Raw genomic sequence first — 266,962 nt, forward strand, 5'->3', positions numbered from 1 at the left:
TAAAATGTGTTGCTTAAAACATTTCCTAGGCAATTGTGACAACTGCAGTGACGATATGTATTTTTGAAACCGCTTTCATCTGAAAAAGAGACATGTATAATTATTTTTATCATAAATTTCTTTACTTAAATCTGACATTCCATTGTACACAACAACTGAGGATCTGTGATATTCATAGAAATGTTATCATCGAAACAACTTACAAGAAATATAGAAGGAAAAGTTGTGGTGTGCAAATGTAATGTTGAAGTACCATAAACTACAAAAGCAGGGGGTCAATATGTTGCTCCCAAGATGTTTCAAAGAATTGTTACAAAGACAGAATTTTTCATTTCTATTGGAACAAGTAGGTAGATAATGTTTACCTAATAAAAAAAATTCTGTAAAAAAGATGCAGTGATTATAAAATGCACGTATAACATGTATAAGACCAAAAAGTAAACAAATGCAGCTGTCAGGTACACCCTGCCAAAAGAAAAAAACCAATACAACCCAAAATAAAACACACAAACGCAAAACAACAACAAATCTTAGGGTTTATCTACCATTTGGCTATAATATCATAAATATGAATTTCTTTAATACCCCTTTTTTAAACTATTGATTGGTTTTTCAATCTTGTTTTTGAGAGAAAAAAAATATAACATAAATGCTGTTTTATGTCTCCTTTCCTTAACCAGATTTGTAAAGTTCACGGTATATGATAATCACATCATTTCATGCAAGTCCTTATGAAATAAAAAAAAATTGCGTCAAGAATGCTGCAATGTTGTAACTTTAAAGCCGCAACCTGATGAGGCTATCAGAACATTGATGCCGTTGTAGTGCTGAATGATGCTGCTACTGGCATCAATCTTGCTTCATTGCAGCGCTATTACTATCCATGACAAAAAGCGCCGCAATGTTGCCATAAAGCAAATTAAACATAGGATTTTCTCATTTTTCATTTCAAATATACTTGAATGATGCCAGAATAAATATAAGCCCATTGATGATGTCACCATATGTTGCCGCTGTGTTGAACTTATGATTTCAGTGAAGAATTGGTTGTTCAATTATTGTGAAGACTTGTATGTGAATGTAGATTAATATGATTAAGTAAATGAATCATATTAAAGTTCAATTTCTCATGTAATTAAATCAAGGAAATTGTCTTATCCTGATAGACCTGGAGAGCATTTTCAAAAAGTTATAACTTAATCCAGGGCCGAACTATCATATAATGGGGCGAGTTGGTACCTTCTGAAACTTTAGTCGTCATTTCCCTTCCCTCTCTCAATTTAACCCTCACTTAATTTAGAAAAGCATGCAGAAAGAAGTTTGGTCAAATGTGTGTTTGTTACCCTCTAAAGTCAGTTTGTAAGTGTTATTTGTTTTTAAAAAATTGAAGTATTATCACGAATTTAGATTGCTAATTAGATAAAACACAACACCTTTGACTGAAGGGATCCTGTTGGGATCATAGCATTTTGTTGGTGTTAATGTTATGGTATGGATGTTGCATATTGACAGTTCATGAGTTACAAATTTTAACTTCACTTTTTTTAGCTCACCTGGCCTAAAAGGCCAAGTGAGCTTTTCTCATCACTTGGCGTCCGTCGTCGTTAACTTTTACAAAAATCTTCTCCTCTGAAACTACTGGGCCAAATTGAAACAAACTTTGCCACGATCATCATTGATGTATCTAGTTTAAAAAATGTGTCCAGTGACCTGGTCAACCAACCAAGATGGCCGCCATTGCTAAAAATAGAACATAGGGGTAAAATGCAGTTTTTGGCTTATAACTCAAAAACCAAAGCATTTAGAGCAAATCTGAAAAGTGTTTATTTGTTTATCAGGTCAAGATCAATCTGCCCAAAAATTTTCAGATGAATCGGACAACCCGTTGTTGGGTTGCTGCCCCTGAATTGGTAATTTTAAGGACATTTAGCTGCTTTTGGTTATCTAGAATATTATTATAGATAGAGATAAACTGTAAACAGCAATATAATGTTCAGCAAAGAAAGATTTACAAATAAGTCAACATGTCCAAAATGGTCAGTTGACCCCTTTAGGAGTTATTGCCCTTTATAGTCAATTTTTAACCATTTTTCGTAAATCTCCATGATCTTTTACAAAAATCTTCTGTAAAACTACCGGGCCAAATTAATCCAAACTTGGCCACAAACATCTTCGGGGTATTTAGTTTAAAAAATGTGTCCGGTGACCTGGCATCAAACCAAGATGGCCTCCATGGCTAAAAATAGAACATAGGGGTAAAATGCAGTTTTTGGCTTATAACTCAAAAACCAAAGCGTTTAAAGCAAATCTGACACATTTAAAATTGTTCACCAGGTCAAGATCTATCTGCCCTGAAATTTTCAGCCGAATTGGGTCACTGTTTTTTCAGGTATAATGCCCCTTAATTGGTAATTTTAAGGAAATTTTACTGTTTTTGGTTATTATCTTGAATATTATTATAGATGGAGATAAACTGTAATCAGCAATAATAATCAGCTAAGTAAGATTTACAAATAAGTCAACATGACCAAAATGGTCAGTTGACCCCTTTAGGAGTTATTGCCCTTTATAGTCATTTTTTACCAATTTTTCGTAAATCTCTGTGATCTTTTACAAAAATCTTCTCCTCTGAAACTACCGGGCCAAATTAATCCAAACTTGGCCACAAACATCTTTGGGGTATAAAAAATGTGTCCGGTGACCCGGCCATCCAAACAAGATGGCTGCCACGGCTAAAATCATAACATAGGGGTAAAATGCAGTTTTTGGCTTATAACTCAAAAACCAAAGCATTTAGAGCAAATCTGACATGAGGTGAATTTGTTTCTCAGGTTAAGATCTATCAGCCCTGAAATTTTCAGATCAATCAGTCAACCCTTTGTTGGGTTGCTGCCCCTGTGTTATTAATTTTGAAGAAATTTTGCCGTTTTTGGTTATTATCTTGAATTATATATTGTTATAGATTAAGATAAACTATAAACACCAATAATGTACAGCAAAGTCAATTAAGTCAACCTGACCGAAATGGTGAATTGACCCCCCTAAGGAGTTATTGCCCCTTATAGTCAATTTTTAACAATTTTTATAAAATTTGTAAATTTTTACTAACATTTTCCACTGAAACTACTGGGCCAAAAAAGAGATAATTGTAAGCAGCAAGAATGTTCAGTAAAGTAAGATGTACAAACACATTACCATCACCAAAACACAATTTTGTCATGAATCCATCTGCTTCCTCTGTTTAATATTCACATAAACCAAGGTGAGCGACACAGGCTCTTTAGAGCCTCTAGTTATATCTAATATCATGCTTATGGTACATGTAATATAACTCATTAACAATATAGAGCGGAGGACTAGAGTCTTTTGATTTGAGGTCCTTTGTTTATGACCTTGAAATTGACCTCAAGGTCATATGCTAATTTAACGTTCTAGATTTTGACCTTTTAACTCATATGTACACATGATAAAGCCATGGGACTTTTTGCATTAAGTTGTAAGCCATGTGACCTTAAAAAAGACAACCATAAGTGACCTTTTGTAAACCGGCAGTAGCTATTTTTGTACTAAATCAATGTAAAAGTATTTAGAAAAATATATTTTTGAAATCAGTGTCAGGTAAACTATCAAACAATACTGTAAATAATTTTTTTTTTAATTGAATTCTTTATTTATTTAAAGAGGATTGCCAACAGCCAGAGGCTACGCGTGGATCTCCTCAAAAATTTTTGAAACCGGAAGTAAAAGATTATCTCCCTTTTTAGCTCCCATGGCCCAAATTAAACCAAACTTGGCCACAATCATCATTGGGGTATCTATAGTCCAATCAATCTAGCATAAATTTGACCCTAACCCAAAGTAATTGTAACAGAAGATTTTTAAGTTGTAATCTTTAGCATTTTACCCCAAATATACACAGAAAAAAGTCCCATAAAATCAAACTTGAGGAAGACTAAACAAATCACAATTTAAAATTCCTATGGAGATTTGCATTGAAAAGGGAGATAACTTTTGCAAAAAAGGCAGAAATATCAATTAAAATTGATTCAAAATTATATTTTTACCGCTTCTGTTCATCAGAATGTATTTATTCTTGATTTTTTAGCGGTCTTTAGAGTATAACAAACACCTCTGAAGGTGTTTTCATATCTTTAACAAGCTATAATCTCGATTTGGTACTGCATTAGTTCACCATTTATTGAATTTTTCAACATGTCAAGGTAAAAAATCGCAAATTTAAACAAAATTATTAAGCATGTAGTCTTCTTTTTGTGGTTTAAAGTTTCTTAAGATAGGTAAGTTGCTGGAAAAATATAATATGCAGGTATAAACAATACCAAAATTTCACATTATTTTTTCAAAATGGTCTCAAAGCTTCAAATTTGCAATTTCTTAATGAAAAATGCACAAAAAAAATAAAACTACCCATAACATTTCTGTTTTGTACATTTCATGAGTAGAAGATTATATAATTTAGTCAAATACAAACTTACAATCCCATCAAAGTATCATACTATACCTAAATTTTAAGAAAAACAACAAAAAACTTACCAAAAAAGACTCATTTTTGTAAGAGTTATCTCCCCTTCCAATGTTAATTTCCATAGGAAATCAAAAATGTTGATTTTGAGTTTTCCTCAAGTTAGATTTTATGGGACTTTTTTCTGTGTACATAAAGGGCATAATGCTATAGATTAGAACAAAAAAAAATTCTGTTGCAATAAGTTTGAGGTTAAATCTTAGTTTGACTGGACTACTAGTTTAAAAAATGTGTGGCGTGACCCGCCAAACCAACCAAGATGGCCGCCATGGCTAAAAATAGAACATAGGGATAAAATGCAGTTTTTGGCTTATAACTCAAAAACCAAAGCATTTAGAGCAAATCCGACATGGGGTAAAATTGTTTATCAGGTCTGTCAAGATCTAGATGCCCTGAAATTTTCAGATGAATCGGACAACCCATTGTTGGGTTGCTGCCCTGAATTGGTAATTTTAGGCAAATTTTGCTGTTTTTGGTTATTTTCTTGAATTTTATTATAGATAGAGATAAACTGTAAACAGCAAAAATGTTCCGCAAAGTAAGATCTACAAATAAGTCAACATGACCAAATTGGTCAATTGACCCCCTAAGGAGTTAAAGCCCTTTTTAGTCAATTTTTTACAATTTTGTAAAATTTGTAAATTTTCACTTACATTTCCACTGAAGCTATTGGACCAAGTTCATTATAGATAGAGATAATTGTAAGCAGCAAGAATGTTTAGAAAAGTAAGATCTACAAACACATCCTCATCACCAAAACACAATTTTGTCATAAATCCACCAGTCTCCTCTGTTTAATATTCACATAGACCAAGGTGAGCGACACAGGCTCTTTGGAGCCTCTAGTTTTTTAATATGTACGATTTTATTTCTTGTGCTTTGTTTTTCCCGATTTTTATTTTTCGTGCTACGTTTTTGAGATTTTTATTTCACGTGTTTCTGTGTTCACTGTACCCCCCTTTACCACCCTCTTATAATAACCCTGAGCGCACAAAAAAATGCATGATGTAATTAAAGGAGTTGAAAACCTTTTCTCTGGTATACTTAGCACTATACGTATGTACCTGATTAGACATTACTTGCTCTTAGTCACTAAGTATCGTTTCAGCAACAAAACTGGCTTTAGCACATTTTATTTGCATTTTGAATTGGTAATCTGGTTTCATCATTAAGCATGTTAAGCAATTAGTTAAAATCTATTAAAATAAAAAACAAGGTTTTAATTTATCTAATTTCCCACTTAGGGCCAATAGTGGGTAAATCATGCATTCATTCATGCATGATTGAGGGGAAGGGTAAATTTCTAAATCATTTGTGTATAAAACATATTACCTCAACTGAACTCTAAACCATTCATGTATTACTAACTCATCTAAGATAGGTTATTTTTTCTTTCAATATTATCATGATTCCAGAATTTGTTATTGTTTCACTTTCAATTAGTAAGATTGTTTGAAATATTCTTAAAAAGTTTTTCTTTTCTTTAAATTCAGAAGAACACTATTGACAATGATTGAAGACAAATACAAAGATTGCAGAAGCTGAAATACTACCACCTAAAAGAAAAAGGGTAGGTATATAAAATAGTGTCATACAATTTATAAAATGTCTCATAAACTTAACTTTTTAGCTCACCCAGCCCAAAGTGCCTAGTGAGGTATTCTCATTACTTGGCATCCGGTGTTTGTCGTCTTTAATTTTTTCAAAAATCTTGTTTTCTGAAACTACTAGACAAAATGTAACCTAACTTGACTACAATCATCATTGGAGTATCTAGTTTTAAAAAATGGGTCCAGTGACCTGGCCAACCAACCAAAATGGCAACCATGGCTAAAAAATAGAACAAAAAGGTAAATTGTAAATTTTGGCTTGTATCTCTGAAACCAAAGAGCAAAATCTGACATGGAGGTAAAATTAATTGTCAGGTCAAGATCTATCTGCCCTGAAATTTTCAAATGAATCAGACAACCTGTTGTTGGGTTGCTGCCCCTGATTTGAATAAGGAATTTTTGCTGTTTTTATTATTATAGATAAAGATAAACTGTATGCAGCAATAATGATCAGAAAAGTTAGATCTACAATCTGGCAACATGACTAAAATGATCAGCTGACCCCTTAATATTCAATTTTTGGTAAATTTTTATAATCTTTTAGAAAAAATCTTTTTCCTACAAAACTAATGAGGCAAATTTAACCAAACTTGTTACAAACATCATTAGGGTATGTTGTTTTAAAAATGTGTCCGTTGACCATTCACACAAACGAAGATGGCCGACATGGCTAAAAATTGCAAATAGGGTAAAATGTAGTTTTGGGTTCATTTCTCTGAAACAAAACCATTTAGCATGTTTAGAGCTAATCTGACGAGGTTAAATCTGTCTATTTGAGCAAGTATTATCTGTCCTGAAATTTTTAGACCAAACAGATTACTCCTTTTTGGGGTTGCTGCCCCTGAATTGGTAATTTTAAGAAAATTTTGCCGCTTTGGTTATTAGCTTGAATATTATTATAGATAGAGATTATCTGTTAACAGCAATAATGTAGAGCAAAGTAAGTCTTACAAATTAGTCAACATGATGAGATTGGTCAATTGACCCATTAAGGAGTTATTGCCCTTTACAGTCAATTTTTAACAATTTTCATAAATTTTGTAAAATTTTACAAAATATTTTCCACTGTAACTACTGGGCCAAGTTCATTATAGATAGAGATAATTATTAGCAGAAAGAATGTTTAGTAAAGTAAGATCTACAAACACACATCACAATCACTAAAGCACAATTTGTCAGCATGAATCCATCTGTGTCCTTTGTCTAATATGCATTTAGACCAATATGAGTGACACAGGTCCTTTCGAGCCTCTAGTTAAGATATCTTATTTTTTATATTGTTTATAAACTTTATAAAATATCTCTTTAACTTCAGAAGATAAACAATTTTCAAGATATCCAATTAGGAGATAACTGTATTGAATTTTATAGATTTGGAGCCATCAATTATGTATTTGATGGTTACAAATTGAGTTTACTGGCAACACATTACCAGAGCCAGTAAACAGATATTTGCAACTACCAAATCAAAAAGAAGGAAACCACTAGCTCACACCACATCTTGTTTTAAATTGTTCAATCAGAATTCATTAAGTATCCAATCTTTTGTAGGCACTTGTTTAAGTACCAGAGAAACCTTACAGGGGGAAGGTTGTTGACACAATCCTTGATTTAGATGTAATCAATAATAAATTTACACTCACCAATATTACAACTTTAGATTTGAGAGTAGTCATTTGAGGATGTGGCAGGCATACAATATTGGTAAAAGTATTACATGTATATTCAACATAAAGAAAAAAACCAAGTCAGATTACAAATAACATATAGTTTTATACATAACACAACCACTGAAAATGGACCATCATCCAAGCATCCATAGGATGTGATGGATGATGGACATTCTGTAAGGAAGCCGAAGGCTTCGCGGGTTAAAGATGAATATCTTATTCTACAGGCTAGTAACGGCCTTGTTTTACAGTTGAGTGATTTTAAATCATAATCACCTGTACAAATCCACTCATGCGTGCATATATAAACCCGTGCACACCTGTATTTTGTCTCATTTTAAAGTATCCCGAAAAAGGATGTGAGCGAAAAAGCTCATTTAATCATGTTAATTGTATCTAAAATGGGTGGGCCATAAATCAAGGGCGGGTCTTTAACCGGCAAAGCCTTCGGCTTCCTTACAGAATGTCCATCATCCATCACATCCTATGGATGCTTGGATGATGGTCCATTCTATTACAGAAGTCTACAGCTTCTTGGTTAAAGATGAATCTTTAAAGCAAAGAGAATCAATTAAATGAGATAAAAATGGCCACAAATATAAGATTTGAAACATCCACATTTAATGCTGTCATAAAATATTTCAATAATACAAAACTTTCTATAATCGTCTTTATCATAATCACGAAAATGAAAGTTCTTCTTTCCATCAACATTATCAAATTATTCACATTTCCATCATGACACAAAGTCCATAAAGTTCATTCATATATCCAACACAACACAATCCTGGAAAAATCGACAGCTCTGGTCAATCCACAATGTAACCGGTTTCTGTAAAGAATGGAACTCCTGTAAAATATTATTTAGGTTGTCATTAAACAGACAAAACAGCTCCTTTAGCTTCACCCTCTCTTAGATAAAATTTCTTAAATGTTTTTGCAGATTTCCAATATGCTGTTTTCATAATTGTATCTAGAGTGATACCAGCACTTAAAGCTGCAGATGTATAGGCGCCTCTGAAAGAATGCGCCTGAAATTTTGTAACATCAAAACCAGATGAAGTCAAGACAATTTTTAACCATCGAGCTAAAGTTGAGGTTGATATTTTACGCTATCTAAAAGACACCAGGAGATTATCATCCTTGCGCAATTTTTTGCTAGCCTTCAAATAATATTTTAATGTGTATACTGGGCAAAGTTCTTTTTTCTTGTATGCATCCAGAGTTATGTTCTGGTTAATCCTACCAATTCTGTCTGTTTTTTGTAAACAGTTCATAGTAAAAACGAGAGTTTTACTAGATGTTTCCATGTAATTCAAATTCAAATTTGTCAATGTTTGAGCTCTTTGAGCAGTAGTTAAAGCTAATAAGGTTGCAAATTTTAAAGTTAACATCTTGAGACTTAAACTTTCTAGTGGAATTAAAGTTTCTAAATAAAGAACAACTTTACCAACATCCCATGTGATGGAATATTTAGGCAAAGGTGGTCTTGCATTAAAAATTCCTTTCATAAATCTGGAAATGAGATTACTATTGATTACTGTATTACAGCCAATTGATGCCAGAGTCTGGCCTATAGAACATTTATTCATATTAATGCAACTATAAGATTTGCCATCATCATAGAGTCTAGCGAGAAAATTTAATACTTGTACTTCATTTGGTGAAGTGGTATTGATTTTTTGTGTATTACACCAAAGATACCATTTCCGCCAACTATATTCATATTGTCGCGAGGTAGAGACTCTCCATGACTGAGTGATGATGTTTCTAGCTGATTTTGAAATTCCCTTCCATGCGCGTAGCTACGTTTACGTCAAAACGCCCGGGCGTACACTTGAATTTTGAAAATAAAACAAATAATCGACATAGAACAAGAAAAACTAGTCAAAAGCACATCAGCCTTGTACTTCTTTTTTCAATGGATTGTAATTTTAAATAAAAAGGGACTAAATTTACTCAAATAGATATTTAATATATTTATTCGAATCTTTTGTAAAAGTCTGAATCTACTATGAATTCTACGTACTTTTCTTATATTTTAAGCAATTCACTATCTGCTCAGATTCGATATGCTGTTTGTATTTTGGTCAAGCCTGTGATTTGTGTCCCAAAAGCGAGACAAAGCGGCGTCAATATTTAGGTTCCAAATGAGGATAAAGTCTTTTGAATGACTCCGTGAAATTTTAACGAAAGTTTGAACAGAAACTGTTTATGACCAAAAGAGTATTCAGAGCAATATAATAATGCAATTATATCTTTAATTTTCCGGCATTTAAGGACAAAATGTATTTCTTTCTGCAATTAATAAGTGGCCGCAGTTTGGGCTTACATTATGTTATTTCTCAATTACATTAACTACTTGTCGAACATTCATCGAATTTTATGAAAATGCCAAAGAAGCTTTTTCTATGACTATTGTCTAAAGCTAAAATTTGTTTTCGTTCATTTTTCTGTTCTTTTCTGACAGCCGGGCTTCTTTACGCAATTAATTGTTTTACATGCTCAATTTATAAAACCTTCATAGATTGTCGTGAAATATTCCAGATCAAGAAAAAAATATCAAAAGAAAATTTTGGATTTTTTTTAAATCCCTTTAAAGGAATATTGATAAATTGATTCACTTTTTGTGGGAAGAAATCCTAGGTGTTCCATATTTTTTTTATATTGCTCCTCTTAGAAATATTTTTTTTGTGTTCATTAAAAGGTGCTTTTGTCGATTGTATGCTCACTCACGACACCCTTTAAACTTGTTTAAAAGTAATATTTGTTTGGACATTTTCTCTAAAACCAATGACCATTAGGCTAGCTTCCAGTTTAACATGATAAATAAGTTAACATATTACAAAATTTAACCATAAAAAATAACCCATTTAGATTCAAAAGTATGTTGCTATCAATGATCTTTTTACTGACAGGAATCATTATGGTACATTCTCGATAGCTTTCCCTTTCGAACAGACTACTAGCAGGTGCTTTAACATTGAGCAGTTGGAACCCCTCATATCCCTCGCCAAGGTTTGGGCGTACACGTAAAAATGACCCAGCTACGCCACTGCCTTCTTTTGGAGGGAATGCCTGATACTACACAAGCAACTAGGAATAACTTTCTCATATTTAGCGGGTGCTTTTGATTATTGTGTACAAGTCTTAAAAGATCTTGACAAAAAGGGAGAATAACAGGATAATCGACCAAACAATTCAATAACCTTGGAAACCAAGGTTGGGATGGCCATGTTGGAACTATCATTAAAACCATTCTCACCTGTTCCTCTTCTACCTTGTTCAAAATTCTTGCTATGATACTGAAAGGAGGAAAAACATATGGTAAATTCATCTTTATCATGGTTTGTCCTTGATAGCTTGCAGGTTGGTGTAAGCCAAAGCTCTGTGTTAAAGGTCGTACTTTGACCTATAATTGTTTACTTTTTACATGTTGTGTCCTGAAAAGAGAGTAGTATCATTGCATGGCACTCATATCACATCTTCTCATTTCTATAAATGTTGCAAAAGTTATTACTTTGGGTGGATGTGTATGTTTAAGCGCGGATTCATATAAGATGAATTCTTACAGTATGCACCCTTTGAATCATTCATTGTACAATTTTATAAATATAATAAATGAATTAAAACGCCTGATATCGTGGGTTCTGACACCGGCCTGGTCAAACTTAAGACTTAAAAATTGGTATTTGCTGATTTCCGTCAATCAATTGGCATTAAGGGGTAAGAACAAAAACTAGTTGGATCGGAGTGTCAAGTTAGGGTAATATGTCTTCCAACGGACTGTAACCTTTTAAGCTATAGCACACTAAAAATTAATGAAACAAACAACCCATTTAGCAACATCATGTCCAAAAGTGAACACTTTGTGAATTATTATTGAAATAGTAACTTTTATGAATTAACTGTTAACAAAACTTTATATTGTTTGCAAAAACTACGGATAATATATTCAGGAACAAATAACCTTTATCCACAAAAAAAAATCGGAATTTTGAGTCTTTAATGGCCCTTTGACATTCTGTTATTCGACCGTCACTGATGAGTCTTTTGTACGCGAAACACACGTCTTACAAGCAAGATATCTTTAATTATGATGCATTTTTCTTACTTTCATATTCAATACTTGTTTTATTTTCTTCGACGTGTAAATATCTGATTAAAAAATAAAAGAAGCTTTTATTCTTTTGAATATGTTTAAATTCATAATACATGAAGTGCTGTTATTTTAGAAGATATATGATTGATTAAATGTTATTTTCTGACCGTCCAGTGACAAATACTTTATGCATGCAAATTTTAACGGAAAGATATGAAGAGAATGATTTGCAAACAAGAAATACGAAGTAGCACCAAGTTGTCGTCAAGACAGAACAACGGGAAGGCGGGTGACAATTACAAATAATAAGTCCAATAAATTCAACGCCATGACCAAAAAAAATAACTCAAGATACATAATTTAGATTATAAAAGTGTTGGATAGTTTTGTTTAATTTTGATTATTGTTACACTTACACAAATAACTAATTAAAATGGTCACATGGTGTCTTCTTATGTGAGGGGAGGAAAGGGGGTACCCTTCTCCCTTCTCCCACCCCTCATCTCCTTTCTCCTACCAGGCCTCTTCTCCTTTCTCCTATCCCTCTTCTCCTTATTTGATTTTTTTTTAATTTACCGGAAAAAAGAGAGATATTTTATTTTTTTCATATTTTATTTTTTTTCTCCAACTTTTCTCCTTTCTCCCAGCCTTCCTCTCCTTTCTCGTACCCCCTTTTCATTTCACCTACCCCTTTCTCCCTGTCTCCCTTACCCCTGTCCTTCCCCTCTTATGTGATATGAATTACAGTGTATATTATTATTCACAGTTCTGTAGTTTATTTTCGCCATCTGTATTTTTATTAAATGATTGTCTAAAATGTTAACTTGGCATGCCATACTTGGTAGAAATGCGGACGTGAAAGAAAGCACTTTTCACAAAAGTGTCAACGGAGATTAAAACATTCCAGGGCGACGATTTCGTCAATTATGAAACAAAATACGTATATATGCACTTTTTGAGTATGAACCAGTTATTATATTCATTCACAATACTTGTATCAACACAAGGAACGTAAGCGGCCCGGTCAAAGGTGAAAGGGGAAAAACCGCTTACATCATTGAGAACGTAATAATAAACAATGGTCGTCGAAATTGTTACTTGAGTTGCAAATCCGCCAAATGTCTTAAATCTAGCAAATTATACCCTTTTAATTAGTTATATATTCCATTAGGTTAGTAAAAATACAAAACCTTAGTCAGTGTATATCTTTTCTGAGGTGCAAAACCATATTCTTGTCCTACACAAGCCGTCACAAGGTACTTGTAGGTCACGGTCTCAATTACCAGCTGATTTCTTTGTTTACCGAAAATATTTTAACTTTTGTGGCTTATTTCCGTGTTTATGACCCTAGTACTACTCCATTTTATCGCAAACAAATATATAGAGATCGCTATAATTGTTTACAGGGTCCACCAGAAGGATAATTTCTTGTAAAATTTACTGTTAGGAAGTGTTCCAAATGGTCCAGATCAGCATGATTAATCAGTCAAAATTAAACTTTCAAAAAATATTTTTAAGAACAGTTTGATTATTATAACTTACCAATATATATGATATTTCTTTTTTTTCTATAAAGAAAAACTTTCTGCTGTAACTGCATCAGACACAAGTGAGGTAGATCCCCTTTTATTAATTTTCTTTTTTTTTTAAGAAATATTATTGCTTAAATAAAATGTTTACTTTTCCACCTTTAAACTGTGCTTATTTTAGGCTAATGTGCATGTCTCATCTTGTTTCAAGTCCATATACTAACTCTGATACATGTACAACCCCTTATTTTAGCATGTATCCTTGACAATATTATTGTCAGTAATAATAAAATATCAAGAAGGGTCTACATCTCAACCACTGGACCTGTGAATACTACAAAAGACTGTACCCAAGCATTTAAAACCTTGATCATGTGAACCTGATATTTTTGCATGGTTATTGGTTGTTAATTGCCAAGTTTTAAAGTTTATATGATCAAAGTTTTTATTGTAACAATCTAAATGTACTTGTGGGTTAACAACAAGCCTGTTTTTTTTTCTATCGTCGGGTTGTTGTCTCTGATATATTCCCCATTTCCATTCTCAATTTTATTGGTACATTTTTTTTGTAAGGGAGCTACCATTTGATTTTTATGGGGGGGCTAGGATGAAATTTGAAAAAAATAGGCAGGACAGGAGTTTCGAGTAAAAAAAAAAGGCAGGATGAGACACTTGCAAAAAAAAAAAAGTCAGGACAACAATTTAGGTAAAAAAAGTCAGGATAAACTAAAAAAAAAAAAAGGCAGGACCGAACTAAGTGAAAAATAAAAAGGCAGGACAGAGATAACAGCTAAAAAAAAAGGCAGGACAAAATTTTTCATCCTAGCCCCCCCCCCCCCCCCATAAAAATCAAATGGTAGCTCCCTAATGAGATCAGATATCATATTCCAATAAAATGTCCATGAACATGATTAATTGCAACAAAAAAAAATATAACAAAGCTTTTGATAATTTACACAATTATTTTAATAATCATACATGTATAACATTTATGAATATGAACAATGATGAACAATATTAAATCAACTAAATTTTAAGATAAATCCACACTCAAGCCATGGTCAACGCCCAAGCATTTAATTTAAACAGTGTAATCCAACAACATGCAGAGTTGCATTATTTCATCTTATTCTTTATTTTGATTCATATTCTGGTATTTCAATTGCAGATTTCTAGTGAAATAATGGGTATAGTAATTTGTTTTGGTTATCTGTTTACAATGTTTGGTTAAATTGTTGAAAATGTTTAAAGTTTCAAGGAGGAGTTGTTCTGTTATATCCTGCTCTAACAGTTGGTACAAAATAGAAAAATGGATGCAAGAACAATGTGAAATACATAACTGTAACAAGGGAACTAGATCATGTGACTGTTCGCCTCCATTTCAACTCATACCTTTTCCTACTGAGAGAAAAGATCCTGCTGGTCGAAAAAAATGGACAGCAATTGTAAATCGGAAACAGGGAAACAATAATTGGCAACCTAATTCTGAATCTAGAATTTGCTCCAAACACTTTGTAGATGGTGAACCTACTCCAAGTAACCCATTTCCAACAATTGACTTGGGTTACACACCTATACAAGTATCAAAATTTCGGCCCCCTCCACGTGAAAGACATGACAGTCCTCCTCCAAAAAAAACTAAACGAAAACTTGAAAATGACCTTTCAGTTCAGGATATGAACAAACATATAACTTCTGATCATGATTACATGTTCATACAAGACACAGACTGTAATAACAACCGTGAAGTAACTTTATTGAGAGAACAAGTACAGAAACTGCAAAAAGAAGTCAACATGTATAAATCTGCTTATATAAGATCTCTCAATTCTAAACGCAAAACAACATTTGATATAAATATTATATTACAAAGCGACAAAAAATGCAAATTTTATACAGGCATCCCAAAGGTTGATACATTCAATGATCTTTTTGCTGAATTGGAACAAAAAGTGAGGCAAATTAGACATTGGAAAGGTCCAAAAAGGACATGCAACCCACTTAAAAACAGGAAATATACACAATCAAAAAAAAAAAAAAAATCACAGTTCCGTTTATTTTTGGGTCAGATTTCGACGGTCTGCTAAAATGTCACTTTAAATTCAAGAATAATGAGTAAATGAATATCCTGTTTTCCTGTCTCAAATATATGTTTATTTTTCGTCCTAAAGAAAGTAGCTATCATTATAGCGTAGCAGGAATACTTTTCCGTCGTCAGATCTATAGTAAATACCGGAAATCATCTCCGGTCCGCAGTTCGGTTAAAAATTTCGATGATTCAATGAAAACAACGACGATTTTTTGTCATTTTTTTTTTTATTTTTAACTATGAGCGTACTTACGACCCACTAAAATATTTGAACTACATCAACATTAATGTTCAAGGAATGTCTGGTATAAATATGATCGTGGGTCGTAGGTACGCTCATAGTTTAAAATGCAGAAAAAGGTTTGGAAACTGCCATTTTTCTGCCCTTTTCGCGAATCTTGAGGTCTTTGCAGCAACAGAGCATGAATACTATCAACGGAAGTTGAAAAATCTATTGATGTTAACAAAAATATAGGTTTTAAACTTTAAGAATAATGTATTATAAGTAATGGCAAGTCACTTTTAATTTGAACGAAATTAGGGGGCCGTTCTCTAATGCTTATCGTACCTTGTCCTTTGTATTGCACTTTTTGACAATAAAATTTGAATTTCATTATCAATTAGTTCTATTTCAGTTTTGTCAAAATTCATAAATTTTGGCATAAAAAATGGAACCGGTTATTCTCAAATTCAATTTCATAACCGTTTTGAACTAGACTAAGAATCCAAGGATCGTATGATATTTTTTCCCAATTATGTAAACCAAAACGAATAGACCCAGCTATAAAAGTGGGAGATAGATTATTTACCTCTTATATCTCCTGCCTCTTTGGTTTCTGTAACCAGCTCTCCCTCTGTAGCGGGAGTTTCTCGTGCCTCTTTGGCCATAATTGTTGTTTTGGTATCTTCCTCGGCCCCTGTTTATACCTGGGGGCAACCATAGCTGCAACCCCCTTGTCTCCAGTTTTTTGAAGTAGCTGTATTTTCAACTCCTTTCATCTTCTGGGCATCATTAATATCTTTAACTTTCTTGAACACATCATCTCCGAACAAATATTCGGTAACGTCTAAATGTCTTGTACACAGTTGATGGTACTTCTGATCCATATTGGTTTTCAGTGTCATGCGTCTAACATATGATACTTCAAAAAATGCTGCACAAACATTGACAGGGCATTAATAATGTTGACCCTCATTTAAGCCACCGTTTTTACTGCATCTGGTTTCGTCAGTGCTTCTGCAGTACGTATTACTGGTACAATGCCAAAACCCAGAATCCTTTGTATGGTCTGAAAGGACAGATCATCACTTCTGGCTTGGCGATTCAATAGATGCCAAATCTCATGATTAACTTTAGAAGGTGCCAAAGACTTGCTATTTGAAGTTACTTTATAATCCTTAGCTATTTATATAATAACAGACTTACGATTTGTCACAGCGTTTACAAGAGCAGCGATACTCTTATGTGTTTCATCACCAAACTTGTCATCATCTTCAAAAAATTTTGGTATAGCATAAGCGAACTCTTCCTCGCTGTTTTCCTCTGACTCAACCTCATCATCTGCATTATTTCCTAAAATGTCATTGACTAAAATCAACTTCACCTTCACCTTCTTCTTCCTCCGGTGCAGCCGGGTGTTCCGGTGCACTCGCTTAATATCTGTCTGCATTACTATTTTGCCTGTCTAACAAAAGTTCTAGTTTAGAATAAATTCTTCTGAATTCATCTTCTCGTTCTTTATCTTTATCTGAAGGTGTTGCATTGTTTCCCCGTTTTGCGGGAGCTTTGGTAGCAATACACAGTTAGGAGTTTAGTTTCGCATTTTGGCCCCTGTGGATTTTTCAAATAGGAAAGTTAGTGTGTAATAAAATTCATTTTTAGACAGCTGACTACTAATTTAGCCTTCAAAGATGGTTTATAAGAGCATCAAGATTGTTTTTAACATGTTTTATGGGCTATTTTCTGTTTGACAATCCGTATTTTCATAGCTTGACCGGACATCGGTCCAGAAATTAATGTAATGTTTACAAACACTTTTTTTCTACACGAAGTTTTGACGCAATTTTACAAAAAAATGAGACGAAAGACATATGATTTTCATTGGATCTACTGAATGATATATGTACACAGTTTCAGAAAAGGTATTACTTCAAGCGATTGAAATTCTACTTTTAGCCAAATTTTGGGGAAATATGTGACATCTTTTCCCCCCTTTTTGCAATATTTTATAGCAAATAAGTGCAGATTGTTGCCATGGATACACCCAAAAGAAATTATATTTTACCATTTTATATACTGGATATAAAATCTATGGAAGATTCTGATTACATACATAATATGCACATATATGACACAAACAGTAAGCTTAGTATTGCAAGAAAGCAATGAAAAGGGGATGGTAAAATTTATGAGGGCGAATTTTAATATTTTTTCCTAACTGTTTATTGCTACCTTTACCCTCATGTTCTTGCCAGGTCCCTTACCCGGGCCTCTTTCATCGTTTTGTTTACTTGCGCTAGTTTTCTTTAATTTCTTAACAGTTTCTGGGGGAACTATGACCGACTTTAATTGTCTCTTTTTGGGTGGTGAAAAGTGTACTGACTCATCACCCACTGCAGAGAACCCAGAAAAACTAGCTTCGTCACCCGACGCTAGAATGGACATAATGTCCGCCGCCACTTGGCTGGATTGGGAAAGACCCGAGTCGGAGTCTTCAGTACTAGACATTATAAAGTATATATAGACACGAGTCGTGTCTGCTGATTCAGCAATTTTATTTTTACTTTACTTCACTCGTTCTAGCCTTAGAATAAAATGAGACAGAATCAAATGGAAGTTTTTAACGACCTTGACTGGCTATACAGCCCTTGCACGGTCGGAATGAAACAGAATACAGGTGTGCACGGGTTTATATATGCACGCATGAGTGGATTTGTACAGGTGATTATAATTTAAAGTCACTCAACTGTAAAACAAGGTCGTTACAAGCCTGTAGAATAAGATATTCATCTTTAACCAAGAAGCTGTAGGCTTCTGTAATAGAATACAGGGTATGTGTCATAGGTGTTCTTTTATGTTAAAGTTTCTAAAGGGAATTTTATTGAGAAAATATATTATTTTAGAAAATATGAAATTTTAATATGAAATATATGAATTTTAATTTAATTGTGTCAGGTAAATTTTGTTCTGTCAGCATGTCCTTAATTACTAATGGCAAAAGTATTTAACAAAAATTGAATTCTTGGGGTTCTTTGATATGCTTAATCCAAACATGTACTTAGATTTTTGATTATGGGCCCAGTTTTCAAGTTGGTCCAAATCAGGATCTAAAATTATTATATTAAGTACTGTGCAATAGCAAGAAATTGTCAATTGCACAGTACTCAGCAATAACAAGAAATCTTCAATTGCACAGTATTGTGCAATAGCAAGTATTTTCAATTGCACTGTATTGCGCAATAGCAAGAAATATCTGCAATAGCAAGAAATTTCAATTGGAGTTATCTTTCTTTGTCCAGAATAGGTAGTCGAATCAACTTAAATCATTGCTTTATACAATATACAATGTATATTCACTTTTACTACCAACTGATAAATTAAAAAAAATCTTTACCATTCAGTGATAACAAGTACTTTTTTTACATTTTTATATATTATGATGTATTTAAATGAGTAATTATTGTTGCAAACTCTATTAGAAATTTGAATTGAGATCAGTTTTGGAATAAAGGATAGGGGGATGTGAAAGAAAAAAAATAGGGGGGGGGGTCAATTTTTCTAATATGAAATTTCATAAATAAAAAGACGATTTCTTCAAACATTTTTTTGAGAGGATTAATATTCAACAGCATAGTGAATTGCTCAAAGGCAAAACCAAAATGTTCATTAGACCACATTCATTCTGTGTCAGAAACCTTTGCTGTGTCAACTATTTAATCACAATCCAAATTTAGAGCTGAATCCAGCTTGAATGGTGTGTCCATACTTGCCCCAACCGTTCAGGGTTCAACCTCTGCGGTCGTATAAAGCTGCGCCCTGCGGAGCATCTGGTTCATGGTTTTCATGAATTCCATGGCATCCAAAAAAAGAGTGACAGGGATTGTATACTCAGTATTTCCAACGTTGCCATGATTTGAATTGCCATGATTTCCATGGAAAGTATGTATCAATGGCAGGTTGACATGGCCTCTATGAAAAGTATGGCAACAATTACAGATTGTCATGGAAAGTATGGCATCCATGGCATTTCCCTGGTATTCACTAACAAATGGACATGCAGACCTGTAATATTACCTTGTATAGTTTAATAACATATTCTTTTCAAAATAGGACACAGGGAAAGTAAATATCTGCAGGAGTTCTCCTCAGATTGAATTAACCTGATAACTTTCAAAATAAAGCTACACCTTTTTAAATTCTATTGCCATATATTGCTAGCAAAAGAGATTAAAATAATAAAACCTATTAAAAATAAAATTAACAATGTTTTGATGAAAAGTAAAACATTTCGAAATGTTGAAAGTTCATCTTTGCTATCGGTCTATTTTTGCTTGTGTTGTCTGCTTGTCAATTTTCCACTTCTTTTGTATGATGCCTAAAAAATATAGTTACCCTCTAAATTTTTATTTTGAAAAATATCATATATATTATATATATATATACTAGTGTATTAGAATTAACAAAAAAAGTGTTTGATATGAATTATACCGCTAGTCTTGGGTACCCTAATATCAAGAGATAATGTGTGATAATTAATTAAATAGGGATTTCTACGTATATACACACATGTACATGCTCTGTAGAGCACATAGTGACCTTCCAACAGCTATCATGTGGCAATATAATATTGTGTATACCAAAGAGTATCAATGTCATCAACTGTCATGAACACTTAGTTACCAAGTCAGGAATATGACAGTTCTTGTCTATTCGTTTTTGATACGTTTTAGAATTTGATTTTGCCATGTGATAATGGACTTTCCGTATTGATTTTCCTCTGAGTTCAGTATTTTTGTGATTTTACTTTTTAAATAGATTTAATTTTTTATACTAAAATTTTGTCAAAAGTGCATATTTTTTTCTGTTACTTGCCTTCTTTTAGTCAACAGTTGACTGGAACATTGTTTACTTATAATAATAAAACATTAAAATATATGGAAAGAAGAGCACATAGTTTTTCTGGTCCTGAAGACCAGGCCTTGAAAGCCCTTTGTTGGAAGGCTGCCCTTTCAAAGACCTTCCAACACACTCTCCTTCGTAAACATTGCCCTGAATAGGACTGTTGTTCCCTTTCTGAAGCACGTCTCTCTATTAATTTTCAACAACAGCTGTTCCTAAAAAGAAATAAAATGGTCAGTTGTAACAGTGGCAAGACAACAGAGCAGATTTAGTTTAAGCTCTAAAAACATATTTATTTGACAGATTGCTAATTACATGTAGAAATGAGATGGGGTAGGAGGGGTCCTGATTCAAAATCCCGAAATCCCAGACTTAAAAACATGAAATGCTGAAGTCCTGAAAGGATCAATTCTGAAATCCCGAGCTTAAAAACACCCGATCCTGGAGTCCCGATAAAGGTCCTATCCCCCCTCAGAAATACATGAAAAAATAGAACTTGGGCACATGTGATAATTTTATTGTTTATCTGTGAATGTACAAAATTAAATTGTGAAACCATATAAACAAGTGATATCTGCTACCACAAGATAATTTGTTTGTGCAAGATACAAATTAAATATCACCAAAAACAATTAAAAGCTATAGATGATTCAACAACAGCACATAAGGAATGTGGAAGCCAAATTAAAATGAGGGTGTTATCCCAAACTTTTGAGAAATAATATGGATAATCCTGCATTTATTTGATTTCTGAATCCTGAACAAAAGAAAAAATTGATTCTGAATTCTGATAAGGGTTTTACCAAATTCTTAAGACATTAAAACCCTCAATCCCAGACACCCAGAAAAGATTCTTGCATTCCCTTGTTCAGTAACTTATACAGAAATCCAATGGCCTTAGTCACACGAGATAATGGTCGACTGCAAAAATCACAAATCTAAAAAGGCTGAATATTGAACCTATAATTCCTTAATGACTTAGTGTCAGTGATCAAAACACAAAAGACTAGAGAGTGTGTATATGAAACACGGTTTGCCAAGATCGTTCATCATATTGATTTAAAAGCAAAATCTGACAACAGTCATTAAAGTATAAAATATAATATTCATTACTTCCCAAGACTAACCAAGTATCGATGCTAAACCATTATCTGGTTTTTGATAAATGGATGTAAACACAAAATTTAACCAGAATCATTCATGCGTAAAATGTCGGTCAAAGTGACAAAATGATAAGTGAACCCTGCAGTACTTCCCAAGACCCATCCACTGACCTAGTATCAATGCTACACCCTATCTCTTATCTGAGAAATAGACATAAACACAGAACTAAATCAAGAACAGGATGTATGGAAAATGTGCGGATTGATTGATGGACAAGGCTAAAACTTCCACAAACATGATCAGGGCATAAAAAAATGCTGCCTTTTTTTTTTTATGTTAAAACCCTTTATTTATCTGATTATTCTTGTTTTACAGAATCAGATGGTTTTTTTATATGATAAAAAGAAATGCCCTACATACCAACTTATTCCAGAGGTATGGTTGTATAAAAGGGAGACATACATAATTTTGAATGTGGTCTTAATAAACTTTTATGTGTACCTTAGTAAATCCATAGTACAGTTCTTCTTTTGTGTCAAATATTTCCTGTGGTGATGTCGTCTCTCCCAGCTGCACAGGAGTGTCCTAGAAAGCAATAAATACAAGAATAAGTATATGAGGTGTAAATCCAAATCATAATTAAAAGTGTATATAGCTTTCTATACCCATATCTCTGGCTGCATTGATAACATTTCCTGATGTCCCTCTTGTTTTATTATTACATTGTATTAAGATTATGTATATATTGAGTGTTTATTATTGATCACAAAAGAAACAGTTTATTATAGATATCTTGTAGTTTTTATTGTTGGTATTTTCCCCCAATTAAGTTCATGTCTCTCAACTTTGATTTTGTCCAACATAATAAAACTTCAGTCACCTGTTTCTACTAACAGTAGATATGAACACATATTACCCCTAATTGAAAAGCAAGTGACATTGACCTATAATAATTTGTCATTGTGACGATACTTACTTCGCTGTGATTTTCTTTTTTGAAACTTGTTTCTGTGCAGTTTTCTTTCTTTGGTGTTACTGTATCCCTATTACTAATGGGAATGGCACATTTGCTATCTTTTGAACTTGAAGGTTCGGTTCTACTACAGGCCTGTAAAATTCATTGAAAATTATATGTAAATTCTGAGATACTTTCTTATCATGATACCTTCAAAAACAAATTCTTAAATAAGCACCTGATTCTTCACTTAAAAATCTACTAAAAGGTTATAATTTTGCTCCCATTTATGAACATGTGTTGAGTACCAAAAGACTACATTATGTCAACAATACGTAGCAATTTTTAAGCTTTTATTAGTTTTTATTCTAACTAAATTCAAATGCTGTATTTTGTTTTACCTATTACATACAATTCATATAAAAAAATAAGGTCTACTTATATTAGGGAGAATTCATTTTCTGCCCCAGAATAAAAATTGTTAAATTTGTTAGTGAATACTTTTAATAGTTAAAGACTTTTATCATGCTATATTCACCTACAGCAAAACACCAGGATAGCTACCTTCACTATATAGAAAGAAATACACAAAAGAAACTCTTTGCCTAAGATGAGGAACAATACTCACTAAGAGACGTAGAATAAATATATCAATATCTTTAAATTTTCAACTCGACCTCAATTAAGAATTCACTACTTACTTAGCACTACAGAATTAATTTTCATTACATTCATTTTCAAATGTAGCACTACAGAATTAATTTTCATTACATTCATTTTCAAATGTAGCACTACAGAATTAATTTTCATTACATTCATTTTCAAACGTAGCACTACAGAATTAATTTTCATTACATTCATTTTCAAACGTAGCACTACAGAATTAATTTTCATTACATTCATTTTCAAATGTAGCACTACAGAATTAATTTTCATTACATTCATTTTCAAACGTAGCACTACAGAATTAATTTTCATTACATACATTTTCATATTAAAGCTGCTAAATTTAGTACAGCTTTTTTATTATATTCAATTATTAATTCATGCTTAGTCATCGACACAACAAATAGACAAGAAGATTAGTGGTGCCAACCAGTGGTCACCCCCTGACATGGTAGTCGTGATATACAGGGTATGAAATTATGTTGAATATTTAACCAGATTGTCGTGTATGTAGCTTGTTTAACAATGGCGTCAGCACAAGTACATCGCATGTACAATTCAAACTGGAATCCTTGAGCATCCTAGTAAATTAATATAGAAGTATAAAGTCCCGTATTTTATTAAAGAAATAAGTTAATATATTTTTCTTTATATACTATATACAATTTGGCTTTTTTGGGGGGGTATATCATGAAACAGTTTTTTGCATTTGGGGATCAAGACAGTGGCATGTCTTCTGTCTGACTGATCATGAGACAGAGAACAGGTCAATGTCTGGTTCCAGTTTGCAAATAACCTACACTACCATGGCTAGTTCCTCCGTGGGATAGTGCGTATACACGATTCTCACGGGACCACTGGCTGGGGCAACTGATCAAGACTTAAGTTGTATATTTCAAAAGCAAATAAGTAACATCTGATAAAAAACAGCAAATGAGCGACACACTAGGTTCTTGTAAAACTCACAACAAAAGTAAAATAAACCACAAACATTAAGTAGATTCTTTTTTTTTATTAAAAAAAACAACATTAGGAAAATATAGGGCGCAATTTCTGGTAGGAAAGCCGTTTTTAAAAAAAACATAGAAGTAAGTTGAAATCATTGAAGTCACAATGTAGTCATCATGTAGTCACCAGTGTAGTCTCGTTGGTGTGATCCAGAAAATAGTGCTCCCAAAGCCAACCAGGCTCAGCTAACTCGGAAGAAACCGTACTAAAAAATCTCCTGGGCCAATTGGAACTTAACTTGGTTACTTGTATTTCACTGAAATTTTATTTCACTATTTATTTTAAGGAACAGAACAGGCTCCAAAACAATAGAAGCAGACACTCATTTTTTCTAAAGATGGCTGCATTTGAGAGTTCAAGAACCAGCTCAGTCTTGATCAACATCTCCTTCAAGGCAGCTGTGAATATAAGCTAGAGAGGGGAATATTTAAAGATCAGACATAAGTTCTATATGCCCAAAAGTTGTCAAATAATGTACATCATTGTCCTGATATGCAAGCAGTCTTAGTAGAAAATGCATGTACTACAGACTTCAGTGCCAAAGAAATGGGATGAGCATTGAAAGTGAAAAAAAGCATCAAACAGAAAGAATTGTTGACAGATTTATTTAATCAAGAGGGAAATCTAGCTCTAAATTGACCTAGAGAAAGTATCAGATCAGGTGTATTTAGGAAAGATGAATTCTTAACTGCCCAGCAAATAAATGGTTTCTTTTCTCGATTGACAAAACAACAGAGAATACAGATAAGCATGACTGTAAAGTCTAAAATTCTTAGGTCACAATTGAAAACACAGATTTTTGAGACATTGAATTGAAGATTAAATTTGAACACCAGTAAAATGAATATTGAATGTTAAATTAAAGTTTAATATTATAACATTTGTCATAGGTCTGAAATCTCTAAACCTATGATCCTAACAAGATATGGCCATACAATAGGTTTTCTGAAACACAATGCTTCAAGTTTTTATGAAATTTGTGAAATGTTATCATGTAGATATTTATTTTGATATTTTATTTGTTACACATTTGAACATGTTGAATGTATGAACTTTTCATTTGAATTTTATTTGGGTCAATATGTTCAAACTTGATAAGTTGATATTTCTGTAACCATAGCAGTTTAAACTCTTTTTTGAGAATTGCTAAGTCTCTTGAAAGTTTTGTAATACCTGTACAATTTCTTTGGTATACTTGTTGATTTTATGTTATTTTGTAAAATGCAGACATGTTGCCTTTGGCATAGTTAGTGGATTAGTTTTAAGTGAACCGATTTTAATAGCATTTTTAAAAAGCTATGTATTTTCAAGGATATTTTCCTACTTTTTCCATTGATAATTCTTCAAACTTGGAAAAGGAATATTCTTTAAATACAATTTGTTTGTATCATTGAATTTTATTGGCTACGACTCTGTGTAAATTCCACAATCTACCTACATGTACCATAACTAAGGCTCTTCTTGAAATGATGCAAGAAGCAGTCATATCGGATTTAACCACATCATATTTACTCCAAAAATAAGCAAAATAAAAAAAGCTGCCTACCTCAAACTCCTTTTTATCAGCTTATATTCAAATTTGAAGTGTAAACGAAGCCTCAAAACATAAGATGTTAACCTTTTGCACTCAAATTATTCATATGACGTCATGATGTTGTTAAAGAAGCCAGCAACATGTGGTGGAATTTTCAGTTTAAGCAACTTTATGTCAAAATAAAAAACAGCAAAAATATTTTTCAGGACTAAAATTTTTTACTAATTTAGTATATTGTAAGGAATTTAATGCCATGTTTGTATTGTGTAAATATGTAAATTACTTGGATCTTTATTGACTTGTAGAAAAATACAATTTACGAAATTTGAAAACCTTGTGTTTTTCATTCATTCATTATATTTTCTGAAATTTTTTGCCCATTGATTTTATTTTTTAATTTGAAAGCCCTTTTTATAATCTTTCTAAATATACCTCACATTTAACTAGGAGACGCTGCATTTAAGAAAAAAAATCACTTGAATATCCTGCATTTACGCATTTTTCACTGAAATTTGCCATTTGCCATTTGACCATATCTTAACTAGCTGGTAGCAGAATAATTGATAATGGTAAATGTAAATTTTATGTGAATTTTAAACAGCTTAAAGGTCAATTATATTATGTTTTAATGAAAAAAAGGTTATGTTATACATGAAAAATTCTAAACAGTGCAAAATATCGTTTTTTCACTTTTTTAAGAGTTAAAATATGACCTTTTTTTTGATAAAATCAACCTATGTGATTTGCATTGCAACCGGAATATTTCAGAAGAATTTATTGCCTGTTATTGCCTTTAGGTAAGGTACTCAGGCTATTATATAAAAGTTTCATCAAAATCTGAGACCATGTGTGCCAGACCCTATTAGAATTTCTTTGGTGGTTACAGAGAAAAGTACGTCTCAAGATATAAGAGCCTGGAATATATTGAATACAGTTATAATTCAGGGTTAGATTAGTTGTGCCTGTAAAAATATTTTTTTAATGCTTTGTTCTGCTTTATTGCTCTTCACAAGCTTTGTTACTAAGTTTTGGATAAACAATTTGTGAACTTAAAATGAAAGGCCTCCCTAAAGTTGAGCATTTTTTGTGGTTTATACTGTCTTTTGCTGTCCCAATCGAGCTATTTTAACTTCGTTTCACAGACACAATTTTCAAACCTTGATCTAAAAATGCTAACGTAATAACTCATAATGTTATTGATCAAATTCAAATTATTATAATGTAGCACTGTTTGTTTATATTGAAAGTTTTAGTTTGAAAAACTTTGTCAAATACTTATGCAATTTTTCCGTGATCGGACGAATCCCATCTCTTTAGCTCTTCTCAGTATAGAGCTAAAAGTACATTCAATACTGCTAACATTGTCACTTCTTTGTATATAAAGCCAGACCACACAATCTGCTTTATGACATTGTTGACCTGTTCCATGTTTAAAGGTGATGTAGCACAGAAAACGATCGTACACAACAGCAAGACCCAACTGGCAAGGCTAACAGAATCAATAGTATTTGTTTTATATTTCGGAAGAACTTTGTGTGTTTGATTGCTTGCTCTATTGTACATTTTGACCCAATCTTCTAAATAGACGTACAAATTTTCCCATCTGTGACCTATTGTGGTATGTCATCTGGGTATGGGATATCATTTATACTCATTAGAAATAGAGACTATAATGTCTTTCGAATTGGGACCAGTTTCAACGTCCGGCTCATATGGTGAGACAGCAGAATTTTAATATGCCCGAGAATGAGCCACAGGGAAATACCGTGCTTAGCATATTGATGGGAAAATTTTATGTGTTCAAAGGAATTGGGTACCGTTCAGCGATATTTACAAGATCTAAATATCGAACACACCCTGCTATTATGATATACAACTTGTAGGCCAAGGTTAAATTAACAACCAGTGCTTTTAAAATAATGCATGATCGACTTAACCATATTTTTTTTTAATTTTCTGGTGTTATTTTTTCCTTTATTTAATTTTTTTTGCCAACCCGCAATAGGAAGCAACTGCCTAGCTACATGTCTGCATATGTAATTTACGGCCGTGGTATGGCAAACATATTTTCTGGTAGTGTTCGTCGGACTGTGATTTCATTTTCATTGTTAGGCTTCCTGGTCTAGTCTATTTATCAGATACTATAAGCAATAGGCCACCTATATTTGATGTATGTTATGATTGTAAGTTGAACATGTCTGTCTACAGTCTAGTATGTATCCTATAACTGACCTCATTTTCATGGTTCATTGGTCAATGTAAATTTTTAGTGGTTATGTTTGTTTTGTGTCTCTCGAATAAACCCTATCATTAAAGACTGCCGATTGTTCTCTGCTTAATATCTCTTTTGATAATATTTGTATTATGGTGTCTGTCTCATTAACATTTATTCCTGTTATACATATCTGTTGGATTAAATTGATCCCTAATATATATATTTTGGATAAAAACAGACTATATTTCTTTGCATAATTTTATTCAACAATATTATTGCGCTTTGGCACAGTATTCAGCAAATGAGGTATAAAAAATCCATAAAAAGTACATAAAAAAATGGGTAAGCTGCCAATAATTTGTTTATTGATTTGATGTTATCAAATATAAAAAAAAATCCTGAAGTTTAAGATTAGAAAAAAAATAACAAGAGAATCCATTTCAGATTATTATTTGCATAATAAAATGCAGCTTATTCCATAGCAATGTCACCTTTATAATAAACAATTAGTTTATTCCCTTGAAACAAAATAAGAAAAAAATAACATGGAATGAAAGTTAAATTGAAATTTTGAGTAATTTTTTAAACAGTTTTAATAAATGGAAAAATATTCAATTAAATATGAAAAAAATATAAATAAAATAGTGTAAATTTGCAAAATTTCGATCAAAACAAAATACAGAATGTAATTTATTTAAAAGTCCAATTTAAAAAAAAAGAAGTTTGAAAACTTTTGAATCTGAAATTACAAATACAAAATGATGCATAAACTGCATTACTCTATCTAAAAGGATCTCAAATAGACAATTTTTGAATCCTAGACCAAAATACCAGATCACACCCTCACTCTAAAAAAAAGAAAATATAAAATCCCAGACCAAAATACCTAACCCCTACCCTTTAAAAAGAAAACTTGGAAGCCCAGACCAAATGGTAACTATCCGATTTGTAGCAGGTCAAGTTTACGGTCATATTCCATACACGCTAGTGACTTACGATCTCATCTGATCATGCAATCAAGAGGTCGCACCCTGTCTTCAAATCATGTAGTACTGATGCACAATTTAAATTCTGTACTGTTTTAGTCAAAATCAATTTTAGTTTAACAAGTTTTAGAGTAATACAGTTTTTCACCAGTAGATTGCAAACAAAATGAGAAAAAATATGAAAGCCCTTTTACTCCCCCACTAAAATAAATATGAAGGATATAAACTGATTTTTAGATTTAAATTGAATCGAATCAGATTTAAAAATGAATAAAGTGAGATCCCAGTGACCTACTTTTGCCAGAAGGGCAGCCCCTACATATCAGACTCAATGAACTGATACAATACAGTTCGTTTTCAACTTAACCAAATTCAAATATAATTAAAACACAGTGTCAGATCTACTTCTACTATAAACTCATCTATAGTGGGATTTTATCATTTCAAACTATACTAGTAATATGCAAAAAATGCAAAAATTAAATTTAACTTAACAAAATGTAGACAAGAAAAAATAAATGAACATACTTTGCTATAAACAATGATCTGAAAATGCTCAACTCTACTTTCTGTTGTAAAGACCTTTGTGTGATCCTTTGGTTAATCCTAATGATGATGCACACTTTCAAAAATTGGGAGGCAGAACTCATTGGCTAATGATTTAATTACCAAAACATAGAAAAGAATCAATTATTGTCATATCCTTGTAAGCAAGGCATTGACACTTGATCTGTAAACTAAACAGATTGATCAATTCTGAAATTAACAAAAATATTTTATATCAGATTCATGTATAGATCCTGTAAGACATATGCACTTGATTTATGGTGGTAAAGGAAGTCCTAATTTGAGCAAAGAAACTAATTTTGATAGGAAAATAAAAATCAATGAGATTTTGAAATGAGAAATTTGATAAAAAAAAAAAGGTTGAATGAATGGTTTGGCATAAAGTTAAAGATCAACCGATCTGACTTATAGTAATAATGTTTAGGATATTATATTTTATAAAATATTTTAATTTAAAGAAAAAATCAAAAGCTAAGATAATACAACATAGCATAAATATACTGCTATGTATAAAAGGGCAGGATATAAAAGCAGATTTAAATACTGTAAATTTGATTCCCTGAGATATAAATATATACTGAGAATATCAAAACATAAACTTCACTAAAACATAGATCACCAACTTGAAATGATTGAACATTTTGTCAGTATAAATGCTGAAAATAGTTTGACCTATATAGAATGATGTATGTATAAGTGTGAGAAATATGGAGTAGACTTGATCTAAAAACAAAATGGTGGTCTCTCCTGGTTAGCAGATTTCCTAGCTGCACGCCTTGGTGCAGTTCTTCTGGATTCACAGGATTGCTTTGGTACAATCTTGGATTTATCCATCATTTGAGAACCTTTAACAATATCAGGGAGCTTGAGAATATCTGCTTGTGTGCCCTCGAATCATCTTTCCTTGTAATAACTGGCTTATTCTGGTTTATAACCTAGAAAAAAACGATAAATAGATTGATGTGATTATAATAAGAAGTTTGCTGACATATCACCTTCTTCAATTGGTATTTTTTCAGGAGACTAATTTACATATGACATTCCAAAGGGGAACATGCAGATTTGTTCAATGACACATGGGAAAGTCTCAACCAATCAAATTATAATATATACCAGATTATAAACCATCAACATGATCAATATGTATAAACAGTGGAATAATACATTTTATTTTATTTGCCTTACTGTCCTCTAATCTGGTGATATTACCTTATTGTAACTTTTTTTTAATGGCATTCAGTCATAATCATATTTTATCTTACCTGTCTGACAGTCCTCTAATCTGGTGATATTACCTTATTGTCCTTTTTATTAATGGCATCAGTCAACATTATATTTTATCTTACCTGTCTGACAGTCCTCTAATCTGGTGATATTACCTTATTGTCCCTTTTATTAATGGCATCAGTCAACATTATATTTTATCTTACCTGTCTGACAGTCCTATTATCAGGTGATATTGTAAACATTATTGTCCCTTTTATTAATGGCACCAGTCAACATTATATTTTATCTTACCTGTCTGACAGTCCTATTATCAGGTGATATTGTAAACATTATTGTCCCTTTTATAAATGGCACCAGTCAACATTACTTTTTATCTCACCTGTCTGACAGTCTTCTTATCATGCTGGTTCCTTGGACCATTTAGTGTACCAGTTTTATTTGGATATGTCTTTCTGTTATCTCTTACAGAAGGAGCTGGTCTCACAAACTCATGATTCTGCAGGATAGGTGTACTGTTGGACAGCCTCAGTTCCTGAGACTTCATTCTCCTCTTGTTACCAGTGTTGATATCAGTAAAGTTTTCCTTGGCTAAAGAATTCATGTTTACAGCCTCTTGGTGTTTTTGGTGCATTCTTCAATGGTGGCAAAACTTTGCGCTCACCAAGTTTTGACAGATCAAGAGGGGGAACAATAGGCTTTTCCTTCTTAGATTTTGGAATTTCCAGCCTTGAGATAATAAGACTGAGCTCCGCTTTCAAAATAGAAATGCGCCTTCTTGTGCTTCTCTCCTTCTGGTCCAATTTATTATATGCGATGTTGAGTAGGTAAGCCTCTTTGCTCTTGTGTTTGTTCTGCCTTCTACAACTTCTACTAGCCAATTCCAGCTGTTTCTGGATGCAGTGCTTCTCATCTCTGATTGCTGTGTGCTCATTCATGATTTTATTAATCAGATATTGGTTCATTTCCTTATGTGCTTTCAAGCTATCAATATCATTCTCAATGTTATACAGGAGGCAGTTTACGGCATTATCCATTTCCCTATCGAGTTTATCAATATCAGTATCTTCATGGTTATATTTCTTCAAAATATTCAGTAATCTATAAAATACAAGAAGTTATAATCAGTAATAAAATGGAGATAATTAAGAAAAATAAAACAGTATTTCTAATAAACAACGTCATAATGTTGCGTAGGTAATTTCCTCAATTTTCCTGTTTGTACATGTAAACAAGCTATTATTTTCAAATTCTGAGATATCCTTAATAAAAAAACAAAATCATTTCATATCTCACCCGAAAATCATGTGTTTGTGAGATTTTATTTTATTCTGAGGTGCAAGCACGTGCATGCTCAAAATTCTAAAGCTTCCAGTGACTAATATAAGTTTGATACTGGGAAAGTAGTTAATGTCAATATATACAAATACATTTACTGTCAGAATGTTACATAGCCAAAATCTTAGTAACATCTAACTGATGTCAATTGGTAAATTAAGTTCCATAGCTTTTAATATAAAAATTATACTATTACACAAGAAATATTTATGAGTTTTTTTAAATTATCACTTACACTTTTTCCTTCTTCTTGAGTTGATCATGGCCATCAATGGCATGTGTAGTCATATCAATCTTGGTAGCTCTAGGAGTAGTAGTATCAATCTCAATAGCTCTAGGAGTAAAAGTATCAATCTCAATAGCTCTAGGAGGAGTAGTATCAATCTTGATAGCTCTAGGAGTAGTAGTATCAATCTCAATAGCTCTAGGAGTAGTAGTATCAATTTCGATAGCTCTAGTAGTAGTACCAATCTTGATAGCTCTAGTAGTATCAATCTTGATGGCTCTAGGAGTAGTACTATCATTCTTGATAGCACTATGAGTAGTAGTATCATTCTTGATAGCTCTAGGAGTAGTGGTACCAATCTTGATAGCTCTATGAGTAGTAGTACCAATCTTGATAGCTCTAGGAGTAGAAGTACCAATCTTGATAGCTCTAGTAGTAGTATCAATCTTGATAGCTCTAGGAGAAGTAGTATCATTCTTGATAGCTCTATGAGTAGTGGTACCAATCTTGATAGCTCTATGAGTAGTAGTACCAATCTTGATAGCTCTAGGAGTAGTAGTATCAATCTTGATAGCTCTAGTAGTACTATAATTCTTGATAGCTCTAGGAGTAGTAGTATCAATCTCAATAGCTCTAGGTGTAGTAGTATCAATCTCGATAGCTCTAGGAGTAGTAGTATCAATCTCAATAGCTCTACAAGTAGTAGTATCAATCTTGGAAGCTCTAGGAGAAGTAGTATCAATCTTGATAGCTCTAGGAGTAGAAGTATCAATCTTGATAGCTCTAGGAGTAGTATCATTCTTGATAGCTCTAGGAGTAGTAGTATCAATCTCAATAGCTCTAGGTGTAGTGGTACCAATCTTGGAAGCTCTAGGAGTAGCAGTATCGATCTCAATAGCTCTAGGAGTAGTAGTATTAATCTTGATAGCTCTAGGAGTAGTAGTATCATTCTTGATAGCTCTAGGAGATGTAGTATCATTCTTGATAGCTCTAGGAGTAGTAGTATCAATCTTTATAGCTCTAGGTGTAGTAGTATCAATCTCGATAGCTCTAGGAGTAGTGGTACCAATCTTGGAAGCTCTAGGAGTAGCAGTATCAATCTCAATAGCTCTAGGAGTAGTAGTATTAATCTTGATAGCTCTAGGAGTAGTAGTATTAATCTTGATAGCTCTAGGAGTATAAGTATCAATTTCAATAGCTCTAGGAGAAGTTGTATCGATCTCGAGAGCTCTAGGAATAGTAGTATTAATCTTGATAGCTCTAGGAGGAGTTGTATCAATCTCGATAGCTCTAGGAGTAGTAGTATCAATCTCAAGACTCTAGGAGTAGAAGTATCATTTTTGATAGCTCTAGGAGTAGTAGTATCAATCTTGATAGCTCTATAAGTAGTAGAATCAATCCCAATAGCTCTAGGAGTAGCAGTATCAATCTCAATAGCTCTAGGAGTAGTCATATCAATCTCAATAGCTTCAGGAGAAGTTGTATCAATCTGGATAGCTCTAGGAGTAGTAGTATCAATTTCAATAGGTCTAGGATTAGTATTATCAATCTCAATAGCTCTAGGAGTAGTAGTATCAATCTTGATAGCTCTAGGAGTACTAGTATCAATTTCAATAGCTCTAGGAGTAGTAGTATCAATCTTGATATCTCTAGGAGTAGAAGAATCAATCTTTATAGCTCTAGGAGAAATCGTATCAATCTCAATAGCTCTATGAGTAGTAGTATCAATCTTAATAGCTCTAGGAGTAGTAGTATCAATCTTGATAGCTCTAGGAGTAGCAGTATCAATTTCAATAGCTCTAGGAGTAGTAGTATCAATCTTGAAAGCTCTAGGATTAGTAGTATAAATCTTGATAGCTCTAGGAGAAATCGTATCAATCTCGATAGCTCTAGGAGTAGTAGTATCAATCTCAATAGCACTAGGAGTAGTAGTATCAATCTTGATAGCTCTAGTAGGAGTATCAATCTCGATAGCTCTAGGAGTAGTAGTGTCAATCTCAATAGCTCTAGGAGTAGTTGTATCAATCTTGATAGCTCTAGGAGTAGTAGTGTCAATATTGATAGCTCTAGGAGTAGTAGTATCAATCTTGATAGCTCTAGGAGAAATTGTATCAATCTCGATAGCTCTAGGAGAAATCGTATCAATCTCGATAGCTCTAGGAGTAGTAGTATCAATCTCCATAGATCTAGGAGTAGAAGTATCAATCTCAGTAGCTGTAGAGGTCGTATCAATCTCAATAGCTCTAGGAGTAGTGGTACCAATCTTGATAGCTCTAGGAGTAGTAGTATCAATCTCAATAGCTCTAGGAGTAGTAGTATCAATCTCAATAGCTCCAGGAGTAGTAGTATCAATCTCAATAGCTCCAGGAGTAGTAGTATCAATCTCAATAGCTCTAGGAGTAGTAGTATCATTCTTGATAGCTCTAGGAGAAGTAGTATCAATCTCAATAGCTCTAGGAGTAGTAGTATCATTCTCAGTAGCTGTAGAAGTCGTATCAATCTCAATAGCTCTAGGAGTAGTAGTATCAATCTCAATAGCTCTAGGAGTAGTACTATCAATCTTGATAGCTCTAGGAGTAGTACTATCAATCTTGATAGCTCTAGTAGTAGTATCAATCTCAATAGCTCTAGGAGTAGTACTATCAATCTTGATAGCTCTAGGAGTAGTAGTATCAATTTCAATAGCTCTAGGAGTAGTAGTATCAATCTCAATAGCTCTAGGAGTAGTACTATCAATCTTGTTAGCTCTAGTAGTAGTAGTATCAATCTTGATAGCTCTAGGTATAATCATCTCTGTAAAACAAAAAGCATTAATTATATAAACAATAAAAGAAAACTTCAAGGAAAAGCTATCCTATTCAGATTTTTCTACAAGTGCAATGAACTGTAAATTTGTTCACAATTTTTTTTGAAAAAAATGATAAAAGTATGCATTTTCAGATAATTTCTTCTTCAAGTGCAGTGTCTATAAGAATTAAAAAAAATTGTAAGTGAAAGTATTTATTTTCAGATTTTTATTTTGCTTCTTCAAGTGCAGTGCATTTTAAATTTTATCACAAAAAAACTTTAAAACCATGATAAAATTATGCATCTTGAAATAAACAACTTTAAAAAGTATCATCTTAAAAAATGCTCAGTCCTGGTATAAAGGTGAACACTTTTCATTTTTCTTTGACTAGTATATAGGTATGTAAATAAATATTACAAGCAATAAGTGCAAATTTCAAACATGAAGTATTGAAAAAAATTAAATGTGTTCTCTTAATTTGGTGTATTAACTGTTTTTTGATTGGTTCAAAGTATTACTTTTATTTTCAATGTTGTCAATTTTTATGGCAACACGCCCACTCTGATGTATTCATACGCCAACATGAGTGTATGTTTTTATTGTTAATTTAAATAACATAAAAAGTTATTTGAGCCTTATTTTTGATAGAAATTTATTTATGAATGGCAATCATTTATTTTGAATTTATTGAACCATAAAACTAATTTTTGACTCTTCACATTCTACACAATCGCTTCGCAGATTATTAAATGTGAAGAGTCAAAAATGAATTTTAGGGTTCAATAAATTCAAAATGAATAACCATTCATCAAGTAAAATTACTTTTTTATTTATATAATACAATTAATAACGGTATGTTTCAAAATTGTGAAATATTACAGATAAGGCAATATCTTCCTTTTCATACTTAGCATTAAAACTTACAAATTAAAAAGCTAGTTGAATATATTATATTGAAATAAAGTGCTTAGAAAATCAACCTTACTATGTAAGAGAAGAATAGATTCGTAACTAAATATATATAAAAAAAAAGATATAGGTGTCAGACCGCCAATTAAAAATCCCTCCCTATCTGTTCAGCCAAATTTTCACAGCTTTCTAAATATTTAACCTTAAGTTTAACTTCAAGGAAACCATGCAGGTAATTCCTGAATTGTGCTTGTATCAACTTTCTACATGCCAATTTTGAACCAATGTTTAAAGTCTTATTAGGAATTTCTGATCTTGAAAACACAGGTACTACCAAAATAACTCCCAGTTTTCTGGAAATCTTAAATTAGAATACTATGTAGCGCATTCATTCTGAATTTTTAATGCAAACTCATAGACAAGTGAATTTTGGCTCAAAAAGGTCTAAATGTATATCCTTTCACCAAAAGTTTCATTTCTGCAAATTTGTTGGTAAGTTTTAGTAAACAATGACATCAAATGCACTATTTATTTTCCGAGTAGGCCTACTTTCACATACTTATAAATTGGAGGGAGTCTGACACATTCAATCCAGTCACGTCTCAGTCATTACAGCTGAACGGACGTGCTGGGCCAGCTCTCCTTTACCCGCTATCTTCGATGAGGGTTTACAGTTAGATGTTCAACGACTTACTACTTTAGATGACAGAAACCAATCCATGCCGTACAGAGAGACGTAGTAGTTGGCGTACCCGCGTTAACATGCACTCCAAAACCATTGTATCATGGGGAGTGTTATGCCGATTAACGTCCGAGGGCTGTATCCTAGGTGTTGGGTGATACGACCTTCATTTCACTGCCTAACGGCTTTGGTCCTGATAACGCTTCCTGTCATCTATAATACTACGTCCGAGATCATCTACCAGTACTCCATCATCGAGGTTAGCGGGCTGCCAAGCTGACCAAACTGGCCCTGAAAGCAGCCGTTGTGAAGTAACAAAACAACAAAATAGTCAACAAAAGAAAAATCAACTCACCAAAACCAAGATGGCGGCCTCCATTTGGCGTCCTTTGCTACTCGTTCCTGACCCACGGCACAAAATATTCAAACGCTCACCAATCGCCTTCGGGTACCGAGCCGACCGTGCGAGGGCTGAAAAGCCAGTCAAGTTCGTTAAACACTTCCATATATATATGGTCTGACACCTATAAAACAGCAACTATAAATGACACAGAAACAACCACTACCCATTGAAAACAGTGCAGTGCATAAATAAAATGAAGATAGAGGAAGCATAAAGAGAGAACAAACTGAATTCGGTTAATTGAACTGTTAGATAATAAAGACAAACATGCAACATCAAATAGAAAACATCTAAAATACCTTACATTGAACACTGAATTATCTCCCCTTTGCTGGAATTGTACAAATTTAAAAAAAAACCACATCATAAACAGAGAATGTTGACTTAATGAATATTGTATATTGTATTACTGGTATCTTTTTAACTTTTCAGTTATGGTTTTGTTTTTAAATGCTTTTTTCAAAGCCTATATCAAAAACATGATAAAAGTCTTTTACATAATAATACAGCATTATCTGCCCTGACCTGAAATTTCTGTATATCTTTATGCATCATTAAAAAGCCAGTATAACATAATTCATTGTAACACACAAGTATAATCAAAACTCCTTTCCTTAGATACTTTACTGTTTTCGTTTTCAAATACATTGTCAAATCCTAAATCATAAACATGATAAAAGTCTTTTTCATAGTAGTACAGCATAAACTCCACGGACCAGAAATTTCTGTATATCTTTATGCGTCATTTAAAAAGTCGTAATACATAATTCATTGCAACACACAAATATATTCAAAACATTTTTCATTTATACTTAGATTTTTTTTCTTTTAAGTTTTGCAGCAAAAAAAAAAACTTTTCAGCATATTTAAAATCCATATAAAAAGTTACTTATTTCACTGTAATTCTCTTGTGGACGGTTGTCTCATTGGTATTCATACCACATCTTCTTTTTTATATGCCAGTACTAAAACTACAAGCAATATACGTTCATAAACTGTCAGCATAAAAAAGGCATGTGAACCTTGGAGAGCGTACCTTAAGGTGGTACCTTACACTACAGGGAGATAACTCTGTAAAAATCAGCTGAACGTTTTGATTACGTTGCTTTGTTAAGAGAATATTAAGCTTCTCAACGATCAAAATTGGTGTTTGTCAAACTGCTATATAACCAGGGTATTTTTTCTGATAAAATGGTTAGTTCAAATTTTTTGAAATTTTTATGTTTTTGTCAAATGGTCAAAGTAAACACTTTGTCAAAATTTTATGAAAATTAAACGAGACAAATTGATTTTAGTGAAAGTGTTGGGTACCACCTTAAAGGATTATTACATACCTTTAGATTCTGAATAAGCTATCTTCTGATTTTTCTGTGTATGTTGTCCTTCAATCATCAAATATTCCACATCTGAAAATTAATTTTTAAAATAGGGTAAGAAGTTTAAAGGCCCAAAAACTAGTGTCTCCTATAATATAACATCTTTGAATAAATAGGGTAGGATTATTTCTTTATTCTACCAAATTTTGTCTTTTTACATTGAGTCAATGGGAGATCTGACATACAGACTTTAACAGTGCTTATTGAAAAGTGACAAAGAAACTTAAGGTCAGCTTTTTTTAAGCTAAAAATAGGGAGGGTAGGGTAATTTTTAGGAAACACATTTTTTAAATATTTTTTGCCTAATGAGGATTACACAAAATAGATAAATGATTGTCTGTTTAAACCTTAGAAGTAAAAATAGGGACCAGAGGTCAAACAGTGAGGTTTCAAGGACAATGTCAATAAAACATTTCTTCCTATATAACCGTGTTCAACTTTGATTGATATACTATTTGATGTCTGGCATTGAAATATATGTTGGACATTTTTATTTTCTATAAAAGTGTGGAACTTATTTTATAATGATAGAACAAATTAAACAGAAATTATCTGTGAAAAAAAGTAAATCTCCCAGTTTGGCTTATAGCAGTAGAAACTACTTTGACCACTTGGCCACAGAGCCCCTCTAATACAGTAGAAACAAACACAGCAATAAATTGAAGGGATGTATGTCTATCTCCTGTGTCTAACCAGCTTCATCCTAACTTCACGTTTATCAAAATGTTTACTGAAAGTTGTTATTACACAGGACAGCTATTGAATATAATCAAAATCAACTGTAAATCTGGTCAGGGTGTCCTCTTTTATACTCTTTATAATTGAAGTTAATTTTTAAAAAAATGGAAAAATTATTACCTCCATAATGTCCAAGGTTTTGGTGAAGCAATATGCACTGCCACTGGTAATGAAGTTTCTGTGGCCTCAATATCTACCTCTTGTGATGAAGTTTCTGTGGCCTCAATATCTACCTCTTGTGATGGTGGTAATTTAACCAGCTCTGTTATCTTTGGTGACATTCTCATTTTAGTCACCTTCTCAACATTTGGTGTTGTGGTCTGTTCATCAATGTTTAGAGATGAAAATGATTTCATTACTTCTTCAATATCAGGACGTGGTGGTGGTGATGGAGAAAATTTGTTAATCTGTGGTGATGGTGGTGTTCTGGTAGACTCTATAATGATGAGAAAAAAGATCTTATTACCTCTTCAAGTGATGTTGATGGAAATTGTATGGCCCTCTTTTCCATCTCTTGTACTGGAGTTTGTATGGCCCTCTCATCTGAGTAGCAAAATACTAGGTGTATCAATCACCGTGCTAGACAAAATCAAAAATGTGTTTTTTTATTTTATAACAAAATGATATAGTATACAGTTTGGGTTTGAAGAAGGTTTCAGAAATTTTAAAGTAGCGATGTGCACATAAATACTTTATGCTCGTTTTTAAAAACAAGTGAATTAGAAGATACATACAATTACCTATATAGTTCTTAATTTCTGTATCATTTGGTTTCTTTTGGAGACTGAGTTGTCCTTATGGCTATTATACCACATCTTCTTATTTTTACAAAACGACAAATAACGAAACAATAAACTGCACTTCAAAAAGAGAGACGAAAGATTCCAAAAGGACATTATTCAAACTCATACATTGACAAGTTCACCGCCTTACTAAAATCAAAAATATCAACACAAAACACAACATATTCCTCGTTTTTTTTAAAGATAATTTTATTTTCTCATCCCCCCCCCCCCCCCCCCCCCCAAGTTCTTTATTCAGGTATGTGAAATTATAAAAACTAAACTATGAATGATTTTTAACTTCTCAATACTATTACCTTATATCACAAACCAAATATATGATCCTCCTATACACTCTAGGAATATGATTGGTTAAAAGCAACCGCATGGAGACTGTGTATATTTCGTATTAGGTTAGTAGGTGGGGCGTATTTCAATATACAATTAGAAGTGGTGTTAGGCCCTTTATAAAAACTACACGGTATTCAGTGAGGGAAAATCTGTGGTGTCTAATAACAACATGGTGATCAGTGAGGGGAAATCTTAAAGGTTTCAAAAATTAATGGTAAACGATTGAAATAAATTCATAAAACAAATTTATCTGAAGTTAGCAAGTTGTTATTGTTGGCATTTGTTTTGTATATTCCTTTATACATGAAAGTAGGTTCTTATACTAATGTTGGATTGCAGATTTGCCAATGATCACCTTTTTTATGACATTAAAGTCTAAATACCACATGTTAAGATAGTCGGTAAGAAAAATTCGTTACATAGTGTGCTCGTGACCTAATATATAGAGAATATCATATCGATCATAGTGACTTTTTCAAAATCACATCCGTTTCAACCCGGGACACCAATATAATCCAAAGAGCTCTGAATAGAGAAAAATGCATTAACAAATTGCAGAATACAAAAAACAACAAACAGAAAGTACTCCGCTGCTAACGCTGGTTTCATACATTCATTTTATTAACTGGATTTAACTAATGTTTGTGCTTTAGAACCGACATCTATAATATCAGTATATAAAAATTTGAGAATTTGAGAATTTGTTTTTCGCACTTTCAATTTGATTAGTAATCCGAATCTTATATTGACATTTCAAGTAATAATTTCGATGCTACATATAATTCAATGTTAAAGCACGTATAACGCAAGTTTGTTTTTTTAAAATATTTCATATTTTGTATAAATTATATAAAAAAAAAACAATTGAAAATTTCTAAATCATTAATTTTTATATTTTTTTTGCATATGACAAATTATTAAAATTAGCTAGTGTATTGTAATATATCAGATTTGTATTTGAAAATTTATCCCTCGTTTTAAAATAATTAATCGGACTCGATAATTCGTCCACACCTATGTCAAAATTTATTGCCAAGCATATTTGATTACAATAATAATACACTGATTATTTTCCAATCATTTTAGATCAAAGTTTTTAACAGGTTATCTAATTAATATCTGACGCGTTATAAACTGTGGAAAACACGATTTGATAGACTAAATTTCCGTGTCGGTTCCTATGGCAGGAGCATATTCAACATAGCAGTGTGTTAATATATTCCAAACTAGAATTAGAAAGTCAGAATTGACATTAACTCTGGACAATAGATCTGGGACTAATACATTTAGATATTGGCCCAAAGTTGATAAACAGCTAAAAGTGAATTCAAAGGATGACAAACTGGAACTAATCAGCGCTGACATTTTTTTTTTTATAAAACTTGACTTAACTGAAATGGGCTTATTGTACAAGTATGTATATTTTATATTGATATTTAAAAAAAGTCAAATAACTAGCCATACTAAATCTTGACTAAAAATTAGTTTCAAGATGTTCACTTTTCTCGTTCTTCAATATTAATTTCTTATGTAATAAAAATTTTAATGTTTAAAAAAATTACTTATATAGGAAAGATTAGAAATATCCTCGTGGTTAATTTGACTTGTATATCAAACCGGCTAAAATAGTGTAACCCTATTAGCGTTGACTCTGAATACAATCCAGTTCTATTGATACACATTATAGTTTCTATTTCTTAAACCTTCAGGTTTTTTTTCTGATTCTTATTTTCTGTATTTCAATTTGCATACCTTTTTTAGACCTGTATGAAGCTTGTGTAAACTTTCTTGCCTTTCAATACCTATCACTATTTAGACCGAATTATGGTAAAAGGTGGGCATTTTTCATTTCAGAGGAACAATAATCGTTTCTGGCCAATTACGAGATAACTTGACCAACAATTAAATACATGATTTAACTGTGGTTTATCAACATTTTCCACTATAAATGCAAATTTTAGCTTCATCCGTAAATTTGAGGGTGAATATTAATAGCTGGTCACCAAATTGGATTGCAATTGTGCGAGAAATGTTTTAATTGTTGAGAAAAATGAAAACATATCTATATGGGAGAAGTTTTGGTACCATTAAAACATTTTTTCCCGCTGCAAATGTTTGCACCTGTCCTAGATCAGGAATCTGATGTACAGCAGTAATCTGTTGTCGTTTGTTTATGTAATTTATACGTGTTTCTTGTTTCTCGTTTTTTATATAGATTAGACCGTTGCTTTCCTGTTTGAATGGTTTTATACTAGTAATTTTGGGGCCCTTTATAGCTTTTTGTTCGGTGTGAGCCAAGGCTCCGTGTTGAAGACCGTACATTGACCTATAATTGTTTACTTTAATTTATAAATTGTTATTGGGATTGAGAGTTGTCTCACTCACACTCACACCACATCTTCCTATATCTATATATATCTAAATTAGAGAAAATGTGGTATGATTACCATTGAGACAACTCTACAAGAGAACAAAGGACACAAAAACTTACATGTATAGGTAACCGTACGGCCTTCAGTAAAACCCATACCGCATAGTCAGCTACAAATAGAAAAAAATTCAAACAGAAAACTAACAGCCTGATAAAGGTGCAAAAAAATAAACTTAAAACAAATATGATATGCATGTATATGTCTGTGGTAGATTATAATTGTCAATGATACAAATTGTCATGGTTAACATAGAATAACTAAATAACTAAAAAAGTAAAGTATACGTCAAGGAGACAGCAACACAGATAACATAAACATAACATAAAATAAATGGTTCCGTTCCCTACAACAGAGGTCAATGTTTTTTGTAAACGATTGAAGAATTGCTGCAAGAGCCCAGTACCTGAATGAATATTAAAAAAGAAGATGTGGTAAGATTGAAAATGAGACAACTATCCAAGAGATCAACAACTATATGTCACCGTACGACCTTCAACAATGAGCAAAGCCCATATCGCATTAAGCTATTTTGCATGTGGTAGTTTGATTCCGATACTACGTTTTATGTTATTACTAAATGAATCCAGGATGATTGCAGTATATATTAATAAGTTTGCTTTTCTATGGAAAAATATCAATGCGACAGAAACCTAACGAAAAAAAATAGCAAAACGTCAAAGGGACATCATTCAGTGTTCAGCAATAGATAAAGCTGTCGATACAGTTTGTCAGTCTCAAAATCATCACTAGCTTATAAAGGGCAAGTTTGGTGGCTATAAAAAATATATGTGAAAGGATAATCCCAAGTACGGGGTTAAATAAATTCTAGTCTATATCAACACAGCGCAAGAGATACATTATTAAAAAGAACAATAAGGGATGTGATATGTTGGATAAACATCTATAAAACAACAACTGCATGAATGCGGCTAAAATATTGATATATAAAATATTGGCATTTTTACCAGTCCAGTCAATCCTATTATATATTATGCAAACCGAATAGCCAGGGGCGGATCCAGCCATTTTAAAAGGTGGGGGTTCCTAACTCAGGACAAAAAGGGGTGGTTCCAACTACATGTCCCCATTCAAATGCATTGATAAAAAAAGAGTGTTCCAATTCCCGGGACGAACACCAACCCTCTGGATCCGCGCCTGATATCTGATTTACCCGGACAATACCAAAAATTTTCAACTGGACAAAGCAATGCACGACAGAGATCCGTTCATTTAACTAAAATGATTTTCTAAGATTTATAAGAGCAACGTGTTCAATAAAACAGCATATGAATATTGATGCCTGTACAGAAGTTTTAAGCTACTGAGGAGGTTTTTTTTACATAAATATAGGAAAATGTGGTATGAATGCCAATGAGACAACTCTAAATCCAAATAACAATTCATTAAAGTAAACCATTAGAGGTAAAGTACGGCCTTCAACACATAGCCCTGGTTCACACCGAACAACAAGCTATATATATAAAGGGCCCCAAAAATTACTATTGTAAAACCATTCAAACGGGAAAACCAACGGTCTTTCAAACGTATATTAAAATGAGAAACACGTATGAACTACATAAACAGACGACAACTACTGTACATCAGATTCCTGATTTAGGACAGGTGCAAACATTTGCGGCAGGATTGAACATTTTAAGGGTACAAAACCTTCTCTCTTTTTCTGAAACAATAGTATATAATATCATGCATGATATGTTTCCCAGTCTGGTCCTATCTAACAGTCGGCTAATTCTCTACACTATAATTAGCTAATATTGATCTTTATATGTAATTTCAGCTTTATTCCAATAGAGGTGCCTCTTATTTTACTGCTGGCATATTTGCAACCCTTTAACGCTCAAAGTAAGTGATAATTTTAGACCATTTTGCGTGCATAATTTAGGTTATTGCTGCATAATGGCGTATTTTTTAAATGAATCTGACTTAGATCAGATGGCAAAACACATTCGGTGTGGTAGATTTATGCGTTTTAGTTATCGCTGAGATAGATTTAGATAGGTCAAAGTATGGTCTTCAACACGGAGCCTTGGCTTACACCGAACAGCAAGCAATAAAGGACCCCAAAATGAATAGTGCAAACCATTCAAACTGGAAAACCAAGAGTTCTTTATTTTTTTTTGCTGTTTTACCACCAAGGTTAGAAGACGGTTTAGCGCTCAAAACACGATTGAGCACTCTTAAACATGTTGGGCGGCTACAACATGGTTGACTGCTCAAAAACGTGTTTGATCGCACCTTATTCTTTTCTTAATTCCTGTCCAGGACCAGGAACCTGTAATTCAGTTGCTGTTGTTGATTCCTGTCTGCTTTTTATGTTTTTTGTTACAGCAGATTTCAGTCAGTATGTAGCTAATAGTAATATCTTTGGTTAGCTTGCTTGTTAGCTGAATCGTGAAGTCATTGTTAGGTAACGTATACTACCCTCCTTTTAAAGTAGCTTAGTCCTACAGAGAGATAGATTGGTTATCTGTTGGGCTAGTCTTCTATTAAAGGAGGGTAGTTTACCTAACCTAACAATGACTTCACGGTTCAGCTAATAAAACAAGCTAACTAAAGATATTACCATTACCTACATACTCACTGAAATCTGCTGTAATTGTTTTTGGATGATATAGGTTGTTTCTGTGTAAAAAGTTAATCACAAAAATACTGACCTCAAAGGAAAATTCAAAACGGAAACTTCTTACTCAAATGTCAAATCAAATGATAAAACACATCAAACTAGTTAACAACAACTGTCATATTTCTGACTTGGTACAGACATTTTCAAATGTAGAAAATGGTGGATTGAATCTGGTTTTATAGCGCTAACATATTTTATCTTGTTCATTATTTTGTTAGGCCGTTAGTTTTTCTCGTTTAATTGTTTTACATTTGTCATTTCGGGTCCTTGTTCAGCTGACTATATATGCGGTTTGCGCTTTGCTCACTGTCGAAGGCCTTATGATGACCTACACAGTTTTTGATTTCTGTGTCATTTGGTCTTCAAGTTGTGCGGAAGTGTTTCATTGGCAATAATACCACATCTTCGTTTTACACGAGTTTAACACGTTTTAATTTGCTAAAAACAAAATCAATGTTAGTATTGATAAAAATAATATATATTCTATCCTTTTTTTAGTGAGCAAGACACAATCATGACGGTTTTGTGTTGTTTCTTTATCTTATCTCATTTTCAAATGTATATTGAATATATTGTTTCAGATGTGAGCTTAATTGCAACCTCAACAGCGAAGTACTTGTATTCCGATGGATACCCAACTGCTTATGCAAAGTAAGTAAAGATTACATGATAACTCTATTATGTGTCTTTCTGTGAAAACAATAGAAACTAATTTTGGATTGGTAACGGAAAGAAAATGTTATTTATTTTTTAATTTTTTATTAAAAAATGATTTATCAATTTATGTGTACACACTTCGAGCCGGCAACCTAAAGTCAAAGACACATATGATACAAACAAACATAATTATAACAAGATAGACCGGCTTTCAAAAATATTTCTTCGCTGACTATCCGGTATGGGCTTTGCTCATTGTTGATGGTCGTACGGTGACTTATAGTTATAAATGTCTGTGTCATTTTGTCTCTTGTAAATAGCGAATTTATTGTCAATCACACCATTAGCTGTTTACTAATACCTTGTGATTATTTGTAAGACTAATACTTAAGAATTGAATGCTCTTTTTTGTAAATTATTGGGGTGTAAAAGCGTTGACCGAAGTACATTTTGTATGAAGCGCGGAAGCCCTTCATACTTAAAATGTGCGCACGGTCAACGCTTTTACAACCCTATAAAGTTACAAAAAAAAAGCATTCAATATTTATAATTACATTTTTACCTATAGGATCATGAAAACACGCCTTTTATCAAGTTTTTATTTTATTTACATGTGCACTTTATTGCGGGACCTCGTGTCATCATGAATGAAAAGTTGCATTGTGTAATGCAATTGATTATGGAACATTACGAGATTGCTAGTTAGCCAATCAGAATAACGTATTATAATGAAACATACATCTAATGTAATTATTAGTACTTACAACATATTGACTAATAGGAGTTATTTTTGTTTTTTACAGTAATTTGACATATGATTGGCTTATAACGTCTGATATTTCAACAGAACTTGTAAACATTATAGTAGAAGATTGCCAGATTGAATATTTGGAAGGAAAGGTGACATCAGCATGTCAAGTTGATAAACTATCCATCTATGATGGTAAGTATTGGACAGTCCATTGCTGGTTAAATCCTGATTGCTTCGCCTTTTCATTTGTTCTGATTATTTTAAAGGACTGGTGTTAAACTAATATAATGTTTCTTGTTTAAAACATAATTCAAAATTAACAATTAGGCTAACCAAGTATTACAACACAAGGGTTCCTACTGGTAAAGTTGTACAGTTATTCCTTCAAAAGCTTTACGGAACTAAAGAAATGACGAAATTCCTGACTCGGGACAGGCACGTGGAAATGTGCCGATTGTAGCCATTTTATATATATATATATATATATATATATAACTCGTCTAAACATCAACCCAACAATGTTAGATCTGTAAATTTGCTTTCGCAAATTTTTGGTTCTTCCCTCGCCGGGATTCGAACCCATGCTACTGTGATATCGTGACACCAAATCGCCTGCACTGCAGCCGTCCCGCTAGACCACACGACCACCTGGGCTCTCAAAAAAGAGCTTTCGGTGGCCATATGTTACCTTTCCAAGTCAGTTTTAATCTAGCGGCGTACTACAGTACATGATATATAAGGCATGAAGATGTTATTGTTACAGATCAGCTAAATTATCTATAGTAAAGGATCCTACAAATTAATGTAAGATACAGTCACAGAAAATAATTATATTCATAAGTACGTCTGAGTCAGTGACAACCCTACAACAGATGTATCCATCGGATCGCCATCAATGATGGTGATACATGGCTGTGTACATAATGTATATACAACTCGTCTAAACATCAACCCAACAATGTTAGATCTGTAAATTTGCTTTCGCAAATTTTTGGTTCTTCCCTCGCCGGGATTCGAACCCATGCTACTGTGATATCGTGACACCAAATCGCCTGCACTGCAGCCGTCCCGCTAGACCACACGACCACCTGGGCTCTCAAAAAAAGAGCTTTCGGTGGCCATATGTTACCTTTCCACGTCAGTTTTAATCTAGCGGCGTACTACAGTACATGATATATAAGGCATGAAGATGTTATTGTTACAGATCAGCTAAATTATCTATAGTAAAGGATTATATATATATATACATATAACAGCACTCCCGTCTTTCTTTCTCATCTAGTCTAAAAGGCCATGTGAGCTTTTGTCATCACTTGCAATTGGCTTCCGTCATCGCAAACTTTATGAAAAAATCTTCTCCTCTGCCTCTTAACTGATTGTTGTTCCTTATGGTGTCTAGTCTCAAACATTTATCTGGGAATCTGATAAATCAACAAACATGGCTGTTGTTTCTAAAAATAGAACATAAGGGTAAAATGTAGTTCGGATGGTAAATCAAAAAGGAAGATGAGGGCAAATCTGATATAAGGTTAACATAATCAACAGGTTAAAATCTCCTGTGAAATCGGGAACACTGTTTTGGAGTTATTGTCCTGAATTACTTTCTTTTTAGATATGTTAGGATTTTTTTGGAGAAACGAAAATGGATAGAGTTCAACAACTTAAAAAATAATGTTCAGAGAAATAAGATCTACAATCAAGTCAACATTGTTGAAATCGTCAATTGACCCCCTAGTTGAATTACTTACCTTGAAAGATGACTGACTGTCATCCTTTGCAGTTTCTGGTCCGCCGTCTTAGAGTCAGACTTATGTATCCGAGTAGGATAAAAATGTAAATTTGTGAACTTTTTTCTTGTAAAAAAACAGTTTATAAAATTCTACTCAGGTCGTAAGTCTTTACAATTCAGTGATCATATCATATTTCATAATATAAAAAAGAAGATGTGGTATGATTGCCAATGAGACAACATTCCACAAAAGACCAAAATGACACAGACATTAACAATTATAGGTCACCGTACGGCCTGCAACACTGAGCAAAGCCCACACCGCATAGTCAGCTATAAAAGGCCCCGATATGACAATGTAAAACAATTCAAACGAGAAAACTAACGACCTTATTTATATAAAAGAATGAACAAAAAACAAAAAACACATAAACAACGATAACATAAACATGTTATTATCCGATTTGCATGTCATCTGACGTTTAAATGCCAATTAATGTCGAAACTATATTAATTCTATCCATTCATCTCATCGTGTGCAATTTGAATGAAATCTCCAATTTTACTATTTATATTTATTGGTTTGTTCTTGATTTCTCTGATTCTCTTTTTCAGGCGAGTTTGACAATTCTACCGCGCTGTACCAATCATGCTGTATTACAGATGTGCCAGCATTGAATAGTTCTGGTCCTAGTATTTTAATTAGATTTGTAACAGACGCCACAATTGTAGCCAAAGGATTTAGAATCAAGTATTATAATTCTGCATATAAATCTCCAGGTATTTATTCTACTCATTTCTTCAACGTTCGAACATCTTATACTCTCTGACGCTTCATTTTATAAGAAATTGCTGAATTATAATTCAACATCACTTCTTGATAAAACAGTTAATAGTTATAAATTATCCTTACATTCAGATGGTGTCACCTTTAAGTATATAACTTTACGATAATCCCATACATATATTTTAACCAGAAGAATCGTATTCTTCGCCATTCTTCACCCTGCGCTAATAAAAAGGTGGAGAGGAAAACCAATATAAATCTGAAACACTAACTAGAACACTATTGATTATTTGTATAATTTTTCCCCTTTTCAGATGTAGCTGCTGCTTTTGGTCTTTACATAGCACTAGGATTAATAGTTGTTGCTGTCGTTGTTTGCGTTGCTATAGTTGCGTTCTATGTTATGAAGAAGACAAAAGTGAATAGTCAACGGGTCAATCCAGTAGGAGAGGCGACTACCAGTACGAAAACAGACAGCTACCAAACCACGTCATCAATCGATGAGTATAATAAACCTCCTTTACCATCTGACAGCCCGATACCATTACCTACCGATTGGTCAGAACTCGAGGGGATGACAGCACCGCTTAATATCGGACCGAGGCCCGATCTTATCAATTTCAAGAACCTTTCTGATGGTCAGAGCAGAGGCAATAAATTGCCACCGATTCAACAAGTGCACGAGATTGACTAAAGTGTCATTCGCCATGTTTGCACGTGATAAGCTCACTCACGGAACACCAAATTAAAACCCTGCAGAAAGTTGAACACTCACATGAATATACAATTGTTTTGTTGTACATGTTGTATGTATTCAGTTAAATGAACGCATATATGATTTGTATATGCACTCTTATTTAAATAGCTAATTAAGCTAACTTGTTCAGTTCATGTATTCTGTTTTCTGATGTTCGAGACAAGTCGAATCTAATCGAACGAAATTGAAATTATTGTTTAAAAAAGCATCGACTGCGATTTAGTTGGTAAAATCAATGAAGTGCTAAATAAGTTACATCACTTTAAGAAGATGCTATTGTTCATTGTGTATTGTTTTTATGATAATTTTGTTAGGATTCTATCATATTGAATGGATATTTAGAAGCGTTTTAATAAGTTTGTTCTATATGTGTTAATATATTTATTTTAATGTATATCTATAATTTCTGAAATAAAAATGTCCAATATATGTAATTTGATGTATATGTTGTATAAAAGGGCCCGAAATGATAATGTAAAACAATTCAAACAAGAAAACTAAAAGCCTTATTTATGTACAAAAAAAAACACAAAAAAAACCCAAATATATAACTGATAAACAAACGGCAACTACTAAATTACAGGCTCCTTATATCATGTTCTCAGATATCATATCCCATTTATGTGTTGCTCTCCTAGCTACAAAATATATCCAAAATCAAAGATGTGGAACATATTCTATCATATTCATTTGGTAATTAATGCAATTATTTGGTATAAATATAAAAAAAAAACACACACCATATCATCTGTATACATGTGCAATAATGCTTGCAAGTTGATATGTAGATATAAGATGTTGTATGTGTGACAATGAGACAACTCTCCATCCAAGTCACAATTTGTAAAAGTAAACCATTGTAGGTCAAGGTACGGCCTTCAACACTGATCCTTTAATTACATCGAACACCAAGCTATAAAGAGCACAAAAAAATAAACGTGTAAATTATTAAAATTACAAAAATACTGAACTCCGGGGAAAATTCCAAAAAAAATGTCCCTAATCAAATGGCAAAATCAAATGATTAAACACATCAAACGAATGGACAACAATTTTTTTTCAAAAAGGTAACTAACGGTCTAATCTTTATAAAAAAAAAAACTGAACATCGTTTAGCTTCATATGCAAATGTTAACTGATTTCAGATGTAAATATACTGCCTTCATCTTGCGGAATTTTCTGGGTTTTTTTTTTAAATTTCTAATCAAGATGTATAAATATTAAAAATGTTGGTGTTTTTTTTCTTCAAATATAAGAATTGCAGTCTTTTTGAAAACGTATACAAAATTAAAGCAAGTAAATCACGTTTATGTGCAAGAAAGGAGTTCTTGATCGATTGATTGTTGGTGCGCCACTTTAACTTGAAGCGGCACTTCTGAGCTTTTTCGTGGCGGTCAGTTTTTATAAGCGGAGAAAGCCGGAGTGCCCGGAGAGAACCACTGACCTTCGATAGAAAAACTGCTGACAATCCTAGACAATTAAGATTGGCCAATGTTTAAAGGTTGCCAATGAATTAAGATAACAAAGGATATTGAATAAGTATAAGTTGAAAATTTTACAAACATAGAATTAGCACTTTAAAAGTATAACAAACGACCGTAATTTACTGAGCACGGATACATTTCATTGTGGTCGTACATGTACTAAACAAGAACTGATAAAATAGATATTGAAGAATTATCTTTAGCCGTGTACGATATATACATTAACGTTAAACGGGTTTATAAATTATTTAAATCAAAAGTTGGATATCACAAATTAACGTAATCCCTTGTATATTATATAGTTTTTCGCAGAGTTTTAGATTTGAAAGTAACACACCTGAATGATATTTAGAAATTCAATGCAGATCGAAACACATGTTGAAGTTAAAATAATAATTTCTGAAAAAATAAAACAGAAACTATAAGTAATATTAGAAATTAGTCCGAATGTCCGAAACATAAAACAAGAAACACACAACTGAGTTTGTTTACCACCACGACTACAATTTTACAAGTTTGCTCTTATTTGTATATTCCGAAGGAATACTGAATATTTTAGAGAAGGAAACAACCTATCCCATTCAGATTAAAATTCAAATGGATAATTCTAAATTGAAGGGCCTGATGGGGTGTGTGTGTGGCGTGGGAGGGGGAGGGGGGTCTCATTACGATTCACGAGTTGATTTGTGTGTCATTCACGATTCATAGAAAGTAAATTCCCATGATCAAGGATCACGAAAATATAAAAAAAAGAAAAATCTGTAGAAAAACAAATCACGATAGCGAAAATGCGCCGAACTAGAAGAACGAAAATAACCAATCAGCTAATGTGTCAGTCGGAATGGCTGTTTGTATAGAAGTAATACTTTCTATATATATATGTTATATTTCCTGTTTTGCAAATTTGAAATATATATAACATCTATATATATATATACAGAGACATATAATACAAATTGTATATGTCTCTGATATATATAAGTAAAATAGTTTTAAAGACTGAGGAATTTAAACCTATCCCATTCGGATTGAAATTAATATTTATCAAGATTACTTAACTCCTTGAAATCAGAGATCTATATTTTGATTAGATTGCAACCTTGGTCCATTACACCATACGGTTGAAGTAGCAATATCATAATATACGACATGTGTATACGGTCTTTTACAGGAAAAGAAGGACCATTGTAGATACAGACGCCTTCATCCTTGAAAGATTTATATAATACTTCTATACTGGTCAACAAAAGAAACGATACAAGATTTTTTTTCAAATTTAAGATACAGTTTTCCGTTCATTGGACCAATATTGAAGGTTGTAATACTTAATCATTATGGAAATATAAATCCGTTTAAAAAAATTTTTTTTTTGCTTTCGTGCCGTTTTTTTTGCGATTTTTTTTTTTACAAAATTTACATAAAACGACAATTTTAAAAACAGAAGTTCCAACAAATAATGCCAACTTCTCATTTGAAGATAAAAACAGTGTTTGCCATCAATTTGTTTTTAAAAATCATACACTTTCTTCGTTTATTTTTTAAGCAAAGTTCGGCCCAACGAGAAATCGTTAAAATGTATACATTATCAACTGATTTACCATAGACAGTATGTGTAAAGTGATATTCAAAAAGCGGTAACAATCTTAAAACTAATCCGAAAGTTTTCAAATTTACTGTGTGTTGTTTTTACATCTAGACCATTGATTTGAGACGAAAATAATAAAAAAGATATTTGCATTTTTTGAGATTTCAAAAAACACTTTTTTTCCCCAAAAATTGAAAAAAACAATAATTCAACCCATTAGCTACAACATGAACATAACTTGATAAGCTAACTGAATTTTTTTTAACAAATTTGATTTTTTTTTCAGTACTTAGAAAATTATGTGTCGATTTTTTATTTAACTTTCCGCAAAACTAATTAGCACCCTATGATCGTTTACACGAAATTTAGATACTTTCCGACAAGTTTTGATTTTCATTATCACATGTGCATACATTGCAAATGAAAGCTTTTTAAAATAGTGTATCGCATTTTGTTTTATATTTAATACTTTTTGATAAATTTTATTTCAAAATCGTGTATCGTTTCTTTTGTTGGCTAGTATATATTTTGATTCTACAAAAATATTTGAAATTGGCATAAAAATGTTTGATTTCTTTTATTGACGAGACAAATTAATACATTTCAACAGGCTGTAGGCATTCCCATGGGACCCAGCCCCGGACTCTTTAACTCGTAAATGAGAGTTCGCTATATATGGACTTCTCAGGGGACATTTAAAAAAGATGAGATAAGTTGCAATTCAATTTTAAACGTTAAATTGAATGATTCGTCCGTCAATTAACGTAATTGAAATATATATTTAAACTACAATTTTTACCAAAAACAGAAATGCTAATTTTCTGGATTTTCCATTTTGCAAACTGCAGCATTGCAAGACAAGACAATAGCAGTTTCCACATTTTGAGAATGATATGAAATCCTCTGTTGGTTTGATATTCCAGAGTTTGTTTTTCGTGGTAAGAATATTCTTTATTATGGGTTTCTATATATACATTTATTCCATATTTATAAATTTTTAGTAGGTTTTTCTATATGAATTGGATTTTGAATAAATAAGCATATTCACCTGCGGAAAAAAGATATTCACCGCGCAAAACGTCGCGTGCTTTTTCGTGTACAATTTTGGTAAAAAAACGTTTGATTTACAATTGCTTTTGGTAAATATTTTCTAGTACATTCATTTCTTTTGGAATATGGAATAAAACATTTACTGTCTTTTGTTTCGGTAAATATGTGGTTTTATTGATTTTTGAAAAACTGATATTCACTTCGGCCGTTGGCCTTAGTGAATATCAGTTTTTCAAAAGTCAATAAAACCACACATTTACCTCATCAAAAGACAGTAATTGTATATTATTGAATGATTGGAATTGAACGTTATTTTAAGTACTATCGTGCTGTTTCGAGGTGGTTAGTTTTTCCTGGAGAGAACCACAGAACTTTGGTAGGAAAACACTAGAAATGTAGGTCATATAAAAAAAACATTAGCTAACGGAAAGAATCAAACTAACTTGTATTATTTTAATGAAGTTCTAAGGTAACATTATCGACATATGGGAGCTACCATCTGATTTTTATAGGGGGGGGGGGGGGGCTAGGATGAAATTTGAAAAAAAATAGGCAGGACAGGAGTTTTGAGTAAACAAAAAGGCAGGATGAGACACTTGCAATAAAAAAGTCTGGACGACAATTTAGGTAAAAAAAAAAAGGCAGGATAAACTTTAAAAAAAAGGTAGGACAGAACAGAGTGAAAATTAAAAAGGCAGGACAGAGATTACAGCTAAAACAAAATGCAGGAATTTTTTTTTCATCCTAGCCCCCACATAAAAATCAAATGGTAGCTCCCTAAAAAACAAATTGTTGTTTTTTTAGTTTTACCGCATTCCGTGTGAATAGTCTTATATCCACGAATATAGGTGGCACTACCGTTCAAATTGATAAAGTAAGTCAGTAAGTAAAACTTTATTTGGATTCGGCATATTGACAAACAGTACAAGCATAAGCTCTAAGCATATACTTTTTTCCTTGGCCTTATCAGAGATAAATATGTCTGTGGCCTTTTTTAAAAAGCCCGCGCACTTAACATATTATGGGAGATAATTCTGTAAATAAACCAAATAGACTGGTACTGTGTCCTTTATCTGTTTGGCTCTGACAAATGTTGCAAAGGCGAGAGGGACAGGACCAGCCGAAATAATACAAACATAATACAGTTGTCTCCCTGTGTTGCCAATGAAGCCACACGCTGTCAGCTCAGACCAATACTTCTGGGTTATAAGTTAACTGGACAGTATTTAGGAATATATTGCATATGTAATGCTGTAGGCCTATATAAAAAAAAATTCAGAAATTTAAAATAAAAAAATGAACCTCTCGGCCTCAGGCTCAGTGGCAGTGGCAGTAAAATCCTTCGACTTTCTTACAAAAAATAATCTTAATTTTGCTTAAATGTATGAATGGGATTAGGGCTAGGGCGAACACGTATGAATTAAAGTTCGATGACCGTGTTAAAATCAATAACGGACATCCAGGTACTTGTGAACTTGAGATTGTGTGATAATCAAGGTAAATTCGTTCAGCCATAAACAGCTCGATCGACATCATTAGATAAATTAGAAACTGCATGCCATGACGGTTGCTACAAAATAGTGTGATATTTTTACATATTACTCTTGGAATTCCCTTTGTTAGATGGGGGATCTTGGGTAGTTTAAAATGTTATGCTGTACATTTTTTACCAATCCAATGGAATAAGGTAAATGACTTATTATTTAGCTCATTTTGAGATTTTTATAACACTGTGTTGTAGAAATCTCAGGCTCATTGAACTCTATGACCTATAAACATGATACACATGCTGTTTATTTGTTGAAAATAATGAATGAACACAGAAATGGTAAAATATACAATAAATACTGCAAACGTGGAATAATTAAGTGATTTTTAATTATAAAGATGCATGTTGTAGGGAAAATAATTTATATAGTATTGAGTATTTTTTCAGAAACATGTATATCTGTATCTGAATCGTTACCTCGAAGATACCAATACTTATAGATTATCGTTGATTATCTCAACGAGATTGATTTTCTCGCTTGAGCAGGTACAGCGAAAGTGAGAAAAGCAATCGAGTTGAGATGACCAATGATAATCTGTTTATCGCTATTTTACCTATTACGACGTTGTCAATTTCAATGTCAATTTCGTTAGCAACGCCACGTGGCCTCCTTAGTTTCTAGTGATAATTTTTCCATCTCTAGCTACATGTAGAAGCATGATATGAAAATTATCACAAAAAAAGATCAAAGGAAAAATGCACAAAATAGCGATAATGGCTTTTACTCAATGGGAGAGAGAGCGGCTATTGATGGCGTTGTTTTGAAGCTCTCAACTGACTTGGCGCACACTACTGCTTTTTCCAGTTGGTTTCAATGAATCACAGTCTTGACAAAGAATGAGTTCTTTAATTGTTCAGTTTTACAGTTTGTAGTATCAATTGCCTTTGAGTTGTTTTTTTAAAACTGAGTTGGTAACTATGTTTGTGCCCTCAAAGTCTACAAAGCGTGTCGGTTTCAATGTCCTTTTAGTTTTGGTATAATAGTATTGTAAAAGTAGTTAAGGTGAAAAATTTGGAGATAACTGAGGGGCGTAAAGGAGGGCTACATGTAAATATGTCTGTGGCCTTTTTTAAAAAGCCCGCGCACTTAACATATTATGGGAGATAATTCTGTAAATAAACCAAATAGACTGGTACTGTGTCCTTTATCTGTTTGGCTCTGGCAAATGTTGCAAAGGCGAGAGGGACAGGACCAGCCGAAATAATACAAACATAATACAGTTGTCTCCCTGTGTTGCCAATGAAGCCACACGCTGTCAGCTCAGACCAATACTTCTGGGTTATAACTTAACTGGACAGTATTTAGGAATATATTGCATATATGTAATGCTGTAGGCCTATATAAAAAAAAACTTTTCAGAAATTTAAAATAAAAAAATGAACCTCTCGGCCTCAGGCTCAGTGGCAGTGGCAGTAAAATCCTTCGACTTTCTTACAAAAAATAATCTTAATTTTGCTTAAATGTATGAATGGGATTAGGGCTAGGGCGAACACGTATGAATTAAAGTTCGATGACCGTGTTAAAATCAATAACGGACATCCAGGTACTTGTGAACTTGAGATTGTGTGATAATCAAGGTAAATTCGTTCAGCCATAAACAGCTCGATCGACATCATTAGATAAATTAGAAACTGCATGCCATGACGGTTGCTACAAAATAGTGTGATATTTTTACATATTACTCTTGGAATTCCCTTTGTTAGATGGGGGATCTTGGGTAGTTTAAAATGTTATGCTGTACATTTTTTACCAATCCAATGGAATAAGGTAAATGACTTATTATTTAGCTCATTTTGAGATTTTTATAACACTGTGTTATAGAAATCTCAGGCTCATTGAACTCTATGACCTATAAACATGATACACATGCTGTTTATTTGTTGAAAATAATGAATGAACACAGAAATGGTAAAATATACAATAAATACTGCAAACGTGGAATAATTAAGTGATTTTTAATTATAAAGATGCATGTTGTAGGGAAAATAATTTATATAGTATTGAGTATTTTTTCAGAAACATGTATATCTGTATCTGAATCGTTACCTCGAAGGTACCAATACTTATAGATTATCGTTGATTATCTCAACGAGATTGATTTTCTGGCTTGAGCAGGTACAGCGAAAGTGAGAAAAGCAATCGAGTTGAGATGACCAATGATAATCTGTTTATCGCTATTTTACCTATGACGACGTTGTCAATTTCAATGTCAATTTCGTTAGCAATGCCACGTAGCCTCCTTAGTTTCTAGTGATAATTTTTCCATCTCTAGCTACATGTAGAAGCATGATATGAAAATTATCACAAAAAAAGATCAAAGGAAAAATGCACAAAATAGCGATAATGGCTTTTACTCAATGGGAGAGAGAGCGGCTATTGATGGCGTTGTTTTGAAGCTCTCAACTGACTTGGCGCACACTACTGCTTTTTCCAGTTGGTTTCAATGAATCACAGTCTTGACAAAGAATGAGTTCTTAAATTGTTCAGTTTTACAGTTTGTAGTATCAATTGCCTTTGAGTTGTTTTTTTAAAACTGAGTTGGTAACTATGTTTGTGCCCTCAAAGTCTACAAAGCGTGTCTGTTTCAATGTCCTTTTAGTTTTGGTATAATAGTATTGTAAAAGTAGTTAAGGTGAAAAATTTGGAGATAACTGAGGGGCGTAAAGGAGGACTATCTGCACGGAAGAATGTGAAATAAAATTGCCATTTCACAATGAACATGATGAACGAACAGTTGCACATTGATCTTTTTACTGATTTTCACGAAACACAGTGAATAATGAACCTTTTTCATTGCTGCAGGTGAAATAAAAATGGCAAAACATATGTTGCAGGAAAATAATCCTTTACCACCCTCATAACTGTGTTATAGTATAAGCTTGTCTTACATATAATATAGGTATTACAGTTGCAAATTATGTTTATAACTATCTATATTGTATATAGTGAAGCTCAGCCTACATGTAATTAAGTAAAAAAATATTTGCAACACAGTTACAATATTTGATGATCAATTCAATAGACTTTTGAAATGAATTCCTATCTATAAAATTAGTTAAATTAATGTCAGATAGGGTAAGATTTTAGGTTTAGGATAGTTTAAAAATGCTCTATATTAAAGGGATAGGACCCCTAAAGTAAAAGAAGGCAAATTAATTGAATTAGATTCTTTATAGGTTGGATCATTCAATTGTTTTAGGAATTTTGCTCACATATGTAATCATTTCATTTGATCTCTATTTTAAAATTATATGGGGGAGGGGGTCCAACACATGCTATTTACATGATATAGTCATGATAGTACACATGTAAGTGGTGGGGATTCCAACCATATTTCCCCATACAAAAGTGTTAGTTGTCCAACCTCAGAACACCTCCTGATTCTGAACCTACCCTTTATCAGAACTGATTATATCAAGATTGTTTAAAAGGGTTTGGTTGATGAATTCAATGAATGGTTTCATCTTGGTTCATGATGGCCATCATGCATATACATGTGTATATGGTATCAATCTAATTCAATCACTATCACTTTTCAAGAGTCCATCAATCTAATCAATTATAATTATATGCATTTTGTTCTTGTTTTTATAGGGCATGATCATAACTCTTTGTTTAAGAGTTGATTAATTACCTGATTTTTGTGACAAAAATGTCGGTTATTGATTTGGGGATGCTCGGCGGGCGGGCAGGCGGCAATCAAATTTTGTCCGTGCATTAACTCATGAACCATTCAACGGCGATTTTGACTTTTACCGTTCAGGAGTTATGGTTCTTGAAAGATTGAAAAATGGCGTTTCCAGTCGTGTCCGTGCATTTACACATGAACTGTTCTACCAAAGCTTCCCAAATTTTAATATGTTGTTACTGGTGACAAAATGGAGGTCAAGTTCAATAATGACGATTTTGACTTTTACTGTTCAGTAGTTATGGTTCTTGAAAGATCGTAAAATGGTGTTTTCATTCAAGGTGTTGCATTTACTCATGAACCATTCAATTTAAGCTTTTCAAATTTTAATATGTTGATACTGATGACAAAATGGAGGTCAAATTTGATATTGACGATATTCACTTTCACCATTCATCAGTAATGGTTCTTGTGATATTGCCAGGACTCAAATAAATCCGGTTTGCTGTCGTTGTGACAGCCTCTTGTTCCATTCAAGCTATACATTTTCTTAATTTCATCTCGTCTATCAAAAACTATTTTCATATATATAAATTTGTAATCAGGAAGAAATCATATAATGTAATCTTCAAGTAATCTAAAAGTAATCATGATTACACCTGTTTTTTGCAAGTAATCGATTACATTACGATTACTTGTAATCAGAAATGGCATGATTACTGATTACATAGGATTACACTGTAAAATGTAATCGATTCAACTGATTATGATTACTGATTACGATTACCCCATGCCTGGCTATAAAAGGCCCGTAAATAACAGTGAAAATCAATATAAACAAGAAAACTAACGGCCGAATTTATGTTCCAAAAAAATAACAAATATGTTACACATAAACAAGTGACAAACACTGAATTACAGGCTCCTGACTTGGGACAGGCACATACATACAGAATGTGGCAGGGTTATACAATGTACATGTGAGTGGGATCCCAACCTTCCCCTACATGCCCTAACCTGGAAATGTATATCGCTCTTTACAGATCATAGATTTTGTAATATATGTATTTTTTAAAACTTTCTGTCAACCATTATTTTCATGTACATGTATGTATTGGAATATGCACTTTTATCATGTTTATAATATATAAATATATATATACATGTATAAAACTGTATTTGTTGACAGATGATGGAGATTTGAATTATACAATACAATTTGTACATGTGTCCGGTAATTTAAGATGGCAGACTGTCTGAGTGTGGCTGAAGCCAACACATCTTTACACAGTGGGCGAATTGCTCTTGGAGATTTAAAGGTGAGTGAAATGATATTGTTATTTCATCTTATCGACCTTCCCTATGCATATATCACCATGTTCAGTCGCTCAGTAATTCTTGTATCACAGCTTTGAGATGAGAGCAGGCAATATCAGCCAGGTCTCAATGTGAGAGGAAAGTTATCAGTGACATCACAATGTGAGAGGACATGTTATCAAGCTTGCTTTCGTCAAGAGTAAAACTGTATTAGGGCGTGGAAAACAACCAGTAATAGAATGATAAACAGATATTTGGGTTTTCTACACATTTTTTACATTTATAGAGACTGCTTATAATCTTATATTGATTGACAATACACTTCCCAAATACAAGGTGATAGAAAGTGCCTTTGTATAGCCAACAGTCTCACCTGAATCTGAACTCTTAGCGAACAAATTAACTGATCCCTGGGGTTCTGTAACCCCACCCTTTTCAAACAATTTAGATTTTGAAAAAATATGCCTCCATATATTGCATAGCTAAAAAATGTTAACTTTCCCATATGATATTGGTTAGGTTTAGTATTAAAGTAGCTCCCACCCCCCTGTGTAAAATAGGCACACCTCCTTATTTGGAGTAAAACAATAAAAATAGTTCCACCACCGCAATAGGATAGAATATTATTCCACCAATATATTTACACTTTAAGCATTATGTATACAGTTCACAGTTTTAATTACTATAATTGCAGAAATTATTTGATTTGAAAGAAGTAATTTTCCAAATGTCATCTTTGGCAATTTGGGCATCTCTTTTCTTTTATTGGACAAGTTTAGAAACACTTCCTGAACTACGGTATCCTTTCTTGAAAAAAACTCCAGTTTAAAGAATGTTTGCAGTTATGAAGGTATATTAATGAGGCCCCTCATGGGGGGGTCCTAGTAATCACATAATCACAATTTTTTTGCCAATATAATCACATAATCATTAAATATTTGCTTATCTTTAGTAATCAAATAATCATAAACTAAAAATACAGTCCTAGGTAATCAAATAATCATGAAATATTTGGCTTAATAATCAAATAATCATTAAAAAAACGGCCAAGTAATCACATAATCGAAAACCCCATTAGGGCCCTCATTAATTAGTTCTTCCACATAAGCTTTTTCAGGATATTGTATGTATATACATGTAGCATGTGTAGACAGCCTCCAAGTTTGATTTAATTACAATGTAATTACAACCCCCTTTATTTCAAATCGTTCACCAAGTATAAAAGTATGTTATACATATTCATTGTTTGAAATAATTTCATTTACAGAAATTTTTAGAGAAGGCAACCTATGTACCATCAAAATTAGAATTTTGCAAAAATGCCTATAGTAATGATGCTGTTCTTTATCTCCACCAGTCAGGAAAGAGGGTAAATATGATACAATTATTAGGTAATTAAAAAAAAAAGGACAATTTCAACACTGCATGGAAACTATTGATATAAAAAAGACAAAATGGTATGATTGCCAAGGAGACAACTCTCCACAAGAGACCAAATTACACAGAAATTAACAATTATAGGTCACTTTACGGCCTTCCACAATGAGCAAAGCCCATCCTGCATAGTCAGCTATAATAGGTCCTGACATGACAAATACAATTCAAACGAGAAAACTAACAGCCTAATACAAAATACAAATTTGTAACACATAAACAAACTGCAACCACTAAATGACAGGCTCCTGACTTGGGACAGGCAAATACATACAGAATGTGGTGGGGTTAAACATGTTAGCAGGATCCTAATCCTCTCCTAACCTCAGATAGTGGTGTAACGGAACATCATAAGAACAAACTTTAAAAATCAGTTGAAAAAGATAACAAATCAGATGGATAAAAATACAAATTTTACAAATACAACTGGACATGGCCAGGTACTTGTACATCCCAACGACATAAAGACACTAAGTACAGATCTGAGGGTACTGACAGTTATTGACAGCTAGTGTAAAGCCACTTACAACTAATAATAAAATCATGCATCTAAGAGTAGACTATCAGTCAGTACAAATCCAATATCCAATTGTTTAACTGTAAAGACTTTATAAAAAGTCAGAGAAAAACAAAACCTTGTGCATTTTGATGGTTTTTATATATAACCGCAAAATTTTTGCGGTCATATATTGGTATCACGTTGTTGTCGTCTGAAGACGGATAGTTTTGGAATAATAACTTTAGTATAAGTGAATAGAAATGAATAAAATTTTAACACAATGTTAATTACCACAAAAGGAAGCTTGGGATTGATTTTGGGGGTTATGGTCTTAAGGTTTAGGAACAAGGGGCCCAACACAAGCATTTATCTAGTTTCAGGACAATAAGATGTGTATAAGTATTTCAATTGCTCTAAAATTGTACCAAAATATTTAATGATATAAGTAGAAGGTTGAGATTTATTTTAAGGGTTATGGGGCAAACAGTCATGGAATAAAGGGTAAAAAAGGGGCCAAAAACAAGCATTTTTGTAGTTTCAAGTCTGTAAAAGTGTATATATCTTTCTGAAATTATACCACAAGACTCCATACTACTAAGGGATGGTTAGGATTGACTTTGGGGGTTATTGCTCAAAGCCTTTATGAATTAGGAATTAGGGGCAAAAAAGAGGAAAACAAGTTTTATTTTTTTTGTTAAAGGATAGTTAAGACAATTTAAAAGCAGTGTAAGGGAGGTAATCCAAAAGTAATATTTGAACTACTTCACATTACTTTTAAATATGTGTATTTGAAATTTGCCAAGAAATATAACTTCAGTATTTATAAACTCCATTGGATATTTGACAAAAACTTCAGTATAATAAACTTCATTGGAAATTTGCCAATAACTTAAGTATAATTGGAAAATTGATATTAATGATAGCATAATTGGAAATTTGCCAATAACTTAAGTATTAGTAAATATAAATTTTTGATAAACACTAAGTTTGAAAACACAAAAAGGAAGATTTGGATTGATTTGGGGGTTATTGTGCCTTTGGTTTAGGAATAATAGGTGTAAAAGGGGCACAAATAAGCCTTCTTGACTCAATCTGTTTATGAATTAGGGGAAAAAGGGTTTCATGGTAAATGGACAATTACTTTAGCTTTGATTCTTTATGTTGGTACTCTTTGCTATTTTTAGCTAGTTCTAGTAGAAAATTTTTAAAACTGTTTCTAGAAAATTATTATTGTCTTGAGATCATTAGTTGAAAATTTATTTTTAGAAGTTACAATTAATTAATATTAACAATGACTATGTCATTTTATATTTTAATATTTTATGATGAATTTATATGAGTAGTTATTGTTGCAAACTCCATTAGAAATTTAAATTGAGATTATTTTTGAAATAAGGGAAAGGGGTAGGTGAATAAAAAATAAGGGGGGGGGGGTACAATTTTTCAGATTTCAGAAATTGAAAAGAAAATTTCTTCAAATATTTGTTTTCAGACGATTATTATTCAACAGCATATTGTGTATTGCTCAATAGCAAAAAAAAATTGTTAAGTTTATTAGACCACATTATTCTGTGTCAGAAACCTATGCTGTGTCCACTATTAAATCACAATCCAAATTCAGAGCTATATCAAGCTTGAATGTAGTGTCGATACTTGCACCAACTGTTCAGGGTTCGACCTCTGCGGTTGTATAAAGCTGCTCTGCAGAGCATCTGGTTTTAGTCATGTGATAAACTAACATTTTCCTGTTTATAAAGGTGTACAAATCTTTCTTAAAGTTCTTAAAGAAAGTTTACAAGCTAATACTGCTTGAATCGATAATTAATAAAAAGTACATGTATTATTTATATTACAGGGTATGTTGTTTTGCAATTTATACTGTAAATTCATATATATTTTCCTAGATATAATGTTCATGGATTGTTTTTTTGTAGATATTTGATTTCATAATTTTGCAAAATAGATTTAGGAAGATGTGGTGTGAGTGCCGATGAGACAATTCTCCATCCAAAATAACAATTTATAAAAGTCTGCATACAAGCATGTAGAATAAGTACTTTATTGAACTTTAAATTCATGTATTATTCTTAGCCATGAAATTAACAAAATATCTTATCCCACAAATAATCATTCAGCCAAGGTCTATGTTCTATTTTGTAATTTCCTCTAGATCTTTTAAATATTTAAAATCAGGAATAAGACTAATATTTGAATGCCCCATTTATTGGCTTGATGTTTTCTGATCTGTGCCTACTTCCTTTCATCCCACTTCAGGTTAAACTTTTTGGTCAAGGTAGATTTTGATGGAAGATTAAGTTGAAGTCTAATCAACTTGAAACTTAATACACACATGCATGCATATATATATATTCCCTATGATATGTATGATCTTTCTAATTTCAATTGCCAAAATACATTGGTACCTAAGTAAGCGACCTGGGATACTTATGTATTTATGTAGCAGGAAATGATTGAATAAAATATTTGTTATCGTTAAAAAAAATATTTAAAAAAAAATAAAAATGCCAAATTATATTTATGACCCCAATTCTACTGTCCACTGAACATAGAAAATGAAGTGCGAGTGAGGCATCCGTGTACTATGGACACATTCTTGTTTATTTCAGAAATTTGTGAATCTCACAGACTTACATCTACAAGGATGCACTCAGATTACAAATGCTGGTATTAAATGGCTGGCAAAGTTATTGGCAGAGGCAAAAAATTGCAAATCAGTAAGTGGGTTTATAAAATATTTGTACACTCTCATCTAAGTAATTGGTATCTAGTTAAAAAAAAACTGGTTTAGTTAGACAAATTAATGCTATATATATATAATTTAATTTTGGATGTAATGCGTCTTCTGATTGGCTGACGTTATTTTGTTATGAGCCCATAGACATAATTTAGTCATGTGACGGTGAGGTCATCAACGTTTTTTTCATGGTTTTCTACGGTTTATATGGAATTTAGAATTAAATTATAAGAAATGACTGTAATATTTTTTCTGTCTATTTGAAATAACATAAAAAATGTGGTGCACACTGTTAAATAACCCGCTACGGGCGTTATTCAGTGTGCACCAAATTTTTTATGTTATTTCTTCATAGACAGAAAAAATATTACAGTCATTCCTGAAAAAGATGCCAACAGTTACGATTTTTCCACATTTGTTATGAATTTGTAACCAAAATTACACTGTTACTATTAACAGTCTATTGGTTTGTTGTTTCTTTGACACATTTCCCATTTCCTTTCTCAATTTTATTTGTTATAGATTTTGATCACTACCTGTCCAGAACAGTTCCCTGTTTAGGAAGAATTTGATCACTGTGATGCCTCATCTTTGGTCATTGCGACAATTCATCTTTTCTCATTGTGTCCCTTCATCTTTGGTCATTGTGACTCATGTTATTCAACATTACCATAGCAATATTCATGTTTTTCAATAGTTAGATAGCAATATTCATGTTTTTCAATAGTAAGATAGCATTACTCATGTTATTCAATAGTTAGATAGCAATACTCATGCTATTCAATAGTTAGATAGCAATACTGAATGTTATTCAATAGTCATGATAGTTAGATAGCAATACTCATGTTATTGAACATTCCCATAGCAATACTTATGTTATTCAACATTACCATAGCAATATTCATGTTATTCAATAGCTAGATAGCAATATTCATTTTATTCAATAGTTAGATAGCAATATTCATGTTATTCAATAGTCAGATAGCAATACTTATGTTATTGAACATTCCCATAGCAATACTTATGCTATTCAATATTCATGCTATTCAATATTAAGATAGCAATACTCATGTTTTTAAACCAGTATAATTACAGTATATCTACCTTTAGCGCAAACACATTTATACACAAAAACAGCTGTTCCAAAGACCAAGTTATTTGTACTGCCAGTTATTCTCAAGTTTTTACATCAAAATCCCCAGTTTACGTAGGCCAAGATTCAGATACAATATATTTATCTCTATTCTGCAGCAAAAAAAGAAATCAGTCCATTTCAGTTTATTTTCATGGTAAAATTTCATTAAACAAAAATTCCATGAAAAAGCCATTTGGCATGGCAAGGAATCAAGGTGACGTCACAAGTATTTTTCTGTAAACAAATAATCAAAGGTAAATACTGGGAGATTTAAAGCTTCTTGTACGCCTCAGAACAAATAAAATAACATTGGAAGAAAACATATAAGTGAAAAATGTGATTAAAAAAAAATCATTGAATTGTATAATATTTTAAATAATACTAATATTATAAAAATTGGGTTTAAAAACCGAACAGCCAAAACAGTATCATATGTAAAGGGCTTTCACGGTTAACAAAATTTCCAAATTTTTCCTATAAGAATCGAAATAATTCATGGCAGCCGTAGGTTTGATTTCATTTAACCATGGGTTGGGCATTCATATTCATATTTGACCCCTCGCTAACACTCAGGGTAAAATAATCGAATATAATTGCCCAAACTATGGTAAAATGAAAACAAATCTACAGCTGCCATGAATTATTTCTTAATTAAGATCTCAATACTCATGTTATTCAACATTAAGATCTTAATACTCATGTTATTCAACATTACCATAGCATTACTCTGACATCTTATTTAACATCTCCATTGCAATACTCTTGTTATTCAACATGACCGTAGCATTACTCTGACATCTTATTTAACATCTCCATTGCAATACTCTTGTTATTCAACATGACCAAAGCAATACTTATGTTATTCAACATTAAGACAGCAATACTCATGTTATTCAACATAACAATAAGAATAATCATGCTATTCAACATTACCATAGCAATATTATGTTATTCAGTCTTAAGATAGCAATATTCATGTTATTCAACATTTCCATAGCAATATTATGTTATTCAACAACTTTGAATAGCAATACTCATGTTATTCAATGTTAAGATAGCAATACTCATGTTATTCAATGTTAAGATAGCAATACTCATGTTATTCAGCATTAAGATAGCAATACTCATGTTATTCACATTATCATAGCAATACCCATGTTATTCAATGTTGAGATAGCAATACTCATGTTATTTAGCATTAAGATAGCAATACTCATGTTATTTAAATTTAAAATAGCAATACTCATGTTATTCAATATTACCATAGCAATACTGATGTTATTCAACATTAACATAGCAATACTCATGTTATTCAACATTACCATAGCCATACTCATGTTATTTAACATTACAATATCAATACTCATGTTATTCAACATTACCATAGCAATACTCATGTTATTCAACATTACTATAGCAATACTCATGTTATTCAACATTACCATAGCCATACTCATGTTATTCAACATAAAAACTTACAGATTTACTTATAATACTCTATGGATGTGTAATAAAAATTTAAAAAATGTGCATGCAAGTATAAGTTTAGTATGTATGCATACATGTACATGGGTTCAATAATTTCGATAACACTAAAATTTCAAAGATAAGTGCATTGATAAGTACTCTAATATTACTTAAACATACACCTATTGGTAAAGTAGTTGGAACATATTTATTTGTACAGAAATTTTGAGGCATTATGAAGATGTTTTTTTTCAAAAATCCCTGCTGGTTTTCCTTATATTCTTTAGCTGTTCTTTTATTTTTACAAACAGATATATTTAGATGGGTGTCTTCAGCTGACAGACGATGATGTGGCTTTACTTCTGGCAGCTGCACCTAAGGTGACATTGGTCTCGCTGACAGGAGTCTCCATCAGACATATAAGTCATCCAGCAGTCAAAACTTTTCTGATCAATGGATGTCCTATACTAACTGGAGAAGAAAATCTTGGTAAGAATGATTTTAGAATGAATAACAATACAATATATGACGGATAGTTACATATTTACCATCCTGAAGGACAGCAATGTCGAATGACAGGAATTTAGAATTATTTGTTATCATTAATTACTTGTAAAAAACCTTGCAAAGGTGTGGCAAAAATTATATATGAGATAACCATAAAAAACAATTCTAAAAAAGGCAAGCACTGAGGAAAATAATTGATTAGCTTTGAATAAATGAAAGTCCAATTATTTTTTTTAATTTTAGCTTTTATTGAAGTTGAGTTGGCAACAGTCATAGTGATGATAAGATTGATTCCGGCCTCTCCATTTCTGAAAGCTAAAAAAGTTCATTTAATCTTATGCCTCAAGAGATAGCCTTGTTCTGTATAATAATTGATAATTGAGATAATCTGTATTTTAAAATTATTACCATGGTTATCTCAATGTATTAATACTTCAATACTTAAAGAGCTATATGACTAAAAAGAACATTAAAAGAATAGCCATATCTCCTTAAATGTAGTTTAGTTTAGTTAAAAACTTACATTTCAGAACAATTTTATCATTGTGTGAGTAATTTTTCATTAAATTAACATAATATTACACGTGTATCATGTAAGATAAAAGATAGTGTGTGTAGTTGTTGATATTTTGCTAGTGTTTGCATGCCTTATATCTTGTCTGAAAATGCATGGTTTTGCAAGGATTGAATATAGCCTCGTATTAAATGCAATATTAGTACTTTTTGTTAGTTAAAAATTTTGAACAAGAAAGAGGAAAACTAAGATTAATCTTATAACACATATAGTATAACTATTAAACAATCTGTAATTCAGTAGTTGTCTTTCGTTTATATGTTACATTTTTGTTTTTCGTCCATTTTATGTATACAAATTAGGTTGTTAGTTTCTCGTTTGAATTGTTTTACATTGTCCTTTTGGGACCTTTTATAGCTGACTATGCATTACGGGCTTTGCTCATTGTTGAGTCTGTCCCGGTGACATGTAGTTGTTAATGTCTCGTGGACAGTTGTCTCATTGGCAATCATACCACATCTTCTTTTTTTATATTGTTTTAGTGATGATGGTAGGAATAGCCTTTATGATCATGTGTTAAATAATAAGACTAGTTGTAACTAACTCTGTAAAATCAGCTAAACGTTTTAATTACGCTGTATTGTTGAAGGAATATTTAGCTTCTGAATGATCAAAGTTATTGTTTGTCATACTGCTATATAACCAGTGTAATTATTTCTGATAAAATGGTTGGTTCAAATTTTTTGAAATTTTTATATTTTTGTCAAAGGATCAAAGTCCATGATATGTCAAAATTTTATGAAAATTAAACAAGCCAAATTACTTTAAGTGAAGGTGTTTGGTACCACCTTAAATTCAACCACATATTTACTGTTACAGTGAAAAGGAACCTCATCGGGACTTAGGAATTTGTTCAGTCTTGGCCGATGATAGGTTTCATCAGGTTCACAACACACATAATTTGATATGACAGTGCTTACGAACATGTTTGGTTTATATAGGTTTTCGGTTTATACAGGATTGGGTTTAGTCAGGTACTGTACTAGTAATGTGATACCCCCCATTCCTACCCTAATTTTGTATAAACTTGAATTGATATAACAACATTGGTGATAAATCACCTGTTTTAGATGATGATTGTGTTTTAAATTTTGGTTATCTCCAAAATAGAGTTCAACTACTGTAAACCATCTTGTTTTCACAGATACTTTTTTTTCAGGTTTAGCCCTTTTAGCCCAATTTGTGGCGATTTAATTTTGTGATTTTCAAATTAACTTCGTGTAATTAGTAAATAAAGACCCAAATTTGAATTTTACATAACAATTTATATTCACGTTTGTTTTCTTCACCCAAAAGTCACAAAAAAATAGTTGGTTAACAGTATTTTGGGCTGTTAATTGTAGTATGTTATATTTATTTGCTGTGGCAAAGGAATTTGAATGTATAATTATAAAATTGGTAAAAATTAAGTGCACACAGTGGTCAGGGTAACAGTTACTATGCTGTGAATTCAGAAATTATTGCAATGTTTTTATTATTGCGAGAAATGCAACAGGGTTTTAATTGCAATAATTTAAACTCTCATTATGAAATTTTTATACGAATAAAACGGGAATTTGCTCAATATTACAAATATTAAAATTTATTTTAATTTAAAATGACCAAATCGCAATAATAATTGCATACAACATTTTTTGGATTTATATCAAATAGAATATTATTGTCAATTCCAAAAAAATTATTAATAAATAAATTTGGTGTATTTACTGTCTTCTGATTGGTTAAAAGAATTAGCTTTATTTTCAATGTTATCAATTTGTATGGCGACACGCCCACTCTTACGTTGTGTATTCATACGCAAACATCTGTGTACGTTGTTATTCGTATTAATGTACATCTTTGAGCCTTATTTTTGATAGAAATTTATTTATAATGAATGGCAATAATTTATTTTGAATTTATTGAACCATAAAATTAATTTTTGACTCTTCACATTTAACGTAATCCGCTTCGCGGATTATTCAATGTGAAGAGTCAAAAATTAATTTTATGGTTCAATAAATTCAAAATAAATAACAGCCATTCATTAAATAACTCTAGTAAAGAAAACTAAATGAATGAAATATTCATGAAACTGTGTTCTGGTATTGCTAGATTTTGGTATATTTATATCTCCATATGCACTTCAGGGATGAACAAGTGAGATGTCAACTTTTTTTAAATTTTACTTAAGGTGGTACCTAACACTACAGGAAGATAACTCTGTAAAATCAGCTAAACGTTTTCAATGATCAAAATTGGTGTTTGTCAAACTGCTATGTAACCAGTGTAATTTTTCTGATAAAACGGTTGGTTCAAAAATTTTAAAATCTATATATTTTGGTTAAAGGGTCAAAGTTAATACTTTGTCAAAATTTTATGAATATTAAACGAGCCAAATTAATTTTAGTGAAAGTGTTGGGTACCACCTTAAATTACTTATATGTGCTGAAATTTTTATAGAAAAAATAGTTTATTCAGTTCGAAATATATTGTTGCCATTGAAATATAGTCTTAAAACGCTTTTGAATTTTGTATGTATTAATATAAAAAAGAAGATGTGGTATAATTGCCAATGAGACATCTATCCAAAAAATACCAAAATGACACAGACATTAACAACTATAGGTCACTGTATGCCCTTCAACAATGAGCAAAGCCCATACTGCCTATTGTCAGCTATTAAAGGCCCTGATAAGACAATGTAAAACAATTCAAACGAGAAAACTAACAGCCTTATTTATGTAAAAAAATGAACGAAAAACAAATTTGCAACACATTAACAAACGACAACCACTTAATTAACAGGCTCCTGACTTGGGACAGGCACAAACATAAATAATGTGACGGGGTTAAACATGTTAGAAGGATCCCAATCCTCTCCTAACCTGGGACAGTGGTATAACAGTATAACATAAGAACAAACTTTAAAAATAATGTTTTCTTTTCTCTTTTTATAGTTGATCTAAACCATGGTCATACAATAGTAGTACCACAAAAACACTTAGCTGGTTATTTTGTTGAGTTTATTAAGACTAAGAAAACTTTGGAGAAGCTCGCTGCGCTACAACCCTACATTGGCTTCAATCAAGTAACTGATTTACCCATGAAAGACTGGAAAGTAACATTAACTGAAGTCCTTTTAGATCATGTAAGTACATGTATCAATAAGTAAAGATTATTGTTGGAATCCTCACTGAGATTGATTTTCACCCTTTTACTGTACCTGCTCCAGCAGGAAAATCAATCTCAGTGAGATGACCAACAATCTGTTTATCCCTATTTTACCTATGACAACTTTTTTAATTTCATTATCAACAGCAGAGTTTAATAAATTTCTTAGTTTTTTGTGACAATTTTTGATATCGCTCTGCGTTGCTAAGAAAGGCAATTATCAGTCAAAAAGATCAAAGGAAAAAGCCATAATGAGGCTATATACTTTTCAACAGTATAGGAATAAAATAAGCACATAGATAAAAATGGCTTTGAAATCAATGAGGTGTAGTTGTCCTCTGAGATGAGCATCAAGGTAATTTATCAAGATCACTTTAGGACCAGTTTCATCCTGACCATGCATGAAATATCTGCAACTGGAAGTTTAGAAAATAACAGTTAATGAATCAATCAATTTCAATGTTTAACAGATGCAGATAACAAACATTTCTATTATGCCCCACCTAGAGGAATTATTTTTTTGGTCTGTGCGTCCTTTCATCATCAGTACGTCCTGCTTCAGATTAAAGTTTTTGGTTATTGACAAATGTGAGGTCCAATCAATTTGAAATTTAGTACAAATGTTCCCTTTGATATGGTGTTTCTAATTTTAATGCCATATAAGGGTTTCATGGGTCCACTAAACATAGAAAATGATAGTGCAAGTGGGGCATCAGCGTTCTATGCACACATTCTTGTTAATTTGTAATGATTTATCTTTGCAGCCAATGTTTGATGTGGTTATCAGTAAACATCCTGTTCAAGTTATTATCACCTTCAATACAACAAAAGGAAATCTGGAGGGAGTTAAGAAACATATTGTTGATACAATTACACATGTTGTTACAAAGGTTAGTACATGTATTAAGGGTTTGTTGAAGAAAAATAAATTAAAATTCAGAATTGTTTGTAGAATTAAAGATAAGAATTAGGAGATAACTGTATTGTATTTTAAGCTCTGATGACATCAATTGGTGAGCCGTGGTGTAGTGGTTAGTGCATCGAACTACTATCACAAAGGTTCCTGGTTCGATTCCCGTTCGGGATGAAAATTTCAGGAACTCAATTTTCGGCTCTCCCTTGACACCATTTGCGAGTATGGTCTTGAGGAAACGATGTTAGTCCGTCGGAAGGGGACAATAAATGGCTGACCCGTGTTAAGAGAGAGCCATATCTCTTGCACGTTAAAGACACCCTTGTAGATTTCAAAAAAGAGTAGGCTAATGCCGCTACAAGGCAGCACTCGCACCCGCAAAGTGGAAAGGGATTAATATAAGTTGCAAAACTTGTTTCCCAATCCACTATAAATAAATATGTTTAAACTAATCAATTGGAACATGATTTGATGGTTGCAAATTGAGTTTACTGGCAATGATTTATTGGAACCTGGTAAATAATATTTGAGACCATCAAATCACAAATTGATGCCGTTGGAGCTTAAATCACAATATTTTTATCTCTATTCTAATGAAACTGATAGAAAATGATGTTAAAACATACATTTAAAACCAGTCATATGCCATCTGCACTTGCTTTACATTTACTTAGCATCAATTGTAAATTGATGCCATAAAAATTAGTGGTGTTATCAAATTAAAATGAACATTACAAAAGATTTTGCATTATAATGCAGGGTTATTGCAGGAAAATGAGGATCAATTCAGGTTTTTGTTTAGAATAACTCATGTTTGTTTTCATGGTTTCTAACTATATCTACGCAAAACACAGGTCATTTAATAGATTTAGGACGATGTGGTATGAGTGCATTTAAACATAGTTTTAGTTGTCTTAAAGACAGTCACATAATTTATAATTCAGGGTTGATTCTTTGATACGGATGTGATATTGAAAAAGACATATGATAATGTCTTTAAATGTATATTTTTACAAGATAACAGTTAGCGTTATTTTAATGAACTACATTTGGTGTAAATATAGTGTGCATTTTTCTCCCTAATGAAAAAGTGTCATTTCCTATAAATTACATATGATATTTAGAATCCATGAATTTGAAATAAAGTACTTAATCATTGAAAGAAAACATTTTGAGATACATAGGTATTAAATATTTCTAAAACTTAAATTTCAGGCTAATTTCACCACAGTTTACCCCAAAAATAAAGAACCAGAGGTTAAAAAAGAAGAAAAGGAAAATGATGAGACAAAGGTTTGTATGATAATAGAGAAGCGAGGTATCATCATTTAGACAGCATTCTCACAACACAATATTGTAGATTACTTATTTTTTCGTTGGATACCAATTTCCGTGAATTTTGTTGAGTAAAATTGAACCATGAATAGAAATGTTTAAGAAATTACAATTATTCATTGACTTGTATGCAGACTTTTGCAAAACCACGAAATTAAATATCAATAAAATTTTATAAGTTTTTCTCAAACCATGAAAACTGTTACCCACGAAAATAAATGAATCCACAATAAACCACTATTTTCAAAAGTCTTATTTAACATGAAAGTAAAATAAGGATGTAATACAGTAAGCCCTAAAAATGTAGAGAGTTTTATCACTTGACATATTTGTTCATGGTGTAATATGCTGAAAACAAGACAGAAGTATTCTAGTTGAGTAAATATTGGTATGAAACTTTATATAATATTAGCTAGAAGAGCTATAGAACCCATATTTGTATATGTATGCTTTATTGTGCTGAAGACCACCAATGTGTCTTCAACACAGTGAGAAAATCCTGCACCTGGAGGCATGCTTCTGCAAACCCCAAACGAAAGTGTGTACTAGTTCATTGATTATGGACGTCATACTTAACTCAGAAATATATAAATGAACTAAAGTTAAACAAACATACAAGACTAACAAAGGCCAGAGGCTCCTGACTTGGACAGGTTCAAAAATGTGGCAAGGTTAAACAGGTTTTGTGAGGTATTAACCCTTCCCCTATACTTCAAGCCAATGCAGAAAAAAAAACACACAACAAATAACAACACAGCAATGAAGAAAAACAAACACACAGCAATACTTGCGCTTAAAAAAGATAACACATAAAAGAATGCTATTTACTGAAAGCAAAATATTTCACACAAAAGAATGCTCCCAGTTACTGGAAGCAAAATATATCACATTAAAGAATGCTCCCAGTTACTGGAAGCAAATTATTTCACACAAAAGAATGCTCCCAGCTACTGGAAGCAAAATATATCACATAAAAGAATGCTCCCAGTTACTGGAAGCAAAATATATATCACATAAAAGAATGCTCCCAGTTACAGGAAGCAAAATATATCACATAAAAGAATGCTCCCAGTTACTGGAAGCAAAATATATCACATAAAAGAATGCTCCCAGTTACTGAAAGTATGATAACTATTTAGATTTATTTTAATTAGAAAGTTGAGGGAGAAGAAACAGAGAATAAAGAAGAAGTGAAAGTAGAAGTAAAGATTCCAGAAAAGAAGAAGCCTGAAGAGAAGACTGAAGAAGTGAAAGAAGATGTAAAACCAGAAGATGTTAGACCGTTCAGAGAATGTGAATTTATATTGATACAAGTAGGAAAACCATCTAAACTGATTGAGGAGGTACAACAGTTTATATCAGGAGATTTTTTGACAACAAAATTAGAAGTTTTGGACAAGTCAATAGAATACCATGAACAGTAAGTAAAATGTATATGGATTCTTTTACTAAATCATTAGATCACAGTAAGTTGACCCAGGATTATCAAAAAGAAGAGCCCTGTTTATGCATCAATAAAAATAGGGGGACTGGTTTAAAGCAAGTACTAAAAATTGAGAATTACATTGCAAACAGCACAATACTTCCTAATACCTGGATTTTCAAAAATCAGAATAATGCAGATACAGAAAAATTTATCCCCTTAGCCCTTCCTTCCCACCCATGCATCTGCTCCTCAGGTACATGTACAATGTCTTTCTATTTTGTGAAGAAAAAATGATTTAAAACTTGATCTATTAGCTGATGTTCAAATTATATTCTTTTAAATAGTGTTCATCTCATGACATTACACATTTAACACTGGAAAATCAATTAGGTGACGTAACTCCAAAACAGTAAAAGTAAAAAAAAGTTGCAATATAAAAAAATATTCAAATTTTAAAGTAAATTTGGATTTTATTAGATAAATACTTACCATCATAAATTCTGAGTGTAACCCCAATTGCGTCATAGGTCAGATGGAAAATCCCAACTAAAAATAAACGTATTCTCACTGGTCCGGACATATACCCCTGTTTGCCCATATTCTTCCATTCAATTTCCTCAAGACAGAAAACATAAGGAAAGGGGATGAAGGGGAGGTGGGTGGGACCTATAATTTATGATGGTAAGTATTTATCTAATAAAATCCAAATTTACTTTAAAATTTGAATATTTTATAGCTATAAATACGTTACCATCATAAATTCTGAGTAACAGAATCTAACGTAAAGCTGAATCCCCTGTAACAGAAGAAACAGGAGGAAAGTTCAATCTTTGTGCTGAAACTATAGGTCCAAGAGAGTATAAACTCTCGGCAAAAGTAGCCATAGATTGGAGGTAGTGAGATATAAAAGAGTTCTCATTTCTCCAGAAACCTGCAGACAGTACCTCTTCCAAAGATGCACTGTTAAACAGAGCCCAGGATGTAGAGATACCCCTAACATCATGAGCTTTAACATTAAAACTATTTAAAAGTTCTGTCTTAGAAGAACCATAAGCTAAAGATATGCATTTGCATATCCAAGTAGAAATAGTTTTAACAGAAAGATCTGAGATTCCTTTTTTAATAGGAATAAAGAGTCTTGAGTTAGAAACAGAACGTAAACTACACGTTCTTTCCAGATAAATAGAAAGGATTCTTACTGGACATAAAAGTACAGAAATAGAATCGCTAGGGAGTGCAGGAATCACAACTGGTTCTGCACCCTTATCTGGAATCTGATTCTTTGCCAAAAAAGCAGGATCCGTTAAAAGAGTAACCGAAGATTTATCCCTGTTAAATCGAAGGCAAGCATCAGAAATAGAGAAGGCATGGATTTCACTCCTTCTCCGTCCAGAAGCCAAAGCTAAAAGAAAACAGCATTTATAGGAAAGAAACCTTAAATCTATTGTTTCTGCTGGTTCAAAAGGAGGAAGTTTTAAAAAGGATAAAACTAGTCCAAGGTCCCACTTAGGAACTAAAGTTTTTTGTCTTGGTCTTTCAAGACTAAAACTACGAACCAAAAGAGAAATATGTTCATTGATTCCAAAATCTGGGCCACCAGAAATATGAATAGTTCTTGAGATAGCTGATCTATATCCCTTAATAGTAGAGGGACATAATCCTTTGGATTCAAAAAGAAAAACTAGAAAGTCTGCTAATTGTTGTACAGTGACTTGGAAAGGATCAATTTCCCGCTCACTACACCAATCTGAGAAGATTGACCATTTTGCATCATAGACAATGCTAGTGGAGTCTCTGACAGACTTTGTGAGATGCTTGGTTGCTCCTTCAGAAAAACCTCTCTTTCTGAGGCTAACCCTGAGAGAAGCCAGGCGTGTAGATGAAGTTTTTCTGGATTTTGATAAAGAACCTTGCCCTTGATTTGAGACAGAAGGTCTGGTCTCAGAGGTAGAACTAGAGGACAAGCACATGATAGGCGCAGAAGGTCTGGAAACCAAGACTGTTTTGGCCATGCTGGAGCAATAACTATGATCTTGCAATTTTCCCCTGCTATTTTCTGAAGTACTGGGGAGAGAAACCTGAAAGGAGGGAAGGCGTACCCGAACATTCCTTTCCAAGATAGGCTCATTGCGTCTACTGCAAAAGATTTTGGATCTGGAACCGGAGACACAAATGTTAGAAGTTTGTGATTGAGACTGGTCGCAAACAGATCTATCTGAGGTGACCCCCAATGAAGAGTCACAGCTTTGAAAACTACTTGAAGTAGTTCCCACTCCGTGTTTACTGGAGCAAGAGATCTGGATAGAGTGTCGGCTAGAATATTGAGGTGCCCCGCAATATGTCTCACCACTAGATGAACCTGGAGTTGAAAACACAGAAGGAGAATGTCTCTGGCTATCTGATAAAGAGAAGGTGAATGAGTTCCTCCCTGATTCTTGAGATAAGCTACAACTGTTGTGTTGTCCGTGGCCAGAATGACAGACTGATTCTTTAGAGACATTTGGAAATGATTCAGTGCAAACAGAACTGCTTTCATTTCCAATACATTGATATGCTCTTCCAAAAGATCTGGACTCCAGACTCCCGAGATTGTAAGCCCCTCCAGATATGCTCCCCAACCGAGGGTGGAGGCATCTGTGAATAATGTTAGACTGGGAACTTGAGGGGACAGACATAGGCCCCTCATTACATTTTCCCATACTAACCACCATTGAAGGTGTGGAAATAAAGGCTGAGTGATTGGAATCAATGCTTCCCATTCTTGTGAAGCTGCAATCCATAACTTGTGCAGATAAAACTGAAGCGGACGAATGTGAAGTCGTCCCAATGGAATTACATCTGCCAGAGAGTTCAATAGACCCAGAAGTTGCAAGAATTGACGTGCTGTGACTGATTGAACCGTCAGGAATAAATGTATTTTCTGACATAGTTTTGTAAATTTCTCCTCTGGTGGGAGGACTAGGCCTACACTGGTTAGGAAATGTTCTCCCAGGAAAACAAAGTCTTGAGACGGAATTATCTCTGACTTTTTCCAAGAGATAAGGAAGCCTAGGGACAGAAAACAATTGATGACCAAATCTGTCTGAACCCTCAATTTGATTGGGCAAAATTCCTTGAGAAGGGAATCGTCCAGATAGGAATGAATCTGAATAGACAGGGAATGTAGGTGAGCTATAGCAGCCTGCATGATTTTTGTAAAAGCCAAAGGGGCTGTAGACAGGCCAAAAGGGAGAGCCTTGAACTGGAAAACTTTGTTGTTCCAAACGAAGCGAAGGTATTTCCTGTAAGTTTTGGAAATGGGAATGTGGAAATACGCGTCTGAAAGATCCAGAGAAGTAGTCCACATTCCCGGAAGGATTGAAGCCCTGATGGATCTGTTTGTTTCCATTTTGAAGTGGGGAACAATAAGAAATTTGTTCAGAATAGATAGGTCTATGACTGGCCTCATTCCTCCAGTCTTCTTTGGAACCAGAAAAAGACGGGAATAAAATCCCGGAGACAGAGTTAAGATCGACACCTCCTCTATTGCAGCTTTTTGTAACATAGTGTCCACTTCTACTGATAGAAGTTGACACTTGACTGGGTCTTGTGTATGAGACAAACTTATTGGAACTGCAGATAGAGGAGGTGGGTTCTTGAACTGAAGTGTTAATCCCCCTCGAATTATTGACAGCACATAACAGTCTGAGGTAATTTTCTTCCACTGATTTAGGAAAAAACTTAACCTCCCCCCTACTGGTATTGATTTTTGAGGAACTTGTTGTAAATTTTCCCCTGGGGAAGCTGTCAATAACGTACGAGGGGGCAAGAACCTAGGTACTAGACCCAGGTTTCTTGGAACCCTTAAAACCACCAGAAGGCTTACCTGAGCTTTTTCCTGAGTTATTGGGTTTGTTCTGCGGTTTGCCGTAGTTATTCTTCCTTTTCTTAGCAGAAGAAGGAGGACCACCTGAAGCAGAAGTACTATTAGAACTAGATGTAGTATTAACCGACCTCTTGCCATTAGTAACTTGTACACTAACTTTGACTGGAGGAGGGTTTTTGCTGAGTTCCTCTTGAACCCGCTGTAAGGGTAAACCAAACATCTTGTCAGAGAGTGGAGATTTCAGTAAAGAATCTTTCAAAGGCTCAGCTATAGAAATGTTTTCAAGAAACTCTGCTCTTTTAGATAGGGTGCAATTAGCAATAGAACCCATTAAAAGCAACTGAGATGAACCTAAAGCTTTATCCAGTTGAAGTAAGAAGGATCGTACTTCTGCTGGAACAACCGAATCTTCGCTGTTAAGCAAATGTCCGGTTGCAGCTAGAAAATGTTCGGCTGTGCCAAGAACTTGAGAAGCACTACGAAGGAGATTCTCAGTCTTTGACCAAACAGGTTGAGTGAGACGAAGACCATCTACTGGCTTTTTTCCCAATAAAGATGACATAGATTTGTCACAACTGGGAACAAGTCTACCCAGTGAAGAATCAAAGATATCAAAATCCTTGTACTTAACCTGATCAGTAAAGGATGACATTCCAAATCCTGAGATATTGTTATTAGAAACCTTTTCACTAGCAGAATTAGCGATACCTTCATTAATAAATTGTAAAGCAAAAGCCATATGGCCAGATTCAGGAAAAGAATTGTGAGAAGTCACAGTATCCTGAGAAATACCACAGGAAGCCTCAAAAGTTGAAGAAGGTTTCTTCGGCTTGGAAGGAGAGAGAAAAGGGATATGTGCTTCATCCCTCATCAAGGTATACACCTTATCCCTAAGATCCTTCAAGGAAGGAGGATCCTCAGTCTCCTTGGTGGGAGGTTGTTGAGCTGACTTAGAAGAAGGCTCAGGGGCCGTCTTCGATACCTTGGGAGAAGAAGAACTTTCAACATCCTCATCAGTGAGGAAAGCCCTTTCATGACTCCCAGGGGAAACAGAAAGCTCGTCATCCTCCCTCTCATCACATTCTACAGACTTAGCTGGAGAAGGTTGATGAGAAGAAACTCTATTTTCCAGTAGAGTCATACGACTGGATAGAGTATGGAATTCTGCCTTGAAAGACTCACCAAAGTCTAAAAGTAACTTCTGTAAACCATCCAAAGGTGATGCATGATCAGAAACCTGAGTACCATGTGAAGAACTAGAAGCTTGAGAGTCAGGTACGGTGGTAGGAGCTACTGCAGAAGTCAAAGATACTGCTACGGGTAGAGCAGGAGCTAAAGGTGGTGCAGTAGCTACCCCAGAAGGGGGACCATAGAAATTGTCCCTATAAGGCCAAAAACCAGGTTGGTTTGGCATAAACCCACCATAAGGGTAAGACTGTGGCCAAGGTGGCTGAGACCATGAGGGTAAAGGTTGTGTGCCCGTGTTGGGAAGCATATACCCACAATAGGATAATGGGGGTCTAGAACCTGGCAAGTTCAAGCCCATAGCTGTACCTGGGACAGAACTAATAGTACCCGCTGAATTAACAGACCTAGATAAAGTATGAGTCACCGAAGTTGACGTAGGTACCCCCCCAAAATGCATGGCCGAACCTTGTGAAAGGGTCGGATAGGTAGCATTACCAGACACCGTTGTCGAAACTCCGGTCAATGTACTGGTAGTTTGGGGGGGACTTAAAGGTAGTGACCCATCTAAGAGATAGTCCGAACCAGGAATACTTACATACGGACTATTCAAATTAAAGTCCATAATAAATTTTACTTTAGTCAAAAAAACACAAATAATTTGTTTAGAAATTTAAACAAAACAAGGGAATATATTTCCAATAAAATACACAATATATATGAAGAGCAATTAAGCTATTCAAAAAACTAAACACTTCTCTGTTGAATCTGTTTGATGTGCACGTGTGACCGATGTCGCAGATGGAAATTGAATGGAAGAATATGGGCAAACAGGGGTATATGTCCGGACCAGTGAGAATACGTTTATTTTTAGTTGGGATTTTCCATCTGACCTATGACGCAATTGGGGTTACACTCAGAATTTATGATGGTAACGTATTTATAGCTATAAAATACAGCTATTTTGTAATCAGCTAATGCCTGAAAATGTTTTAAAATGCTATTTTCCATTTAGTTGCAAATCTTAACTCTTAAGCAGCAAAAGTAAATATCATCAATATCGAACTTGACCTTTTTTATCGAGGATGCGACTTTTGTTGCAGAAGGCTCGACATAGGGATAGTGATCCAGCGGCTGCAGAGGCATTAGCTAACTTCTTAAAAGTTTTATATTTGAGAAAGTGGAAGACCTGGATGCTTCATACTTTGTATATAGATTAGTCAACTATATTTGGTGTATAGAAATGTTTTATGATCTATATGTCAGTCTTGCAGGTTTTATTTGACCTTGACCTCATTTTCACGGTTCATTGCTCAGTGTAAAGTTTTTGTGTTTTGGTCTGTTTTTCTTAAACAATAACCAATAGGTCAACTGTTTTTGTTGTATGAAAGAATTGTTAGCTGTACATGCCTGCCTGGCATTGGTTATCTGAAATTTACCTCATTTTCATGATTCATTGGTCAATGTTAAGTTTTCTTGGTTAATGTGAAATTTATGTGACAGTTGTAATAAAGCTTTATATTTAGGACTATCAACATAATATCAATGATTTGTAAAAAAGGCGAGGCATTTCAGTGTGTGAACTCTTGTTTGAGATCAGTGACAACATATTACATTTAAAAAAAAAATTGGTTGAATGATTAATTATTTATAACTGCACTGAAACAACTTTCAATAACAGAACTTCTATCAGTAAAACAGACAAAAAATAAACATTTAAAAGCAGCGTCTCCTGTAAAAAGTATTAAGTACATTTATTTTTTTAAAGAAAATAAATGATATCAAGATGAATTTGTTACAATATAACAGAAAAATAATGATTGTTTTTCTTCTTTGAAAAAAATAACTATAAGTATCTACGAACTATAAACATTTGATATACTGTATATATTTACTTTTTTTTTCCAGACGTTTCTCTGATATGGATATGGTAGGACAGAATGCGTATGCATCATTGTGTGCAGCTAAGGAAAGATTAGAAACTTTCAATACACAGAAAAATGAACGAATTCATTTTATGTCCATAGAAATGGAATCTGAAGAGGTAAAAAACAGTTATTTGTATACACAGAAGGATAACTACTGTGGATTCATTAGTATTTGTTGGGTTCCTATTTTCATGGATTTTGTTGATTCAGGGAAACCTTAAATTTCAATGTTCAATGAATTACAAATTTCTTTAAGGAATATATGCATACTTTGTCAAAACCACAAAATCAAAATATCCACAAAAATGCTAGTTTTCCTCAATCCATGGAAAATGGTGACCACAAAAATAAATAAATCCCCATTATAATGTTTATAAAGGTAGTACCTAACACTACAGGGAGATAACTGTGTAAAATCAGCTTAACGTTTTAAATACGTTGTGTTGTTAAAGGAACATTAAGCTTCTCTATGATCAAAATAAGTGTTGTCAAACTGCTATATAACCAGTGTAATTTTTCTGATTAAACGGTTGGTTTAAATTTTTTTGAAATTTTTATATTTTTGTCAAACGGTTAAAGTCGATACTTTGTTAAAATTTTAAGAAAATTAAACGAGCCAAATTAATTTTTGTTAAAGTGTTAGGTACCACCTTAATTGCTCTTAAATTTTATTAATTTAAAAAAAAAATCCAAGCTTTTTAGCTTAAAATTATTATTTTAAGTTTTTTTCTTTATTTTGTTCAACGGAGGAAAAGGTATTCAGAACAATAAAGGACATAAAACAAAAATAGCCAAATCCATTTGATATCAAATTTTATTCAGCTTGTATTTGTGCAGTATTATGTTACATGTTACATGTATAATCACTCATACTATGCTTGATATCTTTTGAATGGTTATAATTTTGTGTCACATTGTCACTTGCATGAGCAATTCAAACATTTGGGGCTGTGATAAAGAAAGTTTTGGATTGGTTTAGAATAAAATTGTTGACATACAGAGCCATTTATTGTAGAAAAATAATGTGAATGTAAATTGTCATGAATTAATAAAACACAGATTATTTATGTAAATACTTCTAGAAAATCATGAAAATAATTCACCGTGTCGTGTGAAGTCACCTAGAAAGAGCTTAGCTCAAAATAAAGTATCTATGAAAATAAGTTGGTTTTCAATAATTTGGTTGAGAGCTAAAGTTAAACAGTATATACTCATTTTCCTAATTTATTTGTAGTGTTTAAATAGTGTTTATGACAAAATGACAGAAGTTTTGGATTGTCGGAAACACCATCAGGAAATGAGATACAAAATAGCAGAAAAGTTTGAGAAATACCTAAGTGTTGTCTTAGAAACTGTGAAGAAAAATGAAGTGATTGATATAAGTTCTGGACTTACAGAAAGTTTGGACATTTCAGGAGCTGAGTTCCTCTCAATAGCAAAACTTTTACAGGAACAGGTAGGCAGTTACTGTAGTCTCCCTTAGGGCTTTTCTAAAAAGAAATGTAGGGGGTTGGGGGGGGGGGGGGGGTTGGAAGGCACATTGTATTAATAAAAAATGGGTGATGGGTATCAGAGCAACTTTTCACACTATAATGCACTATAATTCTCAATTACAATTGTCTGGGTGGCGGGTGCTGACAAAAACTGCCTTCCAAACCTCCCCCTACTTTTTTTTCTGGAATAGCCCTTATTTGAAATTTCTTTTTTAAAAAGAAAAAAAACAAAATACTTAAAGTCATAAGAAACGAGTGACTGGTGAAAAATTATGTTCTTCCAATTCTTGAAGCAACGTGTACAAACATCATTAACTTAGTCTTCTGTACCCGAATTTATCATTTTATTCGTGTAAATTTCGTTTAATCATCATTTTTTTTTTCAATCGGTCAGTGTTGTTGTGAAAATATGGCAGGTAATTAAAGTTCGTGTTTTGAAGCGAAGTTTAACGATTGTCACCAATTGACGAAAAATAAACAAAAAAGCATGGAAATTGAGCACGTGTTTAACATGTAAATACAGATAATAGTTTATTTTAAGGACATCCATGCTTATTTTTTTTTTTTTTTTTTATTTGTTTTTCAGTAGTCAGGCTTTTACAATCCCTTTACATCACCACCTGACTATGGTGTTAAGAGGTTTGATATATATATATACAACAAAAAATTGACTACATTTTTTTCTTCTAATGTGAATATATATTATTTGAATATTAACATTATAATAAAAAGTGGAAAAGAAACAATCACACACACATACACACACTCTCGCACTTGCATTAACATAACATAAATCAACTTGTGTATTGCAAAGAAAAATGTTATCTTTGTAAAGATCTGCTCTTTATGAACTGTAAGTTTCATTTTTTATTTTATATGATTTGAATCAAAAGTAATGGTGACTAATCAGTAAAAATGTAATCTAATGGGGCCCAGAATTTTTGAAAATAAGGTGTGGTACCATTTTTCTTTGCTATATAATGTTCATTTTCCTGATATTTTCTTATTTTTGCTAATAACCCTATAATACTTGGTTTCTTTTCATACAATTTACATTTGTATATATAGTTCTTTGCAATAATAGTAATCAAATTCAACAGTAAACTCTCATTTTGAAGACCAAGAAAAATGTGCTTCTTAGATAATGTAAAGTTCACAAAATATTTTTTCAGTTTTTGTGAAAAAGTTTGCCATATAAAATGTGTTATTGGACATTCATAGAATAAATGCTCCATGGTTTCATCAGAAACCTTACAAAAAGTACAAAGCTTTGAATCTTTAAGTTTAACTTTATATAAGAAAGTGTTAGTTGCAATTATTCTATGTAAAAATTTATATTGAAAAGATCTTAAATAAGTGTCTTTACATGATTTTCTTAAAATAACATAATATTCTGACCAATCTGCAATTTCAATACCTAGTGATTCCTCCCATTGTAAGAACTTTTCTGTTGGCAGTTGCACATTTCTGTCAACAAGATCTTTGTATACAAACTTTGCCTTTTTGTTACACAATAATCTTTCCAAAAAAATATCAATACAGTTAAAAGTTTCAAAATTTACATGAGCAATCTTTTCTTTAATATATTCTCTCATATACTTTGGAATGTTAGCAATGAGACCATAATACTTTAAAAAATTATTTGTTTGAAGTCTTGGTCCTATCTGATCAAAATTACAAAAGTCCTTAGTCTCTAAGTTAATAAGGTCAAACAAAGACTGCACTCCCCTTCTATGCCACTGAATAAAATACGGAAAATCTACAAGAGGTGCAAAATTTAAAATATCTAATGACAAAATATCTTGAACAGAAATATTGGTAGCAGGCCTTGCTACATGAAAGCTAAAAAATACATCCTTCCAAAAAGGATTGCTAAGACTATCAGAGATTTCTCTGAGTTTCTCCTTTTGAAAATGCAATACCCTTTCTCCACCATACTGTTCAAGGTTTTTTAATAATAATGATTGCCAACTACCATATAAATTGGATGAAAACCTCTTTATCCAGCCAATCTTAAGGTATATATTAAAATAATGTATATTAATCATATTTAAACCTCCTTGTGGAATATCTCCGATTAAAGTACTTCGTCTAATTCGATCAGGTTTTCCATTCCATATGAATTGAAAGAATAAAGTATTCAACTCATTTAATTTTGATTCTGGCAAGTTGGGTAGTGCAGTCAACAGGTGAATTAATTTTGGAAGTGCCAAAGTCTTGATAACAGTAATCTTTCCCATTAGGGTTAATTTTCTATGTTGCCAACTCTTAAGAATGCCTGACACTTCCTTTATCTTTTTGGAGAAATTAATTTCTGGCATACTATCAAGATCTAAAGAGAATTCAATTCCCAAAAGTTTAAAATTTGAATAGGACCACTGAAGTTTTAAATCAGGACAGAGAATCAGATCTGAATACTTTTTATTCCCAACCCACACAGCTTTAGTTTTAGAAGAATTAATTTTTAACCCAGATACTTTTTGGAATGAGTCGAAACAATTTAAAGTCTCCCTCAAAGATGTTTCAGTTCCATCCAAAACAAGGAAAGTGTCATCAGCATATTGACTCAAAAGGGATTCATTTTCATGAACAAAAGTTCCCTTTATTTTGGGGTTTGACCTTATTTTCATAGAAAGTAACTCAACACCTATAATAAAAAGATAAGGGGAGAGGGGGTCACCTTGTCTACAGCTTCTCTCCAAATTAAAGAAGCTTGAAAGATGGCCATTATTTATAACACAACTTGATGCTTTCAAATAAAATACTTCAAACCATCTGCATATAGATGGCCCAAAATTGAAACTCTTCAATGCTTTTTTCAAAAAAGACCATTCAATAGAGTCAAAAGCCTTTTCAAAATCTACTAGTAGTAAAAGACCAGTTTTGTTATGCTTTTCCAAATAGTGCATCAAATCATACAATAGACGTGTATTCTCACCCATAAATCTATCTTTAATAAAGCCTTTCTGACAGTCACTGATAATAGATGGTAAAACAGGTTTTATTCTATTAGCAATAACGGCAGAAGCAATCTTGGTGTCAGTATTCATAAGGCTAATTGGGCGCCAATTAGCTAGATAACGTCTATCTTTATCTTCTTTTGGAATACACGTAATGACACTTTGATACTGAAATTTAGAAAATTCCCCATTTTCATAGCCAAAATATAATGATCTAAAAAGAAAAGGTCCAATATCTCGCCAAAAGACTTTGTAAAATTCTACAGTATACCCATCTGAGCCTGGACTCTTTCCATTTGACATAGATTTTAGAGATTCTGCACATTCTTTAAAAGAAATATTACCCTCACACAAATCCTTCTCTTCTTCTGTGAGTTTAACATTGTGCTTGAAAAAGGAATCATCATCACATTCCAGATTTTTACTTGAGTATAATGTTTTATAAAAATTCATTTCTTCTTGTAAAACTCTAGATTGATCTGATATATGTTTTCCATTTTCATCTATGAGCTCAGTTATCGTTTTTTTAATAAAATTTTTCTTTTCCAATTTACAAAAAAACTCTGAACACTTTTCCCCATTCTCTTGCCAGTTAGCGTGGGATCTTAAAAAAACACCTTCAATTTTTCTTTCTCTTATATTTTCTAATTCTAACTTTTTCTGGTTTAAAGCTGCATGAATTTGACCATCAGGAGATATGTTCATATGATTTTCCAAACTTTGAATGTCATTTTCCAGTAAAAGTGTTGCAGCTTTTTCCTCTCTAGCTTTTTGAATACTGTAACCAATAGACAAAGATCTAATTTTCATTTTTATCAACTCAAAAAATACTTGATCATTGCATGAGAGTTTAACATTTAACAGATCATCTATGTTGCCTGATTCATAATATTCTAAAATACTCTCATTTATACATGTTTTAACTTTTTTGATATAGTCTAAATCTCGCAACAGTTGGGAGTTAAATTTCCAATATCCCTTTCCCCGCTTTGCTAAACTGGCAGAAAAGGTGAAAGTTATAGCAGAATGATCTGTCTTATACCCAGGAATAATGTTAGTATATTTCATGAGTGAAAACAGATCCTCTGTGACTAGAAAAAAATCAAGCCGACTTTGTTTTATGGGTGAGCATTGACGCCATGTATATTTTCTATCGTTTGGATAACAGGTCCGCCAAGGATCTAATAACTCAAGACTTTCTACTATTTCTTCAATCTTTTTTCGTGAGTTTGGGTTTCTATTATGAATAATATTGTAAGTGTCTATGTTTGTATCTTGTACAACATTCCAGTCCCCACATAATAAAAAGCTAGTATTTGAAAATGATGCCATTTTCTTATAAATGTCATTAAAAAATGAAGGTTCATCAGTATTAAATCCATACAAACAAACAAAAGTAATGCGTTGACTTGACAAGGATAAATCTAAGATAATATAACGACCATCTATATCAATAATAGAATTATGCACTTCAAAATCAAGACCTAATTTGAACATAATACTGACACCTGCACTTTTGTTACTATGATGACTGAAAAAACATGTATTTCCCCATTCCTCTTCCCATTTTTTTTCAATATCTTTATTACTATGGGTTTCTTGAAAGCAAATTACTGAAGCATTTTTGCCCTTCGCCCAATCAAAAACATCTGTTCTCTTTTTTGAATTAGAAAAAAGACCCCTTACATTCATAGACAACACTGTTACAATATTATCCATTATCATATAAAACAAAACAATATTTCAAACTTGAGCAGATAAATTCTAACTTAAAAACCAATACACAATCATAGTTTATACAATCATACACACATTCAACAATAAGATGACACTTTGGCATAGATACCTGTAAAGTCATTTTTGTACAACAAAATTTCATTTACAGTATGGCATTTAATTATTTACAATATAAAGATAGTTGTTTTCTAAAGACAATGTTTTAATTAGTATATATATTTAGTTGAGAGATTCATGATAAGTAAAAATAATAAAAGATTTTCGTTATCTCCCTTTGATTTGTAATTATTTTTTTTTGAGTTATCTCCCTTCAATAAATATACAGTTATCTTCAAATTAAGAAGGGATCACACAAACAAAAATAAATAGAATTATATATATAAAAAAAAAAAGTACTTTGAATCAAATATGAATTCAAATTATTTAAATCAAATTCAGAGAGATGCATTATAAGTAAATAAATTGATAATATGCACAACCCAGATTGTTTTAATCTTATTACATGTACTATCTTTCATTTTTTACAGTGATGAAACATTAAGCAATGTATCAAATAAGGAAATGAATTTCAATGACCTTTTTTGTTTTTGTTTTTCAGTTTTTGTTCAATATTGTCAAATAAGTCAAATCTAATTCTACTCCCATCCTGCTGCTTGGCATAGACATTGCAATTATAAAACCAGACGTTTTCAAAATGTTCACCGTTTTTTAATCTTGTCATCAGTCCTAGGTTACGCTGTGTAATATCATCATGGAACTTGATGTCATTTTTTAGCCCTCTCTTCTGTCTCATAATTTTAATTTTCAGTTCAGTATTGCGTACTTTAACAATGATAGGTTTTATGTGTCCCTCTTTCCCAGGAATTCTGTGTATTGCCTGTACATCATCAGGTTTAATGTCTACCTTTAACTCTTTGTTTACCATGTTAACAAACTCATCTCTCAATACCTCATGAGGCCTTTCTGGGTAGTTGAGCATTCTGATGTTATGCTTTCTACTATACTGTTCATTATAATTTCCAAGCTTAATTGCATCAATAGCTCTATTGTTGTTATCACTTACTTGTTCTTCTAATTTCTCTATAGATTTATCTTTTGCCCTCACACGTTCTCTCAGGTTTTCATTGTCTATCATCAGAGAATCCATTTGATCTTGTAACTTTCCAGTTGTCTCCCTTACTTTTGCTTCAATTTTTTCTGAGAAATTCTTTTCAAAAGTTAATAATAACTGTTTAACAATGTTGGTAACAATATCTTTTAAGTCTTTTTGTTGAACCAAACAGTTAATTGCACTACTTAAATCATCTTTAGTAACTGTTACCTGAAGGGCCTTTTTGATTTCACTAAGAGTAGTTTGAATACTAGTCATGCTATCAGTACATTCCAAACTTTCATCTGCTACATCTGAATGAGTTCGTTTGTTCTGCTTTGGTGGTTTTTCTTGTGAAGATTCTTTAGCTCCAGGCTTTTTAGCAGCCAACATTGTTTGTACAGTTTTAACACCTTTCTGATTACTATCCCCAGGCATACTTTCTATATTTTAAACAACAGTTCAAAATACAAAATTATTAAATTCCACTGAATCCAAAATGTTTTTAACACTAATACAAGTCCATTGAAGAAGGAAATTTCAAAATAACTTGATTTCTATATAGTCCATACAATTCTGAATATAATGATATAACTTTCAATAGAATTCTTCATCAAAATCCAGCTTAAAAATGCCAAATACTGCAGAGCTGATGTTCAACTCCTTTCTATCTTGGCGGCCATCTTATCTTCTTATCTTAGTCTTCTGTACCCGAATTTATCATTTTATTCGTGTAAATTTCGTTTAATCATCATTTTTTTTTTCAATCGGTCAGTGTTGTTGTGAAAATATGGCAGGTAATTAAAGTTCGTGTTTTGAAGCGAAGTTTAACGATTGTCACCAATTGACGAAAAATAAACAAAAAAGCATGGAAATTGAGCACGTGTTTAACATGTAAATACAGATAATAGTTTATTTTAAGGACATCCATGCTTATTGTGGTCACCGGATTTTTACGAGATGGGTCACACTGAGGTCACCTTGCATACGGAAAATATGTCGGGGGGGAATTGCTTGTTGGAAGGAAGCAATTCAAATAAAGTAAACTTCTTCTAAATATGAATAAATTAAAGAATTTTCTTCAGAAAAAAGTATATGTACATAAGTTTTATAATGAAAACTATCCATTGAGTTATAAAAAACATATGCATTATTTTTTTTTTGACTTGAGGTTTCTTATGACTTTAAGGTTACTTTTTGGCTTAAACTTTCTGTTATGTGAGGCAGATACATGAACAGTAAAAAAGAACACCTTAATGCCTTCCTGTCCAAAGAAAAGAAAATGCCTATATTCCTACCCCTTTAAAGTAAAAAAAAATACCTCTTTTCCCACCTTTCCAAAGTATAGAAATATACTTATATTTGAACCCGTCCAAAGTAAACAAAATTAACTAAATTTCAACCACTTCAAAGGAAAGAAAAATACCAATATTCTCAACCCTCCAAAGTAAAGAAAAGTAGCTGTATTCCAACCCCTCCAATGTAAAGAAAAATAACTTTATTCACACCCCTCCAAATTAAAGTTTTGTTCATTTTTGTCTGGCCTTGACGGAGTCAAAAAGCGAGACATAAGTATGCTGTTTCCGGCGTAGGCGACGGCGATGGCGTCAACAATGTATTAGTTTGTAATTAGCTCAGTTTTATGGGGAACCACTAGTGGTATGTCAATGATAATTGGTATGCAGATGTATTACCATTTCCACCTCTCATTGCCATGGAGATTTTTTGGCTCCGCCCCCTCAGTCATGGTCTATTGACTTTGAATGGTTTGCTTACTTTACATGTTTCACTTTGTGATTAGGTCAGTTTATGGAGATCCACTTGTGGTACATCAATGATAATTGGTATGCAGATGTATTAGCATTGTCACATCTCATTGCCATGGAGATTATTTGGCTCCGCCCCCTCAGTCATGGTGTATTGACTTTGATTGGTTTGCTTACATTACATGTATCAGTTTATTTTAAACAGTGATAAATCTTAAGATACTAATAGATTTTCATATTGAAAGACAATAGGAGTTTTATCAATATTAATTTAATTAAATCACAATGTGATTATAAATGTCTCTGTTGCATATTTAATAAGGATAAATAAATTCAAATATTTCAGTCTTTCTCATTATACTATACAAAAGATTTTTCAAATATATTTTACAAGTACATGTAACTCGATTTAAATATTTTGATTTATTACAGGGGAAAGTTGTTATCCTGCAACTCTGCTCCAAGACTCTCATAGTAGATCTAGAACTGTTTAGAAAAATGGTTGATGAAGTTGGAAAACTTTGTGCTTATACATGTACAACAAGCGAATCTTATTCATCTGCTATTAAAAACCAAAAGAGAGCACTCACACTTCACAAAGTTTCAATACGAATGGGTTTTACATTGAAAGAAGATGATGAAAAGGTAGAAAAACATAATTGATATTATTATGTACTGTGGATTCATTTATTTTTGTGGATACCAACTTTCGTGGATTAAGAAAAACTTACATGCTCGTGGATATTGAATTTCATGGTTTTGCGGAAGTCTCCACACAAGCCTATGGAAAAGGATTAGGTTCAGTAAGACCCCTTTTTGGCCCCAAAATATAGCAGTTTTAGAAAATTGTGAAAATGTAATCTTTAAGCTATATTTTGGAAAGTAAAATGCTTCTGCTACATAAAAAAGAGCTGTTTTTTTGCCAACACAATGCACAAATATCGCATTCTAGCATCATTAAGTCATGCTAAATTACTGAAGTCTTCAAATTTAGTTAATTTTTAGACGGTTTCCATCTAAAATGAATGCAGCCACATTCCTTTTCATTCATAATATTGAAATGTAAGTTGTATTTGATGATAATACAAAACATATATAAAGGTTGTGGATGAACACGGATGCGGCCACTTTCATTCTTGGCAAAAACCATCTGAAAAGTGATTTTTTTTGCATATTTGATAGACTTTTGTTGAGCCTTCGACTTTAGTCGAAAAAGCGAGACTAAGCGATCCTACATTCTGTCGTCGTCGGTGTCGTCAACAAATATTCACTCTGTGGTTAAAGTTTTTGAAATTTTAATAACTTTCTTAAACTATACTGGATTTCTACCAAACTTGGACAGAGGCTTGTTTATGATCATATGATAGTATCCAGAAGTAATTTTTGTAAAAATAAAATTCCATTTTTTCCGTATTTTACTTATAAATAGACTTAGTTTTTTCTGCGGGGAAACATAACATTCACTCTGTGATTAAAGTTTTTAGAATTTTAATAACTTTCTTAAACTATCCTGGGTTTGTACCAAACTTGGACAGAAGCTTGTTTATGATCATAAGATAGTATCCAGAAGTAAATTTTGTAAAAATATAACTCCATTTTTTCCGTATTTTAGCTTTTAAATGGACTTAGTTTTTCTGCGGGAAAACATTACATTCACTCTGTGGTTAAAGTTTTTAAAATTTAAATAACTTTCTTAAACTATCTTGGGTGTGTACCAAACTTGGACAGAAGCTTATTTATGATCATAAAATAGTATCCAGAAGTAAATTTTGTAAAAAGATAACTTCATTTTTTCTGTATTTTATTTTTAAATGGACTTAGATTTTCTTTAAGTTAACATTTCATACAGTTTGCAGTTAAAGTTTTCAAAACATTCATTAGATTTATAATCTATCCTAGATTTTTACCAAACTTAGACAGAAGCTTCTTACACTCATAAGATGATATCAAGAGGAACATTTTTATTGATTTTTTCGTCATTTTTGTTGAGACCGCGATTTACAGCAAAAGTAGGCGAGACACTGGGTTCCGTGGAACCCTTACAAATTTTTCATATTTAAGCTTGAATCAGAGCGTTTTTAATGACTAAATCAGTTAAAATCTTTCACATAAACTAAACGAATTAATTGAAACAGACACTTAAGTGTTTTAAAGTGTCCAAAAACTTTCGTTAGATGAACCTGAAATTTGAGGCAAAAATCGGCCCTTAACCGACCTACTCCTTTGTTCTTCTTGAACATTTAATTTTGAGGTTCACTTGTACCCACGAAATCCACGAAAAATTGGTAACCAAGGAATAATAATGAATCCACAGTATATCCGATTTTTTTTTTACAGAATTCATGTCTTATTACTAGGTACAGAAAATTAACCACCTGTGTATGTGCATTGAAGACCCATAGGTGGCCTTAGACTGTTGTCTTCTCTCTTTCAAAGGAGTAGGTCCGGTAAGGATCGATTTTGGCCTCAAATTTCAGTTTCATCTGACGAAAGACTTTGACCACTTTTTAAACACTTAAGTGTCTATTTCATTTGATTCAATTAATTTTTGTGAAAGATTTTAACTTATTTCATCATTAAAAACAATCCGATTCAAGCTCAAAAATGAAAAATCTACCAAATATGCGAAAAAATGTCACTTTTCAGATGGTTTTTGTTAAAAATGAAAGTGGCCGCATCCGTGTTCATCCTCGATCTTTATATATGTTATGTATTATTATCAAATAAAACTTCAATTTCAATATTTTGGATGAACAGGAATGCGGCCACTTTCGTTTCACACGGAAACCGTCTAAAATTTAACTAAAATGCTGGAATTGTGAAGATTTCAGTTATTTAGCACGACTTAATGGTGCTAGTACCCAATATATGTGCCTTGTATTGTAAAAAACAGCCCATATTTATGTAGTGGAACCATTATACTATCCAATAAATAACTAAAAGTTTACATTTTAACAATTTTTTTAAAACTGCTATATTTTGGGGCCAAAAAGGCCTCTTACTGGACCTACTCCTTTCAAATTGTTGTCTCTTTGACACATTCCCCATTTCCATTCTCAATTTTACTTTTTAGTGCATCACTATTGAAACAGGTATACTGGTGTTGATGAAGCATTAAACAGTTAAAAAAAAACTAACAGTACTAGTACTGCATGTTAAAGGAAAAATTAATTAACTTTCTTACTTCAATATTGAAATATGTGGTAATAAGTTTCTTGTAAGCACAACTCCTATTAAAGAGGCATTAGCTATAAAATTAATGTTCACCAAATCATCATTTTGAAAATTCATCAGCAATGTTTATTAGCTTACTTTGACAACTTTGAACCAAACTGGATACTATAAGCAAATTATTATTTCACTTTTTCACTTTCATTATATATATTTTTTTATATCTTGTAGCTAATGCCCCTTTAAACAGCTTGATAGATATTGATGAGTCTACCTGAGGATGTGAATACAGATAACACTAAGACACATGGTATTATTGCCAATGAGACAGCTCTCCGCCAGAGCTTGAACAATGTAAGCCAAAAAAATATAATTGCAAAGCAACATTATAAAGGGGAGATAATCAAATTTGCATAACTGAATTCCAGACTCTTAGAATGACCTGTTGTAAGTGTCCTCAAAATTCTTGTTTTAAATTAAAAGCTATTTTCTATGTTAATACATATATATTTATAATTTCAGTCGACATTGTTGCTGAAGATTTTACAGGATTACTGTGGATTAATTGAGTTACCTAGATGGAGATTAAAACCAGAAGATGAACAATTTATATATGTTGGTCAAGAAAAATTGGAAAAACATGTAGTCTCATTGGTAAATATCATAATATTTTATGTCATTACTAAATTATTATTTCTGTTTAGAAGCCTTGCATCAACTCTATTGGTTGTCTGAAGGTGTTATTCTGAAGCCATCTCATTTGGCTTTAGGAGAAATTTTCGACCAATAATAACATGTATCAAAAGTCCGATACACAGATCATGGTAATAATATGTTAATTCATACTAAAAAAAGATTCAATTCTGACAGGATTTTCTATATATGCTTTATTTCTTGAACATCTCATTGAAACATCATTTAAGATAGCATGGGTTTTTTTAGAACCAGATTAAATAAGTAAGATATGATTGGTTGATGTTTGCTTAATGTCCAGTGGCAAATATTTCATGTGTGTTTAGGGTAAGAACACATGAACAATGTAAACAAACAGTAAATCCTGCATTATGTGTTGACCAGAATGCTGGGCGAGAAAATTGAAATACCATTGAAAAACGAGGATAGATTTGATAGGAACAGAAACTTCACCTGGGATAGCACAACTTCAGACAACAAATAGAGTTGATGCAAGGCTTCTCTAACTTATAGTCTGGAATAGCACAACTTCAGACAACCAATAGAGTTTATGCAAGGCCTCTCTAACTTATAGTCTGGAATAGCACACCTTCAGACAACCAATAGAGTTGATACAAGGCTTCTCTAACTTATAGTCTGGAATAGCACACCTTCAGACAACCAATAGAGTTGATGCAAGGCCTCTCTAACTTATAGTCTGGAATAGCACACCTTCAGACAACCAATAGAGTTGATGCAAGGCCTCTCTAACTTATAGTCTGGAATAGCACACCTTCAGACAACCAATAGAGTTGATGCAAGGCTTCTCTAACTTATAGTCTGGAATAGCACACCTTCAGACAACCAATAGAGTTGATACAAGGCTTCTCTAACTTATAGTCTGGAATACCACACCTTCAGACAACCAATAGAGTTGATACAAGGCTTCTCTAACTTATAGTCTGGAATAGCACACCTTCAGACAACCAATAGAGTTGATGCAAGGCTTCTCTAACTTATAGTCTGGAATAGCACATCTTCAGACAACCAATAGAGTTGATGCAAGGCCTTTCTAACTTATAGTCTGGAATAGCACACCTTCAGACAACCAATAGAGTTGATACAAGGCCTCTCTAACTTATAGTCTGGAATAGCACACCTTCAGACAACCAATAGAGTTGATGCAAGGCTTCTCTAACTTATAGTCTGGAATAGCACACCTTCAGACAACCAATAGAGTTGCTGCAAGGCTTCTCTAACTTATAGTCTGGAATAGCACACCTTCAGACAACCAATAGAGTTGATGCAAGGCCTCTCTAACTTATAGTCTGGAATAGCACACCTTCAGACAACCAATAGAGTTGATGCAAGGCTTCTCTAACTTATAGTCTGGAGTAGAACACCTTAGGACAACCAATAGAGTTGCTGCAAGGCTTCTATAACTTGTAGTCTGGAATAGCACACCTTCAGACAACCAATAGAGTTGATGCAAGGCTTCTCTAACTTATAGTCTGGAATAGCACACCTTCAGACAACCAATAGAGTTGCTGCAAGGCTTCTCTAACTTATAGTCTGGAATAGCACACCTACAGAAAACCAATAGAGTTGCTGCAAGGCTTCTATAACTTGTAGTCTGGAATAGCACACCTTCAGACAACCAATAGAGTTGATGCAAGGCCTCTCTAACTTATAGTCTGGAATAGCACACCTTCAGACAACCAATAGAGTTGATGCAAGGCCTCTCTAACTTATAGTCTGGAATAGCACACCTTCAGACAACCAATAGAGTTGATGCAAGGCTTCTCTAACTTATAGTCTGGAATAGCACACCTTCAGACAACCAATAGAGTTGATACAAGGCTTCTCTAACTTATAGTCTGGAATACCACACCTTCAGACAACCAATAGAGTTGATACAAGGCTTCTCTAACTTATAGTCTGGAATAGCACACCTTCAGACAACCAATAGAGTTGATGCAAGGCTTCTCTAACTTATAGTCTGGAATAGCACATCTTCAGACAACCAATAGAGTTGATGCAAGGCCTTTCTAACTTATAGTCTGGAATAGCACACCTTCAGACAACCAATAGAGTTGATACAAGGCCTCTCTAACTTATAGTCTGGAATAGCACACCTTCAGACAACCAATAGAGTTGATGCAAGGCTTCTCTAACTTATAGTCTGGAATAGCACACCTTCAGACAACCAATAGAGTTGCGGCAAGGCTTCTCTAACTTATAGTCTGGAATAGCACACCTTCAGACAACCAATAGAGTTGATGCAAGGCCTCTCTAACTTATAGTCTGGAATAGCACACCTTCAGACAACCAATAGAGTTGATGCAAGGCTTCTCTAACTTATAGTCTGGAGTAGAACACCTTAGGACAACCAATAGAGTTGCTGCAAGGCTTCTATAACTTGTAGTCTGGAATAGCACACCTTCAGACAACCAATAGAGTTGATGCAAGGCTTCTCTAACTTATAGTCTGGAATAGCACACCTTCAGACAACCAATAGAGTTGCTGCAAGGCTTCTCTAACTTATAGTCTGGAATAGCACACCTACAGAAAACCAATAGAGTTGATACAAGGCTTCTCTAACTTATAGTCTGGAATAGCACACCTTCAGACAACCAATAGAGTTGATGCAAGGCCTCTCTAACTTATATTCTGGAATAGCACACCTTCAGACAACCAATAGAGTTGATGCAAGGCCTCTCTAACTTATAGTCTGGAATAGCACACCTTCAGACAACCAATAGAGTTGTTGAAGGCCTCTCTAACTTATAGTCTGGAATAGCACACCTTCAGACAACCAATAGAGTTGATGCAAGGCCTCTCTAACTTATAGTCTGGAATAGCACACCTTCAGACAACCAATAGAGTTGATACAAGGCTTCTCTAACTTATAGTCTGGAATAGCACACCTTCAGACAACCAATAGAGTTGATGCAAGGCCTCTCTAACTTATAGTCTGGAATAGCACACCTTCAGACAACCAATAGAGTTGATGCAAGGCTTCTCTAACTTATAGTCTGGAGTAGAACACCTTAGGACAACCAATAGAGTTGCTGCAAGGCTTCTATAACTTGTAGTCTGGAATAGCACACATTGGGACAACCAATAGAGTTGCTGCAAGGCTTCTCTAACTTATAGTTTGGAATAGCACACCTTCAGACAACCAATAGAGTTGCTGCAAGGCTTCTCTAACTTATAGTTTGGAATAGCACACCTTCGGACAACCAATAGAGTTGCTGCAAGGCTTCTCTAACTTAAAGTCTGGAGTAGCACACCTTGGGACAACCAATAGAGTTGCTGCAAGGCTTCTCTAACTTATAGTTTGGAATAGCACACCTTCAGACAACCAATAGAGTTGATGGAAGGCTTCTCTATTTCATAGTTTGGAATAGCACACCTTAGGACAACCAATAGAGTTGCTGCAAGGCTTCTCTTACTTATAGTCTGGAGTAGCACAACTTCAAACAACCAATAGAGTTGATGCAAGGCTTCTCTTACTTATAGTCTGGAATAGCACAACTGCAGAGAACCAATAGAGTTGATGCAAGGCTTCTCTAACTTATAGTCTGGAATAGCACACCTAAGGACAACCAATAGAGTTGCTGCAAGGCTTCTCTAACTTATAGTCTGGAATAGCACACCTTAGGACAACCAATAGAGTTGCTGCAAGGCTTCTCTAACTTGTAGTTTGGAATAGCACAACTTCAGACAACCAATAGAGTTGCTGCAAGGCTTCTCTAACCTATAGTCTGGAATAGCACACCTTAGGACAACCAATAGAGTTGCTGCAAGGCTTCTCTAACTTATAGTCTGGAATAGCACAACTTCAGAAAACCAATAGAGTTGATGCAAGGCTTCTCTTACTTATAATCTGGAATAGCTCACCTTGGGACAACCAATAGAGTTTCTGCAAGGCTTCTGTAACTTGTAGTTTGGAATAGCACACCTTGGGACAACCAATAGAGTTGACGCAAGGCTTCTCTAACTTATAGTTTGTAATAGCACACCTTCGGACAACCAATAGAGTTGCTGCAAGGCTTCTCTAACTTGTAGTCTGGAATAGCACACATTGGGACAACCAATAGAGTTGCTGCAAGGCTTCTCTAACTTATAGTCTGGAATAGCACACCTTCAGACAACCAATAGAGTTGCTGCAAGGCTTCTCTATTTGATAGTTTGGAATAGCACACCTTAGGACAACCAATAGAGTTGCTGCAAGGCTTCTCTAACTTATAGTCTGAAATAGCACAACTTCAGAGAACCAATAGAGTTGATGCAAGGCTTCTCTTACTTATAGTCTGGAGTAGCACAACTTCAAACAACCAATATAGTTGATGCAAGGCTTCTCTTACTTATAGTCTGGAATAGCACAACTTCAGAGAACCAATAGAGTTGATGCAAGGCTTCTCTAACTTATAGTCTGGAATAGCACACCTTAGGACAACCAATAGAGTTGCTGCAAGGCTTCTCTAACTTGTAGTTTAGAATAGCACAACTTCGGACAACCAATAGAGTTGCTGCAATGCTTTTCTAACTTATTGTTTGGAGTAGCACACCTTGGGACAACCAATAGAGTTGCTGCAAGGCTTCTCTAACTTATTGTCTGGAGTAGCACACCTTGGGACAACCAATAGAGTTGCTACAAGGCTTCTCTAACTTAAAGTCTGGAGAAGCACACCTTGGGAAAACCAATAGAGTTGCTACAAGGCTTCTCTAACTTATAGTTTGGAATAGCACACCTTTCGAACAACCAATAGAGTTGATGCAAGGCTTCTCTAACTTATAGTCTGGAATTGCACAACTTCGGACAACCAAAAGAGTTGATGCAAGGCTTCCCAAATTATAGTCTGGAATAGCACAACTTCTGACAACCATTAAAGTTGCTGCAGCCTTCTCTAACTTATAGTCTGAAATAGCACAACTTCGGACAACCAATAGAGTTGATGCAAGGCTTCTCTAACCTAAAGTCTGGAATAGCACACCTGAGGACAACCAATAGAGTTGCTGCAAGGCTTCTCTAACTTATAGTCTGGAATAGCACAACTTCAGAGAACCAATAGAGTTGATGCAAGGCTTCTCTAACTTATAGTCTGAAATAGCACAACTTCGAACAACCAATAGAGTTGATGCAAGGCTTCTCTAACCTATAGTCTGGAATAGCACACCATAGGACAACCAATAGAGTTGCTGCAAGGCTTCTCTAACTTATAGTTTGGAATAGCACACCTTTCGGACAACCAATAGAGTTGATACAAGGCTTCTCTAACTTATAGTCTGGAATAGCACACCTTCAGACAACCAATAGAGTTGATGCAAGGCCTCTCTAACTTATAGTCTGGAATAGCACACCTTCAGACAACCAATAGAGTTGATGCAAGGCCTCTCTAACTTATAGTCTGGAATAGCACACCTTCAGACAACCAATAGAGTTGATGCAAGGCTTCTCTAACTTATAGTCTGGAATAGCACACCTTCAAACAACCAATAGAGTTGATACAAGGCTTCTCTAACTTATAGTCTGGAATACCACACCTTCAGACAACCAATAGAGTTGATACAAGGCTTCTCTAACTTATAGTCTGGAATAGCACACCTTCAGACAACCAATAGAGTTGATGCAAGGCTTCTCTAACTTATAGTCTGGAATAGCACATCTTCAGACAACCAATAGAGTTGATGCAAGGCCTTTCTAACTTATAGTCTGGAATAGCACACCTTCAGACAACCAATAGAGTTGATACAAGGCCTCTCTAACTTATAGTCTGGAATAGCACACCTTCAGACAACCAATAGAGTTGATGCAAGGCTTCTCTAACTTATAGTCTGGAATAGCACACCTTCAGACAACCAATAGAGTTGCTGCAAGGCTTCTCTAACTTATAGTCTGGAATAGCACACCTTCAGACAACCAATAGAGTTGATGCAAGGCCTCTCTAACTTATAGTCTGGAATAGCACACCTTCAGACAACCAATAGAGTTGATGCAAGGCTTCTCTAACTTATAGTCTGGAGTAGAACACCTTAGGACAACCAATAGAGTTGCTGCAAGGCTTCTATAACTTGTAGTCTGGAATAGCACACCTTCAGACAACCAATAGAGTTGATGCAAGGCTTCTCTAACTTATAGTCTGGAATAGCACACCTTCAGACAACCAATAGAGTTGCTGCAAGGCTTCTCTAACTTATAGTCTGGAATAGCACACCTACAGAAAACCAATAGAGTTGATACAAGGCTTCTCTAACTTATAGTCTGGAATAGCACACCTTCAGACAACCAATAGAGTTGATGCAAGGCCTCTCTAACTTATATTCTGGAATAGCACACCTTCAGACAACCAATAGAGTTGATGCAAGGCCTCTCTAACTTATAGTCTGGAATAGCACACCTTCAGACAACCAATAGAGTTGATGCAAGGCCTCTCTAACTTATAGTCTGGAATAGCACACCTTCAGACAACCAATAGAGTTGATGCAAGGCCTCTCTAACTTATAGTCTGGAATAGCACACCTTCAGACAACCAATAGAGTTGATACAAGGCTTCTCTAACTTATAGTCTGGAATAGCACACCTTCAGACAACCAATAGAGTTGATGCAAGGCCTCTCTAACTTATAGTCTGGAATAGCACACCTTCAGACAACCAATAGAGTTGATGCAAGGCTTCTCTAACTTATAGTCTGGAGTAGAACACCTTAGGACAACCAATAGAGTTGCTGCAAGGCTTGTATAACTTGTAGTCTGGAATAGCACACATTGGGACAACCAATAGAGTTGCTGCAAGGCTTCTCTAACTTATAGTTTGGAATAGCACACCTTCAGACAACCAATAGAGTTGCTGCAAGGCTTCTCTAACTTATAGTTTGGAATAGCACACCTTCGGACAACCAATAGAGTTGCTGCAAGGCTTCTCTAACTTAAAGTCTGGAGTAGCACACCTTGGGACAACCAATAGAGTTGCTGCAAGGCTTCTCTAACTTATAGTTTGGAATAGCACACCTTCAGACAACCAATAGAGTTGATGCAAGGCTTCTCTATTTCATAGTTTGGAATAGCACACCTTAGGACAACCAATAGAGTTGCTGCAAGGCTTCTCTTACTTATAGTCTGGAGTAGCACAACTTCAAACAACCAATAGAGTTGATGCAAGGCTTCTCTTACTTATAGTCTGGAATAGCACAACTGCAGAGAACCAATAGAGTTGATGCAAGGCTTCTCTAACTTATAGTCTGGAATAGCACACCTAAGGACAACCAATAGAGTTGCTGCAAGGCTTCTCTAACTTATAGTCTGGAATAGCACACCTTAGGACAACCAATAGAGTTGCTGCAAGGCTTCTCTAACTTGTAGTTTGGAATAGCACAACTTCAGACAACCAATAGAGTTGCTGCAAGGCTTCTCTAACCTATAGTCTGGAATAGCACACCTTAGGACAACCAATAGAGTTGCTGCAAGGCTTCTCTAACTTATAGTCTGGAATAGCACAACTTCAGAAAACCAATAGAGTTGATGCAAGGCTTCTCTTACTTATAATCTGGAATAGCTCACCTTGGGACAACCAATAGAGTTTCTGCAAGGCTTCTGTAACTTGTAGTTTGGAATAGCACACCTTGGGACAACCAATAGAGTTGACGCAAGGCTTCTCTAACTTATAGTTTGTAATAGCACACCTTCGGACAACCAATAGAGTTGCTGCAAGGCTTCTCTAACTTGTAGTCTGGAATAGCACACCTTGGGACAACCAATAGAGTTGCTGCAAGGCTTCTCTAACTTGTAGTCTGGAATAGCTCACCTTGGGACAACCAATAGAGTTTCTGCAAGGCTTCTGTAACTTGTAGTTTGGAATAGCACACCTTGGGACAACCAATAGAGTTGACGCAAGGCTTCTCTAACTTATAGTTTGTAATAGCACACCTTCGGACAACCAATAGAGTTGCTGCAAGGCTTCTCTATTTGATAGTTTGGAATAGCACACCTTAGGACAACCAATAGAGTTGCTGCAAGGCTTCTCTAACTTATAGTCTGAAATAGCACAACTTCAGAGAACCAATAGAGTTGATACAAGGCTTCTCTTACTTATAGTCTGGAGTAGCACAACTTCAAACAACCAATAGAGTTGATGCAAGGCTTCTCTTACTTATAGTCTGGAATAGCACAACTGCAGAGAACCAATAGAGTTGATGCAAGGCTTCTCTAACTTATAGTCTGGAATAGCACACCTAAGGACAACCAATAGAGTTGCTGCAAGGCTTCTCTAACTTATAGTCTGGAATAGCACACCTTAGGACAACCAATAGAGTTGCTGCAAGGCTTCTCTAACTTGTAGTTTGGAATAGCACAACTTCAGACAACCAATAGAGTTGCTGCAAGGCTTCTCTAACCTATAGTCTGGAATAGCACACCTTAGGACAACCAATAGAGTTGCTGCAAGGCTTCTCTAACTTATAGTCTGGAATAGCACAACTTCAGAAAACCAATAGAGTTGATGCAAGGCTTCTCTTACTTATAATCTGGAATAGCTCACCTTGGGACAACCAATAGAGTTTCTGCAAGGCTTCTGTAACTTGTAGTTTGGAATAGCACACCTTGGGACAACCAATAGAGTTGACGCAAGGCTTCTCTAACTTATAGTTTGTAATAGCACACCTTCGGACAACCAATAGAGTTGCTGCAAGGCTTCTCTAACTTGTAGTCTGGAATAGCACACCTTGGGACAACCAATAGAGTTGCTGCAAGGCTTCTCTAACTTATAGTCTGGAATAGCACACCTTCAGACAACCAATAGAGTTGCTGCAAGGCTTCTCTATTTGATAGTTTGGAATAGCACACCTTAGGACAACCAATAGAGTTGCTGCAAGGCTTCTCTAACTTATAGTCTGAAATAGCACAACTTCAGAGAACCAATAGAGTTGATGCAAGGCTTCTCTTACTTATAGTCTGGAGTAGCACAACTTCAAACAACCAATATAGTTGATGCAAGGCTTCTCTTACTTATAGTCTGGAATAGCACAACTTCAGAGAACCAATAGAGTTGATGCAAGGCTTCTCTAACTTATAGTCTGGAATAGCACACCTTAGGACAACCAATAGAGTTGCTGCAAGGCTTCTCTAACTTGTAGTTTAGAATAGCACAACTTCGGACAACCAATAGAGTTGCTGCAATGCTTTTCTAACTTATTGTTTGGAGTAGCACACCTTGGGACAACCAATAGAGTTGCTGCAAGGCTTCTCTAACTTATTGTCTGGAGTAGCACACCTTGGGACAACCAATAGAGTTGCTACAAGGCTTCTCTAACTTAAAGTCTGGAGAAGCACACCTTGGGAAAACCAATAGAGTTGCTACAAGGCTTCTCTAACTTATAGTTTGGAATAGCACACCTTTCGAACAACCAATAGAGTTGATGCAAGGCTTCTCTAACTTATAGTCTGGAATTGCACAACTTCGGACAACCAAAAGAGTTGATGCAAGGCTTCCCAAATTATAGTCTGGAATAGCACAACTTCTGACAACCATTAAAGTTGCTGCAGCCTTCTCTAACTTATAGTCTGAAATAGCACAACTTCGGACAACCAATAGAGTTGATGCAAGGCTTCTCTAACCTAAAGTCTGGAATAGCACACCTGAGGACAACCAATAGAGTTGCTGCAAGGCTTCTCTAACTTATAGTCTGGAATAGCACAACTTCAGAGAACCAATAGAGTTGATGCAAGGCTTCTCTAACTTATAGTCTGAAATAGCACAACTTCGAACAACCAATAGAGTTGATGCAAGGCTTCTCTTACCTATAGTCTGGAATAGCACACCATAGGACAACCAATAGAGTTGCTGCAAGGCTTCTCTAACTTATAGTTTGGAATAGCACACCTTTCGGACAACCAATAGAGTTGATACAAGGCTTCTCTAACTTATAGTCTGGAATAGCACACCTTCAGACAACCAATAGAGTTGATGCAAGGCCTCTCTAACTTATAGTCTGGAATAGCACACCTTCAGACAACCAATAGAGTTGATGCAAGGCCTCTCTAACTTATAGTCTGGAATAGCACACCTTCAGACAACCAATAGAGTTGATGCAAGGCTTCTCTAACTTATAGTCTGGAATAGCACACCTTCAAACAACCAATAGAGTTGATACAAGGCTTCTCTAACTTATAGTCTGGAATACCACACCTTCAGACAACCAATAGAGTTGATACAAGGCTTCTCTAACTTATAGTCTGGAATAGCACACCTTCAGACAACCAATAGAGTTGATGCAAGGCTTCTCTAACTTATAGTCTGGAATAGCACATCTTCAGACAACCAATAGAGTTGATGCAAGGCCTTTCTAACTTATAGTCTGGAATAGCACACCTTCAGACAACCAATAGAGTTGATACAAGGCCTCTCTAACTTATAGTCTGGAATAGCACACCTTCAGACAACCAATAGAGTTGATGCAAGGCTTCTCTAACTTATAGTCTGGAATAGCACACCTTCAGACAACCAATAGAGTTGCTGCAAGGCTTCTCTAACTTATAGTCTGGAATAGCACACCTTCAGACAACCAATAGAGTTGATGCAAGGCCTCTCTAACTTATAGTCTGGAATAGCACACCTTCAGACAACCAATAGAGTTGATGCAAGGCTTCTCTAACTTATAGTCTGGAGTAGAACACCTTAGGACAACCAATAGAGTTGCTGCAAGGCTTCTATAACTTGTAGTCTGGAATAGCACACCTTCAGACAACCAATAGAGTTGATGCAAGGCTTCTCTAACTTATAGTCTGGAATAGCACACCTTCAGACAACCAATAGAGTTGCTGCAAGGCTTCTCTAACTTATAGTCTGGAATAGCACACCTACAGAAAACCAATAGAGTTGATACAAGGCTTCTCTAACTTATAGTCTGGAATAGCACACCTTCAGACAACCAATAGAGTTGATGCAAGGCCTCTCTAACTTATATTCTGGAATAGCACACCTTCAGACAACCAATAGAGTTGATGCAAGGCCTCTCTAACTTATAGTCTGGAATAGCACACCTTCAGACAACCAATAGAGTTGATGCAAGGCCTCTCTAACTTATAGTCTGGAATAGCACACCTTCAGACAACCAATAGAGTTGATGCAAGGCCTCTCTAACTTATAGTCTGGAATAGCACACCTTCAGACAACCAATAGAGTTGATACAAGGCTTCTCTAACTTATAGTCTGGAATAGCACACCTTCAGACAACCAATAGAGTTGATGCAAGGCCTCTCTAACTTATAGTCTGGAATAGCACACCTTCAGACAACCAATAGAGTTGATGCAAGGCTTCTCTAACTTATAGTCTGGAGTAGAACACCTTAGGACAACCAATAGAGTTGCTGCAAGGCTTGTATAACTTGTAGTCTGGAATAGCACACATTGGGACAACCAATAGAGTTGCTGCAAGGCTTCTCTAACTTTTAGTTTGGAATAGCACACCTTCAGACAACCAATAGAGTTGCTGCAAGGCTTCTCTAACTTATAGTTTGGAATAGCACACCTTCGGACAACCAATAGAGTTGCTGCAAGGCTTCTCTAACTTAAAGTCTGGAGTAGCACACCTTGGGACAACCAATAGAGTTGCTGCAAGGCTTCTCTAACTTATAGTTTGGAATAGCACACCTTCAGACAACCAATAGAGTTGATGCAAGGCTTCTCTATTTCATAGTTTGGAATAGCACACCTTAGGACAACCAATAGAGTTGCTGCAAGGCTTCTCTTACTTATAGTCTGGAGTAGCACAACTTCAAACAACCAATAGAGTTGATGCAAGGCTTCTCTTACTTATAGTCTGGAATAGCACAACTGCAGAGAACCAATAGAGTTGATGCAAGGCTTCTCTAACTTATAGTCTGGAATAGCACACCTAAGGACAACCAATAGAGTTGCTGCAAGGCTTCTCTAACTTATAGTCTGGAATAGCACACCTTAGGACAACCAATAGAGTTGCTGCAAGGCTTCTCTAACTTGTAGTTTGGAATAGCACAACTTCAGACAACCAATAGAGTTGCTGCAAGGCTTCTCTAACCTATAGTCTGGAATAGCACACCTTAGGACAACCAATAGAGTTGCTGCAAGGCTTCTCTAACTTATAGTCTGGAATAGCACAACTTCAGAAAACCAATAGAGTTGATGCAAGGCTTCTCTTACTTATAATCTGGAATAGCTCACCTTGGGACAACCAATAGAGTTTCTGCAAGGCTTCTGTAACTTGTAGTTTGGAATAGCACACCTTGGGACAACCAATAGAGTTGACGCAAGGCTTCTCTAACTTATAGTTTGTAATAGCACACCTTCGGACAACCAATAGAGTTGCTGCAAGGCTTCTCTAACTTGTAGTCTGGAATAGCACACCTTGGGACAACCAATAGAGTTGCTGCAAGGCTTCTCTAACTTGTAGTCTGGAATAGCTCACCTTGGGACAACCAATAGAGTTTCTGCAAGGCTTCTGTAACTTGTAGTTTGGAATAGCACACCTTGGGACAACCAATAGAGTTGACGCAAGGCTTCTCTAACTTATAGTTTGTAATAGCACACCTTCGGACAACCAATAGAGTTGCTGCAAGGCTTCTCTATTTGATAGTTTGGAATAGCACACCTTAGGACAACCAATAGAGTTGCTGCAAGGCTTCTCTAACTTATAGTCTGAAATAGCACAACTTCAGAGAACCAATAGAGTTGATACAAGGCTTCTCTTACTTATAGTCTGGAGTAGCACAACTTCAAACAACCAATAGAGTTGATGCAAGGCTTCTCTTACTTATAGTCTGGAATAGCACAACTGCAGAGAACCAATAGAGTTGATGCAAGGCTTCTCTAACTTATAGTCTGGAATAGCACACCTTCGGACAACCAATAGAGTTGCTGCAAGGCTTCTCTTTTTGATAGTTTGGAATAGCACACCTTAGGACAACCAATAGAGTTGCTGCAAGGCTTCTCTAACTTGTAGTTTGGAATAGCACAACTTCAGACAACCAATAGAGTTGCTGCAAGGCTTCTCTAACCTATAGTCTGGAATAGCACACCTTAGGACAACCAATAGAGTTGCTGCAAGGCTTCTCTAACTTATAGTCTGGAATAGCACAACTTCAGAAAACCAATAGAGTTGATGCAAGGCTTCTCTTACTTATAATCTGGAATAGCTCACCTTGGGACAACCAATAGAGTTTCTGCAAGGCTTCTGTAACTTGTAGTTTGGAATAGCACACCTTGGGACAACCAATAGAGTTGACGCAAGGCTTCTCTAACTTATAGTTTGTAATAGCACACCTTCGGACAACCAATAGAGTTGCTGCAAGGCTTCTCTAACTTGTAGTCTGGAATAGCACACCTTGGGACAACCAATAGAGTTGCTGCAAGGCTTCTCTAACTTATAGTCTGGAATAGCACACCTTCAGACAACCAATAGAGTTGCTGCAAGGCTTCTCTATTTGATAGTTTGGAATAGCACACCTTAGGACAACCAATAGAGTTGCTGCAAGGCTTCTCTAACTTATAGTCTGAAATAGCACAACTTCAGAGAACCAATAGAGTTGATGCAAGGCTTCTCTTACTTATAGTCTGGAGTAGCACAACTTCAAACAACCAATATAGTTGATGCAAGGCTTCTCTTACTTATAGTCTGGAATAGCACAACTTCAGAGAACCAATAGAGTTGATGCAAGGCTTCTCTAACTTATAGTCTGGAATAGCACACCTTAGGACAACCAATAGAGTTGCTGCAAGGCTTCTCTAACTTGTAGTTTAGAATAGCACAACTTCGGACAACCAATAGAGTTGCTGCAATGCTTTTCTAACTTATTGTTTGGAGTAGCACACCTTGGGACAACCAATAGAGTTGCTGCAAGGCTTCTCTAACTTATTGTCTGGAGTAGCACACCTTGGGACAACCAATAGAGTTGCTACAAGGCTTCTCTAACTTAAAGTCTGGAGAAGCACACCTTGGGAAAACCAATAGAGTTGCTACAAGGCTTCTCTAACTTATAGTTTGGAATAGCACACCTTTCGAACAACCAATAGAGTTGATGCAAGGCTTCTCTAACTTATAGTCTGGAATTGCACAACTTCGGACAACCAAAAGAGTTGATGCAAGGCTTCCCAAATTATAGTCTGGAATAGCACAACTTCTGACAACCATTAAAGTTGCTGCAGCCTTCTCTAACTTATAGTCTGAAATAGCACAACTTCGGACAACCAATAGAGTTGATGCAAGGCTTCTCTAACCTAAAGTCTGGAATAGCACACCTGAGGACAACCAATAGAGTTGCTGCAAGGCTTCTCTAACTTATAGTCTGGAATAGCACAACTTCAGAGAACCAATAGAGTTGATGCAAGGCTTCTCTAACTTATAGTCTGAAATAGCACAACTTCGAACAACCAATAGAGTTGATGCAAGGCTTCTCTTACCTATAGTCTGGAATAGCACACCATAGGACAACCAATAGAGTTGCTGCAAGGCTTCTCTAACTTATAGTTTGGAATAGCACACCTTTCGGACAACCAATAGAGTTGATACAAGGCTTCTCTAACTTATAGTCTGGAATAGCACACCTTCAGACAACCAATAGAGTTGATGCAAGGCCTCTCTAACTTATAGTCTGGAATAGCACACCTTCAGACAACCAATAGAGTTGATGCAAGGCCTCTCTAACTTATAGTCTGGAATAGCACACCTTCAGACAACCAATAGAGTTGATGCAAGGCTTCTCTAACTTATAGTCTGGAATAGCACACCTTCAAACAACCAATAGAGTTGATACAAGGCTTCTCTAACTTATAGTCTGGAATACCACACCTTCAGACAACCAATAGAGTTGATACAAGGCTTCTCTAACTTATAGTCTGGAATAGCACACCTTCAGACAACCAATAGAGTTGATGCAAGGCTTCTCTAACTTATAGTCTGGAATAGCACATCTTCAGACAACCAATAGAGTTGATGCAAGGCCTTTCTAACTTATAGTCTGGAATAGCACACCTTCAGACAACCAATAGAGTTGATACAAGGCCTCTCTAACTTATAGTCTGGAATAGCACACCTTCAGACAACCAATAGAGTTGATGCAAGGCTTCTCTAACTTATAGTCTGGAATAGCACACCTTCAGACAACCAATAGAGTTGCTGCAAGGCTTCTCTAACTTATAGTCTGGAATAGCACACCTTCAGACAACCAATAGAGTTGATGCAAGGCCTCTCTAACTTATAGTCTGGAATAGCACACCTTCAGACAACCAATAGAGTTGATGCAAGGCTTCTCTAACTTATAGTCTGGAGTAGAACACCTTAGGACAACCAATAGAGTTGCTGCAAGGCTTCTATAACTTGTAGTCTGGAATAGCACACCTTCAGACAACCAATAGAGTTGATGCAAGGCTTCTCTAACTTATAGTCTGGAATAGCACACCTTCAGACAACCAATAGAGTTGCTGCAAGGCTTCTCTAACTTATAGTCTGGAATAGCACACCTACAGAAAACCAATAGAGTTGATACAAGGCTTCTCTAACTTATAGTCTGGAATAGCACACCTTCAGACAACCAATAGAGTTGATGCAAGGCCTCTCTAACTTATATTCTGGAATAGCACACCTTCAGACAACCAATAGAGTTGATGCAAGGCCTCTCTAACTTATAGTCTGGAATAGCACACCTTCAGACAACCAATAGAGTTGATGCAAGGCCTCTCTAACTTATAGTCTGGAATAGCACACCTTCAGACAACCAATAGAGTTGATGCAAGGCCTCTCTAACTTATAGTCTGGAATAGCACACCTTCAGACAACCAATAGAGTTGATACAAGGCTTCTCTAACTTATAGTCTGGAATAGCACACCTTCAGACAACCAATAGAGTTGATGCAAGGCCTCTCTAACTTATAGTCTGGAATAGCACACCTTCAGACAACCAATAGAGTTGATGCAAGGCTTCTCTAACTTATAGTCTGGAGTAGAACACCTTAGGACAACCAATAGAGTTGCTGCAAGGCTTGTATAACTTGTAGTCTGGAATAGCACACATTGGGACAACCAATAGAGTTGCTGCAAGGCTTCTCTAACTTTTAGTTTGGAATAGCACACCTTCAGACAACCAATAGAGTTGCTGCAAGGCTTCTCTAACTTATAGTTTGGAATAGCACACCTTCGGACAACCAATAGAGTTGCTGCAAGGCTTCTCTAACTTAAAGTCTGGAGTAGCACACCTTGGGACAACCAATAGAGTTGCTGCAAGGCTTCTCTAACTTATAGTTTGGAATAGCACACCTTCAGACAACCAATAGAGTTGATGCAAGGCTTCTCTATTTCATAGTTTGGAATAGCACACCTTAGGACAACCAATAGAGTTGCTGCAAGGCTTCTCTTACTTATAGTCTGGAGTAGCACAACTTCAAACAACCAATAGAGTTGATGCAAGGCTTCTCTTACTTATAGTCTGGAATAGCACAACTGCAGAGAACCAATAGAGTTGATGCAAGGCTTCTCTAACTTATAGTCTGGAATAGCACACCTAAGGACAACCAATAGAGTTGCTGCAAGGCTTCTCTAACTTATAGTCTGGAATAGCACACCTTAGGACAACCAATAGAGTTGCTGCAAGGCTTCTCTAACTTGTAGTTTGGAATAGCACAACTTCAGACAACCAATAGAGTTGCTGCAAGGCTTCTCTAACCTATAGTCTGGAATAGCACACCTTAGGACAACCAATAGAGTTGCTGCAAGGCTTCTCTAACTTATAGTCTGGAATAGCACAACTTCAGAAAACCAATAGAGTTGATGCAAGGCTTCTCTTACTTATAATCTGGAATAGCTCACCTTGGGACAACCAATAGAGTTTCTGCAAGGCTTCTGTAACTTGTAGTTTGGAATAGCACACCTTGGGACAACCAATAGAGTTGACGCAAGGCTTCTCTAACTTATAGTTTGTAATAGCACACCTTCGGACAACCAATAGAGTTGCTGCAAGGCTTCTCTAACTTGTAGTCTGGAATAGCACACCTTGGGACAACCAATAGAGTTGCTGCAAGGCTTCTCTAACTTGTAGTCTGGAATAGCTCACCTTGGGACAACCAATAGAGTTTCTGCAAGGCTTCTGTAACTTGTAGTTTGGAATAGCACACCTTGGGACAACCAATAGAGTTGACGCAAGGCTTCTCTAACTTATAGTTTGTAATAGCACACCTTCGGACAACCAATAGAGTTGCTGCAAGGCTTCTCTATTTGATAGTTTGGAATAGCACACCTTAGGACAACCAATAGAGTTGCTGCAAGGCTTCTCTAACTTATAGTCTGAAATAGCACAACTTCAGAGAACCAATAGAGTTGATACAAGGCTTCTCTTACTTATAGTCTGGAGTAGCACAACTTCAAACAACCAATAGAGTTGATGCAAGGCTTCTCTTACTTATAGTCTGGAATAGCACAACTTCAGAGAACCAATAGAGTTGATGCAAGGCTTCTCTAACTTATAGTCTGGAATAGCACACCTTAGGACAACCAATAGAGTTGCTGCAAGGCTTCTCTAACTTGTAGTTTAGAATAGCACAACTTCGGACAACCAATAGAGTTGCTGCAATGCTTTTCTAACTTATTGTTTGGAGTAGCACACCTTGGGACAACCAATAGAGTTGCTGCAAGGCTTCTCTAACTTATTGTCTGGAGTAGCACACCTTGGGACAACCAATAGAGTTGCTACAAGGCTTCTCTAACTTAAAGTCTGGAGAAGCACACCTTGGGAAAACCAATAGAGTTGCTACAAGGCTTCTCTAACTTATAGTTTGGAATAGCACACCTTTCGAACAACCAATAGAGTTGATGCAAGGCTTCTCTAACTTATAGTCTGGAATTGCACAACTTCGAACAACCAAAAGAGTTGATGCAAGGCTTCCCAAATTATAGTCTGGAATAGCACAACTTCTGACAACCATTAAAGTTGCTGCAGCCTTCTCTAACTTATAGTCTGAAATAGCACAACTTCGGACAACCAATAGAGTTGCTGCAAGGCTTCTCTAACTTATAGTTTGGAATAGCACACCTTCAGACAACCAATAGAGTTGATGCAAGGCTTCTCTATTTCATAGTTTGGAATAGCACACCTTAGGACAACCAATAGAGTTGCTGCAAGGCTTCTCTTACTTATAGTCTGGAGTAGCACAACTTCAAACAACCAATAGAGTTGATGCAAGGCTTCTCTTACTTATAGTCTGGAATAGCACAACTGCAGAGAACCAATAGAGTTGATGCAAGGCTTCTCTAACTTATAGTCTGGAATAGCACACCTAAGGACAACCAATAGAGTTGCTGCAAGGCTTCTCTAACTTATAGTCTGGAATAGCACACCTTAGGACAACCAATAGAGTTTCTGCAAGGCTTCTGTAACTTGTAGTTTGGAATAGCACACCTTGGGACAACCAATAGAGTTGACGCAAGGCTTCTCTAACTTATAGTTTGTAATAGCACACCTTCGGACAACCAATAGAGTTGCTGCAAGGCTTCTCTAACTTGTAGTCTGGAATAGCACACCTTGGGACAACCAATAGAGTTGCTGCAAGGCTTCTCTAACTTGTAGTCTGGAATAGCTCACCTTGGGACAACCAATAGAGTTTCTGCAAGGCTTCTGTAACTTGTAGTTTGGAATAGCACACCTTGGGACAACCAATAGAGTTGACGCAAGGCTTCTCTAACTTATAGTTTGTAATAGCACACCTTCGGACAACCAATAGAGTTGCTGCAAGGCTTCTCTTTTTGATAGTTTGGAATAGCACACCTTAGGACAACCAATAGAGTTGCTGCAAGGCTTCTCTAACTTATAGTCTGAAATAGCACAACTTCAGAGAACCAATAGAGTTGATACAAGGCTTCTCTTACTTATAGTCTGGAGTAGCACAACTTCAAACAACCAATAGAGTTGATGCAAGGCTTCTCTTACTTATAGTCTGGAATAGCACAACTTCAGAGAACCAATAGAGTTGATGCAAGGCTTCTCTAACTTATAGTCTGGAATAGCACACCTTAGGACAACCAATAGAGTTGCTGCAAGGCTTCTCTAACTTGTAGTTTAGAATAACACAACTTCGGACAACCAATAGAGTTGCTGCAATGCTTTTCTAACTTATTGTTTGGAGTAGCACACCTTGGGACAACCAATAGAGTTGCTGCAAGGCTTCTCTAACTTATTGTCTGGAGTAGCACACCTTGGGACAACCAATAGAGTTGCTACAAGGCTTCTCTAACTTAAAGTCTGGAGAAGCACACCTTGGGAAAACCAATAGAGTTGCTACAAGGCTTCTCTAACTTATAGTTTGGAATAGCACACCTTTCGAACAACCAATAGAGTTGATGCAAGGCTTCTCTAACTTATAGTCTGGAATTGCACAACTTCGGACAACCAAAAGAGTTGATGCAAGGCTTCCCAAATTATAGTCTGGAATAGCACAACTTCTGACAACCATTAAAGTTGCTGCAGCCTTCTCTAACTTATAGTCTGAAATAGCACAACTTCGGACAACCAATAGAGTTGATGCAAGGCTTCTCTAACTTATAGTTTGGAATAGCACACCTTCAGACAACCAATAGAGTTGATGCAAGGCTTCTCTATTTCATAGTTTGGAATAGCACACCTTAGGACAACCAATAGAGTTGCTGCAAGGCTTCTCTTACTTATAGTCTGGAGTAGCACAACTTCAAACAACTAATAGAGTTGATGCAAGGCTTCTCTTACTTATAGTCTGGAATAGCACAACTGCAGAGAACCAATAGAGTTGATGCAAGGCTTCTCTAACTTATAGTCTGGAATAGCACACCTAAGGACAACCAATAGAGTTGCTGCAAGGCTTCTCTAACTTATAGTCTGGAATAGCACACCTTAGGACAACCAATAGAGTTGCTGCAAGGCTTCTCTAACTTGTAGTTTGGAATAGCACAACTTCAGACAACCAATAGAGTTGCTGCAAGGCTTCTCTAACCTATAGTCTGGAATAGCACACCTTAGGACAACCAATAGAGTTGCTGCAAGGCTTCTCTAACTTATAGTCTGGAATAGCACAACTTCAGAAAACCAATAGAGTTGATGCAAGGCTTCTCTTACTTATAATCTGGAATAGCTCACCTTGGGACAACCAATAGAGTTTCTGCAAGGCTTCTGTAACTTGTAGTTTGATATAGCACACCTTGGGACAACCAATAGAGTTGACGCAAGGCTTCTCTAACTTATAGTTTGTAATAGCACACCTTCGGACAACCAATAGAGTTGCTGCAAGGCTTCTCTAACTTGTAGTCTGGAATAGCACACCTTGGGACAACCAATAGAGTTGCTGCAAGGCTTCTCTAACTTGTAGTCTGGAATAGCTCACCTTGGGACAACCAATAGAGTTTCTGCAAGGCTTCTGTAACTTGTAGTTTGGAATAGCACACCTTGGGACAACCAATAGAGTTGACGCAAGGCTTCTCTAACTTATAGTTTGTAATAGCACACCTTCGGACAACCAATAGAGTTGCTGCAAGGCTTCTCTTTTTGATAGTTTGGAATAGCACACCTTAGGACAACCAATAGAGTTGCTGCAAGGCTTCTCTAACTTATAGTCTGAAATAGCACAACTTCAGAGAACCAATAGAGTTGATACAAGGCTTCTCTTACTTATAGTCTGGAGTAGCACAACTTCAAACAACCAATAGAGTTGATGCAAGGCTTCTCTTACTTATAGTCTGGAATAGCACAACTTCAGAGAACCAATAGAGTTGATGCAAGGCTTCTCTAACTTATAGTCTGGAATAGCACACCTTAGGACAACCAATAGAGTTGCTGCAAGGCTTCTCTAACTTGTAGTTTAGAATAACACAACTTCGGACAACCAATAGAGTTGCTGCAATGCTTTTCTAACTTATTGTTTGGAGTAGCACACCTTGGGACAACCAATAGAGTTGCTGCAAGGCTTCTCTAACTTATTGTCTGGAGTAGCACACCTTGGGACAACCAATAGAGTTGCTACAAGGCTTCTCTAACTTAAAGTCTGGAGAAGCACACCTTGGGAAAACCAATAGAGTTGCTACAAGGCTTCTCTAACTTATAGTTTGGAATAGCACACCTTTCGAACAACCAATAGAGTTGATGCAAGGCTTCTCTAACTTATAGTCTGGAATTGCACAACTTCGGACAACCAAAAGAGTTGATGCAAGGCTTCCCAAATTATAGTCTGGAATAGCACAACTTCTGACAACCATTAAAGTTGCTGCAGCCTTCTCTAACTTATAGTCTGAAATAGCACAACTTCGGACAACCAATAGAGTTGATGCAAGGCTTCTCTAACTTATAGTTTGGAATAGCACACCTTCAGACAACCAATAGAGTTGATGCAAGGCTTCTCTATTTCATAGTTTGGAATAGCACACCTTAGGACAACCAATAGAGTTGCTGCAAGGCTTCTCTTACTTATAGTCTGGAGTAGCACAACTTCAAACAACCAATAGAGTTGATGCAAGGCTTCTCTTACTTATAGTCTGGAATAGCACAACTGCAGAGAACCAATAGAGTTGATGCAAGGCTTCTCTAACTTATAGTCTGGAATAGCACACCTAAGGACAACCAATAGAGTTGCTGCAAGGCTTCTCTAACTTATAGTCTGGAATAGCACACCTTAGGACAACCAATAGAGTTGCTGCAAGGCTTCTCTAACTTGTAGTTTGGAATAGCACAACTTCAGACAACCAATAGAGTTGCTGCAAGGCTTCTCTAACCTATAGTCTGGAATAGCACACCTTAGGACAACCAATAGAGTTGCTGCAAGGCTTCTCTAACTTATAGTCTGGAATAGCACAACTTCAGAAAACCAATAGAGTTGATGCAAGGCTTCTCTTACTTATAATCTGGAATAGCTCACCTTGGGACAACCAATAGAGTTTCTGCAAGGCTTCTGTAACTTGTAGTTTGGAATAGCACACCTTGGGACAACCAATAGAGTTGACGCAAGGCTTCTCTAACTTATAGTTTGTAATAGCACACCTTCGGACAACCAATAGAGTTGCTGCAAGGCTTCTCTAACTTGTAGTCTGGAATAGCACACCTTGGGACAACCAATAGAGTTGCTGCAAGGCTTCTCTAACTTGTAGTCTGGAATAGCTCACCTTGGGACAACCAATAGAGTTTCTGCAAGGCTTCTGTAACTTGTAGTTTGGAATAGCACACCTTGGGACAACCAATAGAGTTGACGCAAGGCTTCTCTAACTTATAGTTTGTAATAGCACACCTTCGGACAACCAATAGAGTTGCTGCAAGGCTTCTCTATTTGATAGTTTGGAATAGCACACCTTAGGACAACCAATAGAGTTGCTGCAAGGCTTCTCTAACTTATAGTCTGAAATAGCACAACTTCAGAGAACCAATAGAGTTGATACAAGGCTTCTCTTACTTATAGTCTGGAGTAGCACAACTTCAAACAACCAATAGAGTTGATGCAAGGCTTCCCTTACTTATAGTCTGGAATAGCACAACTTCAGAGAACCAATAGAGTTGATGCAAGGCTTCTCTAACTTATAGTCTGGAATAGCACACCTTAGGACAACCAATAGAGTTGCTGCAAGGCTTCTCTAACTTGTAGTTTAGAATAGCACAACTTCGGACAACCAATAGAGTTGCTGCAATGCTTTTCTAACTTATTGTTTGGAGTAGCACACCTTGGGACAACCAATAGAGTTGCTGCAAGGCTTCTCTAACTTATTGTCTGGAGTAGCACACCTTGGGACAACCAATAGAGTTGCTACAAGGCTTCTCTAACTTAAAGTCTGGAGAAGCACACCTTGGGAAAACCAATAGAGTTGCTACAAGGCTTCTCTAACTTATAGTTTGGAATAGCACACCTTTCGAACAACCAATAGAGTTGATGCAAGGCTTCTCTAACTTATAGTCTGGAATTGCACAACTTCGGACAACCAAAAGAGTTGATGCAAGGCTTCCCAAATTATAGTCTGGAATAGCACAACTTCTGACAACCATTAAAGTTGCTGCAGCCTTCTCTAACTTATAGTCTGAAATAGCACAACTTCGGACAACCAATAGAGTTGATGCAAGGCTTCTCTAACCTAAAGTCTGGAATAGCACACCTGAGGACAACCAATAGAGTTGCTGCAAGGCTTCTCTAACTTATAGTCTGGAATAGCACAACTTCAGAGAACCAATAGAGTTGATGCAAGGCTTCTCTAACTTATAGTCTGAAATAGCACAACTTCGGACAACCAATAGAGTTGATGCAAGGCTTCTCTAACCTATAGTCTGGAATAGCACACCATAGGACAACCAATAGAGTTGCTGCAAGGCTTCTCTAACTTATAGTTTGGAATAGCACACCTTTCGGACAACCAATAGAGTTGATGCAAGGCTTCTCTAACTTATAGTCTGGAATAGCATAACTTCAGAAAACCAATAGAGTTGATGCGAGGCTTCCCAAATTATAGTCTGGAATAGCACAACTTCTGACAACCATTAAAGTTGCTGCAAGCTTCTCTAACTTATAGTCTGAAATAGCACAACTTCGGACAACCAATAGAGTTGATGCAAGGCTTCTCTAACCTATAGTCTGGAATAGCACACCATAGGACAACCAATAGAGTTGCTGCAAGGCTTCTCTAACTTATAGTCTGGAATAGCACAACTTCAGAGAACCAATAGAGTTGATGCAAGGCTTCTCTTACTTATAGTCTGGAATAGCGCACCTTGGGACAACCAATAGAGTAGCTGCAAGGCTTCTGTAACTTGTAGTTTGGAATAGCACACCTTGGGACAACCAATAGAGTTGCTGCAAGGCTTCTCTAACTTATAGTTTGTAATAGCACACCTTCGGACAACCAATAGAGTTGCTGCAAGGCTTCTCTATTTTATAGTTTGGAATAGCACACCTTTGGACAACCAATAGAGTTGATGCAAGGCTTCTCTAACCTATAGTCTGGAATAGCACACCTTAGGACAACCATTAAAGTTGCTGCAGGCTGGAATAGCACACCTTCGGACAACCAATAGAGTTGATGCAACGCTTCTCTAACTTATAATCTGGAATAGCACACCTTCCGACAACCAATAGAGTTGATGAAAGGCTTCTATAACTTATATTCTGGAATAGCACACCTTCTGACAACCAATAGAGTTGATGCAAGGCTTCTCTAACTTATAGTCTGGAATAGCACACCTTCCAACAACCAATAGAGTTGATGAAAGGCTTCTCTAACTTATAGTCTGGAATAGCACAACTTTGGACAACCAATAGAGTTGCTGCAAGGCTTTTCTAACTTATTGTCTGAAGTAGCACACCTTGGGACAACCAATAGAGTTGCTGCAAGGCTTCTTTAACTTAAAGTCTGGAATAGCACACCTTCGGAAAACCAATAGAGTTGCTGCAAGGCTTCTCTAACTTATAGTCTGGAATAGCACACCTTAGGACAACCAATAGAGTTGCTGCAAGGCTTCTCTAACTTATAGTTTGGAATAGCACACCTTTAGAACAACCAATAGAGTTGATGCAAGGCTTCTCTAACTTATAGTCTGGAATTGCACAACTTCGGACAACCAATAGAGTTGATGCAAGGCTTCCCAAATTATAGTCTGGAATAGCACAACTTCTGACAACCATTAAAGTTGCTGCAGCCTTCTCTAACTTATAGTCTGGAATAGCACACCTTAGGACAACCAATAGAGTTGCTGCAAGGCTTCTCTAACCTATAGTCTGGAATAGCACATTTTCAGAGAACCAATAGAGTTGATGCAAGGCTTCTCTTACTTATAATCTGGAATAGCGCACCTTGGGACAACCAATAGAGTTTCTCGAGGCTTCTGTAACTTGTAGTTTGGAATAGCACACCGTGGGACAACCAATAGAGTCTGTAACTTAAAGTCTGGAGTAGCACACCTTGGGACAACCAATAGAGTTGCTGCGAGGCTTCTCTAACTTATAGTTTGGAATAGCACACCTTAGGACAACCAATAGAGTTGATGCAAGGCATCTGTAACTTGTAGTTTGGAATAGCACACATTGGGACAACCAATAGAGTTGCTGCAAGGCTTCTCTAACTTATAGTCTGTAATAGCACACCTTCGGACAACCAATAGAGTTGCTGCAAGGCTTCCATAACTTGTAGTCTGGAATAGCACACCTTGGGACAACCAATAGAGTTGCTGCAAGGCTTCTCTAACTTATAGTTTGGAATAGCACACCTTCAGACAACCAATAGAGTTGATGCAAGGCTTCCCAAATTATAGTCTGGAATAGCACAACTTCTGACAACCATTAAAGTTGCTGCAGCCTTCTCTAACTTATAGTCTGGAATAGCACACCTTAGGACAACCAATAGAGTTGCTGCAAGGCTTCTCTAACCTATAGTCTGGAATAGCACATTTTCAGAGAACCAATAGAGTTGATGCAAGGCTTCTCTTACTTATAATCTGGAATAGCGCACCTTGGGACAACCAATAGAGTTTCTCGAGGCTTCTGTAACTTGTAGTTTGGAATAGCACACCGTGGGACAACCAATAGAGTCTGTAACTTAAAGTCTGGAGTAGCACACCTTGGGACAACCAATAGAGTTGCTGCGAGGCTTCTCTAACTTATAGTTTGGAATAGCACACCTTAGGACAACCAATAGAGTTGATGCAAGGCATCTGTAACTTGTAGTTTGGAATAGCACACATTGGGACAACCAATAGAGTTGCTGCAAGGCTTCTCTAACTTATAGTCTGTAATAGCACACCTTCGGACAACCAATAGAGTTGCTGCAAGGCTTCCATAACTTGTAGTCTGGAATAGCACACCTTGGGACAACCAATAGAGTTGCTGCAAGGCTTCTCTAACTTATAGTTTGGAATAGCACACCTTCAGACAACCAATAGAGTTGCTGCAAGGCTTCTCTAACTTATAGTTTGGAATAGCACACCTTCTGACAACCAATAGAGTTGCTGCAAGGCTTCTCTAACTTAAAGTCTGGAGTAGCACACCTTGGGACAACCAATAGAGTTGCTGCAAGGCTTCTCTAACTTATAGTTTGGAATAGCACACATTCGGACAACCAATAGAGTTGATGCAAGGCTTCTCTATTTGATAGTTTGGAATAGCACACCTTAGGACAACCAATAGAGTTGCTGCAAGGCTTCTCTTACTTATAGTCTGGAGTAGCACAACTTCAAACAACCAATAGAGTTGATGCAAGGCTTCTCTTACTTATAGTCTGGAATAGCACAACTTCAGTGAACCAATAGAGTTGATGCAAGGCTTCTCTAACTTATAGTCTGGAATAGCACACCTAAGGACAACCAATAGAGTTGCTGCAAGGCTTCTCTAACTTATAGTCTGGAATAGCACACCTTAGGACAACCAATAGAGTTGCTGCAAGGCTTCTCTAACTTGTAGTTTGGAATAGCACAACTTCGGACAACCAATAGAGTTGCTGCAAGGCTTCTCTAACCTATAGTCTGGAGTAGCACACCTTAGGACAACCAATAGAGTTGCTGCAAGGCTTCTCTAACTTATAGTCTGGAATAGCACACCTAAGGACAACCAATAGAGTTGCTGCAAGGCTTCTCTAACTTATAGTCTGGAATAGCACACCTTAGGACAACCAATAGAGTTGCTGCAAGGCTTCTCTAACTTGTAGTTTGGAATAGCACAACTTCGGACAACCAATAGAGTTGCTGCAAGGCTTCTCTAACCTATAGTCTGGAGTAGCACACCTTAGGACAACCAATAGAGTTGCTGCAAGGCTTCTCTAACTTATAGTCTGGAATAGCACAACTTCAGAAAACCAATAGAGTTGATGCAATGCTTCTCTTACTTATAATCTGGAATAGCGCACCTTGGGACAACCAATAGAGTTTCTGCAAGGCTTCTGTAACTTGTAGTTTGGAATAGCACACCTTGTGACAACCAATAGAGTTGACGCAAGGCTTCTCTAACTTATAGTTTGTAATAGCACACCTTCAGACAACCAATAGAGTTGCTGCAAGGCTTCTCTAACTTGTAGTCTGGAATAGCACACCTTTGGACAAACAATAGAGTTGCTGCAAGGCTTCTCTAACTTAAAGTTTGGAATAGCACACCTTCAGACAACCAATAGAGTTGCTGCAAGGCTTCTCTTACTTATAGTCTGGAATAGCACAACTTCAGAGAACCAATAGAGTTGATGCAAGGCTTCTCTAACTTATAGTCTGGAATAGCACACCTTAGGACAACCAATAGAGTTGCTGCAAGGCTTCTCTAACTTAAAGTCTGGAATAGCACACCTTAGGACAACCAATAGAGTTGCTGCAAGGCTTCTCTAACTTGTAGTTTGGAATAGCACAACTTCGGACAACCAATACAGTTGCTGCAAGGCTTCTCTAACCCATAGTCTGGAATAGCACACCTTAGGACAACCAATAGAGTTGCTGCAAGGCTTCTCTAACTTATAGTCTGGAATAGCACAACTTCAGAAAACCAATAGAGTTGATGCAAGGCTTCCCTAACTGATAGTCTGGAAAAGCACACCTTCGGACAACCAATAGAGTTGCTGCAAGGCTTCTCTAACTTATGGTTTGGAATAGCACACCTTCGGACAACCAATAGAGTTGCTGCAAGGCTTCTCTAACTTAAAGTCTGGAGTAGCACACCTTGGGACAACCAATAGAGTTGCTGCAAGGCTTGTCTAACTTATAGTTTGGAATACCACACCTTTGGACAACCAATAGAGTTGATGCAAGGCTTCTCTATTTGATAGTTTGGAATAGCACACCTTTGGACAACCAATAGAGTTGCTGCAAGGCTTCTCTAACTTAAAGTCTGGATTAGCACACCTTGGGACAACCAATAGAGTTGCTGCAAGGCTTTTCTAACCTATAGTCTGAAATAGCACAACTTCGGACAACCAATAGAGTTGATGCAAGGCTTCTCTAACCAAAAATCTGGAATATCACACCTTAGGACAACCAATAGAGTTGCTGCAAGGCTTCTCTAACTTATAGTCTGGAATAGCACAACTTCAGAGAACCAATAGAGTTGATGCAAGGCTTCTCTTACTTATAGTCTGGAGTAGCACAACTTCAAACAACCAATAGAGTTGATGCAAGGCTTCTCTTACTTATAGTCTGGAATAGCACAACTTCAGAGAACCAAAAGAGTTGATGCAAGGCTTCTCTAACTTATAGTCTGGGATAGCACACCTTAGGACAACCAATAGAGTTGCTGCAAGGCTTCTCTAACTTATAGTCTGGAATAGCACACCTTAGGACAACCAATAGAGTTGCTGCAAGGCTTCTCTAACTTGTAATTTGGAATAGCACAACTTCGGACAACCAATAGAGTTGCTGCAATGCTTTTCTAACTTATTGTCTGGAGTAGCACACCTTGGGACAACCAATAGAGTTGCTGCAAGGCTTCTCTAACTTATTGTCTGGAGTAGCACACCTTGGGACAACCAATAGAGTTGCTACAAGGCTTCTCTAACTTAAAGTCTGGAGAAGCACACCTTCGGACAACCAATAGAGTTGCTACAAGGCTTCTCTAACTTATGGTTTGGAATAGCACACCTTCGGACAACCAATAGAGTTGCTGCAATGCTTCTCTAACTTAAAGTCTGGAGTAGCACACCTTGGGACAACCAATAGAGTTGCTGCAAGGCTTGTCTAACTTATAGTTTGGAATACCACACCTTTGGACAACCAATAGAGTTGATGCAAGGCTTCTCTATTTGATAGTTTGGAATAGCACACCTTCGGACAACCAATAGAGTTGCTGCAAGGCTTCTCTAACTTAAAGTCTGGATTAGCACACCTTGGGACAACCAATAGAGTTGCTGCAAGGCTTCTCTAACCTATAGTCTGAAATAGCACAACTTCGGACAACCAATAGAGTTGATGCAAGGCTTCTCTAACTTATAGTCTGGAATAGCACAACTTCAGAGAACCAATAGAGTTGATGCAAGGCTTCTCTTACTTATAGTCTGGAGTAGCACAACTTCAAACAACCAATAGAGTTGATGCAAGGCTTCTCTTACTTATAGTCTGGAATAGCACAACTTCAGAGAACCAATAGAGTTGATGCAAGGCTTCTCTAACTTATAGTCTGGGATAGCACACCTTAGGACAACCAATAGAGTTGCTGCAAGGCTTCTCTAACTTATAGTCTGGAATTGCACAACTTCGGACAACCAATAGAGTTGATGCAAGGCTTCCCAAATTATAGTCTGGAATAGCACAACTTCTGACAACCATTAAAGTTGCTGCAGCCTTCTCTAACTTATAGTCTGAAATAGCACAACTTCGGACAACCAATAGAGTTGATGCAAGGCTTCTCTAAACTAAAGTCTGGAATAGCACACCTGAGGACAACCAATAGAGTTGCTGCAAGGCTTCTCTAACTTATAGTCTGGAATAGCACAACTTCAGAGAACCAATAGAGTTGATGCAAGGCTTCTCTTACTTATAGTCTGGAATAGCACACCTTGGGACATCCAATAGAGTTGCTGCAAGGCTTCTGTTACCTGTAGTTTGGAATAGCACACCTTGGGACAACCAATAGAGTTGCTGCAAGGCTTCTCTAACTTATAGTTTGTAAAAGCACACCTTCGGACAACCAATAGAGTTGCTGCAAGGCTTCTATAACGTATAGTTTGGAATAGCACACCTTTGGACAACCAATAGAGTTGATGCAAGGCTTCTCTAACCTATAGTCTGGAATAGCACACCTTAAGACAATCATTAAAGTTGCTGCAGGCTGGAATAGCACACCTTCGGACAACCAATAGAGTTGATGCAAGGCTTCTCTAACTTATAATCTGGAATAGCACACCTTCCAACAACCAATAGAGTTGATGAAAGGCTTCTATAACTTATATTCTGGAATAGCACACCTTCTGACAACCAATAGAGTTGATGCAAGGCTTCTCTAACTTATAGTCTGGAATAGCACACCTTCCAACAACCAATAGAGTTGATGAAAGGCTTCTCTAACTTATAGTCTGGAATAGCACACCTTCAGACAACCAATAGAGTTGATGCAAGGCTTCTCTTACTTATAGTTTGGAATAGCACACCTTCGGACAACCAATAGTGTTGATGCAAGACTTCTCTAACTTATAGCCTGGAATAGCACAACTTAGGACAACCAATAGAGTTGCTGCAAGGCTTTTCTAACTTATTGTCTGGAGTAGCACACCTTGGGACAACCAATAGAGTCGCTGCAAGGCTTCTTTAACTTAAAGTCTGGAATAGCACACCCTCAGAAAACCAATAGAGTTGCTGCAATGCTTATCTAACTTATAGTTTGGAATAGCACACCTTCAGACAACCAATAGAGTTGTGATGCAAGGCTTCTCTAACTTATAGTCTGGAAATTGGTTTTAAAAAGTCGTAGATTTTTTGGATCATAAACAGAAGTTTCCTTATTTGATAAGTGAATGCACCATTTTTGTCGAGTCTGTTCTCAAAATGCAAAAACATAGAGATCCTATACATTCCCTCGTCGTTGTCATTGAGGGTGTCCACAAATATTCCCTCTGTGGTTTAACGTTTTGGAAATTTTGATAACTTCCTTAAAATATGCTGGATTTCTACCAAATTTAGACAGAAACTTGTTAATGATCGAAATCTATTATCTAAAATGAAATTTTGTAAAAATTATTTACTTTTTTCTGTATATTACTTATAAATGGACTTACTCTTTCTTCCAGTTAGCATCACATACAGTCTGCAGTTTTGAAAATATTTATTAGCTTCCTTAACCATCCTAGATTCTTAAACTTTTAAAAACAGAAGCTTTTTAAGATCAAAAGATTGTAATACTGTTTATTTACTTATAATTGTAGTTTATAAAAAACAAATGAAAATGAAAATGAATTTTATTTTGCTTATTTATGTTCACTTACAGGATGCATTTTACAGTGAAAAGAAGCCATCAAACTTTGTTGTAATGGAAAAATCTTATAAATTTATCTACCCTGTTGCCAAGGAAGTGTTGCCAGGTGTTGTGTCTTCTGCTGCTAAATATGGCAGACCTCTACTGGTAACTTCAGACGGTGCTGTCTTTCAGATAGGTTGTGTTCAAACTGCTATAAAAGCTTTGAATTGGGCAGGTGGTAAGTGAATGATTTTCATTAAGACTTCTATCATGAAAATTATTGTAATGTTGTCATAATAGGATACATTTGTATTATGCAGAACACACACATTTTAGATTTTGATTTTCTGAGTCATAGTTTTTTATTCATAAAAAGGAGGGATTTTCCAGGTTTTCCAACAATATCTTTAAAGTGCTCTGAGCAGTCTTTATGAAACTTTGGTGACTGGTTGTATATATTAAGATAACCTTTTTTAGTTTTTCATGAATTTCTTATATGAAATTTAGAAGTTATTGAACTTTTTCTTGAAAAAGTGTCAGGTGTTTCATGTGCTTATTGTGCAGCTGTTTATTTTTTATTTAAACCACCTTAGATTCTATGGCATTTTGTACTTTTAGACAACAGAGAGATTGTAGTTCAGACGAAATGTTACCTGCCTGATTTAAAAACAGAGCCTGTCAATGACGCAACAGAGTTTTATGTGAAAGAATACACTTGGAACATCTTTTGCTTGTACACAGACATGATTGAAAAAGTTCTAAAACAACGTGATATCATATATCTAGAATCAGGAGAAGTTCCAAATGGTTTTGGTAAGTGGCTATTTACTTGTATTTTAATTTTTATTTCTTAAGTGATTAACCGTGACCGTAATGATTGAGGCCATAGGCTGAGGATGTTATAAATATTGTTTTGGTTAATAAACCTTGTATCTATAAAACATGTCAATGAATTTCCATGTAACTCATTTTCAGCTCACTTGTTCTCAATAAAAGAATAGTTTTATGAAGGTTTTATATAAAGTATAGAATTTTTTAAAACCTTGAAATCAAGATTTGAAAAATTATACAATTTTCTCAAACCATGAAAATGATATCCACTGAAATAATTCAACAACAGTATCAATAGAGCGGATTGTTAAGCAACAAGGTATATTTCTTTGATTCAAAGGCTTCAAATGCTAAATCTCTTATATTCATTACAATGGATACATTCAAGTTCTGAAATAAAATTGAGAATGGAAATGGGGAATATGTCTAAGAGACAACAACCTGACTAACGAGCAAAAAACAGCCTGGGTCTTCAATACAGATAGAAAATTCTGCACTCAGAGGTGGGCTTTAGCTAGCTCCAAAACAAAAATGTGTACTAGTTCAGTGAAAATGGATGTCACACTAAAATCTGAAACAAAAACATATACTGTAGATTCTTTTATTTTCAACGGTATTAATTTTTCGTGGATTGATGAAAACTTGTATATTTGAGGCTATTTGATTTCGTGGTTTTGCCAATCTCTGTATACATTGGCCAATAAAAATATGTTATTTGTTGAACATTTGAATTTAATTGTTTTCATTTTTCAGTTCACAACTCTTTTGGTTGCAAACATCTTTGGAAGAAGGTTGACAGTATGTTCAATCAGTCTGTTTGTTCCATGTGTAACAGATGCTGTGGGCTAGGCAGGAAGTGTAAATACAATGGCATTATGGGAGATAATTTTAGAGAGTGTCTGTGTAAAACTTCTCTACCAGGATGTGTGGATTGTGGGATTTGTACAGATTGTGCTGCTGACTTATGGGTAAATTTTGCATTAAGAAAAACAACTAACCATGAATTTCATGTATAAAACACCTTATGTAAAAATCCTGGGTTTTGATTGGTTGATAGCCAGTGTATTTTTCACCAATTTACTGTTATCAAATAAATATCGCTCATTTTTTAACGCCACCAGGGTATTTGCAAAAATTATATGTCTTTTATACTCTCTGCAGTGATATTTGCCCCAAAATACTCTATCTGACTGGACACTTGTAATGTCAGGATCATCAATGCGATTTTAAAACATTAACATTCGATGTAATTAAACAAATATAGCATGTTCTTGAAGGTATTTGCGAAAAATACCAGTCTTGAGAATGAATTTCCCTTGCCTTATGGCTTGAGAAATTTAACATTCTCTCGACTGGAATTTTTCGCAAATATCCCTTCTTAACATGATATATCTGTTTAATAGAGCAGAACAATTTATTAATTTAGAATCTTCACTGATAATGATAGTTGTAAATTATGTATGGCATAAGATATTTCTCTTAAAGGCAAAATTTAAAAAAATCTTAAGAGATTTCCACTGAATTCTACAGTGTTGGCACTTAGAACAATTTTAATGCTGAAAATTCTTGAAAACTGGCAAAATGATGATTTGACAGCTAGTGTTGACCTTTAGAGACCAGAATAAATTAATGCCTTATGAATATTCAACATGATAAAGTAAATACCTTAAGTATGCATGTTTGTTCTGATATAAAAATAGCTAATATATTGCTAAAAAAAATCATAAATTAATATTGTTGAAATTGTATTTTCTAGGAACTTAGAAGTTATCTACGACCACAGGTTTATTGCAACAATAAAAGAGTTGTGTCAAGTCCGTCCACGTATATGGAAAGTGTATTAAACAAGGTTCCACTAGATCCTTTAGCTTACAATGAAGTAGAGCTGGTTTATAACACAGAAGGGAAGAAGGGTTTATTACTCAGAGAGTAAGTTCTGTATCATGCATGACAGTGCCTTAATAAGGACAGAAAATATTCATTTGAATTTATTTTTTTCTATTGAACAGTCAATTGGAGGCACATAGGCCAATCTAGTCTAAATAATTATGACGCCTTGGAAGGCTATTTTAAATTTTGGCTCTGAATCCTTCCTGTCCATGTAAGGCGTCAAACAAACAAAAAATATAATAGCCTTTCAAGATGTCATAATTATTTTGACTGAAGACAATCAGACATTATTAATGGGATTTTAAATTAAATAAGATTTATTTGTACAAACTCATTTTTCAAGCATACCAAGTATATCATATATTTTTTAGAAGTTCTAATTCATTTCCAAAATTTCATATACATCCTCAGAGTTGATCTTTACATGACTGTTTTCTAAGTTAGAATGTGTATTATACAAATTACATAAACACAGAAAAATTCATATGCATCTTATTCAGTATCTGATTAAAGTGACTTCAAAAGTGATAATCTAAATCCAGCAATTATTGTGTGCATTTATTATTGTGATTTTGTCATTTAAAACTAAAATGAGATTTATATTTTTGTGAAATTGAAAAAAATCCTGTTTAATTCACAAACAAAAATTCAAAATATGAGTTTAAATTGTTGCAATAATAACCCTGTCACATTTTTAGTGATAATTAAAAAAATCGCAATAATTTCTGATTGCACAGTATTTCTATTTTAGCGCAGAAGATGGTGCTATTGTAAGTGTTTTCCCAGGGAAGGCAACTGCTTTGTCATCAGCTGATATTGTGTCTACTAGCAAAATTGTTGAGAAGTTTAAGACTTTGATAAAGGAAGTGGAAGACCCGTTATATGATTGTAAACATGGTGACTGTGTTAAAATCAGAATATCAGATCCGGGTGTAAGTACAAATTTTGAATCATGAGGGACGTTGAGGTCATAAAACTTTTGAGCAGGATTTTCGTACTCAGATTCAGAAATCAAACAATAAAATACTAATGATTTTGTATTTCGAGAAAACACAGGTGGTTACTCTCAGCAAGAACAAATAAACTTGTCAAAGTTATCTCCCCTATATCAAATGACTACCTTAGTTTGCCTAGGTGGCCAATTGCACCTAGTTCATATTGCTATTTAATCTCTTAATTTTTACTGGATTTATCTTTTTCCTGACCTGTTGATAACTTTTATTTATTCAACATGTGGTTCTATTGATCTCAGTTTTTCATTGGTCAAAATTAAATTATGGCATCAAATTTTTTTGCTCTCTCTGAAATTGCTATTGTGACGTCTTAGATAAAAGCAATCATTCATGATGACATCATGTAGAAAGAACAACATCTTTTTGCAGTTCGTACAAATAGAAGGATTAAAATTATCTGCATACTGTCTTAAATTAAAATCATTTGAGAAACAGATTCCACCAATAAACAGTGGCTGATCCAGTAATTTTCATAAGTGGGGGCCCACCGACTGACCTTAGAGGGGGCCTGCTTCAGTCACGCTTCAGTGATTTCCTATATAAGCAACCAAATTTTTTCCCAAAAAGGAGGCCCCCCCCCCCCTAAATTCGCCTCTGATAAATCTCATGCAATACGATACTTATCCACTCTTGACAGTTAAAAACATTCATGTAAAATTTTACTGTCTCTCGTAGAAAAATGTTGTATTACACTTGATGCAGTGGTAGAATCTACGTTTATAGCTTCGAAAAGATAAATCTACTCCAGTACAAATTGAAATGTGTAAGTTTAAATTTATTAATAACTCTTTACTTCCTCTCATACTGCCCTGCATTACGTTTTGTCTACTTATGTCAATAAACTTGAACATGAATTAAAGTATTCAAGTGAATTTTCATGCTGAATTTTTCTAATGAAATAAGATGTTCTTGACTTTATAACAAACTTCTATTTTAGAGAATAATTGGTAAAGGTGGTGAACTGGACATGACAGCTATTAAAGAGTCCAAAGTTGTTTATCAGCCAATCATAAGCCGAGATCTTAAAACCAGCCATGAAACTGGACTGTTATGGTAAAATATGTCGTCTTTTATTTTTATTTCAATTGATATTTTATAGTGTGTCTTTCTATAATAGTGATGTTACACTATTGTTTCACAAAAGGGAGTAGGTTTGGTACCATTAAAACATTTAATCCTGCTGCAATTATTTACACCTGTCCTACTTCAGGAATCTGATGTTCAGTAGTTGTAGTTTGTTTATGTGGTTGATAAGTGTTTCTTGTTTCTCGTTTTTTATATAGATTAGACTGTTGGTTTTCCTAGGCCTGTTTGAATGGTTTTACACTAGTAATTTTTTGGGGCCCTTTATGGCTTGCTGTTCGTTGTGAGCCAAGGCTCAGTGTTGAAGAATGTACTTTGATCTATAATGGTTAACTTTTATATATTGTGACTTGGATGGAGAGTTGTCTTTTTGTCACTCATACCACATCTTTCTATATCTATGAACAAAGAAAACATAACTTTTTACATATTTGTTCATTAAGCAGTACTAAGTTTTTTTTAGATACAATGATGTTTTTAATTTCTTTTAAGGAATAGGTGAATTATATTCATTTTACATTGTATCTATACTTCTAAAGGAAGAGACAGATTTCATTGAGCCGCAACTTCTCTGAATCCATACAAAGTTGAAAATTTTGTGACATGATATATAAATGGTGTGCAACTAGAGAATATTGCCCATTTTTGTTTCAACAGTTCAGGGTTTGACATTTGCGTTCTTATCCAGCTGCACTCAGCGAAGCATTTCATTTTGCTTACCATTCATCTGCCTGTCCCATTTTGTTTTCACACTCTTACTTAGTTTGCCTCAAGTAAATTTCGTGAAACTCATACATAATGCTAAGTACTGCAACACCCAAAACCTGTTTCAATTTGGATAGTGAGTCATTTACAATCATAGAGATATGCCTTTTTTTAACTGGGAAAACTTGAGCAGTGGCATTTGCATTTACATCCTCATAGACATTCCTCTTTTATTTTTTTAGCATTTATTGTTATTGTTTTTTATATTTTACCTTTAACATTTAGTTGCTGTACCCTTTGAACATTTTTGTGTAATTTATATCTTTTTATTACAGCTATGAACCAAGATCCACTTCATCACCAGTTGCACAGTTTATTGGAGTAGAATGCTTCTCAGAAAACATCAAAAAGTTTAGTTATAGTGAGTATTGATATTGATTTGATATTTGTTATATAGTTTATTTCCTATCGAAGGTTGGTGGTTTTTTCCAGGTACTTTGGCTTCCTCCACCAATAAAAACTGGCCGTCACAAAATAGCCAAAATGCTGTGCTTAAAAGTGGCGTTAAAACATCAAAAATCAAATCAAGTGTTATATAGTTTACAATATGACAATATCTTGATTACCATTGAGATTGTTTAGCCATGTACCTTCAGTCATGGTTCATTGACTTTGAATATTCCCAAATCTTGCACGTTAAAGTGTTGCTATTTCAATTTGCATTATGGAAATTACCAAAAAGCAAGACATATCTCTGTGATAACAGTTTGTAATGAAGTTGAAGTCCTATCAACTTGAAACTTAGTACACATCTTTCTTATGATATAATCTTTCTAATTTTAATGCAAAATCATAGTTTTTATCCCAATTTAACAGTCCACTGAACATAGAAAATGATAGAGCAATTGGTGCATCAGCTAGTGTATACTATGGACATATTCTTGTGGATTTTAATGGTATCATACTAATTTGAATATTTTATTTCAGAAATAATTCATGAAGGTAAAAGTAGGTTCATTGGTATAGGAGTTGCTCCCAGGGATTATGCTCCCAACAGAATGCCAGGATGGAACCCAACTTCGTATGGATACCATGCTGACGATGGAGGGTAAACATTTATTGTATGGGTGTCAATCAAAAGAGGGGGGAAAGATACCAGAGGGACAGTCAAACTCATGAATCAAAAATAAACTGACAACACCATGGCTGAACAGGAAAAAGACAAACAGACAAATAAAAGTACACAAGAAGCAACATAGAAAACTATAGACTGAGCAACACAAACCCCACCAAAAACTGGGGTGATCTCAGGTGCCTCCGAAGGGTAAGCAGATCCCTCACCACATGTGGCACCCTTCGTGTTGCTTATGTTATCACAAACCCTGTAAATAGTCTAATTTGAAAAGTCATATTCATGAAAAGAGAAGGGGATTGTAGTTACAACATAAGAAACAAAACAGATATCATCTGTGAAAAGGTTATTCCATAACGTTCAACCAAATCGTGATGACGTCCATAAAATTTAAGAGGGAAGTAGTTTCCTTGAAAGGTCAAGATATAGGTCATAATTAATGCATTTGATGACACCTGATTTAAACTAAACTAAATGATTTTTAAACCTCTTCTCACTAAATGGTTGGCATACTGCAATCCCTTTGTCAGTTTATCCCTTTGTAAGTATGTTAATTAATATCATGCCCCAAGTCTAAAAGTGATGAATAAGTAGCATTTGTCTGGTCACACCATTCTTCAGTTTATCCTTTCATCCCTTAAATCTATCCATAAATTTTTCATTACTCTTTTCGCATGTACTTCATAATAAGAATATTGATTCCTATATTCTTGTAGAAACTGAAAAAAAAATATTGGCCTTTGTTAGTCTTGTAGGAATTTTGTGCCTCACCTACAATAGTAGTGGGACATTATGTTTTCTGGTCTGCAGGTCCTTTCGTTTGTTTGTTTGTCTGTCTGTTTGTCCGTCTGTCCATCCATCCCTCTGTTCGTCTGTCCGTTCGTCCCACTTCAGGTTAAAGTTTTTAGTCATGGTAGTTTTTGATGAAGTTAAAGTCCAATCAACTTAAACTTAGTATTCATGTTTCCTATGATATGATCTTTCTAATTTAAATCCAATTTAGAGTTTTAACCCCAATTTCACAGTCCATTAAACATAGAAAATGATAGTGTGAGTGGGGCATCACTGAACTAGTAAACATTTTGTTTAGTGGGCCGGTTGAGGGAATTTCTAGCTGTGTTGAGGCCCCATTGGGGGCCTTTAGCTGTTTTGTACTGTTTGGTCCGGTTGTTGTCTTCTTGACACATTCCCTTTTTCCATTCTCAATTTTGATATGTAAACTTTTGTTATATATATGGAATGGTAGATTGTGGAATACCGCAAGATTTATAATATGAAATCTTATAGCAAACCCTATTGAACCTTTCTATAGATTCACCTGCAAGTTACCTGTCCATTTAAACTTTTGGCTGTTCTATTGTCCCATCTAACAAATACAACAGGTATTGTTCTCTGTATAGTTTATTCAGTCAGACCTTTAAATTTCTTCTAAGAGAAATATATCACTCATTGATTAATCTACCTCAGTAGAAAATTTATCTGCTAAATTGATAGAAATTACATGTTTCACATAAAAAAAAAAATGCCTGTGATTTCGTGTTTATTAAACATTTATAATATTTTTTTCAATATGTTCAAAATGAATAATAACTTAATCATAAACAGTTTGGTTTTAAAATAAAAAGTATTGTTCGTATGAAAATTTGCATTTTTTAGTTTTTGTTTAGTTATAGAATACTTTTAAGAAGGCCTTAATATGTAAACATCAACATTTTTAGTTTTTTTTTTATCAATTTGTTTTTGGAAATAGGAATAATGTTAATTTTTTTTAGGAATCAACTTTTATTAATGTTTGAATCAGTGTTTACATTCAACAGATTGAAAATATAATACATTCAAACTCATATACAGTTTTTTATAAATAGTACACATGTTATTTCCATCTAATTTAGCAGATAAATATATTACTCAGGTAAATTAATCAATGAGTGATATATTTCTCTTAGAAGAAATTTAAAGGTCCTGGTGAATAAACTATACAGAGAACAATACCTGTTGTATTTGTTAGATGGGACAATAGAACTTACAAAAGTTTAAATGGACAGGTAACTTGCAGGTGAATCTATAGAAAGGTTCAATAGGGTTCGCTATAAATATTATTTGTTTACAGAGTCTATACAGGGAAGAGTTCGTCCAGTACAAAGTTTGCCAGGTGTTACAAAGGTGACATAATGTCTGTGTATTGTGACACTGAAGCCAAAGATATCAAATTTTACAAGAATGATAAAATGGTAACTTTCATTTTCTGCTTGCTTGTTAGAACACACGCAACACAATTCTTTCTTACATACCGGCCAACTGACACTATTTGCATGGGATTTGCCCCATGGAGGCTCCCAAAATTGAAATTTTTAATGAGCAATTATGTCCACAATTTAAAAAAACCAAATAATTTTACAATGAATTGAGGCTTATAAAAGTATGAAGAACCAACAACAACATTGCACTGTATTTGAAGATCCCCTTCAAGGTTTTTTAGGAGTATGGCAGCCATCTTGCACGCAAAACCCTCATGGGCATTTTGAAAACTTGGCAGACCTGTATGTTTTTAGTATATGTTGCATTGAATATTTTGCATGAACAATTTTCTTTTCTAAAACAATATAACATGATATGATAATTTATGGAAGGATACTAAAGACACTTCAGTATTTAGAGTCAAAGTTGAACCTATTTCTGATAGCAATTGAGATATTTTACCGTTCAGGAGTTATGGTTCTTGAAAAATTGAAAAATGGCATTTCCAGTCGTGTCCGTGCATTTACGCATGAACTGTACATTCAAAGCTTCTCAAATTTTAATATGTTGTTACTGATGACAAAATGGAGGTCAAGTTCAATAATGACGAATTTGACTTTCACCGTTCATCAGTTATGGTTCTTGTGATATTGGCAGGATACAAATAAATGTTAATAAATCTTGTTTGCTGTCGTTGTGACAGCCTCTTGTAATAATATAAATCTCTTAAATATGATGCTGTCAAATTTCACAACTTAACATTTCAGTTTAATTATTTTAGACTTTTATTTAAAGTTTGTGAACCTAAATCACAGGCTTTGATCCCCTTTGTATTTCATTAGATCCTTAATGTCAACTTATCAGAATGGGAGCACATAAAGGATTTAATTTCAATAACTACTCAATGCGTTTTTTTTATTTAGAAACTTTCAGTGGTTATCATAAAATTTATCAGTTCCAGAAATTAGATATTTTCAACTTAAAATGTGTAAACTTATTTTCTATAGATATACAAAGTACCAGAAGAGATGATCACTGTACCACCACATGGATTTCACCCCATTGTGTCCCTCCATTCAGCAGGAGAATGTGTAAAATTATTGGAGAAAGAACCTTGGACCCTTCGATCCAATCGTGTAAGTGCCCTAAAGTTCCAAAGTGTGATGACATCAAAATTCTGTTAAAAGGTTGACCAACCAATTCAGCTAAAAATATTGAATAGTTATGGATCTCGAGATGTTTAATTTAAAAAAAATGGTGGGAAAAAGTTGACTCAGACTTTTACCTTATATTTGCATTGGTATATTATTTGGTTCTCAAATCAAAAAAATATTAATCAAGTCTTATAGGAAAAGAAAAATGGCTGTTATTGGGCAAAAAACAAGGGAGTCCGAAAGATCTGACAAAAATTCCTAAACCTTGCCTAAGTACATGCATGAGTTTCAGTTTGGTAAATTTTGTAAGATCGATAGTTTTTGATGAGATTTAAGTTGACCTGATCAGTTGCAAGTTTGGGGACCACATACTTCATGGCAGGGACTAGCCTGTCAATGCTAAGGCTGTAAGTTCCAATACCACATCTGCCAGGTGCACTCCATCCACTCTAATCTTAATTGACAAGGATTGTTAGTTTTCCTACCAAAGGTTTATGGTTCTCTCCAGACACTCCAGCTTCCTCCACCAATACAACTGAGGGCCAAAAAATTGCACAATAATGCTGAACATGTTGTTAAAGATTTATCAATCCATGTAGAGTTAAAGACATTTAAAATATATGATTCTGTTATCTCAAGTCAGCATATTTCTCTAAGACAGTTAGTGACAGATGCATGGTCAGACATGTTTTAAAAACAGGTTATACAGAAAGGCTTCATGCCTGATAAGTTTAAGGTGGTACCCAACACTTTAACTGAAACTAATTTGGCTCGTTTAATTTTCATAAAATTTGTCAAATTATTTACTTTGACCCTTTAACAAAAATATAAAAATTTTGAAAATTTTGAACCAACCGTTTTGTCAGAAAAATTACACTGGTTATATAGCAGTTTGACAAACACCAATTCTGATCATTGAGAAGCTTAATATTCCTTTTACAACACAACGTTATTTAAAAGTTTAGCTGACTTTACAGAGTTATCTCCCTGTAGTGTTAGGTACCACCTTAAAGACATTTAAAATATATGATTCTGTTATCTCAAGTCAGCATATTTCTCTAAGACAGTTTGTGACAGATGCATGGTCAGACATGTTTTAAAAACAGGTTATACAGAAAGGCTTCATGCCTGATAAGTTTAATGCAAATTCTAATTATTATATCAGTGCTGAACAGATATTAATTTACAATTTTTGTATTACAAGGTCTTGAGGAATAATTTTTATGAAAGGATAAAAATGGTTCTTGAGGATGTTTGCTGCTCAGTTTCAAAATAAATAACTTTTCATAAAACTAGTATGTTTTGATAGGAAAAAAATTGAGGAATCAAAATAGCAAAAAAAATATAGGGGTCAATGTGCTTGTTTTCGAGATATTAGCCATTGGAATTTTGGCAGGATATTGTTCTCTCTTGATTTTTCATAGCGTTATCATTGACCAGTTAAAGTTCCCAAATACTATTAAAAAATAAATAAAATTTTATAAGACTTTTACAAATGACTTATAATTATACATGTAAAAGATTTATAAAATGAAAAATGGGGGTTCATGGGGAATTTGTTTTAAGGCATTTAAATAGATAAAACCAGAGGATTCTGAAAATCTGACAAAAAGTCCAAAACATGACAAGCAGACATCCTTAAAATCCATGAAATCTCAAAATTGATATTGTAAATCAAGCAATTTATTTTTTGCCACTTATGCGGGTAGAAATTTCTCATTTACATCACATGTAAGAAAGGCTATATTGGCAAAAAAAAGCATTTTTATTTATTCTCATTTTCGTGTCATACTTCTATTTTAGACTTTCACTAATTCATGGAAATGGAGTTATGATGCATACAAGTATGGAAACATGTGGATAAGGTAAAATAGCTTTCTCTCAGACAAATTTATGCAGTTTATTATGTTGTCCAATCACTTGATATTTTTGATAATTGATTTACTATGGGTAGTGTTTGATGATTTTCCCCTTATTTTTAGCTCACCTGGCCCAAAGGGCCAAGTGAGCTTTTCTCACCACTTGGCGTCATCGTCGTCGTTAACTTTTTACATTTTGAACTTCTTCCAGAGAACCACTAAATGGAATGAAACCAAACATGGTAATGTTCCTTATGAGGTGCTGACCAAGTGTTGTTACTTTGTAGCCGATCCATCATCCAAGATGGCAGCCAGCGGGGGACTTAGTTAAACATAGGACCCTATGGGAAATACATACAAATGACTTCTTTTAGAGAACCACTAAATGGAATGAAATCAAACATGGCATGAATGTTCCTTATGAGGTGCTGACCAAGTGTTGTTACTTTGTAGCTGATCCTTCATCCAAGATGGTCACCAGCAGGGGACTTAGTTTAACATAGGACCCTATAGGAAATGCATACAAATGACTTCTTTTAGAGAACCACTAAATGGAATGAAACCAAACATGGCATGAATGTTCCTTATGAGGTGCTGACCAAGTGTTGTTACTTTGTAGCGGATCCATCGTCCAAGATGGCCGCCAGGGTGGGACTTAATTTAACATAGGACCCTATGAGAAATGCATACAAATGACTTCTTTTAGAGAACCACTGAATGGAATGAAACCAATCATGGCATGAATGTTCCTTATGAGGTGCTGACCAAGTGTTGTTACTTTGTAGCCGATCCATCATCCAAGATGGCAGCCAGCGGGGGACTTAGTTAAACATAGGACCCTATGGGAAATACATACAAATGACTTCTTTTAGAGAACCACTAAATGGAATGAAACCAAACATGGCATGAATGTTCCTTATGAGGTGCTGACCAAGTGTTGTTACTTTGTAGCGGATCCATCGTCCAAGATGGCCGCCAGGGTGGGACTTAATTTAACATAGGACCCTATGAGAAATGCATACAAATGACTTCTTTTAGAGAACCACTGAATGGAATGAAACCAAACATGGCATGAATGTTCCTTATGAGGTGCTGACCAAGTGTTGTTACTTTGTAGCCGATCCATCATCCAAGATGGCAGCCAGCGGGGGACTTAGTTAAACATAGGACCCTATGGGAAATACATACAAATGACTTCTTTTAGAGAACCACTAAATGGAATGAAACCAAACATGGCATGAATGTTCCTTATGAGGTGCTGACCAAGTGTTGTTACTTTGTAGCTGATCCTTCATCCAAGATGGTCACCAGCAGGGGACTTAGTTTAACATAGGACCCTATAGGAAATGCATACAAATGACTTCTTTTAGAGAACCACTAAATGGAATGAAACCAAACATGGCATGAATGTTCCTTATAAGGTGCTGACCAAGTGTTGTTACTTTGTAGCCGATCCATCATCCAAGATGGCCGCCAGCGGCCGACGTGGTTTAACATAGGACCCTATGGGAAATGCATACAAATGACTTCTTTTAGAGAATCACTGAATGGAATGAAACCACACATGGCATAAATGTTCCTTATGAAGTGCTGACCAAGTGTTGTTACTTTGTAGCCGATCCATCATCCAAGATGGTCACCAGCAGGGGACTTAGTTTAACATAGGACCTTATAGGAAATGCATACAAATGACTTCTTTTAGAGAACCACTAAATGGAATGAAACCAAACATGGCATGAATGTTCCTTATGAGGTGCTGACCAAGTGTTGTTACTTTGTAGCTGATCCTTCATCCAAGATGGTCACCAGCAGGGGACTTAGTTTAACATAGGACCCTATAGGAAATGCATACAAATGACTTCTTTTAGAGAACCACTAAATGGAATGAAACCAAACATGGCATGAATGTTCCTTATGAGGTGCTGACCAAGTGTTGTTACTTTGTAGTGGATCCATCGTCCAAGATGGCCGCCAGGGTGGGACTTAATTTAACATAGGACCCTATGAGAAATGCATACAAATGACTTCTTTTAGAGAACCACTGAATGGAATGAAACCAAACATGGCATGAATGTTCCTTATGAGGTGCTGACCAAGTGTTGTTACTTTGTAGCCGATCCATCATCCAAGATGGCAGCCAGCGGGGGACTTAGTTAAACATAGGACCCTATGGGAAATACATACAAATGACTTCTTTTAGAGAACCACTAAATGGAATGAAACCAAACATGGCATGAATGTTCCTTATGAGGTGCTGACCAAGTGTTGTTACTTTGTAGCTGATCCTTCATCCAAGATGGTCACCAGCAGGGGACTTAGTTTAACATAGGACCCTATAGGAAATGCATACAAATGACTTCTTTTAGAGAACCACTAAATGGAATGAAACCAAACATGGCATGAATGTTTCTTATGAGGTGCTGACCAAGTGTTGTTACTTTGTAGCCGATCCATCATCCAAGATGGCCACCAGCGGCCCACGTGGTTTAACATAGGACCCTATGGGAAATGCATACAAATGACTTCTTTTAGAGAATCACTGAATGGAATGAAACCATACATGGCATAAATGTTCCTTATGAAGTGCTGACCAAGTGTTGTTACTTTGTAGCCGATCCATCATCCAAGATGGTCACCAGCAGGGGACTTAGTTTAACATAGGACCTTATAGGAAATGCATACAAATGACTTCTTTTAGAGAACCACTAAATGGAATGAAACCAAACATGGCATGAATGTTCCTTATGAGGTGCTGACCAAGTGTTGTTACTTTGTAGCCGATCCATCATCCAAGATGGCCGCCAGTGGGGGACTTAGTTTAACATAGGACCCTATGGGAAATGCATACAAATGACTTCTTTTAGAGAACCACTGAATGGAATGAAACCAAACATGGCATGAATGTTTCTTATGAGGTGCTGACCAAGTGTTGTTACTTTGTAGCGGATCCATCGTCCAAGATGGCCGCCAGGGTGGGACTTAATTTAACATAGGACCCTATGAGAAATGCATACAAAAGACTTCTTTTAGAGAACCACTGAATGGAATGAAACCAAACATGGCATGAATGTTCCTTATGAGGTGCTGACCAAGTGTTGTTACTTTGTAGCCGATCCAACATCCAAGATGGCCGCCAGTGTTTTTTTTTTAATGAAATCAAACAAAGCCTGAATGTTCCTTTCCTTATGAGGTTGTGTTGTTACTTTAAGCCAAATTTTATATTTTTTTGTATGATTTCAAAAACTCAAGTAGAATCAGGTGAGCGATACAGGCTCTTGAGAGCCTCTAGTTTTTATTCCTGAGATTCAAAAGAAATTTACTTGTCCTATCTAAAACAGATAGATTATAAATATTGAAATATGTTTTTTCATGTACTGGTATATCTGTTTTCATAGATTTCTTGAAGGTATATGAATTGTTTTTATAAAAGATAAAATGGAACCATTAGTGAAAGGTCAATGAAATTAGGGATGCAGATGTAAAAGCATTGGCATATCTGCTGTAACATAGATCATTATTTGGCTTATTCTCTCAGTCAGGGTCTATTGACATTGAATATATTGCATAGTTTACATTATACAGTTAGTGATTACCGGTAGGTTAGTTTAAGGGAGTTTGCTTGTCAGTTTCAAAGTAATTCACTTTTCAAAACACTAGTTTATATAGATAGGGGATTAATAAAGGAATCCAAAGAGCTAAATATATATACAGGTCACCGTGCTTGTTTTCGAGATATAAGCCATTGAAATTTCGGTGGGAAAATATTCTCTCTTGTTTTCATAGCTTTATCATTGACAAGTTGAATTTCTCAAAAACTGTTAAAAAGTAATTAATAAATTTTATAAGACTTTTACAGATGGCTTATCATTATACATGTAAAAGATTTACAAAAAGAAAAATGAGGATCACCGGGCAAATTTTTTCTAGGCATTCAAATTGATAAAATTAGAGGATTTCCAAAAATCTGACAAAAAATCTAAAACATGACAAGCCAGCTTCCTTGAAGGGAAGCACTGCTGAAGAGTGATACACAGCTCAGAGTCAACAGTTTAATTTCTTTTCTGTTTTCATGTAGTCCAAGAAAGAATTTGTTAATGACACCGAAAGATAAAACAGATTTTCTGACCGGATGGGTAATACTACATAATCCTACCAAAGGACTTATAGGATATCAGGTAATTAAAACTATTTCACAATCTAAAAAAAGGATATCAGGTAATTAAAACTATTTCACAATCTAAAAATAGGATATCAGGTAATTAAAACTATTTCACAGTCTAAAAATAGGATATCAGGTAATTAAAACTATTTCACAATCTAAAACGGTAGTTTCCTTATCATATCTTGATTACACCTATAAAATTGAAAACGATTGGTGTGAGTGACCTAAAAAAAAAAAGGATTGATATTTTTGTGCATAGGACATAAGATTAACTTCAATTTAACCCCTTAGCTTGAGATGGATAACACAAGAATTTTATATGTAAAATTATTTAAAGGTCAACATTGAAAGTGAAACAAAGGTAAATCGTTTGATTGACTGATTCGATTTACAAAAAACTATTCTTATAAGGTAAAAACGATGATAAATATTTGTTTTTTTCTATAATATAAAATCAAATAGACCTAGAAATAATTCACAACGCGAGTTTGCCTAATTTATTTATATCTATATTTATTTTGTATTATCGCTAATACACATGTATGGTCATCCGATGATTTTAGAGGTCAACTAGATAGTAAATTAGATGGCGTCTAGACTATAATACACACAAAACGAAGCTACGTATTTGCATGCCCATGCCCTGTTAATTGTTTGTTTTAAACTTAAAATAGTTTGGATAAATGTTTTTCATTGTTATAAATCAAGTATGAGAATTTTATTACAAAATCAGTGAACATGAATTTGACAGCTAGTGTCCCTTTAACTTTAATTTGCCTCAACCAAATGTTATGAAACTCATACATAATGCTTATTAACACCAATTTCAGATCAAAATTTGGTGTCACCACTCTCATAGTCCTTTTATAAATTAGTAAAATGGCTCAATTTGCAGTATGTTTACAAGCAGTGGCATCTTGGTCTTCTTTTATTTTTTCAAAGTGTTTTATTTTAACTTGGTTTTTTTTGTCATTCCAGATTAATCCTGGAGTACTTGTAGAAACTACAGAAATTGGATCACTTGGACCAAATGAATCTCTTCCTTTACACATGAAAAGAAATAGTATGTATTGACATGTAGTATTATTATGAGAAAGCTGGTCAAAATGTGTATTTGACCAATACTGATAGAATTGAGAAATGGGGAATGTACCAAAGTGACAACAACCCAACCAAAGAGTAGACAACAGCCGAAGGCCACCAATGGGTCTTCAATGCAGCGAGAAACTCCTGCATCTGGAGGCGTGCTTCAGCTAGCCCCTCAACAAAAATGTTTACCATTTCAGTGATAATGGATGTCATACTTAACTCTGAAATATACACTAGAAACTAAAATTAAAATCATACAAGACTAACAAAGGTTAGTGCCTCCTGACTTGGGACAGGCACAAAAATGATAATGTTCACTTTACCCTTTAATATAAATATTTGACAATAACTCAATATGTTTCTGATATCAATGTATTTTTCATACATTTCTCAGATTTCTGAAAAAAAACAACCTTGGGCCAATGGTAGACAAATATTTTGTTTAAACTGACTATATGTGAAACTGCCCAAGTGCACTTTGTCTTCAATTGAGAATACTGTTTCATATAGTCTATACACAACAGTATTCTAAATATTATTCTGAGTCAATTTTTAGCTCACCTGGCCACCAACTTTTACAAAAATCTTCTCCTTTGAAACTGTTGGGCCAAATTTAACCATACTTGGCCACAATCATCATTAAGGTATCTAGTTTAAAAATGTGTGGTGTGATCCGGCCAATCAACCAAGATGGCTGCCATGGCTAAAAATTGAACATAGGGGTAAAATGTAGATTTGTGGCTTATAACTCTGAAACTAAAGCATTTAGAGCAAAATGGATATGGAGTTGAATTGTTTGTCAAGTCAAGATTTATCTGCCCTGAAATTTTCAGATGAATCGGACAACGAGTTGTTGGGTGGCTCCCCTGAATTGGTAATTTTTAAGGAAATTTTGCCGTTTTTGATTATTATCTTGAATGTTATTATAAACTGTAAATAGCAATAATGTTCAGCAAACTTAGATCTACAAATAAGTCAACATGACCCTAATGGTCAGTTGACCCCTTAAGGAGTTATTGCCCTTTACAGTCAGTTTTTAACAATTTTCATAAATTTTGTAAATTCTTGTAAATTTTAACAAAATATTTTCCTCTGTAACTAATGGGCCAAGTTCATTATAGATAGAGATAATTGTAAGTAGCAAGAATGTTCAGTAATGTAAGATCTACAAACACATCACCATCATCAAAACACAATTTTGTCATTAATCCATCTGTGTCTTTTGTTTAATATGCACTTAAACCAAGTTGAGCAACACATGCTCTTTAGAGCCCCTTGTTATTAAATTACAAGTAGGCTATTTAAAAAACCTATTAGTTTTAGTTTTTCTAGTTTTCGCTACTCTGTCTTCTCACATGAGCATACTATTAATTGACAGGTTGAAATCTAACATTTTAACAACAACTGTGCAACTATCAAGCAGCGTAAGACTTTTCTTGAAATAAGTTATTTTATATCTATTCCAAAATCAAGAATTTTTATTGTCAAAGAACACTTACAGAAAGTATAATAATTCCCTTTGTCTTTATTGATTTTCATTCTCATCTTAAAGATCAATGTCAAATGATACCAGGGTTAATAGTATTAGCCTCTTGTTAATATAGTGGTAATTTGGAAGAAAAAATAAGTTTTTACTGTTACAAACATAAGCATAAATTGACAAAATATTTGATAATAACAGATTTAAGAGCTAGTCACTAAAATATTACATAATAAGTTGTTGAACATTTTTGAATGCATATTTAAAGAAAAATATGCAAGGCTTTTTGTATTATTTATTGACACAATGCATAATCTGTATAACTGCCTTATCTTTTTATCAAGCTCCCGAAGATGAAGAAGTAGTTATTGAATGGATTGCTATAAATAAAATCAAAGAGTACAGTACTGATGATATAAAACAACTATTTACTGAGGCTCATGAAAACAGAAAGTATAGCCACAAGTATGTCACTGCTATTAATTAATCAAATTTACTGATCGATGTGGCAGCAGCTACTTTTTATATGACCACAAAATTTTTTATAAAGTTTTTGGTTCATATATTGGTATTAGGTCATCATTGGCGTCATGGTCATACTCAGAGTCGTCCAAAGACAGATTGTTTCCCGATAATAACTTTAGTATAAGTCAATAGAAATCAACAAGCTTTTAACACAAGGTTTATAACCACTACAGAAAGGTTTGGATTGATTATGGGGGTAATGGTCCTAACAGTTTAGGGATTATGGGCCAAAAAGAGGTCCAAAAAGGCATTTTTCTAGTTTCCAGACAATAACTTATGTTTAAGTGTATGGATCTCTCTGGAATTAAACCATTGAAATGGCTTTTTGGGTTTTGTCTCAAACTATTTAGGAATTAGGGGGAAAACAAGGTTTTTATTGTTTAATGGATAATTAAGACTTTTTTAAAGCAGTGTAAGGGAGGTAATCCAAACATATTGTATATCTCCCTTACACTGCTTTAATTAAAAGATGCATTTAAATGGGTAATTATGGTTTTATGGTTGCATCTCCTATGCAAATTTCAATTGAAATTATGACCATAACTTGAAGGAAAGAAATATTTTTTGGAAAAGGCATGGGGGAGGTGAAAAAAATATTGGAAGGGGGGTTGTGTAAAAAAGTAATTCGAGAGGGGGTATACAAATTTTTTTTCGGGTTGGGGTAAATATGCAACAGCAAAGTGTATTGCATAAAAAAAGGGTGGAATAATTTTTTTCATTCTTGGGAAGGGGCAATAGATGTATTTACACTTGTATGCAAATTTGTCCGCCATTACATAAAATCACACAAGTTCCCGTAAACTTTGACATAACAATTCATAATAATTGATGTCTTATTTAAAAAGAGATTGCTGCTTGACGTCAGAAGGTTATTAAGAGGTGATCTCAGGTCATTCAGAGGCGAAATCAATCTAAATACCAAAAGTGTAAATACGTTTATTGGGAACATCATGGTGTATTACACAAAAGCAAAATTGAGCATATTACCAATTCTAAGTTCTTGGACTACAGTTGATCTGTGTCCAAACCCATCATGTGTCAAATATTTAATTACAATCTAAATTCAAACCTGTAGCAAGCGTGAAAATTTTGTCCATTTTTGCCCCAACGGTTCAGGGTTGGACCTCTGCCGTCTGCGGGCGTATTCAGTAGCTCTTGGCGAAGCGATTTATTTTTTAGCTTATGAAAACAGAAAACAATTGATTCAAGCAGATTACTTTTTATATTTCAACAACCAAATTTTTAACAAATAGAAATGTACATGTTTGTGGATAATTTCGTTAATCTTAGAACTAAGTGATTGAGTCATTAAAAAAGTTAAATATTATTTCAACATGTGGTAATTTGCTTTTGTATAGGTTGATAATGAAAAAAGACGGGAAAGCTTCAACTACAGAAACCTTACCAACATTTAGTGAGACCCAAGATAATGTGAGTAGTGGTGTTTGAAATGCCATTTGACATACTATAAACCAACTTTTTTGTTACAGTTGCGAAAAAAAGAAAAGTAACATTAATTTAGTTAAATGTGGATTTTCCTTATTCAATATCAAGTAAATCGTGAAATTAAATTGCTGCAAAGTGGACTAGACACAAAATAAAGTATCCACAAAAATAAGTTGGTTAATCATATATTAATTGCGTATTAAAAGGAAATTGTACTTAAGCATAATTTCAGCCAGGTAGCTGTGAAAGTAAAGTTCATTATCTATACAAGTTATAATTTAACTAGCTCACTAACCTTCTTTACTTTTAATTTTTATGACCCACCTTGGTCAATATGTTTTCTTTCCAGTCAGGTCATCTGTCTGTAAAAATGTTTGTCCATCTGTCCTGCTTCAGTTTAAAGTTTTTGGTTAAGGTAGTTTTTGATGAAGTTAAAGTCTGATCAAATTGAAACTTGGAACACTTGTTCCCTATGATATGATCTTTCCAATTTAAATGCCAAAATTATAGTTTTTACCCCAATTTCACAGTCCACTGAACATAGAAAATGTTAGTGACACTTCAGTTATAAAGTTTTGGTCAAGGTAGTTTTTGATGAAGTTAAGTCCAATTAACCTAAAACTTAGAACACATGTTTCCTATGATATGATCTTTCTAATTTAATACCTAATTAGAGTATTGACCCCAAATTCTTTGTCCACTAAACATAGAAAATTATAGTGCGAGTGGGGCATCCATGTACTATTGGCACATTCTTGTTTGGTTATCCAACTTTACAGATGAATGACATTGACATTCTAGTTGCAACACATTGAAAACAATTATTATTACATTTATATATAATAGATTAAATTTGTTCATTATGATAATCATTAAATGGAACTATAATAGCAAAAAACATTGGATAATTTGTTTACCTACTTTTGTATTTATTTAGGATGGGTATAAACTTTATGTGATCATGGGATAATTTATTCACTTTTGTATTTATTTAGGATGGGTATAAACTTGACGTGATAAAGAATAATACACTGGTGAACTCATATGTGTTGAAGAAAGGGCGATACTGTATTGAGGTTGCTAAGATAGATGGTTATGATGAATATTTAATGAAGAGACCAAAATGTCCAGTAAGTACAAGATTACTGCCATATTTTACCAATGACAACTTGAAGAAGTTTTCTACTCAGTTTCAAAATAAATAGCTTTCCTTAACACTAGTATGTATTGATAGGGGATTAATTGAGGAATCAAAAAAGCCAAAAAAAATGTAGAGGTCGGTGTGCTTGTTTTGGAAATATGAGCCATTGGAATTTTGGCGGGAAAAAGTTCTCTCTTGATTTTTCATAGCTTTATCAATGCCAAGTTAAAGTTCTCAAAAACTATTAAAAAATAAATAAAATTTTATAAGACTTTTACAAATGGCTCATAATAATACATGTAATAGATTTATAAAAAAAAAATGGGAGTCAATGGGTAAAATTTCTTGAGGCATTCAAATGGATAAAACCGGCTGATTTTGAAAATCTGACAAAATTCAAAAACATGACTAGAGAACATCCTTAAAGTGGTACCCAACACCTTGACTAATATTAATTTGGCAAGTTTAATTTTCATAAAACTTTGACATAAATGTTTCCTTTGATCCTTTGACAAAAATATAAAAATTTCAAAAAATTTGAACCAGCCACTTTATCAGAAAAATTTGATGGGTTATATAGCAGTTTCACAAGCACTTATTTTGATCATTGAGAAGCCCAATATTTCCTTAACATTACAACATAATTAAAATATTAAGCTGATTTTTACAGAGTTATCTCCCTGTAGTGTTAGGTACCACCTTAAAAATTTCCATGTACTACTTCTATGTGTCATTTTCACTTTTCAATTTATTTTATTCTTGCAAACAGTTTATATGATTAAGATTAACAATATGCTGAAAAGCCTGGGAGAAACTGTTGGGTATGAACTATTAGAGACGTGGATATTAGTTGATGATGATAAAACATTCTCTTATGTTCATGCTATTTTCACATTTCCTGAAGGGTGTCAGAAAAATATTTCTAATCTCTAGTGAAAAATTTGTTCTCAGCAAATGATTAGTCGAAATTTTATTGTGACATTAAATTTTCCTTGTTTCTTCTGAATTTTCCTATTGTGAGTTCATGAAAAAAGGCAACCATGCCTGATGACGTCACATAAAAAGTACACAACTTTCTTCAAATATTTGAAAAAGAAAGATAAAATTCATTAGAGAAACAGATTCCACCACTATAACTCGTGTATAATGATATTTCTCCACTCTCGACAGTTAAATTTTAACTATTTAAAAAGCTGGGCAAAGCCTCACGCTTTAAATATTAAAATTTAACTGTCTCTAGTGGAGAAATATCATAACACACTTGTTGCAGTTGTGAGTCTATATTTCATGCAGGAAAATCTGGAGCGCTGTCAATTTGACAGCTTCTTGTTTTGATTCTTTGTTCCGTTGCTCGGAATCTATGGTCTGATGACAAACCTATAAATTGATATTTAAGGTTGTACCCAACACCTGAACTGAAAATAATTTGGCACATTTAATTTTCTTAAAATTTTGACAAAGTATTTTCTTTGACCCTTTGACAAAAATATAAAAATTTCAAAAAATTTGAACCAACCGTTTGATTAGAAAAATTACACTGGTTGTATAGCAGTTTGACAAACACTTATTTTGATCATTGAGAAGCTGTATATAACCTTAACCACACAACGTAATTAAAACGTTTCACTAATTTTACAGAGTTATCTCCCTGTAGTGTTAGGTACCACCTTAATGCAAATAATTTGTTGATGATTCTGATTATGTCTCCCATTATAATGTTGTATTTATGACAATGAGTTCAGATATAAAAAAGGGTTAGTTATCTTGTAACCTGGTAACATTTGTATTATAGTTGCAATTTCTTTTATATCCATATAAGATGCTATTTTTTTGGGGGGGGGGGGGATTTACTTTTGATATTTTGTTCTTTTAGTAGGATTTGTATATGTTGTGTTGATAAAATCACAAATCTTGCTTTGTGCATTTCAGTCCTACATGTACCCACCAATATTGAAGAGAGGTTTGAAAGTTATTACTTGTGCTAAAGATGAGGGGTATGTATATATGATAACATGATATAGTGTGGATTCATTTATTTTTGGGTACCAATTTTTGTGGATAAGGGAAAAATTGTATGTTCATGGATATTTAATTTCTTGGTTTTGCCAAATTTCTGCATACAAGCCTAAAGAAAATGTCTCATTTGTTGAACATTTAATTTTGTGGTTTACCTGTGCCCACGAAATCCACAAAAATTGGTATCCAACAGTAGTGCAAATCAAACACACTTGGATACCTGTCTCAAACCTAATTTTGATTAAGCTGTCAACACTTCTAAACCAGACTTGCTCCAACACCTTGTATACTGGCATAAATGCATTTATCGGTAATTCATATATAACATATATAGTTTCCCTTTGATCTTACTGCCTAATATTTTTGAGTATCAAAGTATTGGTTGTATCACTGAAAATATTAGGCAATACATTGTGTGACGTCATAATTACCGATAAACAGAATAAAAGGTAGTTTCGTTTTTTGATACTGACTATATCATGTGGAATATTTAACCTCGCCCTAACGGGCTCTTCTAGATATTCCACATGATACTACCTATTATTCTATATAGGTCTAGCTGTACAAACTGAAACCCTGACTACACTGTAAACCTGCTTACTCAGACTGGGTTTAAAAGATATTTATACCAACATCGTATAAACTGAAATCCTGATTGAATCAGATTTAATCTAAATTGTCTAAATATCCACATAAATTAGATATAAGAAGATGATGTATGAGTGCCAATGAGACAACTCTCCATCCAAGTCACAATTTGTAAAAAGTAAAGTACGGCCTTCAACACAGAGCCATAACTCGTACCAAACAGCAAGCTACAAAGGGCCAAAAAATTAATAATTTAAAACAATTCAAGCTGGAAAACGAACAGTCTATAAGATATTAATGTATGAACCTAGCTGGTAAAAACTGAAACCCTGACTACCTGAAACCTGTCTAATTCAGACATGCTCCAAAGTTTATTTATACCAACATCAGTATACTGTGGATTCGTTTATTTTTGTGGGTACCGATTTTCATGGTTTGAGTAAAACTTGCATATTGGTGGATATTTAATTTTGTGGTTTTGGTAAAGTCTGCGTACATTCCTTCAGAAAATTTGCAATTTGTTGAATATCTATATTCGTGGTTCCGCCGAACCCACAAAATCCATGAAAATTGGAATCCAACGAATATTAATGAATCCACAGTATATTACCCACATGTCTAAACCAGACAGGTTTCACTGTATAATATATTTTACTGGAGGGGATTTAGCATATTTTTATTTAGAAGTCAAAAGTGCATTGTTTATTTTTCTGAAATGAGTAGTTTATAGTCTCTCACAACCAGTTTTACAGTCAGGTTATCAAAATAAGAAAAAAAGTACAAATTGAACTGCATAGGGTATAGAAAATTAGTAAATACCTAAATGAATTTGGATGTGGTGATTATGTGTAGTGCATCACTGTTTGTATTATTGCCCTCCATTTGACCTGCCCGAAAAGACCTGGTTTCACACCCCACATGTTGTTTTTTGTTGTTTTCAAAAAAACTTAGACCACATGTTGTTTTTTTGTTTAAAAGATCTGAAACCACATGTTGTTTTTGTGTTTTCAAACATCTGAGACCACATGTTGTTTTTGTGTTTAAAGATCTGAACCCACATGTTGTTTTTGTGTTTTCAAAGATCTGAAACCCTATGTTTTTATTTTATTTCAAAGATCTGAGACCATGAGATATGAAGAGAAAGTTATAAGTAGAGTACAAGAGGATGGAACAATTGAATATCTGTCGAGTAAAGATGAGGATGAGGACAGTATGGGACAATCTGAATGTACACTTCTTACAGACCAAGCTTATAAAGACTTACAGAATCTTAGAAGGGAGAAAAAGGAGGCTGGGGATATAGCTATGTATTCTGGTAAGATGTTAAAGTATCTTGATTTTATGGTTTTTCTTTTTGGAAGTTGCTGAAACAGTAAACATTCATTCGGCAGCATTAATTTCTAGATCAAAATATCTCTTGTTATAAACTATAGCAGTAATTTAAGTATTCATCCATATTTGCTTTTATTTCATCTGGCTTTGGTTGTCAGATAATCTTTTTCAATAATGTGAAAGTACTTTTATTTGTGGGGTACCAATTTTCCTGGTTTTTGTGGATCACTTTATCCACGAATTTAAGTGTCCAACGAAACAAAACAACCATTGTCCAAATCAAGACATGGAAAGATCCCCATCCGTAGGTTTGACTACTGATATGATCTAGAGAATATATTGAATAACACCAAATCTGAGAATACTTTAATTACAGTCACATAACTACAGCATGCAAGATTATACCCATTTAATCTTTAATAACCTAAATGTACAACTTTTGATCTTTTAATTCTCATAAAAAATATTTTTGACCGATAATAGTCAGATTTCCGGTATTGATATGATAGTATGATAAAGTGTTCATTTTATATCCTCATAGTTTTCGTACATATGGGTAATAATAATTTCATGCTGGGCTTGATTTTGATTAGAATTACCTATTTGACAATCCAAAATACGTTTAAAGCATTTGTTTATGTTACTGTTTTCTTAAGGTGACATGTTTATGGCCTAATTAACACCTTTGATGGTTTTTAATCTGTTGATCACTTTACCATGGGTTAATAAGTGTTATCACTATGAATTACACAGTCTATGTTTACTTTGAAATTTCCTTCAATCAACACTATTTTAAACATTCGTTCCTACAATTTTTCAATTTTTTTTTTTAGAAAAATAAAATCCACGAATTAAAAAACCCACGAACATGTAAATATTGCTCAAACCACAAAAATTGATACCCACGAATTAAAGTAATTTCACAGAAATCATGTACTTTTATACTACTGGAAATTGGAACCAAGCTTTACAACTAAAAAGTGCTAGAAATAGAACATGTGGGTAAATTGCAAATTTTGTCTTTTTATTTTCTTGTAAACCATGGTAGAATGAAAGTTTGACTTGGAAGGAAATGTTACAATGCTGTATAATTTGTACATGATGAAGTCATTAAAATTGATGTTTTTTTTCAACAGAAAAGATGAGTCACAACTCTTAAAAATTTAATAATGATAAACAAAGAATAACTTTAAAGGTTATTTGTTGAAAGAGTTATCTCTCTTATATCAGCTCTCCTCTTTCCTCCCATTATTAATCACCTTAATTACCACAAAGTTGACTGTATTCTATGTTTTATAGGAACTAAAGAACAACACCGTTTAGAGAAGACCTTTGTTCCGGCACCACCTTTCTTGATTACTAAGGTATTACAATAATAATACTATTTTTGTAGCACATTAATAAGTTTTATTCTAAAAAACGAAAAGGTAAAAAGATATTTTTACATAACTCAAATTATAAAATTTTGAAGACAAACAGGTTTTGGTGCCAGTGTCCAAAGTTCATTTAAACCTCCCTGAAAGACACATTAGCAAATTCGTCCATGTGGTTGGAAATAACATATGACACCAGCAATTATATAATTGTTCAATGAATTATGTGAAAGGCCACTTTTGAAATCTCGCATATGGTTCACAGTAATTATTATACAACAAATGAATTAATTGATTAAGAGTATTTATACTATTTTAGGGAAGTAGTTCTGCCTTAGACCTGGCTGACAATGAATGGAAAATCAAGGCTATATTTGCACACAGTTCTTGTTGTCAGGTGATTACACGTCCGTCTGTTCAGGAACAAATCATTACATTACATTCTAGACATTTACAAGAGTGGTCAAGTATTAGAAGTACTAACTTTGAGATGCCTTTTTCTCTTGTGTACCTTCCTTCTGGCTTGGATGATGTGACCTTGAGATATCCTGTTGCCATGACAATGTTTGATGATGTTAATGTTCACAGACTTTGTTATATGCATGGTAAGTTTAGTAAAGTAGAAAAAATACTTTTTTATTTATGTGAAAAAAGTCACTGAGCTTAAACAAGGCATTATCAATGTTTTACATTTGTCATTTCAAGGCCTTTTAAAGCTGACTATGCAGTATGGGCTTTGCTCATTGGCAATTATACCACATCTTCTTTTTTATAATTATCAAACTTATAAGATATAGACCTGCTATTAAGGCATACAACAGTGGAGGTAATGGTGTCCTGACCATCAATGCTATATGTCATAAAAGACAAAAACAGGAATAAGAAAATTCTCCACAGTATAGTGAGTCGCTATCAGCAACTTATAAGGTAACCATTGACTTGAGCATTGAAATAACTTCACTCTGATTATCATGTAGAAAATATGCTTATTTTATACAGCCATGGTTGAATATTGACCCTTTTTTAAAAAAATACATAATGACTATGAAAATACGACTTTGTCCAATATATATGCAAATGATATTAAAATATTTGAATATTTGCCTTACAGAAGACAATGAACTAGGAATTAACAACATCCATCCTACAGTTGCTTATCCTAAAGTCAAGATAGAGTATAGTAATGATAACTTACAGTCTGTCTATGTACATGGTAAGTGAAAGTGATCAAAAAATATAAAGCCCTATTTATGTATACTAGTATGGCCAGAAATAATCACTCATTATAAAGCCCTGTTTATGTACATGGTAAGCAGAAGTTATCACCCATTATAAAGCCCTGTCCATGTATATGTTAAGTAGAATTAATCTCCCAATATAAATGCCTGTTTATGTACATGGTAACAATATAAATAGCATGAACCCATACTTACTAAGTAGTAAGCACTTGACTGGTTCTAGGTGTAACATATTTACTGCATAGAGTTATCATTGTAGATGGTACCAGAACAAATCTTTACCACTTAAATCAACCAAAGCAGACCTCTATACATTTTATGGACTTGCCGGGTTTTCCTTTGAAGAAGGATATCCCTGTAGAATACAGTTATGGCAATCTATACCAGGCATGGAATTATATTGCACTTCTGACACACAAGGTATCAGCTAAGCTACTGTTAATTTACAAAACTAATGCAATGCTTTTATTGTTGCTAAAAGTTCTTATGGATAGATTCCTCAAAACTTTAAACTAAAATTTTTGATAGCAGTATTTATTTGCAACATTTCTTAAATTGAATAATGAATTTTGCATTGTTGTCCGATGTTAAAAATGGCAATGACAAATATACTTATTGGTAAATTGTTATGAATTTTATCAATCCTATACTTGAATGAATAGTTCACATGTGCAATTCTCCTTTCATATTGCAATTCTCCTTTCATATTGTTTACAGTTGCAAATTCCACCTCAGATGAAGATGCTAAAAGAAAACAAGGGAAAATGGAGTAAGCAGCAAGTATGTCATTTAATTTATTTCATCAGAAAAAGTATAGTTTTAGGAGCTTTTTCTATATACAGTGTATAACCTGTGTTATCAGACACCCTGGGGGACCATTAAATTAAGGAATAAAAAAAGCCAAGAAAATATAGGGGTCAATGTGCTTGTTTTCGAGATATTAGCCATTGAAATTTTGTCAGGGAAAATGTACTCTCTTGATTTTTCATAGCTTTATCATTGACCAGTAAAAGTTCTCAAATACTTATAAAAAAAGCCAAAAAAATATAGGGGTCAATGTGCTTGTTTTCGAGATATTAGCCATTGAAATTTTGTCAGGGAAAATGTACTCTCTTGATTTTTCATAGCTTTATCATTGACCAGTAAAAGTTCTCAAATACTTATGAAAAATAAATAAAATTTTATTAGACTTTTACAAATGACTTATAATTATACATGTAAAAGATTTATAAAAAGAAAGATGGGGGTTCATGAGGATTTTTTTAAGGCATTCAAATAGATAAAACCAGAGGATTCCGAAAATCTGACAAAAAGTCCAAAACATGATGAGCAGACATCCTTAAGGCAGAATGTTGGAATACTCAGGTGTCCGATTAGGCAGGTTACACTGTAAATAGATATTCATATGATAAACATGTTTAAAATGGATATTGATACTAAAGTAAATCTTCAGGTGCAATCTGAAGAAAGGGGATTAATTCAATACTCATTGTGCTAAATGTCAAGTGGAACCTGCCAAACATAGGTCACTTATAGGGTTTGGTAAACAAAATATAAATTCATGAGACAGCATCTAAACAACACAAATAACTAAACAATATCAATCTTTAACAAAAACCAGTGTTTATTTGTCAAGCAAATAATTGCCCTGAATCTTTAACAAGTTTAACAGAGCCTATGAAATATGCCATCAACACCAAATTCTTCATATGATTTGTATCTGTGGGTACCAATATGCATGGGTTTAGTGGTCATATGTTAACAACAAATTTGATTATTTTTATGAAATTCTTATTTCTTAAGGCTAATACACATAATGTGTCAAGGTCACAAACTAAGGTATCCTCTAAAATATGATTCCTGAAAAAGATTTGCAGTGATTATATTAGTCAATCAATTGAAATAAAAAAAAACCATTAAGGAATAGTTAAAAAGAAAATGTTTTTGCAATAACTTAGAAAATGTAAAATTTCAGATAGAGACCTTACTGTACCAGTTATTACAACCTTATGCCTCATTATGTGGTTTGTTTGCCACCCAGCATGGTGGCCCCTCTTCCCAGGGTGCACCAGGTGATCTCCTTGACTGGATTGACGATCTTGTTGTTGACGATGTCCCAATGAAACAAGTTAGATCAGGAATGACAGCTGAGGAACCATTATTTATGGAATACGGCCATATTCTAGCATGTAGAGCCCATGCATACAGTCGTGGCGATTATGTACCAATACCAGACTACTCTCTTGAATCGGCATATTATGAACCATATCAACAATTTGCAGAAACTTTAACAGTTCAAAGTCAGCCTTTCAATACATTACCTAGTAACCTCTGGACAACATTTAAAAATTTACGCGTAATGTCAATCGTAAATGTTGACTTGTATGACACACATATATTACCAAGTGGAATATCAAAGTGTTGCAATTTAGAAGTTCTCATTCTTGCCAATTTAAAGGGCATCACTGACCTACCAAAAGACATCATCAGTGGCCCAGTAATGACAACATTTTTCATACACAACTGCCCCATAAGAAAGCTGGAATTTGATTGGCCAGTCAAGAACAAATTGATCAATTTGACCTTGAAAGGACTATTGATAGAAGATATTCCTGCTAACATTGGAAGATTGAAAGATCTAGAAGAATTGTGCTTAGATTACAATCCAATTGCTAGCTTGCCAAAAGAAATAGAGAATTTGACAAAACTAAGATTTTTAAGTGTAAAAGGTAAATTAGATTATTTTTAATTTTTCAGCTAGGAACCAATGAAATGTAGTGAAATTTTATCTACAGTTTAGAATGGTGTTTTTCTTGTATCCTCCATATATTTGTTTTCATGTTTATTTAGGAAAAATTGAGATTATACTTCTAACTATTTGCGGAACAGTGAATTTTGTGCCTTAAATTGAAAATCTGAATGTTTATGCCCTGGTTTGCCTTTTGTTTCCCATGCAGATGTATGTATTTTATCCTATTTTCTAATGAAATCAAACAGTTATGAAAAACTATTTTAATCTTGAATAACATCTACATTTGCATGATATAGTTTTTGAAGATGACAAATTCTATTACCTTCTTTCCAGAGTTATGGGCCTTGATTTATTTTAACTTATTTCCAAGAACTGTTTGCTGCATTATAAGCTAATAATTAGGAACAAATTTTCCTCTGCCAAAATGTACAGAGCGATTATACACAATCTTCAAATTAATGTGTTTCCCTTGGAAAATTTCATAAAGCAAATATCTTCACCTCTCAATGTCCTATTAACCTTTTTTCCTCAAATGAACAAAGGTCAACCAGAGCAGTTCATTCGAAAAACTCAAATTGGAAAGTTGTCTACAGTATTTTTCAACTATTCCAATCTTCAATCTACCTTTTCAATGTCACAAGTAAAGAAAAAGATTAAAAAAACTCCTTGATCTCACTGTGTTTAGTATAAATAAACCATGTTTGCATTAAAATCTTAAAGAATTAGTTATATTTTAGGAATACCATGGATTGCTTCTGATGGAAAATTTGAACAAATGCCAAAACAAGTCTACACCATGTGGCACACTGAAAATCCATATGTAAAAAACAACATTGGAGAGGACGTAAGTAATTTTTATTTAAAAAAAAAATTAATGAATATTTCAAAGATATATTATAAGAAGATGTGGTTTGAGTGTTAATGAGACAACTATCCTCTAAGTCACAATTTGTAAAAGTAAATAGTTATTTGTCAAAATACAGTCTTCAATGCGGAGCCTTGGCTCAGATTGAACAGCAAGCTTTAAAGTGCCCAAAAATGACCAGTGCAAAACCATTCAAACAGGGAAACCAAGGGTCTAGTCTCTATTAAGAATTAGGAAAAGATAAAAAAAACCGACAACCATTGAACATCTGTTTTTAGCATTTTTAGAATCATCATGGTGATACTTGGGAAAAGTGTCAGTTTTTTTTCCAACTTTAAAGACCATGAGGGAAATATATATCCATTATTTATTTGCCGATTGTTGACCCTTAGGGAGTTATTGCCCTTTATAGTAAATTTTTAACAATTTTCATTAATTTGGTAATTTTTGGATCTATGAATACTTTACATGGCCCGATATGGTACACAAGGATATATGTATGAATTTCATACAATGAAATTTAATGTTAAACAGTTATTTACTGGGCTTCTAGATCTGTGCATGGATAGATCTAAACTTCTATACACTTACTGTCTAATACAAGGCATAATTTTGGGGTCCTTTGTAGCTTGTTGTTCCATGTGAGCCAAGGCTCTGTGTTGAAGGCCATACCTTGACCTATAATGGTTTACTTTTATAAACTGTTATTTGGATTGAGAGTTTGTCACATTGGCACTCATACCACATCTTCCTATATCTAATAACTATTTATATATGTATATCTATTTTAGGAAGTGGACCGACTGTTCATTGAATGTGATGTTAATAATAACGACATTTTAGAGAAGTCAGAGCTAGCGAGACTTAATTTGCAAATTATGAACAAGATTCCAAGATTAGGATGTCAGTCAATAGGTAAAGTCTAATAACATTCTACATTTTATATATGTTGAAGGTATTTAAGGTGGTACCCAACACCTTGACTAAAATTTATTTGGCTCGTTTAATTTTCATAACATTTTCACAAAATATTTACTGTGACCCTTTGACAAAAATGTAAGAATTTTTTGAACCAACCAATTTGTCAGAAAAATTACACTGGTTATGTAGTAGTTTGACAAACACTTATTTTGATCATTGAGAAGCTTGATATTCCCTTAACAACACATTGTAATTAAAACGTTTAGCTGACTTTACAGAGTTATCTCCCTGTAGTGTTAGGTACCACCTTAAAATACCACTCTTTTAAAAGCCTACATTTATTTTAAGATTTAATCATTTTGCTCTTTGGTGATGACTATTTTGTCCATAAAAAAGTCCCCCAGTTACAAGAATAATTATCAATTCAAACCTTAATGTGATAGATAATGGAATGAGAAAGGTGCATGAATTTATAAATCTTTAGTCTAAATATGGAAAATATAACAGAAAATTACTTACATTTTAAGGGAAATGGTTACATACTTCAAAAACATCTGGTATTTCCTAATATGGTCACACAGACTACACGAAATAATGGATGGGTCTGGTAAAATATTGTTTAATTCCGGTCCGAATGTCCTATGGGTTTTTTTCATTGATTTTTTCTAACATTTTAGCAAAATTGCCAAACGATCTCAAATTCATTTTCATCTTTATTATTCATCACAGCGATGTTTATTATGTTCAACCGGTAGCATTATGCTGAAAATCGCCAACCAGAAATGTGTAAATCTGGGTAAAAACATATCTGACTGTCAAAAACAACAATGGCTGCCATCATTGGCGCAACCGGAAATGTAAATAAAAAGGTTAAAACCGGATCCGATTCTGGAAACGGATAAGGATAATTCCGGGTTTGCCGATAAAATTCAATAAATGCATAAAAATCCAAGCAGATCAAAATATTCAGCTATGAAATATAAACACTAGAATTGTAAACCAAAGATATATGAAAAAACAGGAAATAATGTTTTATACAGAAACTCTAAATTATGTTTAGTTCACAAACATTGTCAAAATCCAATAAAATGGGACATTACTCTTCACTGAAATGCATTCAAGCAATTGTGCACAACTTTCATAACAAAGTATCCTCTTGTTACATCAATTTCTTTTTGTGCATTTTGGGGAGGAGTAAGGGCACAACAAAGTCATATGTTTGTTGTTTTTTCCGGATAATATACAATTAGATGTAAGACAAAATTTGGTCTGGTAAAATTTCATTCGGTCGGGTAAAACTAGGATGCTTACCAAACCGAATGTCCTGTAAAAATTAAATTCATTCGTGTAGTCTGGTCACACTGTCTAATCATTCTAATTGAAAATCTGATAATTTCTGGTAATTTTTCCAACTTTTCTGATTGATTTTTTTTACATTTTAGACCAACATTGTGTTTGTAAAGGTTTAGAATTGCCTCAGTAATCCATTGTATTGTTTTCAATGTACTTAACAGAAGATGAGACACTCAGGTTGATTAGCAATATTACTTTATGTGCAGTGCAGTTTAAATTTTTTCTCTTTGTTGACATTTATTTCAGGTGACACAGAATATGGTGGCATCCCAGCTGGAGTTTTTAAGTTTACATTGTTACAAACTTTAGACCTGTCATACACTGCTGTAACCCAGCTTCCTATGATGACCAGAGAAATCCTCACTCTACAGACCATCAATCTAGAACATTGCCCTCTGTTAGAGAGTTTAGATGGCGATGTTGGTCTCTTGCCAAACCTCAGAAGTAAGTATAGACAAAGATATCCATCAATCTAGAACATTGCCCTCTGTTAGAGAGTTTAGATGGCGATGTTGGTCTCTTGCCAAACCTCAGAAGTAAGTATAGACAAAGATATCCATCAATCTAGAACATTGCCCTCTGTTAGAGAGTTTAGATGGCGATGTTGGTCTCTTGCCAAACCTCAGAAGTAAGTATAGACAAAGATATCCATCAATCTAGAACATTGCCCTCTGTTAGAGAGTTTAGATGGCGATGTTGGTCTCTTGCCAAACCTCAGAAGTAAGTACCAGTATAGACAAAGATATCCATAAATCTTGAACATTGCCCTCTGTTAGAGAGTTTAGATGGCAATGTAGGTCTCTTGCCAAACCTCAGAAGTAAGTACCGGTATAGACAAAGATATCCATCAATCTAGAACATTGTTCTCTGCTAGAGAGTTTAGATGGCGATGTAGGTCTCTTACCAAACCTCAGAAGTAAGTATAGACAAAAAAGGTATATTGGACGGATGAATTATACATAATACTTCAAAGTCAGAAATTATTTTTCATACACATTTTTAGCTCACCTGGCCTGAAGGGCCAAGTGAGCTTTTCTCATCACTTGGCGTTCAGCGTCCGGCATCGTTAACTTTTACAAAAATCTTCTCCGCTGAAACTACAAGGCCAAATTAAACCAAACTCGGCTAAAATCATCATTGGGGTATCTAGTTTAAAAAATGTGTGGGGTGACCCGCCAAACCAACCAAGATGGCCGCCATGGCAAGAAATAGAACATAGGGGTAAAACGCAGTTTTTGGCTTATTACTCAAAAACCAAAGCATTTAGAGCAAATCTGACTTGGGGGTAAAATTGTTTATTAGGTCAAGATCTATCTGCCCTGAAATTTTCAGATGAATCGGACAATCGGTTGTTGGGTTGCTGCCCCTGAATTCTTAATTTTAGGGAAATTTTGCTGTTTTTGGTTATTATCTTGAATATTATTATAGATAGAGATAAACTGTAAACAGCAATAATGTTCAGCAAAGTAAGATTTACAAATAAGTCAACATGACCAAAATGGTCAGTTGACCCCTTTAGGAGTTATTGCCCTTTAAAGTCAATCCATAAATTTCAATTATCTTTTACAAAAATCTTCTCCTCTGAAACTGCAGGACCAAATTAATCCAAACTTGGCCACAATTATCTCTTGGGAACCCAGTGTCTAGCATATTTTTGCTGTAAATCGCAGGCTCAACAACAATGAGGAAAAAAATCAATAAAAATATACCTCTTGTTACTATTTTATGATTGTAAGAAAATCTAAGTCCATTTTTAAAGTAAATTACAGAAAAAATGGAGTAATCTTTTTACAAACTTTGGTACAAACCCAGGATAGTTTAAGAAAGTTATTAAAATTCTAAAAACTTTAACAACAGAGTGAATGTTCTGTTTCCCCGCAGAAAAAACTAAGTCCATTTATAGTAATATACGGAAAAATGAAATTTTATTTTTACAAAATTTAATCCTGGATACTATCTTATGATCATAAACAAGCTTCTGTCAAAGTTTGGTAGAAATCCAGTTAAGTTTAAGAAAGTTATTAAAATTTCAAAAACTTTAACCACAGAGTGAATATTTGTTGACGCCGCCGACGACGTAATGTAGGATCGCTTAGTCTCACTTTTTCGACAGGCTCGACAAAAATGTGTGACGTGACCCGCCAAACCAACCAAGATGGCCGCCATGGCTAATAATAGAACAAAGGGGTAAAATGCAGTTTTTGGCTTATAACTCAAAAACCAAAGCATTTAGAGCAAATCTGAAATGGGGTAAAATTGTTTATCTGGTCAAGATCTATCTGCTCTGAAATTTTCAGATGAATCGGACAACCCGTTGTTTGGTTGCTGCCCCTGAATTCGTAATTCTAAGGAAATTTTGCTGTTTTTGATTATTATCTTGAATATTATTATAGATAGAGATAAACTGTAAACAGCAATAATGTTCAGCAAAGTAAGATTTACAAAGAAGTCAACATGACCAAAATGGTCAATTGTCCCCCTAAGGAGTTATTCTCCTTTATAGTAAATTTTTAACAATTTTGTTTTTACCGGTAACATTTTCCACAGAAACTCCTGGGCCAAGTTCATTATAGATAGTGATAATTTTAAGCAGCAAGAATAATCAGTAAAGTAAGATGTACAAACATATCATCATCACTAAAACACATTTTAGTCATGAATCCATCTGCTTCCTTTGTTTAATATTCACATAGACCAAGGTGAGCGACACAGGCTCTTTAGAGCCGCTAGTTTTTTAAGGAAGATCAAGACAGGATCATTTATATTAAAAATAAAATGTAACAAGCCGGTTTGGACATAGACATCCTTAAAGATTTCTTATTCTTTAAGTTCAGGAAAATAAACCCACAATAAATATATTAAAAAATGAACAAATAACTGAAATTTGCTTAAAAATAGACTATAAGGTTATTTTAAACTTTTGATAAAGTAATTTTGTATATACATGTACATGTATTTCAGGTTTAAATCTAAACAGCTGTGCAGCGTTAGAAACACCACCACGAGATATAGTAAATAGAGGGTTCGATTCTGTTCAATCCTTCTTACAGAAGATGGCTGGAGGTTTTACTGAGTGCCTACGAACAAAACTGATGTTTATTGGATTAGGTCAAGCTGGAAAAACTACGTAAGTTGATTTTGTATTAAAAAAAAATGCAGGTTAGCCAAAAATAATGTAAACCAACTTATTTTTCATGAATTTCGCGAATATAAAAAATATGCGAATATAAATCGTTGCGAATATTTAAAATTTGGATCTCTCCTTATTAAACTACACCAAATAAATAAGAATATCGCGAAATTAAATAGCCGCGAAGTTAACAAGAATAAGTAAAACGCGAAATAAAGTATCTGCGAAATTAAGTTGGTTTACAGTAGTTGCCAAAATAAACATTTTTGGAAGTAGCTCAATTGATAATCAATTTTTTTTGATAATTTGAATTGTTAGTATGCTTATGAAGGTGCAGACTTTTTCTGGAAAATCTTTGAAATAGATGAAAACATTGTAAACAAAACACATCAAAGAATTTTTACATTTTTGTAAAGGTACTTTTTTTTATGTTGAACTTATAGGAGAAATAGAGGTAATATTGAAATAAAAAAAGAACTAAGTCATAGAAACCGCTTAAATTTTACAATTATTTAGGTTTATACAGCTTATTCGAAACAATAATAAAAAAAAATTGTAAGGGTTCTGCGGAACCCAGTGTCTCGCCTACTATTGCTGAAAATCACAGGCTCAACAAAAAAGAGGAAAAATATCAATAAAAATTTTCCTCTTGATACTATCTTTTGATTGTAAGAAGCTTCTGTCCAAATTTGGTAAAAATCCAGGAGAGTTTATGAATCTAATAAATGTTTAAAAACTTTAACTGCAGACTGTATGTAATGTTAACTGGAAGAAAAACTAAGTTCATTTATAAGTTAAATACAGATACACGTACAAAATATAAACAGAATTTCCTTCTAAATACAAGCTTTTGATTATAAACAAGCTTCTGTCTAAGTTTGGAACAAATTAAAAGTAGTATAAGAAAGTTATACATTTTTTTAAGAATATAACCACAGAGTGAATGTAATGTTTCCCTGCAGAAAAACTAAGTTCATTTATAAATAAAATACGGAAAAAAAGAAATTTTATTTTTACAAAATTTACTTCTGGATACTATCTTATGATAATAAACAAGCTTCTGTCCACGTTTGGAAGTAATCCAGTATAGTTTAAGAAAGTAATTAAAATTTCAAAAACTTTAATCACAGAGTGAATGTAATGTTTACCCCACAGAAAAACTAAGTCCATTTATAAGTAAGATACGGAAAAAATGGAATTTTATTTTTACAAAATTTACTTCTAGATACTATCTTATGATCATAAAAAAGCTTCTGTCCACGTTTGGAAGTAATCCAGTATAGTTTAAGAAAGTTATTAAAATTTAAAAAACTTTAACCACAGAGTGAATATTTGTGGACGACACCGACAATAGAATGTAGGATCGCTTAGTCTCGCTTTTTCGACAAAAGTCGAAGGCTTGACAATTATAGGGGACCTATGATTTAATTTCAATGTCAAAAAAAGGCATTTTTGCACCAATGGGAGATAATTTGGAGCTTTTTCAATGTTATAAACATTTTAAAAGTCATCTGGGGCTCAACCAAATCGAATTCTTTTGGTTGATTTTTATACGACCGCAAAATTTGAAAAATTTTTCTTCGTATATTGCTATCACGTTGGCGTCGTCGTCGTCGTCGTCCGAATACTTTTAGTTTTCGCACTCTAACTTTAGTAAAAGTGAATAGAAATCTATGAAATTTTAACACAAGGTTTATGACCACAAAAGGAAGGTTGGTATTGATTTTGGGAGTTTTGGTCCCAACATTTTAGGAATAAGGGGCCAAAAAGGGCCCAAATAAGCATTTTCTTGGTTTTCGCACTATAACTTTAGTTTAAGTTAATAGAAATCTATGAAATTTTAACACAAGGTTTATGACCACAAAAGAAAGGTTGGGATTGATTTTGGGAGTTTTGGTTTCAACAGTTTAGGAATTAGGGGCCAAAAAAGGGCCCTAATAAGCATTATTCTTGGCTTTTCGCACAATAACTTTAGTTTAAGTAAATAGAAATCAATGAAATTTAAACACAATGTTTATGACCACAAAAGGAAGGTTGGTATTGATTTTGGGAGTTTAGGTCCCAACAGTTTAGGAAAAAGGGGCCAAAAAGGGACCCAAATAGACATTTTTCTTGGTTTTTGCACCATAACGTTAGTATAAGTAAATAGAAATCTATGACATTTAAACACAAGGTTTATGACCATAAAAGGAAGGTTTGTATTGATTTTGGGAGTTTTGGTCCCAACAGTTTAGGAACAAGGGGCCCAAAGGGTCCAAAATTAAACTTTGTTTGATTTCATCAAAATTGAATAATTGGGGTTCTTTGATATGCTGAATCTAACTGTGGAAGTAGATTCTTAACTTTTGGTCCCGTTTTCAAATTGGTCTACATTAAGGTCCAAAGGGTCCAAAATTAAACTTAGTTTGATTTTGACAAAAAATGAATCGGTTGGGTTCTTTGATATGCTGAATCTAAAAATGTACTTAGATTCTTGATTATTGGACCAGTTTTCAAGTTGGTCCAAATCGGGGTCCAAAATTAAACTTTGTTTGATTTCATCAAAAATTGAATAAATGGGGTTCTTTGATATGCCAAATCTAACTGTGTATGTAGATTCTTCATTTTTGGTCCTGTTTTCAAATTGGTCTACATTAAAGTCCAAAGGGTCCAAAATTAAACTTAGTTTGATTTTAACAAAAATTGAAATCTTGGGGTTCTTTGATATGCTGAATCCAAACATGTACTTAGATTTTTAATTATGGGCCCAGTTTTCAAGTTGGTCTAAATCAGGATCTAAAATTATTATATTAAGTATTGTGCAATAGCAAGTCTTTTCAATTGCACAGTATTGCACAATGGCAAGAAATATCTAAGTGCACAATATTGTACAATAGCAAGATTTTTTTTTTAATTGGAGTTATCTTTCTTTGTCCAGAATCAACTTTAATCTTTGTTATATTCAATATACATGTATATTCACTTTTTATTACCAACTGATAAATTAAAATAATCTTTACCATTCAGTGATAACAAGCAGTTTTTTTACATCTTAATATTTTATGATGTATTTAAATGAGTAGTTATTGTTGCAAACTCCATTAGAAATTTTAATTGAGATTAGTTTTGGAATAAGGGAGAGGGGGATGTGATTAAAAAAATTGGGTTCAATTTTTCTCATTTGAAATTTCATAAATAAAAAGAAAATTTCTTCAAACATTTTTTTGAGAGGATTAATATTCAACAGCATAGTGAATTGCTCTAAGAGAAAACAAAAATTTATAGTTCATTAGAACACATTCATTCGGTGTCAGAAACCTATGCTGTGTCAACTATTTAATCACAATCCAAATTTAGAGCTGAATCCAGCTTGAATGTTGTGTCCATACTTGCCCCAACCGTTCAGGGTTCAACCTCTGCGGTCGTATAAAGCTACGCCCTGCGGAGCATCTGGTTGTATCTTATCATAAATTAATAACTAATAGTGTAATAAATAAAATTTGTAATGAAAAAACAAATGTTTATTTTTTTGCTGAAATTTTTGTACCCACTAGCGCCCTTAAGTTTATGTGATATCTGTAGTAATATCTTGATCTTAAAGGCTTTGAACATAAACTAAAAACGTTTTTAATCAAACAGTTGTGATATTTCATTGTGTGCACTCTTTGTGTTTTATTTAGCTGTAATAACCATGATTGCGGAAATTTTCAATTCATAACTCTCCCAAAATAAAAATAAATCATCATTTCTTTATTTTTAACAAAAATGAAATTTTCTGTTTAAAGTTTACTTAGGGCCTTACAAGCTACAAACAAAAAATACACTGGAAGTATTCCTAAATTAACTGATGGAATTGTCATCAAAGACTGGATGGTACCTATTGATGAGGAAGGCAATAAAAGCATACGATTTAGTTGTTGGGACTTTGCAGGACAGACAGTATACTACAATACACATCAGGTAAGAATAAACAATTATGAAAGAACATTTCCAAGACATTTCAAAAATCAAACATTTTATTACATTTGATAAAAAGATCTTTGTCTGGTTTCCAGATGATAAATGAAATTCATTGGAATCATCTTTTTCTCTAAATTTTATATGCCAGTTTACACAGCTGTTCATATTGCTTGTGGTACTGTGGTTTCTACACAACTGTCTGGTTATATAAATTTTCAGTCCCAACAACTGCAGATGACAGATGCATAAATTCAGTACTTGATGTCTTCATTTCTACATGCATGCTTTCGATTGTTTATTTTGCTTTTCCATTGGTTAGTAAGCTACATTTATAACTCTGAAACAAAAGGAAAATTTGAAAACCAAATTTTTAATTTTTGTAGATAATTTTTTCAATTGATCTTAATTTTTTTCTAGATTAAACCAGTTGAGTGTACTGTGGATTCATTTATTTTCGTCGGTATTAACTTTCCTGGATTAGGCAAAAATTTACATGTTCGTGGATATTTAATTTTGTGGTTTTGCCAATATTTGCATAAAAGGCAACAGGAAATTTGTCATTCGTTGAACTTTTTTAATATACCGATCAAATACACAAAAATTGGTATCCAATAAATATTAATGAATTCACAGAACGTTCAAGTTGGAATTGGACAGTCATTCACACTCCATGTTTTATATTTCCTGTATTTTAGTTTTTCCTGTCTAAACAAGCTGTTTACATGTTACTTTGGAACATGAGGATGGGATTTGAACATTCGGGACTGGACTTCTGGCTTAGCTCAGTAGTCTGTCATTGTCCTGATTCACCAGTTATTGTTGTTGGAACCCAGTTAGATCAGGTAAATTGTGTGAATTAAAAGTAATTTCTATTTGATCACTTTGTTAATTAGGGAATAATTAATTAAGTTGGTACCCAACACCTTCACTAAAATTAATTTGGCTCGTTTAAATTTCATAAAATTTTGACAAAGTATTTACTTTGACCCATTGACAAAAAGGTATAATATTTAAAAAATTTGAACCAACTGTTTTATCAGAAAAATTACACTTGTTATATAGCAGTTTGACAAACACTAATTTTCATCATTGAGAAGCTTACTATTCCCTTATCAACACAATGTAATTAAAATGTTTAGCTGATTTTACAGAGTTATCTCCCTGTAGTGTTAGGTACCACCTTAATTGAAGCATTTGAACATAGAAAATTTTCATCAAGTGACTGAAAACCCACACAAATGCCAAATAAAAAATGGCCATGGGCAACAACAAATGAATTGTTTTCAACAAAAGAAATGGTAAAGGGCAACTTTTTTTATATCTGCAGATTCCAATGCCAGACATTAGAGAAGATGAATTGAGGAAGAAATATCCACAAATCAGGAAATTCTGTTATGTCAGTTCAACACAGGGCACTGTAAGTTAAAGTATATGTTAATAGAAATACCCTCAGATCAAAATAATCGGTTCTTCTTTGAACACTGCAAATTTAATTGATCAATACTGGAAATAAACATTTCAGAAAAGCAAATAGATTGAAACATAATTGGGGGAAAGAAATAGGGCTCTCCACGGTTAGTTCGGCCATATTGGATAGGGGGCAGATTTTCATAATGGAGATAAAAAAAAGTGTGGAAAATACGGGAACACATCATTTATACAGAGCAGTTGCTTAGAAACATGCATAGGATTTCCCACACTTTCATACTATTTCCACCTCTTTCATGAAAATCTGCCCCTTATTCAATATGGCCGAACTAACCATGAAGAGCCCTATTATAGAAGTACCCAAAAATCTAGGCATTCTTTTATATGGTTCCATACAAGGCAATGAAGATAAAATCGTTGATAAGTGTTTAATATAAAGATGTCCAAAAAGCAAATATATTCAAGAACTAATCTAAACAACAAAAATGATTTGTAAAGAATTAGCTGTGGAACCGTAGCTTTTTAGTCCTTTCAAATTGTCACAACATATAATAAGGACCTGAGACCTATGTTTAAAAGCTAAGAAAAAATCTGAACTAAATATGTCCCAGTTATTTTTACCGAAGTCCCACACACATATTTATATATATAATATTTGCAGTAATCATTGAAAACGATCCAATTCAAGAAGCTAGTTTCATTTCCCTCTACCTATATACTGAGTTTATATTGTAGAATATAGCAGAATTACAACAATCACTTGTAGATGTCACAATGAATTATTGTCCACAAATGAAAATGAAAATTCCACTATTATGGCTCAAACTTGAAGAAAGTATAGTCACGTAAGCTAGTTAACTATCAAATATACTTATTATTATTTCATTAATCATACTTCTATGGTTATAAATGCTTCATATATAGATATTTATCAAATGTGTCATCTCATTTAAATAAGAAAATCTGGTATGATTGCCAATGAGATAACTCTCCACAAAAGACCATATGACACAGAAACCAACAACTGTATGTTACTCCACAGCTTTCTACAATGAGCAAAGCCCATACCACATAGTCAGCTATAAAAGGCCCAGAAATCTCAAATGTAAAAACTATTCAAATGAGAAAACTAACGCCCTTATCAGTATACAAAAAATATCAATGAAATATGTAACACAAACACAGCAACAAATGACAACCACTGAACTACTGTCTACTATTAACATTTGTGTCCTATGCAAGCAAAACAGACCAAATAACTTTTTTTTGAAGCTTTAGAAAGAAGGTGATTGAATTTGCCTAACAAATCCAGATTTACTGTTAGCGCTATCATTTATACAAGCTCAAAAGTCTACAAATCTAAGACTGTTGAAATTAAAAAAAAAAAAATTTAAAAGTATATAATGAATCATATGTATTATCTTTAAATATGAGATTTCTGCATGATAGGTTTGTTTGTGATTCACATATATAGTTGCTTATCTCATTTGATATTAATGTTTCTCATATAGTTGTAGTAACTGTGTGCTATTAGTTTTCCTTAAAATGACTAAGAAATTTATATTTACAGTGCCAGAAACAAACACAAAATTAACATTATAGATTGGGAAAAGATTCAAGAATTTTCACAGGAAAATGGTATCAACGATGAGAAAGATGTAAGATAAATTCGATTTGTAACTTAACATTTTATAAATGAATCAATTCAACTGTTAAAAAATGTTATGGAAGAAAATCCTGAAACTGTTCAATAGTTGTATAGGATGTACATAAAATCTATTGAAAACTTTCTCGAAAATATCTTTGAAAACTGCTTTCAAATCCAATACCTATTTTTTCTTGAAATTGATGTCTTGTTGCCAGATGCAATTATTTTATGCTGATTCAATTATTTTACTTCATGAATATTTGTACACCAGTAAAACAACTAAAAAATGTGAAGTTCTCATTACTAACTTCAAAATCTTAAGTAAATATAGTTGATAATTGCAATAAAAATGATATTAAAAGAATTCAAATATGAAATACTTAAAAATTTTCCTTCACTTCCATAATAGGTTTAAATTAAAACGATTTTGGATTTCCATTTTCCAGATCAAGCTAGCTGTACAGTTTTTAGACGACCTTGGTATTGTCCAGTACTTTGACACAGAGGTTCTCAATGACAAAGTTGTTATTAATCCTCAATGGATTGTAGATGTGATGGCCAAAGTTGTCTCTGTAAATGAAACATCTATCAGGGTAAGGTCAAAAGGTCATTGATAATGTTTAAATGTCTTCTGAAAACACAGTATATATACTAAGCAAGTCAATCAAATTATTGCTTTGAGTCACAATAATTACACAACATACCAAACTTAAGATGTAATGTAGATTTCATTTTTTGCTTGATATATTGATTGAGAGGAGCAATATTTATTTTATTTTTAAGGAGAAATTTACATTTTTTTTCTCATTGTTGAAGTCCTAACAGTGACTTATAATTGCTTTCATCCATGCCATTTAAACTCTCGGATAGTTGTCTCATGGACAATCATACCTCATCATTCTAAAAAAAAATTAAAAGTGAGTCAATTCTTTATAAGGAGCTAAAATTTTGACACTCAAAGGAAAAAGATGAAACTTTGTATAAGTAAGTAAGTCAATTTTATTTAGAGTCGGCATATATATACATAATAACAGACAAAACATGAGCTCTAGTGAGCTCTTTAACCGACTATTACATAAAAAAATCATGCAGCATCATGCAAATACTACCAAATAAAAATGAAAAAAACATGCAATATAATGAAAGCAGATCTATTTGATTTGTGAGCCTCCAGAGTCAAAGTATATTGGATAGGGACAGATGGTTTACCCCTGCAACAGTACTAGTGAACCAACTTGTTCCTGTCAAAGGGTTGTAACACGAGTCTTTATGATGCAGAGAGCAATGCCCTTTTCCTGGACAGTAAATGTTCACCCCTATGTTAAAGTTTATTGCCAGATAGGTGACGTCAAGGTGGTTGTATTTATTAACCCTGCAGTCAACTCTTGGGGTTGTTTACTATTAATAAAGATCAATTCATAGATTGCAATGTCCTTTCTCTTTTCAGGAAACAAAAGGAAGACTCTACCACAAGAATATACCACAGATATGGAAGGATTATGACTCCAGTCTTTATAAGTGGATGTTGAGACTAACAGAGGCATTTGATCTGACTTTCCCAATCTCTGAGGAGGGAGAGAAAATTAACATTGTTCCCTGTCTCTTACCAGAAAAGGAACCAGTTGATGTAAGAAATAGAGTAAAAACAACTAATTATTCATTTAGTTTATGAAATTTAAGATACAAATATTTTTAGATAGAATATTCTAGACGAAAAGAGGGTATTAGTGTGTAGATTAGTAATCAGCCTTGTATAGTTCACACTTGTACGTTGTCCGTACCACATTCTCCCCACAAGAGTTATGTAAAAAAAAATTGGTCAAAAACATTTCTTGAAACTCAGATGATATCAAATTGTATGTGATAGTTTGCAGTATTTTCCTGGAAAAACTGTTTTGCATCATTAAGAAGAAGTTGAAAATGCTTGTAATATTAATTGAGTAAAAAAAGTCAAATTACAGAGTTTCATCTATTGTTTTTATAGTTACCATGGCCATATCTTACAGAAGAAGAAGGAATAAGAGAAAGCAAGATAGAGTACAAGTTTACTTATTTGCCTACTGGACTCTTCAATAGAGCACAGGTATAGTTACAAAAGCACTATTTATTATATGAAATAACCCTAATCACTTAACAATACATGTAAAGTCGGGTGCTCATTTTTGCCACATCTTTTCATGTTTTCTACAGTTTATGTTCAGGTCTAAATGTTTTTGAAGTATACTGATATTTCTATATGAAGATAACTTCAAATTCAAAATATTCTTCAGCTTGAAAACGTGTTTGTTTGAATATTATCCTCTGAAAAGTTACATCAAAGGGTGTTTGAAATTTCCCGATTTTTTGTCAATGGGTGGCACATATTCGCCGTTTTTACACATCTATTTAAAACCAAATAACCGCAGCTTTAAACAACATTGATCAAATCAATTTCATTACAGATGAATGGCAGACATTTCAAAGGTGTTAAGAACTGAACTTTAGGCCATTCAGTCAGAGAATTACTTAGAAATACTTCTTTGAATTGGTGTATCTTCTTCAGGAATTTGGCAGAAAATCGTTGTCCGTTTTTCGGTCCGTTTTTGAAGAAGCCGCAATTTTGTCTAAGTTTTAGAAAATAATCATATTTAGTATATAATATCATTTACCGGTATATGTCTCCCATTTCAGCCATCCTTTGAAGTTTTTACACCTCAAAATCATAAAACGGCGAAATTGTGTCCCCGGCGAATATGGGCGCCCCAGCCCCACTCTATAATATCAATTCACATTTGCAAGTTTCTACAATAAAATATAAACGCCCATGATAAAATTTAAGCAAGGGAACAAAAGTCAATACTAGTGTGTAGTACTCTTGTATTTAAAACTTTTAGTCCAACAGCAGACAGAACTAGAAAGAAGAAATGGACTTAAATGCTAATTTAAATGTTAAAGGATGTTTTCTAGTCTGCAATAGTTTTTCATTTGTTGCAGTAAAAACTATTGTTGTTTATAACACATATATGAAAGTAAGTTATCAAATTGTTATTTTTAGGCCAGATTGTTCAGTCAAGGTTTTAAAACGGACCAAGAGTTTTTGGATCTGATGTGGAAAAGAGGTTCCATCTTAAAGAAGAATGACCATTATGCCTTAGTAAAACAGACAAAGTAAGTTTTGATAGTTTTTTGAAACAATGAAGTAATATATATGTACAATAAGATATAAATGGGTTGTAATAAAGTTTTATAAGAATTATTCAAATGAGGCAAAAGATACTGTAGGGACATTGAAACTCAAAAGTTAAAAATAAACGGCAACACAATGGGTTAAAAAAAAAGACAAACAAACAACAGGGCCCAGTTGTTCAAAAGTGTTGTTAAGCTAACGCAGTTGTTAAAGTGTTGTTAGAGTGTCGTTAAATTTAACAATTTCGTTATCTGTTGTTCTGTTGTGCTTTCGTTGGAAAAAATTGGTTGATTATATAGGGAATCATTGAAGCATGACTGAAGTGGGCCCCCCTTAGGTCAGTCAGCAGGCCCCCCCTTAGGAAAAGTTCAGAATCAGCCACTGATATGGCCGCCTTCATGGAAGTACCTGCTACAAAGCATATACTGGGTTGGTGCTAAAAACAAAAAAAGTTCAATGTACAATCAGTTATTTTGCAGTGGTTGAAATTGAAAGTTATTGAACAGAAAGTCAACTTTAGAATATCAATGAATATACTTTGCCATTTTGAGCAGAAATATAATTTCTTTGATCCTATATTTCAGTGATTATGATATGACAGTTATTGTCCAGGGAGCCAGACCTAAGTTTCTTTGATCCTATATTTCAGTGATTATGATATGACAGTTATTGTCCAGGGAGCCAGACCTAAGTTTCTTTGATCCTATATTTCAGTGATTATGATATGACAGTTATTGTCCAGGGAGCCAGACCTAAGTTTCTTTGATCCTATATTTCAGTGATTATGATATGACAGTTATTGTCCAGGGAGCCAGACCTAAGTTTCTTTGATCCTATATTTCAGTGATTATGATATGACAGTTATTGTCCAGGGAGCCAGACCTAAGAACATACTAGATCTTATCCATGAAACAATCAGTACTTTAATCAAGGATAACTTCGCAGGTGTGGCCTATGATTATTGTATACCTTGTCCTGATTGTGTGGAGAAAAAGGTATGGATTACATATTTATAAAGGATTTTTGGTTCTTATACATCCTTGGCCTTTAAATATATCAAGGATAACTTCGCAGGTGTGGCCTATGATTATTGTATACCTTGTCCTGATTGTGTGGAGAAAAAGGTATGGATTACATATTTATAAAGGATTTTTGGTTCTTATACATCCTTGGCCTTTAAATATATCAAGGATAACTTCGCAGGTGTGGCCTTTGATTATTGTATACCTTGTCCTGACTGTGTGGAGAAAAAGGTATGGATTACATATTTATAAAGGATTTTTGGTTCTTATACATCCTTGGCCTTTAAATATATCAAGGATAACTTCGCAGGTGTGGCCTTTGATTATTGTATACCTTGTCCTGACTGTGTGGAGAAAAAGGTATGGATTACATATTTATAAAGATTTTTGGTTCTTCTACATCCTTGGCTTTTAAATATTCTGCTCTGAACACTCCTTTGAAAAAAGCACTGCAAATGCATGAAATTTATAAAATGTTGCTTTAATTTTGTTTAAGATAAGTAGTTAACAGAAATATGATTTTTAATTTACTGTGATTTACTAGTAATTGTTCTTAATAACAATAAAGTTAATGGTATGTTATTTTCTCTTTATTCTCATACAAAAGCAGTAATTTCAGTGAAACCATAAAAAAGTCTTCATTATTATATCATATGTTTGTGAAAGATAATGGAGTTAATTTGATGATGCCTCCTTTTTCTTAAAAATTACTTTTATAGGGCAACAAGAGCAGAATTTTTAGGACTGCTCACCACGGGGAGGTGGAAGAAGTATCTCAAGCATTAAAATCCATAAAAAGGGAATACATTAATATCATAAATCTGTAAAGTGTTCTTGACGAGTATTTATAATTCTAACATGACGTCCTTCAAACGCTTTGAGTACACACCCGTGGTAAAATATGAATATATTGGTTGGGCTGTTACGATTGTACTCCCACGTCATATGATTGTTTATGAAGGAAGTATACGACGTCATAGAATGATGACGTAATAATTTAAGCATTTTACGGGAGAATACACGCTTCTGATATCGAAAATCATTACAAGAAGGATACGTAAACAAACGATGCTAAAATGTGGTATAAGCTCTTTTTTATATACATAGAAGATATATAAGTAAAATATCATTAAAATTCATCGAAATCTATCTAAATATGTTATTGTAAATAGTTTGAGCACGGCACTAATTCTGTTTGCTCTGTTCTTTACCGCCAATCTAAAAGTGCGTTAATTTATGGGAACGGCAAATATTTGACTCCACCTAGAGCGCTTAAATCCAAAAGAATTGCCGTATTTGTCTTATTAGAATTGAAATAATTCATGGGGGCTTGAATATATCTAGATTTTACCTCGGGTTGTCCCTTTATGCCGATATTTTACCCCTCGCTATCGCTCAGGGTAAAATATTTGTCATAAAGGGCCAACCCGTGGTAAAATCACGATATATTCAAGCCCCCATGAATTATTTCTTAAGCAGCATATCTAATAAATTCCTTTCTTGTGATTTCGTCTCTTCTATATTTGTCATAATTGTCAACAAAGTCTATCTTTTCTATCTCTGGCTTACGTACTTATGCGGGCATTTCTAGCATTTTTTCAGCATACGTAATGGCCTGGATTTTCTTAACTTAAACATTAGTTAACAATGTTTATAACCAAATTGTACCAATATACTTTCAAGGTATAGTACACGTAAAAGTCTTTACTCATCGGTGTTAAGCTGTAAATGCAATTAGGAGCAAACATGATATAGACACAAATGAAAAAGTATAATCAGCGCAAAGGAAAGAATGACAATTTTAAAAATCAGCCAAAATATCATACACCCAAATTGACCTATTTACAAGTTTAAGTCCACCTACTTATATTGTTTGTAGATGTCAATCTAAATTGCATTGTTTGCACAAACATTAATACAAACAAAGCAAGCAAGGCAAGCAAGCAAACCAAACTCTTACTCTGCATCCATTAGGAAATTGACTCTTATATCCTCTTTCCAAATAGTGTAGTAACATATGATTTGTATTTGTCATTTAGGGAACGAGGGAACCTTTCTTGTTCAAAGCCGATTTGATAACCCGAGCAAACAGTGTCAGTGCACCTTTCCTACAGTGTACCAAGTACTTTCATACAGTGTCCATAGGAGAACTCATTAGTAAGTTTTAGAGGATAGATATACTTTTGCTTGTAAATTTTAAAATGTACAAAGGAACTGTATATTTATGAATTAGAATAGTAGCAGGTGAATTTCTTGTTATTTATGCCCACAGATGTCAAATTGGGGGGTTTTCCAGGGGGGGGGGGGGCAATGCTTTAGAAAGTTTTGGTTGATTTAATAGTGAATCACTGAAGCATGACTTGAGCAGGCCCCTTCATAGGCACTCAGTGAGCCCCCTCCCCCTTATAAAAATTTTATCGATCCATTTGTTTATCACCTGTTATATTGAAGTTTTGGCTTTTATGTAGTTTTCCTTGAATTTTCATTTACATCAACTTGTAGAAAAAATGCTTTAAATTTCTTACATTGAATTGAATAAGGCTTGAGCTCATTTGAATACTGTTTTATTGAAGATCAGTAAATGTACCGTAATGTACAAGGCTGCACTGATCATCTGATCAAACATATCATAAAGAAAAAAAATAACAAACTCCAAGGAAAATTCTAATGTCAAAACAGAAGGTATAACACATCAAACAAATGGAAAACAACTGTAATATTTCTAACTTGGAAAAAACATATTTTTTTACAATCTTTGCCAGCTGAAGGACACCTTCAGATGCGGCTATTTCTCGCTACATTGAAAACCTGTTAGTGACCTTCTGCTGTTGTTTTTTCTATGGTCGGGGTTGTTGTCTCTTTGACACCTTCCCCATTTCCATTTTCAATTTTATTTGCAATTACGAACCAAATTGAACAAAGTCCTGTTTGTCATTGTAGATGTCCTCCCAGACAACAGGGATACAGAGTTTGATGTACAGATGCAGCAGAGTATTAGTGCGCTACAGGAAATCAGTACAAACATGGCCAAGGACGTAGCTATACTGTATTGTCCAGATGATTTACCCACCAGTGAGAATAAAGGAAAGATTGTAGATCCCAGACAGATTCATAAAGATTTAGTCAAGCAAAAGATCAGTTGGTAAAGTAACCTTACTATATTTGTTACCAATGCCAATACAAAAATGCACCTCCTATTTAAATACTTTTTTGTGAATATTTCTCTTAGTAAAAAAAACATGGATATTGAGTCTCCATCCATGACACAAAATCAGTACATTTATTGCACAACCATAAAAAATACTCAACAATCAATGGAACAGTGTTTTTATTACTGTTCTTCCTCTCAAAGTCACAGTGAGACCTCAAAACAGAGCAGTCAAGGTGTTGTGTAGTTTGGCCATTTTACTGATTGGTTATGATTTACAGCTGTATAATCCTTGAATAGGAAACTTTGTAAAAAAATTACCTACAATGTTTTATTTTAGTACATAGATATAACATATTACTTTGCAAATTGCAGTAATTTTGAAAAAATGAATTTAGTTTTTGGTCTTATTTGACCCCAAATCCTACCACCATGTATTCATGGTTTCAGTTGTAAATTAAAGGATCTTCACAGTAAAACAAACAGCATGATATTTCATCTTAAAGGAAAGACCTTCATTTGTATAAACTTCTACCTCATTTGGTCTCTGGCGGTAGTTGTAAAATTGTCAATCATACTACTGTGGATTCATTTATTTTCGTGGGTACAAATTTTCGTGGATTGAGGAAAACTTTCATGTTCGTGGATATTTAATTTCATGGTTTTAGAGAAATCTGCAAACAAGCCTATAGAAAATTTGATATTCGTTGAACATTCAATTTAGTGGTTCGTCTGTTCCCACGAAATCCACGAAAATTGGTATCCAACGAATGATAATGAATCCACAGTACATATTATTCTTTTGATACAAACTACTGTAATAGATTTATTAGGAATGGTATTAACACTGACTGAAGTAAATACTGTTGAAATGTATTTGTGCTGTCGACTGCATCTTATTATATAAATCTATCAGAGTTAAGGGACCACATCTTATTTGATGTAATTATCTATGATTTTTACAGTTGGATTCCAGATGATATAGATAAAATACCTGAACTTGAAATGACCATGGAAATTAAGAATTCTAAAGTAAGTTTCAACACTGACCCTTATCTATTGACCAAGGGGAGATAATTATTAGATTTAGAATCTGAAGCATTCTCGATAATATTTTCAAAAAGGTACATCATAATGTTGAAAGTGGTTAAAATTGTCCTAAGCAACGGAAATTCAACCTATACTGTGATGTTTTCATTATTTTTGGAAATAAACAACAAAATTTTAAATACAGATTCTATGAGGGCGGATGAAAATTTGACTGACTGAAGATAAATTTATTCCCTTAAGGTGTACTATCTAGGCATGTCTAAAAAAAACAGTTGTCCAAATCAAAATATTTTTTCCCAAATGTGTATTGAAATGAACTTCTGATCTATTTTCTTATAAAACTTAGGTTTCTAAAATGTCTGAATATACAATTAATTTTGATAAATTGTTAGGTATTTAAATTGAAAAGTTTCATTTCAGTACTACTGTAAATTCAGAAATTATTGCAATGTTTTTATTATTGCAAAAAATGTGACAAGGTTATAATTACAATAATTATAATTAGCATTTTGATTTTTTTTTATATCAATTGAATAGGATTTTTCTCAATACATGTATTGCAAAAAGTAAAATTGCAATAATAATTGTACGCCATAATTTCTGAATTTACAGTACATGTACTTATTATTAAAGGAATGACTGTAATATTTTTTCTGTCTATGAAGAAATAACATAAAAAATTTGGTGCACACTGAATAAAACCTGTAGGGGGTTATTTAACAGTGTGCACTACATTTTTTATGTTATTTCTAATAGACAGAAAAAATATTACAGTCATTACTCATAATTCAATTCTAAATTCCATTTTAAACCCTAGAAAACCATGAAAAAACGTTGATGACGTCACAGTCAAATGACTAAATTATGTCTATGGGCTCATAACAAAATAACGTCAGCCAATCAGAAGATGTGTTACATCCAAAACTATATTATTACTCTGTTACAATTAACAATGTATATTTTAGGTGTTAGTTGTCTGTATGACTGACAAATTTGTAAAACATCCCAAGTGTCATCAGATGTTCCTGTATGCAACAGAACAATTACAGAAACCATTCGCAGTAGCAGTAATGGACGAATCTTTAGCCTGGCAACAAACAAACATTGGCTTCAAGATTGGCAATCCGGTAACACATATTTTCACCCCTCTTTTACTACGAACAAATCACACAAAAAAAGTGTATTTGAGCTTAGATTATTTTTTTATGTGTTTGTTTTTTTAATTGCAGGACACTCCAAATATGATTTGATTATGTACAGCTTGCTTATAAGCTTAGGAGGTTTTGATTATTTTATATATGTAGGAATATCTTGCTTTCCATGCATATTCTAAAACTATTGACTCTTGAGTGTTCTAATAAAATTAAGTTTGGTAAACGCTTTTATTACAAAACATTTTTTCACTGTAACTTCTTGTAAAAAAAACCTGTATAAGGTCATATTTTTTATGTTCAAATATATATCTATACTTGAAAATTGAACAAGTAAGATTCATTGAACTTTGACTTTTGCAGACAGTTGCTATTAAATATAACAAAAAATCTTTTTTTTTTGCACAATGGTTAGTTTTCCTATATGATTTATATCTTATTTTAATGCACTTTATAAGATGACCTTGATGTTAAACTCCTAAAATCTCCATAACTGACTTAATGTATAATATGGGTTTGTTATGGTGAACTACTTTCAGTTGATGGCAATGATAAGGAATGTAGAAAGATATCCAAAGAAAATCCTGGACTTGATAGAAATAGTAAAGAGTTACATAGAGGATGCTGAGAAGGTAATACACTAATACATTTTTATAACTCTCCTTATTAATTAACTACACTGTTATTGGACTCAATATGATGAAAACTGCCTATGCAATATAAAGTGTAAACTCAGCCAATACAGAATAACTCGTCCAATACAGATTTTTTTCTGTATTGGCCGAGTTGAAACAATTACCGGATTTCGGAACATCTCTAGTTTTTACATCGCAAGTCATGAGAAACACCAACTTGAAAGTAAACAGTTGTTTGGAAGACGCAGTTTTCATTTAGTCATCATAAACATTGCATAGGCAGTTTTCGTCATATTAAGTCCAATAACACTGTAGTTAATTAATAAAGATACTATTACGTGTGCTTCTGTATTGGCCTTGTTATTGGTCTGAGGCTTGCTGTGACCGAGGACCAATAACAAGGCCAATACAGAAATACTTACGTAATAATATCATATTATTAGATGGTTGATATAAAGATAAGGAGATGTGGTTTGATTGCCAATGAGACAACTACCCATGTAAAGTCAAACTGTACAGCTTTTAACAATGAGAACAATGGCCGTAAAAGGCCCAGCCATAAAACAATTGCATTAAGAAAATTAACCGCCTAATTTACAACACAACAATTAACATATAAAACAAATAGGACAGACGAACCAATGACAACTACTGAACTACTGGCTTCTGACTTGCTGTGTGCACATAAAGAATGTGGCAAGGTTAACCATTTTTGTGAGTACTCAACTCTCTAGCTAACCTGCAAGAGTGGTTCAACAGTACAACATACACACAAAGTATGACAATCAGTTGAAAAAGGCTTTACTCACTAGATTGATACAAAGAAGAACATTAAAGAAGCGAGTACATGTATAACATGAAGTTTTCGTCACGTTATGAAATTAGATATATGCCAAATAAAGGTTTTACCCAGATTTTGCTGTTCACTGAACATAGGAAAGTAATGTGCCAGTGGGACATGATGTACATTAGGCACCCATTGTTTTAACTGAATCTTCACAGAAAAAATGGTCATTGATAAGTGGAAAGTACGGCAGGCAGGATGGCGGACTGATGTGAGGCTGCACAACAGTGTCTGTTCATAAAAACTCATTTACGAAATCTCTTCAAATTAAGATATGTAGTTTCTCATGACTAAATAAAGGTCAAGTTCATTTTTCCCTATTTTGACTTTTCTCGTTGTTGGGTTGTAGACCTTTCAGTTATTTATTGTATGATTTATTTTTATGCCCCACCTACGATAGTAGAGGGGCATTATGTTTTCTGGTCTGTGCCTCCATTCGTTTGTTTGTCCGTTCTTTCGTTCGTCCGTTCGTTCGTCCCACTTCAGGTTAAAGTTTTTGGTCAAGGTAGTTTTTGATGAAGTTGAAGTCCAATCCACTTGAAACTTAGTACACATGTTCCCCATGATATGATCTTTCTAATTTTAATGCCAAATTATAGTTTTGACCCCAATTTCATGGTCAACTGAACATAGAAAATGAAAGTGCGAAGTTCAGGTTTAAGTTTTTGGTCAAGGTAGTTTTTGATGAAGTTAAAGTCACAACTACTTGAAACTTAGTACACATGTTCCCTATAATATGATCGTTCTAATTTTAATTCAAAATTAAAGTTTTGACCCCAATTTCACGGTCCACTGAACATGGAAAATTATAGTGCGAGTGGGGCATCCGTGTACTATGGACACATTCTTGTTATTTTAAGTTATTTCCTGTTGAACAGAAATGGTATTAAATAACCTAAAGTTGTTAATTTCTATGTCATTTGGTCTCTCGTATATATTTTGAGGTATTTCCTTTTAAACAGAAATGGTGTAATTGATAAGTAAATTAAACTTTTCATAAAAAAATGAATTCTTGGGGTTCTTTGATGTGCTGATTTTAACAATGTACTTTAGATAATGAACCATAATAGGTAAATTTCCATTTTCAAATTTTTCTGTTCTTTGACCACAGACCTATGGTGTGTCAAATATTCAATCACAATCACAATACAAATTCAGGTCTGTTTTAAGCTTAAATTTTATGTCTATACTTGCTCGACTGTTCAGGGTTCAACCTCTGCAGGAAATTAAGATTTGCTGTCATTCTGGTAGCCTTTTGTTAACATTATCCTCAACTGTGACACCACAGAATTTGCACCAAAATTATACTTAGCATGAGTTACCTAACAAATGCCTCTAGAATGTTTTTTTTTGTCAGGAATTGTTTGTCTTTTTGTCATCTTTTTTCCCTAGTGCAATGATTACTGCATTTACATTAGTCGATCTTGACATCCTCATTTTAACATACTTTGAATTTCCTTACAGGTTGATAGTAATCATCCATCAGTATTTCTTAGTTATTGTTGGAGTAATTCTAAAGAAGCCTGCAGTGTAACCACCACAGCTACAAAAACATCACTTGGGTATGGCGATCCTAGAGTTCTGAAAAGGCATCTTGAGAAAAATGGATGCAAGTCCTGGCTTGATATTGAACAGATGGGCAAAGTAAGTAGATTGAAAAAGATTTATGCTAATATATTTTGTTTAAATGGAAAATATGACTAGGTGTGTAACAGGAAATACATGGAACCAATTTGCCGTTTCAGAATCTAATGCATTCTGGGTAATATTTTCATTGATGTATTTTTTACTTTTACCATCATTTGTAGCTATTTTTCTAATACTTTTCTTCCAAAGTTATATTGCCAATACATGCAACTAATTTATAGATTTTTTTTCACTTAATTTCTTTTTCTTGTCAAAGAATTATTCTTCTTATTGCTAAATTATTATCCTTGTTGTTAATTTGTTTGTTCATGTCTTTACTTGCGGCTAAATAGTGAGACCAGTCTTTGAATCATGTACCTATATTATACTTCAAAGACCATTTTGTTTTTATTTATAGAATGGTCTGTATCAAGACATTACAGTAGGATTACAGAATGCCAAAGTGTTGGTTCTCTGTGTGTCAGATGAGGTAAGAAGTAATATATAGATTTGGGGAAAACCTGGATGAAAAAACAGCATTCTCATATGATGTTCTTTCGCTTTAGAAACAAAGTCATGTTTTAATTAAGTCCAATAAAACATGGGCTGCACATGAATGACGTTAAAGTAGAAATTGAAACATCAGCTGTGTTTTGAACAACGCAGGAAATCAAAATGAACAATTATTTTTGTGTTGCTCAACAGGAATGTAAATTTGCAGCAATTAACTTAAAATGATCTCTGTTGTGGATAATAAATTAAAAAAGAAGAGAAAAAAACAGTTACACTGACTTGACTGTTAGTGTTGCTCTCCACCAATTGCAACTCATTCAAAATTTTGACCAAATTGCAATTTGTTTTATTAAACAAAATTGTTCAACTGGTCAAAAATTTGAACAAATTGTTCAGTCAAAATGTGAAAGTGCAAGGTGATAAAATAAAACATACTTACAATCCTATAAGACTTTAACTCCACTGTATTGATGTAGTTACTAAATCAGTCTATCAATCTGTATAGTTATATCAAAGCCATTACCATACTAAAGGTCAACTGTTTTATTTTGAATTGCTATAAAAATGTCCAAACTAAGCTTTTATATAGTTTTTCTTTCAAAAAAGATTTTATATTTATAAGAATCATATATCATTTTAAATGATACATCATATATTCAGTAAATATGTGTGAAATAACAATATGCTATTGATAAGTTTCATTGGGGAGATAACCTAAAATACTATTCTTATTCATATTTCGCCTTCGGTCTCAAGTAATGAATTAGCTTAACTTCTCTATGAGGGATGAAGTTAACATGTAATATCTCTGTTTAAAGAAACGAACTATAGCCATCGGACTATAGATAGCCAGTGACCTTGACCCTAGTATATAAGCACCTGTTCCATAATAACTCGTCATTATTTTTCTAGAGGGGTGAAGTAACCACTTACTTCACAGTTATTTTTCTTAATAGTATATAGTTTTTTTGGTTGGTAAGTTGTTTTTTCCTAGTTTCTTAAATCCCATTGTCTTGAGAATTAAAGAATTTCTTGTCTACGAGGTACGACAAGTGTTGATATTAATTAGAAATAAAGAATTTCTTGTCTACGAGGTACGACAAGTGTTGATATTAATTAGAAATAAAGAATTTCTTGTCTACGTTGTACGACAAGTGTTGTTGTAAATAAATAAATAAATATTGTCTACGTTGTATGACAAGTTTTTTCATTATAGTTTTTGCCTACGTAGTACGGCAAGTTGTTAGTTTGTTATTTTACTCCTGTTTGTTAAACAGGTAGATAATTACAGGTGTATTTCTCTTTAACTGAAGGTCGCTTGTACTCTTCAGGTTTAGCACGTGTTTTACCTGCACAGGTACACGTTATATTATTCAAACTTTTAAAATGACTGAGTCTGAAAATGAAGATGTTTTGCTTTTGCATGATGAAAATGATATTGATAATGAAGCCGATGGCTATGATTTTCAGCATCTGTATGTTGCTAATGAAATAAAAAATGATGATTTGAATAGGAAAACTAGAGGTAGTGTCAATAAACCTCCTAAAAAGCCTAATAGAATTATAAAAGGCACTGCCATTTCGAGTGACAAGGCACCTAAATCAGTCAAAAGGAAAGCTAAGGCTACTAGTGCTACTAGTAAAGCCACTAAATCTCCTAGAGTTGAGGATTTATCTCCTGAGGAATTATCAGTGTTGAGGGATAAAATGGGCATATCTACAATGGGCAAGTCAATTGACACTTTGACTCATCTTTTTAGAGGATTTATTAATAATTGTGGGAAAGAGCCTGTAAGGGCCCCTAGGTGTGAGACAGTTTCACAGTCTTCCATTCAAGCAGAGGTTGTGAACCCTGCTGCTGTATCCTCTAACACTCAAATTTTGCCTTTAGATGCTAATTTAAATACAGATTCTATTCAGGATTTTGATATGGATTACTTGGAGGATCCAGTATATTTACCTCCTTCTGGGGTCTCTGCTAGGGCTGATGACAGTCCAGCACCAGTTGATTTTGACACTTCTTTTGACCCAGCCCTAGGGTTTTCTAATGCCTTTAGGGCTCCTCTTAGTGAGGTTAATGTACCACTTTCTCAACCTGTTGTTGAACAGGGTGAACAATATGATTTTGATTGGGAAATCCCACAGTTGAATACTGAAGAGAAGACTGGGCCAAAATTATCTTCTGGGCTTTCAAAGGCTGTTAATGCTGCAATGTCGGTTAAATCAAATTACGAGAGTATTAAATTGATCGAGGAGAGATATTTACGGCCAGAAAATTGTGAGAACCTTTGTGTTCCTAGGGTCAATAAGGAGATTTGGACCGCTTTGCCTAGACAGGCCCACACTGTTGATTCCAAAATGCAAGAAACTCAAAGATATTTTGTTAAGGGGTTGACCCCTATTGTTCAGTTGGCCAATCAGTGCTGTAGGAATGAGCCTTTAAATGTCGACAACACTAGAAAGCTTTTGTCTGACTCTATTTGTTTGTTAGGCCATGGTTTTCTCTCTCTGACACAGAGGAGACGCTCAGCACTTAGACCTTATTTTAATGACAAGTTTAAACCTATATGTAATTCTGATGTACCGGTGGATTCATCACTCTTTGGGGCTGACTGCATGAAGCAGATGAAGGAACTTGGTGACTACACCAAGATTCCAATAGCTAGTCCTAGATTCCTAGGTAGAGGATCTAGGTCCAACAACTTTAGTGCTCCAAGCAACTTTAGTAGAGACCATTATCAGTCTTTAAACTCCAGAGGCCCTGTCGGTCGACAGGGCGGACGACAATTCCCCTCCCTAAGAGGCAGAGGGAGAGGTTTCCAGACAGGGAACAGAGGGTCCCAAAGAGGTCACAACTCTCAGAGAGGGTTCAACCAGAACAACCATTATCGACAATAGTTAAGGTGAGAGAACTTAATTATCCCGTATGGGAAAGTATTACAAGTGATCTATGGATATTAGATACAGTTAGAAATGGTTATAAAATTGAATTTGATGTTGAGCCACAAGCTTCATCTTTTATGCATGAAATACATTTCCCTGTTCACAAGATTGAAATTATTTCAGAAGAAGTCCAAAAATTATTGGCTAAGGGAGCTATTAAAAAAGTTGAATCATTGGAGAACCAGTTTATTTCCAATATTTTCTTAGTTCCTAAGAAAGATGGGTCTTCAAGGCCTGTTATCAATTTAAAATATTTAAACAATTTTGTGGCTTATCATCATTTTAAACAAGAACACTTATCATTTGTTTTAGATGTAATTCAGAAGGATGATTATCTAACATCCATAGATCTCACAGATGCTTATTTTAGTATAAGTATAAATAATGATTTTAAGAGATATTTGCGTTTCATGTGGAAAGGACATTTATATGAATTTCAGGTTCTTTGTTTTGGATTGGCTTCTGCACCAAGAGTTTTTACTAAGGTTTTAAAACCTGTTTATGCATTTTTTCGGAAAAATGGCATTAGATGTATTTATTACATTGATGATTCTCTTGTTATGGATCAGAATTTAGAAAGTTGTATTGTAAATACAGAAAAAATGGTGCAGAAGCTTGATGAACTTGGTTTCAGAATTAATTATAAGAAGTCTGTCCTTATTCCTTCAAAACGCATTGTTTTCTTTGGTCTCATTATTGATACTGAGTTATTTAAGATTTTTCTGACAGATGAGAAATTGAATAAAATTATCTCCCTTGGGAAAACTATTCTTCAACAGAAGTGTGTTACTGTAAGATGCTTTGCATCATTTATTGGTCTTGTGGTACATGCTTTTAATGCAGTATCTGTGGGACCACTTCATTACAGAAACATGGAGAGAAATAAAGTGGGAGCACTGAATAGTTGTCATGGTGATTTTGACTCAAAAATTTTTATCACACAAGAGTCAAGAACTGAAATCTTTTGGTGGGTTAACAATTTAAGATCTGAGAATGGAAAACTGATAAGACCCATACAAATTAACTTTTGGATTGAAACAGACGCTTCATTAGAAGGTTGGGGAACTAATTTTGAAGGACAATTTGCTGGTGGTAGATGGAGCTTGTCAGAACGCTCTTTTCATATAAACTTCTTAGAATTGTTGGCTATATTTTTCTCTTTAAGAGCATTTTTTAGTCACAAAGAGTCATGCCATATTGGTATACGATCAGACAATACTACTGCAGTAGCTTATATTAATGAAATGGGAGGCATGGCCTCATTGTCACTTGACAGGCTTGCTGCAGAGATTTGGGCTTGGTGTTCAGAAAGAGATATTTTTATCACAGCTCAGTATATTCCTGGAATAGAAAATTTTGATGCTGATCATATGTCTAGAAATTTTACAGATTCCACAGAGTGGCAATTGAAAGTAGAAATATTTGATAGAATTTGTAAACATTTCTTTGTTCCAAACGTTGATTTGTTTGCTTCACGTTTGAATTTTCAGGTCCCTAGATTTGCATCATGGTCATTTGACCCACAAGCTACTTATGTTGATGCTTTTACTATTTCATGGTCTAATTTTAGACCATATATTTTCCCACCTTTTACTTTGTTGGGGAAAATTTTAATGAAAATTTTAAGTGACAAGGTTGAGAAGGCTATTTTGATTATTCCATTTTGGCCTGCACAAAGTTGGTTTTCTTTACTAATACCAATGTTAATTTCTTTGCCAGTTAGACTGCCTCAACACAAAGATTTAGTAATGATGCCGCATACAGGAGAATGCCATCCATTAAGGAAGAGACTAAGTTTAACCGTGTGTATTGTATCCGGAAATCGTTACTTGATAGAGGATTTTCAGAATCATCTGCAGATGTCATCATTGCATCTTGGAGACCTTCTACAATCAAGCAATACCAATATTCTTGGAGAAAATTCGTTATTTGGTGTGTTCAAAGGAAAACCAATTATTTTCGACCATCTGAAAAGGATGTAATAGATTATTTAAATTTTTTGAAAAACAGTAACTTTTCATATTCAGTGTTAAATACTACTCGGTCAATGTTGACACAGACTTTATCCTTTTTTGGAGTAGAGGTTACTAAATTTGTTTTTGTTGAACGTATGTTGAAAGGTTGCTTTAACCTGAATCCGCCAAGAGCAAGATACTCTTTCACTTGGGATGTAAATTTAGTACTTTCGTTCTTGAGTTCTTTATATCCATTGGAGGATTTAACATTGAAATATTTGACTTTTAAACTTGTAGCTTTAGTGGCTTTGACCACAGCTGCTAGAGCACAATCTATATCAGCACTAGATTTAAATTTTATGTCTTTTAGTCAAAGACAAGGGATTATAGTGTTTCATATACAGGAACTTTTGAAAACTACTAGACCTGGTTTTAGTCTGCCTAATGTGGTGTTTAAGCGTTTTGTTAAACCAGAACTTTGTGTGGTGAAGACATTGATTAATTATGTTTTACGTACAAGAGATGTCAGGAAGACTTCTAGTTTATTCATTTCTTATGCAACTTTTCGTAAAGTTTCTACTTCTACGTTATCTAGATGGTTAAAAACCGTGTTACTTTTAGCGGGCATAGATATTAACATTTTCAAGGCACATTCATTTAGAGGTGCCTCTACTTCAGCTGCGTTAGCTTCTGGATGTTCTGTGAAAGACATTATGGCAACAGCTAATTGGACATGTGCTAATACATTTTATAAGTTTTATAACAGAGAATTTAATGATATTGGCAATACAGACTTTGCTTCTGCAGTTATTAATGCTTGATCTTGTATTTGTTTAAGCTTTATTAAATGTTGCATTTGTATGCTTTTGTTTTTAGTTTGTGTCTACACTTTAAACAAGCTAATTCATTACTTGAGACCGAAGGCGAAATATGAATAAGAATGTTCCTTCATCCAAGCATATCTTGGATGTGCAGGATGAAGGTCATTCTTAGAATATGAGCCTGAGGCTCGAAAGTAATTAATTCCCACCCTAGGGATTATGAGTTAGACCCACCCTTTTCTTATGGGTTTTTTGGTCGACACAAACTTGCTTTAAATTATGACGAGTTATTATGGAACAGGTGCTTATATACTAGGGTCAAGGTCACTGGCTATCTATAGTCCGATGGCTATAGTTCGTTTCTTTAAACAGAGATATTACATGTTAACTTCATCCCTCATAGAGAAGTTAAGCTAATTCATTACTTTCGAGCCTCAGGCTCATATTCTAAGAATGACCTTCATCCTGCACATCCAAGATATGCTTGGATGAAGGAACATTCTTTTGAATAAAGACTTTTTGAAACCAAAAAACGATTATCTCCACTTTCTACAAACATATTGCAATTTCACAAATATTTACTGAATATGAAATGTTTTTATTCACATAATGTGTGATTCTTATGAATATAGAATACTTTTTGAAAGAAAAACTTTATAAAAGCTTAGTTTGGACATTTTTATAGCAATTCAAAATAAAACCGTTGACCTTTAGTATGGTAATGGCTTTGATATAACTATACAGATTGATAGACTGATTTAGTAACTACATCAATACAGTGGAGTTAAAGTCTTATAGGATTGTGAGTATGTTTTATTTTATCACCTTGCACTTACACATTTTGACTGAACAATTTGTTCAAATTTCTGACCAGTTGAACAATTTGGTTTAATAAAACAAATTGCAATTTGGTCAAAATTTTGAATGAGTTGCAATTGGTGGATAGCAACACTAACAGTCAAGTCACTGAAATTTTCCATATTGTTTTGGCTTAATCAAATCAAAATGGATGCCTTTTGATCATGTATTATAGGTCTGCGTCAAAGAACCAATTTTCTAAATTCCTTAGAATCAAAATTGTTCTACCATGCCATGCTGTATGCTTACACTCATTATAAAGATATTGACCAATATAATACCTTCCATGTTGAAGTGAGCAAAGAGCATGCCATGAAAGAGTTATTCCTTAAATTAATGCAAGCTAAACAAAGGTATCAAGAGATCACTAGTCTTCAGTGATGTACAAGCATGTTTTTGATCCAATTTGTAATTGTTAAATTTTCCTCTTTTTTTTAATTTTTTATCCACATCAGAGATCATTTTAAGTTAATTTCTGCAAATGGATTAACACTCCTAGTTATGTTCGATTCATATCAAACACTGTCATGATTGTCTTTTTGATATATCTTTTATGAATTAAATCTCCTCATTAAAAACTGCTGTATATTTTGATATATCTGTTTTAATATTTTAGATGTGATATTTTCAGATTATTACATGGCATTTTTCATATCGCATGTAATATCAGCCTAAGGTTCAATATCAGCCCAAGAGCCGCATGGCTGATAATACATGCGATATGAAAAATGACATGTTATAATCTTTTTATCATATGCTTCAACAATGGAGAAAAATTACAGATTCATATATTGAATACAGATCCATTCATGTGGTTTCCAAATAGAAGATCAAAGAGTGAAACGTTCACGGACGTCGGACCCCAAATTTAGTACATTCGATATGAAATCTTTCTATCACAAGAAAAATATTTTAAAATGGACGAATCGACAAAAAAAAATAATTTAACAATAGACATAATGAACACTGTTCGGAAAAGTCAATTTTTGTTTTTAAAGTATTAACATTCTAAATTATTTTTGAAACTTTTTAAAATGTATTTATTTTAGTTGGGTTTTTTTTTTTTTAATTTTGTATTATTATTTTACTGAATATACTTTCCATTATCCAAATAATTGTTTTGTACACTACTTTGTAATGTTTTTCACTGAAAACGTAGCAGTGATTAGTATTTCCGAAATTTGCAGAGTATTACCGGAATGTCATGCGATAACATTACGGAAAGGCATGTGATAACCTTTGCAGCATGTGATAAATTTTTCATATCAGCCCGCTTAGCACCAATTAAAAAAATATGAAATTTACGTTAATATAGTGCTATGATCAAACAGTAAAAATTATATGTTATTAAGTCTAAGTATATGATAATTGAATTTATAACATGGGTGCAATGAGTTACTGTGATTTCCCAGTGATATAAAAACCGATAATTTCACTCCTCTGGCGTCATACAACAATATACAATTATCCGAGCTTGTTTTAAAGGTGAGATATCCAAAATTGTCAACCCCAGAAGATTATTTAAATAAGGGTTGACAATTTTGGATACTCATCGATTCTAATGAACCACAGTTGTTTTATTATACTGTACTTACAGTGGAAGTTATTTTTGAACTCTTGCCATATGCTTAACATCATGTTCTAGAATTTTTCGAATGTACAACAAAGGTAGAATCTTTTTGTAACATATTGATGGCCCTGAAAAAGACCAATTATAAGAGAAATCATCAGCTGCTGGCACTCTAGTCTTCTTCAAAGCCTTCTTTCCTTGTCTCCCAGGATTCCATTGTAATGTGAACGTTCCCATTTTGTTTATTTACGTATGTGATGTCATTATCATGGGAGATAACTCTAGTGCAAATCTAGAAACTCAAAAGGTTATTCACCGGTAAATGATAGGGTGAAACACCACCGGTGTGAATTTTAAGTTTGGAGCCTTTAATTTACAGAACTTTTTTTATTTGTAGTACCTTCGTTCAGAAGCTTGTATGATGGAAGCTAGGTTTGGAGCCTATAATCTACAGATGCCTATGGTTGTATGTGTTGTAGGAACAGGGAAAGCCTGGAAATTGTCGGAGGTAATTATTTCCCCTTAGTGAATTTTTTGTTGTATGACTGTAGATCAAATTATGTTTTTCAATAATGGACAACTTTTTTACAAAACAATCGCTAAATTAGCCTAGTCTTAACAAAGAGTTGTAAACATTAGACCAATCTTATATAAACAGACATAAAAGATTTATTTAAAGTTGGTTATACATATAACAATACAACATAAGCTCTGTAGAGCTTTTATCCGACATCAATACTAACTATTTAAGAGGCTGTCTTAGTAAATATCAGGCAAATCCTATGAAATGGGTGGCACAACATTATTTTTTCCCACTGAATTTTGGGTTCCAATGCAATGCTTATATCATACAAAGGATATATATGTCAAAAATATTTTGAATCAACAGTGGATGGCTCAGAAAATGATTTTAAAGTTCACTAACAATGCAACAAAATTTAGTACAAAATGAAGAGTTATCTCCCCTTTTCAATAAATTTTCAGTGCTTTCTATGTATTTTTTCTCTCTTTATTTGTTGCAGTTAAAAAAAAAAAAAAGTCAACTTTGAGAAAGAATGAATTTGAGATATGAAATAGATGAAAATTTTTTAAAAACAATGTCATGTGCCATCCACAGCCTGGTTTTTCCATGGACACCCTCTTAAAATTATTAAAAAGTTACATGTGATGGTTGCATTTTTTCTTTTAACTGAATAACGTTTGATATGTGCATTCGTAATTTGATATATGTTGTTGAAATAAATGGTCTTTGTTATTACAAGCTAGTAAGGTTTACATACCTTGAGTTCTAGATATATAAATAAACTTACAGGTCAGTTTGATGATAAGTAAACAGGGAGATATGGCCACTGTTGTAAAGATGCAGAAAAAAGATAGTGGAGCTTATGACCAAGTCCTAGAATGTGTGAAAAAATACCTACTGCGTCCAGAAACAGCAAAGCAAAAAAAAGTACGGGAAAAACTGGCAAAGCTTCAGGCTAAACAGGATAAAATGAAACTAGAAGATATGGAAAATGAATTAAGACAACAAGGAGATAATAGATTTTCTTTCCAGGTAAAAATACAGTTAATTTATCAAGTTGATCAAGTTTCTATTACATCATTTTTTCTACAGAATATAAATAAGATAATGTGACACTCTGTTTTGTATCTCCCCTTATTTGTTCTGTACATTGAATTCCATAAAGTTTTTTTTTTTATTAGTTGCAAGGAAATAAAGATATCTGTAGAAACTAGTCAACATATCAGTTGTGTAATAGTAAGACAAAAAAAGGGGGTGTAAACCTTTTTAAAGAAACAAAAAAAGAACAAAAAGCTTCTAGAGCATAATAATCTAGAAAAAAGACGGTCCTCTTTCATTTAATTAAAAGCAACAACAAAAATTGGAGGGTATGAAACATATATAGAAAACCTGATTAACAAGTGTATAGTTTCACACCCCAACTGCTATGCTATTTTTTCATGCATAGAGTGAGTGGCCAATATTCACTGAATAATTCCTTCATTTCCACTTACTTATAAAAATAATAGCAAAGCAGTGAAAATGTGTCCATGGTGATTTTTGTCACCCTCTCTAGATTATTTGTTAAACCATAAGGGACTAATCAATATCATAGCAACACCAACACTGTTTCTTTACTTTACAATTTTAGGAAGAAGTTGAGTTGATCCAGAGAAAGTTTTTGAGACATATATCTAAGATGATTAGAGGTGATGGAAGTGAGCTACCTAAACTATTGGTCCTTGACTTTGTGACTGTAGGTAAGGCTGTGTAATAGAATAGATACCTAAACTGTTGGTCCTTGACTTTGTGACTGTAGGTAAGGCTGTGTAATAGTAAAGAAAAGATGAAGATTATTTTTCAAAATCTCTACACCCACTTGACAAAATCAAAAGATTTTGGAAAGAAAAACAAAATTACTTCATTTGATAGTACACATACTTCAATAACAAACAGTTTGGCCCGTTTCATACTCCCCTAGGGGCATTATTTTATTCTGTTTTTGCATCCTTTTGTATGTCTTTCTGTCCACTGACCATAGAAAATGATAATGCAAGTGGGGCATCTGTTTTCTATGGACACATTCTTGTTTACTGTAAATTCAGAAATTATTGCGTGCATTTATTATTGCGATTTTGTCATTTAAGACTTAAATGCGATTTTAATTTTTACGATGTTGAGAAAAATCCTGCTTATTTTATATAAAATATATCAAAATACAAGTTTAAATTATTTCGTTTACAATTCTGTCGCATTTTTCGCAAAAAAAACAAACCTCACAATAAATTCTGAATTTACAGTATTCAAGAATTACAAATATTTTGAAAACAAGTGTGCTGAAATCTCCCCCTTTTATTTCAGATGAAGATGACAATGCACAGAATGTTATAGATGACCTGGGTTCACAAGGAAGTCTTGGAGGAGGATTTTCAAGTTTAAATTTGTTTTCACAAAGACCAAAGTCCTCTAAGCCTAAAAGGAAACAGATAAAGGACGATTGGCAAGAAGAACAATTCTGTATTAGAGCACTGTGTGAGGATGAACAGGTATACAGTTTATTTTGATATATAATTGTAGACTCACAAATTATTGCCAGCAATTTTTGAGGAATGGACAAAAAATGCTGGATTAATTATTGCACTTTCAGGAAAATCTGTTGTATGTATCAGATATTTTTTGCATTTTTGATGGTTTAATTCCTTATCAGTGTTACAATTTGTGTAATTGCTCATTGTTGAAGATTACAGTGACCTATAGTTGATAACCTCCTATGTAATTTGGTCTCTGTTGGAGAGTTGTCTCATTGGAAACTATACTTTTATATTGCAAATATTATATAAAATCTATAGTTGTTAAGAATATTTAGCTATTGCAGTTAAGATGTTTTTATTCCATTTCAGGGCTGGCATCTTGTTGGGAACCCATTGAGTTTGACTAATTTGAAGAAAGATGAAATCATGAAGACACTGAAGGAAACAGCTCCATACCTAGCCAGGATATATGCTATACTGAAACAAAGCTCCGTCTCCATGAACTGTTTGAGTTCCTCCGCGAAAGAAGAACTTTTTATGGATTTTATAAGAAAAGTAAGACACAGATCTTAAATCTTGTATTTTATGACACAGTTGAACTTATTATTGTTTTAACCCCCACCTGGTCAAGTTAACATACTTTCAATTAAGAATCTCCTATGGATTTTAGTTATCTTTTATGGTCTGTAGGTGGTCGGTAGTGTACCGCATATCAAATTTATTGCACTCTTTGGTTTTATACTGCATTTTATAGGGGGAAAACAATGAAACACAACAACACTATCAGATGACATCACCTTTAAAAGGAGATGGACATTTACTATCCCCCTCCCCCCCTAAATCAATAGGGGTCACATCTTGATGGCATTAAACCTATCAAAACATGATAATTTACACCTGATGAGATAATAATTATTATAGACCATTCTTACAGAGAGTATGTATGTTAATGAATGATGCGAACTCAGTTATTTTCATGTATAGTATCTATACACCTAAAATTTCTTGTGATATTTAAACAATAAACTAAGTTTTTAAACACAAAATAAGTTTTCTTATTTCACCTATTATATTTTCCTATAGGAAGGTATTGATACAAAGAATTTCAGTGATGCCTACAAGACTATCCATAGAATTGTTGCAGAACATGATGACTATGAACAGTTTATAAACCAACTTAACAGGTAATACTTAAGACATTTAATGTGCTAGCGGTTACTAGTGATTTGATATTTAACGTGCTAGCGGTTACTAGTGATTTGATATTTAATGTGCTAGCTGTTATTACTGATTTGATATTTAATGGAGATGAAGATGCTGGGGTTTTAAATGCTTAAATTTTTCTTTTCAAAACAAATTGTGGTTGACTCTTATTGTCTCAAAGTTAATTGGAATGAAAAAGGTAAATTGTATTATTTGAAGTTTTAACGTATAAAGGTTAGATAACAAGCTTCAATTTTCTAGGATTATAGGTAAAAAATACCTGTCTCATTGAAAAAATAAGACCCTAAGAATTAACAGTGGAATCGAAGAAAATTTGTCTATGTCATTCCCCCATACACTTCCACCTGTATCGGTCCCCCATTTGTTAGTTATAGAAAATTTGTCTATGTCATTCCCCCATACACTTCTACCTGTATCGGTCCCCCATTTGTTAGTTATAGAAAATTTGTCTATGTCATTCCCCCATACACTTCCACCTGTATCGGTCCTCCATTTGCTAGTTATAGAAAATTAGAAAATTTGTCTATGTCATTCCCCCATACACTTCTACCTGTATCGGTCCCCCATTTGTTAGTTATAGAAAATTTGTCTATGTCATTCCCCCATACACTTCCACCTGTATCGGTCCCCCATTTGTTAGTTATAGAAAATTTGTCTATGTCATTCCCCCATACACTTCCCCCTGTATCGGTCCCCCATTTGTTAGTTATAGAAAATTTGTCTATGTCATTCCCCCATACACTTCCACCTGTATCGGTCCCCCATTTGTTAGTTATAGAAAATTTGTCTATGTCATTCCCCCATACACTTCCCCCTGTATCGGTCCCCCATACACTTCCCCCTGTATCGGTCCCCCATTTGTTAGTTATAGAAAATTTGTCTATGTCATTCCCCCATACACTTCCACCTGTATCAGTCCCCCATACACTTCCCCCTGTATCGGTCCCCCATTTGTTAGTTATAGAAAATTTGTCTATGTCATTCCCCCATACACTTCCAACTGTATCGGTCCCCCATACACTTCCACCTGTATCGATCCCCCATTTGTTAGTTATAGAAAATTTGTCTATGTCATTCCCCCATACACTTCCCCCTATATCGGTCCCCCATTTGTTAGTTATAGAAAATTTGTCTATGTCATTCCCCCATACACTTCCACCTGTATCGGTCCCCCATTTGTTAGTTATTGAAAATTTGTCTATGTCATTCCCCCATACACTTCCACCCGTATCGGTCCCCCATTTGTTAGTTATAGAAAATTTGTCTATGTCATTCCCCCATACACTTCCACCTGTATCGGTCCCCCATTTGTTAGTTATTGAAAATTTGTCTATGTCATTCCCCCATACACTTCCCCCTGTATCGGTCCCCCATACACTTCCCCCTGTATCGGTCCCCCATTTGTTAGTTATAGAAAATTTGTCTATGTCATTCCCCCATACACTTACACCTGTATCGGTCCCCCATTTGTTAGTTATAGAAAATTTGTCTATGTCATTCCCCCATACACTTCCCCCTATATCGGTCCCCCATTTGTTAGTTATAGAAAATTTGTCTATGTCATTCCCCCATACACTTCTACCTGTATCTGTCCCCCATTTGTTAGTTATTGAAAATTTGTCTATGTCATTCCCCCATACACTTCCACCTGTATCGGTCCCCCATTTGTTAGTTATAGAAAATTAGAAAATTTGTCTATGTCATTCCCCCATACACTTCTACCTGTATCGGTCCCCCATTTGTTAGTTATTGAAAATTTGTCTATGTCATTCCCCCATACACTTCCACCTGTATCGGTCCCCCATTTGTTAGTTATAGAAAATTTGTCTATGTCATTCCCCCATACACTTCCACCTGTATCGGTCCCCCATTTGTTAGTTATTGAAAATTTGTCTATGTCATTCCCCCATACACTTCCCCCTGTATCGGTCCCCCATACACTTCCCCCTGTATCGGTCCCCCATTTGTTAGTTATAGAAAATTTGTCTATGTCATTCCCCCATACACTTCCACCTGTATCGGTCCCCCATACACTTCCCCCTGTATCGGTCCCCCATTTGTTAGTTATAGAAAATTTGTCTATGTCATTCCCCCATACACTTCCAACTGTATCCGTCCCCCATACACTTCCACCTGTATCGGTCCCCCATTTGTTAGTTATAGAAAATTTGTCTATGTCATTCCCCCATACACTTCCCCCTATATCGGTCCCCCATTTGTTAGTTATAGAAAATTTGTCTATGTCATTCCATACACTTCCACCTGTATCGGTCCCCCATACACTTCTACCTGTATCGGTCCCTCATTTGTTAGTTATAGAAAATTTGTCTATGTCATTCCCCCATACACTTCCCCCTGTATCGGTCCCCCATACACTTCCACCTGTATCGGTCCCCCATACACTTCCACCTGTATCGGTCCCCCATTTGTTAGTTATAGAAAATTTGTCTATGTCATTCCCCCATACACTTCCACCTGTATCGGTCCCCCATTTGTTAGTTATAGAAAATTTGTCTATGTCATTCCCCCATACACTTCCACCTGTATCGGTCCCCCATACACTTCCACCTGTATCGGTCCCCCATTTGTTAGTTATAGAAAATTTGTCTATGTCATTCCCCCATACACTTCCACCTGTATCGGTCCCCCATTTGTTAGTTATAGAAAATTTGTCTATGTCATTCCCCCATACACTTCCACCTGTATCGGTCCCCCATACACTTCCACCTGTATCGGTCCCCCATTTGTTAGTTATAGAAAATTTGTCTATGTCATTCCCCCATACACTTCCACCTGTATCGGTCCCCCATTTGTTAGTTATAGAAAATTTGTCTATGTCATTCCCCCATACACTTCCACCTGTATCGGTCCCCCATACACTTCCACCTGTATCGGTCCCCCATTTGTTAGTTATTGAAAATTTGTCTATGTCATTCCCCCATACACTTCCACCTGTATCGGTCCCCCATTTGTTAGTTCATCTTTTTTATGAATAGAATTTTTTAATAAAACTGCCTTTTTACCAGGAAATACAAAATAGTTTCATAAAATTTGGTAGAAATCTGCTTGCTTGATCATTGTTATTCGTCAAACACATATAATGGGTTTATCATTAGTACACAATATCTCACAGATAATCTTGTTCAGTTTCTGTTGTAGAAATGGCTGGAATTTTATGCTGTGGGTCAGATTCATTGATTTTATTTGGTACAAATGTTCATTTGTCAATATATATTTGAATACTTGGTTTGACAAAAATTTGAATACAATTCTATAAAGAAAAGATTGTACACTTTGAAAATTTTAAATTGTGAATAATTCTCCAAATTGACAACGACACTTCAAATGGTCTGCAATTTTATTGCATGTAGACCATAGTAAATAAAATTGCAGACCATTTGAAGTGTTGTTGTCAATTCAGAGAATTATTTTAATGTTGCATTCATTTGCATAATTTGATAACCCTGCATACCAAGGTATCCACTTCAGGGACTCTATCAAAATGATTCACACAGGCGTTGGTTCACCTCAGGTAGTTTAATTTTTAATTGTGGTTCATCTGTCACTATGTTATCCTCTAAAAATGATATATGACGAATAATGATTATGATTATGATTACAGATGTTACCTCCAGACAGGGAAGATATCTTGGTTGTGTTCCACCCACCAGGAAAGGACTGGTATAACCCTCCTTCCCCCTGGTACCGTCAGTATGCACAGCTCAGGGTATACAGTCCTGTATGATGAAGATATCATGCTATCAGACTTCTTAAAGGCTAGCAAGGATTACCTAAAGTGGAAAGATGAAGACTTCTTACTGGCCAGGAGACAATCTAAAGACAGACTAGTAAAAAAAGACAGTGCTATCAAGGAAGCTAAGAAAGAGAGCTTACCAAAGGTTGAAGAGAGAAAGAAAGAGAGCTTACCAAAGGTTGAAGAGAGAAAGAAAGAGCCTGAAAAGAAAATTGCTGAGAAACCTAAAGGTAAGGAAAAATGTATTAGATTAGTTGATACAAACTTTATAGTTCAAGCTGTTTTCTTGTTTGAATTGGTCTATTATTTTGAAAAATTTATAAATAGAGAAAATCTGACGGGGGCAGAATGTTTTCAGAATTTTTAGCTCTTTCAATTTTCCATAAAGGTCAAAACTTTCAGAGGACTTCTTATAGGAGTTATTGCCCTTAAATGACAAAGTTTACCATTTTTATTTGCATTATGCAAAAATGCAAATAAACTTTAACTTGAAAACTTCAATGGATACCATAGAGAGAAACTTTAAAATGCAAAAACTATCAACTAGACTAGTTTGCAAATAAGTCTGCATGGTCAAAATGAATCCGGGTCCATTCGCTCCCTACATGTTTGCACCCAAAGTCCATTCGCACCCTACACGTTTGCGCCCAATTCTTATTGTTTTGTGTTTAATAATTTGTAATTGAGTATTGCTATGAATATGTTTTTTTCATTGTTTTTAAACAAAGTGAGATTCTGACAACCTTTTTTTATGTGTTGATAAAATATAAATCATGTTTTGGTTAGTGTATTGCTATACATATTTCTTTTTCATTGTTTGAAAATAAAGGCATTGGGATTCTGACAACGTTTTTTTTTTATTTGTTGAATAATTCGTAATCATGTTTTTGGGTTGTTTATTGCTAGACTTATCTCTTTTTAATTGTTTCTGAATAAAGTGAGATTCTTCTGACGTTTTTTTGTATGTGTTGAATACATCTTATATCAGTTGCGATCCAGGGCATTTAATTCCATATTAAAAGAAGTTTGCAGGTACACTGTCCGTCTATGAGGGTAAAAAAAAACATAAGTATATATGTATTTCATTTATTTTTATTCATCCTGATATCGTACATTCCAACAATTAATCAAAACAAACATTATTAATATCCACAATAATTCAACTGAAATTCGAGTAAAAATTGGGCGTGAACGTGTAGGGTGTGAACGGACTAGATGTGCAAACATGGGAGATGCGAACATGTAGGGTGCCAAAGTGTATTGGGCGCGAACAGACCTGATACCAGTCAAAATTGTCAATCAACTACTTATTAGAGTAATTGCTCTTTGATAAAGGCTTTTACCAATATTTTGTTTTTTTGTCTTATATCTTAAAAATTATAATAGATTTATAGAAATTTGAATAAGCAAAAATGATCTGCAATACAAGATCTACAATTATGAAGGAAATTGTCTGAAGAAGTCTTATAGGAGTTATTGTCCTTTAATGATGATTTTTTATATTCTTTTGGCAAAGTCTTATATCATAAAAATTATAAAAGATATATAAAAGCGCTTTTAAGCAAACAGAGTAGTGAACATCCTGAAGACTGCATTTTATGATTTCTAATTGTGTTATGTTTTATTTTTTCAGAAAACCAACCAGAGAATAAGATACAGAATCAGTCATCACCTCAGAAGACTGCTCCAGCATCAAAAATCAATGGAAATGAACAGAATCAGACATCTGTAAAAAGGCCCGCTCCTGCATCAACTGTAAACAAAAATGGACTGAAACAGGCAGACGTCAAAGGCTCCAGTACATGCTCTGTTATGTAAAATAATGGACATTTCAGTGGAAACTTCGTGATATTGATAACATCATTTATTACATGTTATAAATTAGTGTTCTTTAATAGAGCTCTTAAAAAAAGAGTACTTGGAAATCTTATTTAACTGATTGTTTCAGTGTTTTTATGATAGGTGATTAATGTAGAAAATACTAATTATATTCCTACTTGTTTATTAGACATAATTAGCATCTTCTTTAGTTCCTTTAATTAAAGATTATTAAGGCCAAAACACATTCAAAACAGATAAATATTAATGTACAGTGGAAATAAAACTAGCTAGTAAGTATGCAATAATTGTAAACTTTTATTTTTTTTGGGTAATTGTCTCCCTTTAAATGATGTCCAGTATTTGATGGACAATGGCAACAAATCTCGACATCAATACCAGCATATCAGCTATTTTAAACTATTGAGAAAAGAAGTAATAATATGTTTTTATGTTTTCTTTGTTGGTATTCTGTAATGTTTAAGAAGAGTAATACTTCAGGGTAATTATTAGATGTTTATATTGTCATAACTGTACTTGTATTCTTAGTTGCTCATCTTGCATTCATAATCTTTTCAAAATTCGTATCTTGAACTACTTAAAAAAATAAATGCTCACCAGTAATTTTATGATCCTCCAAGAATTTTGGTAAATGTATAATTAAAACCTAGAAATAACAATGTTGTATAACTAATGCTATTCTCCAGTGATTTGAAAATGCTTGTTTCTTTTACAAATGCTATAGTAGATATGTTTTGTGCAAAAGATAAAAGCCTAAGATTTGATTAGAATAATGCTTATCATTTTTGAACATTTAAAGACAGAGGAAGCAGGGGCATCTTGTTTCTTGTATTAATTTATAAGTTAAAATGCTTCAATTGTAAATATAGAAAATCTTACAAAATGTTATTGCAGCAATGCATAGCTCAGAATCAATAATTCTTGCCTCTATTGTTATGGCTATCTTCATCATTGAAAGCAGAACACACAGAAGCACTATCTAGATCATTGAAAGCAGAACACACAGAACACTATCTAGTTCATTGAAAGCTGAACACACAGAAGCACTATCTAGATCATTGAATGCAGAACACACAGAACACTATCTAGATCATTGAAAGCAGAACACACAGAAGCACTATCTAGATCATTGAAAGCAGAACACACAGAATCACTATCTAGATCATTGAAAGCTGAACACACAGAAGTGCTATCTAGATCATTGAAAGCAGAACACACAGAACACTATCTAGATCATTGAAAGCAGAACACACAGAACACTATCTAGATCATTGAAAGCTGAACACACAGAAGCACTATCTAGATCATTGAAAGCAGAACACTATCTAGTTCATTGAAAGCAGAACACACAGAAGCACTATCTAGATCATTGAAAGCAGAACACACAGAACACTATCTAGTTCATTGAAAGCAGAACACACAGAAGCACTATCTAGATCATTGAAAGCAGAACACACAGAACACTATCTAGATCATTGAAAGCAGAACACACAGAACACTATCTAGTTCATTGAAAGCTGAACACACAGAAGCACTATCTAGATCATTGAAAGCAGAACACACAGAACACTATCTAGATCATTGAAAGCTGAACACACAGAAGCACTATCTAGATCATTGAAAGCAGAACACACAGAACACTATCTAGATCATTGAAAGCTGAACACACAGAAGTGCTATCTAGATCATTGAAAGCAGAACACTATCTAGTTCATTGAAAGCTGAACACACAGAAGCACTATCTAGTTCATTGAAAGCTGAACACACAGAAGTGCTATCTAGATCATTGAAAGCTGAACACACAGAAGTGCTATCTAGATCATTGAAAGCTGAACACAAAGAAGTGCTATCTAGATCATTGAAAGCTGAACACACAGAAGTGCTATCTAGATCATTGAAAGCTGAACACACAGAAGCACTATCTAGATCATTGAAAGCTGCAATGTTGAGTGTTCAAAAAATCTCACTTTGTAATTATTAGCATGTTCAAATAAGCTATGTTTAGACCAATAGCTGTAAGGGTATCAAATCTCACTTGATGATTGAAAAGTGGGCTATAAAAGTTTGTGGGAACATTATTAGTACATGAGTTCCTTGTTATTAATTTGTAGATATATAGTCACTTACCGGTAATAGTTTTATATATATATTTTCCTATGCTCAATTTGATTTTCATAACAGTAGATAATAATGTTAAATATTGCATTTATTGTTAACTTGTTATTTTTTTAGTCACTGTGATAACTATTTATTTTTATATTTTTTACACTTATTTGATATTTTTTATATGGTTATTTATTACAACAATCTATAAAACTTTTAGATAGTTTACTTTGTAATCACCTTTATATTAGATCACTTTATCTTTACATGTTCATTGAAACTGATATTAGTACTTCTTTTGTTTATATATATATATTTTACTTCTGTGCAATAAATGAAGAATATGTTCAGAAAGGACACATGAAAGCCTTAAAATTCTATTAACAAAGGCATGAATATATTAATATTTTGAATTATATACCTGATGTTTTCATGTTGATTAGGCCCCAAGTATATCTGTCCTAAGTCATTCCGTCCCAACTAGATCATGCCCCATATTTAAAATTTATTTCCAAAATATGAGCTTAGAGCTTTAACTTAAAATTGAATAGAAATAGATATTATTTGCTATCTTGTCACTTATCATGCTTATAACTGTGTCTTTGTCAAATGACAATTTATTGAACATTTTCCAATCATAAGAAATATCTATGTTAAAAATGATCAAATATGTCTGGCTTATAATTTGGTACTCAAGACAAGCGTTTAATTTAGCCAGACCCATCTGTGGTTGTAAATGAAAACCGTAGGTAGACCAACTAAAATTTGTAACAGAAAATTTAAAAAGTTTATATGACTAAGATAATCCATTCATAAGGATAGGAAACTTACTGTTTTGTATAATTCAACTTTATAAACTAAACTATTTCAAATCAACACAAAAGTGTTGACTACTGGGCTGGTGATACCCTTGGGGAACATTTGCTAGCAGAGGCAGAAACCATAGAAACTACTTGGCTGTTGGTACCCTCGAGGGGCACTTACCAGCAGGGGCATCGACAATACTGACATAGTACTGACATTAAATATCAAGAGTCCAACAGTACTTACAGTAAGACATTAATTGATTGAATATTTCAAGAAACTATAAAACTACAAATGTATCATGATATTTATTTACTAGGATAATCTATGAGTTCTTAAAATTTTCATGTTATGTTACATACTGTATACCTGTTATGTGATTACAGAAATTGTTTATATATTACCTTTTACTTTGTGCACTAAAACATATAATTTTAGATCTTTTATTCTTTGTTAATAAATTTTTGTTGGAACTGCGTTTTACTGTTCATTAAACCTAATCCCTAGAATTGCTAGAGTTTTGAAATACAGCAGCATTTCACTTCATTAGCATCTGCCCCCTGGATGATTAGGGTTGCTATTGAAATGTGTCTTCTGTTGAGACCGTTCCTCTATCAATTTTTCTGTGAACTCTTATATCAAATCTTCTTACAAGGAATAATTGACAGCACTATTTAACTGCCCTCTTTTATTCCTGGTAATTTTTTCATGTCCAGAATATGTGAAAAGTTATGTCACATTTGTCACTGAATAACATCTATAAAAAAAAAATGAATTGATCAAGCAACCAATCTTTATGTCTCAATATAGGTTTTGTTAATTGTGTTTTAGTAACAAATTGATTCATAAAATGTCTGTTTAGAGCCCTTACCTTATGTATTGTACTATATAGTATGTTCATGCAAAAAGTAAAGTAATAAAAATACTGAACTCCAAAACTGTTCAAAAAAGAAATGGCAAAATTGAAAGCTCAAAAGAATGGGAAACAACAGTCATTCCTTACTTGGTATGGGTATTCTACCTAACAATATGTTTGTAGTTGTTTGTTGCTTGTTAATACCCTATATATCTATTTCCTTTAATAAATCAGCTTGTGTTTTGATGAATCCGTGTTTTAGTTCATTCAGGAAAGAAAAACATGAATACTTTCTTACACCTTTTTTTATTTTACATCACCCTCTGTGGTACAAAGCAGATTTTATACAGCTTACACAACACTCAAAGATAGTTACACAGCGGGTTTGAAATATTACCAATGATGCGGGTATTTTTTTTGGTTTTACCAAAATAAAAGCAGGTAATGACATTATAATATGACTATTGGTTGTCTGCATGACTTCATAGCCACAAGGAGACATTCCAAATATATTATATCAGTTAAATTGTAAGACAGTTTGTCAGATAATCATTAAAGTGAATAAAACAAGAAAGTTGCATAAAAAAAACGTGAATAAAATTTTTAAGAACATGATACAGCAATATCAATTCATTTAAAAGGATATTAATTTGTATTGTGTTTTCAACTAGTTGACACTCATTTTATTTTACATAGAATACATGACAAATCTTGTCAAAATTTATAAAATGGAAAAAATATCGACTAAGGACTATAAAAGAATATTAACGTTACTACTTTTACTACACAAATAGTGTCTTTTCAGTAATACTCGAGAACAAAATGTTTGAATATTAAAAACCCAATACAAAGGTTGAAGAGCTGATAAAAACTAAAACAAAATAGACCTGGAGTGTATCAAAGGATGAACAAACAATCGGAGTCACGCATGTGGAAGATAAATACATTCTTTAATATACTCCAATTTAATACTAAATTTTGAAAAGTAAATCCCAATAAAACAATATCCTTATGAAATACGCATGTTGCCTTGATTTGAATGGGGTGTTATAAATTTTTGAGAGATTGGACGTTATTCCCGTCTTCAACAACATTTTGATTAAAAGATTAAAAAAAGGACCAAAACACATGATAAGAAAATAAATTGACAACGTAATACATCATTCTTGTTCCTAACTACCATTGACAATAGGAATTCAAAAGCTGCTTTTCATTGTGTAATAATTAACTGATCGTGGGAAAAAAAAAGATGAAAGTACGTATTTATCAGTTGCAATCAACAAAAAATGTGGAAGTATTTGAAACAAAAGACCAACGTTTCCCGTAATATAAGCATGAACGTAACGTTATGGTCACTGATCTTTTTTAAGATATAAATCTCAGGTCACACAAAGTTGTGCATTTAGATTATATATAATGAGATAGAAGATATTATTTTTTTGCTGATCCTTAAGATTTTGAAAAGCCGTAGATTTTAAAAAGCCGAAGATTTTGAAAAGCCGAAGATTTTAAAAAGCCGAAGATTTTGAAAAGCCGTAGATTTTGAAAAGCCGTAGATTTTAAAAAGCCGAAGATTTTGAAAAGCCGAATATTTTAAAAAGCCGAAGATTTTGAAATGCCGTAGATATTGAAAAGCCGTAGATTTTAAAAAGCCGAAGATTTTGAAAAGCCGTAGATTTTGAAAAGCCGTAGATATTGAAAAGCCGTAGATTTTAAAAAGCCGACGATTTGAAAAGCCGTAGATTTTGAAAAGCCGAAGATTTTGAAAAAGCCGAAGATTGTAAAATTTATAATAATCGGCGGGATTGTCAAAACCGAAGATTTATTTGTATCCATGTATTTTTAAGGGAAAATAATAATTATAATAATAATAATCGGGGGGTTCACTGTGGCTTTCCATATCTCTAATGGATGTGGTTTATAATGTTTATTGTTTTCTTTTTGATTAGTTAGTTGGTTTTCCTGTGTGTATTGTATTACATTAGTCATTTTGGGGGCCCCTTTTTCTTGCTGTTCGATGTGAGACAATGCTCCGTGTTGAAAGCCGTTCTTTGACCTATAAAGGTTTACTTTTAGAATTGTGACTCGATTGGATAATTGTTTTATCGGCACTCATACCACATCTTCTTATATCTATGATAGAATTTTACCCAGAACACGTGTAGTTGGCAAAGTAACGTATTGATATGAGTTGTTAAGAAAACAATTTGTTCAATTAAACCTTTTTTGTTCAAATTAATTATTGTATATCTTAATTTCAGTTTGGAACATTTTGCGCCAGACGAGTGTGTAGTCTTCATACGAATCATAAGTACTGGTCGAATCAAAAATGTTAAAAAGGAAAGAACATTTAGGTGACAAAAAATAAGAATTGCTTTGTCAAAAACAATTGAACAAGCCTAATCTAATCCATGGGGTAAAAAAATCTTCGTATAACGAATTACACAAAGAGGTATATTGAACGATGAGGAACTTATTATCCATTTTGTTTTTCAAAGTTTTTGATTAATTCTTAATAATATGAAATCCCAGTGACCTAATTAAATAAGGTTCCTATTAATTAACATCCTGTATCTAAAGTTTGTCTACTAATGGTTATGATATAACAAAGCTTGCACTTCCTTGATAGACAGTTGCTGCTGTAGGGGAAGCTATTCAACGAATTTTGGCGGAGTTCTTGTTGCTTGTTGGCTTAGGTTTTCAGTGTAGTTTTTTGTCTTTATTTTGCATTAATGTTTTGCTTATGCGGGAAAAATATATGTTAACAACTATAATTCACTAAAAAATGTCAGTAATATTAGAAATTAAAAAGATGAACAAATGGTTATTTATATGTATATTAATTGACGTTGAAAGTTTTAAACATATGCTAGAAACCTTATATGTGTTTCTTGTTCGAATAGTTATCAAAGGTACCAGGATTATAATTTAATACCGAAAAGTCACGAGGGAAAATCGCTATCTATAAGAAAAATTTGTGTTCTGCCTTTTTCACATTTTCTTTTTTCAGACATCACTCCTTTCATTAAAATGATTATATCGTAACATGGCAAAATCTCAGTTTTGAAAAATAAAGTTTCTGTATAAAAAGCAGATCCTATTTTGAAGCTTTAACAAATAATCGTCATTTCAATTAGATATTTTTTTTAGCTCTTTGCTCATATCAAATTTTCACTGCTCATCTTTTCTCACGATTTCAAAACAAACAAAACAAAACAAAATCGGAAATATTTTGCTTTCCGTAATGGGATACATGATGCCATCTAAAGACCAAAAAAGCAAAACAACACTATTCATTAGCAGCAAAAATGTAATGATGTCAGTGATAGAGATTTAATCCACAAAGTTAAGTCATACGTGTACCTATACGTGTAAAGATTGCTTCTTTCACAAATTTCCATTAGTAATTTTGTTGATAATGAGGACAATTCAATATAAAGGAACTATCTATACTTAAAAATAGAAAAAAAAGTTCCATTTTTCATATAAAATGAAAATATATGCATTTACCTTCAAAAAGCTATCGAAAAACAATTGACAAAGGAAGATATATTGCCACAATGAAGAAAGCAATCATATATCAAGTTTTGGTTAGTAACATTTTAACAATATGAATAACTGTTTGAATATCACTACTAATTTTATTAATTGAACCATCAGAAAGAATTCAATGCAATGTGGTATAAAAAAAAAACCATACCTGCTTGTTATTACATGGATGAAACGTCTGTCTTTTATCAATTTGTTTTTCCGAGGTTGTTAATATTGATATATTTTAACATTTTTCATGTCGGGGTCATTTATAGCCAACACATAGTATTGGGTTGAGCCAGTTGGTTATTTATATTTAAATCTCTATTATAGTATGTTATTCTTCAGCTAGGATTATGGTGAATATTCCCCATCAAGACTAGTAACACCATATTGCTCCTCAACTGTTTCGATTATAATGCATTCTTGGCTTTCAAATATTTGGGTGATGTGGTACCCATTTTTTAATACAATAAATTAAATAATTGACGTTAGTTTTTTTTTAAAATCAACAAGTTTTCCTCTCTTTTATTAAAGATGTTCGTGTATGTTTCAAAATTGTATTGGATAAAGATGAGTGTACGATTGATAAGTCCCCTTCTACTCAACCACATCGACTCTATGTAATTAAGGACTATTATATGGTGAATTATGAACTAAAAAGATTTGAATGAATTAAAAAAAAAGAAGATAAATAAAATCCGATAACATCGTCTTCCTTATTTACAAAATCAAGCTGAAAAGACGACGATTTGTTATATTTATATAACTCTATATATATTCATTTCAGTTTGCATTGTTGTTGATGATTCAAACGGCCTATTTAACCACATCATGTAGAGACCCTGAACCATTGAACGTACCTCAGCTCTATTATACTTCCGGTAACATCACAGCAACAAGCAAATTCGTATTTCCACGTGAGTCAGACATCCTTCATGGATACGGCACATTATATAAAGTACCAGAACATTTGATAAATATCAGATACGAAACAGAATTAAAGCTTGGAGAATGCATTGATTATCGGAGACGTGTGTTTCATGTGGAACTAGCTCACGAGCCGATCTCCGTTGGTAGTACGTGTCCTTGGTACTATAGAAAGAATATCGATGAAAACAGATTGCCAAAACTCTTATATGATGTTGAATGCATCTGTGATAATTGCATCGGTCACAGATTTGGGAAAACTTGTCAGAAAATATACACGTATTTCAATGTTTATAGAAGAACTGGATGCTTGAATGGAATTTATAAATATTCAACAATAATCGAGCCGGTATCGGTTGGTTGTAGCTGTGTTAGAGACCCAAACCGAATTGGTCGACAAACAATGCATTCATAAAATGTTCTGAAATTCTGATGTCTCTACCTCATATTTTCTCTAGTCAAAGTGGTAAGAGTAACATGTATATTTATTATTTTGTTGTTAATGGTTGCTATTAAGTGATCTTGTATGTAAACAAAATTAAATATTTGAAGAAAACGTATCATTTTATTTTGAATAGTGAGTGTCAAATAAAAATAGAAAAACATTATTTTGAGTTACTACTAATGCCTACATCATCAGTGATAATTGTTCATTATCAGCAGTGGCGGGTCCAGAAGTGTTTTTATAAAAGAGTTGGCCCTGACTGACCGAAAGGAGAGGCTGCTCCAGTCATGCTCCAGTAATTCCCTATATAATCAACAAATATTTCCCACAAAAAGGGGCAGGCCACCATACCCAACTAGATATGCTTATGATCAGTTTTCTTTACGACGGGGACTGACGACTGACATAAGAGAGTCCCTCTGTAGTCAGTGATTCCCTATAATCAACTAAATTGTTCCAAAAAAACGGGGGGGGGGGGGCGAGCCGCCAGACCCCCTGGATCCACCTATGATCAGTTATCTTTAATGTAATTAACAGGTAGATAGATTGATGTCACTGAGAACTAAAAGCAATGAATATGTATAGCTACAGACATTCGGAGGTCAACAATCAGTTTATCTCCTAAAAATTTAAGAAATGAAATAATAATGATTCATACAATACGCTGTAGATCTATTATTTTTTAGTTTAACAGCATCAATCTTTTGTTTTCCAATAAAGAAGATTATTTTTAATGATAATATCGACCTTCAAGAATGTCGGATCTGTATTCGTTTTCACACAAAAAAAGGAATTAACGCATCTTCTCTCGTGTAACATGAACATGAAAATTGCACTTTATAAATTGTGTGCGTTGGGAGCGCTTTTCTGGGCGTATCGTCAACAAGTGCGCTCAAGCTTGAACATTAAAAGTCATAAATGAATACATCTTCCGTAACAAGAAGAGCTATATAACCAAAACGGACATAGCCAAAATCCCTGCCTGAATAAGTTGGAACTTTAATTTTCAAAATTATTTTCAAATTTCAAATCAAATCTTTCAATGATAATTGACAATAGAAATATTGATAATTCATAACAAGGAACAAGATAAAAAAAAACTCAAGACGCAGATCAATACACTGAAGAAACATATTTCTCTTTCTATTGTATAATTAGGATATCATTTATAATGTCCCTTTGGTATCTTTCGTCCCTCTTTTATACGGCGTTTTTCAAATAGTTTTATCGAATGCAAAATCACGTTATGTTTATCATCTATAGTTTCCAACAGTAGAACTATTCAAATACGAATTAATAAGGAAAGAGATGGTATAACTTTGCTAATTTAATCTGTATTCCTAACCGGGAGGAAATGTCATAATAGGCCAAACTTCATGACTCTTGTTGTTCCTAATGAATAGATGATAACTTTTTAATCTTATTTGCATAATGAGGTAAATATTTGGAGAACGATTTATTATAAATCTGTGTTTTATTTGAATTTGCTATGGAAAATATAAGGCATTAAGTAAGTTGATTCAACAACTATCAGAAATAGTTGATGCTTTCATGACGTAAATGAAGTTCAGAATTCCGTATAATCACACAAAAGAAGGTTTTTGTCACCACAATGGACATATCATAACGTATTTTTTTGTGTTTCTATTATATGACAATAGAATTGACAAAATGGTTCAAGCACTTCAGAAGGTAATCAACTCATCATAGATAAATGGTTCTTGTTTGCAAATGTTTTTCATCAAGCAGTGTAGCTGATGTTTTTAAAAGACTAATAATATATAGACCTTAGCAATATTCAGATGTTAGAATTACCAAAAGACATAGCTGTTTCCATACAAACCATTTGGAAATGTACTTCCTGGTTAAAAAAAAATGTGAGTCTGGATTTACCTTTATTGGGCACGCTTAACCCAAAACAGCTTTATAACCAAAAGGGATTTGTAATTCAGTGGTTGTCGTTTGTTTATGTGTTACATATTTGTTTTTCGTTCATTTTTTTACATAGATGAGGCCGTTAGTTTTCTCGTTTGAATTGTTTTACATTGTCTTATCGGGGCCTTTTATAGCTGACTATGTGGTATGGGTTTTGCGCATTGTTGAAGGCCGTACGGTGACCTATAGTTATTATTAATGTTTGTGTCATTTTAGTCTTTTGTGGATAGTTGTCTCATTGGCAATCATACCACATCTTCTTTTTTTATAAAGTTGTCAAATTGGTATAAAAATCATGTTTTCTTTAGGGAGGTTGATCCTTAATTTCTTATATAGACAAACAATGTCAACCAATACGTCAACTACAGTTAAATCACCAGTTCCAGATGGTTTAAGCATCTCTGATTCTGAATATACTAATTTTTAAAGATTTCCAATAGAGACATGGCCAATATTCTACTATTTCTATATATTGTATATTCATGTTGGTTTTTTTCCAATACTTTTTAAATAACGACATTGAATTGAATGAAACTTTTTATATACTGACAATGCTATGACAAAAGAACGAACCACGAACAAAAGACAAACAATAGTATACTATTCATTAAATAGAAAATTGAAGACTTGTGTATTATTTTTATTTCTTGCATAGGAAACTTATTTGAATACATGGAATGATGTGGTATGATTGCCAATGAGACAACTATCAACAAAAGACCAAAATGACACAGACATTAGCAACTATACATATTTGAACGAGCTGTGCGCCTCTCCTTACTGATATCATCTTATTTTTATATGAGTTTGAGTTCCTTCAGACACTTTTGTCCAAAACAAAAAATCATTGGAAGATACCAAGACTGCTGGTGGACGTTTCGTCCCCGAGGGTATCACCAGCCCAGTAATCAGCACTTCGGTGTTGACATGAATATCAATTATATGGTCATTTTTATAAATTTTCTGTTTACAAAACTTTGAATTATTCGAAAAACTAAGGATTTTCTTACCCCAGGAGTAGATTACCTTAGCCGTATTTGGCACAACTTTTTGGAATTTTGAGTCCTCAATGCTCTTCAACTTTGTATTTGTTTGGCTTTTTAACTTTTTTGATCTGAGCGTCACTGATGAGTTTTATGTAGACGAAACGTGCGTCTGGCGTATAAAATTATAATCCTGGTACTTTTGATAACTAATTACCGTTTAGTTAATTTTCGGCAATTTCCATTTGACGTGGCTCTGTACATCACGTCATTGTGATAGTTTGTTATGGTAATTTTTTGTATTCTTGTCTTTCTTTTTTGCTAATGTGCTTTTTCTATATGCCTTTTTGTTTATCTTTGATTGTAATACTGTGTCAATATGTTGGCTGCGGTACCCCTACTCTATTAATGTCTGGTTCTTTTGATCTCACATAGCTGTCAATATTATGTGGCTTATGTCTTTCAATCCTGAAAAAACAGAAATTATGATGTTCTCAAATAATGTGATAAAAAACCCTAATTTTACAATGAACAACAAAAAAATACCAATTGTGCGATCTCATAAGCATCTAGGGGTTACATTTAGAAGTGACGCAAAATGGAACAGCTATGTTGAAAATATATTAAATAGTGTTAAAAAACATCTGAATATACTGCGAAAACTCAAATATCAACTTAGCCGAAAAAATTTGGAAAAATTATATCTAGTATTTATTAGACCAATTTTTGAATATGCAACTGAAGTATGGGACAATTGCGGAAAAGGTTATTCAATTAAATTAGAAAAGCTACAACTTGAAGCTGCATGAATTGTAACAGGTTTGCCTGTTTACACACACTCTGAGACTGTCTTAAAAGAGGTTGGTTGGGAAACTTTAGAGGAACGAAGAAAGAAAAGAAAACTACAATTATTTTATAAAATTCAGAATAATAATGCCCCTGAATATTTATGTAACCTTGTGCCCCCTAAAATTAAAAGTACAACACAATATCCCTTGCGAAATGGACAAGAAATCATTTCACCATTTTGTAGGCTGACACTGACTTCCCAATCCTTTATCCCATCAACAATTAAACTTTGGAATAATTTGAACATATCAGTTCGAAATGTAGACTCGTTATCAAAATTCGAGGTAGAATTAAAAAACTACGAAATTCGAAATGAGAATCAATCTATTTTAAAACTTTATTTATATGGTCCAAGAAAATTGAACATAATATTAACCCAATTTAGATGTTCGGCATCGTTCTTGAATTGTGACTTGTTTAGAGCTAACATTATATCTGATCCAACATGTAAATATGGTTTGGATATTGAGGACATGCACCATTTTTTTCTTTGAATGTCCTTTCTATTTAAATGAAAGGGCTATTCTGTTTAATGGTCTCAGCTGGCTTCCCGAAGGCTGCGATTTGGACTTAACACTACTGGTTTTTGGAAAAGAAACTCTTTCCTATGATCAAAATGTGCAAATTCTTAAACAAGTATTCAATTTTATAAAGAGATCAAAACGATTCCTCGTAGTAAAACGCACATCATCATCATTATCATCATCAACCTAATCTCTGTCGTTCTTTCCTCATTCCCTCTACTTTTTTCAGTACAGATAATTAATATTTATGTTGTTTATATTATATGATGCATGCTTACGTTCAATTTATATTGTTATATATATTGTATTGTGGAGAAGACTTTATAAGTATGTTTTACTTTTGTCTGATCCTTTTTCGCTTTGAGCAAATAAAATATGTTTAAACTAAACTAAAAAATATTATGGAATTTCATGCATTTGTCTTATATTTTTCATATGAGTCTTATGTAGACGAAACGCGTGTCAGGCGTACTAAATTATAATCCTGGTACTTTTGATAACTATTTAAACCACGTGCTCGATCCCACTGCTGGTGAACGTTTCGTTCCCGAGGGTATCATCAGCCCAGTAGTCAACATTTCGGTGTTGACATGAATATCAATCATGTTGTCATTTTTATAAATTTCCTGTTTACAAAACTTTGAATTTTTCGACAAACTAAGGATTTTCGTATTCCATGCATTGATTACCTTAGACGTATTTTGCACAACTTTTTAGAATTTTTGATCCTCAATGGTCTTCAACTTTGTACTTGTTTGGCTTTATAAATATTTCGATTTGAGTGTCACTGATGAGTCTTATGTAGACGAAATGTGCGTCTGGCGTACTAAATTATAATCCTAGTACTTTTGATAACTATTATATGTGAGAGGTTAATCTATAGCAATAAAACTAAAAAGCCAAACAAAAGTTAAATCCACCATTTTCTGCATAAGAAAATGCATTTACCAAGTCGGGAATATGACAGCTGTTGTTCAGTCGTTTGGTGTGTTTAATCTTTTGATTTGACATTTGCTTAGGGACTTCCGTTGAGCATTTCCCCTGGAGTTCGGTATATTTGTTATCATTCTTTTGCAAGTGAAATATATGACCGTCACACCGGGTTCAACTGACTTGGACCTTCTCTCTGGATTTAAGTGTTTGTGTTTATGACCGATACCATTCCTGAGCACCTAAGATCACCCCCATTTTTTGGTGGGCTTCGTGTTGCTTAGTATATAGTTTTATTATTATTTTTGTGTTCTGTACTGTTATTTGTCTGTTTGTCTTGTTATGTTTAGCTATGGTGTTGTATGTTTATTATTCAATCTTTGAGCTTGACTATCCCTCAGGTATCTTTCGTCCCTCTTTCAAAACTATAATTCTCGAAAGACCGTAAGAAGAACTTTTTTATAGACAAATGAAGGTAGATTTTTAAACATGTTAAAACTAAGTATTGATAACTTGATCACTTTGATGTGAAGATAGTCGGTTATATAAATTCGTCACACGGTGTGCTTGTGACCTAGTGCGATATATATTGGTTCAGCTAATTCCGTATGAAAATTCCAGCTTTGCTCTCACCTCATATGGAATGTTTAACTGACCACGTATCAATCGCATTAGGTCACTAACACACTATGTTACTAATATATATATAATAATATATATATTTCTTCCATATAAGGTCATTAGAAAAAAATTAAGAATTTATTTTAACATTTTTCTTTTTTCAGTCATTATTCATTTCATTTAATTTACTATCATGTTATAGATCAGATAGGTATCGTAAATTCCTCAACTTTTGAAAGAAATATTACAATCTGATCAACATACAGAACCTGTTTAGATGTTTTGAGAAGAAATCGTCATTTCTATCAGATAAAAAAAGACATTGTTTAGGCAAAATAAAATAAGAATAATACCCATCTCGGTACATAGAAATCTCAGTTACTTTTAGATATTACGATTACAAAAAAGACAAAAATAGAGAAAAAAAAACATTTTTCATATATAAGTTTTAAAAAAATCATTTATCTTCAAGAAACTATCCTGAAACAACTTGCAGAAAAGGAATATTGATGAAAAGTATAATTCAAATCTTTGTCAGTAACATGTTAAGAATTTGAATGAATAATTTAATATTAACACAATATTTTTATTAGACTCTCCGTAAAGAACACTAATGTGGCATACCTAAATATTAGTACATGGATGAAACAACTGTGTCTTATTTTTCTTCTCGGGATGTCTGTATGTCTGATTTTTTTGTAAGCTTGTAGATTTTAGACGGATAATTTAATAAACAACCTTAAAGTATGGTTAGGGGGTTGAGTGCTAACAATCATGTTTAAGCAATCCACATTAGTTGTGTGTTGTCCAAAGCAAGGATGCTGTAAATTAATGGCTGTCGTTGGTTCATGTCTGTTATGTTTGTTTTAGGTAAATTGATTTGAATTTCTAGTAAATTAGGCCTTTCATTTTCCTTGTTTGCATTGGTTCACATATCTTAATGCGGATGCCTTTAAAAGCCGACGATACAGACTCAATGATGAAGGCGATATGGTGTCTTAAAACTGTTTAAATCTACTTTTTTGAAATCTGGTGGATAGTAGTCTTATTGGTAAGAATACCACATTTTTAACCTATTATGTCTGTATGTTTAGTTCACACATTGTTGGCAATATCATAGAACTCTATATGACTGCCAGACAAGTAAGAAGTTTAGCTAGCATCAAACTAGTTTAAATCGCCTATTTTCTACATTAAAAATGCATGTTCCAAGTAAGGAATATAACAGTTGTTATCCATTAATTTGATGTGTTTGAGCTTTGATTTTGCCATTTATAAGGGACTTTTCGTTCTGAATTTTCTACGATGTTTGGTATTTGTATTATTCTGCTTTCTGTTTTTGTTTGCTTTCAGATATTCGTGTTTCGGCGTTCGCGTTTTTTTTCTTTGATAGCGACTGGATTAAGAACTTGAATACATTTTATCTGTCAGTTTTAATCACTTTAAGATGTTCATGTACGGTTAAAAAGATAACCGTTTTTCTCTCAATTAAAAGATAAATTTGTATTACATCCATGATAAAGGTCCAGTTTCATTTTTGACAAACTAAAATGTATATGGGCAATTGAATTACATGTTTCTATTAATAAATCAAGTAACGTTTTTTCTTGGGTTTACTAGTTAAAGTTATCTTTTGCATTTTTAACAACAAATTAGATACATGTACGATATTTTTCTACAATATTCTGGTAAATTTGTATAGTGAGTGATAAATCGAAATAAGTTTCTATAAGCATGCAAGGTAAAAAAAAATATTCAGTGATTACATCAACTGTTAATTGTAATTCAGTTATCGCTTTTAACAAATCTTTGGAAGGTCATCGTTTGTTATCCTTTTTCGCTGATGAAATCGAACAATATCCGTTCGAACACATAAAAATCATTAACGCATCTTCTCTCCCGTATCATGAAAATAAAAATACCACTTTCTAAACGTTAATGTTATATCATCAAAACGTACATAAAATGAATAGTCAAATCAACGTTGTGAATGCTTAATTTCTTTTATAATAACTCATAATAGAAAATTGTAACCTAATCGTAAGGAACAAGAAAAGAAAAACCCAGAGCGCAGATCTATATTCAGACCCCAAAAAAAATATCTGTTTTTTTTATACTTAGGATATTATTATTATATAATTATTACGTTTTTGTATAATAATGTCAGTGAAAGACAGTTATATTTCGTTAGGTTAAAGTCATAAGAAACCTGAAAACAAACAAAAAATATGCATATGGTTTTTTTTATAACTAAATAAATAGTTTTCATTATACAACTTATGTACATATACTTTATTCTTAAGAAAAGTCTTTAATTTGTCCTCATTTAGAAGAAGTTTACTTATTTTTAATTGCTTCCTCGCCGACATATTTTCCGTATGCATAGTGCTCTAAGCGTGGCCCTCATCGTAACAATCCGGTTATCGCAATACGCATGGATCTGTCATTAAAATAAAAAAAAAAAGTATCTGATTGTACATGTTGAACACGTGCTCAATACCGATGCTTTTTGTTATTTGTTTACTATAAGGAAACAATCGGTAAACTTCGGCTTCAGAACAAGGGCCTTTAATGAGCATCAATATTTGTTAAATCAAAATAGACAGAGAGGAAAAAAGGACGATCATACGATATATTTGGGTAAAAAATGAGAAAATCGTGCACAGAGGACTAAGCTTATGATGTATACATGCATTGGTTCAAGAATTGGATAAACAATATTTTTCACCACTCACTCGTTTCATATGACTTTAACCATATAAGTTAATCTAAATAAGTATCTCGTGTTTTCATGACTATATAAGGCTGAAAAAATGGTAAACATGAATTTATAAAGCTGTAAATGTTTTTCAAAACATACGAAAGGTGATTAAAGGAATCATCTAATTTTTAGCAAAGATTTCATTACTTTCAAATATTATAACTTTTTTCTTTAAAAACAAATTAATTTAGAGGCACATAATATAATTTTGTTAACTTAATTTTTATCACTGACTATGAACATGTGTAGTAGTAAACCAATCTCTAGTAATTCTCTTTTTTATAAACAATTGTGCGGTTGGGTTTTTTTTAATTTTTTTTCTTTTTTTTTCTTTATCTTATATGCTTTCAAAGGTAGACTTTCTGTCAACATCTTTGCGGAACTACATATGATATGAATTGATTAAGGAAGACATATTATAAATTTGTTAATGTAATTGATCGTGAAGAGACTGGTGCTGTAATGATCCAATCATCCATGACTCTCTTTGTTTCTTACTAATAATAAGGATATCCTAATTATCTTATATGCATTCGCTACATTGAAGACCTGTTGGTGACCTTCTGCTGTTGTTTTTTTATTTGGTCGGGTTGTTGTCTCTTTGACACATTCCCCAATTCCATTCTCAATTTAAATATGTATCAATGTGACTCCAGCTACCAGTATGATAGTTATAGCAAAGTTACCAGGGTTATAATTTGATAAAAGCGCACCTACACTGGTCAAATTTCTAACTGAAATGCAAATGTGTTAAATGAAATGAACAAAATATTAAAATCTTTAAAAACAGTTGATGTCATTTAAAATTATTTTACACCCATGGATTCACATCTCTATGCATTAAAGATTATGAAACAAAAATGCTTGACACACATATGACATTATGGAATTCTGTATAATTATTCACAACATTTCTCACATTTAAAAAAAAGTACTGCTTGATTTTTAAATGATAGTTGTTTGCATTCATTCTTTAATCAAACGGAACATTTATTTAAGGAATGACTGTACTATTTTTTCGGTATATAAAGAAATAACATAAAAAATTTGGTGCACACTGAATAACGCGCGTAAAAGGTCAAGAGAGAAATGTTCTCTCTTTACCTTTTAAAGCTTTATCATTGTCAAGTTAAAGTTCTAAAAAACTGTTAAAAAGTAATTAAAATTTTATAAGACTTTTACAGATGGCTAATCAATATACATGTAAAAGATATACAAATAGAAAAATGGGGGTCACCGGGCAAATTTTTTCAAGGCATTCCAATGGATAAAACCAGAGGATTCCAAAAATCTGACAACAAATCTAAAACATGACACGCCAGCTTCCTTAAACGATACCGTGCATTGTTATGGCAAAAAAATATTCTGATTAGAATATAGATTTGTGATGATGTTTTGACAAATAATCGTCATTTCTATCAGTTGAAAAACACCCCTTATTTTTAGGCTTATATCAAATATACTGATGATCTCGATACATATACATTTTGGTTACTTTTGGATATTTTGAAAAGTTATATAAAAAAAAGATAAAACAATTCACAATCGGAAGTCAACAGAGAACTAGATATGTTGCGTTCCGTAATGGAATACATTTAAAGACAAAAAAGGCCATCCACACTATTCATTAGCAAAACAATAATTAATGAATGGCTGTCTAAGTCACGTGATCAGAGATAGAGATTTAATCCAGAAAATTAAGTCATACGTGTAACTATGTTTTTCGTGCTTCTCATGAATTCCCATTCGTTATTCTAGGTACAAAATCAGAAAAAAATCGTAAAAGGGGAAACCGATTTAACAAATGTAAAAATAAAATAAAATCCATTTTTTCGTATAAAATTATAGACAATTCAGTTTTTCTTCAATAAACAATCTAGAGACAACTAGCAGAGAACAATATACATATTTTGCCAAAAAAATGAAGTTAGAAACAATATTTCAAGTTTTGGTCAGTACAAATTTAACCATTTGAATAACTTTTTCAATATCACATATTTTTTTAATGAAACGTCTGGTTTTCTTTCGTTTGTCTGTTTCTGATTGTGTTGTAATTCTGATACTTTTTTCACATTTTTCATATAAAGGTATTTTATAGCCGACTTTAAATACTGTGTTGAAACAATTGATTACATAGAGTTGAATCTCTATTCCTGTATGATATTCTTCAGTTTGGATTTTGACAATAAATACTTCCCAAAGCAAAATATCGTTTCTCAACTGTTTTGGTTATTATGCATCATTAGCCTTCAAATATTCAGGTTTTGGTGTATCTTTGTTTTAAGCGACTGGATTAAATAAATGACTTTAAGTCTTTTTTATATCTTCAAGTTATCGTACTTATTAAAAGAAGTTCAGGTGTGGTTTTAAAAGTGCTGTGGTTAAATATAATTATAAGGTTCATAGTTCACATCTTCCTGAACCACATCGACTCTATGTAATTGAGGACTTGATGTAATAAAAAAGATGTGAATGAATTTAAATTAAAAAAAAGATAAATAACTACTGATAACATCGTCTTCCCTATTTACAAAATCAAGCTGCAAAGACTACGATATGTGTTACATTTATATAACTCTATACATATTCATTACAGGTTGTATTGTTGTCGATGATTCAATCGGCCTATTTCACCACATCATGTAGAGACCCTGGACCTTTCAACTTACCTCAACTCCATTTTAATTCCGGCAATATCACAGCAACAAGCAAATTCATATTACCACGTAACTCAGGCATCCTTCCTGGATATGGTACATTATATAGAGTACCAGAAGATTTTATAAACATAAGATACGAAACGGAATTTAAGCTTGGAGAATGCATCGATTATCGGAGACGTGTGTTTCATGTGGAATTAGCTCACGAGCCGAACTCCATTGGCAGTACGTGTCCATGGTACTATAGAAAGAATATTGATGAAAACAGATTGCCCAACCTCATATGTGATGTTGAATGCATCTGTGATAATTGTATCGGTCACAGATTTGGGAGAACTTGTCAGAAAATATACACTTATGGCAATGTGTTCAGAAGAATAGGATGTTTGAATGGGATTTATGAATATTCAACAATAATCGAACCTATATCGGTTGGTTGTAGCTGTGTTAGAGACCCCAAACTAATTGGTAGACAAACAATGCATTCATAAAATGTTATGATATATCAATGTAACTAACTCATATAGGTCTTTTGTCAAATGGATCAGGGTAACATTTATATTTTCATACTTTGTAAATATTATGGTTGTTATTAAATGGTTTTATATTTTAATGAAATTAAATACTTGAATACAAGTTAATATTTTGAATAGTTAGTGTTTAAATGGAAATAGAAATAAGATTTGGTGGACATGCAAGGTGAATATAAAAAAGAAGATGTGGTATGATTGCCAATGAGACAGCTATCCACAAAAGACCAAAATGACACAAACATTAACAACTATAGGTCATCGTACGGCCTTCAACAATGAGCAGTTATTCAACTGTTTAAAAAGTTAATCATTATCATAATCATTTATCTTTGATGGATGTAGTGGAAAATGAGCAAAATTCAATTTGAAATCAAAGCAATGTAAATAAAAATACATACCTTTAAAGGTATGCAGTTATTAATTGCTGCTACAAGGTCGTTATCGTTCAGAAATTTCCTCGAAATCCTATGACTTAAATAATAATGATCAACACAATATATTATAACATTATTAATCATTTCGGTTTATGATAAACAAAGTCATCATTGATTTGGGGATTAAAATTTTGTAAGACAGACATGTGTTTGATCTGGAAAACAGACCCATCAGTGACTCTCTGATAACAGAAGACCAAATTAAGTATGAAGTGGAAGAGCGTTGAGGACCCCCAATTTCATAAATGTTTACCAAATACAGCTGAGGTATCGATTCCTTGGGTCGAACATCCTTTGGGTAGAAACATTCAAAGTTTTATAAACAGTTTATCTATACTTTTTGCAATATCAATGATAGTCTACGTTAAAAACAGATGTGTAGTAGATATGTATTCCTGTTGAATTGTGTGTTATGTCATTTTAAAAGTATTTAAACTCTTCTTCTTAAACTCTAAATCATGTTCAAGACGGCCATGCACTAAATGATTTTTGTAATCCTGGTATATTTCTATTTCTTTTCAATATATAAATCTACAAGACCATATCCATATTCACGGGCACTATAGCTCATAGCATAGTATAGATCTAGGCTTATATATATATATATATATAGGAATAAAGAACACCATAGGAAAGCGAGTAAAACATCTTTAATAAAAGTATGAATGTTTGTTTTGTTTTGTCAGTTGTTTGTATTTTACTTTCTATTGCGTTTTGATCATATTTGTTTCTTTTCTTTAATCACGTTAATGTTATATCTATTCGTGATTAATCTTTACACACTATCAAAAGTAGTTTTATTTATAAGCAATAATAAATTATAATGCTATAGTCAGTTTTTACTTCGTTTTGAAAGTTATCGCTAGCTATACTCTTAGTTTTTCTTTCCCCCAAATAAATCGAACAACCTTCATTGAAAGCAAAATTTATATACGCATCATATTTTTACGCCTAACATAAAAATAAGATTGATAAATGGTGCATTTTTGAAGCGCTTTTCTATATGTATCTTCATGGGAATGTTCACAGCCTAACCATTTAAAAAAATGTAGAAATTCGTAGAAATATTATAATCTATATGACCAAACAAAAAGGACATGAAAAGCAAAACCAAGCATCCCTCAAATCAACTTAGCCTAAAAGAGTGGGAACCATTTTTTAATAGTTTTACAAATAAAACATTTTAATAAGTTTTTGAAAATAGAAAAAAATATACATTTATAACAATGAACAAGAAAAAGGAAATATTACGACGCAGATCTATTATTATTCATACAGACATATGTTTTGTTAATTGTATACTCAGGGTTTTATTTTCAATAAGATTCGTTTTATTCTATAAACTGTATCATTACATTATTTAAACCATTTAGAATAATATGAAATTACATGCAGTAAAAAATTTGTAAAACGCATATTATACTCATGACCTTACAAAGATGAAACAATTCATCAAATAAATTTAAGGAAGCTGATTGGCTGAATCGCGTTAAACGACACAAAAATGGTGTCTATATTTTCAACAATATTTGTAATAGCTATTTTTAATACTAATTAGTTAAGGAAGACATTGTATGATTTTGTTAATTTAATCTTTTTTATTGACAAAGAAGAGGTGTGGTAGCTAGCCAGCATATAGTGACTCTCTTTGTCTCGGATCATATTATGTGCATTTGACTATACAGCTACTAGTATATGTATGAGTGAATATATACTGGTAATACCGGAAATCAAATTAAATATATGAACAAACTTACTATAAATAGTTTTGAAACCCCATTTTAATCATGTGCCACATCATTGTCATTATAAAGGAATTGTATGCGACTGTCATACAAATGAGAGGCTTAGTTAGCTTTAAAACCAGGTTTGGTCTACCATTATTTTCTACATAAAAAATTAATTGTACCAAGTCAAGAATATGACAGTTGTTATCCATTGATGTGTTTGAGCTTTTAAATTTGCCATTTGTCTATGGACTTCCCGTTTAGAATTTTCCTCGGAATTCGTTTTTTGTTATTTTACATTTATCAGCACGATTGTATTTCTATTAGTTTGCAATTATGATAACATATAACTCAGTTTTGATGGGAAAGTTATGTTGAGTTATTTGTTATGAATATTTTTTTTAAAATAATTTCACTAATAAACACCTGGAAAAAAGTATTGCAGCACTTCCATTGAAAACAATGTAAAATGAAATAATTGTAGAATGTGTATAATTTTGGTTTTACCAAATACTTTTAATCCGTTTATGGTTAAGAATTGAATTCATAGTACTAACCTAATTTTCATCCAATATTAATCCTATATGGATAGGACAGAACAGCTGCACGAAAATAGTTTTTCTCAAATTTCACAAAAAAATCAAATTTTGCAGGACTCATTTTTTCCAAAACATTGGTTCTGTAATGAGCTTTCTAATGAAACCTCTCTCTAGTATTAAGTTTGTCTGAAATGTAAGCCTATAACACAAATTAAATTTTAAACCATAAACGGATTAAAAGTATTTAATAAAACCCAAATTGTACACAATCTACAATCATATCATTTTACATTGTTTTCAATGTAAGTGTTGAAATACTTTTTTTCCAGTTGTTTATAAGGAATATATAATATATGATGATGAAGTTAATTAAATTTAACAAGTATAAAAAAGAAATGAACGAGTACGTCACATTAATTTGGATAGAAGTTTTTTTTCTTTCATCAAGGATGAATATAATTTGATGACAGTTTAATGAAGAACATGGTTCAAGTACTTCACAGTAACGAAAAATAAACTTATGAAAAGTAAGTGTTTTGATATATTTCCCCCTAAGCAGAGCAGATAATATTTATTATCTGTTATTTATCTACTGATCTTTAGCCCAACCTGAATCATTTGAAACCCAAGGATATTCATGACCAAAACATATGAAGAGCTATATATCCCAACGGATGTCTTACTGGTTAATCCAAATGTAATTGCAGAATTATTCATTTGAAAGCAAAGGATAGTTAAGACCAAAATATATGAAGCGCTCTATATCCAAACGGGTGTCTTATTGGTTTATTCAAATTTAATTGCAGGATTTTCAAAGCAGTGTTTTTGTTGCTTTAAATTTTTTAGTTTTTTCTTACTTATAGTTATTTTATTTTAACCGTTAATTATCATGTAAAATGTTACGAAAGACAATTAATTCTACTATTAAATCAAGGAAAATATGCACAAATATTTGAAAAAATTACTTCGAAAATGTATTTACTCTGAAAAATACAAAAATGTATATTCATGTATACAAAATCAATTATTATTTTGACAAATTATCGACATTTTTTTTTATTTTTTTGTACATTATGAAAAAATGTAATAAGTAAAATAATGAATCTAAAGAATGAAATTCGTTTCTATTCATATTTTTTTTATTTATTCCCAATATATATTTTTTTCAAATTTTAATAAATACTTTGGTCTAAAATTTTATATTTCAAATAAAAACAATTAATTCTATCCGTTTAAGGAATTTAAAAAAAAGTGTGATGTTTTCACAGTAGATTCGAGCCCAGTCGTAATCGTAATGAAAAAGAAATATAATTGTATGTGTTGGAGACTAAAATAACGATCTTAACTGTTAAAAAAAAACAACCAAAAAGAAGTCACAAATGGTAGACAAAATACGTCATCTCTTTATGGTTGGTGACAGGGATTGAATTAACAATTTCGGTCATATGATCTCACTTCCTTAATCAATTTGTATTTGTATATTATAATAAGATACAAATGGACATGCACGCATAGGTTCGTGTTGTTTATTCTTTAGTGTTCTATGTTGTGTCATGTGTACTATTGTTTTTCTGTTAGTCTTTTTCATTTTTAGCCATGGCGTTGTCAGTTTGTTTTAGATTTATGAGTTTGACTGTCCCTTTGGTAGCTTCCGTCCCTCTTCAAAGTTTAGTAATATTTTAACTTTTTACTTTAATTAATTACTAAATCATGACGTGTATTCATAGAGACACTCATTTCAAGATTAAAAAAACAAACTGTACCGATTAAAAAAAAAACCAACAACGCATGTTTCTATACATTATATTCTATCATTCTTAATTTCAAAAGCAATACAGCTTATAGGTATCATGTACAATTAATTTTGCAGTTAATATAGTAAACATATCATTTGTTCTAATGATCGATTTCAATCTTAACTGTATTTTCTACATGATGACAATTTGCATCTCATAATTAGATATTTAAAATGTGTTTTACTTGAGTTCATTTCGATTTCTGTCAACCGCGTTCGCTGACACGTCATTGTGAAAAGTGTTTATACACAGTTCTCTCTGTAAACCTTACGTTTAAATTTCAACTAAGACGCTCCACTTTTGTTGGAAGAAAATACTGTTGAAGATGATTGCTTATTCGCAATTTATATAATATATATCGAATGTAGAAATAACGATGATTTAAACAAATATAAGTCTACAGTTTAATAATAAAATAATACCATACAACATCTTGGGGTGAGCTTTATGATTTTCCAAGGAAAGACAGATGGCTATTCAATGTGTAAAGTTCCAAACAATGCTGTCTTAAAAGTTGTGAACAGATTTAAAAGAAACTAGCAATGAATTCACTATTTCTACCTATTCCCTGGTTGAAAAAATAAGGCTGGAATAATGATGTGTTCAACATTGAACTAAACATGCATGAGTATTGGTTACTGGTCATTCAACTATCGATGTTTCAAACTGCATATTTAACAGCCTTAACCACTCAAGTTATCACGACTCCGTCTATTAAGCACACATAATATAATAGCAACAAGCAAACACATTAGAGAACATTCGATCTCCGTTGGTAGTAATCGTCATTTGTACTATATGAACAAAATTGATAAAACAGATTGTCCAAACTCTTCTATGACTATTTTCTTAAATGTGATACAAATTTTAACATTGCAGGAAACTTAGTTTTTTACTATTTGGTTCTATTTAGTGCACATACAAAGCAAACGTTTTTAACAACAATTCACTCCATACCCAGACAATAACAACGTAAGAGTCGAAACTTCTCTTTGATTGAGTGGTATACATACATGTTTTAGGTATATGGATCAGTTATGCCTGTGTTGGGCATAGTTATCAAAGGTACCAGGATTATAATCTCATACGCCAGACGCGCGTTTCGTCTACAGAAGACTCACCAGTGACGCTCAGATCAAAATAGTTATAACATATCTGTGACAATTATCATTACTGTTTTGACAAATTCTCCATTTCAATTATTTGTTTTATAGTTAGATTTTTAAAATAATTCTCGTCTTTCTCTAATTGCAATATTCCTTTTATTTTTGAAGTCCTTTTACTCAAATTCCAATCTTTTATTTGCTAACGACTCCATAAGTCGCAATGTTTTATTTTTATCGTGAGGTTTGTTTGTTAGATTGCGTAGTTCTTTGGCTTTGCTAGAACATAGCACTATGAGACCTTCTGTGTTATTATCCCCACCTGGTCGACACCAGATGTTTGTTTATTCGCACACAGGCGGCAACATTTCACATTTTGGAAAAAAAATTGACATTCATATGGAGTCATTATTATAAATCAACTGTTTGCAAAGGTATGAATTGTTCTAACTTCTAAGAATTTTCTTATCCCAGGCAGATAACCTTAGCCGTATTTGGCACTACTTTTTCGAAATGTTTGGTCACCAATGCCTTCATCTTTGTTTGGCTTTCTTTGCTGTTTTGACCTGAGGGTCACTGATGAGTCTTATTAAATTATAAGCCTGATATCTTTAATAACTCTTAGCTTGTCGTAATGTTCTATTTGATTTTTTATTTGTGTGTTTATCTGTCCTCTGTATGTGCTTCCATTTATTTGTATTGTAGTCCTGTGATGTAATATTGTCACTTGTGATGTTATATGTAACATTGCCATAAAAACGAGAGGTTTGGCTAGCCACACAACTAGGTTAAACCCACCATTTTTTTTCTTAAAATGTCCTGTACCAAGTCAGGAAAATGGCAATTGTTATATTATAGTTCGTTTCTGTGTGTGTTGCATTTAAGCGTTTCTGTTGTGTCGTTGTTCTGTTATATTTGATGTGTTTCCCTCAGTTTTAGTTTTTAACCTGGATTTATTTTTCTCAATCGAATTATGAATTTAGAACAGCGGTATACCTGTTGCCTTAGTTAAGCAAAGGTAAACCATGGGTGTCTATAGTAGCACTTATAATCTTTAGCACTGGAAACCGGATGATTAGAGTAATAGTATGATAATCATACCAATTTGTAACAAAGGTTAACCATCGAAATATATAAAAACACTTACTATTTGAACAAAATGCAAACCATAGTATAATATAATAAAAATAACGACTTAAGGAAAACTTAAGATAAACCTTGCAACATATAATAATAATATAAAAAAGAAGATGTGGTTTGATTGCCAATGAAACAACTATCCACACGAGACCAAAATGACACTAACTTTCACAACTATAGGTCACCGTATTGCTTTCAACAATGAGCAAAGCCCATACCGCATAGTCAGCTATAAAAGGTCCCGATAAGACAATGTAAAACAATTCAAACGAGAAAACTAACGGCCGCAGGTGAATGTAAACAAGTGGCTGTCATAGTGACATCAAACCGGATTTTCCTGCAGAGGTCGAACCCTGAATATAGTTGAGCAAGTATGCACACAAAATCAAAACAGCTCTGAATTTGGATTGTGATTGAATATTTGACACAGTATAGGCTAGTGACCCAAAATGAATGTGGTCAAAAAAGTAAAATCACAAAAAAACTGCGAGGAAAAGCTTAAATAGTGAAAATTGAACTTGACCTTCATTTAGTAACATCAAACAACAAAAAAGTCAGATTTAGATTTGAAAAAAAAGTATCGTCAAAAAGTTTTTGTATTATTGAACGGACACTGTTTGGACGCCGCCCGCCGTTCTTACTGATTCTTCCTTCAAAAACCTGGGTAAAAATGGAAATATATGATAACACTACGATTTAATGAATAGGTAAACCATAAGGTTATATAATATAGGCTCATATCCGCTGTTAAAATAAACCTAATCAATTTAATATTTTACTTCAGTATAATAATTAATAAAACTAAGTCTTTTTTTAAAGCAAAGCTTCACACAATGGCCGTATTTAATAACACAACCGATTTTAAGCAAAAGAAAACTCTGTGGTATCATAAAAATGCCAACTATTTCGACCAAAGATAAATTTATTGTATTAAACTATTTACAAGATTATGTCCGCCAATACATAGGTTTTTTTTTACATAAAATCACTTAATGTAGGAAGTGTTTTTGCATTTTTTCTTAAATATTTTATTCTTTTTTCATAGATATGTAAATATGTTTATCCAAATATCTCTGCTTCGCATTTGATTGATTGATCTCTGGAAGATACAAACTCAAAAGCACATTTTTCTCCTCTTAGAATGGCACATCCATCTGGCGGAAGAATCACTCCTGCATATATACCAATCCTAAATAAAAGCATTAATTTTTACAATTCGTTTGTATTTGGGTTGTTTAAAAATGGTCAATAAAAAGATAAAATCAGCAACAGCACATACATGTTTTGGATGTACAACATGAATTAGGTAGATTATTAGAAATGTAAACTGATGAAGCCGAGCCTTTAAACCAAATTTATGTACTGTTTTATTGGTACAATAATGTATACGAATCGTCATTTTAGTTATCTTAACAAGTCATTATTAAACAAAAATGACTTTCAAATCAACCACTTATTTTCGAAAAGGAAGTCCTTATTTTAACTTTAAGATGAAAATACAGCCATGAATGCGCTTTTTCTTTAACAACAAATTCGGATGTGCGTATCCTTTCTTTTCGTCTTTAAATACAAAATATATATTTGTAAAATACATGTACCAAGATGCTTAGCTCACTATGTCGATGTCGCTATGAATGCATAAAATAATAACGTAGCTTTCTCATGCACCTAACTAAAGAGTGTTCCGCACGATAACACAATTTTCGTAAATTTCTTAAGAACTCACTTTTTTAGAAGAAAAATACCTAAGTTACCATATATTTTTGAAAAACATATTGAACCAAGAGTTTATTATATGGAGCAATTGGATTTCATTGGATAAGTTTTAATGTTGATTACTAGTATATATATATATAAAAAAAAAAGATGTGGTATGATTGCCAATGAGACAACTATCCACAAAAGACCAAAATAACACAGACATTAACAACTATATGTCGCCGTACGGCCTTCAACAATGAGCAAAGCCCATACCGCATAGTCAGCTATGAAAGGATCCGATAAGACAATGTAAAACGAGAAAACTAACGGCCTAATTTATGTAAAAAAAAATGAACAAAAAACAAATATGTCACACATAAACAAACGACAACCACTGAATTACAGGCTCCTGACTTGGGACAGGCACATACATAAATATGATTAGTTTTCCTGAAATCTGTCAAGCATAATTGGAAAAGCACTCAGCAACCAGAGTTTGCTTGGAATTTTTTATTTTCAATAGCGTTTGGCTCGAATATTCTCTGGAAACAAGAACATAAACATGAATATCATTTCCCGTTAGATGGACTGTTCCCAGTTGGAAGTAACTTATAACAATATTGGGGCTTCGAAAAGTATCTAGCAACCATATGCATTTTCTAGAAAGTTGTAGCCTTATTGAAAAAATAATATGAATCCTTATGGTTTCTCATTCATACTTATAACAAGACGGCTTGATCGGTGAATGTTTTAGATATACATATTCTCAGCAGAACTTCTAGAATGAGACTCCCCAGATCGGCTTTTTTTTTTTAATAGATGGGGAGGTTTACATTGAGAATGATTAATATTTGTCATCTTTTAACGATACTATTAAGCACATACCCACTACCTGTTGGTACAGTGGTCTAAAATAGTGAATGCATATGCTTAATTAATAAAGGGATAGTATGGGTCTTATAGAACTACGTTTCAGAAACTTTGTAACAGCCTCCTGTTACAATTAATAGTTATAGAATGTGATGTTTAAATCGATGATTAAACATATACTTCACTGTAAATAAAAGTGTTAAGAATCTGAACACTTTTTGAACACCCTTTTGTAACACTTCTGGAACGCGTAACAGTGTTCTAAATATTAACATTGGTGTTCCAGTTTTTAATAGTATGTGTGCATCTTTCGAACGCTATGTGTGTTATTCTTGAACGGATAGTGTGTACTCCTTGAACGCCGAGTGTTTGAATCTGGAACGCGTAACAGTGTTCTAAATATTAAATTTGGTGTTCAAGTTTTTAACATCATGTGTGCATCCTTCGAACGCTATGTGTGTTATTCTTGATCGGATAGTGTGTACTCCTTGAACGCCTAGTGTTTGAATCTGGAACATGACCTTGTGAGCAAATTTGTATGCCGTTACGCGTTCCAAGCCTTGTAACACTTCTGGAACGCTCGGACTGTGTTCCAGAAGTATGTGTTAATATCCAGAACACATTGTGTATATTAGTGGAACATAATTTTACATGTTCCAGAAAAAAGTGTTCTATTCTCTGAAACATTATTGTGGTCTTGTAAAACAAATAATTGAATTGATTAAAAACATCTTTAATTGATTAAAAGAGGCAAAATTTAAAAAAAAAAAGTACAATACAATGTGAAATATTGAAGCAACTTTAAAATGACAAGTTAGACAAGTTAAAAATATTACATTTGTAATTTGCAAAAATTAATGTGTCCAAATATTTAACCATAAACAAAATGTTCGTCATATTTAAAATTAGTATATAACAACAAAGTTTAGTGACTTATGAACACAGTTTAACTCATCGTTTGCAACTTCTCAAGTCAAGCACTGTCCTGAATTACAAAATACTTATGTCAATGACTCGTTTATCACCAATATTTTCGATGATCCACAGCTTTCGTAGCACTCAGATAGTCAATATCAAACATAAAATACCCTGTGTATATGCTGCTACTAGTCGAGTCGGTGTTCATGTAACACTGTTACCTTAGGTACTTTTTAACATGATTTTAGTCGTCTACAACTGATTTTGAGCTGCCATTTTTTAGAACATTCGTCTTTTGAACTTCCATTTTTTAGAACATTCGTCTCCTTGGGTTATAACTACTCTTTAACCTTGTTATCCATCAACTGTGAGTTCTAAAATATGAAATATAAAGTGTATGAGTAAACAAATTATGGATCATGTCTATATTCCTTAAGAATTAGAATTAAACTCTTATTTCGTTTTTGTAATTCCATTATACTTGTCAGCATTATTAGATACATTTGTTAAAGAGTGGTATACATGCATTTTCAAGTATATGGGCTCTCGTGTTCTATAGCTTTTAAAAAAAGATGGTAGGAAGTGTCCAGCAAATGCTCATAGGTGTTTTAGGCAAAACTTTGTCGTTAGACTTGTCACTAAACTAACTGCTCACATATCTAGAAACTAACTACCTTTTGTCTCTTTTTTTTTTTTAAGATATGTAGTAATTTCACTTATGATCTGTATACGATAATTCCAATTTAAATTGATGTTATTATATCGAATTTAGCTCAAATAGTTTTCGGATTATAATGTACTCCAGTGAATGGTGCACATTTTATTGATAAATCTGCAATAACAAAACTTGTAAGAAGTCAATGGGCACTCCTAAAATTCTTAAACTTACATAAAGTACTTTTATTGTGCAGGATAAGTAGTCATCTCTTGAACTGCGAAATTTTCTCTTCATTCTCGGCGAGGTATGCACGAACAATTACCCCTCAGTACTATAGTTGTGTTTGTACCCTATAAAAGTAACATAAGAATACATAACAATACATGTATGAACGGTGGACATTTGCTAAAATGAAACACTAAGATTTAAGTATTTAAGAATGAGAAAGCTATTAATATAACATATACATAAGAAATTTAGAATTAGTGTTGCCTTTTTACAAACTTCTGTTTTGACATTGGAACACATGGTGTTCAGAGAAAACGATTAACTGGAACGTTTCATGTTCGAGACTAGAACACATTTACAATAGCAACGATATCATTAAACATTTACGTATAAATTTACATTGGTTATTTTTTTTTATAGCATAATCATCTAAATATATTCTCTCAACGAACCTCCTACTTTTTAAATCGAATTATGGCATAACAGCACCGTTATGTGTTGACACAAAATGTTCTACTTCCATTTATACTTCAGTGTGTCCTGTGAAAGTAGAAATTTGTTGATTTAATACTAAAAAAAAATGTGTGATAAATAAAGATAAGTAAACTTACATATTAAATCAAGTTTTGCTGTAATTTTCTTCAGTGAAGCTTCTTCAATCACGATCAAAAACCAAACTTCCGGTACATTAAATACGTCACGCGCTGTTATGTACGCTGGCATGTTTGGAACACATGGCGTTCGGGGGGAAATGGTAAATTTGAACGCATCATGTTCGACGCCAGAACGCTTTTACAATAGCAACGTTTTCATGAGCATTTACACATTTACATTGTAAAAAAATATCCCCAAAGAACTCAAGTCCTTTAGAAAGAAGATTTATACTAAAAATCAATCATTTGCACGCTTATATAAATACGCTCTTTCATTTTTTTTTTACCAAACTATAATTTGCTTATGTTGATACAGCTAAAATACATTTATCGTCAAATTATAGTGCGAATCACCCTTATTGATCGTCTGTTTGACTCTGAAGCGATGAAATATTTGTTCACTCCCCATTACAATATTAGAACATTTCTAGTGTTCAATTTAGAACACTTGTCTTGAACATGTGCGTTCAAAGACTGAACACAATGTGTTATATTCTTTAACGCTGGCGTTCAATGTGGAACACGAATGTTAATAATTGAACATATTGTGTTTAAAAATGGAACGCGTCTAGACGCGTCAGGCGTCCGCAATATTTGCAGTGTTGTAACATACCCACATATAGTCATACTTCCATCCGAACTACAGCTGTGCTCTATACAGCCGGTATAATCAGTGTATGAGTGACCTAGAGGTAAGGTGACATTTTTATATACGCACTGCATTGTGCCTGAAAGAATAAGAAAATACATGTTAAAACTCATTTGAAATTATGTTGCATCAATTAAGACAATGATTAAACGTAAAATTCAACCTTAACGTATGTAATAAAATACAACATGGAAAGTCCAAAGGGGAATTAGACAAAGAGACAACAACCAACCAAAAAGCACAAAATATAGTCAAAGGCCATTTGTTACTAAACCATGATGAATATTACATTAGCGAAAATGGCGCCACACTGAACTCCGAAACATATTATAAATGAACCAAAATTAAAAACATACAAGACTTACAAAGGCCAGAGGTTCCTGAATTGGGACAGGCGAAAAATTGCGGCGACGGTAAGTTTGTTTTGACAATTTCAACCCTCTCCCTATACCTCTAGCCAATGTGGAATTAACAATCACACAGCAATACGCACAGTAAAGCTCAGTTAAATTAAAAAAAAGACTGAGTCCAATGTAAGTAACAGACGAAACTAAGCAAAATGACAAGGATCAACATAAATTATAACAAAGGACTATTCTACCAGTAAACTTATGTGCAGCTCCAGATCTCAATTAAACTGATTGAAAGATTCTTTATTCATTAGATGAAAATCAAGCATAATCCCTCCCTTTATGTGTATAGTATCATGATAAAATATACGATAAAAACTTGCGGGTTGTACGTCTTTTCCGAATCTTTGTCTTTAAAGGCATAATCTTATTCGTCTAAAACTACGTCACTGTCAAGTTGTTTGAATTAAAATTTGATAACTAATATTTTTCAAGTTTTATCCTCTTTTATCGGTTTAGTATCATTGTTGTTGGTGTGTTTTCTTTCCTTTTCCGTCACACTTACATTGTTCTTTGTCTGATAGTAATATTTTGGATAAAGATACAATTGAGGGAAAATTTAAAATAACAGGCAGTGAAAATATGAAATACAGTTTTAAAAAACACTTACCAGGTTGTTGCATTGTCCTCATGCAAGCCGAATTTGAGAACTGAATTAAGTTACACAGAAACAACAATTTCCAAACTATCCGTTCTGCCATTTTCATTGTCACTACTAAACTGTGACGGGAATAAGAAGATAAGATTACAAAGTGGAAATTCTAGTACTAACATATATCAGTATATACTGCAAAATTAAAAGATACCAATTAAGGCTTTGAAAATAGGGCCGTGACTTCATTTGAGTTAACTTAGACACCTGCGAAAATGAAAATCAAATACACAAGCCATACATTTACGCAAATAGAAGTTTAAAATGATAACTAACTAAAACTGCAAAACCGAATATACTGTTGACTATGCGGTGTGGGCTTTGCTCATTGTTGAAGGCCGTACAGTGAACTATAGTTGTTAATGTCTGTTTCATTTTGGTCTTTTATGGATAAAGTTGTCTCACTGGCAATCATACCGTATCTTCTTTTTTATATAGTCATGTAAATATGTTCATTTTTCTGCAATATGTGATATGATCGTTTCCTCTTTCATGATATCCCGGAATACGGAAATAAACCAATCGGTGACCCTTACTCCTAAGATTATTTTTTTATTCGTATAATAAAAACCAAAATTGATTTCACTACTTTTGTGTGTTTACTGGTCTTGCATGGTCGGTATATGTGATTTCACTACTAGTGTGTGTGTAATGGTCTCACATGGTCGGTACATGTGATTTCACTACTTGGGTGTGTTTAATGGTCTCGCATGGTCGGTACATGTGATTTCACTACTTGGGTGTGTTTAATGGTCTTGCATGGTCGGTACATGTGATTTCACTTCTTGGGTGTGTTTAATGGTCTCGCATGGTCGTTACATTTGATTTCACTTCTTGTGTGTGATTAATGGTCTTGCATGGTCGGTACATGTGATTTCACTAATTGGGTGTGTTTAATGGTCTTGCATGGTCGGTACATGTGATTTCACTACTTCGGGGTGTGTTTAACGGTCTCGCATGGTCGTTACGTTTGATTTCACTACTTGGGTGTGTTTAATAGTCTTGCATGGTCGGTACATGTGATTTCACTACTTGAGTGTGTTTAATGGTCTCGCATGGTCGGTACATGTGATTTCACTACTTCGGGGTGTGTTCAACGGTCTCGCATGGTCGTTACGTTTGATTTCACTACTTGGGTGTGTTTAATAGTCTTGCATGGTCGGTACATGTGATTTCACTACTTGGGTGTGTTTAATAGTCTTGCATGGTCGGTACATGTGATTTCACTACTTGGGTGTGTTTAATGGTCTCGCATGGTCGGTACATGTGATTTCACTACTTCGGGGTGTGTTCAACGGTCTCGCATGGTTGTTACATTTGATTTCACTACTTGGGTGTGTTTAATGGTCTTGCATGGTCGGTTCATGTGATTTCACTACTTCGGGGTGTGTTCAACGGTCTCGCATGGTTGTTACATTTGATTTCACTACTTGGGTGTGTTTAATGGTCTTGCATGGTCGGTTCATGTGATTTCACTACTTGGGTGTGTTTAATGGTCTTGCATGGTTGGTACATGTGATTTCACTACTTGGGTTTGTTTAATGGTCTCGCATGGTCGGTACATTTGATTTCACTACTTCGGGGTGTGTTCAACGGTCTCGCATGGTCGTTACGTTTGATTTCACTACTTGGGTGTGTTTAATAGTCTTGCATGGTCGGTATATGTGATTTCACTACTTGGGTGTGTTTAATGGTCTTGCATGGTTGGTACACGTGATTTCACTACTTGGGTGTGTTTAATGGTCTCGTAGGTCGCATCTGTGATTTCAACTGTTGGTAAATCTTTTTCGTTTTTAATTTTTGTGTGTTTGTTTTATTGTTGTCCTGCTAAGGATGAATGCTCGATTTTGATCATAGTATAAGCCCTAACCTTAATACATTGGATACTGATTTAATTGACGACTAAAACTGCATAGAAACTGAAGTCCCTCTTTCCAATCGTATATACTTCCTTGCTCTTCCATAGTCGATTCCATAGTTAAAATGAATTACAACTTAAATTTCATCTTTAGTTGTGGAGTAATCGTGCATTTTAAGGTTTCATGTATGTTCCATAATGAATTTCTTACCGAAAAGTGGATAACTTTGAAATCATATATATGTGTGTCTAGTGCCATATCAGTTTGTATTTTTAATTTATTGTGTCAAATTCATGTCTTCCGTCTTGATAGTACCTTGATAAATAAACAAGAAGAACATAAATAAACAATCACTCGGACAATGACTGTACAGTGACTCAGTTTTCTAAAAAAACACTCTTTTCAGTGCAGTTTTCGAAGAACACTGTTTTACTGTTTTCTAAATACATTAAAAAAATGTGTATGTTTTTTTCCAAGTATCGTTGTCAATATCATCTGAGACTACTATGTGTAATAGTAGTCTCAGATACCATAGAATTTGATACGACTGTCATACAAGTGAGAGGTTTATCTAGCTATAAAACCTGACTCAATTCACCACTTTCTACGTAAGAAAATGCGTGTAATTTTAAAATAAGTCAGGAACTAAGACAAGACCGTTTTTATCCATTCGATTGGTGTTTTTGAGCTTTTGATTTTTCCATTTGATAAGGGAATTTCCTTTATATTTTCCTCGAAGTTCAGTGTTTTTTTTTATTTTACTTTTTAAGTTTTTTTTCATTCCGTTTTTTGTTTTATTACTCTTTTGTCGGGTTGTTGTCTCTTTGGTAATACGTCCCCATTCATACCTCTTTTTATTCAACTGGCAAAAAAAATAATTAAATAATAAACTTGTTTAATCCCGTTTATAGAGAGTAAATTAAATTAAGATAATTATTTGTTTGTTATCACACGATTAACGATATTTACCTGTAATACCTTACTTACAATTTGTACGATCACTGGTAATCACATGACTTGCATGTTACTTCGGATCACCAGGCATGCGTACTATTCTGTTGCGAGAGCCTTGAACGAAAAGCGTCGAAAATGGCGGAGTCTCTGAGACGGTTGGTTAACATCGGCACATTTACCGTATTACAAGATAAGTTAGAAAGATGGCTCGGCAACTATCACGTAAGTCAATAATATGCAGTATCTTATTTTGCAAATGCACAGGTCATAAACCCCTGTTATGTCCTAAAATTAGCATAAGTCCGTTTTTCTACCGTATGATTTATGAAAAAACGGTTGCTAAGATAAATCCAGGTGTGTTTTGTGGAACGTGGATGTACTTATAGTGCATATGACATCTCTCTTGTCCTTGATATGATGTTTTGCTACATTTTGCATTAATTTAGGGTTAATGAGAGTATTTTTTTGTCGATTTTTAACCTTGCCGCCATGCAGACGAACTAGTTTGGACTCGGTATACGGATATTTGATACCGGATATGGTACACAATTTACTAACATTCTTCCCATTCATTTTCTATTCTAAAACATGCAATTCAAATAAATAAGATTGAAAATGTTGTCAATTTAGTCAACAATTTTAAAGTGATTAGATGATAAAAATTAAATGATATATACGAGTCGCTAGAAAGTATTCATTCGTTAGTTTCACTTTCTGATCACAACTCTTACACTTTACAGAAATTACTCAGATGAGTTTCAAGCTCTTGCCAATTCAAGAGAACAGTAATTAAAATTTTTTAGGTAAAACCTTTGACATTTTTCATTTTTAGAGTTCAGTAGTAATCTAAAGCAGTAAAGGAAGGACAATGCAGTTTAAAATTTTCCTTAACCATGTAAACCGCATATACTTTAATATGAAAGAATTTGCAGTACTCCTCAGAAATATTTAAGTGCAACTCGTTCAAAGGGCTATTATCAAAATAAAAAAAAGTGCACACTTAATTTTATATTGTATTTCCGACAAATTCTGAAGCTTTTCAGTATAGAGATGTTATTTGTCAAAATTAAATGTATTATCATGCACTCAGTTTTTTCAATGAACTGCTAAATCTACAGGCCTGGAGTTCAATTTTTGAGTTAGATTCTGTTGGCCTGTAGATATGATTTTTACAGGCCCAAGCGCAACTCTACAAGCCTGGGCTGCCACTCAGCGGGAAGACTGTGCACTCACATATATAAATACTGTTCTAATTTGAAGAATTGGACATCATTGCTTTATGGTCTGTACCTCTCAAAAAAATTCGATTTACATAAGGAATCTCTTAAAAATCTTGTGTTATTTCATCAAACCTATGTCTTTTAAAAGTTAGTCCCAGTGAAAAATAATGTGAGTGATTATATGAAATAAATGAAAAATTTAACAAGCATTTCCAAAGTTTGCATTAGAAATGAACTGCAGGTTGTACATTTATATCAAAATTCTGAGACTACACAAATTGTTAACATGAGTCTTAACAGGCCTATGAAATTTCAAGACTTGCCAAATTGGCCATTCCTAAGGTAATGCCCAAATACAAATGATACTAGCCCATGCTGTTAACAAGCATAGAGAAGCTGTCTTACATTTTAAAAAGCAAATTCTGCAAAACATTCAAAGTTGGCACATATGTGAAATGCTCTATAAAAATACTGCCAGTAAAATGTTATGTTATACCCTGTATTAAATTGACAGTTAATATTTGTTTAAGAAACAATAAATCATAAGAAGAAGCATATTACACCACTGTGTTATAAACTTATAAGTTTTTATTGGTTTTACCTATGTATTGGAGTACACTTTTAAGTGATAAAATTTGTCAATACCAATTTATTACTATATATTTGTAGAGAATTTAAATTCATTGAGGTGTGAAATGAACAATAAATTAAACCATTTACATGTACTTTGATCTTATAATCTTTATTTATGGAGTCAGATTTAGAGTATGGTAGTTTTGCAACAGGATTAAACCTTCATTTTCTAAGGCACAGGACTTGTCAAAATGGTTGAAAATTTTCAAGTTCATGTTATATATACACATTTATAACAATTTAAAACTTTTTTACAGCTGTGTTTTTATGCCCCACCTACGATAGTAGAGGGGCATTATGTTTTCTGGTCTGTGCCTCCGTTCGTCTGTCTGTGCGAGTGGGGCATCCATGTACTATGGACAAATTCTTGTTTTTTATGTATGTGTAATTATACCAGTTTGTGTGGCTTTATCCTTGCATAAGTAATGCATTCATTTGCATCAGTTAAACCCCCTCCTAACAGTGATGTATAACATTATTTTTTGTACACACAGGAAAATCTTTCCTGCACAGTCGACATCTGTTTATGAATTCATTTCAGTTATGCGTTATTCAAATGACCCAATAAAGATATATTTTGCTACATCAGTAAAATTTGTAGGGATTAACTATTAGAGCATTGAACTGTTTGTAATGGATGGTTATTGAATGTCCTCTTTTGTACTGAAGTTAAATATCTTAGATTGCTCAGGTTGTTCAGCATTTGTGATTTATTTTGAGAAAGGGTGCACATTTAAATGAAAGATTTCCATAACTTAAGATTACTCTTTTAACATGAGCTGAGCTAGCCTATAATAATTTTATTAAAATTTTGAAACAATTATAAAGTCAAGTAGTTTCAACTCTAGCAAGTACACATGTACTTGTACCAACTATTTAATATTATATAACTTGGGGGTATTTCTATTGAAAATATAAAAAAAAGACGCATAACATGAATCTCAGATAATGCCAGCAGATAAAATTATACTGAGTTATCCATTCATTTTTTTTACCATATATATATATATGGTCCTAATGACTAGGATTCGTAGGAATTATATGAGGAGTGTTTAAATGAAACATATTAAAACTTATTTTTCAGTTTATAACAAATTTATCAGAAATATTTCAATTGATTATTTCATGACCAAGTAAAGGTAATAATAAATTGACAAGTCATATATATATATGTACAATAATAGGTTTAATTGATTTTTATCTTGCTCCCAAAGGTTAACTAGGTTTAAATTAGAAAAATGGTCATTCATAAAATTATAGAACAAAAATCATGATTCAGTTTGATCAGTTCTTTATGGATTATCAAAAAGACTATTGTTCATTTTTTTAAACCCCCAACAGACAAAATCAAGCAAAAGTTAAAAGTATAAAATACACAATGCATCATTGATACAAAAGTCATTGTGTTGGAACATGAATTGTTAGTAATATTTTATTCGATCAGACTTGACAGGAATTGGATCTTTATGTACTTATAAAGATTAATAGATGTATGATGTGACATGTACAATGTAAGCCACTAAGGCAATGGTTTAGAAGTTTATTGTCTTATATAGTTTTTATATATAAAAAAATGGAATTATGTCATGAATTTAATGCTTCTAAGGTCCTTATCCAGTCTGATTTGAAATTTTGGGATGAAATTGTTGTCAATAATTTGTCCCATCATTTTTTAAGTATACATGCATCAAGAACGTACATATGTACATAAGTGACAGAAAGAGTGTATTGATTTTTTTTTAGAAAAAAGTGTTAATTTATACTTTGCTTGCATTTCCCAAATTCAGACAGGTTAACTTATTTCCTTTTTTTTCAATCCTTGAAAATGATGATTTAAAAAGATATCAATGCATTTAGTTCGAACAACTACATTTACACTGTAATTCATTCAATTTTAATGTTGTAGAATTTTAAAATGTAACAAATTTTGATCCCATACATTTATAATTTGCAGAAGTAGTGAATCTCTGTATGTTTATATAAGAAACATGCTGAAACAAGCAGAATTTTTGTTGCATGATATATCACCCAGTTTAGTACATACACTTGACATTTTATCTCTGAAATTCCTATAGTTCCGTTCAAATTCCATTGACGTATATATCTGGGTATATACAAACTATTATTAATTAACTAAATTTTGTTTACCTGAGAATTTTAAAATAGGTGTTTAAACCTATCATTATACTGATTACAACCTTAAAAGGATAGGTTCAGAATTCGAAAACTAAAAGTTGGATTTCGTAAATTGTGTAAGAGGCATTGAAAGACCTGATTATGAATTTGAACCCATGTAGAAATCTCTGACGTGATTGTGGTTAATTTTAAAGGTCATAATCTATGGTAAAGTCACATTTACTATATACATATTTGTATTTAAACAGTTCAGGAAATCTATTGAAGTTTATATTGACAAAATTAAATAGGTAGATATAAAGCTGTAAAATATATTTTCTTTTCTCCGGTAGCAAATATTTGCATAGATTTTGATTTATTGAAAACATTTAACACTTTAAATGTTTTAGATTAAATAGGAATAGTTTTGTATATATCATCAATTCTAATATGAATGGTTTTTCTTTACTTTGAATCAGCAATTTACGTTAGAATATTAAAGTGCTTCAGATGTAAAGTTTTCAAATTTATGTTTTCATTTAAAACTATGGACTGATAAATAAGTGCTTCTTTAATTACTGTGTTACAAAAATTGTTGTGACAAATGAATTAAATATAAAAGTACCCCATTTCATTTTTCAATTTTAAGTATAAATGTAACACAGCTATATGTGCTTGTTTAAACCTATATAAAAAAAAATGATACCATATTATTGATGCAAAAAAAAATATTTTGCAGTTTCCTATTAACATGATTAAAAGACCATATTTCTGTAAGAAACAAAATATTATTCATTGAAAGATTAAAAAAAATGTAATTTTATCGACAACAAGTACAGCCAATTTGTTGCCCAAAATTTTAATATCTATAACCCAAGGACATATTTAAGTTGCATATAATCCTCGAAGCATATATACATCAATCTTTAACAGATCTTCCAGCCAAAATTTCCCCAAGATATTTCCCATTATAATAACGTACAGTGTACCTATTATCTAAATATTATGTATGTATATACAATGTATATACAAATTAGATACCAATACAAAATCAATATAGTTGATGGTATTTACAGTGACCGTGGTTGTTGACCGATTAATTGATTATGACCTTTAATTTTGTGGACAGATTAATATTTGCTGACTTTCAACATTTAATCAAACTTTATTGATTGGTATGTTAATTATTTTGGTTTTATGCCATTCGTTATTAATTTTTTATGTATGGTAAAAATGTAAATAATTGATAGGTCAAACAATAAATTGATATGAAACATCTCATGTTCTTGTCACAGATAATTGTTTTTATTGATTGTACATTAACCTAAAATATTATGAATGATTGAAGTATGTGTTTGGATAGGTGGGATTAAAATAACTGTCATTGACTGTAACTATCTAATTGATTAAACAATTCTAATCTATTGATTCATATTTTAAAAGGTTAAATTAAATATCTTTTTTTTTAAATAAAATATATTCAATTTGTCTTTAACTAAGTTATTTTGAAGGACTTGTGTACCATGAGTAAAATAGAAGGATTTCCCAACTTCAAAGGGAACTAAGAAAACATTGCAGCTATGATCGGTTATCACTTCAGTCTTAACCTACACTTATAACATTAAATGGTGGGTCACATTAAAAATGCACACTTCATTTCTCTTTATTATTTGAAATAGTTAAAAGATATTTGAGTATCTTTTTGCTTTTTTTTTTTATTAAATTCAAGAGCTTCCACTGCCTCTAAAACCTTCCACTGGCATATCAGAATTAACCAAGAGTTCTGTAGGGGGCATTAAAAACCAGCAGCCAATCGATCAAATTAAAGAATAGTTACAGTTTCCTTCAGACTATTGACTTTTAAGCAAGCATGCAAAACATTGGACATTTCTTTTGGACAAGTAACAATTGATGAAGCTTTTTGTATTTCATGAAACTAACTTTAATATAATTTCTACTAAATAAATCACTCAATATATTGTAGATGAAAGTAGCCCAGGAAAGCTAAAAATTAATTAATCATCTTTAAATTTTATTTTCATTGTTGTTATTTCAGATCAACACATGTGACCAGAATGTTGCTCGGTGCTGTGAAATTATTGAACTTAATGCCAAAGTTCAAGGGCAGCTATTTAAATTACTCAGTGTCACTGCCGAATCAGGTAAGCCCTACAAAGATTTGTGTATTTGTCCCTTTTTTAATGCGCTGTCCAATTATTTGACCTTCATTCAACCAATAATGGCAAGATCCTCATGATAATTCACGTACATATGCTATGAATTTGAGTTTATGATCACAGATTTAATTTAATTTTGATAATAAATTACTGTGCGTTATCATCGTCATGTTGATTCATTTTTATTCGTTGGATACCAATTTTCGTGGATACAGTTGAACCACAAAACTAATTATCAATGAATGGCAAATTTTTATCAGGTTTGTATGCAGACTTCTGCAAAACCATAAAATTATATATCTACAAATATGCAAGTTTATATAATATTTTGCTATTATTTTTTTAACCTGCTTTAATACATAGAGGGTGTGCAAGTTAAAACTATCGATGTACTACATAAGTTGTTTCTTCTAAGTAAAAAACATTTCGAGTGCAACTATTTCTTTTTCTTTTTATTTGTTACCTTCTCAAAATTGATATTTTCCATTCATGGATCTGTTTCAAAATTATTCATTCTAGTCATTTAAAAAAAAGGAATTCTTGCAAGCTGTTGGCTTACATTTAAATGCCTTATGTTTTCTGCATTCTTAAATAAATTAAAACATTGATACTTTTAAAATGTTTACGACTGTAATAGTAGCATAGTTGTAATTGTTTTCTAAAGGAATTTAATATTTAAACAAAAGCCAATACACTAAATACATGTGCTCTATTAACCTGGAGATTAATTTCAAAGACATTTACCAGAGTGTGAAATAAATTTGTACATTTAAAATCGGCCATTTGGCACAAATAAACGTAAGATATTTCCTGTTGATAAGACGATTTCCTAAATGTGCTTACTTAAGCATTTTATTGATTGGTGTATAGTTTTTAAAGGACAATTACGATGAAATATTATCTAATAAACTGCATTGTTGAATTGCTATATACATACATGAATGTATACTTTGAGTGTTTATGACACGATAAAAAACAGTTCATTTAGTTATTTGTTCCCACATAAAGAAAGTTTCCAAATATTGATTTAGCCTTTGAAATGTAATTTATAAATATTAAATTTGAAAATTAATATGGCAGTAAATTAATATTATAAAAAAGAAGTTGTTATATTATCTTTTCCTAAGTTTGTTGAAATATAGTACTCTTATGAAAGCGGTCCACTTGTTTTGTATATACATGAATATAAAAAAAGCTTTCATATGAACTTAAATACCAGGTTTTTGTTAGAAATGAATACCATAGTCTTATTACAATGTACATGTACATTTAAATACATGTACCTATGATTTAACATGAAAGTCTCTGTATTTACAAGTAATAAATGAAGGCTTAAATGTTTTTCATATTAACATGTACATTTTGTAACTATAACTTCCTGATATTTATTTACTTTAAAGACCATATCAAGCTAGAACATTCAGTATTCTGCATTTGCAAAAAAGTTTGCATTGTGGCTTGCTGCTGAAATTTTATGATATCAATGTGTAAAAAACCTGATAATTTATACTTACAAAATACCACACCTACACCCAACTCTTGACAAGATAAATATAAATTTACAAATCCTAAAAAAAAGCATGGTTCATAGTGTAGTTGACCTCTGCACAAAATTTATTTTCTATTTTATTTGTTAATTGAAAATACATTCAACTAATTATGAATGTTTATACTTTTAGGTGGTATGTATGGAGGTGCCAGTATTATTAAATCTCGTTTACTGCCATTTTTGGGACAGAATTTCTTTACCTCAGGGGGATCTGTAACAGCTGACACTAGCCTTAGTATCTTAGCAGAATCTGCAGCAAAAAATAGGGAACTAGATGACTTACAAGACCAGTATGAAGTCAGTTTAAACGACCTAGAAGCTGATCTTAAAGCTAGAGAAAATGAAGTACAAGACCTTCGTGATGAGTAAGCATTATCTTAAATCCTGTAAACCAACTTATTCTCGTGGATACTTTATTGTTTATAACCAGCTAGTCAACTTCACGGCATTCAATTTCGCCATTTTTTTATTTACTTAATGTAGTTTGATAGGGAAAGATCCAAGTTATTCCTTTTCATGACGATTTAATTTCACGTTATTTTTCTAATTGCGAAAGTTGCAAAAATAAATCGCTCACGAAATTAAGTTGGTTAACAGTAAGTTCTCATATACTATTAGCGGCCTCAGTGGCTTAGTTATCCAAATAATTCATCTTATTTATTACAAGCCTTTGGCTATTAACACTGAGGTTGTGAGTTTGAACCTTTGCACATTGCAGGTGTGTTTGACCTCAATCTAAATTGATGAGGATTGTCAGTTTAGGCTGGAAGTTTGTGGTTCTCTCAGTGCACTCTGGCTTACTCTTTCAACAAAAAATTTGGCATCCATGTCAGAGTAGCTTATTGTCGTGAAATGGCCTTATACACCAATAATTAATCTAGCAACCTTTCAAGTTTAAGATTGAGTTTTTATGTTGTTACTTTTGACTTAACTGGGATCCTACAAACACATGACAAAAATGATTGATTCGAGAAAAAAGAAATTTGAAATTTCACAAGATTTTCCAAATAGTTACTTTCATTGATTATGACTAAAGAATGACCTTATGTCCATATTTCATATAAAAACTTTGGAAATTTACTCCTGCACTTTATAAAAATGGAAGTCTTAACCTAATTAGAGAAATGACCTTGGTGATGAGTAAATGAAACCACACAACTTTTTTTTCTAATAAAGTATTTGTAGTTTGACACTGTCTGGTGTTGGATTTAAATGTGACACATTACAACGTTTTCTGGATTTTTATTCATTAAAGGTTAACTACAGTTCATAGAACTACATATTTTGAAAACAGTTTGAAATATTAGCAAAATTGATACAGAAATGACAATTATTAGGCTTAAATGAAGGAGAATCAGAAAGCTGTGATATGTGTCATTGTTTCATTGTTCAATATTTGATGATTAACTTTATATATCTGCTTGATTAGACTATTGGACACCAAGGATGAACTATCAAGGAATTTAAGAAACTCAACCACTGACAAAATGTTCTTGGATTCAGAAAATAGAGAACTGAGAAGAAAGTAAGCTATATTTTCTATTTTTTCATTTTTGTTACAAATGTTTTAATCATGACATATTTTGCTTTCCATAGACTGATTGAAACAAAAGAGGAGCTAAACAGAAGTTTAAGAACAACAACTAGTGATAAAATGTTAAATGATGTTGAAATACGTGAACTACGACGAAAGTAAGATTGAATTATCTCCCTTGCTTCTGCTGTATTATCTCCCCTGCTGATTTAGTGTTGTATCTAATTACAGAATGTTTTACTAATTTCATTAGAATTCAGTGTCATAAAGAAAATTGATTAATTAGTTTTCCTGATTTCATTTTATTCAAAAGATGTTAAGACAAATATTTTGGAAGAATGGTCCATTTTGTTTTTTATGTATCAGCATCTTTTACATCTGATAAACAAACTGCTTAGATAAAATTATGTAAAACTTGGACCAAAGTAAATTTGAAATTTGCAACCATTATTTTGTCAAATAGATAATGTGTTTAAATTAAAATGTTATTTATTCTAACAATAATTTTGGGAGATGGTCTGACACCTTTAACGTAGGCACTACTTATTAGATTCTTATAGTTTATTTCTTAACCCTGTAGATTGAAGGGCAGCACTGCATACAATATATAGTTACATAGACGGACACATTATTACTTATTTCACTTTTAAATTTAAGAGTATAGGAAATGTGTAATGATACTATTACTAATATAGATAGTATATACTACACAATTCCCAAAAATACTTTTTTGATGGAATTTTAATTTTATGATTTCAAATTGCTAGATTTTAGATATTGATTTTTTTTTTTAAATTTAAACAATTTTTTTTCTGTTTAAATATAACAATTCCATGAATAATTTTTTTTATAATTATTAAAGTCACATGTACCTATTCCATCAGAAACGGTTAAAAATAGATTTTCATTAATTTGAACTTTAGAGATTTGTAGAAATTAGTATGATATTTTATATACTGTAAATCAGTTATTCAAAATTTTTATTAACGGCTGTCATACTTCAAAAAAACATGTAGTGCATTTTTGAACAAAAGGTGTTTTAGGAAATGTTTTGTGATTTTGGATTGGTTATAGTTGGTTTGGTGTATTATCATGGTTTGAAGTGTGATCATATAATTGTGTATCATTTTAATCCTGTGGTGATTGTGTATCATTGTAATTCTTCATACACACCATAAAAGTTTATTGTCATCTCAAAATGATTTTTGGGTCTTAATGGCTAAGTGGTCTTAGTAGTCAACACTGAGGTTGTGAGTTTGAACCCTGCTCGTGCGGGTGCACTCAACTCCAATCATAATTGACTAGGATTGTCAAAGGTCAAATGTTTTCTCCTGGCAATACAGCTAATTTATCCACCAATAAAACAGGCATCCATGAAATAGCCCCAAAACAGTGCTTAAAAGTGGCATTAAAAAACACCAAATCTCAAAATCACAAGGATTTATAATTTAGAATACTACAATGGGGACAGTATATTGAATGTCCATCATTCAGTCAGTACATCAGTTATTTTGGTCTGAATTCCTTTAAATTGTATTGTATTCAAACTTGGATATTTTTTATATGGTTACAAATGACAGGAAGATCACTATTGATTTTGAGGTCAATATAGCAGTTTTCGTGAATAGACATATGATAGGCCCACAATCCAAGGCTTCTATATTTTCCCTTTTATAGTTCTTCCTCATGGTAATAGAATCAAAACTTTCCTAAAAGAAAAAATGTCTTCAGGACTTGGTACAACAGTTTTTTTATGTAGACTGCAGTTGGTCTACGGTCACGGTCATAATTGCTGTGATAGTTATTAGACCAAAATGTGTGCAGGAAACTTTTCAGATGTGAAATCAAGTGCTTTAAATAGGTTTCCAACCTTACCTGGATGTAAATGAGAAAAAGATTTAAGTGGGAGTCATGGGTCATGTAAAAGATTCCTCAGTTTTGGTAGCAGAAGTTTTGTTTTGCTTACACTTTTGAACATAATGCAATTTTTAAAAATGAATAATTTGAAAAAAAAATAAAATCTCAAAAATATTTTGAATATACCGCATACTACTTCTGAGCTTGACACTTTCTGAGATGACCATACTAGGAATATAATCATTCAGCTTTGTATATTGCACTTACTGTAACTAAAAATATCATTATAGCGGGTAATGGCAGAATGGTTTAAAAGTTATTACTAATATTATAATGCATATTTTCTTACAGGTTTCAACATTTATTCAATTTGTCAGGTTATGCAAATGTTTATTATTTACATCGTAAACCTTACAAGTTTTAACCAATCTTTCTTGATACTGGTTAATTTATCAAGTGCTTTGAGATCAGGTTGCTTAATTGATTTTGCCTTGTATTCAAATGAAATTCTCCATCAATATTAGCTGTGAATAATTCATCTTTTAAAAAAAATGAAAATTGGTTAAAACATGTAAGTTTTATGTTGTACCGGTAATCATTATATATTTTTGCAGAAATTTTATAAGTACATGTATAATCTACTTTTGATATTGTAATGGTAATTAATTATGGAATTGCATTATTTTGTGTGTAAAGACACGTTTTTTTACAGGACAGATGAGTTGTTATATACATAAATGTTTTAAACAAAGAATGCTTAAAACATGAAACTAGATTTTCATGTTGAATGGTCATATACATTGGTGATAGCCATTTTGTGTTTTATTTTAAGCAGGCTAAATGCTGATAGAGATAGCTTTATTTGAAGTTTGTCGCTTTTTGTCATATCATTTAAAAAAGAAGAAAAAAACATTGAGTACTGATAAAAGCTCTAACATTTATTGTAGGAAGAAAACATTTAATTTCTTTAAATTTTACATATAATTTGGAAATTGGACATAATAAGTCCTACTCTTTTTACAATTAAAGATTAAACAAAATTAGAATCAACTTGGTGAACAAACAAATAAACTCAGCCTTAAATGGAAAAGAATCATTTTTGTTGGCGGCATAAATAGTTTGAAGTTTGTTGACCCTAGAAATATCGTAACTTTTAGTCATTTGTTTTGTCCAGACTAGCTTTAGCAGAAGATGAAGTTAGAACTTTAAGATCAAAAGCAGGACTGTTAACAGATTATGATACACAAGTTCGACGTTTACGTGATGACATTGCTCTCCTAACAGCTAGGCGAGACTCACTTTTAAGAACGTCAACAATTAAAGATAAAGACGATTCATTCTTATCTTCAAAAGATGAGTCTAAACGCAACGGTCCAGGGTAAGGCAGTTGTCATGGAGACTAACAATGTCATTGCTTTTGCCAGCTTCCTGCCTTACACTTTAGTCCTGCACTTACATACTTGCTATTAATAGTAACATGTTTTATTGTCATAATCAGAATTAATTCTTTCATCCCTATTTCTTTGGTGTTGGCTTTATGTGCTTTGATGTTGTAATTTTTAAATATCAATTTAATTTCTGAAAAATTTCAAGAAATTTTCAAACTTTAATTTATAGGGATGATTGGATTAAAATATTGAAATTTTTAGTGTTATGTGTATTAATAACATTATGTATGGATGTGGATATTATTTAATTTTAGAATTATATGTAAAGGGAATTTAATCTTTTGTTTGTGAAATGTAGAAACGTTAATTTTTGGTGGCTAATATAAAACGAATTAATTTATAGTACTTACTTACTCTTAACATTTTTTTCTTTCTTTATGTTGTCAGAAATTATTCTGTCTTGCTAAGCTATGTGTTTGTTAACTTTTTTTAAAATCAATAGTTTCCTAATAATTTCATGTTGTCTGTAAAACTGAAAAACTTATATTTAAAGTAAAATGGAACACAAAAAAATAAAATAGTATCAGAAAATGCCCAAAGAAGTTTTCATAAATAATAAAATTATGAAGCTAAGTTTTTTACATTGTGGATATAAAACAAGTGTATTTATAACAAATTTTGCATATCAAATAGCTTTTTATTGAACTTTTAAAATGTGTTTATTTGGAATACACTAGTACTGTAGTTGGGTTTACATATTTTGATTTCAGTTTAAATTGTGTAGTTAATTGATTATTTTTTTCAATTCTTTTTAATTAATTTTGTTAATTTTTATAGTTTTGATTGCATCTGTGTTCATAAATTCTTACATTTTAATGTGAAGTTAAGAGACTTTTCAGTAAAAACGATTTATACACAAACAAAAGCGTTTCATTCCCTCTGCATGAAGAAGCTCTTGGCCAGATAGTTTCAAAATATAACTGACCTGGAAGTAAATCCTATTGAAACATGCATAAAATCTTGACAGAGTTATAATTTAACTGAAATATGCAATTTGCCTCTCAGACAGTATTTTGAAATTGTTTGGCCATAAATTAATCTTAAGCTTGTGAATAAAAAGATTAAAATTGCTGTTTTCCCTTAAGTTATTTCTTCCTATCGTCCATTTTTATAGGCTCGCTGACGCACAAGATGAGATTGTCAAATTACGTGCAAGATCAGGTCTTATTGATACTTACGAAAGACAAGTAAGGAATCTCAAAGATGAACTCTCATTGTCTTCCACTAAAAAGAGCTATTTGGATGGGTAAGATTATGGCCGTCAGCACATTCATTTCATGCTTTAATTGTTCTTTCCTTCATTTTATTCTCTTTCTCTCTAAAAACCAAGTACCACAACTTAAGGTTGAAATAATGGATAAAAATCTCTTTTTTTTTCTTACTAAATGCACATGTGGTTTATTTCATGAGTTAGCTCCCTTTATAGCAATGTGTGATACTGTGTTCACTTGAATTTCAACACTTGTCAGATTTTTATATAGATATCTAACTTCAACCTCACTGCATGGGTATGAAAACATCTAACATTAGTGATAATATATTCTAGAAAAGTAAGATTAAAATGAAGAGTGGAAAAGAATAACTTCAAAATCATAATTACTTGATTTTAAGTTTTAATTTGACTAATTAATACATAATGCTAAATCTGCATATTCTCTCTTTCTCATTTAAATGTAGATTTTCTGCTAGTACAATAGAGATATCTTTTTGTATAAATTATTTGTTATTTTTAATAATACTGTGTTCACACTACATGGCGTGTTTTCATTTTGGAACTTACTAATTGCATGATGAATTTTCACACCAGTATTGCATCACAAATATGTATATTTCCAGATTGCAGACACTCTAGAGCACAATGAGAAAAAACAATTCTTTTAATAATTTTATATACCAAAAGGTATAATGCCTGATCAGTCTTTATGAACATGTAATGTGAACACTGTATCATATAGTGCATTTGATTAGGGGAAAAAAAAGTTGGGATATTATAATACAAATTTTCTTTTCTGGAAGTGAAAAAATTTATAGGGAAAATTAAATCTTTCAATTAGAAGATATATATGCAGATGATAAAAAAAATCTAATTATTCTAAAGAAATTTTATTCTGATTAAAATTACTGTTCTTTTTAAATTTTTAATGTTTTCTTTGCACTTTTAAAATTTAAATCATGATAGCCAATATTTTACTATTTTTAAGCAGAGATGTGTACAGCAGTTTGAACTCCTACCGTTACACACCACGAGTAGGATCACCACTGTCCATAGACGATCCCGTACAACGTGTCAGACAACAGAATCTCATCTCACGATGGAATGATATGTTCTCACAGGATCGTCTGGACGCCATGGATACACTCCGTCGCTATTCAGATGATTATGAAAACAATCAAAGAATCATCTTCCTAGCTTTACAGGTATGGGATCAAAAATTATTCAGTAAAAAAATTGTGATAATAAAAGTACATTATCATTGTAATACATAATTGTATATAGATATATAAAGATGTGGTATGAGTGTCAATGAGACAACTCTCCATCTAAGTAACATTTTGCAAAAGTAAATCATCATAGCCTTGGCTCACCCTAAACAGCAAGCTATAAAGGGACCCACAATGTATAAAAAAAAATGAGAGGCAGCATGTTTAAATGCTTTGATAGGTACCAACATTCACTCTTACCTGAAACAATAGTGTTTCATCAACATAGAAAGACCTACTATAAAATATAAAACATTTCATGTGTGTATCTTTGATGTTAAATGTTATGCCCTGCATGTGTTCTGTGACTAGAAATAAAGAAATTTGTTTTGTAAAATAGAGTCAAGAAGGATACAGTTTGTTTCAATGAATTAGAATCACTGTATTTTGCATATCAAAAATGCATTATAGACCTCAAAGAAAGAGAAATCATATACAATTTTTGATTTTCAATGTTTTATTTATTGTTACAGGAAGCATTCAGTGTGGCCAAGTGTGCTTTCCGTCAGTTTAAGATGAAAGTCCGAGCCAACCTGGCAGCTACACACATTGGTCCAGAGACTCTTGAGGAGGCAGTCCAGGACTATGTCAACAGAAATACAGACCTATATGACCTTCCTGGAATGGTTGCAGTAAGTTGTGTGTACAAAGGGAAATAACTCAGTTTTTTTCAATTTAAAAAAAAAACAATTAAAAAAGAATATGCATACTAAGATAGAAATTCTAGAATTAGAAATTATTATGAAGTTGCATAGATACAGTTATATGGGGTCCTTGGCCAGCTTGGGTTGTAAAAATAGCAATCACCAATGTTGTTTTTTTATACCCTCATTCTACTTCTTTTAACATCACACCATCATGAAAATTTACTTCATAGATTATAATTTGAGAATGCAGATTTTAGAACTGTATTATTTTGAAAACATGAAATGTACCACTCTTTTAAATCATGAAATATATGAATATTCATTTAGGATGTATTGAGAGGGTTGAATAGAAGTCCAAAGATCTATCTTCCACCAGACTCTACCTTTGCTGTGGTTCAGCCATTCATCAGAGAAGCCTGTAAACTTGCCTGGCAAATGAGTGCTCTAGCCCACCCACTAGATATTGCAGTGGCCACTGATGCTGAACTCTTTGACAACAACAGGTAATTAAATGTTATATCTATTTTATATTTCTGCACCTGTTTTGCTAAAAAAATCTAGAAACAGATATCTAATTGAAAAGTGTTTTTTTTTGCGTAATCTCATATAAAACGGAACTATGGACTTTAGTAAAATTCCATTTAAGATTTTATTGGTGTTAGAAAAAAGAATCTACCATTTAAAACCCTTGAATAACACCACCTTGTGTAACTTTGAATTTACATGTTTGAATTTAGAGTTGGAATTTTAAATGATCTACATGATAATTACACAAATAGATAATGAATTGTTTTGATTTCAGTGAATGCTGAACCCTTAAACAAAAAAAGACCTGCTAAATACATCAAGGAATTTTTGCTAATATAAAAAAAGACTAAGAAATTAGATACCAACTTCTTTAGTAAAAGTATAAGATATTTTGCAAAGTCCAAACCAGAGATAATTTCATATTTATACAATTTGTTTACAGATATCGTAGAAGTTATGATTCTGAGTACACAGCACCATTAGTAAACCATCACATCTGGCCAGCCCTGATGCAGGGATCTAAGGTTCTAATGAAGGGAGAAGCTTGCACTCGTAGAGGAGCATCACTGGTAAGTCACATTAAAATCTTAAAGTCAAGTACATGTTTACTTTTATGATGTCAGAGAGATGAGGAGGAAATATGTAGAAAAAAATGAACGTTAAACAACTACAGCATCAAATATATCATATATAAGTGTATTATTTCCTGTCTTTTCCGCTGTATTTATTAAGGGACAGTGGGTATCAAGTGGGTAAAAACTACAATGTAAAATGTATGCACATAGTAGAAACTTAATAATTTCACAGTTTTGAACTTTATTGAGCATTTTTTTAAGTCCATGAGATATAAATTTGATTTGAAATAGAAGTGACTTTAAAGTTTGTAATCATTTTCAAGATTTTTGTTCCAAGTATATTTATAAAATTGAGAATGGAAATGGGGAATGTGTCAAAGAGACAACAACCCAACCAAAAAAAAAAAAAAAAAACAACAGCAGAAGGTCACCAACAGGTCTTCAATGTAGGTCTTATATCTACAATGGAAAATCCAGCTGCAAGAAATTACTAACTGTATACAATCACTTGCACTTTATATAATCATTGTGGTTGCAGTTCTCATCCCTATATATTTGAAATTGTGTCTTCAATCCCTTAAATGTTAAGGTTTTATAAAAAAAAAATTATGTGTTTCCTGACCATTCTCTTTTTTTCAAACTTTGAAATAATTTTTGATAAATTTCACGATCTAGGAAAGTCAATGTCTTTCTTTGTAAGTCTAATTGTTAAATCTGAAAAATGTAAGTTTCAGCTATAATTTCTTCTGATGGAAGCACATAACTTTTTTATAGCCTTAATTGTATTTATCACTTCATACATCATCTCAGTTTTTAGGAAAGTCACATGATAGTCATGTGCTATTGTCCTTACAATAAAGAAGAAAAAATGTGCCAAGAATTAGTTTCAATGTTGTAAAAAATGTTTTGTATGAATCTTTGATGAATTCAAAAATAACAATTGTTTTAATGTATTTTATCACAGCCTGTAGAGTATTACCGAATTGAGGTAAACATTCTTGTACACTTTTTGGTGAAAGAATATTAAAAATGTGTCAATATAGTTGAACCTCATTTTCCCTCAATTAATGTTATCAACATGTTAATGATATGCATAAATAATTCATTAAATGATTTATTTTACTATTTAAACTAGTCCTTCTTATTATTATGTAGATAGCTTATCAGCAGGTATAAGAACAGATTTATTTTATTTTTCTTGCTCGACCAAAATAATGTTAGAGAGATGAAAAGAAAATGTGTTTTTCTAAATAATTTTTCTTTTGACTAATTTTTTTACTTTATATAATCAAAATGAAAAACTGGTGAACAGTCTTATCCTATAATTTTTGAATCATAACTTCTTATAAGTCTACAAACTTTAAGCTTCCATTTATCTAAAAAAAAAATGCTTATGATATTTAGGAAATTGAGATTCCTCAGAACTTGCATACTATAATATAGTCATAAAGTAGAGGTAAAGGCTTCTGCTTGCTTTTTGATAGCTTGGTAACAAAAGAATCTAACCTAAATAAGCTTAATATTTCTGAAATATATGAAAAAAGAAAATGAGAAATTCCTAGGCATTCTAAGAAATGAGGTTCAACACTTTAATTACTAATAGTAGATGTTTAGAATTAATTTTTTGTATTTAAACTTTTATATCACACTTTACATATTTTTGAAGCTAAGAAAATGTCAAGAATTATCTCCCATCTCATTTTATAAATTTTATGAATATATAAATAAAGTTTTTTGGTAAATCATACTGGTAGTATTCTTAAGTTAAGGCTGAACAAAGGAGGCTTATGCAGTTCAAAATCCCTCCATCTTGATGGACTTGTGAGATTCTATTATTTTGTCAGCTTAAAAATATATATTGATTTAATGCCTTGTTTTTGTTTTCAGGGAGCTAGTAGGAGAAGCAGAAGCAGATCCCGATCTGTAAGCCCAAGTCTGCGTGCACGATCCCGTTCTCGTTCAATGAGCCCATCTCGTATGGCTCGTAGTCGTTCCCCAAGTCCACGACGAATTGCAAGTCCGTATAGTTCAGGTCGGTTGTAGAAGAGACTTCTTACTTCATAGACTGTGGCTATCTGTTTAGAATTTCTTCATAGTTGCACTGCAAACTTCATTATCCATCTTGTCTTTGTATATGTAATCCTTTGTACATTATGCACTTCTGTGTGATGACCAATTTTTTTTTTAATCTTCATTTTGTCTTAACATGGTTCATTTGAGCTGCACACACACTGCACCTTTAATGTCACTTAAATTTGTTTTATCAGTGAACACTAAAGGAGTTTTAAATGATTTATTAAAATTTTGACAAATATTGAGAATATGAAGACCCTGGGATTTGAGAATATGTCATTTTCTAGCACTTTGTATATAGCCTCTAAATTACACAGCATTTTTATTATTTATTTGTAACCTACATTTTAATGGCATGTGTTTATTTCTTTTTCTGTGATATTCTTTTTTGAATGGATTATACACTAATTATAGTTTTATATAGTTTGAAATTGTGAGCATGGTTAGAAAAAAAGGCTGGTTTTAGAATTTGAATGCACATTTGAAGATCATTTGCATAGTTACACACAAACCTAGACATAGTCTCTTGTTTAAAAAAAAATGCAAACCAATAGAAGATTTCTAGTAAAATTTCAAATTCTTTTGATTTTGTGGTTAATTCTTATTTGCACTCTATACTAATTTCATAACATACAGTACATTAAAGTTCAAATAACATTTAATGAAATAAATGGTAAAGGTTTAACATTTTATTTTTTTGTTGTGAACTGTAATGAGCAATCCTAACATTAAAGTGTGTAACTTAATTTTTGTTACCAAAGTCACATATGCCCATGTTGTGTGATCTAACCATTTGACCTTGACATTTCAGATCCACTTTTCTAGATGCAAGTAAAACAGATGATCCATGTTATTTAGTTGACAATATACATATATGTTGATACCATTTGTTAATGTTGTTATTGACAATTATTTATTTGTTTTGGTAATGTCATGTGATCTGTTGCAGACATACATGTTTATATTTGGTATTGTCATGTGACTTGTTGCAGACGGTCAAATTTTATCTTGGTACTGTAGAAGGGGATGTTGGTTTTATGTTTGTTGAATGTGAAATATTGTAGTAAGGGTTCTAGAGTGAAGCAAATATAAAAGAACGAATTTTTCAATGTGTGTGTTTAAAGTAGGAAAAGTGTTCAAAAGTTTTTAAAGTATGAAATCTGAAACTTCTTCCCAACATCAAATTTAAGGAAAGATTTTGAAAATTCAACTTTAATTTGAATATTCCATATCAGACCAGTTTGAATAACAAAGAATTTGATATTTAACAACATACACCTAACCATTTGAAGCTTCTTAACATGCTCATTATGAAATTTTTGGACAGCATTAACAAAAAGTCCTTAATCTAACATTTAGTTATGACATCCACAATAATGTAACAGTTCACAAAGTTATAAATATGTATTTTAATTTATTTATATTTAATTTTTAGTGCTTTAATATTGTTACCATGGTTATTGAGAAGTAAGATTCTTTTTGTTGACATTCCAAAAATATTATACCTTTTTAAATGTAGATTGTTAGTTTTTTTTCGGATAATCAAAAATTTGATAAGGGGTAAAATCATGCAAGACATTACAAAGATTCTTAGTCAATCAGTTCAAAAAGGGAAATTTTAGAAGACAATCCCTATAGCATTCTATGAAGGTGCTTTTGGACCAAACTTATACAACTGTGATACTTATTTTATTTTTATACAATTTTAAGTAAGATATTATTAGATTTTTACAATTTTTGTGATTTTAAGAAAAGGGTTCCGTCCATAACTCTAGCCATTTCAGTATAATCTATTTTGTTGAACATTGTTTTCTTGTGATATTTTAATAATTGTTTTTATATTAATCATGTTTTCATTACTGTAGAATATTTTTGTTAGTGTGTATTCTATACCTCAAGTTTGAGATAGATCTGTTTTGGAATTTTTACAAAAAATAACAAAAATATTAATAGGGTTTTTAGATTTATGTTTATGTGTGCATACGAAAGTGAATATATTTTAGAAAAGCATGATTTGTTTGTTAATTTCATTAATTTTTCTCACGAAATTTAGAAAATGATGTAAAATTTCATATTCTGGTTTTTTTAACAAGGGGAGATAATTGCAATCATTGTCTATACTTCTAATTTCTGGTTTATTTTTGGGGGGTGTTTTTTTTCATTTTGCTATTTTTTTAAACTTTCTTTATAAAAAAAACAAACCTAAGTTTGTAATACAAAAATAAGATAGAGAAACTTTTGATAATACTTTTTTTTTAAAATAATTTTATAACTGAAGCAGAATATGATATTTTATTGACCAGGTTCACCAGGGTTGGAAACAGATTGTAGATATATTTTGCAAGATTTTTTTTTCATATGCAGTTATATTTATATATTACATATATTTATGTAGAGTTTTATAGAAATAAAAATAAACAAAATGCTTTACTTAATATTTTAAATAGAAAGGAAATTTGATGTTATTTCATAAAATTGAAAGAACTGACAACAGGAATTTGTTCTTTCTTTATGAATAAATAGATATAAGAAGATGTGGTATGAGTGCAAATGATACAACTCTCCATCCAAGTCACAATTTGTAAAAGTAAATCATTATAGGATAAAGTATGTCATTCATCACAGAGCTTTGACTCACACCGAACAGCAAGCTATAGAGGACATTTGTTTTTGTATCCATCTGATGAGTAAGCCTATTTCGACTGATATTTTTCCTGCTTGATGGAGTAAAAAAGCAAGACATAGGTATGCTGTTCCCAGCATCGGCGACGTCAAAATGTATTAGTTTGTTATTAAGTCTAGTTTATGGTGAACCACTAGTGGTTAGTCAAATTATTTGATATGCAGTTATATAAGTATTGACACATCTCATTACCATAAAGTAATGATAATTGGTATAAACATTAGCTTATCTCATTTCCATATCTCAATAGAGATTATTTGGCCCCTCCCCCCATTCATTCATGGTCTATTGACTTTGAAACTTTTGCTTAGTTTTCATGTATTTGTTTGTGATAAGGTCAGTTTATGGGGAACAACTAGTCTTGGTTAATTAGGGCCCGACTAAAAGTCGGGTCGCCCTATAGTGATCAGTCTGTCCGTACGTCCGTCCGTAACACTTTAACTTTGTGTCCGCTCCATATCTAGAAAACCATTATGATTTCATACTTTATACTTTACATGTTTATTAACCACCACCAGAGGGCGTGTCATGATGTATATACAACTTTCTAGGTCAAAGGTCAAGGTAAAAAAACTTTGGTTTCAGTTGACAACCCTGTGTCCTGTGGTGATGATCGTGTCCGCTCTATATCTTGAGAACCCTTATGATTTCAAAGTTTATACTTTACATGTTTATTAACCAACACCAGAGGGTGTGTCATGATGTATGTACAACTTCCTAGGTCAAAGGTCAAGGTCAAAAACTTTTTAGGGCCCCGACTAAATGTCGGGTCGCCCTATAGTGATCAGTCTGTCCGTCCGTCCGTCCGTCTGTCCGTCCGTCCGTAACACTTTAACTTTGTGTCCGCTCCATATCTAGAAAACCATAAGGATTTCATACTTTATACTTTACATGTTTATTAACCACCACCAGAGGGCGTGTCATGATGTATATACAACTTTCTAGGTCAAAGGTCAAGGTAAAAAAACTTTGGTTTCAGTTGACAACCCTGTGTCCTGTGGTGATGATCGTGTCCGCTCTATATCTTGAGAACCCTTATGATTTCAAAGTTTATACTTTACATGTTTATTAACCAACACCAGAGTGTGTGTCATGATGTATGTGCAACTGCCTTGGTCAAAGGTCAAGGTCAAAAACTTTGGTTTCAGTTGACAACCCTGTGTCCTGTGGTAAAGATCGTGTCCGCTCCATATCTGGATAACCTTTATGATTTCAAAGTTTACACTTGACATCCATTTTAACCACCATCAGATGGCGTGTCATGATGTATGTACAACTTCCTAGGTCAAAGGTCAAGGTAAAAAAAACTTTGGTTTTAGTTCACAACCCTGTGTCCTGAGTTGAAGATTGTGTCCTCTCTATATCTTGGGAACCGTTTTGATTTCAAATATTATACTTGACATCCATTTTAACCAACACCAGAGGGTGTGTCATGATGTATGTACAACTTCCTAGGTCAAGGTCTGTCTGTCTGTTGGTCTGTCCATCGCTTACAATTTTGATTCACACTATATTTATTTACCCAACGTTATTGACAGCGGGGCCCACAGAGATGGCTTCCATCTCAATGATATCTAGTAATAATTGGTATGCAGTTGTATAAGCATTGGCATACCTCATTTCCATGGAGATTATTTGGTCCTGCCCCCTCGGTCATGGTCTATTGACTTTGAAACTTTTGCTTAGTTTTCATGTATTAGTTTCACCGTATATTATCAGAACACCAGATAAAGGTGCTAACCAAGTGGCCACGATCGATTTTGACCTTACATGGTAACGAAAATCTTTGTTTTGCTTTATCAATATTCAATGTACATTTCTCAACATTTGAAATTCCTGCTCCCAAATAATTTTCGCATCAATTTTTTCCTATTTACAAAACAACTTTGATATTCTAACAATTAACTTGTACATACGCAAATGGTTGTGAATGTCAACACCAACTTTCAATTTCGATACAGTTGTTGAGACATTTACATGTTTTATCCGAAAGAAACCTTAAACAGGACAAAAGGTAAAACAAATGTTTTTCGTTATCGTGTAAGATCAAATCGCTTGCGCCCCCTTGGTTAGTACCTATATCCGCTGTACGATGATACACAGTGAGTTTGTGATTAGGTCAGTTTATGGGGAAACAGTAGTGGTATGTCAATGATACTTGGTATGCAGATGTATTAACATTGGCACATCTCATTACATGGATTTTTTTTTATCCTCCCCTCAGTTATGGTTTCTTGACTTTGAAATTTTGCTTGGGTTACATGTATGAGTTTGTGTTTAGGTTTGTTTGAAGAGAAACTACTTATGATAAGACAATGGTATTAGCACATCTTATTTACATGGAAATTGTTTTGCCATGTATCTTCAGTAATAGTTCATTGACTGAATATTTGCTAAACTTACATGTTAAAGTGTTGCTATTTTTTATTTAAACATTTGCATTATCCAAATTACAAAAAAGCTAGACATATCTCTGTGATAAGTTTATTATAGGTTGTTCTATTACACCACTGTCCCAGGATAGAGGGAGTGTTCGGGTCCGGCTTTCATGTTTAACCCCACCACATTCTGTATGTATGTGCCTGTCCCCAAGTCAGGAGCCTGCAATTAAGTGGTTGTCATTGGTTTATGTGTTATATATTTGTTTTTTGCTCAATTATTGTACATATTTAATTAGGCTGTTAGTTTTCATGTTTGAATTGTTTTATAGCAAATGGGCTTTGCTCTTTGTTGGAGGTCCTACGGTGACCTATAGTTGTTAATTTCTATGTCATTTGGTTTAGGTAAAGAAACTTAACATCAATCTATGAACCATAAAGAGGTCAAGGTAAGATGAACCATGCCAGATAATTTGGACACTGCGAGCAATTGATACATCAAATATAGATTACCGTACGTATTGATATAATCTGACAGACATCAGATTGATTCTGCTTTATAATTTAGGTCTTTTTATGCCCCACCTATGATAGTAGAGGGGCATTATGTTTTCTGGTCTGTGCCTCCGTTCGTCCTACTCCAGGTTAAAGTTTTTGGTCGAGGTAGTTTTTGATGAAGCTGAAGTCCAATCAATTTGAAACTTAGTACACTTGTTGCTAATGATATGATCTTTTTAATTTTAAAGCCAAATTAGACATTTGAATTTTGACCCCAATTTCACGGTCTACTGAACATAGAAAATGAAAGTGTGAGTTTCAGGTTTAAGATTTTGGTCAAGGTAGTTTTTGATGAAGCTGAAGTCCAATCAACTTGAAACTTAGTACACTTGTTCCATATGGTATGATCTTTCTAATTTTAATGCCAAATTAGATTTTCTACCAAATTTCACGGTCCATTGAACATGGAAAATGATAGTGCGAGTGGGGCATCCGTGTACTTAGGACACATTCTTGTTTGGTCATGAAGCTCTTCAACTGTTTGGTTCCTTTACATCCTTGGCTGTCAAATATACAACTCTGAGCATTCTCGATGAAGGTTTATCCAGAAAAGTTCTTGGAATGCCTTTCCTTACTACAACTATGGTTGACATACTGCTAATAAAATCTGAGATACATAATTTCAGACTTTACAGTAACATGGAATATCTGGTTATTTTTGTGCTGGTTTTGTTTCCAACTTTAAACGATGTTTTATTATTATGAATTTTGCTACAAAGTGAGTCACAGCAATAAGAACTTGCTTTCTGACATCTGAAAGACATATATTTGCAACTTTTCTTTAAATAGCAATAAGTAAACTCACTTTTTTTTTCTATTCTGCAAAACTTACAATATTATCATAAATGCACACAAGTTGTTAATTTCTTGCCATTTGGTCTCTTGTAGAGAGTTGTCTCATTGGTAATCATACCTCATCACCTTTTTATGTACTCAATAATATCTGTATTTATAGTATAAAGCACTACTTATTATTATATAATTTAATTTTGGATGTAACGCGTCTTCTGATTGGCTGACATCATATTGTTTATTAGCTCATAGACGTGATCTTGTCATGTGACCATGACATCATCAATGTTTTTTCATGATTTTCTTCGGTTTAAAATGGAATTAAGAATTGAATTATAAGAAATGACTAATATTTTTCTGCCTATTCAAACTAACATTATAAACAAGAATGTGTCCCAAGTATACGGATGGCCCTATCTGCACTGTCATTTTCTATTTTCAGTGAACTTTGAAAATGGGGTAAAATTTCTAATTTGGCACTTAAATAAGAAAGATCATATCATAGAGAACATGTTTACTAAGTTTCAAGTTGATTGGACTTCAACTTCATCAACAACTTCTTATTCAAAAACTTAAACCTGAAGCGGGACAGACAGACGAACAGAAGGACACACAGACCACAAAACAAACTCCTCATAAATGGGGGCATAAAAATATGGTGCACACTTTAAATAACCTGCTACGCGGGTTATTCAGTGTGCACCACATTTTTGATGTTATTTCTTCATTGACAGAAAAAATATTTCAGTCATTCCTTAATTGTAATAATATTTCAACTGACTTGATATAAATTCTAATATGACGTGCTTCTTTAGCTTTGGGTACAAAGCCATGTTCTAATTCGAATAGAACATGGGCTGCACGTGATTGACGTCACAATTAAAATTGCAACGTCAGATGAATTTTAAACAACGCCAGAGATCAAAATGGACATTTTTAATGTTATTGCTCGATAGGAAATTAAATAAAAACATTCTAAAAGTAAGTTTAAATGTGTTTGTTCTTTTTTTGTTGATAAACTGTTGATTTTTCTATAACGTTTTTGTTAATCAAACAAAATGGCAACATTTCGAGCGTGTACTATAGGTCTGCCTCGAAGGACAAAAGTTCAAAATATTCCTATTAGAATGGAAATAATTCTATCATGCCATGCTCTATGCTCATTTTAACGTGGGTAGGCATTATATTTGTAAACATTTAATACCTCACTAAGGCTCGGTATTAAGATATTAACAAATATAATGCCTACCCATGTTAAAATGAGCATAGAGCATGGCATGAAAGAATTATTTCTTAAATGAAACAACGCTCTCTAATGTTTTAACAAATTTAATCTGTTAAATACCAGTACAAACTTTAGTACAATGACAACTTTCCCATTCTAATATTTAGTAAATAGAAAAATCAAGGCAACAGCAGCCATTAAATAGCAAAAAAACACCAACATGCATACATTTCCAATGTAATCTATATAATTTCAGCAATAGCTGGGACCATTAGTAAGATAGTACAATAGATTTTGATAAACTTAATATTGTTATAGTGTACTTCAGTAACAAGAAGACTTCTACTGTGGATTCATTAATATTTGTTGGATACCAATTTTTGTGGATTTCTTGGGTACAAGCAAAACAAGAATTTAAATGTTTAACAAATTACAATTTTTTAAAGGAATGCATGCAGTCTTTACCAAAACAAAGAAATCAAATATCCACAATTTTTTTTTTCTCAAACCATTAAATTTGTATCCATGGAAATAAATGAATCCACAGTATTATTCTTTATAGATGGTACCTACCTAGGAATCGTGTTCATGCTTTTTGTAACTCTTCTTTTAAATAGACTCTTATCTTAACAAGTGAGATTCTGACTTAACACAAGCAAATCCCAGGACTGTATAAAATAAATGCTTTATAAACTTCCTTTAGTAAAACATGTGACCAAAATAAATAGCTAATATTGCAAGGGAAATATAACAACTGAACACATGGGTTTGAAGGTCAAACTTTGAACTAAATTTATATTCTTGAATAATTGTGAGGCCTTCAAAATAGTAATGGAAAAGAGGGGGGGGGGGGGGGGGGGCAGAAAGAGTTAGTGATTATTCAACATTATTGCATAAAGGTATTTTCATTGCATCAAAGTCCTGAAGAAATATTATATTTCATGGTTTTGTTTCCATAAAATTTCATAGATATTTAATTTCATGGTTTCCAGTATAAAATGGAAGTGATATTATATGTAGATTAAATTTTCTTGGTGGTTTTAATTTCGTGGATATAGTCTTTCCATGAAATAGATGAAATTAAACCCTCCACAAAAATTTCTGATTTTACTATAATTATTTGTATCAAAACAGGGAAGACCATGTTATTACTTAAGATTGTCTCAAAAATGAAACATTCGTTCAGAGCTTCTAGTTTTTGTTGAATGTTCAACACTGCTCATAGGCGGATCCAGAGGGGGCCTGCCCTTTCGTGGGAAAAAAATGGTTGATTATATAGGGAATCACTGAACATGACTGGAGCGCCCCTCCCCCAAAACTTTTAGGTCAGTCAGCAGGCCCCCCTTATGAAAAGTTCTGGATCCCCCACTGCTGCTTTACATTACATGAATGAGGATGAAAAAAGAATAAATGAGAGAATTGTCTGGTCTTTTCTATACCA

At 33.2% G+C, this 266,962-nt stretch overlaps 4 protein-coding genes and 4 long non-coding RNA genes across 19 annotated transcripts; 5 read left to right on the top strand and 3 right to left on the bottom strand.

The window, feature by feature from the left end:
• The first annotated feature begins 1,250 nt into the window (after positions 1 to 1,250).
• On the top strand, positions 1,251 to 25,640 carry LOC134696099 (uncharacterized). Of its 3 annotated transcripts, none has more exons than XR_010102893.1 (3): positions 1,251 to 1,330; positions 6,034 to 6,110; positions 24,679 to 25,640. It is a non-coding gene; the product is annotated as an uncharacterized LOC134696099 (long non-coding RNA). The 3 variants fall into 3 exon arrangements; XR_010102894.1 differs by lacking the exon at positions 24,679 to 25,640 and adding an exon at positions 7,702 to 7,890; XR_010102895.1 differs by having other exon boundaries at positions 1,295 to 1,351.
• On the bottom strand, positions 8,416 to 16,538 carry LOC134695734 (uncharacterized). The gene is made up of 3 exons (XR_010102835.1): positions 16,350 to 16,538; positions 11,086 to 11,125; positions 8,416 to 8,670 (listed from the first exon to the last, which is right to left on the bottom strand). It is a non-coding gene; the product is annotated as an uncharacterized LOC134695734 (long non-coding RNA).
• Positions 25,641 to 41,632: 15,992 nt separating the features above from the next.
• On the top strand, positions 41,633 to 50,702 carry LOC134696098 (uncharacterized). Its single transcript, XM_063557691.1, has 6 exons — positions 41,633 to 41,924; positions 44,742 to 44,806; positions 46,169 to 46,238; positions 47,048 to 47,187; positions 49,340 to 49,504; positions 49,826 to 50,702. The coding sequence occupies exons 1-6, from the start codon at positions 41,908 to 41,910 to the stop codon at positions 50,203 to 50,205; spliced, it is 837 nt and encodes a 278-aa protein (XP_063413761.1). The 5' UTR covers positions 41,633 to 41,907; the 3' UTR covers positions 50,206 to 50,702.
• A 4,811-nt stretch (positions 50,703 to 55,513) lies between these two features.
• On the top strand, positions 55,514 to 137,549 carry LOC134697791 (uncharacterized). The gene is made up of 24 exons (XM_063560077.1): positions 55,514 to 55,632; positions 60,755 to 60,884; positions 62,150 to 62,251; positions 65,443 to 65,550; positions 68,484 to 68,661; positions 72,193 to 72,383; positions 73,171 to 73,296; positions 74,535 to 74,612; positions 75,809 to 76,074; positions 83,039 to 83,174; positions 84,293 to 84,514; positions 92,537 to 92,749; positions 95,798 to 95,929; positions 126,840 to 127,047; positions 127,428 to 127,622; positions 128,394 to 128,608; positions 129,397 to 129,569; positions 130,282 to 130,462; positions 131,481 to 131,596; positions 132,667 to 132,752; positions 133,319 to 133,439; positions 135,574 to 135,694; positions 136,709 to 136,837; positions 137,364 to 137,549. Exons 2-24 carry the CDS (start codon positions 60,810 to 60,812, stop codon positions 137,547 to 137,549), a joined length of 3,558 nt encoding a protein of 1,185 aa, XP_063416147.1. The 5' UTR covers positions 55,514 to 55,632; positions 60,755 to 60,809.
• A 543-nt stretch (positions 137,550 to 138,092) lies between these two features.
• Positions 138,093 to 202,365, top strand: LOC134697792 (uncharacterized). The gene is made up of 44 exons (XM_063560078.1): positions 138,093 to 138,107; positions 138,659 to 138,720; positions 142,790 to 142,889; positions 143,855 to 143,939; positions 145,790 to 145,910; positions 147,329 to 147,401; positions 148,412 to 148,546; positions 150,487 to 150,551; positions 152,277 to 152,476; positions 153,793 to 153,857; positions 154,186 to 154,471; positions 154,978 to 155,079; positions 155,364 to 155,524; positions 155,822 to 155,884; positions 157,080 to 157,833; positions 158,594 to 158,700; positions 159,513 to 159,636; positions 161,242 to 161,439; positions 163,957 to 164,122; positions 167,890 to 168,064; positions 168,760 to 168,906; positions 169,392 to 169,481; positions 170,228 to 170,337; positions 171,063 to 171,150; positions 171,587 to 171,733; positions 172,588 to 172,767; positions 173,125 to 173,223; positions 174,175 to 174,287; positions 175,151 to 175,301; positions 177,368 to 177,485; positions 178,269 to 178,470; positions 179,442 to 179,508; positions 180,492 to 180,653; positions 181,217 to 181,309; positions 183,621 to 183,800; positions 184,201 to 184,272; positions 192,840 to 192,950; positions 193,755 to 193,997; positions 194,596 to 194,704; positions 195,306 to 195,490; positions 195,845 to 196,030; positions 196,559 to 196,659; positions 200,322 to 200,683; positions 202,087 to 202,365. Exons 1-44 carry the CDS (start codon positions 138,093 to 138,095, stop codon positions 202,269 to 202,271), a joined length of 6,558 nt encoding a protein of 2,185 aa, XP_063416148.1. The 3' UTR covers positions 202,272 to 202,365.
• A 28,035-nt stretch (positions 202,366 to 230,400) lies between these two features.
• On the bottom strand, positions 230,401 to 235,253 carry LOC134695679 (uncharacterized). The gene is made up of 2 exons (XR_010102830.1): positions 235,138 to 235,253; positions 230,401 to 230,685 (listed from the first exon to the last, which is right to left on the bottom strand). It is a non-coding gene; the product is annotated as an uncharacterized LOC134695679 (long non-coding RNA).
• On the bottom strand, positions 232,987 to 235,051 carry LOC134696793 (uncharacterized). Its single transcript, XR_010103017.1, has 3 exons — positions 234,483 to 235,051; positions 233,875 to 233,993; positions 232,987 to 233,359 (listed from the first exon to the last, which is right to left on the bottom strand). It is a non-coding gene; the product is annotated as an uncharacterized LOC134696793 (long non-coding RNA).
• A 3,823-nt stretch (positions 235,254 to 239,076) lies between the features above and the next one.
• Positions 239,077 to 260,308, top strand: LOC134696403 (mitochondria-eating protein-like). 10 transcript variants are annotated; one of them, XM_063558172.1, is made up of 12 exons: positions 239,077 to 239,270; positions 245,073 to 245,178; positions 246,873 to 247,107; positions 248,172 to 248,267; positions 251,308 to 251,511; positions 252,696 to 252,827; positions 253,783 to 253,999; positions 254,536 to 254,694; positions 255,037 to 255,212; positions 255,680 to 255,806; positions 257,700 to 257,844; positions 258,697 to 260,308. In XM_063558172.1, the coding sequence occupies exons 1-12, from the start codon at positions 239,184 to 239,186 to the stop codon at positions 258,708 to 258,710; spliced, it is 1,698 nt and encodes a 565-aa protein (XP_063414242.1). In that variant the 5' UTR covers positions 239,077 to 239,183; the 3' UTR covers positions 258,711 to 260,308. The 10 variants fall into 10 exon arrangements, with proteins under 10 accessions (XP_063414242.1, XP_063414244.1, XP_063414241.1 ...); XM_063558174.1 differs by having other exon boundaries at positions 253,786 to 253,999; XM_063558171.1 differs by lacking the exon at positions 248,172 to 248,267 and adding an exon at positions 248,339 to 248,434.
• The last annotated feature ends 6,654 nt before the right edge of the window (positions 260,309 to 266,962 follow it).

The sequence above is a fragment of the Mytilus trossulus genome, chromosome 14 (assembly GCF_036588685.1).
Source record: "Mytilus trossulus isolate FHL-02 chromosome 14, PNRI_Mtr1.1.1.hap1, whole genome shotgun sequence".
Classification (NCBI taxonomy): Eukaryota; Metazoa; Mollusca; class Bivalvia; order Mytilida; family Mytilidae; genus Mytilus; species Mytilus trossulus.

Bases quoted from the DNA above. Each gene is read 5' to 3' on its own strand.
- LOC134696098 (XM_063557691.1), top strand. The intron at 44,807-46,168 runs GTAAGTGATAAT...ATATTGTTTCAG, and splicing joins GCAACCCTTTAACGCTCAAA to ATGTGAGCTTAATTGCAACC. The intron at 46,239-47,047 runs GTAAGTAAAGAT...TGTTTTTTACAG, and splicing joins TACCCAACTGCTTATGCAAA to TAATTTGACATATGATTGGC.
- LOC134697791 (XM_063560077.1), top strand. From the start codon at position 60,810: ATGGCAGACTGTCTGAGTGTGGCTGAAGCCAACACATCTTTACACAGT. The intron at 127,623-128,393 runs GTAAGTGGCTAT...TTCATTTTTCAG, and splicing joins AGAAGTTCCAAATGGTTTTG to TTCACAACTCTTTTGGTTGC. The intron at 130,463-131,480 runs GTAAGTACAAAT...CTTCTATTTTAG, and splicing joins TCAGAATATCAGATCCGGGT to AGAATAATTGGTAAAGGTGG.
- LOC134697792 (XM_063560078.1), top strand. The intron at 152,477-153,792 runs GTAAGATGTTAA...TATGTTTTATAG, and splicing joins GGATATAGCTATGTATTCTG to GAACTAAAGAACAACACCGT. The intron at 164,123-167,889 runs GTAAGTTGATTT...TTCTGTTTAAAG, and splicing joins GGTCAAGCTGGAAAAACTAC to TTTACTTAGGGCCTTACAAG.
- LOC134696403 (XM_063558172.1), top strand. From the start codon at position 239,184: ATGGCGGAGTCTCTGAGACGGTTGGTTAACATCGGCACATTTACCGTA. The intron at 252,828-253,782 runs GTAAGATTATGG...ACTATTTTTAAG, and splicing joins AAAAAGAGCTATTTGGATGG to CAGAGATGTGTACAGCAGTT. The intron at 255,213-255,679 runs GTAATTAAATGT...ATTTGTTTACAG, and splicing joins GAACTCTTTGACAACAACAG to ATATCGTAGAAGTTATGATT.